This window comes from Ochotona princeps, chromosome 17 (assembly GCF_030435755.1).
Source record: "Ochotona princeps isolate mOchPri1 chromosome 17, mOchPri1.hap1, whole genome shotgun sequence".
Taxonomy (NCBI): Eukaryota; Metazoa; Chordata; class Mammalia; order Lagomorpha; family Ochotonidae; genus Ochotona; species Ochotona princeps.
The window spans coordinates 10,359,279-10,646,762 of NC_080848.1; the positions used below are offsets into that span (position 1 = coordinate 10,359,279).

General features: G+C 47.1%; 3 protein-coding genes across 3 annotated transcripts in view; 2 read left to right on the plus strand and 1 right to left on the minus strand.

Annotated features, from left to right (window-relative positions):
* Positions 1 to 88, minus strand: part of PSMD12 (proteasome 26S subunit, non-ATPase 12) — an 18,588-nt gene extending 18,500 nt beyond the window's left edge. Inside the window, exon 1 of the mRNA XM_004592971.4 lies at positions 1 to 88. This exon is cut by the window's left edge and continues 140 nt beyond it. The gene's annotated coding sequence lies outside the window, so the exon portion shown is untranslated.
* An 11,447-nt stretch (positions 89 to 11,535) lies between these two features.
* On the plus strand, positions 11,536 to 243,449 carry PITPNC1 (phosphatidylinositol transfer protein cytoplasmic 1). The gene is made up of 10 exons (XM_004592974.2): positions 11,536 to 12,515; positions 115,804 to 115,952; positions 136,354 to 136,442; positions 137,507 to 137,514; positions 160,435 to 160,506; positions 195,656 to 195,751; positions 223,954 to 224,109; positions 228,638 to 228,701; positions 238,303 to 238,421; positions 243,311 to 243,449. The coding sequence occupies exons 1-10, from the start codon at positions 12,468 to 12,470 to the stop codon at positions 243,314 to 243,316; spliced, it is 807 nt and encodes a 268-aa protein (XP_004593031.1). The 5' UTR covers positions 11,536 to 12,467; the 3' UTR covers positions 243,317 to 243,449.
* A 14,080-nt stretch (positions 243,450 to 257,529) lies between these two features.
* NOL11 (nucleolar protein 11) lies at positions 257,530 to 283,650 on the plus strand. Its single transcript, XM_058675769.1, has 18 exons — positions 257,530 to 257,799; positions 258,724 to 258,837; positions 258,954 to 259,010; positions 261,789 to 261,937; positions 262,685 to 262,742; positions 263,322 to 263,463; positions 265,746 to 265,934; positions 270,019 to 270,095; positions 271,805 to 271,928; positions 272,371 to 272,459; positions 272,923 to 272,997; positions 275,703 to 275,887; positions 276,376 to 276,501; positions 276,614 to 276,844; positions 279,483 to 279,561; positions 280,032 to 280,124; positions 282,952 to 283,059; positions 283,221 to 283,650. The coding sequence occupies exons 1-18, from the start codon at positions 257,632 to 257,634 to the stop codon at positions 283,335 to 283,337; spliced, it is 2,181 nt and encodes a 726-aa protein (XP_058531752.1). The 5' UTR covers positions 257,530 to 257,631; the 3' UTR covers positions 283,338 to 283,650.
* Positions 283,651 to 287,484: the final 3,834 nt, after the last annotated feature.

Here is a 287,484-nt window from a genome sequence, read left to right on the forward strand (position 1 = left end):
GGCTTCGGCTTCAGCTTCAGCCGCCACTCGGTACCCGCACCGGAAACCGCCTCAGGATCCACTCAGGCGGCGCGTCGGGAGCCCGCGCGAAGGACCGCTCGAGGCCCCCTGGCGCCGGGCCATCAGTCAGGCAGTGGCGCGGACAGCCCTGGGGGCGGGGTCTGGGCGGACGGGGTGGGGCATGGAAGGCCGGGGCGGTACCTGCGGAGGCGGGGCGAAGCTTGGGGCGGGGCCGGGCGGGGCCTGTCGGGGCAGGGCTGGGCTCGCGCCTCTATTATTATAGGACGGGAGGAATTAGTGCATTTTTGCATCTCGGTTTTCTCATTTGTACCTGAAGAGGCTGGAGGAGAAAAAAAAAAGGACTAAAGACAAAAAAGTCTGTGGTTATATCTGGTTGAGAATCTTGGGGGCTTAGTTTGTGGGATTTCTAGAGATCCTTTATTATCCCCGTAGGATCAATACGAGACTCAAACCAGATGGCCCACGCGAGGCAGTTGAGGACCGTACAGGTTCTAGTGAGTGTCACCCTCACCCGGTGACAATCCTAAAAATGTTTTAGCATCCTTGAAAAATGGGAATGGGGCGGGGAAGGGGTAAGGAGACCAGGGAGGTGGTCCTATGGTCAACAGGCGTCTGGGAAGCCAATGGGAAAATCTTAAGAGGGATTTCTTGGGTATGTGTGTGGCTGTCAACTAAATTTCCTAAAAGGCTTTTTAAAATGTGGTGTTTTTTTTTTTTTTACTGTTCCTCAAAGACATGGATAATACCCATAATATTACACCCCCACACAAAATGAAACAACAGCAAAATAATATATATTTCTAAAGGCAAAGGCTTATGGTGGGAAACCGCGGCGGTGTGTTAACAGGTTGGGGAGCGGCAACTGCCGCGAGTGAGGGCCACAGACTGTTTCTAACGTGCTAAGGAACTTCTTGATCAACTTCTGACCACATCAACAAATCATCTTCCTTTGCCATTCACACAAAATTTAGTTCATATTGAAACTACAAAATAACACGTGTTAAAACAAGTTCAGGTGTTGGGGTGGCACATCAGTAGGTATCTGGAATGGGAAGGAGATGTTAGAAAGAAGCAAATTTGAAATGGAGGAAAAGTCAGTTGGTCCTCTAAGCAGACTGCTTGTCTTAGAGGTAAGCCAAACTGAAAGCAAACGCAAGTCTAAGAGAACACGAATTAAGTAGAACAGAAGAAGCATGAGTGGTGGTCAGAGAAAACGGGTATGAGTATGTGCTGTGAATTCTTTGAGTTCAGCTGTGGCTTTGTGAGAAAGTGGTTTCAAAAGAGAAAAACTGGCAGTAGGGGGAAACCGTAACTGAAAGGTGAGCGAGAAATGGTGACTTGAAAAAGGAGTGTATTCAAAAAGGATGGTACAGTTGTGCACTGTGGGGCTAATGACCAAAACATCATGTACCTGGGTGTTAATTACTGATTGGTGCATTTTTTATAGTCAGCATTTCTGGTACCTTCAGGTTATTAGCCATGCATGTATGTGATGATTTTGATGAGGGGCGACCCCATCGATTCTATAGGGCCGAGGGAAGGGACGAAGGGCGCTTGGAGGTGATGGAAGAAGGCATCCCTAAGGAGCCTGGGCATCAGGGAGCCAGGGCCCATGTCTTGCCTGTATCTGGGGGTGAAGATTCCAGAGGCTGCAGCAGGTGCCAAACCCCTCCAGGCTGAGCACTCCAATGATGTCTGGCCCATTGCAAGAGGTCCAAAGAGGTCACAGTGGTCAGACAGGAATGAGACAGTAGGTTGGAAGTATGCAAGATGAGGTTCTGGGTTAAGTGGCTGTTGTAACTCTTTTTTTTTTTTGTCAGTAAAGATCTATTTATTCTTATTGGAAATGCAGATCAGATTTACAGAGAGAAGGAAAGACAGAGACAGAAAGATCTTCCATCTGCTGGTTCACTTCCCAAGTGGTCACAACAGCTGGAGCTGGAGCTGATCTGAAGCCAGGAGCCAGGAGTGTCTTCCAGGTTTTCCCTCTCGGGTGCAGGGTCCCAAGGCTTTGGGCTGTCCTCAACTGCTTTCCCAGGCCACAAGCAGGGAGCTGGATGGGAAGTGGAGCAATCAGGATTAGAACCAGTGCCCATATGGGATCCTGGCACATGCAAGATGAGGATGTAGCCACTGAGTCATTGCACTGGGCCCAAATGAAAATAAATTTGAAAGAAAGGAAGAAGATTTCAGCCATGGTACTCTGATATGGGATGCAGTCATTCCAAGCATTGCCTTAATCATGTGCTAAATGCCACCCCAAATGGGCAGGTAATCTCCTCATTGAGGAGCAATTTTTTAGTTGCTTTTTTAATTTTTGTTTTCATTTTTGATGATGTTTACATAATTGATCAGGGTGGAAAGGACCAAGGGTCAGGAGAAAATGGGTAAGACCATTGTTTCCAATCTTTTTTCTTCTTCTTCCTGCATATCTGGGGGAAGGAGGAAAATAGAGAAGTCACACCCACCCTTCCAACCACCAGTATCCAGGAATGGGGAATAGCTTAGCACCCAATGTCAACCCAGGGTCCCCAATGTGGATCATGTTCTGAGTGCTTAAATGGTTTCAATAGTTCTGAAATGCTGTCAATCTTGTCAATCCAAAGATGAAGAAATCCTTCTAACTAAGTTCCATTGGCTGACCTAGTCAATCTTAGTCTCCATTCACCCAGACAGTTGCTGTCTTTGTTTGGTTGGGGTAGTTGTCCAATTTGATATGCCTGCCTTCCTTTGCTATGGCACCAGATGTCCACTGAAGGCCCCAATGGGCTGCCAAAGCCTCCATGCACATCTGGGCCTGTCATCTTTTCACCCGAGGAGGCCCAGGTTTGACACATATACTCTATGGTGAGACCATCAGTTCTGGAAGTGGACCCGCATGTTCCCACATGCCCCCACCTGTGCCATCTCTCAGACCCCTGCAGCCCTACACACCAAGCCCCTACAAGCATGCTGCCAGGCAGCCAGTGGGCTTTGTTTGGTGCCATTGGCACCCAGGCCACCCAGTCTGGGCACCACCGGACTACTTACCCCAGGGCTCATGGACCTGGCACCCCCTCTAACACACACATCTTTGGGGAAAAAAAGAGAATAGGCTAGGTAACTCTGCTGGCACAATGGCATGGTTAACAGATTTGGCATTAACCAAGCCCAGGATTCCCCTCAATAATTAGGTACTTTTCTCCCAGCAGTGTAACACTTACCTAGGTACAGTGCAATCTAGGATGTTGCCCACAGTTGGAGAGAGGAGCATTTGTATACCAGGTGAATAAAGCCAATGAAAAGGGCCTAGTACAATGGCTCAATTGTCTACTTCTCCCCTTGCAAGCACTGGGATTCCGTATGGGCACTGGTTTGCTTCCAGCTGCTCCACTTCCACTCCAGCTCACTTCCTGTGGCCTGGGAAAGCAGCAGAGGATGGCCCAAAGCCCTGGGACCATGTACCCATGTGAAGAAGCTCCTGGACCCTAGTTTCACATCAGCCAGCTCCAGCTATTGCAGCCACTTGGGAAGTGAGCCAGCAGATCTTTCTGGAATATCTTTCTGTCTCCTTTTCTCAGTAAATCTGCCTTTCTAATAAACAAAATAAATCTTTGTTTTAAAAAAGCCAATAAAAAAGGAGCTGGTGCTGTAGCACAGTGGATTAAACCATGGATTTAGACACCAGCATTCCATGTTTGAGACTAGGCTGCTCTGTTTCCAACCCAGCTTCCTGCCAATAAGCAAGGAAAGGCAGTGGTTAATGGCCCCCAGCACGCATGTGGAAGATCCTGTTGGAGTTCCTGGCTCCTGGCCTCCACCCGGCTGTTGTGGGCACTTGGGGAGTGAACCAGCACATGGGAGACATCTCTCTCTCCGCCAAGCCCCAGCAATGCTTTTCAAGTAAATACATAAATCTTTGAAAACAAAGTCAGTGAAAAGAACTGCATTGGTTTCCTCTTGCTTCTGTCCTACACTATCACAAACTCAGTAGCTTGAGCCAGCAGCAACTGCTTCTCTCCCAGTCTGGAGTCTGAGCATCATTGAGCAAAATCAGGGTGTGGTGGGGCCGGGCTCCCTGCAGAGGCTCCAGCAGCCAGCTCTCCCTGGCCTCTTGCTCTCGCCCCCTTTGTGGGAGTGGTCAGCATTCCTTGCCTCCCTCAGTCCGTGCCCTTGTGGTCACACTACCTTCTCTTCTGGATGTCAAATCTTCCACAGGCTCTCTCTAATCAAGAACCTATGGCTGCATTTACAGAAGCCAAGCTGATTACCTCACCTTTAAACTCTGAGTCACTCCAGATTTATTTATACTCTATTTTTATTAGAAAGGCAGGTATATAGAGAAAAAGATCTTCTGTGTACTGGCTCACTCCCCAAGTGGTCACAATGGCCGGAGCTGAGCCTATCCAAAGCCAGGAGCCAGGAGCTTCTGCCGAATCTCCCATGTGGGTGCAGGGTCCCAAGGCTTTGGGCCGTTCTCCACTGTTTTCCCAGACCACAAGAGGGAGCTGGATGGGAAGTGAAGCAGATAGGATACCAACCAATGTCCATATGGGATCCTGGCACATGTGAGGTCAGGACTTTAGCCACTAGGCCATTGCACTAGGCCCTTGATATGTTTTTATGATGCTTAAAAATGAATATCATTTCCTTTTTTTGTCTCTGACATTTAAAATGTTCCACTAAAAGTAATTACGAGATGGCATTGCATAGCTAAGGACCACTTGTTTCCACTGACATCAGTTGACAATCCAGGTCAAAGGGAACTAGAGGCTAAGGTTGCATGGCTACCTCCTCTTCAAGAACACTCATGTTCAAAGACAACATCTTCATCTGTCACTAGCTTTTCTCTCTTCAGTGGATGTGGGTTCCTTGGGGTCGTGGTATACTCAGAAGGCAGGATTAAAGACTTTCCTCCCAAAAGAATGTCACCATGCTAGACTTCAGAATCTGACAAGCCTGGAATGAGGAACTAGTAACTATGATATAATGGTCTTTTTAAAATGATGGATTTGAGAGTTACAGAGACAGAGAGGAAGAGGGAACCCCAGAAAGAGAACTTCCATTCACTAGTTCACTTCTCAAAGGCCACCACAACCAGGTCTGCGCGAGGCTGAAGCCAGGAGCTAGGAACTCCATCTTGGTCTTCCATTGGGGTGCCAGGGGCTCAAGCACTCGGACCATCATCTGTTGTTTTCCAAGGTGTATTGGGAAGCTTGATCGGAAGTAGAGCAGCTGGGGCTTGTGCTGGTGCTCCAGTGTAGGATGCCAGCATTGCAGGCCACCCCAGATAGGATGGTCTTAACACTGTGCTTTCTCTGTTTGCAGGCCATTCTGCAGGTATTAAAAGGCTTACTGAGAAAATTCATCTCACAGTATTGCAATGCTGTGCCAGTTTCTGGGAGAAAAAAAAAATAGCAGGTAATGAAATAAAAATAAGATTGTATTACTAGTTTCATTCTTAAAAAAAAAAAAAAAACCTCCCCTACAGCTTTGTACACAGAATCTGCAGGTTTTTTCTATGTGCAGCAATTTGTGCACCAGTTTCATTCCCTTTTATTTTATGGCCATTTGTTGCAGAGATACGAGCTATTCCACATCAAAGACAATCTCTATATTTAATAGAGGCCTGATGAATGGGTCTCCACTGAAGAATCGCCTTGGGACTTCCTTTGTATAGTTTCATTAGGAAAGGAATGAGCATCAGCTTAGTAACAAGAAAGAACAGACGTACAGGTGGAAAGGATCACACTCACATGGTAAGGAAAAAACCACTAATGTTTTTTTTTTCTTTTTTCTGTTGCAAACAGAAAAGTTTATTTGTGAAGGGACCAGGTGAGCGGGGAAGGGGCAAGCACCTCCGAAGAGCCGGGAGGTGGGGTGCCTCTCGAAAGAGGAGGGAGAGAGAGACACCCAAAACCACTAATGTTTTATTGTTTAATATAAAAACAAACAAACTGTGAAGAAGAGCATTGCATTTGCCCATCTGCCTTTTAAAAGTGGTGGTGATGCGGGCCCAGCTCAGTGGCTAAACCTTTGCTTTGCAAGATTTGGGATTCCACATTGATGCTGGTTTGTATCCTGGTTGCTCTGCTTTCCATCCAACTCCCTTCCTGTGGCCTGGGAAAGCAGTCGAGGACAGCCCAAAGCCTTGTGACCCTGTACCCACATGGAAGACCTGGAAGAAGCTCATGGCCCCTGGCTTCGGATCAGTTAGCGCCAGCTGGTGTGGTCGTGTGGGGAGTAAACCAGCAGATGGAAGATCTTTTTCTCTCCTTTTCTCTGTAACTCTGCCTTTCTAATATAGAGAAGGAAAGAAAGATAGTTATGGGGAGGTCAAAGGAAGACAGGAATAGTTCAGATTCACCCAGTGGCAAATGCTGGCACAATACAGAAAACAAAGTGAATGGAGAAGTGGTGCCAGTGCATGATTATGTCAAAATGTGAACCTGTTGTGGCCTAGGAGTTGATTAGTGCTCATTAGCCTGGGCAGAACAGGAACTGGTTTTGGGGCTAAAAACACCTAGATTAATTGGACTCATTTGTATCCAATAACCTGCTAAATGAGGATGTGGGGGGAAGCGTATATAAGGAGAGGTGAGGGAGCAATAAAGTGAGACTTCGAGACTTCGCAGAGATTTCTGCCATCACTGGTCTCCTGTCGGTGCTTCATCCCCAGACCCTCTCTGTGTCCACGTTACTGGCTCTGCTGGTCGGAGCATGAACGACATTAGCAAGAGGCCAGGAGGGGCTTGAGTGCACCCTGTTGAGTGTGGGCTCAATTTCAGGGCTCCCATCCACAGGTCCGAGAAGCAAAAACGGGAAGACAGTAATGACGCTGTGGGAAAACCTAGACGATAACCTGAACCAAGTCATCCAGGTTAAGGTTAAGGCAAGTCAGAAAATATCTTCATGGGGGCTGGTCTTGTGGAGTAGTGAGTTAAACTGCCACCTGTGAATGCCAGCATCTCACTTGAGTGCTGGTTCAAGTCCTAGCTGCTTTGCTTCTGATGCAGTTCACTGTTAAAGCACCTGGGGAAACAGTGGAAGATGGCCTAAATGTGTTACCCCTGCCACCCACGAGGGAGACCCAGAAAACACTGGCTGCTGCCTGGCCCTGCCTTGGCTGTTATGACCATTTGAGGCAGTGAGCCAGCAGATGGAAGATCTCTGTTTCTCCCTCTCTGTAACTCTGCTTTTCTGTCAAATAAATAATTTCAAATGGCAACGTAGCTGGGTGAGGCCAGGGATATTGCTCAATACCCTGCCAGACCCTTCACAAAAAGGAATCCAACACAGAACCTAAGAAGGGTCCAACAACATGTCAATAGCGTGAGATCAAGAAGCCCGCGTGAACACCTCCACGCATCTAACCGACGTTGGCGACCTTCACCATTCCTCACAGCAGCCCGCTGTAAGCAGCTTGCAGATCACCACCTGGGGGTTGCTGGAGAACAGGTGGAAAGGACTATGGTTGGCATCATGTATGAAGGCCACACTAACACCCAAACAAGAGCCAGAGCGAATGTGCCAGATGTGTGGGCTGAGGCATCCAGAAAGGTGAAGCTTTCTAGAACGATGTTCTGTAGGAGACAGGACTAATGGCCGTGATGAGCCCAAAGACCACAGCGAGGGTGGGTAGGAGGCAGGGAGATGGAATGTTCCAGAAACGGGGACCCAGAGTCAGAGGCTGCATACAGAGGCAGGTCAGGTACAAGCCCAGGTAACAACAAGGTGGGTCACTGAGTGGAATCAAAAGGCAGGAGAGAAGGGCTGAGAAACAACCAGGCATTCTTTGCCACCTACCTTGCTTTCTGACAAACCGTGCCTTCAGAGGATGTCACTCACTGTAACCATGTGGGTCACTGGCATCTCTCCCCAGCGACACTAAGACCTTGGTGCTCCAGCCCTGACGATCAGCAACAGCAGATGGCATATTGTTAATATGAGGACGGCAAGGCCTAGCAAGAAGTAGCCATGGCGACTGGCCAGCTTGAAAAGCCACAAAGATACATTCTGGTCCACAGAACAGTCGCGCCTGTCCAGGAGATGGCGCCCTCCTCCCTGAGAGTGAGCAAGTTATGAATGAACAACTGGTCCCTGCACTCTTAGCAGGCGTGGTCCAAGACAAGAGCCAGCCATTCCAGCCCTGTCCAAATCTTTTGAACGCATCCTCCCTTTCTTCCTGCTTCAGATCCTTCCCAGGTGTCTCCTACAGCATGGCAATAGGACCATCCTATTACCTCTGTATCCCTCTATCCCACCGAACGCACTTATGCTTATCAAGTCATTTTCCAAAAACATAAATTGTCAAGACCTGGCTTGGGGCTGGGGTCGGGTGGGGGAGCATTCTCTGAAGGCAGTGGGAGGGTCCAAGTACAAAGAGAGCTAGCTCTGCCCATCCCACCGGCCACCTCAAGATCAGGGTGGGGTTGGAGCAGGGGCACGGGTGAGCATGGGAAAAGCAGGTGCAAAGCTTTGAACCGTCTGCCACACAGGGCATGCATGGAGAATCACTGCAAGCCGTGGAGAGGGCAGGATGAGAGCTGTGCTCGCACAGGCTGTATGTGGTTAGGGTGCAGGTCGGTTGATGAGCAAAGCACGTCCACCTTACAACACCAGGAGGGCGGGGAAAAGCACAGCGCCACCCACTTGAGGTTTTGGGTGCATGGATTCCATAAACCATTGGCAGAATAGACAGGAAATATGTGGTCTTAGTTATCTGAAAAGCAGAGAGAGAGGAGTCTTCTATCTCCCGAATCACTACCCAAAAGCCTGCTCCAGCCAGTGGGAGGCTACGCCGAAACCAGGAGCCAGAAAGTCCATTTTGGTTTCCCACATGGCTAACAGGGATCCAAATCTTGTGTCATCATTGGCTGCCTTTCAAGGCAGTAACAGGAAGCTGGATCAGAAGTGCAGGATTTGAGCAACCCTAATATGGGATACAGGTGTCCCAAGTGGGGTCTTTTTTTTAAAAAAAAGATATATTCATTATTTTTATTGGAAAGACAGATATACAGAGAGGAAGATCTTCGGTCCAATGGTTCACTCCCCAAGCGGCCACAGCGGCTGGTGCTGAGCCAATCTGAAGCCAGGAGCTATTCCAGGTCTCCTATGCGGGTGCAGGGTCCCAAAGCTTTGGGCTGTTCTCAACTGCTTTCCAGGCCACAAGCAGGAAGCTGGATGGGAAGCGGGGCTGCCGGGATTAGAACCGGTGCCCAAATGGGATCCTGGTGGTGTGTTCAAGGCAAGGGCTTTAAGTGCTACACTATCGTGCCGGGCATCCAAGTGGAGTCTTCAACTACCATTCCAACCAAGTCCACCCCTAGGAAATGTCTTTTTAGGGGCAGGTGTTGTTGTCTAGCAGATGATCCTAGGCTTGGGACACCCACATCCCATATCAAAAGGGTCTAGGTTCAAGTCCTGCCTCCACTTCCCATCCAGCTTCCAGTTAATGCACAGCAGGTGATGGTTCAAGTCTATGGTCCCCTACCATCCACAGGGGAGACCCAGCTGGAGTTCCAGGCTCCTGACTTCAGCCTGGCCCAGCTGTAGCTGTAGTTGTTGCAGACATTTGGGGGAGCAAACCAGCTAGTGGAAAATCTCTCAGTTGTTTCTTCTTTCAAATAAATAAGCAAATAAACACTTAAAAACAGGGATGGGTCTGGCATGGTTAGCGTAGTGGCTAAAGTCCTTGTCTTGCATGCGCTGAGATCCCGTATGGGTGCTGGTTTGTATCCCAGCTGCTCCACTTACCATCCAGCTCCCTGCTTGTGGTCTGGGAAAGTGGTCAAGAAAGGTCCAGGGCCTTGGGACCCTGCACCCACGTGGGAGAGTGGGAAGAGGCTCCTGGCTTTGGATAGGTTCAGCTCCAGTCGTTGCAGCCACTTGGGGAGTAAACCAGAGAATAGAAGATCTTTCTCTCCTTCTCTCTGTAAATCTGCCTTTACAATAAAAATAATCTTTTTTTTTTTTAAAAAAAAGGATGTATGCATAAAAACATTTTTAAAAATAGCATCCACACTGAATATGTATAGTTTTTTTCCCATGTTGCTATTACAATTATTTATGATGTACATTAGGTATTATAAGTCACCTAGAGGTGATCTGAAATGAAGGTTGTAAGCAAATATTGTCCTTTTCCCTAAGGGGCCTGGGCACTGGCCATTTGGGTGTCTGTAGCAGTCCTAACACCAGTGCCCCACAGACCCTGAGAGATGCCTGCAGAGGGGACAATTTGCAACTTGGGAAACCCAGAGCAGGTGCTCCCGAGGGCCAACCATCAGCAGAGTACTCCAGCTCCAGGGACGGGAAATGGCCAGCAAGCCAGGTGTAGCGCCCACATGGCCCCACGCCCCTGTGTGGCTAGAGGGGCTGGCAGCTTCTGGGAGGATGACAAGGGGCCGGAGCGAAGCCACCTGCACTTACTTTCCAGCAGTAGAGGGAAGAGCTTAAGCATCTTGCGTATCACCGCTTTTCAATGTGTTAGGATCCAGCAAGACAGTGTCAGATTTAGACTCTCCACCTCGAGGAATTTGGTTTCACTTTAATTAGTTGCTGGGAATCTTTGCAAGGCAACTCCGCATCTGGAAAAGAGTTTTCACCCAAAGACAAGCCAGTTAGTTATAGGGTGTCATCTCCCCTAGCAGGCACTGCCGAGGATTTCTGCATTCGGTCATTTCCACCACCAGCCCCTTCATCGGCTACCCTGGCTCTAAATCCCTCCCTCATCCTCATTAAACATGATTGCTATAATATGGGGACATGGGGGGGTTGGATCACCACCAAGCTCTATGTGTGCCATATGAGAGTGTGGATATTCTTTGGAGAAAAGATGTTGTTTCCAGGTTCCAGGTCAGTCAGGAGTCACTGAGGGTAGGTCTTCTTTTTTTTTTTTTTTCCTCATCCAGTAACTTTTCGGAAAAACAATCTCCAAAATACCAGACAAATGAAAGACAGACCCGAGCAGTTACAAGTTGCTTCCCAGGGACCTCAGGAATGTGCTGCTTGCAGCTAACAGGAGGGCTCTGCTTAGCAGGGAGCAAATACCAACACTGCCAGCATTCTCACTGACATTTCACGGTGACTTTTTGCACTCAGGAGCGCTGACGCCAAAACCTATTCTTTGTGCTGGGGAAAAGCAGGAGCCGGGCCAGGCCGAGGAGGCAGGCTCCCAGGGAGGGTGCAGTTCTTCCTGCCTGAACCTCATTGTCATCCATAGAGCTGCACCCGTAGAACCCCTTCTCTGAAACAAGCTCCCGCCCCACGGCCTCCCCAGCACCGGCCTTGCTTAGCCGGCCAAAGTGCAAACGCTCCTGGTGGGCGTTTGTGAAAATAAAAAATAAAAATTCCCCCAGGCCAAGGTCAAGGGTCGCTGGTTGCGCCTTGGCAGCTGAAATGCTGACGGAACAACGGGAGCTCCCACACCACCGGGCGATCCGAGCCGCCCCCTGCCCGGTGCCCTGTCTAGCCACGGCCCGCAGCCAGAGGGGAAAGAGACATGCTGTTTTGTTTAAATCCTCCACATTCGCTGCCATTTCCCTATTGGCCGGATGGGGCTACCCTCCCCGCCGCGGCCGCTGCTGATGTCAGCCCCGGCGCGCTCGCTCCTCCCGCACCACCTCCCGGCCCCAGGCTCCCTGCGGCTCGGCGCGGACTCTCGGCCCCGGCGCGCCGGCTGCAAACTCGCGGGCGCGCACGGCGCTCGGGGGGCCCAGGGGCTCGGGGGAGGGGACGCGCGCACGGAAGGCGCCAGCTTCCTCTCGCCCGCCCCTGGCAGCCGCCCGCCGAGGGTGGAGGCACCGGGGCCCGGCCGGGTAGAGTCGAGCGGCGGCGGCGGCGACGGCTTCCCCTTTTCTCTCCCAGCTCAGCACGGGAGCGGCTCAGGGACCTGTCCCGCAAAGCGCAGGAAACCTTGTTTACCGCCCAGGAAGAGGCGCCGAGCGAGCCTTTGTCTGGCCGGGGAGCAGCATCTCGGCTCCCGGTGACATTAGCGCGGGGCGCGCCGACCGGGCTGGGCTCTTCTGCCTCCCCAGGCGAACTGAGCGGTTGACTTCGGTGCATTTCCTTCCAATTTTTGGAAAGCTCTGCCTTCCTCGCTTGCCCATTGCCGGGCATGTCCTGATTCGGCGACTGCTGCGACCGCCCCGGGGGCTGCCGAGCCAAGCCGTCTGCAGCGGGAGGTCCACCTTTCTCTCTCTCGCTCCCTGACTTTGCAACACCGCGTTCCGGGAGGACCACCTCACCGAGGAAAAGGCGGGGAGCCGCGAGCGCTGGGACCCAAAACCTTGACATGCTCTGGGGTTCGGAGGAGGAAGCCCGGAGCTGAGCGCGCACCGCCGCGGCTGCCTCGCCAGTCTGCGCCCAGCGCCCTGCCCTGTGCCGGGGCGGCAGTCTCACTGGTCTGGGGGCGCCCCCCGCCCCAAAACACCCTAGTTCACGCCCCAGGGTCCGCGGCCGGCAGGACCATGCTTCTGAAGGAGTACCGGATCTGCATGCCGCTCACCGTGGATGAGGTAAGCGCCGCGCCCGGCCGGGCCCCGCCGCCGCCGCCCCCCGGACCCCTGAGGGAGGTGGAAGCGTCCCGGTGGAGCATCCGCTCCCAGACTCCCGGAGCGGAGCTGGGGTAGGCCGGCCGTTTGAAGGTCCCACTTGTCAGCCCTGGGTGGTGTGGGGGACTCCAGGTGTGCTCTTGGGGGTGGGGGCGACGACACTCAGAATCCGGCTCGCCGGGGCTCACAATGCGCCACGGGAGTTGGCGCGCCCTCTCCCTTCAATGAACAAAATGCATAAAGCAGACGCGGGAGCCCGGCAGCCCTTGTAGCCGGGGTGCACGGGTTGCCCCGTCCTGGCCTGGGCCCTGCCTCCTCTCCCCGCTTTGCCGTGAGGAGACGCGACGCGGAGACAAGGCCAGCGCCCCTGGGGTCCGGAGGCCCAGGGCAGTGGAAGGGGGCGGGCGGGGTCCGTGGAGGCCCCCCAACTCCGCGAGGTCGCCTCGGGCTGGGCCCCCCCTGCTCGTGCCAAGCCTGCGCCTCGGGGCTCTAGGATCCGACTTCGTGGTTTCGCAAACGCCTGGCTCGGAAACTTTCTGCGTGTCTTGTTTCTTCCGCCGCGGGGAGCGCCGTCCGCGCCGAGCCCGGAGCGCCGGAGGTTGCGGCGCAGCCACGCGAGGGCGCCCCAGCATGCGGGTGCCGGGCCCAGGTCCCCGCCCCCCCACCTCCCACTCCCGGGGTGCCGTCGCGACCTGGCGGGGTGGGGGGGTCTTGGCCTCCGCGAGCTCGGCGCGGGCTCCAGTCTTCGATTCCCGCGTGCGGCGAGCTCCGGCATTCAGGAAATGGTGACTCAGAGGGGATTATTCTCACCCGGGCTTCCCTTTCTTCCTCCCTCTCCTACATTTGCACCTTCTTGCTGATTTCACAACTGCTCAGCCTGTCCCGGAGGCAGCAGGGCGCGCGAAGCCAGTCAAGGCAGCGTGGCTGAGGGGGTGCGGGCAACACGGGACAGTCAGCGACCCTCGCCCTGTGCTGCTTCCTTCCTTGTCGAGAGCCAAGTCCATCCATGCGTTCCCGAGTCACCCTTCCGTGACAGAGACCATGTGCCCTTGCATAACCAGGAGCGTGGCGGTGCGCACCAGGGCCTGTGGTCTTTAGCACCTGCAAACAAGGGTTCAGGCGAGACCCAAGTAGCTCTGAATTGCAACACGTGTGTCAGCTCCCACTAGGAGCTGGGTGGTGCGGGATGAGCCTGGGGAATGGGTGCCGAGAAGCAGCCCCCTGGGCCCTGTGGGGAACTGGAAGGTAAAGCCAATGAATGGAACCCAGGAACTCAGTGTTGCCTGCAGAGGTTGTGACGCTGGCACCTCCTGGGCCACTGAGCTGGGCAAGTTCAGCTTTGGGGTCCCAGTGCCTCTGCTGCGTGTCCCCTAGGACTTCTTGGGTTGATAGGAGTTTGGAATGTCATCGCAGTGCTGGGACGGCATGAGATACACACCAATACAGGTGGCAGGGGGGAGGAAAGAGCCTGTTCTAGAATTTTCTCTGCAGCTCTACAACTCTGTATCCTGGTTGATTGCATTCTCCAGCCTAGCCAGATGGAAGGCTTTTTCCACATGGTTTTTGGTGCCTGGAGTACAATGAGGCAGTGAGATAATTGCACCTGAGTGGTCTAGGTGGAGCCCCTTCCTTTCTTAATTGGCGGACAAAGTCGGACTCCACCTATAATAGGTATAATGATTAAGTCATTTCATGTGTCATGCATTTAGACTGAGATAAGCATGGTTCAGTTTCTGCAGGTTCCCTTGCTGAAGTCATTTTCCACTATGTTGTAGAAGCCAGGGGGCGATTCAGAGGTTTCTTTCTTAAAGGGCTCAGATGGGCCACCTGGCCCAGCTTGGTCAGCCAAGGTCAGAGACCATGGAAACCCTGGTTGTTCACCCCACAGACCATGCCAACCCCAATCTGCCTTGCTTCCCGTGACCTTCACTCTGAAAACTGAACTGTGAAGCAACTCAGGTTTTTCAAGGAATGCGTTTCCCATCAACTTGGTAGACTTTTGGAAACCTGACTTGGCTTTCGGGTCTTGGGGTGAGTTTTCAACCTCCGTGGATCTCCTGGATCGAGCATTTGTTTAACCACCAGTTAATTAATAGCAGGTGTAGTTCTGCACATGAAGCAAGTGCCTGCCTTTTGGAGAGAGCTGTGTCACTCCTGGCTTTATCCCATTTCCCTGTCAAATGCTGTGGTGGGGCTGGGTTGGGGCAGGGAGAGAACTGGTGTGCTATTCCCCGCCTCTGGCAGATGAGTAAACTGAGATTTGCAAAGGTTTAGTAATGTGCTTTAGGCTGCTCCATTAGTTAATAGCCAAGCCAGAAGGAGAGCCATGATAAAAGCCCATTATTTGTTTTTCCTGAGTCTGCTCTTTGCCTGTCACTAGCATTTAATCCGGGACAAGGAAAATCCTTTCTAGAGAACAGGATAAGTCAGCACTATCAAGTCCGTGAAATATCAGGGGCCTCTTGAATTGTCCCAGGGCCCTGGCTGGCTTTTGCCTCTCTAGGCCTATTTTAACTTATGAAATGTTCCTAATTCCAGGAAAAAAAAAAAAAGAGCAGCTCTGAGAGATAAAAATGAAGCAGATCAGAGTGTTGGTGGTTTTGGAGTGTGTGTATGTTTAAGCACTCATTTCAGAACAAAGACTTAGAGGAAGAGTGAGTTCCTGGGCTCCGTTGAATTTGAAGAGCTTCGTTGGAGTAGCCCTCCTCTGGTGTGTGTGCAGCGCAGTCCTCCCTGCACTAAACATAAGCCTGCTGGAAAGTTCCCGTGGGGAAAAGCCCCCAGGGGGCTGATAGTTGCTATGAAGAGAAAGTTGTCATTGTCTTCATTCGAAACATGTGGTGCTCTAGATTCCCCAGTGAGTTTTAGACTGGAAGGATCCTCAGAGATGACTTATTGTTGAGCCATTTTGTTTTAGGGAGGAGAAAAGCAGACCTACAGAAGGCCCACCTAGATGCCCATCTCATGGCTGAAGGTCAAGTCCAGTCTAGAAGCCAAGTTCTGACTTCTAGAGGGCCCCACAGTTTCCCCCTTTTCTCTTTCCTCTGGGATTCCTTGCTGGAAGAGAATGTTACTGCTGGGCCTGTGTGTGAAAAGAGTATACTAGGCTGTCTCTAGTTGATGGTGGTTAGAGACTGTGACCTTGGGCCTCCTTAGGGGTCACGTGGAGAGGTGTTAGCTGCTTTTGTAGACTAAGCCCAGTGGTTAGACTGCATGTTGTTGTTTTGGAGTGACTTTGGTTTGTGTGGCTTGATGAACGCCAACGCTGGAGTTTCAGACCGCTTCCTCCCAGCCCCAGCCCCAGCCACTTGTTGATGCTGTTCCTGGAACCGGCCTTCTATTCACCATGCCAAGATCCCTTGAAGTGCAGTATGAAGGTCGTCTTCCCTGGCAAAGGTTCCTATCCGCACCTTGTAGGGGCTCAGCATGCCCTAACGTCATCCAGGGAGGCAGGACCCTTGGGTGGTTGTGGTTTTGACTGCATTCACGCTCATGTGAACACTTTGGGGGAGCTTCTTGAAGCCCTCTCCAAGAACACAGGAAAGGGAAAAGAAAAAAATAGCTTTTTATTTATTTATTTTTAAAAACTGAATCCAGTTGTGTTCCTTGCCCTGGCAGGGAGCCCAGTGCACTTGATCCGGGCTCCGCTGGGTCCCTGAAGAATTTTCTTACTTCTGTTTCTGAGAACAGATTTGGGAGTTGGGGTGGTGTCACTCTGGGGATGACAAGAATGGAGGTGCCAAAATGCCAACCACATGCTTTCCTCTGTTGTGAGCAATTCTCAGGAAGCCCCTGTGGCAACACATCAGGGCAGAAGTTCTTGACGGAAGGCGTTTGGAAGTTGGGTATCCTGGCCTTGCCCTTGTACCAGGTTCTAAGTGATATTGTAGGGTATCACGGCCCAGGGTCCTGTGGATTCCTCTCAGCCCTTCCCTGGGGTTCTTCGCCCACAGAACGGTGACTATGCTTAAGAAGTACCACATGTGTGACATTGTGAAAGCGTTTTCTGTGAGGCTCGTTGAAAGGAGCCAAGGCTGGGGTGGTGAGTTTCATTTCCGGGTGAGCCAAGGAGCCTCTTTGGCTTGTCCCATGGCCAGCAGACAGGATTCCCTTGCAGAGGTCATTCTTAGTGGTGAGACTGGCACCTGGAAAGGAAGGGCAGGTTCATGGCTAAGTGCAAACCTTTCGCCACAAACGGAACAGACAAGGAGCCAATGCTGTCCTCCTGGCCAGGCAGTGCCATTGACTTTGTACCTGAAGGACACTGCTTTTCCTCTGGATTTGGGGGTGAGTGCCTGTCACATGAAGCAGATTCTGGGTGGTAGAAAAAAATGCATATCATGGTGAACAAAACCCTAGTTAAAAGTAGGTAGCTACTTTTGCTTTTTTGTTACATCCCCGAGTTAGCCCCCTAAGGCTTTTAAAAGTCAACTTAGAGGGCCCTTGTCTGATTGAAGGGAGCTGTTTCAGGTGAATGAAAAATACTGTTTTGGTAGGAGTCTTTACACAGTGCCAACACTCATGCTCTTTAAGATATTTCTCTTATTCTAGAGTGTTGGTCAGTAGGGTGTTTGAAAGAGCGGGAAAGTCATCAAGACTTGATAGTTCAGAAAGTGTGCAGTGGGGACCCAGGGACAAGCAGTAAATGTGGTTTTCAGGCACCGAACTTGCTGGAAAAGCACGTCTAGGTTCGTTGCTCTAGCCGCCCCCGGAAGGCTGCAGGTGCCTGGTGGCCCGCGTGGGCTTTGGCCTGCTTGGTCTCTGGTTAGTTCACTTGGATAACCATTATGGGAACACTTCATAACACTCCTGTCCCTGTGTAGAGAGAGAGAAAAAAACAGCCTTAGAAACCAGGTGACGTTGTAGTGAGTGGGCAGGAAGCTTCCAGGTGTCCTTAGCAAACTGAGCCCACCGGCAGAGGGAAGGGAGAGTTCCAGGGGTACCCTGCCAGCCACCCACCTCCTTATCTCAGCCCGAGAAACCAGGAATTTAGGGGGAGGGTCTTCCCAAGTAGAGAGATTTTTGTAGGTGATGAGGTGGATGAAGTCCAAGTGTATTATAAATATTAAAACTATAAAAAAAATCAGATCTGGAAGGGTAAAGTTTGAAAAAATTGTCTTGGGAAATTTTACATTTGTACTGTATCACCAGCAACTTAGCAAAATGTAGGGTTCGAGTAAACAGCATTGCAGTGGCGCACACCTGCAGGGGGCGCTACTTACTTGGAACCCAATGGGAACAAAGCAATGAGGTGGATCTGGAGGCAACCACCCAGACACCCTTGTCAGCTCTCAGGCTCCCAGCTCCAGCTGCTGTTCTGTTTAAACCTGAAAGTCTTTACACATGTGTGGGTTTATAAGGATTTATTTATTTGAAAGAGTGATGGGGGTGGAGAGTGGGGAGATCTATTTATTGGCTCGCTCCTGGGTGGACGAGGCCAAAGCCAGGAGCAAGGAACTCCATCTGGGTCCCCTGTGCAGGTGGTAGAGAGTCAACCCCTGGAGCCATTATCTTTTGCTGTATCTCGGGGTGTGCATCAGCAGGAGGCTAGGATTAGGAGCAGGGCTAAGACTCAAACACAGGTGTCCCAAGCAACATCTTCACTGCTCCAGACACCTGCTCTTCACTTCCAGTTTGTACTTCCTGAGATTTTATGTTTTCCTATTAAAGACAGTCCCATTTTAAAGTTGCTGTTAGGCCTGAGGTCAACTATTGCTGGAAGTTATGGGATTACACTGGTCTCTGCCTAACTCCTGGAGGCATAGGCCAGTTTGCCAGGGCTGTGTAATAAAGCTGTGTGCACACCGTGGCTTGCTGCAGCCCCTTTATTATCTTGCAGTTCCCGTCAGTCAGAAGTCTGGGTATGGCCTGGCAGGATTGCCCACTCAGGGTTCCCCAGGACTGCAATGCAGCTGCTGCCCAGGCTGCCTGTCTTTCTTAGTCCTATTGGCTATCCAATAGTGGCTGGCCCCTAAAAGTCACCTGCCATTTCTTGTCACACGCTGCTCTCCACTATGGGACAGGTGGCTCTCACAAGGTCAGCTGTGTAGCTTTTCGGCAACTTCAAGTCTCCTTGCCTTGTCTCTGATTCCCAGACTGTTGCAAAAGGCCTTGCCTCCTTGGGCCTGGTTCAGTGCATTCAAGAGGAAGGAGATTAAGCATTTAAAGATGTGCCCCCTGAGCAGTGGGCCTCTCAGGGGTCGTTCTGTCCTCCACAGGCAGATGAGCTGGATGAAAAGTTCCTTTGGGAGAAAGCTGTTTTGGATCTAGGAGATGTGGGGATGTGGAAGTTCCAGATGGATACTAAGGGTTGTGTCAACACATTGATTTCATGAGTACATGATGGAGCTCCCACGTGCCAGGTGCTGGGGATGGAGCAGCTGGCGAGGCAGCCTGCCCTTCCAGACCTCCCTAGCCAGATGATGCCAGAGAAGTTTCTCTGGGGTGGATGCTGGAGTGCAAGGGGTTAAACTGCCTGTAGCATGGGCATCTCATATGGTTGTCAGTTCGAGTCCCACCTGTTCCACTTCTGATCCAGCTCCCTGCTGATGCACCTGGAAGAGTGCTTGGGTCCCTGCACCCAAGTAGGAGACCTGGATGAAGCTCTGGCCTGGCCCAGCCCTGGTTGTTGTGGCCATTTTGGGAGTGAACCAGTAGTTGGGAGATGGATCTGTTTATCCCTCGCTCTCTCGGTCTCTTCCTCTCTGTAACTCTGCCTTTCAAATAAATAAATAAATCTTTTAAAAGAAGTTTCTCGGCCATTTTAGATGTTAGTGGTGGTGGCACTATTCCACAAAATACGATTTTCTTTTTTAAGATAGAATTGATTTAGTTATTTGAAATGCAGAGTGAATGAGAATCTTCCCTCTGCTGGTTCACTTCCCTAAAGGTTCAGGCAGAAGCCAGAGGGCTGAGCGGCATCTGATTACCCCACTGGCCCAAGCACTTGGGTGTCTTCTGCTGCCTTCCCAGGTGCAGAACTGGGCTTTGAGCTGTTACTTAGCTAAGGGATGCTAGCCGATCTGGGCTGTTTCATCCATTGTGCTGCAGCATTCACACCTACAACTATTTTAAAAATCCTTGAATTGGTCTGCAAAATGCATCTCAGTAAGGCCTTCTTTGTTTGTCTGAATAGAGGTGCTGATAGGTTAACTTCAGCACAGACACCTGTGTTCTGAGAATGTCATCAGGTCTCTGTCCTCAGGGAAATGGCTCTGGTGGGCCTGACCTCAGACAAGCTTTTCCAAGGTGGTGATTCTCTTCTGCAGCCACGTGGAAAACAAAGTCTGCCATGTTTGGCCTGAATGATCACAGATGAAGCCAGGGCATGATGCTTAAAGGAACAAGTGGTCACAGCTGGAAGAGTTGCCCTGAAGTCACCTTTGGAGGGGACAGTGGCTGCCAGGGGTGGACAATGAGAAGGCACTGGCTGCGGCTGGGCGTGTTGGACGGGAGATGCCGTGCCATCTGAGACGGCCCAGTGGGGAGGAAAGGGGCCTGAGTGCCCTTGGCTTTGCTGACGTCTGATGGGTGTTGCCATGCTTCCCACCTTGGGCTTTGTTATGGTTTTTTTTTTTTTTTTAAAGATTTATTTATTTTATTACAGCCAGATATACACAGAGGAGAGACAGAGAGGAAGAGCCTCTGTCCGATGATTCACTCCCCAAGCGAGCCGCAACAAGCGATCTGAAGCCGGGAACCTGGAACCTCTTCCAGGTCTCCCACGCGGGTGCAGGGTCCCAATGCTTTGGGCCGTCCTCAACTGCTTTCCCAGGCCACAAGCAGGGAGCTGGAAGGGAAGTGGAGCTGCCAGGATTAGAACTGGCGCCCATATGGGATCCCGGGGCTTTCAAGGCGAGGACTTTAGCCACTAGGCCACGCCGCCGGGCCCTGTTGTGGTTGTCTTGAGAGTCTGTCTAGGATGGCAAAATTCTGCCAGAGGTGGAGGCCCAGTTCCCAGGAAGGCAGGTGGACACATTGTTGCGGCCGTTGGCTTGGCAAACCATGGCAGAGGAAGGGGTCTGGGCTCCGCTGCCATTTCCTGTTGGGCTGTCTGGTGGTTGACTTAGAAACCCTAGAGCCAGAGCTCACCAAGACTTTGACATCACGGGTTAAAGTGACTCATTCTTCCATTTCCCAGCAAGTTGACAAAAGGGGCCATCTCTTGAAACTCCGTTTCTGACATTAATGGAAGTCGACCCATGCATCTAAAGTACAGAGCCTAAATAAGTTCTTGATCAAATGTAGCCACTGAGTCTTCTTTTATTTATTTATTTTAATGGGAGGGAGGTGTTCCTTTTTAAAACTATTTATTCGAGGAGAGAGAAAGAGTGAGCAAGTTCCCCCTCCCTGGGTTCACTCCCCAGATGCCCCCAGGCTGAACCTGGGAGCCAGTTACTCTGTCTGGGTCACCCATATGGGTGGTCGGTCAGTTGCTTGCCCCATCACATGCTGCCTACCTTGGGTTTGTAGCAGCAGAAAGCTGGAGTTTGGGAGCTGAGAGCTGCACTCAGGATGCAGGTGGGACAGCTGAACGCCCTCTCCCGGCCGCTTTGAAGTTGAGGTGAAACATGACCTTAGAGGATTCCTGTTGTTCCCCAGTGCACTGTCGTCATCCTTTTGTTCCTCTGGCATCATATCTGGCCATCTTTAGGGTGGTGATTCTCTCCCAGATTGAATCACCTAGGGAAGTAAGAGTGGCCAAACCGATGTAATTTGAGGACAACCTATAATCATGTTGTTGCAACACTCACTCTCAGCAGTTAATCCCTAAAGACTGTTGTTCCCCAGTCCCCTGTAGTTTGGGCGTGTGCACACACACACACACCACCCAGCTCTGTAGTTGCTGTATTTTATTCTGATCCAGATGAGCATGCGTTTGGTCGTATTTCTTTTTATTTTTTAACACTAAGAATAATTCAGCTGTGTTTCTTTAGAAGAAAATGAATCAACTGAGAATAACTCAAGTCTTCATCCGCTCTGCTGCTCCATGGCTAAATTGTTTAAGCCTTAGATGCTCTGGTTCTGATTTGCTAGATCTTTGATGATCCCAGCAGCTTGCCAGTATTTTCTGGATTTAAAAATTATAGCAAGTTTATTTTTTGTTGTAGTGGCAAACTTTCGCCTACCTCTTGTCTCTGCAGATACGTTTAGGGCCTGTCTAGATAGCAATGTGCCCTTTTTCTGAATCTTGCATACAAACTTCCTGAAGAAGTTCCGTGCGGGCCTGGGCGGGGCCTCCGAAGCTGAGTGCTGAGTGCTGGGTGCTCAGGCCACTTATCTGAACCATCTCCAGGTTCGAGTCTGACATACATTGTCACCTGCTCTGGATGACTTAGTCCTGACAATGAGGGACCTAGCCAGCTCTCCCAGATCACAAGGTCTTGCCTGACTGGGATTTTGCCAATGCCATTCCTGTAGGGTCATGATGAAATAGTCAGCACTGGAAAAAGTTCATGGAAAAATGGGATTCAGAGATAAGCTTCAGTATAAAAAAGCTAGACATTTGTGCAGAGGTTTTTCATCATGTACATTTTTTCATGAACTTTTTGAAGATCGTTTCCTCATTCCTCAAGTGCAAAGGAAAGAGAGACTGCATTCATTGAGTCTCTTCTTGTTGCCCTTCGTCCTCTGAGAAAAACGTCAGTGGGTCCATTTTGCAGATGTGAACTGGGAATGCTTGCATGGCTGGTCAGTGGTATACCTAGATTGACATCTCAGCAAGGCAGTTCAAGGCCATGGACACTTCGCTCCTCCCTGTTCTTCTATCTCCCAAATTCTAAAGGTGGAAAGAACTTAGAAGGTGATTGATTTCCATCTTGATCTGAAAAACATAATTTAGAAGTCACTTAGATTTCCCAGAATCAGCAACGGCAAACCAGGATGCACAGTAAGAAAAGAGAGTGGGTTTTATCTCCCATCAGACGATCAATTGTACCCAGCTATTGAGCCCAGTGACCTTCTTCTGCCCAACCTCAGAGTGAATCTTGCCCTCAGTGTCAACATTCATTGTGTTTGTGCTGAGAGAACCGCCCTTACACCCTTGGAAATGGCTCCCCCGAGTGGCAGTGAACATCTGTGGCTGTCATGGGTGCCATCAACTTGGCTGGTTGCTCCTGAACACCCGTGAGTGTTTGAAATCATGCTGGGGACAGACCAGCAGAACCGCCTCTGGGGCACATTGAGTTGAAAAGTTAAACTTGTCAGGTGGAGGTAAGCAGATTGGAAAGACTTAGAAACAATCAGTGTGTACTGTTCAGTTATCTAGTTAGCCCTCCCTCTGGGAAGACTACCCCATGGAAATTTCTGGCATTGCTTTCAGATCCAGTTTACAAACAGGGCAAATTAATACTATTCTTTTGTAGTCACACTGTATGTGGACTATAGTATAGCACTCAGGATTCTTTTTAATTTATTCCGGACTGTTGTCGCCTCCTTAAATTGATGAGAGAGCAGGCATGCTTGGCTTAGAACTGATGCTGGGCACGCAGACTCTTGTTCAGCATCACAAGACAGGTGTATGGATATACAATGTGATTGTTTAGTTCTTCCCCGTCTGACTACAGAGTCTGGCTGCAATAATTGCATGAAGTTGTTGGGGTGCAGGGAGGAGGTTCCAAGCCTGGAAAGAGGGGTGCTCCAGTCTTGCTTAGACATCCTTACTGCCTGGTTGGAGGCATCTGCAGCATCGTCGGATTCAGCACTCGGTAGTGCACGTCTTGGATTGCTTTTTGACGGAAACTTGGCGGCGGCTGTGGGTAATTATGTTTTGGAGCAGCGTGACTTACGATGCTGCAGATACCGGTGTGCTTAGGGGAGGTTTTCTTGCCAAGATCTGGCTGAAAAAGAGCATGAGGATGGTTGTGTGTTTTTTTTTTTTTTTAGAAAAAATAATAATTAGGATATTAGTTGTCCAAATGGGATAATCCCCTTAAGCTTTTCCAAGAAAAACACTTCGGGAAGGGTCAAGAGTATTTAAAATAAGCCATTATTGACATAGGTGCTCAGCCACTGGCACATGTTCCCGAGGAGTGGTTTCTGGTGTTAACGTTGGTTTGATCTCTTAGAACCCATCCTGTTTTTTTTTTTTTTAAGAGGGGGATCAGGACTGCGTCTGAGAGCCGAAGTCCCCTAATTTCTCTTGTCACAGGAGCTTTGGGTCACACCACTGGTCTTTCTACAGAATGGGCCCCCATTAGGGCTACCTGCTGGAGGCCTGGAGAAAGAATTGTGTAGCCCAAGGGCCTCCCTGGCCTTCTTCCTTTGTAGAGAACAAAACCGCTCTTGGTGCAGTTGGGAGGGGTGGCCAGGGCTAACCTTGTGCACTGTAAGCACTGAGTTGCTGGCTTCTAGTCCTGCGATGAGAATCCCAGGCTGAGGAGGGGCCTTCCTACCCTGATACATACGCCAGGGCAACCCCAAGACACACAGGTGGGTGTATCACCTCTCCACACAGGATGGATGCCTTTCTGCTTTTGTTGGATCTTTTCGAATTGTGAGCCGCTCCTGGGGCCTACTCGGTAAATCTGGGTGCCCATGATGCTTGCCCAGGCTCGTGGGCTGCATGAACACCTGACGGTCACGCTGTGCCCCAAGTGCCATCGTCCATTGCTGTTGAATATCTTTGTGTTGGGGACCACCTAACACAATAGACGTTTTAGATTCAACTTTCCTAAAGGTCCATGGGGAATTCTGAGGTGTCTGTAGGATTTGAGTTTGTTCTGTGAGAACCCGTGTCCTGATAATGACTCTTTTGGGGATTATAGAAGTATTCTTGTATTTCCAACTCTGCAAGCCCCATCAATGGTTACTTTAAATTTATTTTTTATTTGCAATAGATACGACACACACACAAACTTAGACATCATTTGTTTGTTATTTCACTCTCCAAATACCCAACAGCTTGGACTGGACTAGGCTACAGCAGGAGCCTGGGGCCAGGAACGCCATCCTGGTCTCTCATGTGGTATAACACAGCCCCAGGCACTTGAGCCATCATCACCTACTGCCTCCCAGGATGCACATTAGCAGGAAGCTTCAATTGGGAGCAGGGCAGGCACTAGGATGTGGAATGAGGGCATCCTAATGGCATCCCAACTGCTGTGCCAACCACCTGCCCCACTGGATGCCTTATTCCAAAGCACCTGATGTTTATGTTGCCATGGTGGTATGTCTCTTGCCTGGCTGTCAAGATGGCCTTTTGAAAATAGATGGACCAAAATAAAAGCTTAACAGGTGGCCGTGCTTTGTGCAGCCGTTCATGAAACTATGTGTGAAGCAGTCCAGCGTAGGGAGAGCACGTGACTGTGCTCCCAAGTGTATTTTATAGTTCAGCATTTTTTTTTTACACATTCCTCCCGCCTCCATTTTATATATAGACATTTTCCCTCTTTCAAGCAGTGCCATGCCGATTTCCTGTAGTAACTCAAGGAAAGATTGCAGCTCGTTTTAGCTAGCTGTGGATGTCCTTTCCTTATTGTGTGTAACCGGAGCCCTCCTCCTAAAAATAACCCCAATGGGGTTCTTATTATAGCTGTTGTGCTCTTTATGTAAACAGAAGGTCTCTTTTTTAACAGACCTGCTTTTATGGATCTATATGTTTATTGGGCATTAACATAAGCTTCACATATAAATAAATGCTGTGCAATGAAACTTATCTCCTGGTGGGAACTGATGGTGGGGTTCCCCCCTGGCTTAAATTTTCTTTTCTTTGAGATAAAATCAGGAAGACTCTGAACATTAGACCAGCCCTACCTGCTTTAGGGATCCCTTCTAGGGTTATCTTGGAAGGAGATCATCTTGTATTTTGGCTTAAATACCTGCCACCCACAAGGTGCTGGATCTTTTGTTGTATGACCTCTTCTACCAGGTTGTCCACTTGGAGATTTTTTTTTTTTTAAATAAAAGATCTACTTACTTTTTAATGTATTTGAAAGGCAGAGTGTGAGAGTAAGGTTCTTCCATCTGTTAATTCAACCCTCCAGATGCCTGCAGCTGCCAGGAGAAGCGCAGAGCCTGGGACTGCATCTCGGTCTCCTACATGGGTGACAGGGTCCCAAGTACCATCTTGCACTGCCTTCCCAGGAGCCTGAGCAGGGGGTTGGCTCAGAAACGAAGCAGCTGGGATTTGAGCCATTACTTTCATGTGGGATGCTGATGTTTCAAGCAGTGGCTTAACCTGCTGCACTACAATGCCAGCCCATGCTTTGTTTTTTTTGTTTGTTTGTTTGCTTAATATATAACTCTAGAGTTTTCATGGCCATTTCCTCCCATAGTGACACTGACACCAGTCCTTTCCACATGCTGCTTCCAAGAATTTCAGGAAACTTGTAATGTTGTCTTGTTGGTCATCCGTCAGTCATCTGTCATCATTTATTGTCAACAATTCCTGCAACAAGTCCATTTATGACACAGCTTCGAGTTTCCCTTCCTGTTTTCACTGGCTGTCTTCATTTCTGCCCTTTAAGAAATATTGAACCCACTGTTCCAGAGTAGGGCTTGGCCAACTTTTGCAATAAACAGGTAGAAATCGATTAGTCCTGAGGGTCTTGAGGTGTCTACTGCAGCTATCGAACCCTGGCCTCATAACGTAAAAGGCAGTGTAGACAACATCTGATGAAATGAGGAAAGCCAAGCTCTGTGAAGTGAGACGTAGACATCTTGACTGGTGTGTTAGCTGCTAGGCTGAACACCTGCTCCACGAGGTGACCTCCTGATGCAATGCAGAGACTTGAAACGGGAGATGCATGTGACTGCCTGGCACACCAGACCTAAGCAGAAGGCTGACATCCACAACCACAATAAACACACGGGCAGTAAACATCTAAACCAACTGCAGAGCCTTCGATGAACATCATCATGTGTCATGTGTGCCCTGCGTTTATATTAGCTTGACTTTGACACAGCTGGCGTGCCGAGGGCTTATCTGCACACAGCACGTGTGCAATGTACGGTGCTTTGACGTCCAATGCTTATGATGTCCCTGGGCTGCAGAGCTGTCTCAGCTCTGAGCACTCCCCTCGCCTGGCATATGCAGTCTGTGGTTGACCAACATGTCATTATGTGGTACATAGTAGGAGGACATACAAAGCAGCCAGACGGCTGGGTTTGCTCCTTGAGTTATAGTGTGCAGATGTCTGCTCTAATGTAGAGATGGGAGGACCCAATGATGAAATCTTTGGAACTGTTCCTTTGTTCGTGCTCAGCACCAGTGCTACTGTTGTCAGAGGCCGTGTCTACCTGCTGGCTGCTTTTGATGAGATGAACCAACACATATGGCCAAGCTCAGCTCAGCTCTGTTTGTGTATTTCTTACAGCAGGCCCCACCCCACCACAGCTGTGACGATGGGCTTGGAAATGTGAATGTTCTGAGTGGCATCTGCAGGTTTCAAGTGTTGACCAAGTGTTTTGGATTCTTGCTTCAGGTGTCCCCTGTATTAGCTACTTCCCTTGGCTTAGCCACAGACGTGCTGGGAGCAGCTTCCTGTCTTTCTCCAAACCGCTAACTTCCCCACATCTCGATTATAAAAAGCAGGTTGTCACTGCTTATCTTTGTTGTGTGGAATGGTAGGTATTTGGGTATAATCATGGAATCATTGATTATAACTATCAACTCAAGAATGGATTATTCCCTATTTACTGATTCAATTTTGTTCATTCTCATTAATCTGTGAAATAGTTTCATTAGGATTATAATGTAATAGGCAGGAGGAGAGAATTTAGAGAACAGTAAAGCCAGTTTTTCTAGGGTGTAAGCATTTCCTTAAAATGATCTGTTTGTGTTTGTGGAGATTCACTTAGCAAACTTTTGCTTTCAGGGGAAGAGAAAGCATGGTGGGCCTGTGGTTGTGGAACCTTCTAGAATACCAGCTCCATTGTGTTCATTATCTCATTACATCCTTGAATTATCCTCCAAAGTGGATCCTGTTAGCTTCATTTTATACCTGTGGGGACAGAGGCATGGAGGATTTGCCAAAGCCACTGAAACAAGTCAGTAGCAGCATTGGGTTCAAACCCAGTACCATAAATGCCATTGGCTTTCCACAGCAGCATCACTGCTTTCCACAGCCAATGAGAAGTTGGCCCTGATTGATTGTCAAGTTGGTTGTATTGCTGTGTTCAGTGCTCCAAAGTGGATGTATGTTTCTGACTTACTTACTGAAACGTGTGCATCTGTAGCATAGATCCCAGAAATGAGAATGTAAATTCAGCAGCTGTTCAATAAAGGCTATTTACGTTTTCCATTCTTCACTAAAAACGGAAGCATAGGTCACAATTTTTTATCTTAAAGCTACTGTAAGTCTGGAGGAACACCTTGATTGTTTTTAGAAAGCTTCTGGGTCTATCTGGACCGTCTCTTACAAAAAGGCACTTCAAGATGCCATTCTATGAGTATTCACCAGCTAAACTGCAATAGAGCCTAGATGAGAATGTGTGATAATCTAAAGTTATCAAAGTCCAGGCTTTAAAAACACATGACTTCAGGTGCAGAAGGAAGTGCGGGGAACAAGTTCTTTACAGTTCACTAGGTATGCTCTAGACCCAAACCCAAGTGTGTCTTGAGTCGCCTTTTTTAAGGTTCACTTAAGGAGAGAGAGATTCCATTTTCTGTTTCACTGCCCAAATGGCCGCAATGTCCAGGGCCCAAACAAGACCAAAACCACATGAGTGCAGGGTCCAAGTACTGGAGCCATCACCTGCTACCTTCCCAGACACATTAGCAGAGAGCCGGATCACAGGTGGAGCACCTGAGACTTGACCGGTCCTCCAGTATGAGATGCTGGTATTGCCAGTGATGGCTTAAGCCACTGAGCCACACCACCATACCACCTGCCTCAACTCCACATGGTGGCTTTCACAGTGCTTTGTTAGGGATGGTCGCTTAGTTGAGATGATTGACTGACCTCCAGCTTATGGTCATTCAAATTTAAATTTATCTCCATTGTGGTTTGATTCTCTAGCAAAAATATGTTGTTCTTTGAGAATTTTTTAAAAGTTCAATATTGAAACTGTTTGAAACAATCTACACATAACTCCACTTCCTGGCTTACCAAATGGAGTGATATATTCACTAAACAGTCCCAGTAAGCCTGCCCCCCATCCCAGGTCCCCTAGACATGTGATCTCATGGGTGCTATCTTTGATAGCTTGCTATTTCTCCTATTAATTAAAAAAAATAATTCACATTCCACAAAATTCACTTTTAAACATATGTACAGGTCAGTGGTTTTCAGTATCTCCCCAAGGCCGTACAACATCACCACTATTTAATTCTAGGATATTTTCAGAACTCTCTGAAGAAACTGTGCACCCGCTGGCAGTCACTCCTGATCTCCCACTTTCCCCAGTTCCTGGCAACCACTAACCTGTGCCTCTCTTTATGGATTTACCTATTTTGGACATTTCATGTAAGTATGTTTCCAATGTCCATTTTGCAGCATGAAATAGAACTTTATGGCTTTCCATGGCTAAGGGATACTCCACTGTATGGATATACGTTTTGTTTATCCATTCATTGGCTGACTGTTTAGGTTTATCTGTTGGGGCTGTCCTGAACCACACTACCATGAACATTTATGAATGAGCTTTTATTTAAACATCTGTTTTCATTCCTCTTGGGTTATGCACCTGGGGGTCGGGGGGCTGGGTCAGACAGAAGTTCTTTGTTTATGGAGAAGTGCTGACTATAGGATTTTGTATGATTTATTTAATTGAACTTAGAGAATGAATGAGTGAATGAAACAGAGGTCTCCCATCTGCTGGTTCACTATATGGCTACATAGGCTGGAGCTGGGCTAGTCTGAAGTCAGGATCGAGGAACTTCTTCCAGGTCTCCCACATGCGTACAGGGACACAAGGATGTGAGCTACCTTCCTCTGGTTTCCCAGGGAAGTTAGCATGGAGCTGGATTGTAAGTGGAGTAGCCGGGACTTGAACCTGTGCACATACGGGATGCTGTTGTCTCTGGTAGCAACTTAACTTGCTATGCTCCCGCACCAGCCCCTGGCTGCAGCATTTTAATCCCCACTAACAGTTTATGGGGGATACAGTGACCTCATGTTCCCACAAACATTCCTTCCTCTCTGTCCTGCTGATCTTCCTCCGTGTGGGTGAGAAGTGTAACTCATTAGGGTTTAGCTAGATATCCCTGATGAGTAATAGTGGTAAGCATCCTTGCCTGTTTTGTTTAGGATTCCTCTGTTTCCTTTGGAGAAATTTCTGTGAAAGCCCTATGTCTAGTTTTAAGGGCTATGTCCTTCTTTTTTTTTTTTTTTTTTGGTTGAGTTGTAAGACTTCTTGATGTATCCAGATATCTGACTTGCAAATATTTCCTCTCATTTTGTTGATTCTTTTGGCTTTCTTCGTAGTGACCTCTGAAACACAAAGTGTAAAATTTTGACTGAATCCTACCTTTAGTTCCTTGTGCTTTTGTCTTAACACCTGAGAAATCATTTACTATGTTTCCTTCTAAGAAAGAAAAGAAAAAGCTCTTCCATTTAGATCCTTGGTCCATTTTGAGTTGATTTTTTTTTTAAGATTTTTTTTTTTTAATTTGGAAAGTGGAGCTAGAGGAGGAGAGAGAATGAAAATCTTCCATCTGCTAGTTCGCTCTCCACGTGGCCTCGGTGGCTGGAGCTTAGCACATCCAAAGTTGGGAGCCAGGAGCTTCTTCTGGGCCTCCTACATGAGTAAGTGTGGGGTTCAAGTACTTGGGGCCATCCTCCACTGCTTTCCCTGGCCATAATCAGGGAGCTGGATCAAAAGTGGAGCTTTCGGGACACAAACCTGTGCCCATATGGGATGTTGGCACTGGCAGCCAGAGGCTTAGCTTTCTCTGCCATGGCACTGGTTCCCTGAGTTGATTTCTTATATGGTGTGAGGTAGTGATCTAACTCTCTTGCCTTGCATGTGGATGGCATTAATCCCAACACTATTTGACTATTCTCTCTCATTGTCTTGTCTAAAGCCTGCTTTTTTTCCCTCTTAATATGTTGTTCCTTCGATTGATGCATATAGCATGGCTCTTTGTTATCCTAAGACTATGCCATGATGTGTTTATCCATTGTTTGTTCCATACATGTTGGATTGCTTCCAGGGGTTGCTATTGTCAACTGGCTGCTGTAAACATAGTCTGAGTGTCTCTTTAGTGTGTGAGAACTCTCCGGGGTGTGTCCCTCCCAGTACAGTGTATGTGTGTTTTCCAAAGTGATTGTAATATTTTTGCTCCTATCGGCAATACATGAGAGTTACACTTGGGAATACATAGTTTTAAGCTTTCTGTTTGTTTTGTATCTCTTTGAAAAAGTCATTATTCATTAAAAAAAAGGTTATTTGCAAGTGTAATTTGCCTTTTGGGCTTCTGCTATTTGATTGGTAAAAATGATCTTAAATGAAAAAAATGGCTAATAGCTAGGGAAACTAGTATGCAATTATCATCTCTTTAAGTTTGTAAATATTAATGTGTGGCTTCGATAGCTTTTTGGTTGGTTGAGGTGGTGATGACGTTTGCTGATAGACCATTGTTCCTCTAATCCACTGTTGTGCTTTCCGTGGTTTCAGTTACATGTTGAAAATGTTCATGGAAAATTCCAGAACTAAGCCATTCCTATGTCTTAAATTACATGTTCTGAGTAGCAGGATGAAAGCTTGCACTGGCCTGCCAGCGAATCCTCCCTTGGTTGAGTGTATCCACACTGTGAATGCTGCCTGCTGGTTGGTTACTGGGTAGCACACTGAGTATCAGATGGACCATCAGGGTATTGTAATGCTTATGTTCAACTCTTATTTATTTATTAGTTTATTTATTTATCTGAAAGGTGGATCAAGAGAGAGGGAAAGACAGACATCTTCCATTTCATGGTTTATTCCTCAAATGGCTGCAACAGCCCTGGCTGGGCCAGGCTGAAGCCAGAAGCTTGGGGCTCCAACCAGGTCTCCTCCATGTGTGGAAGGGACCGAGGCGCTTGGGCCATCATTCACTGCTTTCCCAAATACTGTCACAAGGAGCAGGATTAGAAATGGAGCAGCCAGGACTCAAACTGGTACCTCTTGGGGCTGTTGGCGTCCCAGGCTGCGGCTTAACTCACTGTGTCAAAAGCTGAGACCTCCTTTATTGCTAGTCAGGGACTGTGGGGTGTAAGAGTAAGGATGCAGGCAATTTGAGTATGCCAAAGAGAAGTCATGATGTGCTCTCCAAGTGATAAGGTGGGAGTTTTTGTGGGTATGTATACTGGAAGAAGCTTAGGCTTTGCAGGTTTTGGTGCTATCTGTGGTTTCAGATATCCAAGGGGGTCTTGAAACATTTCCTTAGTGGATGTGGGGTGAAGCTTCTGAAGCCGAGTCTCTGTGTGTGTATTACAGATTCATATATTTACTTATTCTATTTGAAGGGTTGGTTGAGAGAGAGGGAGAGATCAGTCTTCCATCTGTTGATTCATTCCCTAAATGGTCACATTGGCCAGGACAAGGCCAGGTGGAAGTTTAGAACCTGGAACTCCATCTGGGTCTCCTATGTGACTGCAGGGGCACAACGCTTGTGTCATCTTTGCTTTCTCTGGCAACCACGTGGACAGCTGGACCTGAGAGGGAGAAGGTAGGAATCAAACCAACACCTTTATGGGATGACAGCATTGCCACCAGTGGCTTATTCCACTGCTTTACAATGCTAGCCTCTAAGTTCGTGTGTTAACTAGAATAATGTCACATTTCTTACATAAGATCTAGTGCAGGTGCAACACAGTATAATACCTGTCAGAATCCAGGTATGTTTCCCTTGCTTGGTACCTGCATGTTAGAGGTACAATAGTTATGCTAAGGAAAAATGGTCCACAATGATAAGAAACCTGCTTTTTTTGTAGTATCTCACGAAAGAGTTGACAGATGATAAAGCTGGGGGCCATAGTCGGGCTGGAAGCAATTAGAACCTTGGGGCTAGAAGTTTCTCTCCAGGGTGGGCGAATCTGCAGTGTGTGGTGATTGAGCGTTGTAGCTGGAAAGCCCAACCAGGATGCTGGTGTTTGGTGTGGTATTTAAGGCGGTACTAGGAATATCTCTATTCCATATGGAAGTGCCTGCTTTGAGCCCTGGCCACTCCTTCTGATGTAACTTCCTGCTAGTGCACACCCTGGGAGGTAGTAGCTCATGGCTCAAGTTCTTGAGTCCCTGCTGCCGCGTAGACCAGGATGGAGTTCCATGTTTCTGGCTTTGGCCTAGCTCAGCCCTGGTTGTGGAAGGTATTCATCTCTCTCTCCTTGTTCTCTATCTTTCAAATAAAAAAATGAGTATTTAAAAAGAGTAAGGAGCAGCCAGCCTGTGCCAGACTCCTGGTCAGCAGGGCTGGTGTAGGGAATCAGGAGGCAAAAAAAAAAAAAAAAAAGGTCCCTGGAAGGTGGGTGGGTAGGGACCCTATAGGGTCCAGGTAGAATGCTGGGTGGGTAGGGGCCATACAGGGTCCACGTAGAATGCTGCATAGGCCAGGCAGGGCACATCACTTCCCCAGCCATCCTTCTTAATTCCCTTGTCTTTAGCTCCAACCTCTGTGGGTAGCCCCACCTCCCACCGCAGCAATGCCCCTTTAGATTGTCAGTATTCTGATAACAAGACCCGAATCACATTCTGCAAACCTGCTGGTCAGCATGGCCTGTTACAGTATAAGTGTAAGCTGCTCTGTGTAATATTTGAAGTCCCCCTAGGCTGATTGCCCAGCTGCATCTTCTGCCTCTCCCTGTATCCTGTGCTCTGGCCCAAATCAAACTAATTACAGCTCCCCAAATGTACTATGTAGTTAACTTTTAATATCTCTTCGTTTTATTGCCTTTGCTGTCTGGAAAATCAGTGCTAATGAAATGTTGGCTATTATGGTTACGTGAACGTGGTTATGTAATAGCTCCAAGACGCCCTTAGTAAATGAAATCTTAAATGTTCCATCTTTTTGAACCCAGAAACTCATTTGAACTTGATTTTGTCTGAAGCTTTCTAACACTTTCAAAAGATCATGTTTTACTATGCTTTCTTCTTGGATGGTTTTTCTTACGGATTTGTTTGTTGTCTTTTTTTTTTTTTTAAAGATTTATTTTATTTTTATTACAAAGTCAGATATACTGAGAGGAGGAGAGACAGAGAGGAAGTGGAGCCGCCGGGATTAGAACCAGCGGCCATATGGGATCAAGGCGAGGACCTTAGCCACTAGGCCACGCTGCCAAGCCCTGTTTGTTGTCTTTTTGAAGGATGGATTGGGCAGAAGGGATGTGGCAGGGGTGAGGGTTGGGGAGAGAAGGAGAGAAAAAGAAAGAAATCTTCCATCCACTGGTTCACTTTGCAAATGCCAGAGTTAGCGTAGGCTGAACCAAGAGCCTGGAACTCAATCCAGTCTCCCCTGTGAGTGGCAGGCACCTAAACACTCAAGTCGTCATCCGCTGCTTTTCATTCTGCATGAACATTAAGCTGGATCAGAAGCAGAGTAGCAAACCGACAAGATGGTGAGTATCTTGGTTGCTGGTCTCCTAGAGCCTGTTGGCCTACAGGCTGCGATCTTTAGAGATCTGCCTGCCATCCTTAGAGCTACAAGTGGTGTGGCCTGTATGTCTCCTACATTTGGAAAGTCAGCCGAAGGATGCAGTGTTATTGAGACATCCCTGCCTTGGGAGTGGGTGTGTTTGGGCTCTTGGATCGTAAGGCTTCCAGGCTTGTGACATGGTGCTCAGGAGTTGATGAGGCAGTGGCTTGACATCTGCTGATTGTCTTGACAACCACATGGAGGTGTCAGTGTCTGCTTTGATTGGGGACTGGATGTCTGCCTCATCCCGTCAGTCTATCTCTGGCAGTACTGCTCTGCATGTCATGGGCAAACTACCAGAGTGAGGCTTGCTCTTGTGTTACCACTCTCTCCCCAGAACTAACTTGGGGTCCCTTTCAAGGACCTCATCGCCTCTTATGAGACCTGACCTCTTCAGGGGTCCCACCTCCTAGCACCTGAACCTGTGGGCACCACACTCAAACTGTGGCATCCCCTCATGAAATCCCTCCCAATCAAGAAACTGTTCTTCTAGAACTTACATCTGGCTGTTCCTGAGACACAGACATGGATCGAGATAAGCCACGCTCTCATGCTCTGCTCCATGGACCTCACATTCATCAGTCTTTGATCCCTGAGGGGTGACAGGAACAGCAAGGCTTTTCCAAATGGAGTTAAAAACAGGCATTCTGTGCAAGGGAATATTTTTTTATTGATCAATGCCAAGTCTTTGATCACATGCCTTGTTTTATGTACAGTTCCAGAATCTTCCATGGCAGGTGCTCAGAGTTACTCTGTCACCGCCTGTCAGCATGCCCCTGAGCTCAGTCAGACATCAGAGTGAACAGTCTCCGTGCTTGGCCAGATTTCTCTTAGTTTTCAGGGAGGGGCACCTAGAAACTAGACACTTCCATTTTCTATGTGTGTCTTTGTTTCTGTTGCATTTCCTGACTCTTACTACATCTTCTGATCGTAGATGCACTTAGTGTTTTCGCACTCAGGTTTGCTTTCCAGCATCTGCTCTGGTAAAATCAATAGCCCTCTACTTACGCAGTCTATAGGCAACGGAAGAAAAGTCCAGAATCCCTCCTGTGGGCACCTAATTCATTATGGAACCATTAGAACTTCGCCAGTCTTGAATAATGCATTATCCATGATGTTAAGCGAAGCGTCCACACTCTTGTCGGCGGTTCTGTAGGGTCTTTCTGGATACAGAACACAAGGTGACCCTTCAGGAGACTTCTGCATGCTCCCACACCCCCTGCTTTCTTCTTCCAGGTGGGCTGAGGGAATGAAAAACTCCCTCCTCTAAGGTGCTGGTGAGAATGTGGCAGGTGGAACATGAATTGCTCTGTGTCACCCCAGTCGGATGCATTCATGCACACAGCCCGTAGGGAGTTTGCAAGTCTTCTCCCTCAATGCCTTACCATTCTCTGTCCCTTGGAGACGGGGCATGGTAACTTCTGGAACTCATTCTTGTTCTTCTTTTGTTCTCTGCTCGGGGAGTACTGGGGAAGAGCCGAGTGAGTCTCTCAGACAGGCCCAAGCCCAGGTGCCAGTCCTGCAGCTGCTGGATATGCCACTCTGCTCTTGTGTGGTCTTATGGAATTTTTAAAAGTTTTTTTTTTTGTTTAAAGTATTTAATTTTGTCCATTTGAAAGGCAGAGAGACACAAATTTCACAGACAGATTTGTTAGCCGCTGGGTTTATTCCCTAAATGCCCACACTCAAAGAGATGAGTCTATGACCTAATCTGGGTCTCTTGCATGCATGGCAGTTACCAAGTGCTGTCCCCTGCTGCCTCTAACAGGCATGCACTAACAGGAAGCTAGAACTGGTATGGACTCAAAAAGCCAGACACTCTGACGTGGACATACGGGAGAGGGGACATCTCAAGAGGCATCCTAGCAGCTGCTCTCCCAGACACTCACCTCATTATAGAAATCATGATTTTACTGGACCTTATTTTCCTTACCATTTTGAAATGCTGCAAATACGCAGTGTCCATGCATCCAGCAAATATTTGTCCAATTCTGTCTGGGACTGCAGTGGTAAATGAGCCAGCAGGTCTGTCGTTGATGGGGCCAAGGCAATTAGAGACCTTCCAGAAATAATATGGACAAGCAAATTCCACATGTAGGTGATTGATGAGGCCAACAGGAAATGACCTCAGATGGCAGATAGGATTCACAGTGTGAGAGACAAACCCAGAATCTGTGAACTCTTGGAGGCCAGGCAAGGTGAGCAGGTGGAAATTGCAGGAGGGATGACTCAGTTGTGACTGTAAAAACCAGAAAGGATTAGACCAGATCATCTGAAGAAATTGTGTGCCAAGAGATGCTTCCGAAGCATGAGGGGAGGGGCGGGGAGACAAAGGAGGCAGACACACATGCCCAGCCCTGGCCCTGCAGCCTTGGCTATTATTTGGTTATCATTCATCATGGTGATTCAGGGATGACCAAGGGACCAGGGGGAGTGTAGAAGCAGGAGTTTGCTACTTCTTCAGCTTTGGGCCTTGAACAAGTCAACAATTTCTAAGCCTGAATTTGCTGCTCTTCAAGTTATTCCAACATGTCTACCTTGTTGGGTGGCTGTGTGTCTGCGTCTCACACCTCGGGTGATACACACTTGGTTATTGTTAGCTGTGCTAGAGGGGTGCCAAGCTGAGATTTGAAGCCAGCTATGTCTCGGTTCAAGCCTTCAGTGTGATAGCTCGAGGTGGGGGTTAAACAGGAGGAAGAATCGAGTTGGGGAGAGCTGTGTTTTAATTGTACTGCTGCCTCTCAGCTGCTCACTGTTTTGATCTGTGAAACAAAGTCCATTGATTATTGGTGGAGGAGGGCTTGCTGGGGAAAGTGGGTCAGCATTGGCCTCACTAACTTGTTCAGAAGCTTTGGGTGGCAGATTCCTTGTAAGAGCCCGTAAGACAAAACACAGGGTTTTTATTGAGTAGAAATATTGTCGAGATGGCATTGAGATTTAAGTCTGGCTTTCAAGTCATTCAAGGCATGTTTCTCCCCTAGACATCAGTAGCAAGATATGCTGGGGGAAATACAGTCTTCCCTCCCTGTCTAAGAACAGAATCCAGGGAGGCTCAAATCCCTGGTGGTATTTGCACGTAAACTATGCATTTCCCCTGGCCCTGTAAATCATCTCTGGCCATTGTTTAGAGATTAATGACAAGAAAAAAAAATCTGTCCATATTAACTACAGATGCAGTTTTTTTTCCCCCTGAACATCTTCCACCTGCAGTTGATTTGAACCTGTGATAAGAAGGACCCACTGCATTGACTGTCAACTGTCAGAGCTGTGCTAGAGCAGGTGTAACTGCCTGGAAGGCCACCAGGGCCCCACTCAGCAAGCCTGATCTTCTCCAAAGGCCTTGGTGTAGAGGGCTGGTGAAATCTGCCTGCTAGTATCTTTTCACTCTTTGTTACTAACATTTCAACTAACAGGATCAATCTGTGTTTCAAAGAAGATGAATGTGTGCCCAGGTGTGCCTTTGTGAGTGTCCTCCCTACAGTTCTAAGGCAAAGGACATGTTGGGGAAAGTTGTGAAAGAGAACAGTTTCCATGGCTCCTTCAAAACAAGCACCAACTTCCAGGTTCCTGTCCTCCAGCAGGGAATGGGGCCCAGCCCCTCATGTGGGGAAGCTACAGTTGCCTTCTTGGGTGGGTGGGGTGTGGAGAGGTCCTTGCACTCATCTGAATTCAGTTCTGACACATCTGGATCAGTTTCATTGAAAAGGGTTTAAGTACGTTGCTTGCAGACCTGAGTCATACTTCCAGGACATTGGATTTAATGCCACTCCCAATGCTATGGGTGATCTTGTTCCAGTTTACACCTTGTGCCCCTGGCCAGGTGACCTCTATGGGAACGGAAGGCACACCTGTCAGTTCCCAATACAGGGAGACGAGAATCTTGGGAATGCTTACTGCTCATCACAGTAGTGCTCCTGGTTCCAGAGACCCCCCTGCCTCACCAGGAATCCTGGCACTGGATCTGGGGTCAGCCAAGTCTTCTTAAAGGGCCAAAGACATAGTTTTGGTCTTGACCGTCATAATGATCTTTGCTGCCCCCAGCCAACCCTGATGTAACTCAAAAGCAATGGCAGGCAGTAGGGTGAGAGAATGTAATAGTATCACATTAAAGCCAACACACAAGCCACCAGCCCACCAGCCCTAATTTACTAACTGCTGCACAGACCGGCATCAACTTCTGCTATCCTTTTGAAAATGAAGATTATATTTTGGAGCAGAAAACTCACTTGAATATAAATTAGACATGTTTAGATAGCAGATGCTTTCATATTTATGTATTCTAATGTTTTCCTAAATCTTACTTAATTTGTATGTAAGCGTTGTTCATTGATTATGGACTTGCCATCCATGCTTGGCAAGGTGCTTATGTCTGATGTAAAACCAGTGAGTCGGTGGTGTGTGGATTCAGGTTGAAGTGCTCTTGGACATGCCTTTGAGAGCTCACATATCTCTCTGTGGAGCAATTCCCAGTTATGAGGTTCCCAGGGAGTCCTTAATGGTTTGGGTGCCATCCCAAGCAAACCGCCTTCTGATCCGGAGGGAGTCACCATGGTGTCCCCTTGGTAGAGTTGTCTGGGATGAACCCCTGCAATGCTGTGGTCTCCAAGCACTAGGGGACCCTTATGACTTCAGTCCTTTCCCAGTGTTAAGTCTCTTCCAAATCCCCACCAGAGTGTGCAGGCTGGCTCCGCTTGCATTTTTTTAGTCTTCCTGTGTTACGTGTGCACGTTGGCTACACCTCAAGTTTGGCTGTGAACTGAGTATTCTCACCAGAGCCCGTTAACACACATTCCATCACTTCCACAGCTAAAAATAAACCATATTTCACACTTGAAAGTAACATTTCAGGCAAATATGTAATCTGATTTGGTTGTGGAGTCAGAGGCTTACCTGTAAAACGCAAGATTGCATTCCTTTCTCAGAGCAAGGTGCATAGAAACAAATTCTACCAATCAATTGATGTCATCAGGAAGATTGATGCTGGGTGCCTGGCCATCTCAGATGACCCCCATCTGTCTTGTTTTAGGGCATCTGCCCTTCCGTTTGTGGCACACTGTCAAAACTGATTGGCTTGTTTCAATCACACTGCTGTGTTAAAAGATTCAGGAATATTTAGTGCTGCTTACAGCTCGTGCCTGTGTCAGTGAAGTCACGTGGGGCCTGGGACACACAAATATTTATAAGTTATTTGAAAGTTATGGAATTACAGATGACTCGAAACATTCTCCTTGATCATTTTTCTGTTTTACAGATGTTCAGTAATGAAAATGTGTTAATCCAATCAAGACAAACACTGCAAAGACTTGCAAAGCTTTTTGATTCTGACTTATAGTAAATCATAGTAGACCTTGATGTGGTGGGAGCACACATTTATGCATTTGTAAATTTAAAAAAAAGATTTATTCAAAGTAAATATCTGTTCTTTTGCTCATTTGTCATGTTAAAATTAGGATTCTATGATTTTTACGAGTTGGGATTTTCATGTCAAAGTATATTTTTTAAGATTTATTTTTTATTGTTGGAAAGGCAAATTTACAGAGATAAGGAGAGACAGAGAAAGATCTTCCATCCGCTGGTTCACTCCTCAAGTGGCTGCAATGGCCAGGGACTGAGCTGATCTGAAGCCAGGAACCCAAAGCCTCTTCTGGGTCTCCCACGTGGGTGCAGGGTCTTAAGGCTTTGGGCCATCTCAACTGCTTTTCCAGGCTACAAGCAGGGAGCTGGAAGGGAAGTAGAACAGCCAGGATGGGAATTGAGCCGGCTCCCTTATGGGAATCCCAACTCTTGCTAGGTGAGAACTTTAGCTATTAGGCCACCATGCTGGGCCCCATTTGTAAAACTGAAACAAGAATTTGACCCAACATTAGTTAACCTTTTAGCTACCTGTCTTTACTTAACTTCCTATGTTTTCTATTTTTTAAATTCTATTTTAATAACGAAAAGGAAGAGAATTTAAGTACTAACCCGGAAAAATTACTTCATGAACTGCTGAATTGAAAAACCCTGAATGTGGCATGGTGGTTGCCAGTCTTGAATTTCAGAGGTTGCTGGAATTTCAAAGAAATTATGGGGGTTGACATAGGATCACTTACATTTTATGTTACAAAGTTAAGGGTATTTTAAAGCTTTTGAAGAAAACATCTCTACCACCAGTGTTCTTTTACTCATTTGTCATGAGTTAAAATTATGTGGGTAAGGGGATTTTTCATGTCAAAGTACTCTTTCTTTCTTTCTTTCTTTCTCTCTCTCTCTCTCTCTCTCTCTCTCTCTCTCTCTCTCCCCCTCTCCCCCTCTCCCCCTCTCTCCTTCTCTCCTTCCCTCCTTCCCTCCTTTCTTGCTTTCCATTGGAAAGTCAGATTTACAGAGAGAAGGAGATGTACAGGGAAAGATCTTGTATCCGCTGGTTCACTCCCCCAGTAGCTGCAATGGCTGGAGGTGAGCCAATTCGAAGCCAGGAGTCAGGAGCTTCTTCTGGGTCTCACATGGGGATGCAGAGTCCCAAAGATCTGGCCCATCCTTCGCTGCTTTCCAAGGCCATAGGCAGGGAGCTGGATCAGAGGTGGAGCAGCTGAGATATGATCCGGCACCCATATGGGATGCTGGTGCTTGCAGGTAGAGGATCAGCCATCACAACAACCCCCCAAATATCCTTTCTTTTAGGAAAGTGTATTTTACCATGACACATTAGCAAGGATACAATTTAGGATTTAAATAATGTGAGTTTAACTTTTTTTATTTTTATAAGTAAACTTTGTTTTCAGTGTTTTTTTTTTTTTTTTTCTTTTTGAAAGGGAGAGAGAATGATAGATTCTGTCTGCTGGTTCAGTCCCCAAAGTCACACGTTGCCAGGGCTGGGTTAAGCCAAAACCAGGAGTCCAGAGCTCAGCCTGGGTTCCTCGTGTATGTGTGTTGCAAGGGTCAAAGTTTTAGAACCATTGTCCGTGGCCTCCCTGAGAGTACATTAGCAGGAGGCTGGATCTGAAGTAGAGCCAGGACTGAAGGCAGACTGTGACTTGGAGACAGGTGTCCCAGGCAGCCTCCTAACTGCAGGGTCATGTGCCCATCTCTAAGGTTAGCCCTCTGGAAACCGCCTCCCTAGCTTGTGCTTGCCTCTTGGGCACGAGCACTTTGGAATCATTATCAAGGTTGGAAAGAGGACACAGCATCACCTCCAGTTCGGAATTCCAGTTACTGCGGGGAGGGGCAAACCACTGAGCTTTTCTGAGCCTCATTTGACCCATCTGTGAAAGGGGTACATCTCAGAGCTGTAGGGATAGGGCTTATGAAGGATTTATGACAGTTCAGAATATCTGGAGAGTTTGCTGCTTTGTGACCGAAAAGAAAGAAAAACAAATTTGGACTGTTGAAAGTTTATTGTGTGTTTCTATTTCATGATGAAATATCCTGTAATGTTTTTTTTTGTTGTTGGAGTTTCCTGTCCTGGCTTGCCTCAAACTTTATCCCCTGCCTCCCCTGCTCTGCGTTTTCTCCTGTCAGCCTAGAATCCCTTAACACACCACTTGAACACAGCCCGTCTGGCAGTTTACCTTAGGATGCAATTAGAAAATATTCCTTGATATAGACCAGTGACTTGGCAATTTTTAAACTGTGGCCTGAGCAAGAGATATTCATAAGGTCTTGACCATTGTGTGGAAGACTGAGACTAAGAAAAGAATGTGTTGAAAATAGCTCTCAGGCCACCTCTCCCCCCACCTCCAGTGTCATTCCATGGCAGTTTGTAAAGCAGACGGGGTTCCGTGGCCTGCCATGACAATACACCTGTGTCTGCCTTCTGCACATCCTCTTAGCTTCACAGCCACGCGGGAATGCCTAGTTCACGCCACCTGCTCGCCATCCTGAGAGCTCAGAGGCTTTGCTTGCTTTGTCTTCCAGTCATGACTTTGTTGCCCGCTGCTTGAATTGCAGTGGCAGCATCGTTCTTTTTGCGTTTCTTATTCATTTTGTTTGAGAGTGAGAAGGAAGGCAGACATCTTCCATCCACTAGGTCACCTTATAGATGTCTGCTGACAGCCAGGGCTAAGGCTGGCCAGGGCAAAGCCAGGAGTCCTGAACCCCTCCTGCGTCTCACCCCAGTGGCCGGCAGGGGTCCCCATGACTTGAACTCTCACCTGCTGCCTCTCAGGGTGCGTGTTAGGAGGCTCTCAGCAGGAGTGGAGCTGGAGCTCTGGAAGGGTCCTGGGCATTCCAAGTGGTGACCGAGCCGCTGTACCCCACGCCTTCCCGGCAGCGCTTTCCTGTTGAGGTTCTTCTGTTTGGCTCTGTCAGATTTTGCGCTCCTCAATCAGCCACCACGCCCCACACAACCTCCGGTTTCCCAACTCGGCTACTCCTCCAGGAAGTCTTGAGCTATCTGCCTAGCTCAAGGAAGGAGCTGGATGTTCCTGATAAGAGAGGTCGCCAGGATCTTGTTCATCTGTTGAAGATGTTTTCTTCAATAAAGGCCAACATTTTTTGTGAGCTTGCCATGTTCCAGAAACTTCCCTTATGAGCTTTAGGAACTTTGTTTAATCCAAACAAAAGAGCTTGCTATGGCTTCATTTCTTGGGAGAGCTTTTTGAAAACAGCACCTACTATTTTGGGGCCTCTATTGTGTGGACTTCTTGTTTGAGGACTTTCCTGCTCATCCAGCCCTTTGCTGTTTATTGAGTGAATATTACATGCTGGATGCTGGAGTGTACCATGAGATGGACAGCAGGGACTGCAACAAACTCCCTTCCGGCTGCTTGTATTTGGAGGCGAGTGGCAAGGTGGACCCTGCTATTAACATGTAAGCATGCAAAAGCAAGATAACGGAGTGTCAGGTGGAGATAAGCAAAGCAGAATAAAGGAGCAGGGAATGGGCATAGTGCACATGACGTGCAAAGCCTTGGGTGCGTGATGGTTGGGAAGAGACTGAACAGATATAGGAATTAAGGCTTGCAGGGAATGTGGCAGACCAGCCACTTGGTTCTGTGCTCTAGTTCTCCTTTTTCTGCTTTGGATCACCTTACTGTCTTCTGGCCGTGAGCATCAAAGAAGGGCTGAGTAGAGCCCAGCGGAGAGAAGTCAGAGCTAGAAGTGGAGCTGGAGCTCCAAGCATGGTCCAAGCTCAGCTGCAGGCTGCTGCAGCAAGCCGGGGCAGGTGGGTGGGGCCACACCCTGCAGGGTTGATGGCTTTGTGCAAAAAGGGCCCTGTTTGTGGGAACAACAATTGTGTCCACGAGCTAGTCAGCCCTGGGATACAGGAACCCACAGATCTGTGCCCTGGCAGAGGTCAGCCAAATAGAGTATGGTGGTCAGCAGGTGGCACCTGGCTGTGCAGGGAAGTGAGGCAGAGCCAGGCTAGGCCTTAGAAGCAGAAATTCACGTTTGTGGGGGAGGCAAGAGCTCAGGGTGGCAGGCTGGGAGTGGGATTTGCAGCACCGGGACCAATAGCTGCCACTTCTGTTGTGGAGCTGGGGCCCCTGACCACCCTTCCTGTGTGCACACGATATTACCAGTGGGGACTTTGCATGCCAAGTACAGTGTGCCCTCTGCCTTTCTACCCGTTGGCACCAGTAGATGCCTCCTGTGCCTGGGAGCCACCCTCTCTCCTCCTCCACCCTGCCCTGCAGGCAGTTTCCTCTTTGGGCTCCCCAAGGGGCCGTTATATAACCTTTGTGGGGGAGGTAACAGTGAGAAGCCCAGAGCTTGGGGATCTAGAATCAGACCGCCTGGTATGAACTCTGGCTTCCCCCAGGCCCAAGCTGCTGGACCTCAGAACTGGATTGTTGAAGTCGAAAGCCACCCTAGACATGTGGTTCTGGCGGAGTTGCTGTGTTCCTTGCGGCCATCCAGGGCCAAATTTTGTTGTAGGTATTCTTTGCATCCTACTGCCCTACACACCAGCTGACTTGGTCATTCAGACATCAGCCACCAAGGGTTAAGCATGCGCACCTCTGGGTCCTTACGTGTTTGATACTCTCTGGCAGATGGACATTGAGCAAATGAATGCCTTCTATGTCAACCATGCGACTTTGGACAGGGCAAGTGTTGCAAGGGCAAAACATACTGGGGTGATGTGATATGTGATATGATGGAGGCGGGGATTTCGAGTAGAGAGAGCAGAGGGCACCCAGGGAGACTGATGATGGATTGATCCAAGAGACAGATTGGGGACCATCCAGGCAAGGCTTGGGGTGGGAGTCACTAAGGAGAAAACTAAGTGAGCCAGGAGGGAGCAGAGTATGGTGAGGCCGGGGAGGTGGCCTGCAGGCCCAGGGGGCAGGACTCTAATGCTGTTTGACTTTCCTGCACTGGGAGTCCCAGACAGTCACAAGCCCTGGAGGGACAGGCTATGTGGATCCCTGGGCTTTGACCCAGGGGCCTGGATTGATAGCTGCTGTGGGGAGAACTTTGCAGGAGGGCTATGGGTGAAAGGGCAGGTGACAAGGGAACACCCTGGAGTCTTGGACTCACAGGACACATTCTGCTGGCCTTCTAGGAGAATATGGGGGTTCAGCTTATCAGTTTTGTGTATTAATTTGAGAGACTGAGATCTTCTATCTGCTGGTTCACTTCCCAAATGCTTGCAATAACCAGAGCTGGGCCAAAGGTAGGAGCCAGGAACTCCATCTAGGTCTCTGGGTAGCAGGGATCCCCAAATACTTAAGTCACCACCTGCTTCCTCCCAGGGTGTGCACTGGCAGGAAGCGGGACTCAGAAGTGGAAGCAATGTGAGAAGGGATGCCGCTGTCCCAAATTGCATCAGCTCACCCTACACCCCCAAACCCCTCCACTCCGACCCTATCCTCTCCCACTCTGTCCCTTGTCCCTCTGCCCATCTGCTGCTGGGTATCTTCTAAGCAACATCTGGAAGTGGCCCAGGAGCACAACCCCAGCCTTGGCAGCAGAAAGAAGCCACCGCTGGCTTCCCCACCACTGAGCTTTTTGTTGAGAGTCAGAAAGAACTAAACGGGGTGAAAACTCCAGGCCACAGAAATTGAAGTTTGCAGTATTCCTGCCAGAGGTCCACCCTCTGCGTGCCCATGCGTTTATCTTGGCCTGTCTTGGAAGAAGTGCCCGGGGCTTGTGAGCAAGCACTTTTTTTTTCCTCATTAAACTAATGAACTGCAGGTCCAAACGGCAGCGCCCTGCTGGGCATCCAGCTCTCCCAGGAAATCCGGCCCTTGGTCTTGGTATTGCAGATTCTTGGTGGGTGCCAAGGGATGGCTTCTTCTAATTGAAACCAGAGTTAAAACAGCCTTTTAGATAGGCCATGAACCGCAGTGGGTCAACTTCCGGGGTTTTTGACTTGATGATGGTGTGTAAGCAGAGTGTGAGTTCAATTGAAACCATACTTTGTACTTTGAACTTGCTCTTTCCCCAGGCTAGTGGTAGGTGGTACGTTACCCTCTGGAGATGTGGGGTATGTGGTAAGGGGCAACCCTGACACTGTAGCATGCTTGGTCAGTCTAGTGTATGAAGTGCATTTTGAATTGGGGTCATTTGCAAGTTGTGAGAGAGACTTCAGGGGGCAGCCCCACCCTGGATGCAGGAGCACCTGCTCATGCTGTCCTTGCTCTGCCGTGTCCATGCTGTCCTTGGACGCCGTGAAGGTCTGTGTCACCGTCTTGTTCCTGTGTAATTGACGAGCTTCTTCCTGTTGATTCTTTAAAGAAATCAAACAGTGTATTTAGTTAATGAAAATAAAAAAAAATAAGGCTCAAGACAGCAGTGATTGCTGTTGGCATGGCTGTGATCCTGCCAATACCCATGCATTCATGATGGTGGCAGAAGCAAATGTTGTAAATAGAAAGATTTTTGTGCCTCTACCAGGGACAGCCCACAACCTCATCTCATGGTGTCTGCTTGCTTTGATATCTAGGGGAAGGATGTTGAGATATTCTGTAGAGTGAATGTTGGAAGAATGGGTGATTATGAAAGGTAATGCATAAATAAATAGGTTCTGCAGCCTTGGTCACGGGACATGCTTTCAATTTTGGACATTTCATTCATTCATTCATTCATTCATTCATTCATTCCTGCACTGATGAATGAAGATGTGTGTGAATTATTACAGCATGTGATGTGACGTTTTAGCATCTATATACATTGTGGAGTGATTAAAATCAGCCAAGGTGGATCCTGGCGCAGTGGTCTAGCAGCTAAAGTCCTCGCCTTGAAAGCCCCAGGATCCCATATGGGCGCCAGTTCTAATCCCGGCAGCTCCACTTCCCGTCCAGCTCCCTGCTTGTGGCCTGGGAAGGCAGTTGAGAACGGCCCAAAGCCTTGAGACCCTGCACCCATGTGGGAGACCTGGAGGAGGTTTCTGGCTCCTGGCTTCAAATTGGTGTACCACCGGCCGTTGTGGCTCACTTGGGGAGTGAATCATCGGATGGAAGATCTTCCTCTCTGTCTCTCCTCCTCTCTGTATATCTGACTTTTTCAATAAAAATAAATAAATAAATCTTTAAAAAAATCAGCCAAGGTAATTAACACACCAACAGATTTATATATTATCATTTTTACAATGACATGAACATTTAAAGTGTTTCTTTCATATGAAAGGCAGAGAGAAAAAGAATTGATTTTGCATCTGCTGGTTAATTCTCAAATGGCTACATTGGCCATGGCTGGTTCAGCCCAAAGCTGGGAGCTTGGAGCTCCATCTGGGGCTTGTGCATGGCTGGTAAGGCAGAGATACAGAAAGAGAAATAAAAGGGGCAAATGAACAAATGAAATAGACACAAGGCAATGTAGTGAGACGTGGCTTTTGGGAACAAGACTTGAGGCACCCCCAAAGCCGCAATGAAGAGTATTTAGATGTGATATTTTTCAAAAACCCAAAACTGGTGCAAAATATTCCAAGGTGAACACAAGGTCAACATGTGAGAGACAGGATCTGACCTTCAGCTGGTGCACTCCAACATCTATTCCTGGCTTTGACCTTGAGTCTCCAAGAGTGAAGTCTTCGAGATTGCCAGGGGGAAAAGCTGTGTGTCCCTTTAAGCCTGGTTTGAATTTAGCCTCTGACCTAACCCTCTGGGTGACCTCAGGCACACAGCAACGTCTTTGACCTTCTTCCTTGCACACTGGAGAGAACGCTTGTTGTAACTTGTGAATGTCATGAAGAGTGGTGTCCTCCAGGAGTGGCTACCAGCTGCAGCACAGGCCCCGGAGACACGTGGGTCTCCATCCGGGTTAAACTGGCTTGTTTTTCACGCTGTCAAATGTGTCAGACTATGGCTTCTTGTGACTGTGCTCTAAACATGCGTACATCCGTTGAACTCCCAGTCACCCATTTCCTGTTTAGTCACAGCTCCTCGCCTGGCCCTAGCTATGGGCGACAAGCTGTGATCTCGGCACTTCCCCTCTGGAGAAGTTGACAAGTTAGGGCTTGTGGGCTTTTTATCTGCAAAGCCCTCCTCAGTCATCGCGTGTGTCAGACGCATCACCTATACCTGATGCCAGTGTGGCTGCTACCTCCCTTTCCTGTCATTTGCCCCGTCCACCACCCTGGAGCTCAGCTTCTCTTCCTGCACACTGGGGGAGATGGGCTGCGTTCCCACAGGGAGTGCTGAAGCAAGCACAGCAGTGTGGCCATCATGGAGCGAGTGGGAAGTCACGATCCAGGTGATGTGGGTGCCAAAAGCCGGAAGGTGGCTCGCTCCTTCTCTCCACCCCCACAAGGCAGGTGAATCTGATCCTGACTGGAGAGACCCTCAGGCCGGACCCTCAATTCTCCTTGGTCCTGAGGATGCAAAAGGAGAAGGGGATAATGACAGAAGGGAACAAACACAACTCATGAGACATTGAGTGTCTCAGCAGTGGCCGCTACATTTTAACGTTCATCTTTGCCTCTGTGTGGTGGCTGTGGTGGTGAGAAGCGGGCACCACAGACGTCTGGCGTCCATTGCCGCTGCTAAATCTGCTCAGCCTGAGCTAAGGCTGCTGCTGGTTTTCCACCATCTCTTCCTTCTGCCTAGGGGATGTTGCCTGAATCCCGTTTATCCTCTTCAGCCCTCCGAACTTGAGCTGCTACTAGGTCCAGCCTGTCTACCCTGCCCCCTTCCACATTGATTCCTTTGTCAGTTGCAGTGCCCTGCCCAACTGTAGTGAAGCTTGGGGCAGGAGAAGAGGGTGCGCCCCCCTCTCTTCTAGGCACAAAGGGAAATTTCCACTCAACTTTCTGATGCTCTGTGGGCATGAACTCAGTAGCAGAAAAGGCAGCCAAACTGATGGATGTGTGAATGGGGAAAGCTCACAGAATGAGGGGAAGCCTTGTGTGATTACCCACTAGCCCCCACCTCCAATTAGTCAGCAACTTCCATGCCCCTTTTCTCCTAGGAGAAGGGTAGGGGAGCAGTCAGTGAATTTTGGGGGACTCAATGGGTTGGGAGAAGAGGCGATGGCCCAGAAGTCTGTTTGGTGTATAGAATGGACAATGGTTTGTGAATGATTTACCAAGGATGCCTGGTCCCTGGCTTTCGCCTGGCCAGCCCAGGCTGTTATGGGCTTTTGGGGGAATGAAACAGTGGATGGAAGATTCTCTCTCTCTGTCTCTTTGTCTTTATCTCCCTCTCTCTGTCATGTCTCTGTGCCTTCCAAATAACTCTTAAATCTTAAAGTGCCTGGAAAACTAAAACATAACAGAGACACTGATTTTCACTTTATTTGAAAGGTAGAGTTACACGGAGAAAGGGAGGAACAGAGAAAGAGGGGGAGGAGAGAAGAGAAGAGAAAGAGGTATCTTTCATTTGCTGCTTCACTCCCAAATGGCCTCAGTGACGACTGGGTCTGGGTCAGGCTGAGGCCAGGATTTCTTCTGGGTCTCCCAAGTGGGTACAGAAGCTCAAGCACTTGGTTCATTCTCTGTTGCTTTCCCAGGTACATTAGATGGGAAGTGGAATAGTTAGGGCTTCAACTGGAGCCCATACAGGATGTAGGCTCTGTAGGCAGGAGCTTCATGTGCTATGCCACAGTCATGGCCCCGGGACACTGGTCCTGTGTATGCAGGAGATCCTGGCTTTGAGTCTTGTCCTGTCACTGGCCTCCTTTGTGACACTGTAATGGTCACCAGGTTTTCACAGTGGCAAACTTTAAGCAAAAGGAGAGAGAAAAGTGATTGAACCCGCTTGTGCCCATTGCCCAAATGCAATCCCTAGCTCAAGGCACATCTGGCTGCTTGTGGAGATGTCCCCTGTCTCATCCTCTTCAGTTCCTATGCAGTTACTCCAGTCTGGACGCGAGCAGTCTCATTGGTGGTGAACTCACTGTGAGCCACGTGTCAAGAGCAGGGCCTGGGGCAGTCAGGAGGCTTTGTGGCAGGTTGTGATGGATGGATGCAGAGAAGGCTGGGGTAGGCAGCTATGGGTCCCCAAGCCAGCTGTGGTCCGCAGAGTGTCTGAGCTGGAAGGCGGCCAGTTGGGGAGTGGGGAATGGGAAGGGAAACCGAAGCTCAGAATAGGAAGGTGGCTTCCTGGGTGAGGGGCCAGCCTGGGAGAGTTTTTGGTCTTAGGTAACAACAATGTTATTTTGGAGGCTTACATGTACCGTGTGGTGATCTGTGACTGCAGACGGTAATAACACTTATGCAACACACCATGCACTTCTGTTTCTCGAAGTACTTTGCTCGCTCAATTTTCCTTGACTGGTGAAAGAAATTGTAGCAGGTGCATGGAAAGAAACCGGTTCTGTTACCAACCCCTAGGCTTTCGTGGGAGAGAGTTCAGGTTTTCCATGTTCGGTCCTTCACCAGCGTGACCTGGCCAGGGTGGCTCCTCTCCCACTGGGTTTAATCCTTTTTAATGAACACCAGAGTGAAGCTTTGTTGTTCCATTGAGAGAGGATTTGTGCTGCCTGGAGAATTAGCTGCAATCTGTTTCAGAAGGTGCCTTCTGATGCAATGAGGGCTTCTGAACCCTGCATAGAGAGACCATTGTTCAGCCCTCTGGAATGTCAGGCTGTGGTTGCTCCAGAAGTTCCAATCAGAACCCAGGTGCTTTTGCTTGGCTGGCTGGTCCGCACTCCCTCCCAAGCCCTCCCCCAGCCCTGCCCTGCGGCCACCAGGGATAGCTTCACTGTACCATTAGCTCTCCTTTCTGCCTCTCCAGCACTTCCTATAACTAGGGCACAACCAACCCTTCTTCTGAAGGTTTTTTTTTTTGCTACACAGGGAGAAATTCGTCCATGTCCAAAGGACTGGAATGGAATGGAAATGCAGGCAAACTTAGCCAGTGGGGAGCCTTGAGGAAGGAATGTGGGAGAAAAATTATTCTGGGCTGTGTGTGTTGTGGTGTGTTGTGTTGTTGTTTGGTATCCCGGCATCCCTTATAGGACTGCTGGTTTGAGTGCCATCTGCTCTGCTTCCAATCCAGCTCCCAGCTAGTGTATTCTACGAGGCAGTCAGGGATGGCTCGAGTACTTGGGTCCCTGCCTGATGGAGTTTGAGGCTCCTGGTGTTGGCTTGTCTCAGTCCTGGCTGTTGCAGGCATTTGTGGTGGGTGTGAACTAGCAAATGGGTGAGTCCAGTCTTTTCCTCTCTCATACCTTCTGTTGTTCTGCCTTTCAGACAGAAGGAATTGTGCCGTTGAAGATATTTATCTAACTAACAAGGGCAGCCAAGCAGAATAGAGGCCTATTTCTTGCTATCCTGCAATCTGTTAGGTGGACAAGGCAAGATCTTTAAAGGGAGGGTGGCGGCCTCAAGGCCTGCACACCCAGCACTCCATCTGAGTCCCTGAGGTGGGGCTTGAGGAGGGGACAGTGTACATCCATGACCTGCTCTGTGGAAGAAGAGTCCTCATCCTCTCTCTCCCCTTTGAAGTTGTTTGTTTTCTGAAGTTTTTACGTGGGATCCAGCCAGTCTTACATTCCATCATGGCTTATTTAAAATGATCCGGGTTAATCTGGATGTTTTCTTCTGCTTTGGGGCACCTCTGTGTGCCTGTCTAAGTCACCCAGGAGGCTGCTTGGTGGTCCTTGCCCCTGAACCTGCTCTGGAATGTGCTTCCTGACTGATTCTCTTCTCTGTCACACCTCTCCCCTCCCATTTCTCCCCACTGCAGGGACAATCTAGAGGTCACCAGGGCCGCTGTCTTCTCTCTTGTGTGGTCGCGGCCTTCCAGTCCTATCTGCGGGATTTTTGGTACAAAGTCTTTTCTCAATAGCCGCAGTCAAAAGGGCCATTTGGCCGTGTCTTCTTAAGCCGCAGAGGTGAGCCTTACGTCCTAGTGTTTTTGTTTCTTTGTTCCTCCTGTCCCCTGTGAACTGTCACCTAAACAGAACCATTTGGTTGGACCCCTCTCATTTATGCTGACTTTCCAAAAGCAGTGTTGACAGAGCAAAGTCCCCGACCTTGCATTTGGTTTGGACAGGTTGGTGTTGGAAGAAGTTAAAAATGATCTAGGCAGGTTGTCATTTGGCCTAGGGATTCAGTCAGCAGTTAAGACATCCACATGGCACATGCCACATTGGAGTGCCCGACTTCTGGGCTCCAGCAGCAGCCCCAGCTCCGACTCCTGACTCCAGTTTCCTGTGCATACAGACCTTGGTCCGAGCTGTCGTGGGCATTTGGGCAGTGGGCCTGTAGAAGGGAGGTTTCTCAAAACAAAGCAAGTTTGTAAAGAAAAAGTGAATATAAAAAAGAAATTTGTTAATTAAGTCCAAGTGGCCCAGAATGTTTCTTTTGATGGTGCTACCAACCTTTGAAGTTTTGGGTTAGGTCTTGTCAGGCAAAGCCCATTGTCTTCAAATTGCCCATTGGGAAGCTTTGAGCTTGTTTGTTAAGCTGCCATTAAAAGAAGCATGGTACTTGAATCTAATGGGAAAAAGAGAAAAAGTTTTAAAAAGTAATAAACACATTTTATTTTCTTGACAGCAAAAGAAAAACCAATTGTAGTATTTAGTATTTTCACCTGAACAAGATATTATACACGGCTGGGGGTTTTGCATTCACTTTATAATCTGGACAGCTCAGAGATCAGACCCAGCTGTCCCCCATAATAGGGTGTCAAAAGGAGACACTAAAATAGTTACGTGCAGTGAGTTGCCAAAATAGCCAAATAGGGACAGCGAGTTTGTCTCCTTTGAAAAGGTTAATCCTTTGATCCCTGCATCCCCTCAGTGCTCCATTGGAACTATTAGAAACAGGGACATTTGTTCTCTGTTAGCTCAAGCTTTTGAATCTTTTCACTGCCTAACTGCTTATCTTTCTGGGCATGAGGTCAGTATAGCAGCCGGTGATAACCAACAGTTACACAAAATAACCAGTCACACACGAGGGGGGCCTGCATCTCCACCAACCACCCTCCTCCATTCCAGTCCTGCTTCTTATTTGTACCTGAGTAGATTCAGAGCCAGTTTCATCATTCTTGTCTTTCCCAAATAAAGGGCTTTTAGTGTTTGGAACAATGATGCACATGAATGCAAAATGAGTTCCCCATTTGCAGTCAGACGTTTTTTTTCAAGGCAGAGTTGCAGAGAGGAGAGAGATCTTGCATCTGCTGGTTCACTCCCCAAAAGGCTGCAGCAGCTGGAGCTGAGCCGATCCAGAGCCATGAGCCAGGAGCAGGGGCCCAAGGACTTGAGCCACCCTCTGCTGCTTTCCCAGGCTACAAACAGGGAGCTGGATCAGAAGTTGAGCAGCCAGGACATGAACTGGTGTCTGTATAGGATGCTGGTGCTTTAGGCAGCAGCTTGGCCTACTGCACCATGGTACTGGCCCCTGTCAGTTAGATTTGTAAGAACTTCAGTGGGGCCTGGCATGATAGCCCAGTGGCTAAAATCCTCGCCTTAAAAGTACCAGGATCCCATATGGGTGTTGTTTCTAATCCCAGAGCTCCCGCTTCCCATCCAGCTCCCTGCTTGTGGCCTGGGAAAGCAGTGGAGGACGGCCCAAAGCCTTGGGACCCTGTACCCGTGTGGGAGACCTGGAAGAAGCTCCTGGCTCCTGACTTTGGATCAGCTCAGCTCTGGCCCTTGCAGCTACTTGGGGAGTAATTCAGCAGGTAGTAGATCTTCTGTATATTTTTATATCTCTGTATATCTGACTTTACAATGAAAGTAAATAAATCTTAAACAACAACAACAAAAGAACTCAAATGAAGAAATACTCACTTGAATGGGGGGCCAAGGCTAAATCCCATGCCTTGCTCTCCTGAGCTGCAGACTTGGAAACAAAGTAAACCTAGCAGTACAATATACCCTTAAAACCTTTTAAAATTTATTTTCTTTATTTTAAACGCACACGCATGCACACCACACACACACACGCACACACACACACACACACACACACACACACACAGAGGCAAGGATTTCCCATCTACTGATTTCCTCTCCAAATGCCTATAGCAGCCAAGGCTAGACCAGGTCAAAGCTGGTGATGTTAACTCAGTCTAGGTCTCCTGTCTGGGTACCAGGGATCCAGGTATTTGCGTCTTCAGTGGCTACCTCCCAGAGTGCACGCTGGAAGGAAGCTGGAATTTGAGCAGCACTGGGAGTTGAATTCTAAGAGGAAGTGCAGGTATCCCTAACAGTGTTGTAACTGCTCCACCAAATGTCCACCCCTTGGCCATTTTTAAGTGTACAACTTGGAGGCATTAAGTACTCTCTTGTCTGTGTCCAGGACCTTTTCCTCATCCTGCATAGAAGCCCAGTAACCCATGATGGAACCTCTGCATTGTGCACTGTACCCCTTGACGGCACCCTGCACTGTCCCCTGTACCCCCTGACGGCACCCTGCACTGTACCCTGTACCCCCTGACGGCACCCTGCACTGTCCCCTGTACCCCCTGACGGCACCCTGCACTGTACCCTGTACCCCCTGACGGCACCCTGCACTGTCCCCTGTACCCCCTGACGGCACCCTGCACTGTCCCCTGTACCCCCTGACGGCACCCTGCACTGTCCCCTGTACCCCCTGACGGCACCCTGCACTGTCCCCTGTACCCCCTGACGGCACCCTGCATTGTCCCCTGTACCCCCTGACCGCACCCTGCACTGTGCAGACTATACACATGTGTCCTTTCATGATCGGCTCCTTTCACTCAGTGTCATGTTCCCGGTTAATCTGTGTTGCAGCAGGTTTCAGAACTGCAGTACTTTTTAAGGCTGAATATTAAATATTCCACTGTATGTGTGCCCTGCATTTGCTTTTTCATAGAGCTGTTCACTGATGCACAGGAGACTTTTTAAGATTTATTTTTGTCTGAAAGGCAGATTCACAGAGAGAGAGAGACAGAGAGAGAGAGAGAGAGAGAGAGAGAGAGAGAGATCTGTCTGCTGATTCACTCCCCAGTGGCTACAGTGTTTTTAGCTGAGCCAATAAGAAGCCCAGGGCCGGGAGCTTCTTTTGTGTTACATCTGCTGGTACTGGGCTGTCTTCTTCTGCTTTTCCAGGCCATAAGCAGGGAGCTGGATTGGAAGCAGAGCAGCTAGGATTAGAACCAGCAGCCATATGCAATGATGATACTACAGGCATAGAATTAACCTGTTGACCCAACACACTGGACACTCTCATTCTTTTCTGTAAGAAAAGAAGGCAGATTTAGAATGAGATCCAGAGAGAGAGAGAGAGAGAGAGATCTTCAATCTGCCGATTTACTCGCTGGATGGCTTCAATGGTTGGGGCTGGACCAGGCTGAATCCAGGAGCCAGGAGCTTCTTCTGGGTCTTCCATATGGGGGCAGGGATCCAAGTACTCAGCCTGTCTTGTACTGCTCTTTCCATTAAATTGTACCCCTAAAGAATGCTGGTGTCACAGGCAGTGGCTTTGCCAGCTATACCACAAGGCTGATACAGGGCTGGGCCCAGCAGTCATTTCTTGAGTGCCTCCATGGTGCCAGATACTAAGAATGCAATGTTGCATGCACTCATTCTTGCTTTCAGGGGTGACAGGGTAGGCAGACAAAGAAATTGGGTGTCTTGCTTGATGGGTGTCCACCCAAAGGGGAAACAGAGTGGGAAGGTGGTTGGCTCATTGTTGGTGAAGGGCCATGGTCGCTGGAGGTAGGCTGCAAGAGACCCTAGAGAACTGGGGGGGCCTAGGCCATGTTTTAAGTGTTCTTGCCTCAAAAGTGGGAGCAGAGGAAAAGCTTGTGTGCAGAAGCATCTGACATAACCAACAGCCCCCTCCCAGGTGTGAGTTCTTGTAAATTGTTCTCCTGATTCACCATCAAAAACTTCTCATAAGCAATACAGCCCAACTCTGTTAGCCCATCTGCCTCCTCATGATGCAGGAGCTTGTGTGTGGGGCTGCCCAGCTTTGGGCAGTAGCCTGGATGCTGGACATTGCTTGAGCTCAGGGTGGGCCGCCACCTTTGTGCTTGCTGAGCAAAGGGAGCATGAACTGGACTTGTCTGTGCTGCCACTGAGGAGTCTGGGCCCTGGGGCTCCCAGCTCTTCTCTGTGTGCATTTCTGAATTCCTTCTCTGCTACTACGTGAAATCTGGTTGTCTTTCCATGTGCCAGCTATCTGGTGGGTGCTGGAGAATTCCAGAGTTCAGGGAATCAGTTTCTGTGGTGTGCTAACTGGTGTGGAAGACCTGGGTGTGGGTGAGCCGTAGGCCTTTCTGCCCTTGACTTGAAAGGGTAGCAAATTGAGTGTTTCCAAGGCAGCTAGCTTGTGCACCTTACTCTCCACAAAACCAGAGTCTGTGCAGTCAAAACGACCTCTGGAGGGTCCTGCTCTCCAGTCTGTCTGTGTGTCCTTAGGTAGACCATCCTCTTGGGCATATTTGGTTTGTAATCTGTGGCTCCGTATACAATCTTTTGGCTGTCTGCTTCAAACAAATTGGCAAGAAGAACAGCAGCAGAGGGAGATGTATTCTCTTAGTGTCTTTGCTGGCATGGCAAGGAGTGAAATAGACTTCCTGTCCTTTGTCATCTTGACCCGGGGCTTTTTGCTGCTGCTGTGGGTTCTTATGAATCTTGGCTCATTTTAATAGTTTCAGTTACCATCTTATAAGAAGTTATTTTAATGACTCATTTTTGTCCATGTGAAAGACAGTCAGACACAGAGTGATATCCTATCCATTGGTTCACTCTACAAGTACCCACGATAGTCAAGGTTGGGCCAGGCCAAAGCCAGAAGCTGTGGGTGGCAGGGAACCAACCACTTGAGTCATCACCTCCTGCATCCAAGGGTGCACATTAGCAGGAAGCTGGAATTGGAAGCTGAGCCAGAACTCAAACCTGGGCACTCCAGTAGGGGATGTAGCTTCTCAAGCAATGTCTACACCACTGGCCCAATGCCCATTCTATTGGATGATCACCTGTTGATGCCTGACATCATAGTTATAGCTCTGGTTTTACAAGTGTACACAGGCTATGTGTATGTGACTATATCCTCGGGACGCCTGATGCATCAGGACACCTCCACCTCCACATGGGCCCCATCACAATTTGTTGTTACTTCCTTTTCTCAGACTGACTTGTGTATCCATTTCCACCATCCAGTTTTTGAGTTTGCAGCCTGCAGTGGCCTCTCATGACCATCTGTATTCAGTCTTTGTTCTCAGCCAGGCCACCATTGATTTGCTTTGTATTTTCATCTTTCTCCAGTAATGACATAGGAAATTGTACGCTTTGTGATCATTTGAGACTGGCATCTTTCACTCTGCATGGTGTTTTTATGAGTTCATCCATGTGGTAGAAGGTGCCCCCAGGTAGTCCTTTTCATGCTACAAGGTATTGCATTGCATGGCTGCCTGTGTTGCTTCGTTGTCACCTGGTGATGGATATTTAGGTTGCTTCTAGTTTGGGGCCGTTGCAAATAATACTGCCATGATCACTCTCCTGGAGATCTCACTGTGGCCTTGTGCTTTCGGTCTTTTTGGGGAGATCCTTGGCAGCAGAATTGGTGGCTCTTGTGTTAAATGCATGTTTGGCTTTCAAACCAGTGACTTTAGTTTGCATTCTGACCAGCAGTGTTAAGGTGCTGTGGCGTTTCCACATCCTTGCCATACTTGATGCTTTACGTTCTTGTGATGACAGCTCCTCTAGTAGGTGTGGACTGATATCTCACTGTGGTTTCCATTTGTGTTTCCGGTACTCTTGTAACACTGCTTTCAGTTGCAGCAAGGGCTGTGTTGTAGTGACACAGATGCAGGACTTCTGCTTCTCTTTCACCAGCAGTGTGTGTGCCTTTGGACATGGCACTTGGCAAGGTCAGGGGGCTTCAGAAGGTTTGTGGAAAGCAAGTATTGAAAGAAGGTATTGTGGGGTCCGGCGGCGTGGCCTAGCGGCTAAAGTCCTCGCCTTGAAAGCCCCAGGATCCCATATGGGCGCCAGTTCTAATCCCGGCAGCTCCACTTCCCATCCAGCTCCCTGCTTGTGGCCTGGGAAAGCAGGAGAGGACGGCCCAAGGCCTTGGGACCCTGCACCCGTGTGGGAGACCCGGAAGAGGTTTCTGGTTCCTGGCTTCAGATCGGCGCGCATCGGCCCGTTGAGGCTCACTTGGAGAGTGAATCATCAGATGGAAGATCTTCCTCTCTGTCTGTCCTCCTCTGTGTATATCTGGCTGTAATAAAATGAATAAATCTTAAAAAAAAAAAAAAGAAAGAAGGTATTGTGAAAAAAACTATGCATGGATTTCCAACTAATTATACCAAAAACAAATTTGCTTGTAATTCCATTTTCTTCATAAGCTTTTTCAGATTTATTGATTTGAAAGTTAAGAGTTACATAGATATATATACACACACACCCCCTACCTTCCATCTGCAGATTCACTCCCAATAGCCACAACAGCCAGATCTGAACCTGGATGAAGCCAAGATCCAGGAGCTTCTTCCAGATCTCCGAACACTTCTTCTGCTTTCCCAGACCATTAGCAGGGACTGGATCAGAAGTGGAGCAGCTGGGACAGGAAATGCCTTCTCAATGGGATGCCGCTGTCCTGGGCGGTTCTTTACCCACTGTGCCTCGGTACTGAGTTTTCTTAAGGTTCTTCCTGTGCTCCTTAAAGAGAGGCAAATGGATAAAATACAGAACAGGTTGGAGTAGTCAGAACCTCACCCTGTAAATGAAGGCGAGCAGGTGGGACAGCTGAAGAGGGAGTCTTGTGAGCTATGGGCAAGCCCCCGCCCCCCTGGGCTGCTACAGGGGAAGAATGGTTTGTGAGCACTGTGCTGGCCTGCAGGCAAACCAACCCCTCCAACTCCTCCCCCACCTCCTCGCTGGCCCCAACAGTTCGTCTGCAATATTGGCAGGTCGGTGAAGTGTCTGTATAGGACCACACGGTGGCTGTTGTAGGCTGCATGGGCAAAGAAGGGCATCAAATGGGTGCTTACATAGTGAGACACAAAGTGCATTGCTGTTGATGAGCTTCAGCTCATGTGATGATCGGGCATGATGTGTCCTGGTGCTTGTGCAGGTGTACCAATGAGAAGACTGGGCTTCTTTGAGAAGGATGGCTCTTTGCCTGATTGGGAGTTCAAAGTGAGTGCCTCCCACCAACATGGTAGAAACGTGGTTCATTCCTCTCCCCATCGGCAAAGGTCGTTGGAGACACACTGGGGTTTTGCCTCCTGAGCCCCCTCAGACCAAGGCCATGGCAGACCATCCAGGGCTGTTTGAGATCCTAGAGGACCTTCCTGTGGGAAAGCAGGCTGAGGGCCCAGGCTTATGAGTTGGGCCTTGGGTCTGAGTTCACACTCGAAGTTTTCATCACAGAGATCTTTGACTACTTACATCACCGCATTGTGTTTCTGTTTCCTTATCTGTGGTAGAAGTACTAGTGTCTCCTTTCCCAGGCTGATGTAAAGACTAAGCATAGTTTAGGAAGATGTAGTGGGCATTTTTTTGTTCTTCTATAACTTTGGTCAACCATGAAAAACACGCACAGTCACTCGTCAGCACTGTGGCAGTGGGTAGCAGGCTGGGTTTGGCTGTCGGGCTACAGTCTGTGGACCTTGCATTAGAGTATAGCTTGGAAATATTGCCGCTTTAGAAATCAGACTGCTTTTTTCCGTAATTGGGGAGCACCATCTGTTCACTACAGAAAACTTGGAAACCACAGGAAAGCAACAAAAACCAAAAGTTATTCGGAATCTCTACCATCCAGGGATGCTTTTCCAGTAACGTACTGGCTGTATTGTCCAGCTCACTCTGCACATTATACGTATGTATTTTGAAAATTAAGCAGAAGCCCAGACTATGCATGTTGTCTTGTATCTTTTCCACAGAATATGTACTACTCATTGTTGCTATGCTTCTGTAGCCTGGATTTTAATGCTTTGCCTACTATTCTGTTATACACTTGCATTAAAATTAACTAAAGCAGTATCCAACAAAATTTAAGTTTTAGATTTTTTTAAAGAATTATTTATGAGGCCAGCATTGAGATGTATCAGGTTAAACTGCTGCCTACTATGTGGTACCCCGTATGGGTGCTGGTTCAAGGCCCAGCTGCTCTGTTTCCCATCCAGCTCCCTCCTAATGCACCTGGGGAAGCAGTGGAATTTGACTCACCTGCTTGGGCCTCTTCACCCGCGTGGATCAGATGAAACTCCTGGGTCCTGCCTGGCTGACTGTTGTGACCATCTGGGGAGTGAACCAGTGATGGAAGATCTCTGTCTCTCCCTTTCTCTTGATAACTCTTATGACTTTGAAAATACATAAATAAATCTTTAAAAAATTTTTTGTTTATTTTGAAAGACAAAGCTATATACATATAAAGGGAGATCTTTCATTTTCTGATTCATTGCCCAAATGGCCACGAAGGCTTGGGCTAAGCCAGGCCGAAGCCAGAAGCCTGGAATTCCATCTGGATTTCCCATGTGGGTGGCAGGGGCCCAAGTACTGGGAGTATTTTCTGCTGCCTTCCCAAATACTTTAGCAAAGAGCTGGATCGGAAGTAGAGCAGCAAGGACTCAATTGAATTGGCATTCATATGGGATGTTGGCATTGCAAGTGGCAGTTTAACTTGCTATGCTACAATACTTTTTTGGGGGGAATTATTTTTTACTATTAGCCTTAACTCAGTTTTAAACTAGTGCATACATATTTGTATGTATCTCTGAATGCATTTAGTTAATTTACAGAGTGTAATTATTGAGTTAAAGGATCCTTACATTTTTAAACTTTTGATATATCTTGCAAAATTGTCCTCCAGGAAAGCACATGGCTTCTCCCTTCCCAAGAGCTGTTTGACACTATTGTTTACCGTGAGCTTAAGTATTTCTGCTTGGTGATTGAGTTTATGACTTTATAAAAACATTTTCAAAATAATTCAAATATATAAAAAAGTAGAGACAATAATGATACCTGTTCCTGGTAGCCATTGGAAAGATGAAGCAGGTGTTCACTCTTTGTCAAATTTGATTTGGTTATTTTAAGAAAAACACGTTATTTGTTCAGAAACAAATCTATTATTATCATCCCATTTTATAGATGTGGCAGCTGTCTGAGAGGTTATTTGTATAACCAACAAAAACCTCTCAGTGGGCAGTCCTAATGGTGTTTTTATGCCCTGGTATGCTTTAATGATGTTAATATGAATGTTCTTGTCAGCTGTCTATTTTTGATCGGCACTTGGTACACGTTTTCTAATACAATTCTTTGAACTCTTCTGAATTTTTATTTATTTTGTGAAAGTGGATTTGCAATCATGCTTTATTTGTTTTTAAGCTTCTGTGAAAGGCAGAGAAACTGAGATAGACAAAGTGGTCTTCTGTTCTTTGATTCATTTCCCAAATGGTGACAGCAGATGCGGCTGAGCCAGGCTGAAGCCAGGAGCCAGGCACTGCATCTGAGTCCCCAACATGTGTGGCAGGGACCCAAGTGCTTGAGCCTCCACCTGTTGCCTCCCAGTGTGTACCCTGGCAAGAAGCTGAAACTGGAAGCAGAGCTGGGGCTCATGCCCAGGAACCCTGAGATGGGATGGGGTGTCCTGAGCCCATTATGACTGCTGAGCCTTTGCCTGCCCCAATTGTTCTATCTTTAGATGTACCTCTTATAAACAGCATATAGTTAAATGAAAAAAACAATAACATGAGATTTAAAAAATAGCTGTTTGGGCCCGGCAGCGTGGCCTAGCGGCTAAAGACCTCGCCTTGAAAGCCCCAGGATCCCATATGGGCGCCGGTTCTAATCCCGGCAGCTCCACTTCCCATCCAGCTCCCTGCTTGTGGCCTGGGAAAGCAGTTGAGGACGGCCCAAGGCCTTGGGACCCTGCACCCGCGTGGGAGACCCGGAGGAGGTTCCAGGTTCCCGGCTTCGGATTGGCGCGCATCGGCCCGTTTGTGGCTCACTTGGAGAGTGAATCATCAGATGGAAGATCTTCCTCTCTGTCTGTCCTCCTCTGTGTATATCTGGCTGTAATAAAATGAATAAATCTTTAAAAAAAAATTTAAAAAATAGCTGTTAGAAGTATATTTTTCAACCAAGTATTTTAGTCTGCATTTATAGTAATTGTTGCTATTTTAAAAATGATTTCTCTCACTTCACACTTTTTTCTTCCTGTACTCACATCTCTTACTCTGTTTTTATCAGTTTCTTCCCTTTCTACCTGTCCTGGCTTTCTTTCTGCTAAGTGTTTCATGTACTGACTAGAAGAATAGTGTGTGAGATGAACTCCAATCATTATTCCCCCATGAACATCTTATTTTCCTTTTATTTATTTGTATTGTGTGCTTTACTAACAATTATTTTTACTGTTTTCCACAATCTAGCCTGTGTGTATCTTTTTAGCAGGATGTTTTCTTCTCATGATTTCTATGTATGTATGCATGTATGTGTTTGGAAGGCAAAGTTACAGAGAGACAGATCTTCCATCGCTGGTTCACTCTCCAAATGGCCACAACAGCTGGACTTGGGCAGGTGCAAAGCCAGGAGCGTGGAGCCTCTTCAAGATCTCCCATGTGGATGCAGGGGCTCGAGGACTTGAGTCATCTTTGCTGTTTTCCCAATTAGCACGGAGCTGGATGGGAAGTATAGCAGTAAGAACTGAAACCTGCGCTCGTTTGGGATTCCGGTGCCCTAAGTGGAGGCTCAGCACCATCTCTTCATGGTTTCTAATCACTCGCTGTACAGATTTATTTTCCAGAAACGTAGTCTTATGTGCATTTAAAAGTGTTATTTACTTGGCGGGGCGGAGGCAGAGTGGCAATGAGAGAGGGAGAGACTTGTATTCTCCGGTTCCTTTCCAAATGGCTGCAGTGGCCCCGGCTGGGCCAGTTTGAACCCGAGTGCCACCCTGACCTCCAGTGTGGGTGACAGGAGCACAAGCACTTGAGTCTTCTGCTGCTGCTTTTCTCTGCACGTTAGCAGGGAGCTGTATCAGAAGGAGTAATCGGGATGTTGGCTGGATGTTATTTTTGTCAGTAGCAACTTAACTTATAATGCCACAGTGCTGGTCCACTTTAGCGCTTTTTTTTTTTTAAGTAGAGATAGTGAGAAAGATCCTCCTGCCAATGGTTCAATCCCCAAGTGACTGCAACAACTGGAGCTGTGCTGCCAGGAGCCTCCTCTGGGTCTCCCATGCAGGTGCAGGGTCCCAAGGTCTTGGGCCGTCTTCCATGGCTTTCCCAGGCCACAAGCAGGGAGCTGGAGGGGAAGTGGAACAGCCAGGACACTAATCGGTGCCCACATGGGATCCCGGCGCATGCAAGGTGAGAACGTTAGGCACTAGGGTAGCACGCCAGACCCCTCGGTCCTCATCTTTCAATGCTTCTCTTCTAGCTAGGTCTGGAGTCTTCTTCCCTTGCTCTGTTTGTCTTATCTCTTTTGTTGCTCAGATACCTGCTGTCTAATTGGCACTGCTTTGTGAGTGATCTGTCATGTCTCTCTAGTTGTTCTTTGAGGTGTTCTCTTTGTTTTCTGTGGTCTTACTGCTGTGCATTTATCTTTTTATATTCTGCTCACAACTTGATATTATTTGCATAGAGGATTCATGGTTTTCACAATTCTAAGAGATTCTTCTAAAATGTTGCCTCTCCCTTGTAACCGCCATGAAGAATGCTGCTTCTGTCTCTGCTTCAGGAGGCCTGTTGACTGACAGCTGCAGACACCCCAACTTGGGATTCATTCAGAGGCCATACCTCCTGTGGACTGGTGGGTAAATGTGACGGGGTGCTAGGCTGGCCCATCCCAGGGGATACTGTGCTCCTTTAGTGGGGGACTTGCACGTGAGATTCCCCATGAACATGGCCTTTTGCCCTGAGTCTCTTCCAATGCCACGTCCCTTCCTCCGGGCTCTGTCCTATCCATGTGTCATCTGATGGTTCTCCCTGCCCACTCCAGCTTCCTGCGCTGCTTCATAGGTGTTCCCCTCAACTCTCCTGGTACCAGCTTCTTGGATGACTCAGACTAATACAATCTCTCTTTTTATCATCAAGATCTTAAATTGGACACATAGGGACTTTCTCATTCTACTCTGCCTTAATCCCATTGTTCCATGCTTTGTTTATCCCTTATTTGTGTTATTTCTGTCTTTATTCTTCCATCCCCTTTATCTCTGTGATGCCCTTTGTCTAACTTCCTGAGATCTGCCTTCCATTTTAATAAATTCTCTGTTCATTTGTTTCTAATTTGTTGACTTTGTACATTCTGTGATTATAATACTTATTTTGGGGTGTAGCATTTGACTATTTTCTCGTCTGTTACTCTTTTCGTAACATGTTTTCCTCCAGGTTTTAGTTCCCCCCTTTCCGTCCTTACTAAACATACTTGTTTTGTATTCTCTTTTTCAAATTGTAATTTTATTATGCCAAGTTCCCTAGAGCACTAATCTTATTTGTTGTAGTTTCTGTTTCCTGCTTATAGTGCATCCCAATTTTTAATTTTATTCCAGGCTGATCTATGGTTGGGATTGTTTTTTTTCTGTGGGAATCTCCCTTGGTTTGATGGTAGAACAATTTGCGTTGCTTCTTGTTGAGATTTCAGGAGTATCATTGCCTTGGGGGCCTTGTGTTTGCTCAATTATTTATGAACTTCCAGGGCCATCTTACTTAAGGCTCACATTTGGGATTTTGCAGAGGAAGGTTTTTTTCTGCTTAGAAACCAGAGACAGAATTATCCTCTTAGCTGGTGTTCTGAGGGACACTTTTCTTTTCTATTCATCTTTATTTTCATCTTTTTGAGGATCCTGATTCTCTTCATGACTTGTACCTCCTGGTGGCTCAAGATTCCACCTTCGTGTCCACTGGGATCTCGACATGCACCCCTGTTAACTACCAGAACATTCTCAGAATCAGCTCATACACTTCTACCCTGTTTCCCCCTCCCTCTCTTGGCTTCTCTCTTATCCAGTGTTGTTGGGTTTTTGTAGTGGAAGGCTTTTTTTCCATGTTGTCATAGTTGTTGGGCCAGAAGTCCCGTTGACCACATTAAGTTCTGGGCTTCAGCATTCTCAGGGCACCCGTTTCTGAGTTAGCGTCAGCAGGGAATCACACAGACTCTGTGATTGGAACAGTGTTTGAGATCTTGTTGAGGTATATAGTGTGTCCTGAGGGGTTTGGAAAGAAAGCTTCCTCCGTTTGCAACCCACAATAACTTCATTGGAAAATCCAAACAGCTCTCTACAATTTTACAAATGGAACCAGCAGCTCAAAAAACAAAACATTATAGTTGCTTTATCGCTGCCATTATTGCTTCTTCTACGCTGGTGGTGAAATAACAGAAATCTTTTGTTTTTATCTCTTCTTTTCTCCCGGCTTTCTCACTATCCTTCTCAATTTGTCCTTTGTCAACAAGGCAGGAAAGAGAGGTTGAAGTGATGTATAGGAGTAATCCACTGTGCGCTACGGAAAAGATAAACTTTGAAGTGATTTATTACTTGTGACAGGCATTCTGCCTCCAGAATGGTCTTGTCAAAGTCAGGGCCTATTGATTTTCCATAGCTTCCCTGTCAGCCTCTGGTAGGCCAGTGTTTGTTAGAAGTGGCTAAGCAGTGTGAGGTGGCAGGGTGGTCGCTGGCCAGGGACCCTGCCAAGGGAGTGATTGCTTTCTTTCGTGTGTGAAAAGAGCAAATGCCCCTGGGACTTCTAGTTTCTTAAATGAGAAATAAAAACGAATTCTGTAAGTTTTACCAGTGTTTCTAGAAAATGCTTCTATAATCTTCCTACGTAAGACACACAGATAACAGGTCCCAGTGGAAGAGCCCGGGATAACAGTGCAGCTTTGGGGGCAGTGCTGAAGTAGGTTGGTCTGTGTTAAAGGTAAGACCCTGAGCAGCCTCTGGGAATTCATGACACAAGGCAGCTCTTTACCCTAGGAGGACCAACAGCATGCGCGTGTCATGCAGGACGTCGTGTCTTTCCTGGGTTTCTACAAACCCGTGGTGGCTGTATTGGAGAAGGTTGGAGGGAAGGATTTTCCCAGCAGTCATAGTGCAGCCTAGGGAGCCAGGATCAGTGTCTTTGGGCCTCAGGGTTCCCAGATAATGATGAGATTGTCTTAAGGCTCTTAGAATCTTGAAGTGGCCTTGCATCTTTCAATCTGCTGTTTGAGCTGTATAGACAAGGAATTCACAGCCTGAAAGTGTGGGATGGCTTGCCCCACATCCCAGAACCAGGCAGGTCCACAGCCAGCATTGCATCACTGGCCACTGGACCTCAACTCTCACTGTGTCTGACAGCTTCTATGGTATTGTTTCTGCCCTGGGAAGCTCCCCATTTTCTTTCACAGCACGTACAAGGTCTTCAAAAAAATTAATGGAAAATGCATAACTCTGCATGAGGGGCCAGAGTTGTGGCATAATGGGTTAAGCCACTGCTTGCAATCCTGGAAACCAATATTGGAGGGATGGTTTGAGTCTGCTGCTCAGCTTTTAATTCCAGCTTTCCACTAATGCTCCTAGAAGACAGGATGACTCAAACGCCTGGGTCCCTGCCATCCGTGAGAGGGACAAGGGTAGAGTTGCCCCATTCCAGGCTTCCTTCTGGCCCAGCCCTGATTGTTGAGGCCAGCTAGGGAATGAGGCAGCAGGAAAAACATCTCTTTCTCTGCTGTTCAAATAATTAAATAAGTAAATCTTTACAATTTTTTAAATGCATGGATTTGAATTTTTCTTTATACCAAAATGTGTTTAATTCTAATTTTCCAGGAACGTGTGGAAGTCTCCTTGTCCTGCACCTCTCGAAGTTAAAGCAAGCTGTGCTGTTTGGGGGAACAGGACTGGCCATGCACTAAGCTGAGAGCGACCTCTTGGCTGCAGTTCATGTACTTGGTCCCTAGTCTAGGAAGGGAGATGTGTTGGTAGACTTAGCAAGGGTAAACGTGGTTACAATTTTTCTTTAGACATTTTTCTTTAGTTGTTTTAATTTTTCTTAGAGACAAAGATCTCTTCCATTAACTGTTTCACTCCTCCAAGTGCCCACAAAAGCTAAGGGGGGCTCAGGTCAAAGATGGGAGTCTGGAACTGAGTTTGGGTCTCCTGGGAGGAAGCAAGTACTTCAGTTGCTGCCTGCTACCTCCCATAGTTCAGATCCACAGCTTCCTGGTAATGCAAAGTATAGCTGGGACTCGAACCCAAGCATTCCGATGGGGCATGCAGGAGGCCCCAGCAGCATCTTAACTGCCACACCAAACTCTCATCATTTTTCCTTTTATTTCTCTATTGTGTGCTTCAGGTTTGATGGTTCTAAGTAAGAACACCAAATAATGGAAACTTTGCAAGTGCAAGTTGCAGTTAAAAAAAAAAAGTCACTTGCATGCAAATGTAGTAGAGCCAGGGAATTATTTGCATGAAGAAATGTTATTTCATAATTGGTAAATTAAAAAGGGTTATTTAGTTTGATCACCAAATCATTACAGATAAATGCATATGTTGTGCTTATATATACTGTGTGCATATATAGCAATATGCTGATGTTTGGTATATCTTTTTTAAAACCATGACCACCCTGTGGTAATTCAGACAAAAATGTTTCTGAAGAGTAGGAAGCAACTGGTAATAGGTAGAAGGGATGAATACTGATATCTTTACTGTCTTTGTAGCTCCAATTGACAGTTGGAGGAAACTGAAAACTTAATTTTGACAAGTTTTTTTTAAAGATGCTTATTTGCAATGCTGATAAATCACATTATTGAATTTGTGGGGTATATATAGGTACTTCAGAAAATTTGTGAAAAATATGATTTAAAAAACTGAATGGATTTTAAAAAGTGTTTGCACCAAAAATATTTAATTATGTGGTTTTATGAACTTTTTGAGGCTGATTCGTATTTCTCTCCTAGGCATTGATTCAGTTCTCTCTGACCCCATAGTACCAGTTCTGAAAGATGTGGGAGTGCCACGCTGTGACTGTGCTCTTCAGAGGGTGCACTGGGCAGAGAGAAAAAAGCAGCTTCCAGACACCTAAACTGAGGTCAGGGGGCATCTGTGCTGTCAGGAAGAGCTGCTTGTGTGGGAACGTGCTTATAATGCCAGTGGGGTGGGTGCTTGGTGCAGCAGCTAAGATCCTTCTTGGGATGCCGGCAGCCCATATCGGAGTGCCTGTGGTCGAGTCCCTGCTTCCTGCTCATGTGCACACTGGGAGGCAGCAGGTGACTGCTAAGGTCCCTGAGAGAAACCCTGGTGGAGTTCCGGCTCCTGACTTTGGGTTGGCACAGCCACAGCCCCCAGCTGTGTTGGACATCCCTGTGAGTCTCTTTCAAAAAATAAATTCAGCCCTAAAAAGAATGAAAGGTACTGATACGTGCCTGTGAGCAGAGAAAGGTAAACAAATGCGTGTCATAGTCATCTGTTCCCCAATGTTCCTTGGTGCCCTGACTGTTCATCTAGCTGAGATGGGAGACCTTTGAGCTTCTATCATAGTAGTTACTCATAAAGGCATTTAGGCTGATGGCTTTCTGGGAATGGTGTGCTGCTCGTGATGGACTTCATCTATATTTCAACGAATTTCCAAATGGGGGAAGCAGAACATTTTTTTCTTTGATTAATTCATTGTGTGTGTGTTTTTTCTTTTCTTTTTTTAGTCCTCAAGGACCCATGCACTGCTAAACACCAAAAGGTCGTTAGGAAAGGCAGGACGTAAATTGGACTTGAAACCGTGGACCTGGCCCTGTCTTACGCTCAGAACGGGATCCTAAATTCAGTGTCTGAAATACTCATGTCATGGACTAGGAGATTTAGGAAGGCTCATCTACAAACCTCATTTAAAAAATTGCACAAAGGCAGTACAGTGTTGGGAGTTTCATCAAGTTGCGAGGTCATTTTGGACCTTGAATTTACATCTCTGCAGCTGTTCAGGGACTTTGCTGGGGACGCAAGCGGACAGCTGGCATGCCACAGTGAGCACAGACGGGCTTTGCCATCTGGCTCTGTCCGCTGTGCAACTGTGGTTCCAAGAGTTCATGCTATTGAATGCCCACCTATCTTAGAGGGGTCCCCAGAAGCTGGCGCTAAGGTGAGGATGTGAGGAGGTGCCGTTGGGAGCCCCAGGAGCAGCACAGGACACTGGGAGAGGGAAGCATAGAGAAGGTCGTAGAAACACCTTCCGTCTGCTGGTTCATTCTCCCAACCGCCTCAATGGTCAGGAATGGACCGGGCCCAGCCAGAACCCTGGAACGCCACCTCAGTCTCTTGCTTTGGTGGCAGGAACACAAGCACTTGAACCATCCTTACTGCTTTCCCAGGCTCATTAGCAGGGAGCTGGATTGAAAGTGGAGACGTTAGGACTTGAACCAGCACCCATGCAGGACAGGATGGCAGCAATGCAGGCTGCAGCTTAATCTGATGCACCACAAGCCATAAGTAATGTTAAGAACAGCAGATGGGACACTGAATGACTCTAGCTGGGTGTCTCGCCCCCATCCAAGACAGACAGAAGAGCAACAGGATCAAATGTCTTGCCCTCAGATTCAGCATCTATGGTTTCCTCTCTTGAAAACTACTCCTGAATACAGTAGGTGGTGAAGGTGGGATCTTGTACCTGGGCCTTTCCTAAGCCTTGTGGAGGTTGCTGGAGGGGAGAGTTTGGGCAGAAAGTGGGAAGCACTTGGATCCTGACTTTTCAATTGCTTTCTTCCACAGTCTCTTGATGGAAGAACTTGTAGGCCTCAGCTGCAAGTTATACATTTTCTGCCCTAAACAACCTGTCTAGTTTTCTAAGAGGAAAGCATGTCCCTGCCTCCCACAGGGCTTGGAGCCTGTGGTTTGTTCAATGCTCAGGTTCCTTGGATTCCTTCTGGAGGCTACTTTTGTCCCTGTGTTGGCTGAAGAGGGCTGTGGGCCATTGTGAAATGTTTTTCTGAACTTGAATTTCTATACAGATGCAAGGTCCAGGGAGGGACTGGGGAGAGAGATTTCAGTTGTATTTGCATCATCTGTATTCCGATCCAGAGTCTGGGGGCATGCACTTAGTCGATGTTGTCATGGGGATTTGATTTGGCTCTGCTTGGTAACTGAGTGGCTGCTACAAGATTCTGGGTTTGGAACTGCCTATTGCTCTTGTGTTACCTGAACTTGTTCTTTCTTTGAGATTTGCTTTACTTGTGCCCCAAACAGATTGGCTTGACAGGTTGTTGTCACCCAGGGCAGACATCAAGCTCTGTATTTGAAAAAGCAGAGCTATTTGCCAATCTCTGCCAAGTGCATGTTGTATTTGGGTGTCATGTCAAAATATCTCTGATTTCAGCATTGAGCCCCATGTGTTAGCCTGAGCTTCTAGAAGGCTGTCTTAAGAACATTGATGGAACATCAATAAACAAAGTCATTTTAGATGACTGAGATGATCTTTGACACATGAGTGTAACAGTTGAATAGGAGTTGAATGGTTGCTTACTCACGATGTCGCTGAGTGTTGTGTGTTGTGTGCCTGGCCCTGAGCTTGGAGCTGTGGCAGAGTTGGGAACAGTTCTGCACTTTTGCTGTCCAGGGAGGCAGACAGAGGTTGACCAAGAATCCTATCCAGTTGGGAAAACCACCAAGAAGGGAACCCAAGAGGGCCATTCGAGAAGAATGTGGCTGGTCTTGGTCGTTCAGGAATGCCAATGGAAGAGTTGCAGAGATCCACCTCAGCCCCAGTGGAGGGAGTACAGGAGCCACAAGCATGTTTGGACACATGAGTTTCAGGGTCAGGAGAAGAGTCAGAGATATCCACCAGCCGTGAGAAACATGGGAGCCTTGGGACTCCCTTGGGAGGTGATGGTGAAGCTGGATGTGGAGGGACCGGGAAGGATGCCTGGATCCCTTCCAGTAAGGGCCCTGAGGTCTCATCTGTCCACTGTTGCACATTGTTACCCCAACAGGTGTGTTTGCCTTAGAACCTGCAGTACCCCAGGATGGTAATGGGGCTACCCTGGCTCCAGCTGTAGGCACTGCAGCATCTCCCTTCCCAGCAGTCTCCATGCAGGACCGGAAGAGCTGTCCCTGAACCAATGGCCTCCATCACCCGAGAGCTCAGCAAAGATGCAGTAGCAGCCCGGCTCATGAGAGCCACTCAGTCCCGCCCACTCGCAGGAGATCTTGGCTCCCAGGGAGAGGAGGTGCAGACACAGCTTAAACTGCCACGGTCCTTCCTAACCACACTGAACACTTTTTAAATCAATGTGTTTGCAACACATAGGGACGGAAATCTCTTATCTACTGGTTCACTCCTGCAATGCCCTGCACAGCCAGAGCTAGGCCAGTTTGGGGCTGGGACTGGGGACTCAGGTGCCCTAAGCAGACAAAAACATCCCATCTCATCCTTAAGCAGCTTTGAAATGTCATTTAGCAGTGAATGTTGCCTGCAGCTGGCTGTTGGCAACGCCCGCATTGCCATGTACCCTGAGTCGAGCAGAGGGACTAGGGTTACAAAAAAGACAACACGCAGTGGGTCATTCTTGTAAAGAGAATGCCATTTATTTGAGGTTAGCCTGCCTCTTTTATAGTCTGCCTAGTTCCTCCCAGTATTATCCCAATGCTCAAGCAACTCCTAAGCTTCCCCGAGGGCATCTTAAAAAGGGGGAAGCAGGGAAGAGGGAAGAGGGGCTAAATGTATCAGGCCAAGATTGCCCATCCTGTTACCCCTAGAGAAACAAGCTAAACTGTGGAGTTAACCCTTGGGAGACTGGGGCCTACATCTGGCGATACTAGTACTCCAGGATCTTCTGTTTTTCTTGTTTTTTTTCTGTTTGTGCAAGAAAGATTTCCCTCTTCCTCTCCTTTTATTTATTTATCCAATCATTTATGTGTATCAGTATAGACTCACAGATATTTTATTTCATTCTTTGGCAAGAGTTTTTTTAATCTATTTATTTGAGAGACAGAGATAGAGAGTTCCCATCTATGGATTCAGCCTCCTCATACATGTAGCATGAGGCTTGGCCCAAACTAGAAGCTTGGGGTGTGGGGATTTCCTTATGTAAGTGACAAGAACCCAGTTCCTAGAGCCTTGAGCTGTGATGGCAGGAAGTTGGGTCAGTAATCCAAGCCATGCACTCTAGTGTGGGGCATGGGCATCTTTCCTGGCTTAACCATGAGGCAAACACCTGCTGGTCCAGGAGAGGGAGAAACCCCTCCGAGTCATGGAGAGGGAGGCAATGAGGAGGAGCGTGGATACAGGGGAGGAACAGCCAGTGGATGGAGGAAAGTCCCAGAAAAGGGCCGGTACAGAGAAATCCAAAAGGGACAGTTTTGGCAAGCACAAGGGACACTTTGCTCTCTCCAGCCTGGGAGGCCCATTCCTCGTCATGAGGGACACCTCAGAGGAATTCCCATTAGTTGGCTTTTTTTCTGTCAAGATGTTTTCCCTAACAACAATACGGAAATTGCCTTTTGGAATTTTAATGTCCTTGGCCCCACAGGAGTCATGCTTCCCAGCCTTGGCACTGTGGACACTTGGCCTGGATAGGACACTCTTTGGGATAAAGGCGACATGCCTTGTGTCTTGTAGGATCGTCACCTAAGTTCCAGCAGTGTCCTGTCTGTCCACCCAGCAGTGACCATCAGATTGTCTCCTGGCTGTGGGACACCCCCCCCAACCCTCCCTCCTCAGTGGGAGGTGGCGGGAAGGAGAGTCACTTCAGGCTGAGAATCACTAGCCATCCAGAGGACTGCTGCCTGGTGCCTTTGAAAGACCAGGACCATGACATTCACCTTCAGAAAGGACTTTCTGGAACTAGTGTGAGCTCTCAGGGTTGCAGCAGTGGGTCAGGCCCATATGGGATCCTGGTGTGTGCAAGATGAGGATTTAGCCACTGAGCCATTGCGCTGGGGTCTGGGCCCTGTTTTCTTGCGAGCGGTCACTGATCCTCTTAGCTCACAAGCCGGACCAGTCATGAGGAAATGGAGTTCTGGTTGTTGGAGGGTTTTAAATGGCTGCACAAAGGGTTGCTTTGGGGGATGAGTGGCCTCCTGGTACAAGGTTGTTTTGCTTTCTCTGGGGGACACAAGGCTCTTCCAACAGGACACCTACTGAGGGGTCTGCTGTTTCCTGACACAGCTGCCCTCCTCTACAGCTCGTTTGATTTTCCAACGCACAGGCCTAATGGTTGCTCTCCTAAGGACATTTTGAGTGAGGCCCTCCCATCTCCACCACAGCCAGGCTGACAGAGACCAAGGCACAAGGCCCAGGCTGGGGTTGAACTGACCTTGCACAGTCGCTGATGCCATCTGTTGGCGGTTGGCAGAAGTGATGCCCTGTGCTGGAATGGAGCTTGGTGGATCGTGCAGAGAATTATTTTTTTTTGAGGTATTGACTGGGATGCCATTGGGAGGGAAATCCACTGGCAGATCAGTTGTGAGTTAAGGAATTGGGCCGTGGGGAGTTAGCAGAGCCGGAAGGTGATCTCTGAACTAAAGATCGTGTCTTCTGTAGGGCTGGCGTGCGTGGTTACTCATGGAATTTGATTAGTGAGGGATACAATGAACTCCTCACTCTAATCAAAATATCCAAATGGCACAGCTAGTGTATTCTATCTTCATTCAAATGCTCTCAAATAGTCTTCTGGTGTCTACACCATCTCCCAGGGCTAATATATCCCATGTTTCTGATGACCAAACCTGAGAGTCCTAATAATTAAGTTCCTTATGAGAGCCAGAATTAGTCCAGCCAGTGCATTCTCAGTCCTGGAAGAATCCCCTGGGAACCAAAAGCAGTCCCAGTGGTGACTCCCCGAGTTGGGTATGTTGATTCAGTTGGACCAGTGCAGGATGGTGGAATGTACTAGATCTTCTGAAGCTAAAGTCACATTAGGACAAGATTTCAAATGAGAGGCCATGAGCAGCTTAAGCGCCCGTGTGGAACTCTGCCATTCTACATTGGGATGTGGGTTTGAGTTCCAGCCTCTTTGCTTTAGATCTGACTCTCTGCTAACGTACCCGCAAGGCAGCAAAAGATGGCCCAAGTGCTTGTGCCCCTGCCACCCACCTGGAAGACTGGATGAAGCTCCTGGCACCTGGCTTCAGCCCAGCTCAACCCAGGGTGTTGTGACTATTAGGGAATGAGCCAGTAGATGCAAGATCTCCCCTCTTCCCCACCCCGTGTGTGTGTGTATGTGTGCACCTGCCTTTCAGACACATGATTAGATAGATCTTTTTAAAAAGTCCTCAGCTGACCCCTATGCACAGTGTAGTTCAGAAACTCCTGGTGTCTTCTCAGAGGTCTGCTGTTTATTTTTATATCCAGATTGTGTGTATGTGTGTGTGGTAACTATCAAGAAAGAAGGCTGGCTTAGCTCATGGTTCTGGAGATGGCTTTTGTTGGCTGAGTCCCCAGAAGGCAAAGGGCATCAGTGGCAAGATACCAGGGACAGGGATGGCTGTGTATGTGTGTGTGTATGTGTGTGTGTATCCCTCTGGTTTCTCTCCACAGGACCCCATTGTATGAGTTCCTTGCAGAAGACCTTAGCAACTCCTATCCACCTGCCCAGGCCCTACCCCAAACATCAGAGTGGGTGTCCTCACACCTGGGATTGGGTTTCACATTGGATCCTAGTGGATAGCATTCAAGGTTAGGTTCAGATAGACCCTGGGCTTCCGGGCTGAAGCTACAAGAAGAGCCCAACAGCTTCCTATGTGCCCACCCAAAGTCTCACCCATGCTAGCTATAGGAGTCTTCCACCAAGTTCCTGGTGCACCACCATGTGATCCCCCATCCCAGCAGGATCTGGCTGTTGAGAGCAGCCCTCTCAGGGCTCAGTTAGCCCAGGGAGCCATGTTTGTTTCTTGGTCTTGGAGACTTCACCTTCAGTCTTTCTCAAAGTCTTGGACACCGGGGATCCTGGAGGCGGAGCTCTTTGGCTTTCGCTGGAAGGTGTCTCTGGGCATCTTTGTGTATGCATGGGTGGTGTGGGCCCCTGGGGAGCCTTCTGAGCCAGGAACAGGTTTCCTCCCAGCCAGTCTGGGTTGTGTTAGCCCATCCCCTGTCTCTCTGAAATAGATCTTTTTGATTCATCTCTTGAAACCCAAGGCTGAGCTTTTTCTGAACCTGCAGTTTCGTTTGGGCAGGAGATATGGGTGTCCTTGTTCGGCCTCTGCAAGCAGCCCAGAGCCTTGGCTGTTGCACAAGGAGCCTGCTTTGCAGAAGGCCCACTCTGAACCGGCCATTGCCTGCTCCCCTCTCTTCCCTTTGCCAAGCTCCTGTCCCCATTCCCCAAAGGACAGCAGCAGCCAGCAGACTGGAGGAAACAAGGAAGGTTTGTCCCTTGGGCCAAGTCCGCTGAGTACTCCTTACTGACTCTCTGTCTGGAGGCCCTGGGTGGCCTCTGGGAACCGACCTGCAGGAACAAACCAATCATTAGTGGCCCCTGGCACCAAGACTGTGCCAGTGCTGATCATTCCACTGGACTTAGTGGTTTAGAATAAACCTCAAGTTGGGCTTGTGGCTTTTGTCAGTCTTAGGGGTATGTGTGAGAAACAGAGAAAGGTTCCTTCTTCCTCCTCAGTCGTCCGTAGATGCCCTCCTCCTGCTCCTTGGCTCAAATGCCCCTATTCAGCAGTCAGGCCACCATGGGGGGAGAGCCCAGGGCAATGTGAGGCCAGCCATGTAGCAGAACGGGTGAAGAGGCCAGCAGAAGGAAGAGCGATTGGCTAGACAGGCCAGTGAAAGGACGATGTGATTGGCCAAGGGCTGCCCACCCCTGAGGGGGCTGTCAGATTTTTCTCTTTTTTTTTTTTTTAGCATCCAGCAGGTGTTTGCCGAAGGGCATAGCAGAGGTAGAAACAGGCCACCAGCTAGACTCCAGAGCTCTCCTGGATCTGGGGGAGTGCGGCTCTTCCCCTAGTGTGTCTTAAGACTTTGAGTTGACAAATGAGCAAGCAGAGACTTGATTTCTGATTGTCATGGTCATTGTTTGGAACCTCAGTTAAGAAGGTTTTTGGGGGCACCACATTAAGCTGCTGCTGTGATGCTGGGGGGATTGTATCAGAGTATTGCTTTGATTCACAGCTGCTTCACTTCCAGTCCAGCTCCCTGCGAATGCACCTAGGAAAACAGTGGAAGATGACCCAACAACATGGGCCCCTGCCACCCATATAAGGTTTCAAATAAATAAAACTCTGACTTTCCTCTGAACCAAGAATAAGCACAAAGAGACCAAGTCCAACATTATGCTTTTTATTCTGAAGAAGAGAGAAAAAGTTAGAACTGTGAATTAATGTTTGTTAAGTAGTCTTGCCTCCTGGTTTACATGCTTAGGACGGGTGTGCTAAGAGACTTGTCCGTGATGGGTGCAGTATGCTTTTCAAGTGAAGGCATTTTCTTCACCAATGCTCATTTCTGTTTCAATGGCTTGCCCTAGTACTTTAATTAATACTGTTTATGCTCACTGATGAATAATTCAGAGCTGTACAAGCAACAGATGTCAGAGGATTCAAAATGACTTTCCCTGAATTATTTATCATTTCCAAAAAAGTAACAGGTTTGTTGAACAAGTCATTGGCAACACAGATGTAGATCAAGGCTTGTCAGCAGGCAGCAAGGCCTGATCCTGCTTCCTCCTGTGTGTTCGTCACCAGCACTGCGCTGTGCAAGAGGCACGTGCCTGATGCTGTTTTGCTCTGCTGTTGACAAACAAGGACCTTGCTTGCTTTCCATGTTGTCTATGGATGCTGCAGCATGAATGGGACTTCATGCAGAAATTCAGTAAACAGATGTGGCCTTGCAGGCACCTGTCGGACACAATGGCTTCATGCAGGCTCCAGGAAGAAGGCATAACCTTGTTGGTAAGGGTCTGTTAAGATTAGAGATCTAGAAGGAAATTTGACAGATACGTGAAGGTCTGTAGGTAAGAATGTTCTTTGTGGTGGTGTTTATCACACGAAATCTCCAGTGTCCAAAATTGAAAGGTTATTTAGGTAGATGCTGGCATAGCCCAAGTATTGGAATATTAAAGAGCTGTTACAATGATGGCTGTGTGATTAAAAAAGAGTTATTGACTTTTATTTGAAATGTAGAGTTATAGAAAGAGAAGGAAAGAGAAAGATGAGAGGGAGAGATCTTGTATCTGCTTATTGGTTCACTCCCCAAATGGCCACAACAGCCAGAGCTGGTCCTGCTCAAAGACGAGCCAGGAGCTTCATCCACGTCGGCCACGTGAGTGGAGGGGCCCCACAACTTCGGCCATCCTCTGCTTCTTTCCCAGATGCATTAGTAGGAAGCTGGATCACAAGTGGAGCAACCATAACTTAGTGCCCATATGATGGATGCTGGTGCTGCAGGTGGAACCTTATCCTACTATGCCGTGGTGCTGGCTGCTCCACGTCCCGTTCATCTCCCTGCTTGTAGCCTGGGAGAGCAGCAGCAGATGACCAAAAGGCTTGGCACTCCTCACCCATAGGGGAAACCCGGAAGAAGCCCCTGGCTCTTGGCTTTGCATCGGCTCAGCTCTGGCCATTGTAGCCGTTTGGGGAGTGAACTGGCACATGGAAAATCTTTCTGTCTCTCCTTCTCCCTGTAAATTGCCTTTCCAATAAAAATAAATCTTTTTTTTTCCAAAAAAAATTTATCTCCTTTTGATGGTAATCACATGATTAATCATATCATTAATCATACAATTAATCACTCTTTCCCAAGATCATATTTTTCATATTTTGCTTCACAGCAGCTTTTTCCATTCTTTTTGTTTTAAAACATTTTTAAAATTTAATTTTATTTGAGAGGCAGAGAGAGAAACAGAAAGAAAGGTCCTGAGCACTAATTCTCTGTCTGCATGCCTGGGTGCCAGGAGCCCAATTCCCATCTCCCACGTAGGCTGCAGGTGCCCAACTCCTTGAGCCACCAGTGCTGCCCTGCTGGGTGTGCAGTCCCAGGGAGGTGGACTCGGGAGCGGAGCTGGGATGTTGGTACCGGATGTCCCAAGTGACAGCTGATGTACCACACAAGCACATACACCCCTTACACCAAATTTTCCAACTCAGTGGCGTTTGAGCTGATAACATTAAAAAACATTCTGGTTTTATACATAAACACTCTAGATTTTGGTCTCCTCTATAACCTGACCTGAATGAGGTCCCATAAGACAGGAGAATCCACAGGTCAGGGATAGTAAGAATGGTTGGGCTCTCTGGTGGCATTATTATTATTATTATTATTATTATTATTATTATTATTACTATTATTATTATTGAACCTCGGGTTTTGGAAGTGCCGTGAGACAACAATTATTACAAATGAAGCCCAGATTTGAAAATTGCTGTTTTGCAAATTGTGCTTAGGCTAAAAATAAAATTTTCTACAGCTGGGAAGAACTGGAACAATTGGGTGATCAGCTGCCCACTTTGAGGAGGAGGCACTGCCAAGACAAGAAAAGACCCGACATTCACCAGGGCCTCGGAGTTCACTCCTGGGAAAGTTAAGCACAGTGGCTGTGCTTTCCAGGCCTCCGAGCCCCTGTCCTTGTCTACATTGGGCTTCTCTTTTCATGAAAGCTTGTATTTTTTTATTTAAAAGGCAGAGTGACAGGGAGAGACAGAGAAATCAAGGCATTGTATCTGCAGGCTCAACCCCCACATGCCTGCCAGACCCTCGATTTGCCCCATCTAAAGCGACGAGCCTGGAACTCTGTCCTGGGTGGCAGGAGCCCCCAGGTGCTTGAGCCATCACTTGCTGCCCCTCGGGGTGTGCATTAGCAGGAAGCAGGATGGGAAGCAGAGCAAGGACTCGAACCCAGCACTCTGATACAGGCTGTAGATGTGTCAAGGCTCATCTCCCCACAAAACTTAATGCTTCCCCTGTGGGTTTCTCTACCAGATTCCTCTGGGGATCCCCAGATTTTGTTCTGCCATTGACGGGATCCTCAGAAACCCTTTCCTAGCTCCTGAGCTAGGGGAGTGGCAGGTTTGGATCAGGGAGAGTGGAAGTGCAGGACCAACTTGTTTCAGGATGCTTTTGCTTATAGAACATCTGCAGAGGTGGGAAGGGACCTTTCTTGATGCACATTACTAATAACCCGATTGGGGCAGAATTTGGACTTGCAGCCAATTTTGTAAGAAGTTTCACAGCCAGGGCATCTCTGGATAAAGAATTTCGGTCTTGTGTGTGTTTCTTTTTGAACTGTTCCTCAGAGGACTGAGAGTTGAAATCCCAGAGACAACAAAAATAAAACATTTCCCTCTTACTCTAAAGTGGCCATAGAGCTGGAAAGCAGTATCCTCTTCTAGCATACATTTCTTATTTTGCATTTGCAATAAGATGGATTGCCATGGGCCCGGCGCAGTAGCCTAGTGGCTGAAGTCCTCACCGTGCACACGCCAGGATCCCATATGGGCGCCAGTTCTAATCCTGGCAGCCCCATTTCCTATCCAGCTCCCTGTTTGTGGCCTGAGAAAGCAGTGGAGGATGGCCCAAAGCCTTGGGACCCTGCACCCGTGTGGGAGACCTGGAAGAGGCTTGGAGCTCTTGCTTTGGATTGGCTCAGCTCTGGCTGTTGCGGCCACTTGGGGTGTAAATTATCGGATGGAAGATCTTCTCTGTCTCTCTTGCTGTCAGGATATCTTGACTTTCTAATAAAAATAAATCTTTTTTAAAAAAGATGGATTGCCACTTCGGGAGTGCGATTCTGGTTTAATTATTATTATTATTTTTCTTGTGGGGAGATGTTTGATGGCCTTATCAGCTTATTGATTCTTTTTAAAAATAAATTTGTTTTATTTTAAAATTTTATTTTATTTTTATGTTGTTTAAATAGTTAAGAAGGATGCATGTTGGTCGCGACAAAACCAGTACACATTATGGAATGCCAGGGCGTGGTTGCCTGTACTGGATTTGACTGCAGCACCCAACCAGCACACGTGAGATCCAGGAAGGGGGGCAGAGCTGGTGTGGAGATTAAGGGGCTGGTCCCCTCACCAGACAGCTACTCCCACTGGATAGCGTGGGCTGGGATGAGGACAGAACGACTAAGCAAGGCTGCAACACCTGTGCGCCGCATGTGGACCAAATCAGGAAAAGCCAGGCTGGGCTGATTATTCCTGCTGGTGCAAGCATAAATTAGAGTGGGTGAGGGATGTTTGGGCATAGCCGCAGAAGCTGGCACTGGGGACTAATTCTGTCAAGTCAAATCACAGAACCACCTAAAGAGTGCATAAACCGGGACTGAGAGACCTGGGAGGGAAAAAGTGGGTTCCCCCTTCTTGGGTCACTATACCCGCGGGAGGGCATGAAAACTAGGACGGGGGCTGGGGTGGCTAGATGGAGAGGCACTCAACAACATCCGTGAGGGCTGGATGGTTGAATTGGTTAGATGAAACTAATACCCATTGACAAGTACAAGAGCCAAATGGGATGGGGGACAGACTGGTCTACTGCTGCACATACTGGCAAACCAGGGTAGGGGGCGGGCCTGGTTGGGGTTATTGTGGGTCGCCCCGACTAGGCTGCAGCTCCCGCTGGTTGATGTAAGGGCTGAGTATGTGCTGGGCAGAACCAGACTGGACTGCAACACCCATTGGTTCCAGTGCAACTCGGGACTGAAAACAGAACCAACCCAGCAATTGCAACCACCAGCTGATCGTGGCGATGGACTGTGCCGGGCCCTGTGCTTGCTAGAACATACAAGAATCTAGTCTGGGAATACCTCAGAGTTTCTTTGGAGATCTCCCCAATCGAACTGCTGGACTCAGAACTCTAACCAGGAAAGGACAGAAGACAGAACAGGTCAATCATTCATCTCAGCTATATGTTGGCAGCGAAATATGGGGCAAACGGAGACTTTATGATGGACCATATCAATCAGTGGACGACCTCATCGAGCGAAACTGGCAGCGATTCATAACTGGAGAACTATTAACACCACTTGAGCAATTATCTCAGAGCATGCCCCACATCCGGGACTTGGGGTGGGCGGGAAACCGGGTGGGGCTTCTCCCTCAATATCCCCCTTTACCTCGGATACATGATGGAAACTATGGACATAATAGTATTACCCACTTCCCTATACCCCCTGAACCTTTTTTTTTAACCATAACTAACTATGAAAGCATTGTCAACAACAATACAATAAAATAAAATAAAAAAAAAGAAGGATGCATGTGCATGTGGGCCACTTGGAAAGGTCAAGGTATAGGGGAAAATGGATAAGATAATTGATTCCATTTTTTTTTCTGTATCTGGGGGAGGGTAGAGAGCTGCTCCTAGCAGCCTACTTGCATCAGTACCTAGGGATTGGGGGCCTCTGATGTCATCCTAGGATTCCCAATATGGAACATGTTCTAAGGTTAGTGCTCGAGTGGTTTGGATAGTTCTGAGATGTTGTTGATTTTGTTGCTCCAAGGGCTACTGGTTGACATAGTCCACATTTGAAGCATTGCAAATCCCTCTGCCCAACTAGTCAGTATTCCCCGACCCAGGTGAGAGCTTCCACAGACAGGTCAGCACAGTGGATTGGCTGTCTTCAAGTCCTGGGAGACTTGGACTTTCTGCTTGAACAGCATGCAGATCCTAATTTTCAAACACAGCTCCATTCACAGTGGAGGAGTGCAAAGTTTTGTGAGGCAGCTGGCATTCTTGGGTACCCTGGGATGGCCTTGCTCCCTCCCTCCCTTCTCGTGAGCTCTTTTCTTCTTTTGGACTTTCTGCCTCTGGGCTGGACAGGGACACCAGGTCAGAGTTGTTGCCGAGTCCTGCTCCCAAACTTCACTTTTTTAAAAGTTAATCATGGATTATATTGAAGTAAGCACAAAGACTTTTGTAACATGTCATTTAGAGAAATTTTTTCACCCACTGTTCTGCTTGGCAGCCAATCTCTTATCTCTTTTTAGCACTGATGAGGCAGACTCCCCTCCCCAGGGAAGAGAAGTCACGGTTTGTTGCTTTTTCCAATAACAAAATGTTGGAGAGTTGAGTGGTGAGGCTGTTGCCATTGGCATCTTTGATATGAACTACATCAAAAGAGCCAGGAGCCAGGATGTCCCTCTCTGTCAATGAATATTTCCCTCTCATCATTTTCCTAAGGAATAGGCTTAAGTACGCACTGACGAGGAATGAACGTAAGAACATCTGCATGTGGTAGTTTATTACGATTGATGGCCAAGTCCAAACCGACATAACCTAACCTGATGTCATCAGCATTGACGAGATGGGAGAGAGTTTTCATCTGGTCTATAATACCAAGGGATGCTGGATAAATTGACCAGAGTGTTTGCTCCTCATCCATCCAGCATCCAGTGCTTTAGAACTGCTGTGCACTTAAGGTGCTTCTTGGGACCACAAGCCATGGCTACACTGCAAACTTCCAACCAAGTTTAAGATCTTTGTAGTCACCGTTTTTTGTTGTGTTTTTTTTTTTTTTTTTTCAGATGAAAAACATGAACTCTGGGCAGGTGTTTGGCCTAATGGTTAAACCACTAGCTTGAGTATATAGGTTCAAGTTCACTTCTGCTCCTGAAAGGGGTCTCTGCCTTCCTCATGGGATACTTGGACTGAGTTTCTGGCTTCTGGCTTTGGCCTGTTGAAGGCCTGGCCAGTGTGGGTCTTTGGGAAATGAACCAGGAAGTATATATTTTCTCCCTCCCTCTACCTCCAAATTAATTAATTAAATAAATAAAAGCACTTAAAAGCTTAGGAGCCTTTGCGGAAATATTTTGTTGTTCTAAATTGGGGACATCCTGACTTTACGTCAAATCTTATGCTTCTCAAGTTCCATCACCACGTAAGCTGGTAGAAATCTCTTGGGGCTGCTGTCAGTGTTAATTTACATCTGACCTTGTTCTGAAAAATATTTAAGGTTGTGCAGCACTAATTTATAGTGTGGTGCCTCTTTGCCAATTAGTCTGAACCAGTGGATATATTAGTCCAATTTCCTAAGAAACTGGGGAAATGGGTAAATAAAATCTAAGAAGACTGGAAATCTTTATAAAAATGTCAAATGCTAGCCGTAAACACTAGGGTTTCTTTAGACCTTCTTTTAAAAATTATTATTATTATTTTTTTTTTGCTAGAGACAGAGAGCAAGGTCAAGCAATCTACTTCTCCTCGCCATGGGTGGCAGGGCCCCAAATGCCTGCTGCTTGCTAGCATCTGTATTAGCAGGAAGTTGGAGTCAGGAGCTAGAGCCAGGATTTGAACGCAGGGACTGTGATGAGGGATACAGGCATCTTAACCTGTAACCCACATGTTCCCTCTGGACTCTCCATCATTGTGCCCCCAAAAAAAAAGGTGATGATCCGTTGCTTTCCTGCCCTACGAACAGGGAAACGAAGACCTCAGCAAGGCACAGTGCCCTACGTGATGAGGTGGCTGAGGACTGGCAGAGCCAGGATTTGCACCCAAGCAGTGATGCAGCAAGGCCCTTCCTCCGCACCACTGGGTGCTGCTGTCTGTGCCTGGGTGTGTTTCCCGGTGGTGGGGCCACTGGCAGCATTTGCAGCGAGCAAAGCGACAAGTTTATGGAATTCTCTGGTTTGCACAGGTTGCTTCGGTTTCTGCCTGGACATGGGGACTTTGTAGTTAGGGATCTGCCAGACCTTGCATGCTCGCTGTGCAGCCACAGGGGTTCTTGCCTGTAGGATCTCTGCAGCACAAGAACTGCTCTGCCAAGTCCTTTAGGAGCGTCAGCAGTGAAGGGATGGGCAAGCTGCAGAGGAACATTAGTGAAGATGACTCTTAAGACATCAGGAGCGAAAAAGAAATAACTTCTTAGACAAAAAAAAAAAAACCCTGAAAGCTCTCGCATTGCATGAGCTAGGAGCTAAAGGATGGATTCTCAGGGCGGCTTCAATGCAATGGATTAGTCTGCAGTGTGGATTAAGGGGATGAGGGATTTAATGACTTGTGATTGAAGAATGGCTCGTGAATGTTACGCTGTTGTAAAAAATGTAACCGCTCTAATTGAATTTAGAAGCCAAATTAAAATTGCTCTTTTGGAGGTGCCTCCTAGATGCATTAAATGAAATATCAAAAGTCACCATGGATTAAGTGGAAACTTTAGTGTGTGAGCATTATTAAGCACTAAATTCTATGGCTCGAGGTTTTTATTTGACTTTTTCCAAAACGTTCGGAGAAAATTCTCCCTTTTCCATAATTTATGACCGTCGCAGTGTTCAAATGTGCCAGAAAGTGTCCTCAGCGTCTTGGCAGCCTGCTGAAATATACTACATTATCTTAGTCTGGGGCGATATAGATAATGAACATTCAATACGAATTGATGGTGGTGTTTATTTCATGAGCTGTCTTCTCTCTTGAGCCAACAAGGGGGTGGGTTGTCATAGTATGCATGAGACTTGGCATTGCCATCAGTGAGTTGTGGGAGACAGACACCTGTCCCCTCTTCCTGTGGTTGGCTAAGCTGGGTCTGCCTCTACGGTACAGAAGAGAAGCCAGTGTGCAGCTGGCAGAGGGATGGTGGCCACCACCCCAGGGATCTGAAGTTCCATGGGTTCCAGACGAACCCATGCAGCCAAAACCTAGGGAAGCCATGGAACTTTGAAAGGAAAAGCATCAGTTGGAGCTGAGATATCTCTACCTATTGTCTTGGGACTATAGATGGGTGAGGGTAGGAGAGGCAGGGAGGGTGTCTGGAATAGAGACATGTAAGGGGATGTCCAGTTGGCTAAAGAGTGTGTGTGCATTTGGAGTGTGGGGAGGGTAGGAGCATGTATGGCCTTCTCTTTGTCAGTCTTCAGGCCACCCCCGGAGTGCCCAGAGAGGTGTATTTAAGATTAAAAGGCTAACTTGGGCCCTGCATGATAGCCTAGTGCTTAATTCCTTGCCTGCATGCACTGGGATCCCACATGGGTGCCGGTTTGTATTCCAGCTACTCCACTTCCTTACCAGTTCCCTGCTTGTTGCCTGGGAAAGCAGTAGAGAATGGCGCAAAGCCTTGGCATCCTGTACCTGGGTGGAAGATTTGAAAGAATCTCCTGGCTCCTGGCTTCAGATTGGCTCAGCTTTGGCCTTTGTGGCTCCTCAGGGAGTGAGCCAGTGGATGGAAGATCTTTGTCTCTCCTTCTGTCTGTAAATCTAACTTTCCAGTAAAAATAAATAAATCTTTTTTTTTAAGGCTAACGTGCTTTGATAGCTGTATGATAAAGCAAAGCAATACCACAAGATTCAAGTGCTAGATAGAGGATGATTCGGGGTGTAGCTGGCTAGCAGAAATGAGCTTAATATTGTGTAACACAGTTATTCAACAAATGCTTCCAAATAGCTGGTGCAGAGGATTTTGAATATTCTCAACACACATGCCTGAAGGGATAGATAGGCCCGTGACCCAGATTGGATTGCTGCATGTTGAATGCATGTATCGACCTATCACACTGTACATCATAGATGGGTACATCAGTTAAACATAACGAGAATTCTGAGTGCTGGTTAGAACTCTGTCACAAATAAGTCACACCTTGTAAGTTACGCCATGGACATTATCTTTGCTGTAGCGCAGATTTACAGAAGTTTCTTTTTATTCAGTAAACCTTTATGTCCAAGAAGCAGGTGTCTTCCTGATTTCCCTGGGATGCCTGGGAGAGAGGCACTTTGGGTGGAGCTGTTCATTTGCAAACTCTAAGAAAGGGGGAAGTTTTAATTTTTCCAGCTGCCCAACTTCGGGTTTCTTGGTGAATCATCGGGACTGACTTTCCAGGCCAAGTGTGAGTGCAGTAGCCCCTGGAGTGACTGGTCTGAGGGCCGAGGAGGAGCGTGACAAGTTTATTTAGATGGCTGGCCCAAGTTCAGACCCACAAGATTGGAGGTCAGCCTGCAGGGCGTCAGCTATTTCCCCCAGGGAATGCTGCCTCTCTCATCCCCTATGTGGGATCCCTGCGGGCTGCTGATTGAGGCAGGGGTAAGGATCCCAGAGCAGAAAGAAGCTTCCATTTTTCTTCTTTTTTCTTCTCTACCTGTCTCAGGGATGTCAGCCAAGGAGCGGGCTTGCCCTCTTGAAGCGTCTGCATTACAAAGGCACTCCGAAGAGCTGTTGCTGGCCCATTTGTCCTTGCAGAAGTTTTTCTTTGCCCCCAGAATACAAAGCAAAAAACAATGAGCAGATGAAAGATAAACCCCTCCTAAAAATTACACCTGAGTCTACCCATCAAAGAGAAAACCAGAGAGTTCCCAGCTAACGCAGCTGTATCCCTGCTGCGTTGGAAAATTAGGAAGAGGCTTCATGATGAAGTCCCTGGGAACCCCTGTGCCAGTTGGCTGGTCCCCAGCATGGAGTGCCTCAGCGCTCACCTTGTACCTTGTGCCATGTGGAGGCTGGCTGGTGTTACCTAACAGGCAGCTTTTTTTCCCACAGTGACCCATCCTGCCAGATACCTAGTGCCCCTGGCCCAGGGCGTAGCCCAGTTCCAGGAAGTGGGTGTTGCTTCGCATTAGCTGCACCTTGGGATCACCTGGCTTCTTACTGATGCCCACCAGCACCTCTAGAGATGCTCACTGACTTGAGGCCTGCCCTGGGCCTGGCGACTTGGACAGCCTCCACGTGAGGCTGGTGTGCAGCCAGGCAAATGAATGTAGCAGTGCATTTTCTCCATCTTCTTTCTGTCTTCTTGGTTATTTCTTTAGAATGCACCTGCAGATTTGTACATCTCAGCTCAAGTTTTTAAAAGACTTGGAAACAGGCTTTTCTGTTTTTGTTTTGAATTGATAAAGCTGTGGGGTGTAATTTTTTAAATGTTTGATTTATGTGAAAGAATGACAGAGAAGGCTTCTGTCTGCTGGCTCACTCACTCCCCAAATGTCCATGACAGCCGGGTCCCAACCAGATGAAAGACAGGAGTGAGAAACTTGGGCTATTACCTGCTGTCTCACGGGTGTGTTAGCAGGAAGCTGCATGGGAAGCAGAGGCAGGACATGGTCCTACTACATGCCCCGCTGAGACATGACGTAATGTTATCAGGAATGGAAAGACTGCTGTCTATCCTGATTGAAACAAGCATGATGAGTTAGGGTTATTTCTATTTATTATTATTTTTTAGTCTAGGTTTTAAAATTAGAACCTGGCTCAGCAAACCAGTTAGAAAGATAAAGCTAAAGATCTTTTTTTGGTTTTCATTTTTAAAATAAACCTCCGCTGTGTCCCCAGCGTGCTGGGGCTCTGTGAATGGACAGGTGGAGTTGGTGCAGGTGAGGCAGACCTGGGGAGAGTGCCAGGTGTGCACATCGTGGAGGTCTAGCAATCACAAGCAGGTGGATGAAGAGCCTCCAGCCCCTCACTGCGGGGGCTGCTGGGAGTTTCTGCTGCCCCAGAAGCAGCCTCTTGTGCAGTTCTGGTCAGCAGATAAAAGAAGGCAGAGATCTCTACGGATCTGTAGTTATTCAGAAAGCTTGAGTGTCACGCACAGACACTGTCAGAGGGCCATGTGGGAACTTTGTAAGGAATAGAGGGAACACAACAGAGCTTGGGTTCTGAGAAGTCAGGGGGCAGTGTGGGGGGCTTCGTCTCCAGGGACACCATGACCTCCCTACACCACCCACCTCCTGCTGCAAGCTGTTTGCATCACTGCTGCTGCTGGTCTCCTTTTAAATTTCATACTTTTTTCCTTCTCCTCCTCTCATCCTATTCAAGGAATGTGTACGCGCTCCCTCCCCCATAAACTTAGCTAATGAGGTTCAAGGGTGGGACCTGGAGTTCTGCATGCCAAAAGCCATGGGGAAGTTTTCCTGTCCAGGGCCCCAACTTTTACTTCTTTGGCAACTTCTTGGGCTCATGGGAAAGGGAGCAGGAGGTGACCTCCTCCCTGTGGCTTGGCCTCTGGGAGCCAGCCCCATCGCGTGTGGCCATCAGAATGACGCAGGGCGGCGTGTGAACACAGCTGGTCCAGCAGCTGGTGCACTTGATTTTGGGCCGCCGGTTCCCAGGAACCTGCAGGACATTGAGAACTCTGGGTGACGTAGTCCAGATGTGGGAGCCTGTGTGAGTCACGCTGGGCGATTCAATAAGGGATATTTTGTGGGCCACCGGAGCATTGGGCTTGGCCTTGCCCATCCCCCTCCCCGACCAGTCTGCACACTAGCGATCCCATACATTCATTCACATCTGCCAGAAATTAGAGTCGGATATTCTGGACTGACAGGATGCAGAGGCGGGCTCTCTGATCATTTCTGGCTCGTAATTTGTTAAAAAGATATCAACCCTTGGTGTGTGAGGCGAGAGAGGAGGAGCAGTAGAATCAGATAATGAACAGTTTTAAGTGGCTGAGGGATTTCTCTGCATTCTGGCCAGATCGGAAATGGGGAAGAATGTTGTCAGAAGCCCCAAATGCTGCAGGCGTGGAGCCAGGCAAATGTCAGCCGTTGTGGTCACCGCCTTGTACAAACACCTCATCATGAGTAACGAAGAAGACTAAGCTGACTCAGGAAATACTTACGGAGGGCAGGCCTGTGGCTTGGCAGGGAAACCATGGATTTATGACATCCACATCCCAATCCCAGACCCAGCTACCTGCTAATGCAGACCCTGGGGAATAGCAGGTGATGATGGGCCCATCTAATATTTGAAAGGTAGAGAGACAGAGGAAAGGGGGGAGAGAGAGAGAGAGAGAGAGAGAGAGAGAGAGAGAGAGAGAGAGAGATAGAGATCTTTTGTCTGCTAGTTTACTCCCACAGTGGCTGGGCTGGGCCAGGCTGCAGCCAGGAGCCTGACACTCCATCTGAGTGTCCATTGTGGATGACAAGGGCTCAAGTCCTTGCCCTGCCTTCTGCAGCCTCACAGGGGGCGTACCAGCAGGAAACTGGGTCAGAAGAGGAGGCTGAACTGTATCCCAGGCACTGTGATTTGGGAAGCGAGTATCCCAAGTGGTCGCTTCCGCTGCAGTGCCACAGTATCTGCCCTTGAATTTTAAATATGGGTAACCCATCCCTGCAGACAAGCGTCACTGCTGCCATGTCTGCCAGCTTGGGACTCAGACTTGATTCTCTTTTCTGGCTTTCAAGTCCTGTGCTCTATGACTCAGGAGCCAGCTAATGCTGTGCAGGATTTCAAAGCAGCCTGCTTGGAAGAGTGTGGAGCTAGTGCAGCAGAGAGGGCTAGATTGAAGTTCAGGGCCCCCAGCAGTCTAAATGATTTGCTAGATTTGCCTCAAGATCTTTGCAGAATGGCCCACGTTGTGGCACTGCAAGTTAAGCTGATGCTTGCGATACAGGCATTTAGAGAACTGGTTCAAGTCCTGGCTGCTCCTCTTCCAACCCAGCTCCCTGCTGATGTGCCTAAGAAAGCAATGCCAGATGGTCCAAATGCTTGGGTCCTTGCTGCCCACGTGGGAACCCAGATGGCCTTTACCTGGGCTAACCTGTGCTATTGCACCCATTTGAAAAGCAAGGAGCAGTTGCAAGGTCTGTGTGTTTCTCCCTCGTCTCTCTCTTTTAATCTGCTCATTCTACCCACCAATCTCTCAGGCAATCTTCCGTAAGATCCTTGTGGAGGTGGGAGAAGGTAGGTTTGACTTTAAATTCCTGGAACGGCCAGCCTGGGTCCATATGAGCCTCCGTGGATCAGAGCAGCCCTGTTGATGTTCCTGAATGAGTCACTCTTCATTACCAAGCACAGTGGAGCCAGCCCTGAGAGGGGTGAAGGACGGCACTGTGGTAGCAGCTCCTTACAGGGCGTTTTTCCCTGAAGATCTGGGATGGGCCTGAAAGTCCTAACACAGGCATTTCCCAAAACAAAAACAAGGCATCTTACAGCTCCATTGGGAAACACCTGTACTGAGCCATGCCATTGCTCAGCCTCCTCTGCTTACACACCTTGCACACGCAGACCCAACGAGCCTTGTTTGCTTACGCACCTTGCACACACAGACCTGTCTTCTTAGGCCAGTGTTTTACTTCCACAGTCAGCAGAGAATTGGAAGGTACCTGCCATGGACCAGTTCTCGAGAAAACATTGGGGGGCTCTCCCTGCCAGCGAGGGCTTATGTACATGGTCCAATATATGCGATCCTAAAATTATGTCTCAGGAGCCCTCTCTAATCACCTGCCTTGTCCGCTGCAGGTCCTCTGTCCATAGAAGCAGATCTTTTGGCACAACATCTAGGTTTAACCATCAGCAATAAAACTTGAACTAAGCCCCCTGTGGTTTCGCCTGCCGAGTTTGAAGCGGTCACTGCTCTATCAGCCTGGGTCTCTGTGTGCCTAGAAGAATCAGAGCCGAGTGTCAGAGCAGAGCGTGCATGGAGTGAGCTTTCTTCATCACCCTGTGGAGTGTGACTTACAAAGCTCCCGCAAGTGTAAGAGCCTTTGACGGACTAGGTGTTGTTGTCACACTTGCCTAAATCGCGAGGGTTTTCTCTGTTTTGTGGATTTTTTAAAAACTGAAGACATCATTGGGCTTTTGAAGAGGCATTGTAGAAGTGTTTTTGGGTGGGGAGGGCGTAGCTGTATTTGATAATTTCTTATTGGCTTATCTCCTACTTAGGCTGACAGTTTTGGAAATGCCGAGCTACAAGTGAACTTCGGATGTTTCTGGGAATTGGATTCATCAAGCGTGTTGTTGGGATTAGAGCGTGCTTTGGAATGGTGCCAAGTGTAGTGCTGGTCTGTGGAGGGGAGAAACGCGAGGAGCCCAACTCTTGTTGGGAAACAAGAAGAAACTTGCAAAATAGTCGCCCCGTGCAGCCGATCCTTTTCATGAGGGAGACTCTGTCCCTCCTCGTTATTTCTCTCGTCTGTTTCCTCCTGTGATTTAAAGGTCAAATCCTTGCCCGCGGTCATTTCCCGCATGAAAATTGCACAAACACTGTTTAAGTTCTTTAACTACGTTACCAGACTTGCAGCTTTTTGACGCGTTCCAAGAGGCGAGTGGCTGTCTGTGAGGGGAGTCACGTGGAGGTGTTACTTGGGTCCACGTGTGACAGCTAGCACCCACTGGTCTCGAGTCCCAGGCTCCCTGTGATTCAGCAAGTGAAGCCCACTCCTCTGAGAAGCAGAGGGAGCACTCACTGCTCCCTGGGAGCAGGGGAGGAGGGGTCATGTAAACAGCAGGTGCAGCCAGTCATGGTGGAGAACAGGTGCCTACCGTGACAGGCCCTGCCTGGCTGTAACCCCAGATTTATGCGTGGTAGTGGAGTTCGTGTAACCCCAAAACTTTAGTGGGACAATTTCTCTTCAGGACAGATATGAGGAAGTCGGAAGTGATGTTTTTTAGAAATGAACAAAGTAGAGGGATACAAAAATATATCGAGTATACTGAGAGTGAAAAGTCCCCTGGCAATCTTCTCCACCGAGCTTAGCACAGTGAAGAGAGGCGTGCGCCACCGTCCTTCCAGACTGCATTCTGGGCTCTTTCAAATAGGGGGCTGAGACTGAGCTAGGTGTGCTTTTTAGGAACATAAATAACCACACGAGACATATCATTAGAAGCTCACTTTGTTATTTTTTACATTTTAAAACAAGAGTCATTTACCTATTTGTAAAGCAGACATACCGAAAGAAAGAGACCTTCCATCCATGGGTTCACTCCTAGGTGGCTGCAGTACACAGGACAGAACCAGTTGACATCAGGGACTACAAATGCTTGATGGATCTCTCACATGATCAGCAGGGGCCATTGTGTGTCACCTTGCCAGGAGCATCAACACGAAGCAGATTGAAAGTTGGAGCAGCCTGGACCTGTAGTGGCATTAAAAGGGATACTGATAGCACCTCAGACAGTGGCTTAACCCACTGTGCCACAATGCTGGCCCCTATAAACTCACTTCTTGAAAAGTCTATTTATATTAAAGATCTCTATGGGTTGCACTTGTATCTAGCCACAGTGCACAGAATGGATGAATAATATCATTTACTCCTTTATTGCTGGGCATTTAGAAAGTTTCCCTTTTTTTTTTTTTTGCTGTTACATTTAGATCTTAAATTCATTTTGAGAAGGACTTGGTAAATTCTAATTTACCAAGAAACTGGTAAATAATTCCTTATTTTCGTCAGAGTACAATGCACTCAGGGTAAGAAATCCATCCGGCGAGGAAGAGATTGGGTTGAATCACCCTTTGCTGCCTCCTGCTTTTCTCCCACCCTTAGGCCACAGCAGCTGTTTTTGGTTCTTCCATCGTGAACCTCTGCCATTATAAATGACTTGCTCATTTTTAAAGATTTATTTTTATTTTTATTGGAAAGGCAGATTTACAGAGAAGGTGAGAGAAAGATCTTCCATGTGCTGGTTCACTCCCCAAGTTTCTGCGATGGCCAAAGCTGAGCCAATCCAAAGCCAGGAGCCAGGAGCTTCATCTGGTTGTAGGGTCCCAAGGCTTTGGGGTATCCTCCACTGCTTTCCCAGGCCAAAAGCAGGGAGCTGGATGGGAATTGGAGCATCCAGGACACACACCAGTACTTGCCTGTATAGGATCCTGGTGAATGCAGATGAGGATTTAGCCACTGAGCCATTGTGCCAGGGCTGCAAATGAATTCTACAGTGTTTCTTAACTGATGGGTTTTAGACATGTCCATTCCCATCCCACCGCTAACATGGGAGCGAGCTGCAGAGGCTATCATTTGCTTGTGTTGCTGTTCAGCTCTGAAGCCGCTCCTTACGGTAAATCCTTTTAAATAGTAGTTGTTCTCCTGGTTACCCGGTTACTTGAGGGAATGCATCTGTGCCTCTACTTCTGGTGTTATCAGTGGTGGGCAACGAAATTCTCAGCACAGTAGGGCCTTGCCCTTCCTTCCACTTTTCTCTCTCCTTTATGTTGTTAAGATTCCAGATAAACAAATATGGTATATTCATAGAATGGGGAGTTACTTGGCAACATTAAAGCTGGAAAGAACTGATACTTGTCTGGGTTTGATTCTCGGCTCTGGGTCCTGACTGCCAGAGCAGACGGTGGGAGGCAGCAGGGATAGCTGGATCCCTGCTGCGCCCATGGGCCCCTGGGTTGCTACCTGTCCTTGGCTTCAGCTTGGCCTGGCCCAGCTGTCACATGCATTTGGCAAGTGAACCAGTGGATAGGCACACTTGCCGTTTGTCTCTCAAATAAATGAATTTTTAAGAGGTTGAATGGCAGCTAGCAGCAGGTGTTAAGCCCTTCCCCCTGCTGTCCAGGAGTCTTACCTGCTACTAGGCCAGGCATCCCCATGCAGAGAACAGTATTCAAACATCAGAGTTCAAATGAGTCATCCTCCTTAGGGGCCATCCACAGCAGCCTTTTCATTTTCCTAGAATTCCTACCTTCTTTTTCCTGCTTGCAAATGCGCCCAAAAAGTCCTTTCTCCATCCAGTGCTGTGAGCACACGTGTGGCTAAGTGATAGTCCCTTACTTCCAAAGCCGTGATCGCTTTGTTCCAGTGCAGCAGTCATGGTCCACCCTGCTGCACTGTGTTGACTGCATTGTATTGACTTTCTTTGCTTCTAATTTGCAGCCTTTGGAAACAGTGCACCCTGCTGTGATTTCTAGGCAAGAAAATGGGCCGGTAGGGTGTGTCAGCTTTCTGAATCCTGGGAGGCGTACAGTTCTCTTCATTTTGGTCAATGCCTCAGTTTCCTAGCCTGGCCAGTGGAGAGGAGCTTAGTGGGCACACCTGCCCATTCATGGTATCCACGGGGTTCGGGCCCACCGTGTGAAAAGCTCATAGACAACTTCTGGTCCAGGTCACCTGTATGATGCTGTTGGCATGCATCACAGCATGCGGCTGTCATGTGGACTGAGAGCCGAGAGATAAAGATGAAAAGTCAACGAGACTGAGTGAATGATCGATGTCGGCTCTGCAGGCTCACTGCGTGAATCACGCCTTGGTGCCCGTCTCGGCTTTCACAAAATCATAATGAGCAAGCCTTGCAGGATTTCCGTGTACAGTTTTATGGGTCACTAGGCTGTTCTCAGTCATTTCCAGGAAAGGGATTGAAATGGCCATGCAAATTTGGTTTCAACGTGGGAAAGCAGTTTTGGAGAGGAACAGTGCAAGCCTCTTTAAGGAGGTGGGAACCTGTAGGCTCTTGAAGAGATGAGGAAGTAGATTGGCTTGAGTACACGATCAGAGAACAGGAGACCATCAGCCCCATCCATAACAGCGATTGTGGTTGCCTCAAACACCCTCGCATGGCAGAGGGTGCGGGAGGACCTGTGGCTGTTGTCCACCTGTGAGGGCCACTGTGGGGGTCTCTCCAGAGGAAAGACCAGGGGCTGGGGAGAGGATCTGCTTGGGAGACCAGGCCTAGACTTGTGGGCACAAGGAGGGTACTTGGGAAGCCCTAGGCCTAAGCAGGATGAAGCTAAAAAAGCAAGGGGTTGATGTGCCTAAGGCAGTGTCCCAGACATGAACCCTAAGAGAGAGGAGGGCCCTGCAGGGGCTGGGAGGGACATCCATGTGTGACAGCTGGGGCTCTAGTGCAAGAGCGGCTTAGAGGGATTTGTTAGGGTAACAGTGAGGTCAGACTTAACAGCGAGGAGAAAGGTGCTGGAGGCACAAGCCTAGGCTTGGCCATTCGCAGCTGGAAGCCTTTATGGGGTTTGGGGGCCAGGGTTTGCAGTCTAAGGCAGCTGTGGACTGGAGGGGAGCCAGTGGAGGGACTGTGTGGGTTGTGGAGAAGTTGAGTGTGCGAGATGCGCTGTGGGATGGGGTACGTGGGCTCCCCACTGGGTGAAAGCCAGTAGGAACCCAGGGAAATCATTTCACTTGTAAGCTCATTCCCCAAGAGATATGTACCCCTCCCCCATGGATCCTGGTGGCCTGATTCTATATTGCAATGGGAAAGGGGGAGCGGTGGCCCAGTCAGTCACCCCCTCACCTGCCCAACCCTTGTGTTAACTAGGGGCCTCCCCCTGGGAGTAGGACCCCTTGAACCTGTTTTGAGTCTAGAGCAAGTGAAAAACACTGTCTCATCAACACATGCTCAAAAACCACTCCGGTCTTCCTGTTTTCTCAGACAGGTGCATAACAGAGCTAATGTAAAACAGCTGAAGGGGTGCAGAGGTAGCTGTGGCTCTGCTTTTCCCAGCCCCAGAAGCAGAGGGACCACAGACCAAACGATCCAGCTACTGCTGAAAAGCTACACAGAGAGTGAAAACCTCTCCTGATCCTATTCCTTCCTAGAGCCCAGGGAAGATATGGGAAACATTTCACCAAAGCGATGCTGGCGGTGTTTCATACCCCAAGTTCTTCCTTATCTTGTGTGTGTGTGTGTGTGTGTGTGTGTGTGTGTGTGTGTGTGTGTGTGTGTGTGTGTGTGTGGTGTTTTCCCACCTGGCTAGTCAATTTTATTAAGGAAACAACTTTTGATTTTGTTGGTTTTCTGTTGTTTTTCTTTTATTTCCACTCTCATCTTTCTAATTTTCTTACTTTGATTTGCTTTGAGTTTAGCTTGGTGTGTCTCTTTTTCCAGTGTCTTCAGGTAGAAGCTAGTATTGTTTTGAGAACTTTTTCTTTTGTTTGAATTTTCATCTTACTTGAAAGGCAGAGAGAGTATGTGAGTGAGTGAGCGAGCACTCCCACCTGCTGGCTCACTCCTCAAACACTTGCAGCTAGCTAGGCACTCAGTCCAGGGCCTCCCACAGAGCAGGCAGGGACCAAATTCCTTGAACATTAGCAGGAAGTTGGAGTCGGGAATGGGGCCCAGTCTCCAGCCTTAGCACTCACTCTGATATGAGACTCAGTATCTTCACCACTGTCCCAAACACATGCCCCTCTGTTTTCCAAATAGATGCCTTTTAGCTGTTCCTGTCTCTTCAACTAACTGCCATTTTATCTGCATCTGTAAATTCCATTGCTTTCCACCTACGCATCTGAAAGTATTTTCCTTTGTCACTTCTTGTTTGAACAATTGGCTATTTACGTGTGTAACTTCATTTCCACACGGTTGTGAATTTCCTGTATTCCAAAGCTTGTTCCCTTGCTTTTAGACATATTTTATGTGAAATCAATTCTTCCAGATTCATTGAGGTTTCCCTTTACAGTTTAGCATTGGTCCATCATGCAGACTTCTGCCCACCCTGAAAGGAGTGTGTAGACCGCTCTGTTAAATGGAGGGTTGCAGAAGCAGGTGTGATCTGGTTGCCTTGGGCTGTTGCAGTCTGCTTTTTTCTGGCTGCTGTCTTGCGTAATTGGTTTATCTTTTCCTGCAGGTGGAATAATGAGGTCTCCCCCTATTACAGATAGCTGTGGATTTCACATTGGTTTTGCTTTGTGTATTTCAGGGCCTCTGTTAGGTGCATACATGTTTTTAATTTTATCTTCCCCTGAGGGAATCATCTTTTTTTTTTTAATCATCATCATGAAGGTCCACCTTTTTCTCTAATAACATTTTATATTTTGAAGTCCATCTGATACTACACTATAACTATAACACCAGTCTTATGGTTACTGCTTAAAAATTTTCCTATCTTTTTACTTTCAATCTGCTTGCAACTTCAAATACGAAATGTCTCCTGTAGGTAGAATATAGTTGAGACTTATTCTCCTTTTTGTTGTTTTTTTTTGTTTGTTTGTTTTTTGTTTAATCAAGTTGGATAACCTCTACTTTCTCTTTGGATTCCTTGATCAACTCACATTTGATTTTATTATTAATATAGTTGGATTTATGTCTGCTCTTTGGCTTTTTGCTTTCTGCATGTCACCTATCTTCTATGTTCCTCTGTTTTTCCTTATTGGTTTGTTTTGCATGTTAGTTCTTTTAGTGACTTTTTTCCCTCAGCATTTAAGGTTGTTTGGTTGGTCCTTTCTCTGGAGCTTACTGTACTCTGTCATAATGTGGCAGACTGTTTCAGATTAAATTAATTCTAGTGCGATACAGACTTAAGTCATAGTCTATGTGTCCTCTTGTTTTGACTATTGTTATACATGTTATATCTGTATTTGCCATAAACCCAATATTACGTGACCTAATTTTAAGCTTCCATAAAAGCTAAGAAAGGAAGGAGTGTACATATTTATTAAGTTAGTTATATTCATTTTCTTTTTTTACCATTTCTGATTCACTTGCACCTATAGGTGGAGTTACCATTTAGTGCTATTTCTTTACTCAAATATCACTTTGTTCCTGCTCTCCTCCTAACGCTATCTTGTTATATATGTTACATTGTGATTATGTCATAGACCCAACCACAATTTTCTGCCATGGCCTTAAAATCTCTTAAGATGGGCCAGCACTGTGGCTCAATAGGCTAATCCACCGCCTTCAAGTGGGCACCAGCTCAGGTGCTGGCATTCCACTTCCCATCCAGCTCCTGAGGTCAGCAGCCAGGAGCTTCTTCTGGGTCCCCCAGGTGGTTGCAGGGGCCGAGGCTTTGGGCCGTCCTCTGCTGCTCTCTCTACACAAAGGAAGCTGGAGTTTTTATTTAGAGTTCTGACACTTTTGGTGAGTTTGTTGTTTTAGTGGTAGGAGGTAAGTTTCTTCATGAAATTTATTTAGGTTTTTATTGTGTTCAGTTTTTGTAAGTGTTCTGTGATCACATGCAAGGAAAGTATTATATTGCATGTTAATATCAATCGTTTTTAAAAAGCATTTATTTACTTATTTGAAAAGCTGAATGACGGAGGCAGAGAGAAAGAGCTCTTTCATCTTCTGGTTCAGTCCTCAAGCACCCGTAGCAGTTGGCATGTACCAGGCTGAAGCCAGGAGCCAGGAACTCCATCCAGGTTGCCCACAAGGGTGGCAGGGGCCTAGGTATTTAGGCCATCTTCCAGTGTTTTCCGAAACATATTAGCAGGAAGCTGGATCAGCAGCGGAGCAGCTGAAACACAAAGTGATGTTCCCCTATGTATTGTCGGCACTGCACAATATTGGTCCCATGCTGTTTACATTAACATAGTGTGATCTTAACTGCTGTCGTGTGTTTAAGCTTTTTCATTTTTCTTTTTACATTCTTGTGGTTTGCCCTAAGTACTCAGGTCTTGTCTGGTGATTTGAAAGTTCACATCCTGTTTTCAATTTTTCTCATAGTTACCTGTAGGTATTTCAAAAAAGTTTTCTTAACCTTTGACCTTCCTGGTTACCAAGGTCAAGCTCATTAGTACTTGAAGAAATACCTTTATCTCCTTCTCCTCTGTCCTCTTTCAATTCTTTCATGCTTCCTTCCAGCTTCCCAAATATGAGTTTAGGATGTTAATAATACCTTTCTGACATCAAATATTTCATTTAAAATTTTTATTTTCATTCAATAATATATTTATGATGGTTGTCCAGACATAACTGTTTTGCCAGTTTCAGTGTATACTAAAAGGTCTTTTGTAGATTGATTTACTCTATCTTAAACTCTTTTTTTTAAAATACATACATGTTTTAGCCATGAAAAATACATTTGCAGAGAGGTAGTTGTTTTGGGGACCTCTGTAGGCCTTGCATACAAAGGCTGACTTAACTACCTGTAGGTATCTGGATTCTTTCCCTCCAGCGTGTTGGGGATTGTGACTGGCCACACCAGCATCCAACTTGGTACCTACCTTGCCCCAGACCTTGTGGGCATGTCCGTTGGAGGCACCATGTCCAATTGTGGATCCCTTGGTGCAGCTGATCCTGCAGAGCTCAGTCCCTGCCCTCAGTCCCTTCAGTCCCTTTAATTCCCCTTCTCCCTTCAAATTACCCTGCTTGGGAGAGGAGACTGTGTGTGCCAGATAACATGAATTAGTGATACTGGAAGGCCGCCTTCTTAGGACAAACTTATAAATCGTCTTTATAACACACTTCGCAGCTGACAAAACTGCAGTGTAGTTTAATGGGAAGAGCAAGTGCTGAAAACCAGGACCAGTCAGGAAAAGGGCAAGCGATATTCCTCCTGGGATTTGGATTTAACGATGCTGGTGTGCCTGACTGCAGGAGACATTGTGGAGTGTGGTGAGGAGCAGGTGGGAAGCCACAGGTGGGGAGCACTCAGGACTGTGCCTGGGTTTTCCCCCTCCATCTCTCCCTCCCTTACTCACTGCGTGTTCCTGAGCGCTGTATGTTATTCTCATTAGGTGGTAGCTTTCTCCCATCTGCGTAGTGTCTTCCCATCCGGATCTCCAGCCCCGGTCTCTTTCCAGGGCTTCCAAAATGATGTGCAGGTCATTATCACCTCCTTGTCCCTGACTCCTCAGCCTTGTAGAAACATCTGTCTGTTTTCTGAAGTCTGTTCATTCTCCTCCTCCATCTGGTCCTTGGTAGAGTTTCCGCACTCCCTCCCCACTGGTTACCCAAGCCAGAGACTTGGATGTCCTCATAAAAGATCAAAAAAGGGGGTGGGAGGGGCGAAATACTGTGTGGTTCCACACACTGTGATGAGAGGGCTCTAGAGGAGGCAAATTCATAGAGATGGAAAGAGGAGTGGTGGGACTGGCCGGGCAGGGAGGTGAGGTTCTTTGAAGACTAGGAGAGTTTTCATGTGTGATCTCTGTACCACATTGTGAATGCATCTGATGCCACTGAATCAAACACGTTCACAAGCCTTGCGGGTTGGGGGTTCGGCCTAATGGTTAAGATGCTGGGTGGGAGGCCAGTGGCTCCTCCTGGAGCACTGGGTGTATTCCTTGCCTCTGGCTCCTGATGCGAGCTTCCTGCCAGTGTACACCCTGGGAGGCAACATGAGGGCTGAAGTCTCTGGATCCTGGCTCCCGCCATTGTGTTTCTGGCTCCCAGCTTCAGCTCCAGCCCAGTGCTGGCTTTGGTGACAGTGAGTCAGTAGATGGAAACTCTTTTTCTCTGTCAAATGAAAGCATCAAAGTTTAAATTAAAAGATACCGTAAGGGCCTGGTGCAGTAGGATACTGGATAAAGTTCTTGCTTTACATATACCAGGATCCCATATGGGTGCCTGTTCATGTCCCAGCCGTCTTACTTCCCTTCCAACTCCCTGCTTGTGCCCTCGGAAAGCAGTGGAGGATGGGCCAAATCCTTGGGACCTTGCACCTATGTGGGAGACCCAGAAGAAGCTCCTGGCTCCTGGCTTCAGATTGCGTCAGTTCTGGCTGTTGTGGCTGCTTGGGGAGTGAACCAGTTGGCACTCCTTTTCTGTGTAAATCTGCCTTTCCAATAAAAATAAATCTTAAAAAAAAAAAAGATGCCTTAAGGTGGTAATGTTCGGTGATAGGTATATTGCTGCAATTTTTTTAATGGAGCTTGATGTTAACATGCAAAATCTGTTCAGCTTTGGCTGGACCCAGTTTCTTCCGGACTTTGATTGTGAGACAAAAGGAGCAGTGCTTTTGAGTGTGATGAGTTCACTTGTCTACACATCCCCCGAACCCCCGGGGGGCAGGCAGCAGCACAAGTCAGGTTCCCCACGTGCTGCTGGAACTCGGTGTTTCCTTGAATGGGCATTGTTACAAGGAGTACTTATGTTTTTGCAGGGGAACTGTGGGCCAGGTCTATTGACACAGTTGTTCCCAAGCAGGATGTATTTGCTTTTGCCTGAAAATTTGTGGAACCCAGGCCTCTTGGATGGCAACGGACTGCCTTCCAGGAGTGTGGGTGAGCCCGTGGTCCTCTCAGGCTGCCTGTCCTGGGTCAGCTGAGGCCTCCAGTTGAGATGCACATCTGTCAGCCCAGATGTGGAGTGCAGGGATCTGGGCGAGTGAGGCGTAGGTGAGATAGGTAGTGATTGCCTCTGCCCTGAGGCCCAGGCTGTTGTCGGTCTGCAGTGACAAGCAGAGCCCTGCTTGGGCTCCTTGCTCCACCGTGTAGGCCACTTTCAGGAGGCCCTGAGCCTGCCTCTTCAGCCGTTTTGGCCTTCACTGTGGTCCTGCATGCCCCATCCCTGTCCATGGGCTCACTGCTGAGGTTCCTGTGTAGGCCTCCCAGAGCCGTTTTGCTGTGGTCGCCTTCCTAAGTTCCTGTTTCTGGAGCAGATCAAGTGCCCTGCGCAGCACAACCACCTGCAGCTGCTGGACCTCTCCTTTCTGGCCCCCTCCCAGGAGTTAGACTCCTAGCCCTAATGTCAGCTGGGGTTCACCTTTCCCACATCACTTTGTTATTTCTTGTAGTGCTTGGAAAATGGATGCTTCCAGTGGAAATTGAAACGTAGAGAAGTGTGTTTCCCATAATCCGCTCTTGGGTATGTGCCTTTAATGATGGATTGGACCAGATTGAGGGGCGTTTGGTGAAAATGTTGTCTGGGTGACTGTATCAGAGTGCTGTTGCAGTCCTGGCTCCTCCACTTCTGCTTCAGCTTCCTGCTCATCACATCCTGGGATGCAGCGAGTGGTGCCTCAAGGACTTGGCTCCCGGCTTCGCATGTGGAAGACCTCAATTGAACTCTAGGCACCTGACTTTGCCTGGCCCCTGCTGTTGTGGGCATCAAAGGAATGAACGAATCATTGAAACCATCTGTCTGTTCTCTGTCTTTCTAATAACATGAAAATAAAAACAAGGACTCTATCTTAGGGTTTTATTTCCCTTGTGCGGTGCACAGGTGTGCACTGTATTTGAACAAGATGCTTACTCTCTCTGCTGTTTAGCAGCTCTCTTGTTCTTACTGCACTCTGCCTCTGGGATACCTTTCAATTTTGGCAGCAGAAATCTGCTTCATGATTCATGGCTGATTACATTTCATTATCTGGCTGTAGCGTGATTTATCTCCCTGGTCCCATTGAAGGACAGTTGGAGTGGTTCCAGGTTTTGGTTATTGCTGTGTAATGTTCACGTGAATAATCATCAACGAATCCATCTTTGCACAGTTGGAATAAGCGCTCCTCTAGGATAAATTCCTGGGAGCAGCACAAAGGTCAGATGGTGTGAATGTCTTTTAATGGACAACTCAAGCCCAAGTTTTTTTTCAAGATTTTTCGTAAAGACAGATCAAATTTACAGAGAGAAGGAGAGACAGAGAGAAAGATCTTCCATCCACTGGTTCACTCCCCAAATGGCCACAATAGCTGGAGCTGAGCTGATTCAAAGTCAGGAACTTCTTTTGGGTCTCCCAGAGTGGATGCAGGATCCCAAGACTTTGGGCCATCCTTCACTGCTTTCCCAGACCACAAGCAGGGAGCTGGACAGGAAGTGGAGCAGCCAAGACCCAAATCAATGCCCATTTGGGATTCTGGCATGTGCAAGGTGAGGATTTAGCTGTTGAGCTATCACCACTAGGACCATCTTCCTAAGGTTCTAACTGGCTTGATTTCCCACTACAGCCTTGCCAACACTGGCTAACTTGTTCATCTGTACTGACTGACCTGATGACTTGAGTTTGAACATTTTGGTGGTGGTGGTGGTGGTGGGGTGTGTGTGTGTGTGTGAAATGATAATCCCTGGAATTCTCCATGGCCAGGATGGGAAATCCAGTCGCTAACTTAGCCATCTCCCCCATCTCCTGGCCCAGGCCTTTGTTGCTGCTTCAGGGCTGGGGGTTAGAGTTGGCAATGGAAGAGACCCAGGGGGACTCCCAGCTGCTTCAAGGGTGCTGTGACTTTTGTCCATTTCCTGAACCTCTCGACTTCAGTGTCCTCATCTGAAACCCGAGGTGGTCATTTGGCCCACCACATAGGGTTGTCTTCAGGATTCAGTGGGGGGTCATTTTTATACAAAGTGCTTAGTGCTGGTATCTCAGGACTAAATGTATAAATGTATAAATGTATAAATGTTCAGGACATGATAGCCCTTATCACAATTGCCAGACTAAGTTGTACTCGTTGTTTTCCAACCAGAGCCTCCCCAGCAGTATCAACATGAAGAGGGGGGTGAGCATGAACACAGCAGTGTTCGTCTGTCTTCACCATATCCTTCCTGTTTGTGGCTGCCATGTTCAAGGGGCAGCTTGGCTCCTGACCTGGCTGTCCCTGGAGGTTAGGTACTGTGTGGTTAAATGCAAATGCCTCACATTACACAGTGTTAGGATGCTTTTTTTTTGGTCTTCCAGCCAGTGACGGACGTTTGGACATTCTACATGAAACGTGTAGAACATTGCCTCCATTCTTTTTGCTTGTTTGCTTGTGGTTAGGGAATAATTCTTGGCATCCTCTGTCTCTACAAGCATTGGTGATTAAGACCAAAAGAATGAATATATTTCTTTGCATTGGTTAGGCATATTTTTAGGTCTTTACTTTTCCAAGAACAGGTGCCTGTCCACTTGAACTGAGGGCTGTGTTCACAGATTGGACTGGTCATACTCCTGCAAGAGCTTAGAGAAGAGACTAAGCATGTGTCAGGCACTCCTGACCACCACTCCAAGGGGGCGCTCCAGAGTCCTCTCCATTCACTGGGGTGGTTCTCAGCCCTACCCAAGGAAGCTTAAGAAAACGCTGACACCTGGATCTGGGTTTCTGCTGCAGTGGCTTGATGCTTTCATCTCAGTCCCTCAGAACCTGAGTTCAGATGGCACCGAAATGCCCCTGTTCGTCTTCATTAACCAGTGCTGCGGCTCCCAACCGAAAATGCCTCAGGACGATTGAATTTGCCATCTAACTGGGCAGCTACTTCGAGCAGTTAAAAATCAGATCTGTCTGACTTCTAAATTTAGAAGGCATCGGACTGACCTTCATTCTGCCGTTGCTAACGGGGCTCCCGTTACCTGGGTGACTAGATTTACAATATGTCAGTATGTAAATGCCATCTGCCCAGGAGGAGGGAGGAGGAGAGACCTCCCAGGAGCTGTCCTCTGGTTCTTCCTCTGGGATGGGGAAGGGAGCCAGCTGCAGAGAAGGGAGACCAGGAACTGAGGTCCAGTTCTCTTCCCATGAAGGAGTTTGTGGTTGACCTCCTGCATGTTCCAGGAGGGAGAAGAAGGAGACAGGGCAGGCAGAAGGGATCCTGGGGGTGGGGATGGAGACAGAGGGGAGGCGAGGAAGGAGGTAGCGTTGTTTGGGATCTAGATGTGGGTATTGCGGAAGGGGAGTCCACCACACACTGACATGCACAGGGGGCCAGCAGCTTCCTGCATACTTGGGGCTTGCCCTTCTCGCCTTCCCAAATAAAACTAGGACTCTCATTGTCAAGAGCCACCTGTGGGAGCCAGGCATCGTGTTGGTTTGCCTTTCCTGGGGTAGGTGTAAAGAAGGGGAGGTTCTCAGTCTCATTGGGTTGGCAGGGTAGATGGCGCGGAGGGGTGGTCCGTTAGAATATCCACATTCCACCCTGGTCCTATGTGAGGTTTCAGGCCATGGTCATGGGCACATTTGGAAACGCTCAGCTCTGAAGTCCTGGACCTTGCGACGCTCCTTTTCCTGGAATAGCCTTCACAGCAGCTGTCAGCTGCAGGGATCTCTCCCGCCCACACGCTTCGCCAGTCCAAATTGGGTGGACTCATTCAATTTCACTTTCAAGTCTCAAGGTCTCAGTTGGGTACCACGGTCCCTTTCAAGGCTGCGTGTTGGAATCTGTGTGGGAAGCTATGTGCTGAAGCTCTCGGCTTCTAATTCCGGGTCTCCTGGTGGCTTCCCCACTGACCTCTTGTTCCCTGCTTTTGTTGACTTTGCGGTCCCTATTCACTTTAAAAAGTTTCTTCCTGGACTGGTGTGTTGGCTCAGCTGCTAATCTTCCACCTCTAAGTGCAGTATCCCATATGAGTGTTGGTCCATGTCCCAGCTGCTCCACTTCCCATCCAGCTCCCTGCTTGTAGCCTGGGAAAGCAGTCGAGGACAGCCCAAAGCCTTGGGACCCTGCACCCATGTGGGAGACCTGGAGGAGCCTCCTGGCTCCTAGCTTTGGATCAGCTCATCTCTGGCCATTGTGTCTATTTGGGGAGTAAACCAGCAGATGAGATCTCTCTGTCTCTCCTTCTGTCTATAAATCTGCTCTTCCAACAAAAATAAATATATCTTTTTTTAGAAAAACCTTCTTCCTAACACCACCCTAAAACCATCAATAGCATACCAGGGTGAGAACCACTACTTGTCTTACCATGGTATCTTCACCCAGTCTATGGATGTCAAGCGAGATTGGTGCCCTAGTAGGTGCTGAAGCTAGCCTGCCCAGGGTCAAATCCCAGCCCTGCCACATGCTTCCTGAGAGAACTCAGTCAGGTTTCCCAATCTGTCTATATATCACTTTCCTCCTTCATCAGAGATGAAAAAAAAAAAAAATCCAAACCAAAGAACTCCTACCTGCCTCCTAGGGTTGTGTGAAGATTAAATAAGTACAGTATAAATATTTTAGAGTCCTGCTGGGCCCGGAGAAGCCTGCAACTCCATGTGGCAGCTTTGATGATTAGTTCTGTTGTGCATCTGCAGGGGATCTGGGGACACAGTGAAGCTGGGCTGTGAGGAAGGACAGTTCTAGGATTTATCTGCAGACTGCAGCCTCATCCTGGCCAAGAGTGTTCCTACCCATGCATAGGCACAGCCTTGTTTTCCATGTGACGCCGCCCCTGTAGCCGTCCCCTCTGATGCCCTTCCGAACCACATACTTCCTGTGTGCCCTTTGCATATTCAGAGAGGCCGTCCCAGCCGACCATGCTAACTGTAGGTGTGAAATCCAGCCCTCTGTTGTTACTGCAGAGTAATGAGCAGAGGCCACATGGCTGGAGAATTGCCCGTGATAGGTGCTCCTTGGAAGATGAGCCCGAGTAGAGAAGACTGTGACATGGGTGACCTGTGCTGCACTTGTCCTGGGGCTCAGTTGCTCTTCTGGCTTTCCTGTTTCTGTAGGTAGAGTAAACCTGCCAGAAGCTTGAATGAGAGGGCCAGGCACCTGTTCAGCCTAGCAGATAGGTGCCATTCAAATGCAGATGAAGTACCTGCTTCCCGGTACCAGGGGTGCCTGGGTTCTGGTGTGGTACCAGCTACTAATTTGAAGACTCTGGGAGGGAGCAGTGACGCCTCAAGCATTTGCGTTTCTGCTGCTCCTGTAGGAGACCTGGCCTGGTTTCCCAGCTCCCAGCGTTGGCCTGCCTGGCCCTGGCTGTGTGGGCCTATGGAGAATGAAGACGTGAATACAAACACAGAAAGAGATGGAGAGAGTGGGCGAAAGCAGGGAGTGGGAGAAAGAAAGGGAAAGAGAAGAAACGAAACTTTCAAAAGTAAGAGAATTTGCAGGGCAGCCATTGTGGCACAGTAGGTATAGCTGTCACTTGGGATGCTTGCATCCAGTGCCCAGGATTGAGTCCTAGCTACATGCTTCTACTGCAGCTTCCTGATACTGCATCTAAGAGACCTGGATGGAGTTCCTGGCTCCTGGCTTCTGCCTGGTCCAGCCTTGGCTGTTGCAGGGATTTGGGCTATAAACCCAAAAATGGAAGATCTTTCCGTCTGTGTCTCTGTCACTCTGCCTACCAAATAAATAACACATAAACCTTTTTAAAAAGTAAATATGAGATGTTGCAGGTGGGGATGTAAGAAGGTACAGCTGCCGCCAGCTCCTCCAGAGGGTAAACATTGTGTCGTGGTGCGGCCCGGCAGTTCCACTCCCCGGAGACAGGAAAACGTTTGTATACACAGACTCAGACACACACACTCCTGGCACCAGCATGCTGACGAGTCAAGAGGAGACCACCCAAAGGCCTGTTAACAGATGAGGTCTAGTCCTGCCTGCACTGGAAAATTAGAAGGGCACAAAGAGGAAGAAACAGGGATGGACTTGAAACAAGCGTTACATGAAAGAAGTCAGCTTTGGAGGTCCTTGCATGCATATTGTACAATTCCACTTCTCTGAAATGTCCAGGATGGTACCTGCAGGAGGCAGGAAATCAGTTAGTGGCTGCTAGGGACCCGGGCAGGAGAATGAGAGTGATGCGTGGTGGGTGAAGGAAGCCTAGGTGAAGAGAGTTTTCTGGATTGGATTACGTGATGGTTGTACAAACTTATGCATTTGCTGAAAACCACCAGCATGCACGCTGAACATGTGAGAAACATCCGGTGCACAGCCTCAGAGTTGGAAGTCATTCCTGAGAGTACCTGCCCAGCTGTAGCCACCACCTAAAACAGAATAAAAGGTGACTTCATCCGTGTGAAGTAGATGCAGTGTATGCTGTCCGGATTGGCCTTTTTATCCCAGTCTGTTACAAATGTAAGTTATGGACCAGGCCATGGATGAGAAAATGCTATCGGATTCTTCTGCCTCCTCTGGTCCATAGTTGCCATATTTCTGGCTGGGCCTTAGAAACAATACTGAAAGCAGTTTCACCTTGGATCTTGGAAATAGAAATGCTTCTCTGTCACGCCCAGTCCCCCTTCCCGCCTTGCAGTCTCCCCAAGATGACGATGCCTGGCGACCTTTTTGCGGTGCCCCTTACTGGAAGTGGCTTCACTGTTGACAGTGGGTTTTAGCTTTATGATATTAAAGGGACTTAATCGCATGGCGTTTGAGTTTGCAGCCAAAGCCTGTGCAGAGGGCATTATCCAGTACCCTGAAAAGTCACCTTGCCACTTACTCAGTGGCTCAATGGGAGTTTGTGGATGGTTTTTCTGGTTTAGTTAGCTAACAGAGCCCACATCTCTCCCAAGACCATCTCGGTACTTGTTTGGCAAGATGAGATTGATGTGTCTGAGCACCATGTGAAATTAAGCACGAGATTAAGAGGCCGATGGAAAGAACTTGGAGTTGACTTTCAGATATCTGCAGTTACTTCACTATCAACTTGGATAACTGTTATGGAAAAAATGGGAAGGGGCCAGTGTGGTGACATAGCAGGTTAATCCCATATGCATACTGGTTTATGTCCCAGAGTATTCCTCTTCCTATTCAGCTCTCTGCTAATGGCCTGGGAAAGCAACAGAGGATGACTTGGGTCATTGGTCCCCACATGGGAGATATGGATTCGGACTGGCACAGCTCTGACTGTTGTGGCCATTTGCAGAGTGAACCAGTAGATGGAAGATCTTTCTTTCTGTCTTTCTCTGTAGTTCTGATTTTCTGATTTTTTTTTTCAGTAAAATACATAGATCTTAAAGAAAACCTAAAAAATGGGAAATAAGTGTTGAGGGTAGGGAGAAATTGGAACCTGTGTTCATTGTTGGTGAGGGTATGAAATGGTACCAGTGCTGCTGAAAATAGTGTGGTAATTTCTCAAAGGGTTAGACAGGAGCACCAAGTGTAGGTTTATATGCTGATGTCCACTTATTCACAGTAGCCAAGAGGTAGAACACCTCAAGGAGGAGTGATGTGTGGTCTGGCCAACAGGGTGGAATATTATGCAGCCTTTAAAAAGGGGAGCGGGATTCTGACACATGCTTCTGTGCAGGTGAGCCTGGAAAACCTTAGGCTACTTCGTCAACCCAACACAAGGACAAATACAGCATGGTTTCACCTCTATGAGTTCCCAGGCACAAACAGAGAGGCAGAAAACAGAGCAGAGGCTTGTGGACTTGGGAGAAGGTGGGAGTTGTTGGCTACGGTACAAGGTTTGTGTTTGAGATAATGTGAAAGATCTCAAAATCGAAATGGTTGCACAGTATTGTCGGTGCCACTGAATCATATACTCAAAAAAGAGGCAAAATTGTGCATTGTATATGTATTTTACCAAAGGAAAAGCTACTAGAAGAGCAGAACTTTCTGTTGACAGTTGGGTCTGCGAAATCCCTATGGCCATGGTCACCGGTGTTGCCCCACGGCACGGGTGGGGGATTTGTTTGTGCCCTGGTTTAGGAAATGTGGAGAGATGAAGGGGCCGCCACTCAGCCTTGCAAGTTACCAGTTGATTGCATCTCCCTGCAGGTCATTAAAATAAGTCCAAGGGACCGTGGGAGCTCAGTAGATCAATTTTTTAAAATGTAACAATTCCTGGAAATGCACCCAATTTACTGTATTTGGCCCGTCTTTGTGAACTGTCTCAGGAGAGTAGGAGGTGACAGTCGTTTGCTTTTCTTGGTGATCTGCCTTCCCCTCGCCAACTCCCTTGCAAGGAAGAAACTTCTAGGCTGCTGTTGTATAAGACTATGGTGCTTTCTGCAACCAACCATGACCAGTACTGGTCTATGGAACCCAGGACCCCTCCCTCAAAGTGAAAGGAGGAAAGCTGCTGGAACTTGCCACACTTGAACCCACAGATAGGGGTCAGCTATCTCCCAAGCTTGCTAGAGTTTTATCCTAGAGCCATTTGGCGTGCCAGCTAGCACTCAAGCAAGCCAAGGGGTTGCGTGGCCTTCGCACATTATAGCAATCTTGTTTTTTCTAGGCATGAAGTGGCTTGAATAGCTCTTTCCAAACACTGAGAGCCACCATTGTCTGTGGTTTGTGAGGCAGCAAGTGTGTCTCTTTACATTCAGTTTAACCTTCTGCTCCCAGATGGTCTACAGACACTGAAACTAATTCGCTGGAGGTGAATGTGTGCTCTTGACTGGCACACGGCTGCCCTTTGCTGCTACCCGTCAGCTTCATAAAGGGGTTCATAGAGGGTTTGGAGGGAGGTCACAGAGCCCCTAAAGGGGGTTCTTCTCCTGGGCACAAGTCTGATTATGAGGCCATGGTTCACAGGTGAGCAGCAAGTGAGAACTGCAAGCACACAGTGCAGGCGGCGTGCCCTGGCATTGACATGTCTAAGTTTCTCTTGTTTTGGGGTCTTGAGATTGGCTGTGGATTGAGTTCTCCGTGGTGAACAGAAGCATTTTGATGGCTTACTCAGGGCCAGTCCTGGTTCCTCACGCCTCCGTTGACTTGAGCTGTGGTCGGTTTCACACTGTTCCAGCAGGTGGCTCGAGAGCCTTGAGATGCCATGTTGCTGCAGCTCACAGCCTCAGGAAATGCCCTGCAACAGGTCTGCGGCCTAGAGCTGTGCCTCGGGTCTCTGTTGGGATGACACCCAGGAACTGCTGAGTGGAGGAATGCCTAGGACCCTGAAAAATCAAGAGTGTCCTCCCAGAGAAATCCCACTTTCTGTCCCTTGTGGTTTTTGAATTGTGTTCTAAAGGGATGACACCTGTTGCCCTCACTGGTGTTTCTAAAGTAGCTTGTGAATACTGTGAGTCAAATGAATTCTTGGGGTTGGAATGCCACCCCCAAAGGTGAATTTGTGTTGGAAGAAGCATCCCGACTTGTCACATGCTATAAAGCATGTTGTTACTCTTCTGCATTAGGGTGGATCGCTCTCCAAGGTGGCCGAGCGTGCTTGAGCCGGTCCTTGTGTCTTTCAGCCAAGCAACCTCAGAAGTCGAGTTTGGGCTCGGATCCATGCTTCCAGAGCCTTTCCGTGGTAGCTCAGTGGTTCCGTATCTGTTCAGTTCAGCCCAAAAACCAAAGCTGGTCTCAGCCCTAGCATCCAATGGTTCTATTAGTTTGTTACAAAAGATGGATTTTCTTTTCTGTTTCAAGTCAGTGTCAGTAACAGGGTCCTTCAGAAATCTTTTTATCAGCTTTTTTCATTCTCACACCCTGGCATAATGACACGGGGTCTTACGTAAGCCCAGGCGCCTCACCAGGCTGCTTATAACAATTCCAGGGGAACAGATAAATGTGTGATGATGTGCTGATATCCTGAAATATGAGCCGTGCTCTTTGTAGGATCGGATATTGGTTTTCGTGGTTTGTTGACCTGGCCCAGGGACATCTTGCTGAAACAGCTCGAAACTTCCCACCTTGCCTTTTATTTTTGTTCTAAATTTCCCTGGTATGGTGGCGACATCTGAGCATTGAATCCCAAAGACTGCAGCCCCCAGGCAGAGGCCAAGACCTCTGCAACCACTGGGGGTGACAATGCACAGCATTCTCCCAAGGGGAGGGAATAAAAGTTGGCCTTGTGTGGAGTAGGAGTCTTGGTTGGGCAGCGCCCTTCGGAGGAGCAGCCCCCAGGGAGGGGAGGGAAGGTGAGGCGGGGCTGTGAAGTGTGACTTTCACACTCCACACCCTTGCGCTTTAGCTGGCGGTCATCATGTCACACATGCACAAAACAAGAATCCAGGTCTCATATAATGCTGTCTCCGTGGTGGTACTTAATATCCCCCCCCCCACACACACACACCATGCCCTGTGCTCAAGCTCAGGATGTTCAAATAAGCTTCCCAGCTGGAGACACCCCCCCCCCACCCCATCACATATCAAGTCCCTGTGTCTGCTGTGTCCTTTCTTTTTCTTTTTTTTTTTTAAAGAAAAATTTGTTTTTATTAAAGATTTATTATTTACTTATTTATTGGAAAGGCACATATACAGAGAGAAGGAAATACAGAGAGAAAGATTTTCCATCTGCAGATTCACTCCCCAAGTGGCCCCAACAGCCAGAGCTGAGCCAATCTGAACCCAGAGCCTCCTCTGGGTCTCCCATACAGGTACAGTGTCCCAAGACTTTGGGCCATCCTCCACTGTTTTCCCAGGCCACAGGCAGGGAGCTCGAAGGGAAGTGGAGCAGCCAAAGACCCAAATCAATGCCCTTATAGGATCCCAGCGTATGTAAGGCCAGGATTTAACCACTAGGCTATCACACCAAGCCCTGAAAGGTTTATTTTTATTGGAAAGACAGATTTACAGAGAGAAGGAGAGACAGAATCGGCTATGTGCTGGTTAACTCCCCCAGATGACCACAATGCCCATAACTGGGCTGGTTCAAAGCCAGGACCCAGGAGTTTCTTCCGGGTGTCCCATGTGGGTGCACGGGCCCAAGGATTTGAGCCATCCTCTGCTGCCTTCAGAGGCTCATTAGCAGGTAACTGAATTGGAAGTGTAGCAGCCACAACTCACACTGGGTAATGTCATGTTTTCAGACTTTTTTTTAAGCATCCATCTTATTGGCATTTAATGCTTTCACATGTGTGTGATTGTTCTTACCATCCACGCCCAGGAATGAAAGAATACAGCCTCGAGCAGGCACTTGAGTTCTTTCTCCTGGTTTCAGGCTTGTGCCCATGCCTCCTGCTCCTCGCCTTGCCGCCCACAGCGTAAGAGGGAAGTGATGGTCACTTGCCTGCAAACTCTGTGTACAGCCTTGCGAGCCTCAAAACTTTGTCATCTGTCAGGGGTTTTCTTTGCTCACTTTGATCCCCAGCATGCATTTGATTAATCTCATTTTAATGATGCCAAAATGTGGGCTCAGATCAGTCCACTGTCCCAGGTTGCAGAGTGGGTCCAAGACAGAATCAGGATGCCAGCTCCATGGTGTCTCCACCAGGGCCTGCTGTGAACAATTATCACCTCTGCAGAGAACCAGGTAACAGTCAGGCCCCGGGAGCCTGGGCTACTTCTGTCTCACTCCTCCCTAATCTGTGACATGCTGGCTCCTCACCTAGTACATGTAGTACATGTAGTAGGGATTGGGTTTGGCTGGGAGGGTTCAGCAGTTGCTCCCTACCACGTCTCTGTCCACAAACAGGAAGGTGGGTGGGCAGTTCATATTTCACATACTGTTTCTTGGGTGCCTCTTTCATCGGTCCATTCAAAATTGCATTTTCTTACATTTTGCTTTTCTCAAAAATCATGCAGTGCTAGCTCTCACAGGCAGTGTCCCCAGGGACTTCCCATTAGGCCCTACCCCTTAAAAGTGCCACTACCTCTTAACATCGCCATACCAGGATCCAAACTTCCACCATAGTTGCCTAGCTGGGAAGGGAGGTGGCTACTCAGACCATCTCTGATCACAGTAGGAAGGGTTTTTGAAAACCGTTTATCGCTTGGAGTTCTGAGCTTAACACTTTGAGTCTAGTTCTTTCTGTGGGCCAGGTGGATGTGTAAGGTGTTACAGATGCTTAGCCATGATGCTTAGCCATCATGCTTAGGATTGGACTGCTTTTTTGTTTTTATGTCTTAAATGCAATTATTTATTCATTGGAAAGGCAAACTTACAGAGACAGAAAGATCTTCTGTCCACTAGTTCACTGCTCAAATGGCCACAATGGCTGGATCTGAGCTAATCCAAAGCCAGGAGCCAGGAGTTTCTTCAGGGGTCTTCCATGTGGGAACAGGGGTATGGGCACTTGGGCAATCCTTCATTGCCCTCCCAGGCCATAAACAGGGAGCTGGATCAGAAATTAACTAGCTGGGACATGAACCAGCATGGGACTGCCTCTTTCAAGGTCCAGGTTCGAAGCTGTGTTACGTGACTCTTTGTGGGGTCAGTTCCCGGGTTGGCCAAGGTGTGAACACGTGGCCCTGTTCGGTGTCCCTGCGTCCATTCTGCAATTCAGCTGAGCCTGAGATTGTGCAGGGCCATAAATCACACAGCAGTTCGCGTGCATTTGAGGAGTGGGGACTAGGAGAGCTGCACTCCCAGACAGCTTTCAACAACAGAGATGACCATTTGGGGTGACTGTGCGGTGTCAGATGCATGCTCTTAGCCTGTGACATGAAGCTGTACCTGATGGTGAAGGCCTGTAATGATGACTCCCACACTCCAGAACGACAATAGAGTTTTACCAAGTCGGAGCATAGTGGTCCCTAGCTTTCCACATCTGAGCACGGCTTAAGCAGTGCCACTGTTTCTGTCAGACTTCTGTGACTCATCTTCCTGAAGACCGAAGTCTAGAGACAGTGGCTTTTGCCACCACTCCATCCCCCTTCTAAAATCACAGCAAGGCCTAATTTGTTAGAGCTGCTCACCTGTTAAAGATGCAGGGGCCGATGCCGGGTGGAACAGAACAAGTACAGACCTGTGGTATTCCGAGCCTGATCTACAAGCTGAGATTCGGTATCCTCATGTGTCAATGTCATCCTGGCTCGATCACTGTTGAGCGTTGGAAACAAATAGCACACCCTTCATTGGCACCTTGTACTAATGGGCAGTCGATAAAGCAGGGAAGTATTGTCTTTGAGATTAGAGATCGGGGATGGAGTGTGTTTGCAAAACACGAGCTGGAACTTGGCAAGAAATTACTATGAAGGACGATCAAGGGAACCAATCTCCGCAGACAGTGTGGTAGCCTGGCACCTTGTAGAGCAGGTGTCCATGGAGAGCCTTTGCCACATATGGTTCCCAGGACTTATCATATGTGTGCATGGGAGCAGCGTTTGTATGAGAACCTGCAATGACTTCAAAGCAGCCTGGGTCCAGGGCTCCCTTCTGCCTCTCCCAGCTGAAAAACCATTTGCTGCTGGCTCGAGCCAGCAGACCCTCTGCTTGGTCAGCCACAGCAGCAGGACAAGGCCTAGTCCTTGTGGGACAGCCCCAGAGCCCTTGAGTGTCTCAGCTTCTGGCCCGGAGTGTCCCGCCACCCCCAGCATTGTGGGTCATTCCACAGTAACGCTGTCTTGGTGAGCCACTGGAATAATCAATGAGTCCGCTAAGCCCTCTGGGGGCTGCCGGTGAATCAGCCTCAAGCCACCTCACCCCCCTCTCATCTTGACCGAGCAAGGAGCACTCCCAGCCAGGGCTGACGCACGTCTGGCTAATGGTTTTTCTGTGTCAGCCATTGACCTTGATCCACTTCCTGTGTATTACCTGAGGGTGTGGGAGGGCCGTGGCAGCCCTGACTCCTCTGCCAGCCAGCCACCCCACCCCACCCCACCCCACAGTACCCTGGAAGGGGGTACCTAGCCCTGAAGTGTGGATCAGCACTTCTGTGAGAGCTTAATGTGAAATCTCACATAAGATCAACCTTTTTTTTTAAGTGACGTGTCTTAAACAGTTCATTGGCATCTAGAACATTTATCACGTTACACAACTACCATATCTTCTCCAAAACACCTTGGTCGCCCAATGGGAGATGCCAGAGCAGTGCTGCCATTATCACAGTGCACCACACACTGGGTGCTGATCACCTCACAAAATTGAGCTGGAGTTAGGGTTGGTGTCTTCAGATTCCCGTTCCGGGTCTCGATCCTTGGCCCACTGGTAGCCATCCTGTCATCACGGTCCTGTGCCCGTCTGTTTCTGAGCCCAGATTTCCCTTTTCTGCTAGAGCGTTGGCTCTGTTGGATGTGGGCCCAACCTGATGACCTGTGTGGAACCCCCATTTCCTACAGTAGCTACTGTTCTGAGGTCCTGGGGTGGGGATCCGACTGCACCCTCTGAGGGGCTAGGGACAAGCTCGGCTTCTGACACTTTTGGTGCAGTTTTGGGACTTAGATCCTGTTCGTGCCTGAATACTATTCCACTGTGTGGAAGCCTTGTTGTTGTTGTTTAATTTTGAACACCAAGCACAGAGCACCTTGTTGTAACATTCACCCCTGCTGAACAGACACACGCCTTGTCCCAGGCACCGATCTGCATGAGGCCGGCCTTGCTCTCTCGGGCAAGAGCTTGCAAAGCTCCAATCTGGAAGCTTCTTCCCATTATCCTGTTTCCTATAAGAGCACTCATCCGTATGAGCGGAAGCCAGAGCAGTTCTGGGCCCTCGGGAGGCTGTCCACACTTCTGAAGCAGACCATCATTGTATAAATGGATTTTCTCCTTGATCTGCCTCTCTGCACTTTCTCCTCCTGTCCTCAGCACCGGCCCCTCCTCTCAGGCACGCATGTGCACACACGTGCATATAGTGCCATAAAAAAAATGTTTAAAAGACAGACCCTTCTAGGCAGGGACGGGAAGCCCGGCCCTTTGAAAAGCCCCGGCCAGCTGCTGGCTCCCATTGTCATGGTTACTGGTCTGGTCCCTGGGGCTGGTTGTGGACTAGCGGCTGTCAGAGCTTTCTCACACTCCCCTCCCTGCACCTGCTTCCAGTAGGAGCAAGGCACCTTCAGAATTGCGTGTCCTGCTAGCTCTGGAAACAGCTGTCTTTGGCTCTTATATGTGTCACCTGCTCCCTTAATCTGAAACATGTTTCTCTCTCCTATGTGTAAGGTCTACGGGCCTCCCCACAGGCCTGAGCATTTGTGGGAACAATTCAGTGTTAGCGTTAGCTTGTGGCATGCTCAGCCCCTTTCTGCCCATGCCAGAGGCCTCATGGCAGTTGCACTGTGTGTGTATTTGAGGGGAAAGGGGCCTGCTGCCCCTGCAGGAAGGACTCTGCCCAGGTCACAGAGTCCCACCCCCAACACTGAGCAAACTCAGCCCCTCCCTGCACCAAGCGCCACTCCCTCCACCTCCAGCGGATTGGTTTGGCCACTTTGGAAGTCTACTGGGGAAGAAATAAGTGCTGGCTCCTGGGATTTTCTGAGACAGGATAGAGTTCCTGTTGTGTGGCCATGACCCCGTGTTACCATTTCTGGTTAAGACTTGTGGCTTGTCGCACCTGGGGCTGGAAGGCACCGGTATACAATTAGTGGAGTGGGGTGGCAAGGGCCTTGCCATGCCACAGGTGCCTCGGCTCCCCTCACGGTGGGGCATGGGCAGCTGGGGTTTTGTAAAACTTCCAGGTGATGGTAAAGTTCAGCTTTTAAAGGAGACAGAGACAGAGGCCTCCAGAGCTGGGGTCTGCCCTGAGAGAGGAGAGCAAAGACACAGGTGATGTCTTCCTCTGCAGGCAGTTAGGACATGCCCAAAGTCCAGCCCAGTGGGGCTTCAGTGCCACTGAGTTCTGATCAGACAGAATGGGAAGCCACTCTGGTGCTCCCCCGTGGGTAGCGGCCAGACCACACACCAGCCACCCTGGGGAGAAGCAATGTTCATAGGAACAGAGAGCCTCTTCTTGCCTCTCGTTGTCTTCCTCGCTTCCCAGGCCCATGTGGTGTTTTTCCTTCTCTGCGGGAGGTGCTTGTGGAATTGTCTGCCAGCTGGCAGGCTGTAGTTGGAGGGGGCTGTGGGCACAGGCCGGCTGTGGCACTGACCTCTCCTTGTCTGTGTGCTTTACAGTACAAAATTGGACAGCTGTACATGATCAGCAAGCACAGCCACGAGCAGAGTGACCGCGGCGAAGGGGTGGAGGTCGTGCAGAATGAGCCCTTCGAGGATCCGCACCACGGCAACGGCCAGTTCACAGAGAAGCGCGTATACCTCAACAGGTGAGTCCTGGCAGCCACGCATGTGCAGACACCTGCTGCCCCCGACCGTGACCCTGCTGTGCAGTTGAAGTACAAGGCAGTGCACATCCGGGAGGAGAAGGGCACCTGGAAAGTTGCTGGGCGCACCTGCACATGCAACAGCAGGAGCCTTCACCTCTGCTTGCCCAGTACTTGATGACACATTAGGAGGGACTCAGACCTTAAGAATCCAGGGAGGTTGTCTTTCCCCTCCACTGGTGTTGGCTGTGGGAAAGAGGTAGTTCTGCCTACAAATCGGACACAGGTGGTTCTGCCTGTGGTTTTTTAAAATTATTATTGTTATTATTTGAGAATCAAAGAGACAGCGACAGGCAGATAACTCCCATTTACTGGTTTTCTACCCAAAATGAACAGAAGTCGGAAGTCTTGAAGGCCAAGACTGCAATACAGGTCTTCCCCAGGAATGATAAGAACCCAGTTAATGGCATCGTCACTAATGTCACCTAGGGCCAGCCCTGGAACATCAGCAGCCAGAGTCAAGTGTCACCCAAAGCTACTCAGGTGCAGGAGGTGTACATTTTTTTTAAAGGTTAAAAAAAAAAATCTATGTATTTGTTTTTATGGGGAAGGCAGATATACATAGATAAGGAGATACAGAGAGAAAGATCTTCTGTCCACTGGCTCACTCCCTAAGTGGCTGCAATGGCTGGAGCTGAGCTGATCCAAAGCTAGGAGCTTCTTCCAGGTCCCAAGGCTTTGGGCCAACCTCGACTGCTTTCCTAGGCCACAAGCAGGGAGCTGAATGGGAAGTGGAGTAAGATGCCAGGACCTAAACATGTATTTTTATGGAAAGACAAAGTTACAGAGAGAAGAAGAGACAGAGAGAGAGGTCTTCTATCCACTGGTTCACTTCCCAAATGATTACAATGGCTGCAAGTGAATCGATCTAAAGCCAAGAGCCGGGAAGTTTATTCCAGGTCTCCACATTGAGTGCAGGGTCCCAAGGACCAGGTCTCCCACATGAATGCAGAAGCCCAAGGACCGGGGTGCCCTCTGCTGCTTCCCCAGGCCATAAACAGGGAGCTAGATTGGAAATAGAGCAACTGGGACTCTAACCGAGGCTCATTTGGGATGCTAACACCATAGGTGGAAGCTTAGCGTACTATGCCACAGTACCAGCCTCTGTCTTAACTGCTGGGCGATAAGACACTCCATTCCCTACCAAGAAAGCATTCCAGTAGCTACAAAGGAAGTGACAAAGCAGCCACCTGTGAACAAAATGAGGTGTGATGGCCATCGCCTAGGCAATAATAGCCCCATCCTCCCCAAGGTGAGACTCAACACTCTGCTTCCTCAGAGGTAAAGCATGGAGAGCCGTGATCTGGCGCTATTGGAAGCCACCACATCCGCATGGCGAGATGTCCTCTTTAACCTCATGGATGGCCAGAGCTGGTCTGATCTTCCTCCCCATCCGTTTCACCACTCTAACCCATCCTCCTTGCAGTCCTCTGCAGTTGGGACCTTAAGTTCAGCAAGTATCCCCAACACAACAGCTGGGCAGTGCCCACAGTATATGTTCACTGTGAATACTGAACCATGATCCGAGCCTTGGCCTTGATCAGAGGTTTCCAAGACAGGCTGTATCTGGATTCCATCAGTCTCACATTGCATTCACTCTCCTGCAGGCCCAAGGGCACTGTTCCTTCTCGGTGGGAGACTTTGGGGCCTGTCCTTGGACTGAGTGGAAGTCTGCAGACCAGTATCCTGACAGGGAAGTTCCTGGCGGGATTAACGCCATGCCTTGTGTGCAGGGGTATTTCAGTTTTTATTTGAGATGCAGAACAGAGAGGGAGAGAGAAAGACACATACATAGAATGTTGCCAGTCCTGTCTTCCCTCCTCAAATGCCAGCCCAGGGAGAAATGGGATGGGGCTGAAGCTAGGACCAGGTCTCCCATGTGAGTGGCAGGAACCCCAATCTTGAACTGTCATTGCTTCTTCCCAGGGGCTGCATTAGCCAGAATTTGGAGTCGGGAGCCAGGACTGGAAAACAAATACAGACACTTGCATGTGGAACTTGGATGCTTTTGATCATGAGGCTGGGTACCAAACCAATGCGTTGTGGTCTGGGTGAGGGTGCATACCAGGGAGTTCCTGAGTCACGATGAAATGCAAATGAGATCAATTCCATTCATCTGTTAGTAGCTGTGAATTCTCAGAACTTGGAGCTGGCTCAGCCTCCAGCCAGCTGTTGATTTGCTAGAGGAGCTAGCTCCAAAGCTGGCCTGGAGACAGTCTCCTTCCAGAAACAGATTTAGTATGCAGCTGTGGCATTCTTAGCATGGAGGGGGTGAAGGAGTAGGTTTGCCCTCTGGGATCACCTCTGTCAAGCCAGAAGGCAGGGGGAGTGCAGGAAAGGAGAAACTTTGTAAAATTCCATTTCTGAGTGGATGACTACATTCTCCTAGGTTGGTGCCTGGGGAGTGCTCCCCAGGCACCAAAATCAAGAAGAAAAACAATTCCAAAACTTTATAACTTTTCTTGAAACAGAATGAGAAGTGTCCAGCTGTCTCTTTCATGTCTGTTTTCTCTATCAGAATATACGGTATTTATTTTAAAGGAGAATCACAAACGTTAGGAAGAGGGAATTTTGTTATAAATAGAGTATGTGCAGTTCCAGTAACACTAACTAAAATGATTAATGGGGACCCTCCCCCACTTCCTATGACAAACACGGGATGAAATACAACGTGAAGCTGGGCTCAGAACAAAGCAAAGGACCTCCTCAGGTGCAAGAGATAAAGATAGGGTCCAGTCAGCATGGCAGGCAGGCCAGCTTGTGCCACGGAAGCCAGGAGACGGCTGCACAGACCATGCCTGACGCCCCGTGGCTGGGTGGGGCATGCTAGTAAGGCGACAGGAAGTGTGGCCTTGGGCCCACATATGTGGGAAGCTGGAAATGAAAATCAAGCCTAAAAATAGGTTTTGACCATCCAGGGCTGGAAGAGGTTATTACTCAGAGACCTGCGTTAAAAGAACTACTTCAAAGATGTACTTTAAGAAAGAGGAAGTTGAGAGGCTGGCATTGGGGTGCAGCAAGTTAAGCTGCTGCTTGCAACTCCAGCATCCAAAATGAAGTGTTGGTTGGAGTCTCAGCTGCCCCACTTCCAATCCAGCTCCCTGTTAATGTGCCTGGGAGAGCAGCAGCAGATGGCCCAAGAGCCTACCTGGGAAATCAGGAAAGAATTTCAGGCTCTTGAAATTCCCACTCTCTTCTCACTCTCGTTTTCTCTGTGTCTTCTTTCTGTTGTTCTTTCTAATTGATTTTTTTTTCAAAACTGGTGAAATTGCATAGATTTTCATGGTAAGTTGAAATAAAGTCACTTTTCCAGCTACCATTACAACTAGGGATGACCATACGATCTAGCCAATGAGATGTAAAGTTTCTTCCTTGGTAAAAAGAGACAAATGTCCAAGAAGATTTTTTTTCCTAGTCATGAGAATCATATTCAGTTTATTAAAAAAGAGGGAGGGAAGGGGCGTGTCTGCTGGAAAGAATGAATAGTGCCTACCACATGAATCTAAATAACGAAACTGAGCCATAACAGTACAACAAGCAAACTTACAAAACAGACTTAATTAAGAACACAGGCATGGTGACCTTAAATAAAACATTAGCAAATCCAAAACCCCAGAGAATAATAATAATAATAAATAACTCATGACCAAATCAGATTATCCCTGAAATTTATTCAATTAACATTGAACAAATCTTTCTGTGTATCTGACCACAGTTAATTCAGGAATACAAGTGATCACCTCTACTATCTAATGTTATACGAAGGGCCAAGCCAATGTAATGAAACAAAGAAAAAGTTGTGATTTTTTTTTAAAGATTTTTTATTTTTATTACAAAGTCATATACAGAGAGAGGAGGAGAGACCGAGAGGAAGATCTTCCATCTGATGTTTCATTCCCCAAGTGAGCCGCAACGGCCGGTGCTGCGCCGATCCGAAGCCGGGAACCTGGAACCTCTTCCAGGTCTCCCACGCGGGTGCAGGGTCCCAATGCATTGGGCCGTCCTCGACTGCTTTTTCCCAGGCCACAAGCAGGGAGCTGGATGGGAAGTGGAGCTGGCGGGATTAGAACCGGCGCCCATATGGGATCCCGGGGCGTTCGAGGCGAAGACTTTAGCCGCTAGGCTATGCCGCCGGGCCCAAAAGTTGTGATTTGTAGACAATATCTGATAAAAATCTGATAATTTCAGACAAATGTATCAGATAAATATCTGATAAAAAAAATTCAGACTTTCCAGGCTGCTGTTTATATCAGAATTAAAATTTGTCAAGATAGCTGGTTGTGAATTCCTATGTAGAAATGAGCAGCCTCGTTATACAGCATCTACAGTAATTTTCAGTATACATCAAGAAAATGTTGTTTTAAGAAATTACAATTTCCAGGCCTCGCACAGTAGCCTAGCAGCTAAAGTCCTCACCTTGCGTGCACCGGGATCCCATGTGGGCACCAGTTCTAATCCGGGTAGCCTTGCTTCCCATCTAGTTCCTTGATTGTGGGCCGGGAAAGCAGTGGAGGACGGCCCAAAGTGTTGGGACCTTGTACCTGCGTGGGAGACCCAGAAGAGGCTCCTTGCTCCTGGCTTCGGATCAGCTCAGCTCTGGCTGTTGCAGCCACTTAGGGAGTGAATTGTTGGACGGAAGATCTTCCTCTCTGTCCCTCCTCCTTTCTGTGTATCTGATTTTCCAATAAAACTAAAATAAATCCTTAAAAACAAAAAAGAAAATACAATTTCCACAGAAAAAGAAGATTCAAAGGATCCAATAGTAAACCTACAAGACATGCACCATCTTTCTAGAGAAAAGTGTGAAACATTTGTATCAGACATTTTGAAGGTTCTAGACGGAGGGTGAAGTATACTATATTCATGGATGGGAAATGCTGTATTATAAGTTGCCATCAATTCCCAAACTATTCTCTAAATTTATGCAAATATAATTAAAATCCCAACAATATTCTTCTAAACAGAGCTGGAGAAGTTAATCCGAAAATCAATATGAACAATTTTGAAACAAGGAGTGACTAGGAATGGCTTACCTTCCCAGATATTGTGACTTTATATAGGGATTGGAATTAGGTAGATAAACTCTTGAGACAAAATATCCCCCAAATAGACCCGAGTGGTTATCAGTGCTTGATATTTAACCATGGTGGCATAAAAAATTTAGAAAAATAAATTCTTCATTATGTGATGACTGTGTGTTTAATTAGGAAACAGCTAGACCTATGCTGATTTGACATATTAAAAATAAATTCCAGATTAATTAAAGGCATAAATGTGAAAAAATTAGAAGAAAATATAAAAAAGTCTATCTACAGATTAAAAATATAGATAAGTAATTTTATTATTTGGAGAGTAGGATATGACTGAGTAAAGCATAAAGAAATGAATTGATGACTTTGACTACATTAAAAGTGATAGCCTCTTCATAATGGGAGACATAAAAATATGGGAAAAAAAACCTTTCCATAGCAAAACACATCAAAATTAAAAGATCCATCTCTACCTGACTGAGAATACCTGCAATATACAGACCAAGAATTGGTATTCAGATGTTTTTTAAAGCTCTCTTGTAGATCAATTTTTTAATTTGAAAAAATGTAGACAACTGTCAAAAGATCAGAAAGGTATTTAATAAGAAATTCACAGAAGAAGAAACACAAGTGGCCAACGTACATATAAAAAGCCACCTCTCAAAGAACGTGTTTTCTTTCACGCATACTGTCAAAAGCAAAAAGCTCAAGGGTTCAGAAGGATGTGAATGAGTAAATAGTAACTTATATCCAATGTTGGCAAGAGGTTTAAACTGATACTGTCTTTCTAGAGAACAACTGATGATAATTAAACAAGTTGGAAAAAAATATATATATATACATACATGCACACACACACACACGCCCTCCACCTAACAGTAATATTTATATGTAGTACCCTGAAGAAATGCTAGCACTGTGTAGAAGTGCAAGACACATGTACTAGGACATTAATTCTACAAGAAATGGAAAATAAATGGAAACAACCCAGATATGTGCTAATGGAATTTCATTATGGTATTTACATAATGGAAAATTCCAAAGCTGTTCAGCTTAATGAGCCAGATATAAATTTCCATGGTGTTCTATAATATGCAATGGGCAAATAGCAAAAGGCAAACAAAAGTGTATGTATACATACAAGGGGATAGCATGATGCCTTTTATATAAAGTTTTAAAATAATACAGAACTGGGCCTGGCATGATGGCTCAATGACCAAATCCTTACCTTCCAAGTGCCAGGATCCCATATGGGCACTGGTTCGGGCCCCGGCTGTGCTGCTTCCCATCTAGCTCCATGTTTATGGCTTTGGAAAGCAGTGAAGGATGGCCCAAAGCCTTGGGATCGTGCTCTCACATGGGAGTCCTAGAGGAGACACCTGGCTCCTGGCTTCAGATCAGCTCAGCTCTGGCCATTGTGGCCATTTGGGGAGTGAACTGGCAAGTGAACTGGCCATTGTGGCCATTTGGGGAGTGAACTCTTTCTCTCTATAAATCTGATCTACCTGCCTTTCTAATAATATTTTTATTTATTCATTTTATTTACTCATTTATTTAATGAATGTTAAAGTAATATAGAACTATGCCACAGTATATATATTGTTTGCAGATAAACAACATGGATAAGCCGCCCTCAAACCCTTGTTTGCTTTTGAGGCAAGATGGGAATGTGTTGGCATATCAGGGAATCGGTATTCCTGCATCTGTAGCATTGCATGTCCATCATTTTTTGGAAAAGAAATGAAGATTATCTCTAATATTGGAAAATGTTGATTTGTTAGATCTGAGGTAATGTTAAAATTCATAGAGATAGGGCTTGGCAGCGTGGCCTAGTGGCTAAGGTCCTCGCCTTGATCCCATATGGCTGCTGGTTCTAATCCCGGCAGCTCCACTTCCTCTCTATCCCTCCTCCTCTCAGTATATCTGACTTTGTAATAAAAATAAAATAAATCTTTAAAAAAAAAAATTCATAGAGATGTATTCAAAACTGATCAATTTTGCTATAATTTAGGAATGAAATTTGAAACCTGGTTTATAATTCTCAGTAGTAGAAACATGATTATTATTTTCCATAATCATATTTTAAAAGTAAACTTGGTGATGAAATGCACCCTGTTTGCTGTAAAACTAGGGTGGATTAATGGTTGATGAAATAATGTCAAAAGTGCATAGAATAGTGTTAACTAAGAGAAGTAGTTGAAATAATGGACTGAGGAATAATGGAATGTAGAAGTTTGAACCCTGGCCTATTACATTTTTAAAATATTATTTATTTCTTTATTTGAAAGACAGAGTAAGGGGGAATAGAGAGATAGACCATCTGTTTGCTTCCCAACTGCCCTCAACAATCAGGGCTGGGCCAGGTTGAAGCCAGGAACCAGCCACTCCATCTGAGTCTCCTCCAGGGGTGGCAGCAAAATGTGGGCTACCTTCTGCCTTCCCAGGTGTTACTACCAGGGAGGGAAGCATTTAGAACTGGACCAACAACTCCCATATAAGATGTCAGTGCTGTGAGCAGCAGCTTAACCCTCTGTGCCGCAATACCAGCCCCTGGCCTGTAAGAATTTAAAAACCAGTATCTGACTAAATATCCAGAAGCTGTCTTTTTCTAACTCTTTAAAGCATCACAGTTGCAAGACAGTGAGTTTGAAGGCTTGAGGAAGGTTCAGAAAAACATCAATAGAGGGCCCAGCAGCGTGGCCTAGCGGCTAAAGTCCTCGCCTTGAATGCACTGGGATCCCATATGAACTGGTTCTAATCCTGGCAGCTCCACTTCCCATCCAGCTCCTGCTTGTGGCATGGGAAGGCAGTCAAGGATGGCCCAAAGCTTTGGGACCCTACACCTGCATGGGAGACCCGGAAGAGGTTCCTGGTTCCCGGCTTCAGATCTTGCCTAAGTTTCTATCAGTCAGAAAATAACTGGAGTGTTCCTATCTCTTTCTGGATGGCACACATTCAAGTAGATACTCCCAGAATTCTAAGTTGAAAACACTAGAAACTAAGTGATATAAAGAATGACCAAGTAACTCAGGAGGTATAACCCAGAAAGGCTGACCTAGGGGTGTGTCATGGTGCTGTTAGGTGGAGAAGAATGGGACCTATGTGTGCTTAGAGACCCTAGCAGGGCCAATGAACCAAGAACAGTGAGAAGGAATGCCAGGAGAAAGACTGAGTGTAAGGAAGACATTTCTAAGCACACAGGCCTTGGCAAGTGCGCTGAGGTACCTTACCATTAATATGCTGTTGATGGGATTACTTGAACAAGAGTGAGACCCTCAGTTGTCAGAGGTCCTGAAGAAGATCCAGAAACCAAACAGGTAGTTAAACATATTCCATGGCTGCTTCAGCTGGGCAAGTGGGGAGGTGCTTTTCTTCTCTAATTTCCTTTCCTCTGAGTGTATGTTAGATATTACCCTGACTCCTCCTGATGAGTAACCAGTGAGGCACACAGGAAGAAGTATGTTTAGTTCCCTGTACACAGGCTAACACCATTTTATCATGTCAGAGGTTTTTGGCTTATTTGGAAGAGTATAGGTACACATCTTACACCAGAGAGATCATGGTTCAGCAAGAGAGAAAAGATGTATACATGACAACCATGAGTTAAAAAGATGAATTCCCATAACCTTAAAAGAAAACCAAACCCATTCTCATGTAGTCGCATCCCAGAGCCACTGCGAGTTGCCCTGTATGCTCATGGGTCTGGTCTTGAGATGGCCATGGAGGAGTTCATCAGTGTTTGTTACAGGCTATGCCATACAGATTACATGGGTTTGGGAGGAAATCTTAATCTGTGTTTTGAAATATACAGAGACAGTTGGAGGGGCCAAGGGGAACTTGACCTTGGGGCTTGGGTGGAAGGAGTTCCCAGCCACATGGTGGCTGCTGGGAGTACCTAAGCCAGCTCGGACTCAAGGCTTGGGGCCCTAGCCTCAGCCACCACTGCTGAGCAGTGAGCAAGTCTTGGCCTTGCCTAGGCCCAAGAGTTTTTTCCCTTCACAGTAAGCACACTGTGAAGGGATCCCTCGGGAGCTTAGGTCAGTCCCTGGTTCTGACCGCTGGCGGCCCAGCAGCAAGCTCTGGGGTCCTGGGGGTGTGGAATTACTGCCTAGGGACATCCATGGATAAGGTCACTATGCGTGTAGCTGACAAATGAATCTTAAGAGACCCCAACTACAGGGCCACTGTACTTGCTGGTAAGCGAGTGGTTTGGAGGTGAGAGACCAGAAGCTCTATATGAGTCTGACTGATACACTAGCCCACACAGCATGGAACATTGCTGACCACCACATGCCAGTTCACACAAAAGCTGGGGCTGGGGACCTGTCTAGCAGGCCTAGATCCTAGTACCTGACTGAATGTTAGATCAGGGGATGGGTCACATTAGACAGGGCCATGACACTAACCAGCATGAAAGACAACCAGGTCCGGGATAGATTCTGTGGGGGATATGTGGGCCCAACCCTATAGAAATACAAGTCCTGCTGATTAGCTCAAGAGCTGGGGTGGAGATGGGCTAAGCTAGGTGTGACCATGGGACCTGCCATCACTTACGGGTACAGGGACCAAGAATAGTCTGGGTAGATCCAGGCTGCAGCACCCGTATGTGCATCCCACAACAGGGTGTGGGGTGGGCCAGGCTGTAACATTCCCCAGCTCATATAAAGTCAAGATGGAGGGGCAGGCTATGCTGAGCAAGGGCCTAACACCCACTGGCATGCATGGGATCTGGTTCTTGGAGTGGGCTGAGTGGGGAACGTGGAAAACTCCCCTAGTGGGTCATAACTCCCACTCATGAACACATGGTCCATGCCTGGGGTTGGGTAAGCAGGACCAGGTAGCCCCAACTGTTGGCTAACGTGTGGGTTCGTTTTGGAAGGGGGTGGATTTGGCAGGGCCTGGCAAATGTTAGCTCACTGGCAAGTGTAGAAACCAGGCTGGAGTGCAGGTCATGCTGGGCTAGGCTGCCATACCTCGTGGTTTGCATGAGCCAGGGATGAGAGCAGACTGAGTTGGGGCTTGGGGCAGGCTGGGTCAGACCAGGCTGCAGCATTCAAAGGCAATGGCTATGACAGGTGAGGGACTATGCCAAGCTGGGTCAGAGCAACCACTGGCACGCATGGGATCTATGGCTGGGAACAGGCCTGGTTGGGGAGCTAAAGGGACACCCTGGCTGGGTTGTGGTTCCCATTGGTGAGCACGGGGGCTAGAATAGGGGCTGCATACCAGTCTGGATATAGCTGCAGTGCCCCTTGACACAAGTGTGGGCTGGGGCTGGGGTGTGTCGGACTGGGCTAGACTCCAGCACCCACTGGTCCTCGTGAGAACCAGGGCAGGTGTAGGACAGGCTAGGCTAGGTCTGTGCCATGTGTGAAGCTGTGTCTGGGTGTGGACCAGACTTGGCTGGGCTGTAACACCAAACAATAAAAACTGGAATGGGTTGAAGATCAGTCAGGAAAGGCCACTGTTCTGCTAGAACAGGAGGTGGACTAAATAGGGCTGGCCCACGGACTCACTGATAGGTGTAAGATCTGGCATTGAGAGAGGTTCTGATGGAGGAACCTGGGCAACTCCTCTGGCAGGACATAGTCCCTGCAGGTAAGTGCAAGAACCATGATAGGGAGCAGACCAGATTTGGCCAGGGAACGGGTACCTACCAGCATACATTTGACACAGGTCGGGGGCAAACCAGGCAGGGCCAGTTCACATCACCCACTGGTGAATCTGAGTGCCAGAACGGAGTGTAGGTTGGGCTGAGTTCGGTCGCAAGACTTGTCAGTTCACATGAGGGTTGGGACTGGAGGCCAGCTAGGCTGGGCTAGGCTGTAACCCCCACCAGCAGGAGCTGGAATTGGGGATGGGCCGGGCCCAGCCAGGCTAAACACCCACTGGCAAATGCCAAGGCAAGGTGGACCATGCCAGACTAGGCCACAGACCCAACCAGCACACAAGAGACCCTGGGGGAAGGGGGAAAAGCCGATGGGGGGTGGTGCTGCGTGGGTCTCCCAGGCTGAACCACCACTCCCACTGGAGAGCACAAGCTGGGATGGAGGCAGACCAAACCAAACAGGGCTACAACACCTGTTGGCCTCATGTGAGCTGGATCAGGGAAAAGCCAGGTGGGGTTTACTGTTCCTTCTGGTGCATACGTAAGCCAGAGTAGGTGAGGGTTGGTTGAGCTTTGCCACAGCATCAGCTGGCAGATGCTTGAATGGGGGGCCAATTCTGTCAAGTTAACCTGCAGAACTACCTGGAGAGTGCACGATCCGGAAGTGGGAATGGGCCCAGTAGGGAAGCAGTGGGCACCTCCCTCTTGGGTTGCCACTCCCACTGGTGAGCATGAGAACCAGGACTGGGGCAGGCATGGCTAGACAAAGAGTGGCGCTCACCGGCTGTATGTGGGCTGAATAGTGGGGCTGGTTGGGTTGAACTAGGCTTCAGTGCCTATCAACATATATGAGAGCTGAATGTGATGTAGGACAGACTGGACCAGTCTGCTGTACACACTGGTAAGCACGGGAACCAGGGCAGGGGGCGGGTTTGGTGGGGGTTATTGTGGGTCGCGCTCCCACTGGTTTGGGTGAGGGTCGAGTGTGTGGTGGGCAGAATCAAGTTGGGCTCCAACACTCATTGGTTTGTTAGAAGACAGGAGTGGAGGCAGAACTGATCCAGCAGTTGCAACCACCAGCATATATGCATGTTGATTTGGGTGATGGACTATGCCAGACCCCATATTGGCAAGCATATACAAGAATCAGGTCTGGGATCACCTCAGATGAAGTTTCTTTGGGGATACCCCCAACTGAATTGCTGGACCCATAACCCCATCCATGAAGAGAATTGCAGGTTCCATGGTCTGACCATGGAGTGCATGTGTCAAGGCTGGGCCTCTTCAGTCGCTCAGATGGAACAGTGGATAGCAGGCATATCCAGGTGCTCATGGAGGATATGGCAGTACATTAAAGTCTGCAGAGGATACCTGGTGCCACAAGAGAGGACAGAACAAATTGATCAACTACCCCACCCCTGTGTTAGCAGTGAAAATCTGGGCAAATGGAGACTCTAAGGTAGACTACGTTAACTAGTAGATTCTGGAGCGATTTCGTTGTGCTTGTAATGACAAGAATGGCAGTAATTCAGAACTGTTACTATTGAAACCTCTTGAGCAGGACCTTCAGAGCATGCCCCACATTAGGGTTCCTGGGGTGCTGTTGGGTGGCTGTCCTCCATTCCAGGGTGCAGAGGCATTTGGGAGGCTGGGTGTGGCTTCTCTGCTTGTCTCCACCCTCTCCCCAGATACAGGAAGGAAAAAAAAGAGAATGTGGAAATGGTGATCTCACCCACCTTCCTGCAGCCCTTGACCCTTATCACCCTAATAAACTATCATCAAAAAATATATATAATTAGTAATTTTTTAAAAAAAGAACTATACAGAGAGAGATCCCCCATGTACTGGTTTGCTTCCTCAGATTCCATTAACAGTCAGGGACCCTAGGGACTCAAATCTGGTTCTCCCACATGGGTAGCAAGAACCTAAATGCTTAAGCCATTACCTGCTACTTGCCCAGGGACACTGGACTCAGAGTGGAGCGAGGCCTGAAACGCAGGTACAGCAATATGCTACACAGGTATCCCAGCTGCCATCCTAACCACTTTGCCCAATACCCACCCCTGGAGGGCATCTTTTGTCCTTGTCTTCTGGTCAAAGTCTGATCCAGTACTGGTTGGTTCTAGTGACTGTGAGATCATCTGTCTACCTTGTGAGAGTCCCTGGTTGGGGGTTGTGTGGTCCTGAGAGATGGACTGGCAGTAGCTCCAGTGTTCCCAGTGGCCATGTAATCACTTACGTTATTAGTTGTCATTGTCCCATGGACCTGAATCCAACACTCACAAGCCGGCTAAATACATGGGTTCTCTTCCTTACATTAATCTATATGAGAAACCAAATCACAGTCAGAAACGGCTTTATTGATTTATTCCCCAACGTAACTATTAGAGGCTCTGGAAATACTCAGGGCCTGGGTAATCAGGTAATGTGGAAACCGGAAAACTGCTCAATGGAAAGTGAGATTCAACAATAATTATCATCCCCAAGCAAAGAAAGACAGTGCAAACATCTGTCCCCAGCACTGACCCACTTTAGCAGATGTCTATGTTACCTGTTGGGGCTATGTGGAGGACTCTGTCAAGATCGTGGTTGCCAATACAAGGAAAATGTCCTAATCAGAAAAGACATTTCATAGAATAAATGGACAGGACACAGGGCAGCTCCAGATGTTGAGAATGACCACATCTGCATGTTGAACACTTTGCTCTGTCACCTCAGTTCCACCCCCACACACGCACACACACACTCAGACACACAAACACACACACTCCTGCTGCCTCCAGCCATCACTGCCACAGCTGCTGTGCTGCTCCCTGTGTCTTTCCATCACATAATCTCAAATTCCAAATAGCAGCAGCCCCCTGGGTTCCCAGACCAAGCCCTGATAAGCCGTGGGGATCAGGACTCGCAACCTGTTTTTCAACGGGGGTCACCCCATTTTACACGGCCACCAGCCAGGCCTGTGGGTCGCCGTCTCTCCACGTGGTCACCACCAATGCTTGCGGTGCTTTCTGGTTGCAGCCATGTAGTGAGTATAAAGGGGTACCCCCTGGTGGCTTTGATGGGCACTCTCTAAGGACTTAAGACACTTCCTGTGGTCTTTGGCTCTTTGTGTGTTGTCTTTGAAAAAGCATCTGTTCAGATCCTGAGCCAGCTTTTTTTTTTTTTTTAATGGATGCATCCTCTGAAAATGCAGTTGATCCCTGTACTACTTACCTGTTAGTTTCCAGACACTGTGAGGCTGCTTTCTCCTCCGGCTTTCCCTGCAGACTGTCTGACACATGGTTGGGTCTGTGATGTGTTTGGGACACTGCATAATCTGTTTGGTGAATCAGTATTAATGCATTGCTCCATTTCCGTTGGTCCCAACAGAATCATGCGTTTGGCTTGTTGATCTTAGCCCTTTGAGCCAGTCAAGTTAACCAAATGTATTTCTAAACTTATCTTCAAGGCTCCTGGCTTCAATTAGCATCCAAGGAAAGAGGCAAATACTAATCCAACACTCAATAGTGCTTCTAAATAAAACCTGTCGCCCAGACAGGTGGGCTTTTCTTCTGTTGCCTTTTACTCTTTCACTTTGTCTGGACATCCTTCCTGTTGCTTCTCACTGAAGCCCATGATGGGAAGGAATGGGGCTGGTGGGATACAGGGGCATCGGGTCTATTTTTAGGCTTGTTTTTCAGCCACAAAGTGTCAGGTTCGTCGCCACACTGCTACTAGATTAATTAGGCTGTGCTGGTAGCTGCCAGTCAAGGAGGGTTGCCAGCTCCTTATGGTGATTCTGCCCAATGCTTCAGTCTGCCCGCCCCGAGAGCACATGTCCCCCGTGAGGCGGCTCTCACCTTCCATCCACTTCCTCCTGGCCTGTAGTGACACTGCACAGCAGAGGGTGAAGCTTCCATATGCCATGAACCCTTTTTTTGCCAGGCATGCAAAACCACCAGCTGGCTCCTTCTCCCACCAAGTCCATTGGCAGGACCTTGTTGCCATGGTGTGGCCATCTCTTCCCTATTTCCTCTTCCTGTTCTCCCAGCTCTCCCAGATCCACCGAGTAAATTAAGGCCATTGCCCATATGTTCCCCAAAGCAGGCTTCATGCGTAGCACTCATGTGGCTTGGGGAACGCCCAGTGCCCAGGTTCCCAGTGACAGGGTAAGTGGCAGAGCCATAGATTCTGACCTCATCCCTGCTTTCCATGTGAGTTTCAGAAACTCTTCATGATCATATTGACTTCTGGTTGGACGTGTACATCTGTTCCAGAAACACTGCTGTGTGCCAGGCACCGTTCCAGGTGCTGAGGATGCAGCTGTGAACAGAACAGAGGTCCCTGCCCTGGTGGGAGTTGCATTCTAGGACAGAGTATGTAAGCTTTGTGTTGTTATTAACATATCATTTTTACAGGAAAAAATATATTCTCGAAGGTGCTCACCTGGGAGCTCCCCAGCACTCTGGCTGTTCTCAGCAATGTGTCTCTAAGTAGGAGGTGATGGTGGTAAGGCCTGTGTTCAAGTTCAAGGACAAGTTCTTCATTAGGCTGGTAGCTGTGTCTCTTACTGGTTGTAGCTCTGGTGGGAAACTGCTTGCTGCTTTACTGCCCTGTAAATAATTATGCTAGGAGCACACATAACAGCCCAGCCACAGTAACCACTCAGAAGAGCAAACACATGAATCTGAGCAGCTGGAGAAGACATTTAAAGATCTTGTAAATTACTGCGCTCAGAACTGGATAGGAGTGATTGGTTATTACCAACTAATTGCCAAAAGCACCAGGTTTCTATACAAAGAGGAGTGAGAAGGTCAGAATATTCCTCTGGGGCTAGTGGGGAAAAACGGATGTGAAAATAGTGGGGTCCTATTTAAAAGGAACATCATCTCAGTGCAGAAAGTGGCAGGTGCATTATTCAGGAGAAAAAAAAAAATCCCTGAACCGTGTTGTCTGCCGGGAAGGTAGAAGTCATCCCAGTCCAGACCATCCTGGCTCTGCCCCTGTAGAGAAGATGAAATTAGACCCCATTTAGACTCCATTTGGCCCAACGACAGCCAGCTCCTGTAGCCGATCCCAGAGCACCATAAATTGCCATGTGAGATTAGATGCCCAGGGGAAATCTGTGACAAAACACCAGAAACTTCTAGTGGAGGCACCTTCTGGATTCAGGATCCAGAAGCTCCTGGTGAAGTTGGTAAACATCTCATCTCCCATTTCCCCTGTGCCCAGGGCCTGCTTGCATCAGCTGTGATCTAGGGGGCCTGGGGAATAGATGGGAGGAGATCTGCTCAGTTTCTCCACTATGTTACTGCTGCTGCTGGCGTTTCAGAGTCCCTGACCTCCACACAGGAGATACTGCAAGCAAGCCCACACACAGCACCCTTCCCCAGTGGAAACAGTGAGAAATGTTTTTAGACTTTGCTCTGAGAGGGGGACATCACCTCCTCTGTTGAGAATCTCTACTGTGGGATGACCAGCCCCACCTCAGGTTGACTGGGACTGAGGGACATTCTGACCTGGCATGGGGAACTTTATATTGATGGTTTGTTCCATCACCACTATGTTCTCATTCACATACAAGGCTATTACTTTTCAAAATCATTTGTTTATTTTAAAGGCAAAGAGGAAGCTCCATCTGTCCATTTCCCAGTAGTTCAGGCTGAGCCAGGCTCAGTCAGGGTTCCCACATGTGTGTTGCAGTATCCCACAAATGGAGCCATCACCTGCCACTCGCAGGGAGTGCATTAGCAGGAAGCTGGAATCTGGAGCAGAGCTGGGCCTTGACCCATAGTGCTCTGACACAGAAGGCAGGTGTCCCACTTGGTGTCTTCACCACTCTGCCAAGTGCCTGCCCTGAGAATGAAGTTGAAAAGCAAGAAAGCGAGCATCTTGTGAAGCCCATCCTTGGGAGGCATTGGCAGACATCTAGGGGAGTGTGAGGCAGGGGAGGCGGCATCTTCATAAACAACATTTTCAGATTTGGGAAAGGTTGGGGGTTTGACTATTTATTTTACTTATTTAAAGGCAGAGTTACAGAGAGAGAGAGAGAGAGAGAGAGAGGAAGAGACAGAGCTTCCATCCACTGGTTCACTTTCCAAACGGCTACAATGCCTAGGGCTGGGCCAGGTTGGACCCAGGAGCCAGGAATCTCTTTTGAGTTTGCTACAGGGCTTGGACCATCTTTGGTGCTTTCCCAGGGCATAGCGGCAGGGAGTTGGATCAGCAGTGAAGCAGCCAAGATTTGACCAACGCCCCATGAGATGTTCGCACTGCCACTGTTGGCTTAATGCTTTATGCTACAGTGCCAGCCCTAAGGTTTTGGTTTTGTCCCTGTTTTTCCTCGATGCTGCCAGATCCTGCACGGTGGACAGACAGGTAGTTTGGAAGTTTGATCTTTGCCCATGCATGGACAGCAGATGCAATTTGCACCTGCTGCCTTTTAAGAAGTAGGCTCTTGTGTAAAATCTGGCAGTGAGTTTGAGTGATGGGGTGCTTTTTTATTTTAAGAATTGTAGGCTGTGTGACAGTGCACATCATGAGACAGCAGCTGTGGGGAATCACTGAATTCCATTTTCCTTTGTAAGTCCTGATAAATCATTGCTGCCGAGAAAAATAAATTTTACTTTCTCAGACCAAAAACGATTTGAATAATCATGGTTCTACATCAAGGACTGATGAGGTCTGTTGGAGGGTGTTTAAAAACAGTCTTTAAGTAGGGGCGCGTGCTGGGCGTAGCAGGGAAGACTCCAAGTAGGATGTCCATGTCCCGGATCAGGCTGCCTGTGTTTAACTCCCAGCTCCCCTGTTGGCTCCAGCTTGCTGCTAATGCAGACCCTGGGTGCTGGGGTGATGTTGCATGTCCCTGGGTTCCAGCTCCTGGCTTCCAACCCTGGCCCCCTCAAGAGTACTCAGAGTGAACCAGGAATGACATCTTTCTATGTGTGTCTGCCTCTCCAATAAATAAACTTAGAGACTCACAAAACTTCTCACTGACATCTCCCACATCCAGCCAAGGAAATGGCTCGGACCGCATGTGTTAGGGGGACATCTCCCCAGGAATCGCAGCTCAACTGAAAATTCTGGAATCTGGAGTCCTGAGCTTCCCAATGTAAATGGAGACTCACCAGTGGTCATCCTTTTCTTTCCAGAAAATGATAGTTGCTTAATATGCAGGTTCTGGCTAGAAGGCTTTTTGGGTGCAACAGGGAAAGGGGGGGTGCGATACTAGGGGACTTGTACCCACCGTGCAAAGCTCAAACCTGAGGGTTTGAGGAACTATGCAGGGTGAATGGAGCAGGAGGAACCATGAGCACTTGGTCTGAGCCCAGCAATGCTTCACTTGCCTTGGGAAGATGTTCCACGCCCTGTTATAATCCACTGCGAGCATACACATTTGACTTGCTTGTAACTGCAAGTTGCGTCTTCCTGCCCTGCCCTTGACATGTTGTTCGGGGGAACCCAAGGAAGCTCTGCTCATGACCGTTTCCTTCAGTGGCTCTCCAACTTGGTGACTGATGGGATCCATTGTCAGCAGAAACTCCACCATGCCTTGTCAGGAGCAGCCCCGTCCCTCTGAGCGGGAGGAGGGAGTGTCAACAGTTACCGCCCCAAGTCTCCTAGGGGACTGCGCCCATCATATGCTGCTCAGAACTGCTTCAGCTCACTCTGCGCGTTTGGCCAGGCCAGCAGAGCCTTCCAGGGACACTCACCCAGTTTGGGGACTCAGTGAGTGCACTGGTTCTCTTCATGCTGGGACCTGCAGAGCTTCAGGCCCAGCCCCACCACCCACTGAAAACACCCATTTATCTTCCCAAACACTGCGCCTGGACACTGTCAGAAGACCGGGGAAGCACTTAGTATTTCACTGGCTCTGGTTGCTATGGACATTCCACATGGCAAGAATGGTTGGGGATTTGATGTTCTGTGAACTTGTTGTCCGCCTTTCTTCTTTATATGTACTTGGAAATCAAAGTCACTGCTTTTTATTTATTTATTTTTGTATTTTCATTTTATTTGAAAGATAGATATTCCACCTCCTGGTTCACTTCCCAAATGCCCACAAGAGCCTGGCTGGACCAGGCTGAAACTAGGAACCAGGAACCAGACAGGTCTACCATGTGGGTGGCAGGGGCCAGGCGCTTCAACCCTCCCCTGCCGTCTTTCACAATGAATTAACGGGGAGCTGAAATTGAAGGGGCATGGGGAATGAAAATGACACTATGATATAGTGCATGTCCATGCTTACCACTGCATCACACTCAACGCTGAGAGTGATTGATCTTCCATCTGCTGATTCAGTCCTCAAATTTCTGGAGCAGTCAGAGCTAAGTTTCCCAGAGCCAGGAGCTTCTTCTGGGTCTCCCATATATGTGTGCAGGGGCACAAGCACTTGGCTATCTTCTGCTGCTTTCCCAGGGGTGCTTGCCAGGAACTGGATCAGAAGTGGACAGCCGGAATTTGAACCAGCACCCATATGGAAAGCTGACGCTGCAGGTGGAGGCTTTACCCACTACCCCACGGTGCTAGTCCCCAAAGCTGCTTCTTGATTCTCTTTATTGCCAACCTGCAGCCCCAGGGGACTGAGTCCATGTTATCCCCAGGGTCGGATCTGCCAGTAGACATCAGCCTCAAGAAGCCTCATGGTAGCCACCAGAGTAAGAAAGCAGCAAAATAAAAGCCTCTGGAAAGACAAAAGCCCTGTGGGGCTAGAGGAAGATAAAATTGTGCAGAACTACTGTAAAAACTAGATAATATTATGTATTCAAGTGCAGAGTGTAAGAAATTCTCCGGACCCATGCTGTGCCAGATGGTTTGCCTCTGAAGAAAAGCAAAGCAGAACTGAATTAGCCTTGGATGTACAGACGTCCTTGTGCTAGCTTTCCAGAATATCAAAACAGACTACCATGTGCTGGGTGCCTTACAGAACTCTACCAGAACTCTCCCAGTCTGGCACCATCCAAGTGTTTGAAGCACCAGCTCCCTCCCAGCCTCCCATATCTGTGGCAACCTCCAATGTTTGTGATCTTGAAGAGAAATCTTTTATTTGCCGATTCACTCCCCAAACAGCTGCAAGAGCCGAAGCTGGGCCAGGCTGAAGCTGGGAGCCAGAGCTCCCATGTTGGAGTAAGGATCATCTTCCACTGCTTTCCCAAGTGCATGAACAGGGAGCTGGATCAGAAGTGGAGCATCCGTATGGGATGCCAGTACCACAGGGGGAGGCTGATATGCCACAGTGCCAGCCCCCTCCCTTGGCCTTTGTAATAAATAAAAATGAGCACATAAACATTTTAAAATGTCTCTCAGGTGAGTGGCTAGGCTGAAGCCTATCTAATATTAGCTGCTGTCTCCTCTTGTCCCTAACTTGACTTAAACATTTCTTTATTCTGCTTCTACCGCTCTTGGGAGGCAAAAGCCAAGCTGGCCCAACCTTCCAAATATGGCACCTCTCAGGTCCTGAATTCTCAGAACTCAGCCAGAATTTTGCATGCCTCGTCTCAGGGGGCTTCCCTGCCTTCACGCCTTTAAGCCTTTTGCCTTTACACATTTTACAAAGCACAGACATGTGCCCAGGAAACAGTTGACCAGGGTAAAGACCAGAGATGTGGGGAAGAATTGGTCATGAACAGCAGAAATGCTTCAGAATTTTTTTATTTCCATGCATAGTCACAGGGTGAAACCCTGAAGAGATTAATTTTTTTGTTGTTGTTTTGTTTTCTCTTAGCAAATTGCCGAGTTGGGCCCGAGCTGTTGTTCCCAAGATATTCTATGTCACCGAGAAGGCTTGGAACTATTATCCCTATACCATCACAGGTGAGTCTTTGGTGTAACCCCCATGCCACACAGAGCAAGGGCTGGGACACAGCTGCAGTGGAATTTCATGGATGTAGGGCTACGTGAAGCTCGCTATCCAGGCAGGCCCTTCTGGGCACCCTGGAAGGTCACTGTTACCGTTTGCTTTCTTCTTTCTGCATCTTGGATGCTCAGTCCTAATTCTGAGCTGTGGCAGGTAGCAGAAGTTCAGCTAGGACAATCCACCTTGGTCCTTTCAGCTAGGGTGGGGAAAGAAGGTGAAGGTCTTTTTTAGTTTCCAGATATTCCATTGTCTTTACTCCCCATTTCCCCAGCACTCCCCAAGAAATTTGGGGGTATGAATTGTCCATAAACAACTTATTTATTTTGAGTTTTGTTTCACAGCCCCACCCCACCCCAGCTCCATTTGTTTGTTTTCATTCAGAAGATTGCATTAGCTGTTTATGCCCTAAACTGCTTCTTTGTTCTTTATGATAAGAACATCCTCAAGATTACATTTCCTCTCACTTGCATGGCGATGACAATAAATGTTCTTAAAAGGACTAGGAAAAGAAAAGGAAAAAAAAAAAAGCAGGGAAAAAAATGTAGACTGATTGGTTTCTGTACTGAACTCATGAAAATTTTGAGATTCCCACACTCCAGGAACATCAAAAGAGGCCCTTTTTATTCCCGATAAAAGCTGCTTTTCCACTTAAAAGATTGCCTTTGTGGTTAATGACATGCTCCACTGGAATTATGAGTCTTTAATTCTGCTTTTATAATGCCAACTCTTTGGGTTTTAATTAGCCACAAACCTATAGGCTAATTGAATCTTGCATCCCTGTCTTATCTGTGCAACCACAGAAGTCTCACATTCCAGAGTTGCAGAGCCAATACGGTGACATTCGGTGTATGTGAATGTTTTGTTTTTGCATGATTTCTTTACCACATCTGTAGTGATAATGATTCACCAGTATTTGTTAGCACTGTGGTTTTATGTTGTATGTAAGCATGGGCTAAATCATCATTTTCTCTTTTTTTTTCCTCACTTGCCTGCGTTTCTCCAAATGAACATCTGGCAACAGAATACACAGTAAGTTTCAATTCATTGTTTTTAAATTTCTGATCCTGCAGTAACTGCAACATCCTTCATATCCACCTTCTCAATGTAATAATTTTTAAAGGGGAATAATTCAGAATCAGATATTTAAATGCAGGCCACTGCATGGTTATATTTAATGCAATAATTCAAATGTACTCATTTGTTCAAGAATATGAAATTTAATTTGAGCTGTGGTTATGCAACAAGGTGGAGGAATCCACCATGGTAGGAGGGTTTGGGGAGGGGTGGGAGAACCCAAGTATCTATGTAACTGTGTCACATAATACAGTGTAATTAATGAAGTTAAATAATAAATAATTAAAAAAAAAAGAAATTTAATTTAAAGTGCCTTAATAGTCACTTTACACAATTAACTCTTGCTGGTAATTTTTTTTTTAAAGATTTATTTATTTTATTACAAAGTCAGATATACAGAGAGGAGGAGAGACAGAGAGGAAGATCTTCCATCCGATGTTTCACTCCCCAAATGAGCCGCAACGGCCGGTGCTGCGCCGATCCGAAGCCAGGAACCTGGAACCTCCTCCGGGTCTCCCACGCGGGTGCAGGGTCCCAAAGCTTTGGGCCGGCCTCGACTGCTTTCCCAGGCCACAAGCAGGGAGCTGGATGGGAAGTGGAGCTGCCGGGATTAGAACCGGCGCCCATATGGGATCCCGGGGTGTTCAAGGCAAGGACTCTAGCTGCTAGGCCACGCCGCCGGGCCCGTTGCTGGTAATTTTTAAAATGACTTCACTATTCTACTGGTGGTAGTTCACTAGAATACATGATTTTCTAGCAGCAGGATATTAGAGAGATGACAGCATTCCTTGATGGAGGTGGTGTTTATCTACAGCTCATTCACCCAGAGCTCTGCAGTGGAAAGTATTAGCAACTTAGTAAAATAATTGAACTTCTTCCTGTTCTTTGAACCTCTAAAGTCATTGCTTGCACACACAAGTAAGAATGTAGGATCATCTTCCCCAGTGGTCAGCTGATCAAGCTATTATAACAAGAAGATGTTTACTTGAGCTGTGATAAGAGTTGAGTTTTTGGTTTTAATTAGAACAGGCAAAGGAAAAAGGAGTTGGTGGAGGAAAATGATTGATCATGTCCTACACATGACCGCAAGTGCCTATCATGTAGAAGATATTCATAGTCATTCAGTAACAGAATGCATGATAGGCAATAGATGGATGGATGGATGGATGGATGGATGGATGGATGGATGGATGGGTGAATGGATGGCAATAGCTATCACCATTGCCTCCCAGGATCCACACTAGCAGGAAGTTGGAGTCAGGAGCCGGAGCCAGCCATTGAACACAGGCATTGCAATGGGGATGCAGGCCTGTTAACTGGCATCTTACCCATCAGTCTAAATGCTTGACCCTGTTTAATGATATTACATTCAACTTTAAGAATATATACAGCAGGCATTGTGGCATGGAATGTTAAGCCTCTACTTGGAACTCCTGCATCTCATCTTGGAATACTTGGGATTAAGACTTACCTCTGCTTCTGATGCAGCTTCCTGCTAGTATGCCAGGGAAGGGAAAGGTGATGGGCCAGGGGCTTGGGTTCCTACCACCTAGGTAGAAGACCTGGGTGCAGGTGCCAGCTCCTACCTTTGCCCTGACTCTTGCGGCCATCTGGGGAATTGAATCATAGGATAGTATCTCTCTCTAAATATCTATAGATAGATAGATAGATAGATAGATAGATAGATAGATAGATAGATAGATAGATATGTTAGATATATATATAGATACATAGATATATAGAGAGAAATATATGATATATATGTGTATATATATATATATATATATATATATATCATTCTCAGCACCTCTAAGTCCTCCAGGGGCCAGCCTTCACCCCAGCCTCCATCCCAGACACCTCAGTCACCTGGACCAGCCTCTGTTGGGGCATGGAAGGACTTAATGCCTTCTCTTCTGCTCCACAATTCTAATCATGCCAGTCAGACTTTCACAGGGACACAAATGACTTACCTTTGGGGACAAAACATGAAGAGAAATGCCATTACAATTGCATAGGCTCCTGTTCACCTCCCCCATTTGACTCAGAGTATTACTTGGCCTCTTTTGGGTCCAGTCCACTGAATTACTGTCTTTCCCTATGCGGTCAACAGGCATTGATTAAATGCCTCTGAGATGCAAAACATCATGTTAGATGACACTGCTGAGCAGTTATCGCTGCCCTCAGGGTCATGATCCAGTGGGGAACAGCTGAACACTCAACACACAGGCCTGAAAGTCACCAGCAAGTCTGCATTTTTTTCTGGAGCCAGGCAGTGGGGACTCCATTTAGGGGACAGACTGGCACCAGCTCTGTCTGCTGAGTTGGCAGCAGAAGCTCAAAGCGGAGGACCAAATGCATAGCTGTTGTGAATTCAGACAGATGAGCAATTGCAATAGGGGAGGAAGTGGCCCTTGGCCTTCAGACTGGGGCCTTGAGTTTCATGAATGCAGACATGGTCCCCAAGAGCAGGACCCAGTGGGGACTCGGGCAGGTGCAACTGGCAGATGGGGCAATCTTTGACTCTCCCATGGCTCAACTCAGAAACTTGGCAGGAAAATGGGACACACTCAGTGGCAAGCTTTTTAGGATTTTGACTTTGGACTTGGTAGTCTTTTGCAGAGCTGGCAGCTCCCGTTCAGTTCCGCCCCGAGCATAAGAGAAAGCAACAGATGTTGTGTGTGTACTCCTTTGCTCAGCTGTGCTGTCCAGAATCTTGGGCATCTGAAGTACATTTTAGATTCATAATTCTTTCAATGTCAGGTGGGCTGGGGGAAGGGGGAGTACCTCCATCCCATGGCAGAAGTGTCAGTATATCCCAAATATTGCATGGGATGTGGCTTTTGCTAAAAGGTTATTGTCTTGTGTTTGACTTGGCAGCCATTCAGAGGAAGGGTGGAATTTGGTGGAACTGGTCCGTGAGACTCTCATGGGGAGCTGATCTTGTCTTGTGGACCCTGCCCTTTCTGGAGTCATCTAACCAGGAGCTCCTCCCAGAGGCCTCATACCCAAATGCCATCACAGTGGGACTTAGAGCTGCTGACAGGTTCCCCTGAATTTTGGGGGAATCCAGTTCAATCCATAGCAGGCAGAGTCCACCCAGTTGCCCAGGAGGCAAGGATCGGAGTTGGGTCCTGGCTGCCAGGACATAGAGGGCCACTTGTGCTTTGAGTGTCAGTTCAAGGCCTGCCTTTCAGTCTCTGTAGGGAAGCCACGCTGTGACTGGCTGCTTCAATTGTATTTATTGTTCCAGACAGAGGACAGCTTTTCTATCACTGTCTCTGGTGTCAGGGTTCTGGTGTTTTCTCTCTCTCTTTCTCTCTCTCTCTGTCTTTCTGGCTTCAGGTGTATCTTTCTGTGGCATGCAGTGTTCTCTCTCATGTGCCCTCTTGCCTGATCTCAGCCATGTTCTCACACTCCCTGTCCCTAGCGGTCTGGGCCCATGAGCCTCCCCTTGACTGACCATGGGGCTGCCCCAGGACCTAGGAGAGCTAGTTTCCTTGGCTCTCATATTTTTTCATGGTTTTGGTGCTTCTCATTGAGCCCTGTGTCACTCGATGCTTTCATCCTAAATACCTTTTTCTGATGTCTTTCCCAAGCTCCGTATTTTCTGCGTTCCCAAAGCAAAACTCTCCTAATGCCAGACACCCAGCTAAGATCCCTGGCTGGGGGCCCTGAACATTCTGTCATCGTGTCTCCTGCACAGAGGGCTTAGCCCAGAGTGGCTGCAACACATCCTGGGATACCCTGGGTCTTGTGCCTGAGACCCCATGTGACCCTCACTGGTGACAATATCCAGGGAGGACAACTTTGTAGTCAGGGTCATCTGGTACTCCAACAGTATTCACTGTTAGAGACAGCAGAATTTTGCCATCACCATGAGCATGTGTGTGTGTGTGTGTGTGTGTGTGTGTAGTTCTGTGGAAAGGCCATTTGCCCAGGAAGTGGAAAAATATCTTTAGCATGGTTATGGGAAAACAATCTTAATTATACAGTGAACAAAGAATAGCTCCAGAATGGTTCTCAGGGGACAGACCCATGAACCAGTCCTTCACGCTGGCAAGTCCTTCACACGTTTGTCAAGTCACAAGGCAGAGTAGTTGCTTGTGTTTCTCTAAAATTGAGAAAAAAGAATCTCTGCATGAAGATGAACATAACTGGGTAGAAGCAATTTAGCCTCAGTAGTGAAGAGGGAGGATGCATTTTCTTTGCGTTTGTTGGATTTGAAACACAAGTTATTACACATTGACAAGCAATCTAGAATGAACAGCTACACTGGGTTTTGCTGCTGTGACCATGCCTCCTCATCACAGCATCTTCCCTTTTTAAGTTTCATTGATTTGAAAGATAGTTACAGAGCTAAAGAGAGAGACATCTTTTACCCACTGGTTCACTCCCAGATGTCACACCAGCTAGGGCTGAGCTGGACTGAAGCCAGTTCCAGGAGCTTCATCTAGCTCTCCTACCTGGCTGCAGGAGCCCAAAGCATTTGGCTATCTTCTGCTGCTTTCCCAAGAACATTAGCAGGGACCTGCATCATCTTTCTTTTTACAAGATCTATTTATTTATTTAGAAGGCTGAGTGACAGGAAAACAAAAGAGAAAGAGCTCTTCCCCAGTGCCCACAGCAGTTAGGGCGTGGCCAGGCTGAAATCAAGAACCAGGAACTGCATCAGGGTCCCCCGTGTGGTGGGCAAGATGTGGGCCATTGTTTGCTGCCCTGCCAAGAGCATTAGCAGGAAGCTGGCCCAAAAGAGCAGAGCAGCCTGGGTTTGAACCACCTGTTTAACCCGCTGCACTATAACAAATGCCCCAAAACATCTTTTAATACAAATATTCATCTGTTCACACAGTGGCAGCTGGGGTGCTGTTTCCCACTGGTTAGAATGACGACGAGCCATCCTGCAGGGAGAAAACTTGTGGGAGACAGAGTGCTGTCCCTCAGCATGTTGATCATTCAGGAGAGGTCAGATGAGCTCATGACAGCCCAAGGGGAGTGAAATAAGTTTGATTAGAAGCTTAAACTGTACAGGCTGGCGTGAAAAGGGGGTACTGCTCAGATTGGTTCAGATGGGCCAAGGAAGAGAAAATCTGCTGTAAGTCGCCCCAGAGAATTTGGGGTCATCTTCCCAGGAAAGGCAAAAGCAGGCCAAGGTCTTGGAGGGGCATGGTCCACCCGCCACCCCCATAACCCAAGGAGCTGGTGGGTGCTGTGTGTAGACTGATGACATCCACACCTCTCTCCTGCATTCTTCCCACCTTATTCTCAGTGCCGGCCAAAGGGGAGCAGAAAGCAGTGAGTGGCTGACTTAGGAGATGAGGGACAGTATAGCAGGACTGGTTTTGCTAGGAAGGCTTTTAGAGAACCATCTCAACTGTGTAGATAAAAGGGCAAAGGCCCCAAAGCATCCTTTCTTCAGGATGATTAAGACAAGGGTTAGCTGGTTAAGAAATGGCCTTTGTCTTCACATCACAATTAACCCTACATAACCAATGTAGTATGTGATTTTGAGGGGACAAGGGGACACATCCCTTCTTTAGAGAGGTGGCCGTGGACCAGTCTTCCAGGTTGGGCCAGGCAGGAGGGGAGCACTGATAAGCAAGCCAGCAATTAGACACAGGCCTGAAGCGTGGGTCATGGCGTGGCACTTGTATCAGGAATAGAGTTAGAATGCCCAAGTTCAAGTGTCTCTGAGGAGTGGCAGTGTCATGACACCTGCAACATAGCCATTCCCATATAGGTGCCAGTGCATGTCCTGGCTGCTCCACTTGCATTCCAGCTCGTTACTCATACACCTGGGACGTCAGCAGAAGGTGGCCCAAGTCTTTGGGAGACTCAGACAAAGCTCACAGCTTCTGGCTCACTCGTTTGCTTACTGTCTCTTCCCTCCTCTTTCTCTGTCTTCCTCCCCGCCTCCCTCCCTCTCCCCCTTTACCCCTTTACCCCTCTGCTCTCCTTCTCTCCATCTGTCTCTCCTTTTCTGTCTGTAAACTCTAATTTCCAAGTAAATAAGTCTTTAAACAAAACCAAACAAACATGAAGTCTTCAGAGTTCCGGAGAATCTAAATGGAAGCCATCTCAAGCCATTTGTAATTGTTATTATTGAGGGCATCTAGAGTTAGAAGATGGCCTTACTGTGGCATTTCTCAAAGCTCTTACTACTTTAATGCACATTGTTGGTCTCCAAAGGAAGCTGCAGGTTGCAACACTTCCCCACATGCATCTGTCCACGGGACCTTGGGTTTTCCAGGACCAGTCATTTAAAACTTAGGGGAATTCCAGAAGTTTCTCTCAGGGTCAAAGCTATTCTCTGTGCCAGCGGATCAGTTCTGCTCACGTAAATGTTGATTTCTATTAAATTCCAGTGGACTAAACTAGTGCCTGAACATTGCCATCACTCATATGCCAGTTTTTTGAAGAATGGCCCAAGCGCAATGAAAATATTTTGATTATTTGTTTTAAAGTTGCTTTCCAATGAGAATCAATTCTGTTCAACCGAATAGCCGAGGCAGCGAGGCAGCAAGGTCGTGCCTTCAGACTTGCATGCAGTAAGGAAATGAACAGGGACGGAGCAGGAGGCGGTACGCATTGGGTCTTAGCAGTTAAGGTGCACACAGCTTACATGGGAGTGCCTGGGTTTGGTACACAGCCCTGCTCCCAGTTCCAGCTTCCTGCTCTTGCTAGACCGTGGGAGGCAGTGAGTGATGGTTTGAGGAATACCTGAGTTCAGGTCCCTGTTCCACTCGGTGCCAGCAAGTAGCCTGCTGGGAGACCTGAATTGTGATCCAAGCTACACCACCACATCACTGGGAAGTGGATCAGGAGACAAGCACTCCCTCCAGCTCTTAGATAAAGAAAATGAAAAAAAGAAAGAGCAAGAAGAAGAAGAAAAGACACCTGTTGGATGAGTGAGCCCATTGTAAAGCGGCTTATTCCAGATGTGTCGCCCATGTGAGGGCTTAGGACGTGTCTCCCCAGCTCAGCCACCCAACCCATCAGAACTTGACCAGCAGCAACTGGGGAGGGCCGGCTATGCCAACTCTGGTCATCCCATTTCCACGTGCGCTCTCACTGTTCTTGAGCTCTGCTTTGTATTTCAGAGAAAACTAGTCCACGATGCTCTGGCACAAGGAGATTTTTTTAAAAAGCTATTAGGTTTTTTTTTTCCCAAACGCCACTCACAGTGACATTCTAGAGGGCAATCATCCCAGAAAAAAGATTATGTTTTTAAGGGGATGCTCTGGAGAAAATTCTACTAGCAAAATCTTCTCCTTGTGGAATCTTTTCCACCTAGCAGTACTGAAAGGCATGTGACTTTTGCATTTTGCTGAGGTGAGGAGTGGGGCTGGGGGTGCTCGGGGGTGACCTCAGAAGATTCAACCAGCACACTCTGTGCCATTGTCCATGCCCGCAATGATGGACATATGACTGTATATGAAGAACTATATGTTAGTAATGAAATAGAAGAACTAGGTGGGGGGGGGAGAGAATTGGGGGGAGGATACGGAAATATGGAACTGTATCATAAAATGAATAATAATAATAAAATGTAAAAAAAAAAAAAAAAGATTCAGCCAGCACAAGGTTGTGGGTGGGGCAGGTTTCACTCTACAAAAAAGAATACACCTGCCCATTCTGATGTTCTTATCACTGCGACACTGTGCTACCCACTCGAGTGTTGCTACAAGGATGTAGCCAGCTTTTAACATCGATGTTGTGGACATTTTTTTTCCAAGTCAGGAATTGACCCGTTTGGTTCAGAGGGATTGTGAACCAGAAACACTTGCCATCTGACCGGTTCCAATCATCTACCTGCCCCTGTGTGAGGAGTCACTTTGATACCTGCCTCTCTCTCTGATTGACATGCGTTTCCTTCCCAGTTGATGAGGTCTGCCTCTCTCTTTAAATTCCAGCCTTGCCTCTCCTGTGTATAGCCAACAGAATTTCTAGAGCATCCCCTGCTGATTTCTGCCTTGACAAGCCCAGCCCAAGATCCTCTGAGCCTGAATCTCATTCCCCTCCTATTCAGAACACATGGGCTCATTCACACCTTTGGCTCCCTCTCCTTCCCTGCCAGCCTTTCCTCTCCAGTGAGTTGCTGTTGCTCAGCAAGGCAGAAGACTCCATCAATGAGTGAACTAATGAATGAGCAGGAGCCCCGGTGGAGGTGCAGGCTGGGGAAAGCAGAGAGGCCGTGGGCTGGGATGCAGCTGTTTTCCGGCTGTTTCTGCCTTCCTCTCGCCCTCCTCCACTTCCCTCTCAGAGCCCACCATGCTGCTGGGCCACGTCCTCCTCCCATGCAGTGTAGCTTCAGAAGCCACTCTGTGATTCATCCTTACCTCTTGATGCACGTGCAATTTTCTTTTTCCCTCAGCTGCTCTTTAAAATTCCTCCTCTATTTTCTGCGCTGGAGTTCCACATCTCCCTTTTCTGAAACTATCTTCATTGCATTTTTCCCCTCCCCCAGCTACCCATTCTAGAGTCATCTGGGGCCTTCAAAATCCAAAACAATAAACCATGATTTTTTTTCTCTCTCTTTGCCTGCGTGATAAGCAAGATGCTCAGGTCAAGTGGGATCCCTGGACTTGACATTTGCAGTGAGGATGTCCTATGCGCACAAAAAAGAAGTCTGTGTTTGGCCTTCTGATTGTGAGGCTAAGTTTCTGTTAAGAAGGAAGGATAAAAACATCCCAATGGGGATGGCCATTTGGCACTAGGGCTAAGCTGCTGGTGTGCGCTCTGTAGGAGTACCTGGTTCCAGTTCACTTCCTAGAGACACCTGCATTCGGTTCAACCTCTGGTTCTGCTTCCACGTCTAGTTTCCTGATAGCACATATCCTGGGACGGGGCAGGTGACACTCAAAGACTTGGGTTGCTGCCACCCATGTAGGAGACTGTAGATGGAGTCTGGGGTCCCTGACTTTGGCTTCGCCCAGCTCTGGCTATGTGGGTGTCTGAGGAGTGATTGTATGAACTCTTCCTCTCTCTGCTTGCTTGCTTTTTTAACAAAATGAAAATTAATTGATTAGATTTTTTTGCCTGGTGAAGCAGCAGTTGAGGGACTCTCAGACCTAGGTGTCTCCTCCACTGAGCGGTGAGGCTCAGCACCCCATTTCTTGTTGTACAAGCAACACAGACTGTTCTCTGTCACTTTGCAAGTGTCTCCATCCCTCAATGTTCCGAAAATAACAAACTCTAAACTCCATGCCTGGTCTCATCAGCACTTAGAACGTTCTGGCTCTGAGTCTTTTGTTGATGAAAGATGGAAACACTGGCAAATCCAATTTTCCCTTAGGATCCCATCCCCGATGTATCCTATTAAAAGGAGTACATGTGATGCGATAATGAGAAATCTAGTGCCAGAAGGTCAGTGCCATCCTCCGGAGAGCTCCATTAGGAGGAAGGTCAAGTCCATATGGAGTTTCACTTTCACTGATGGCAGAGGGTGCGTTGCTGGCTGTATCAGAACAAAATGGCAAGGGAGGACTAATTATGTTCCAGATAAAAGCTAAAAGAAAATGATGGTTGAAGAGCCTGTATAAACTTCTCAGCCCCAATCCAGCTTTGCCACTCTTCTGGGAAACTTTTTTGATTTTAAACATTCTGCTAAAGAGCTGCTCTCAGGCATGGGAAGAGCTGGGCTGGCAACAGGGCATAAAGCACTGAGGTACTAGGCTGAGAGGACTTCGTGAGTGGTGCCCTTCTCTTAATCAGGCATGCCATGGACATGCCTCAGGGGCCATGATGTCTCTCCGTAATGTCTGATTTCAAGAAAGAACTCAGATGTTTTTGGGAAGTGACTCAAAAACTACCAAGCTGTGTCACCTCCTAGATCCTACCCAGTTGTGAAAGTGAATCTGTGTGAAGTGTGGGAGGAACTTCGAAAAGTTCTTTCAATTCCATTTTCCTTGAACTTCTTGAAGCACTATGGCAGGTGAGAAAGGGAACACACAAAACAGCAGTGCCCAAACTCATCAGACTTGCAAGTTGCCCACCTGTTTGATGGTATTTTCAGTCTACACCTTTTTTAGGTTTGAATGGACCAAAATTATAATAATTTGGTGAAAATCTTATATCTTTTAGAGGTACTATAGGTTGGGGTTGGAAGATATATTCATTTACCTTTTTTTTTTAACAGAATATTTCTGCTTACTGAAATAGTAGATGTTTGGGGGCTGACGTTGGGGTACAGGTGGTGAAGTTCTCACCAGAGAACTGGTGATGTCCCCTGAAGGCCAGTTCAAGTCCTGGCTGCTCCACTTTGAATCCAGCTCCCTGCTAATGCTCCTGGGGAAAAGGCCAAAGATGTGCCCAGCACAGTGGCCTAGTGGCTAAAGTCCTCGCCTTAAATGCGCCGGAATACCATACAGGCGCCAGCTCTAATCCCGGCGGCCCCAATTCCCATCCAACTCCCTGCTTGTGGCCTGGCAGTCCAGGATGGCCCAAAGACTTGGGACCCTGCACCCGCATGGAAGACCTGGAGGAAGTTCTTGGCTCGTGGCTTCAGATCAGCTCAGCTCCAGCCATTGCAGTCACTTGGGGAATGAATCATTGAACAGAAGATCTTCCTCTCTGTCTCTCCTCCTCTCTGTGTATCTGACTTTACAATAAAAATAAATAAATCTTCAAAGATGGTCCAACTGCTTGGGCCCCTGTCCCTCACATGGGAGACCCTGATGGAATTGCAGGCTTCTGGCTTCATCCTGGCCCAACACAGGCCATGGCAGCCACTTGGGGAGTGAACCAGTGGATAGAAGATCAATCAGTCTCTCTTTCCATCTCCTGTCCCATCCCTCTCCCCCTCTCCCTGTAAACTCCAACATTCAAATAAAGAATGAGTCTTTTTAAAATGTAGATGCTTGTTGTAAAGCTCCAATCCTTATAAAAAATGTGTATCACAGAAAGATTTGCTCCCCTGTTCCTGGTGAGAATTGGATTCTCTCTGCCATCTATTTGTGTGCATTTACTGGTCTGCGTTGTTTTTTCCAAATCATCCCATTTGATGTCCTGGCCTTAGAGGCCACCACATTAACTTAGTGAAACGAATGCTGCTGGCTTTGGATATAGCTTTAAGTTTCTTAGAGGACTGGCACTGTGGTGAAAGCATTGTTCATTTGTAACTAACATTTTTTTCACACCTGAAAATTCATTCTTTCCCACAACTTCTGGACAGGGTTTTCAAAACATTTCCCTAGTCGGAATTAACCTAAGCTGTCACAGTTAAATGCCCTTTTGGAAAATTACTGTATTTTAAAGGCCCTCCGATATGTCAGCATTTGAAGGAATATCATTGTAAATTTCTGAAAGGAATAATTATTTCCTCTAGGATATCATTTGTGTTACTCCTGGCTGGGGTTTGTTTGAAATGGGGCACATCTGTCTTTGGCAAGTGCATGCGTATATGTGTTCTCTCTGCCATAGGTACCACAGAACGCACTGAGAGAGCAGGCCTAGGCTTTAGCTACTGTCACCTGCTCTTTAGAGACTTTTAATCTGTATTTTTTTCAGAGAGTGACAAAGAGATTTTTTTTAAAAGATTGATTTATTTTAAATTTTGAATTTTATGATACAATTCTGTAGATTCGGGGATTCCTCCACAATTCCCACCCCCCGACTGGTTTTCCCCATATTGTTACAATAGTATAGTCCTTCATTAGGAGTTATAGTTCCATCAGTCTGTTATTTAAATGTGCCCCGACATTGCTGGTACAGACAGTGTCAGACAGTCCAACGTCCCATTGTCTGGATATGTCCAACAGTTTTATTTTTATTGGAGAGGCAGATATACAGAGACAAAGATCTTCTGTTTGATTATTCACTTCCCAAGTGACCACAATGGCCAGAGCTAAGCCAATCCAAAGCCAAGAGCCAGGAGCTTTTTCCAGGTCTCCCACACTGGTGCAAGATCCCAAGGCTTTGAGCTGTCCCTGTTTTCCCAGGCTGTAAACAGGGAACTGGATGGAAAGTGGAGCAGCCGGGACACGAACCAGTGCTCATATGTGATCCTGGCAAATGCAAGGCAAGGATTTAGCCACTGGGACATCGTGCTGGGTCCAGAGAAAGAATTTCCATCTACTAGGCCGAGCCAAAGCTAGGAGCCAGGTACTTCATCTGGGTCTCCCAACTGGGTGAGAGAGGTTCAAGTACTTGAACGATTTTCCACTGCTTTTCCCCAAAGTAACGGGGAGCTGGATAGGAAGCAGAGCAGCCATCAGTCAAATTAGTGTACAATATGGTGTTCCAGTGTTGCAGGCAGCAGCTGCATGTGCAGTGCCACAACAGCAGCCCCACCCACTGTCACCATGAGGTGAGCATTCATCCCTGCCCCATATAGACACTGATCTGCTGTCCTGATAACCTAAGAGTGGAGGCATAAGTGTGACTTTCATGGCCAGCTCCCTGGTGTGTGTGTGTATGTGTGTGTGTACTTATGATGTGACTACCGGATCTCTGTGTGCCTCTGTCTCTTTGCCTACAAAATGAGCATCTGGGTGGAGGATGCTGATGGGATTGTGAGAGAATTGGTTCAAAGATGCAATGCTATGTATCAGGTAGTGTTGACAGGCAGCACAGTAGAAATCTGCTGTCCTGGAGACCTCTGGGTTGGGTCAGACTTGCCCCACCTGCACAGGCAAAACCTTGACCGCGTTTGTCTTCAGTCCTCTTGCCCCAAGACTAGGCCAAAACATCCTAGGGTTAAGAAACAGCTCAGCTGCACCAAATGTGGGTGAGGATGTGGGGATCTCAGAACTCTCCTTGCTGCTGGTGGAACCCACAATGGCACAGTGTCTTCGGAAGGGTTTAGTCCGATGGAGTTATTCAGAAAGATCTAACATAGAGTTTCTGTATAATCCAGAAGTCCACATTAGGTAGCCAATGAAAACAAATGTCCGCACAAAAAGATGTGGAAGAATATCCACGTTATTACTCTTCGCAGTGGCTGGAAAACAACAGCAAATGTCCCCCAACTGATGGATGCAGATAGTACCTGCAGACAATGGAGTAGTAGTACATCCAAACGATGGACTGTCACTCTGTAAGGACAGAGTAGAAGTACAGGTGCATGCTGCCATGGGAATGAACGCTGAATGCATTATGCTCACTGAAAGAAGCCAGACACGAGTGGCCACATCTTCACTGATGCTGTTTCTAACGAGTATCTGGAACAGAAAACCAAAGAAGCAGAAAGTAGCTGAGTGGCTGCTTACAGTGTGGTTGGTACTGGGGGACCCAACAGGAAAGTGATGTATCCTGGGAACCAGTCACCTCTTTGGGGGTGATGAAACTGCTTTGAAATTAGATTGTGGCACTGGGTACATGACTCTGAATGTCCCAAGAACCATTAACTTGTCCTTGAAATGGGTGATTAATATGATAAGTGAATAAAACTCATTTTGGTATTTTTTGTTTTTTAAGGAAGAGAAGCAAGCCCTGAGTTTGGGGCAGTCTGTAGAATTCCACCAACTTCCTGAGAGCAAAGCCTCTGGAGCCAGGCCTGGACCAAGCCTGGCAGCCAAGGCATCATTAAGTTGGTTTCAGAAACACATTGTGATAGAGAACATTATTTTTATGCTACTGTGTTACCTGGGATAGCTTGGAGTTTGGGCTTTTCTTTTCTTTTTTTTTTTTTTTTTGGCTGTAGGCTAGTTGCAGTGGGAGTCTGGTATCCTTTGATGATAAAAATGACAGTCTTCAAAGTGAACAGTGTACATTCTTCCACAAGTTTGCTGCTCCGTGTTTCTAGTGCACAGAGCTGAGCGCCTCTGCCTCCTCTGCTGGGGAGGGGACTCCTTCCCTACCAGTCCCCAGACCCCCACTTCCATGCAGACAACCCTGAGTGGGGGGCGGTCAGGATTATCCAGGAACTGACGACAGAATTCTCAGTATGATTGACCCTTTCTCTTTAAGACTGATTTACTTACTTACCCTTAAGTTTTGTTCTCCTAAGTGTTTCTTATTGCCATAGCAACCCTAATCAATCACTGGGCTAAAAATAGCTCTTTCCTCTTTTCCAAAGCCTGTCTGTAGTGAATTGGAAAGTCAGCTCTGCTGTGCATTTTGCATAGGCTGCTTTCATTTCCCGACACTGAACCTGGGAGGGCTGCTGTCAGCTAATTATCTCTGCAGAGGCCCCAGCCGCCTCTCATCTTTCCTGGCATTATTCTTTCCAACTGCACATCCCCGCCCCACTTCTAAAAGCTATGTGTAGATGCATTCAAGTGTTCAACCAGAAAAAAAATAAATAAATAAACCCATCTGTGCTTTTCTAAACATTCACTTTTAGGTGCTGGAGATTTTAGTGGGACCTGATGAACATTTTCCAAGGAGAGATGCCTCCTGGTGGATTCCGCTGGGTTTGGAAACCAGAAAAAGATGCTCAGGAGCTGAATTCGAAGGGAGCTGGTGTGGCAGGAGCAGGTGGCAGCCACACCAGTGGGATTCTTCTGGCTTGGAAAGATCCAGGCTGGAAGTCAGAGAGAAGGGAGGAGAGCTTGCTGTTTGTTTTCGCCCAGTACCTTCATGACCCTTCTTGTGGTAGAGGATTGAGGGGACCAAACAAACCCTGCATGGAATATTTTATCATTCTCTTGAAGAGAGACTTTTCATGAGAAAGGGAGTTCTAGCGCTAGGATTAGCCCAGGGGAGGCGGGAAGGGCAGAAATGGCTCCCAGGTGTCCTGCTGGCTCCCGAGACCAGAGCCCTAGACTCCCTGCTCCTTCCTTAAGGCTGTGAGCAGAGTCACGTGTACGGCTCCTGGGGCTCCCAACTTCTGCCAATTCATGTCGTTTCTGAGCTGCTCGGAGCCTTGGCTTTTGTGATTTGGTTCAGTGAGCCAGCAAGCATCAAGTCACACAGTCCGGGAGAGGAGAAAGTTCATGGAGAGCTGGCTGGGTTCTTGCTGCAGGGCATGAAGCAGGCAGGGGTCAAGGAGAAGGAAGCTCAGAGGGAAGGGGAGCGAAGAGAGCACCCACCGCCAGACTGAACAGTGCTGGACAGGTCCTCCTAGCACAGGGAACAGAGAGAGGAGGCTGGAGGAGCCAGGCAGGGGCAGTGTCCTGCCTGTGGCTACTGCTCCAACAAGCTCCCCACCTCCAGTGCACCCTGCACGTTCCTTGTGAAGGAGTTGCCCTTCTCTCACCCTGCTCTGCGTTCTCCTCCTCTGTCTGTGAGAGCTTCTTGTAGAGGATGCTATGGAGTTTTCTCCATTAACTGTACTGCCAGAGCTGGACTTGGGCTTTCCTTATTTCATTTAACCCTCACTTCCTCAGCTATGGGGGTGGGAGGCTGGAGGGGAGACTGTCTCCATTTTATAGATTTGAAAACAAAGGTTCAGTGGGATCTAGGAATTGCCCAAAGTCATGCAGCTTGCAAGAAGAGGAGCTCAGGCTTGAACTGTCTGATTCCTGAACCCATTCTTTCTACTGAACCATCACACTTCCTGTTTGCAGGAGGTGCAGCCTGCTACGTGTGGACGACATTAGCTAATGACAAGCTTGTTGGCATCAGTTACCCGTAACCATCACCCTGGGCTATGAGCAATGCCATTGATTGGCATTGCCTGGGCTATGAGCAATGCTGGTGATATCACAGGTGGAATTGGTAGGTCAGGAAGTACAAGTGTCTGCCACCCTGGGGTGTGTCCTCATTGCTTTGGGAGTCGTGCTTTGCTCAGATACAAGCTGCCTGGGGAACTTGGGAGGGAAGCTGTGCAAAGGGCAGGTGCTGTGTTGGGTTTTTTTTGTTTGTTTGTTTGTTTTTTCTTTTTCACTGCTGCCTAACATAACATATTGCCCATATCCTGAATGTCTTCCAGCAGCCCACCTTATGGTCTGTCAGTGCATGGGCCGGGAGGTGGGCTCCAGGTTAGCCAGGTCTTTGGCTTAGATTCACTAGGCTGAAATCCCAGTGTTGGGCAGGCTGCTAGTCTCATCTGAGACTTTGGGTCCTCTGCCAAGCTCTCGGGTGGGTGGGGGATTAGGTCCCTTGTTCTACTTAGTAGTCCTTAGGGGTCACTCTCAGCTCCTAGAGGCCTCTTTCAGTTCCTAGCCATGTGGCTCCTCCCACCCCTAACTTTAAGGCCAAGGAAAACAGATGTCTGTTTTTATCTACAGTAAGATTGTAGATGCTGTGATGGAATCTTAAGGCCAGCCTCCCTACCAGGCACACTGTGAAGATTCCATGGGGTGAGAACCAGTTGTAGGCACAGGTCCTGCCCATGCTGGCGGGGAGTGGGCATGCAGCTTGTGGACACCAGGGCCTGTGACTTTGGGGACCACCATTACATCCTGTCATTGGGCCTCATGATGTTGGGGACACATGGAACTTGAAACATTCTGTATTCTCATATCACTGTACTGTGAACCGTGTGCGTTATGAACGGCTTCACCACACCCCACCTCCCCACATGATCTCTCTTCTTGGATCTGGTTCAAGTGCAAGTATCTCAGGAATGCCCCACTTTTTATCTACCCCCTACCCTGCCACAGTGAGACAGTTCAAGGACATAGTTCAAGGAACTATGTCAGCATCTCTTGGGGAAAGTGTGCACATATTTGGGCCAGGTCCTCTGGACAGATGGTACGTTCCCATCTAAAACAACATCTTTGATGATAGTGTTTGAGCAGCGAACTGCAGTGAAGGTGCTGCTCTGGTGCCTGAATAGCTGGTGCCTATGTCCTGTGCCATTCCCAATGTGGTGGCTGCAGGGGAAGGTGTCCTGTTTTTTTTTGAATTCCAGTGAAATTGTGTCGGAGCTTCCCTTCCGCATGGTGAGCCAGCCTCAGAGACCACCAGTGGCAATGCTGTGATAAAGGGGAAGATGGAGGGCCGCCTGCCCCCATGGGGTAATCATTTGGAAGTAGGATTTAGGGTAGACTTGGAGAAAGATTTAGGAAGGAAGTCTTAGGACAAGAGAACTATAATCACGAAGATCCTAGCTCAGGGAGGTATTCTGGCAGAATCTGACTTTCAGATGGGCCTAACTCCAGTGACTCTTGTAAGAATAGAAGGGGTTAGAGACACAGAGATGGATGATATGAAGCCGTGCGCAAGGCTTCATATCGTATGAAGTGATGCAGCTGCAAGCCCAGGCTTGCCCGGGGCTCCTGGAAGCACGAGAACTCAGCAAAGAATTCTTCCCTAGTGGTTTCTGAGCGAGTGTGGCTCTGCCAGCACCTTGACTCCGGGTTTCTATCCTCCAACACCACGAGTGGATAGGCTTCTGTTGTTATAAAAGCTACTGTGTGGGGAATTCTTATGTACAACAAACCCCAGGAAAGTGATACGGGGGTCAGAGAAGGACATTCAGGTTCAGAACAGACACTTTGAGTTTAGTGCACCTGTGTGTCCCTCATTGGAGACAGTCTGTGGGCAACTGGAAAGAAATGTGTGAAGAAAAGTTGCAAGTGGGGGTGTTGGTTTGGGATGCATCCATAAGAAATGATTGTGGGAATGACAAGCAGGAAGGTGCCTTGTGCCAAGGGAGAGGGTTTAGAGCAAGAAGACAAGAGGGTGGTGGGTGCACCTTTGTGGAGTTGTGCATGAGGGAAGAGGAGATGCCGGTTGGCCACATGCTAATGCAGAGCTCTCCAGAGGGCGAGGGACGGCTGATACGGGTGGGAAGTTCCTTGATGATCGATTATCTCCATGTCAGAAGGTCCTGGGTGAAAAGAGGCAGGAGGCGTTTAGTAAGTTTCATTGTGGAGACAGAGAGAGAAGTGACATTGACTGTGACTGATGGAAAAAGCCATCCAAGAAACTTCATGCTTATTTGGAAGAAGGCAACACTCTTCCCTTTTTAGGGGACACTGTGGAAGGAAGCAGGGCCGAGACAGGAGTTTCAGTGAACAAGGTTTCAGAGAAGAGCCTTACAGACAGGCGTGCGAGACACTGGGCTGGGTTTACCAGTGCAATCTCATGGACCTTCTGAACACTCCCGAGGATTGTCCCTGTTCTAGAAATGGGAAAGCTCAGTCTGGGGACGGTTTATTTGCTCAAGTCAACACCTCACAGCAGACCCCAGCATGCGCACTTTTTTCTCATTATGTCATTTTCCACTGGAGAAGACTGCAGTGCCTTTCTCTAATCAGCCAAGAAGTAAGAGGCAGAAAGAAACAAATGAGCAGGTGTTGTGAGATAGTAGTTAAGCCTCCCCTTGGATGCCAACATCTCCTATGAGTGCTGGTTCAAGCCCTGGGTGCTCCACTTGAGATCCGGCTTCCTGTGAAGGTAGCAAAGAATGGCTTAAGTGGTTGGGCCCTTGCCATCCATGGAAGACCCAGCAGTATTCAGGCTTCTGGTTTCAACCTGACCCAGATAAAAGTAATTAACTCTGTGTGTGTGTGTGAGAGAGAGAGAGAGAGAGAGCAAGCGAGAACAAGAACAAGCGTGTGTGTGTATATATATGTAAGAGAGGGCAAGCATGTGTATACATTTATATATACATAAACAAATAAGCAAAAGGTTTGCGGTAGCAGAGAAGTGGCAGGTGTTTCTATCACATCCTCTCTGTTTTCATGAAGCTATGAGTCAGAATGCTCAAGTGTAAGTGAAAGAAAGAGGAAGCTAGAGGGGCTGAGAGGCAGAGGGACTCTGAGTAACTACAGGGGATGAGGTTCAGTATATATAAGTTTTCATCTATTCCTTTTTTGTTTGACCGGCAGAGGGATAGAGACAGATAGGAGATATTTCATCACCTGGTTCAATCCCCAAGTGCCTGCAATAACCAGGATTGGACCAGACCAAAGTCAGGAGCCTAGAACTCTTTCTGTCTCTCACATGGATGGCAGGGATCCAAGTATTTGAGCCCCATACAGCTGTCTCCCAGGGTGCACATTAGCAGGAAACTGGAAGTGGAAACAGAGGTGGGATTTGAATCCAGGAACTCTGAAACAGACTCTGAGGTGCAGGCATTCCATTTGGTGCCTTGACTGTCAAATCTGCACCCTGAGGAAGTTGAGCTTCTGCTGGGACTTCTCTGTGGCAGGATTTCAGTGGCAGGCCTGGAGATGTTAAGAAGTCACAGAAAGACCCTTCTCATTTTAGCTGAGAGATCTGCACACCCCAGGGCTCCATCAGGTAATGCGAAGGGTTATGAGCCCCAAACCACATGTGAGGGGAGAATGCAAAACCAGCCTGCGGCTGGCTTGTCTGACCCCACTTCTCCCACTGCCTCACTCAGGTCAGGTGTTCTCCCCGCCTTGGGGCAGGATTGCCATTCTCATATGAAAATAACCTAAGCCCTTGACTCAAAAAATAACATGTTCATTTGCATGGTGGTTTTGAATTTCTTATTTGATTTAATACCTAAATGATGATATTCATCTGCTGGACTGATTTAAGTGGCTCAGGGGTTGAACTTATAAAACATCCTGTGGGGGTGTGCTTTGGTACCCCCAGATATACTTCCACCTTGTGCAGTTTGCTTTCTTACTGCCTCCCCATTCCCGCCTCCAGCCATGAATTCACCCTTGGACAGATTCGGAGTAAAAAGGTACAAAACCAGCCTCCCAAAACCTTGTTTGTGAGAGGATTCCCCAGCAGAGCCTGGACCTCATGGTCACGTGTTGATCCTAGCTCTGCCTGGATTCCAGGGTCCCCACTGGAGGCGAAAACCCTGCCTTGCAACTCCCAAAGCTATGTAAGGGCAGCAGGTAGGGAGTGAGAGGTTTGAGAGGTACCTGTGACCAAGGCGTTAACGCGCACACAAAGGCATTGATCATCCGTTAGTTATGGTTCATGAATACTGACAGATAAGCACCAAATGTACACAGCACGTGATGCCAGGAAAATTAGTGCATGCTTGTCCCAGGCCTCTGCTTTCTCATACAGATCCTACCAGGGGTCTCAGCTGGGTTGAAGTGGAAGCCTGGTCCTTCTAGGGGGGCAAGATGAAGCACATAGGGGCAGGGTGGATATTCCTTCCAAAGAGATGGTTTTCCAGCTCAGGCACGTGTCACACCCTGTCCTGCAGAGCTCGGGACACAACTGGCTGATCACCTCTATGGGCCTGGAAACCCCAACCTTGAGGACCCATGGAGTTCATGACCACTCAGTTTTCAATCCCAACTCCAAGACTCAGTGGTTGGAACTGGGGGCCACACACTGATCCTCTCCTTGCCTCCATTCATCATCTCAGAGGCAGGGCTGACAGTAGCACCTGCTGCACAGGGTTGTTGCAAGGAAGTAAAGAGTTAGAACTTGAAAGCATGTCAAGTGGCACCTGCTGAAGGGAACACACACTCTTATTGTTGGGTAAACACCTCAAGAACCCCTCCTCTCAGGGCCATGAGCAGCTCGGACCAAGAATCTTGCTGCTCCACTAGCTGCAGCTCCCAGGAGCCTTGCTGGGTCCATTCATCCATTAATCTCCAACCCACATCTGGCAGCCAGGGAAGCTAATGCTCAGGCCGATGTGGGCAGGGTTGTGGCTACCAACATCCATCAAAATGCTCCTCTGATGCAGCCCTTCAGATCCACCTGGTGTGTACCCAGTAAGATCATTAACACTGGGTAAGGCTACAGGTCTCTCTCATGCCAATAACTGATGATCTTGGAGTTCTGTCCTACCTCCCTAACTTGATTAACTATTTTGTAAAAATATTTTATTGAAGATTAACATGAAAGGTTTTTTTTTTTTTTGGTTACTTTAACTGATGTGAGAAGCAGATGCACACAAAGAACTCCAATCGCTGGCTTATTAAATGTCCCAAACACCAAGGGCTGGGCCAGCCAACACCAGAGCTTGAGCTAGAAGTCAAGCCAGGTCTCCCAGGGAGGTGGCAGGAAGCCACTCACCTGAGCCATCACGACTGCCTCCCAGGGTCTGCATTAGCAGGAAACTGGAGTCAGAAGCACAGCAGGATCAAACTCGAGCACTCCCATGTGAAATGTAGGCATCTTTTGTGGTGGTGGTGGTGATTTTTTACTTTTATTAGTATTTTCCATGATATGGTTTTATAGGTACAGGGATTTGCCCCCACCTTCCCTTCTTCCCTCCCCATTCTCCCCCGCCGCCATTTTCCCCCATAGTATTACAATAGTATAGTCCCTCAGCAACAGTCAGAAGTCCAACATTCTGCTATTTATATGTATCTTGACATTGTAGATATAGGCAATGGTAGAAAAGCTAATATCGTATGGTCAAGGTGTAGTTAACAGCTTCCTTCATTGGGAGTTCTGCTTTTATGCCACCATTTTATTCCTGCTTTTATTTATTTGTTTTGTATTTTGCTTGAGTGTTGCCTTATGTCAAAGAGAACATATGATAGGGCCCGGCGCAGTGGCCTAGCAGCTAAAGTCCTCACCTTGAATATGCCAGGATCCCATATGGGCACCACTTCTAGTCCTGGTGGCCGCATTTCCCATCCAGCTCCCTGCTTGTGGCCTGGGAAAGCAGTCGATGTTGGCCAAGAGCCTTGGGACCTTGCACCCACAGGGGAGACCTGGAGGAAGTTTCTGACTCCTGGCTCCGGATTGGCGCAGCACCGGCCGTTGTGCTCACTTGGGGAGTGAATCATCGGATGGAAGATCTTCCTCTGACTCTTCTCCTCTCTGTATATCTGACTTTGCAATACAAAATAAATAAATGTTTAAAAAAAAAAGAAATAACACTCTTTTAAAAAAAAGAACATATGATATTTATTCTTTTAGGGTTGGCTTATTTCACTGAACATAGTAGTCTCTTCATTTGGGACCATTTTGACAAATGATAGAACTTCATTCTTTCTAATGGCCAAGTAGCATTCCATGGAGTAGATTTGTCTTTAGATGGGTATTTAGGTTGTTTCCATGTCTTTGCTATTATGGATTGTGCTGCCATAAATATGGGGTTGCAGGTCCCTGTCTCACATGCAGATTTCACTTCCTTTATATGTATTTTTCCAGGAGTGGAATAGCTGGGTCAAATGGTAGATCAGTTTTCAATTGTCTTAGCACTCTCCATACTGACTCCTATAGTGGCTGCACTATTCCAGTAGTGGAGTAGGGTACCTTTTTCTCCACATCCATGTCAACAGGTGTTAAAAAGTTTCCAAATGTAGGCCAATCTCACTGCAGTTACATGGAACCTCAATGTGGTTTTTACTTGTATTTCCCTAATAGCTAGGGAGTCTGAGTATTTTTTCATGTCGTTTTTGTTGATCGTTTCCTTTGCTGTACAGAAGTTTCTTAGTTTGATGTAGTCCCATTTGTTTATTTTGACTTTGACTGCTGGTGCTTTTAGTGACTTTTCTAAGAAGTCTTTACAAATGTCTATGTCTCATAGAGTGCTCCCTATGTTTTCCTCTAAGAGTTTGATGGCTTCTGGGTGTAGAATTAGGTCCTTGATCCAGCAAGAGCTGATTTTAACTTCTAGGTCAAACACCCACCAGCCCCATGAACATGAATGTAGAGTTAAAGTTGGGTCCTCAGGCAGCCCACAGTGGCAGGTATTCCCTGAAAGCAAGCTCCAAGGTGATGTCTGTTTCACAGATTTGCTTTTCGCTTGGACACATATAAGAGTACTTCAAAACGTTCAGAGGAAACCAAAACTGAAAAGTGAATTTATTCATGTACCAAAAAATGTTGAGCATCCACCCCATTTTCTTTTCTCAGACACATTTTCTGTGAGCTTTCTTAAGACCTCTCAAGTTCCTGTGGACAGGTTCTTTTGAGGGATTTGACTTCCAGTGTTGGTTATTCTCTCTGGTTTGAGCTCTGTTTCAAAAGAAAAATAAAAGTGTTCCCTTCCCAGAGGCAGCTTTTCTTGTCTGAATTTGGGTTTTGATTTAGTATCTTCACATTTGTGTTCTAGAACAGTGCTCCCAGCCAGATGATCAGCAGGAAGAAAGGGAAAGTGCTGTTCTGCTCATGGAAGTTTGCTTTTTTTTCCCCCCACAGTGCTCCTTCCTGCCGAAATTCTCCATTCATATAGAAACCAAGTATGAAGACAACAAAGGAAGCAACGACAGTGTGAGTAGCTCCCCCCTTGCACTCAGCGCTCGCCTGCACATAGCCATGTGTGCCACAGTCAGCAGCCAACAGCACTGTCTGGGATCTTAGACGGTCTGGCCTTGGGTTCCTGAGGGACTTCTCCATGGCATTGTTTTGTGGTTTGGGTTTTTTTTTTTTTTATCATTGATATAGATGTTTAGTGAACCACTGTGCAGAAATTTCTGGAACCTGTCTTGACGGTCATTGGAGTTGGAGAGGATGGAGGGAACTTTAGAATGCCATGGTTCAGTTTTCAGTTGTTGAAGTGAGCACGTGCCTTCTCAATGGCAGTAATACTTACTGGAAACAGGGGATGTGATTAAATATACAAGGGTACTTTAAATAAATCATGGAAAATGGAATGTAAGGGTGAATTCAGAGCAAGCGTTTGGCACAGATATTAAGGCCTCATTTGGGATGCTTCTAGCCCATAGCATTATGCCTGGGTTTGAGTACCAGCTCCACCCTGATTCCAACTTCCTGCTAATAGCTACCTTGGGAGGCAGCAAGTGATAGCCAACGTGCTTGGGAAGCACTAACCTCTAAGATCGCCCACAGGGCCACTCCTCACCTCTGCTGTGCATCCATCTTGTTCAAGTCCCACCATCACGGGAGAGGCTTCACATGTCACCCCAGCCTCTGCCCAGCTCAGTTCTCTAGCTCCCCCAGCTCCCCAGAGCTTGCTCCTGGGGCCAGTGGGCCTGAGGCCCAGTCACAGCCTGATTTTCTTTGCCAGTTCACTTCCTAATTTACATATTCAGCAGCAGCAGGTGGTTGCCCAGCTGGCTCAGTGTCCCAGGGAGGGAGAGAAGGAGAGCGTTAACGTTTTCCATCCCACTTACTAGTGCTTCAGAATCACGACATGAGAAATATAAACTTGGCTGATAATTCTTTCCTTATTAAAACATAGCTTTGTGCAGCTAGGCATTCAAGCCAATGGCATGTGCTGACGTGTTTTTCTGTCCAGAATTGAATGTAGAGTTTTGGATGGGAGGCATAGTGACTCAGCAGTGTGGTAGTAGAGACTTCTCTCATCTCTCCATGTTTCCAAACTACTTAATAAACTCAGTTTATGTCCTGTGTATTTTCTGGGTGTATCATCATTCAGCTACCATCCTTCATACTGATGTCTACATTGTTTCCTCCACTGCTTGCTAAAATTTAATGACTGTGATGTTGATAAGAAATGATATCTTAATTGAAAGTAATCATCATATTGATTATTGTTGAATGTCCTATTATTGTTGTTGTCGTAATATCAGTCACCATGTTGGTAAAATTTTTTTTGCATAACCCAGTATCTAGTTTTTTAAAAAAGTATCAGGATGACTAAATATAAATGTGTTCTCTTTGTTATAAATAAAAGTTGTACATTTATGATTGTGGAAACCTGCAAAATATAATTATATTAGCCAGGGGCACAGTGGGGAAGTTGTCTCGAGTTGAGGCACATTTATTTTATGTGCATACTGATGAGACTTACTTAGGACTTAATTAGTGCTGGGGAGGGCGGCATAATGCCAGGGGAAGATTCTGTTGTCTGGCCGAGGCTATAAATCTAGACCTGGGAGAGTCGGAGCTTTGCACTGCCTGGTCCAGCAGAAGGAGGAGCCGCTGGTGTGTGGTACCTGCTGCCAGGTGACAGGTGTTCAATGAGGCTAATAAGGAGCAGTCTGGCACTTATTTCTTCTTCCAAACAAAGCTTGCGTCCCTCTAAGCAGAAGCTCTTGACCTTGACAGCACATTGCACTCACCTGAGAAGCTTTCACAGCAGCTCAAGCTGGGCCCCTTCGCCCCTGGGATTTTGATTTACTGTTGTTGGTCCTGGACGCACATCCCTCAGCCAGCCAGCCAGCAGACATGAAAGATGGAACACTTGCTTCCAGAATGCTAGATTCTTCAGCTGGGAGTATGCACAGCTTTAGAGAGTGCACCCTTGGGCTCAGTTGACATATTCCTGGAGAGGACCTAAGGTATGCCTTCCCCACCCAGGGGAATATTCAGACCAGCAATGTCAATCATGGCTGCACAGTCAAGTGACCCGAGGATGGTGTTGACCTAGCTGTTAAGACACCCATGTTCTAGATCTCAGTACATGGGTTCAATCCCCAGGTCTGGCTCCTAACTCCATCTTCCAGCTTATACACACGCTGGAAAGCAACAATGATGGCTCAAATGATTGGCTCCTTGCCACCCAGGTGGGAGACCTGAATTGAGTTCCTGGCTCCCAGTCATTATAGGCATTTCAGGAGTCAGCTGGTAAAGAGATGGATTCTCCAGTTCCCTTCTCCTTTCCCTCTCTCATTCTGGCAAATAAGTAGGTAAATGAAACACATGAAAACATCACCTGGGGAGATTACCAATTCCTGTGTCACCTCCTCCCCACAGAATTCTGATTTCATTCATCTGGAGTGAGAGCCAAACATTGGGTGTGATTGAAAGGAGAGATTTTCCATCCACTAGTTCCCTCCCCAAATGGTCACAGCAGCCAGGTCTGACCAGACTGAAGCCTGGAGCTAGGGCCTCAATTCTTGGGCCTTTTCTGCTGCCTTCTGAGTTGGATTAGTGGGGAACCAGAACAGAAATGGAGCAGCTAGAACTCAAATCAGTACCCTAATTTGGAATGCTGGCATTGCACATGGCATTTTAATCCACTGTGCTACAATGCCAGCCGCTAGCATTAGGATTTTCAAAGCTCCCACAGGTGAGTCTAAGGAGTGACAAAGCTAAGATTTAAGAAACCAGGCTCTCCGGAGATCTTCTTCATCCTCCTGGAAATTGAAGTGTTGATGAAATGTGTTGGTAACTGCCACCCCATCCCCACTCATGTGGTCAAAAACCTTAGGGCAGTGTGTATGTTCTCCTTCATCAACATGTTGGCAAGGACCATGCCCCTCCTCAGGGCAACAATAAGGGAAAAGCTTGTAGTTCCTTCCCAGTTCCTGGAAGCACACAGCTCTAACTTTCCCAGAGCTCTCCTCTCAGAGGCTGTCTAGAAGAAGTTTCCGATTTCTGGCTACCCATGTTGTCATGCAGGAACATGGCGCCATTCTTGTTGAGGCAGTACCATCCATCAGTACTGCCACTCCAGCACTGTAACCCTAAGCCATCCCCTTAACTAGTCGGCGTCTCAGCTGCTTTATCAAGAGAAATCGAATCAGTCGTGCTGGTGCCCAAGTATGGAGTGTTCCCAGAGGTTGGCTTCCCTGCAGGCACTCCATGAAGTGTAAAGTACACTACAAATGTTAGCTGCCAGGGCTGTGATGGGTAGATGCGTGTTCATGATGACTGCCCTAGGCCACTCTGCATTGTCAATCAGCCATGTGTTGTTGGATCTTGGAGTCTTGAGCACATACCACATGCCAGCTATTATGGGAAATCCTGGGGATATGGCTGTCAGGAAGCCAGACCATTGTCCAGCCCTCATGGTGCGAGGGAGACCAGATGACAAGCAAATAAGCAAACACAACGACAGTGGTAGAGAGTACCTAGAAAGCAGTTCTGAGCCAGGAGGAACTTGGCTGGCAGCAGGTGGTCAGGTCAAGATGGCAATTCCACGGCAGACCTGAGTGGGACCCAGGCAATCAATGCCAGGGTCAGCCAGGCTGAGGCACTGATATGGACTGAGATGTGCCCCCACACCCATCATTCAGATTCAGTATGACGAAACACTAAGAATGGGACTGTGTTTGGAGATAGGGCCTTCAAAAGGGCAACCAAGGAACAATGAAGTCAGTATAGTGGCCTGTGTCTTGGGGAGAAGGAACACGGGACACATAACGAGAGGGGGGGATCACATGTACACAGGATGTCCATACCAGAATGCAAGCCAAAGAAAGAACCCTCAGGGAAAAACCAACCTTGCTGAACCACTGTCCCGATGGTAAGCCACTTCCCCCTGGAAGTTGCCAGTGGACACAGAAGGGAGTTTACATGTTATTTATTGATGATTTGTTATTCTGCCAGTCCTCATGGTGTCTGATTCAAGATTCATGTTTATGACATCAGAAGGGTAATGTGGAGAGATGAGAGATAAAGCCGTTGATGAACACATCTGGAAATGCACCCAAGTTCGTGCACAGACCAAGGGTGCCTGTGACAGCTGTGGAATCCATACTCAAAGGTCCCTGGAGCCGGTTATCTTTTCCTTAAATGGCTTCTGATTGAAGATTAGAGGAAGAAAAAAGCACCTGCTTTATTTTTAGAAGTGATCTCTTATGTCTTCAACTTTTATGGTTCTGTTTTTAACCTTAGATGATTTGAAGCAGCCACCTACAGAATCAGCAATTTTCTCTAATAAGTCGGTACATGCTAACAAGAAGGCTGCACAAAACACTCCAATTTGCAGTTTGGAAGGATGATTATCCATTTGGGTTGTGAAGTGGAAAGTCAACATCCTCACTCAGTCTGTGTCTAATGGTATCATTTTGAGGACAATGGAGAGCGGATTGTGTTTGTTTCCTTAAGACGTGGCCATGGCTATTTGTGGTACCATTTGGGATCTGACAGCTGGGATGTGAGCGACACAGGAGGAGCAGGGCCTGGGGTGTGTCACAGGGCTGCCTTTCTGATGGCAGTCACGGGTGCCGTACCTCTCTTGGAAGAAGTTGGACATGACACTTGTAATCGTTATAATCAGGCACAGCTTCGTGTCCTGTTTGCCTTCTGGCTGGGCCTGGTTCACACAGACTGGGGGGAATCCATAACAAACTGCACAGACTGCTGCGTTAGTACCAAGGATAACCTTTTAAGTAAAGTCCTGATCTTTATTAATGAAAGAGAAAAAATAGCCTAATCATGGCTGGGATCGGTGTTTTGATGATTCGGTTCATCCAAAAGGTTTCTAAGAAGCAGAGGTTTTATTAACTCATGTTCTAGCCACATTTATTCTCAGAAAGTCCATCCCAAAAATGTTTTGGAGAAAAAAGATGTGATATCTACCATGTTCTCTCAAATGTGAATGACAAAACAAACAGGGCAAATGGTCACCATTGGAGAAGCTAAGCAAAGAAGATTGAGGATTTTGTGGCTATTCTTGAAATGTTTTACTAAGTTTGAAATTTAAAATTAGAATGATTTTTAAAAATAAAATGGAATAGCAATAACATAGTGGTTAAGGTCCTCGCCCTGAACGCACCAGGATCCCATGTGGGTGCTGATTCTAGTCCCGGTGGCTCTGCTTCCCATCCAGCTCCCTGCTTGTGGCCTGGGAAAGTAGTCGAGGACAGCCCAGAGCATTGGGACCCTGCACCCTCATGGCAGACCCGGAGAGAAGTTCCTGGATCCTGGCTTTGGATCAGCACAGTGCCAGTCATTGCGGCCACTTTGGGAGTGGATCATCGGATGGAGGATTTTCTTCTCTGTCTCTCTTCCTCTCTGTATATCTGCCTTTCCAATAAAAATGAATACATCTTTTAAAAAATAAATAAAATGGAAGCAAAGGAATAAATATAATCAAAGACAAAGCATTTTTGTTGTTCACAATAATGTTTCAGATACACACAAGATGGTTCATCTGTGCCAGCAGAAGGGCTCAAGTGCCTCCTTGGAGGATGGAATGTAGAACAGGATGGACCACTCTCCTGGTCAAGCTTTGCAACATGTTCCTGGGTCTGTGGATGCACACTGAGGCAGACTTGGTCAGTCAATAAACCTTGAAAAAATACTTTTAACCCTGTCACAATGAAACCAACAAGTTCTCACAGCTATCAAAACCACTCAAGCAACACCCTCAGAACACTCTTCCTCACATTGGGGTCTCTAAGGCGTTGTCAAATATCATCCCCCATCCCTGGGTACTGATGTAGTTTCACAGCAAGGAGCAAACAATCCTTATCCCCACCAGCAGACCAAGAAAATAAAAAGAACTGAGGTGTGGAGGAAGCTTTTAACTAATTAAAAATATTAATTAAGACTATTAAGTACAGCAAAGTTACTAGGTATTGTATCAATATCAGTAGTATTCCATATGTCAGTTCTAATCAGAAAAATTTTAATGATCAATGTCAACACAACTTTAAGGTACTTTAGAATAAATCATATCTTTCTGAACTGAATTGTTATTAAATGACAAAACAAAAGCTTGAAAAAATAATAAATATTCCGTATTCATGGGTGGTAAGACTAAATACCAAAAAAAAAAAAAGCAAATAATTCCAACCAGAATTACTAAAAAATTAGCTATAAAATCCAGTGAAAGTGAAAAAAAATCTACTGAAAGGATAAAAGTCCCAAACAGGGTAAATATCAGCTGACTACCCCATACAAAATAGCTTGGCTTTGGCACAAAGAGAGAAGCATACACTGAAGATAGGAGTTTGATATGTAGTTAAGTGTCTCAAATCAGTGAGGAGGAAAAAATAAGTTTCTCGGTGAATTACATTAGTTCCTTTGGCATTTCTTATGGAAGAAAGGCAGTTGATCCCTACCTCACTCCGTAGTCACAAAGAAACTACAAACATTTTCAAACCTAAGCATGGAAACCAGTATGATCCTTGATGAACACATTGAACAAACATGCATTTGCATGTCATGAAATATGAACTTATTAAAAATAGGAATTGCTTCAGAAAGATTTGTGATAGCTTTCATACCTGAAGAGGAAAGGGAAGGGATTTTATCTGTCCCTCGCTTGCTTGGTCTCTCTCAAGTAAGGGTGGAGTCAGAAATCAAATCAAACACAATGCTCCCTGATGTTCATTTTGACGGGTGGACGGTGACTGTGTTTTATGTAATCCTTAGTATTTAGATGTGGGTCTTCAGTTTTGAAACAGAAAAATCTTATTTCAACACTTCCGTTCTGTGCCTGGGATTCATTCTTCGCTCCCATCACTGGCTCTGTAGTTATGTGCAAATGCTTGGCTCCCTCCTGCCGCCTCCCCACCCCCACCCCACCATAAGAGACCTAATTTCTGTGGGAAAAGAGCACACTTCCCTTAAAACAAATAAGACACAGCTTTCCTGTTTATTTACCTAGAGTGTTGTGTTTGTGTTTGCTGAGCGCAGTTGTGAGCTCATATCTCAGTGGATGGATTAGTCATGACAGAGGGTGGCCAGCGACCTGTGGGTCTCGGAGCATTTGGGATGAGGACACATTAGGAATCTACAGAAGCCAGCAATTGGCCAGACTCATTTGCCAGGCCAGCGTACTTGAGTTGGAGAAGTCAACAGCCTCAGCTCGAACAGGGTCCCAAAATGGGGCTCTGTGGCCCATGGGAACGAGATTTCATCAGTCTGAACTTGCTCAGCCATGACAAGGGGAAAGCGATGCCCGCCTCCTAGGTTTATGGGGAGGATCTGGCGAGACAGTAAATGTCTCCATAAAAGTAATTTCAACTGGGCTTCCTGGGAATAATCGTGGAGCTAGAGCACTGGAGATGATCCACAAGGGGAAAAATTAATCAGGGAATCCCTTTGGCGGAAAGATGTTCTGTTCTGCCACTTCTCAAGTCTGCAATCCTTACTCCTTGTCCATCATTCCAGGAGACATGACTTGATAAGTCACATAACCCTGGGCCTACTGGCTCAAATAACTGAATTCTGCCACCCATGTGGGAGAGCTAGATTGAGTGTCCAGTTCCTGGTGATAGCCCTGGCCACTGCAGGTGTCTACAAAATGGACTAGCAGGTGAAGCCAGTTCCTCTCTCTTGCTCTCGCTCTTGCTCTCTGCTTCTGTCTCTCAAATGCATACAAAATAATAATTATAAAATTTAATGTGAACCCTGAGTTGGGTTCTGCCAACAGAAAGTTACTGGAAACGAAGTGATGTAGCCGTTCAGGTCTGGAGCATGTTGGCTAACTTGTTCCAGGACAGTGACCAGCTCTCCCTAGTAATGTGAGTGACTTGATCAAGGTCCAAAAAGGGAGTGACTGTCATCTTTGCAAATGCATTTCTCTCTGAATCCACGATAAACACCTTCAAGAATAAGATCTCAGCTAGTGCTTTCAGTCTTTTAAAAAAACTAGGGTAAGAGGATGATGGACACTGAACTTCTGGAAGCGAGGTTAATGATTTCCAATGGACGTGTTTTTTCGTTTGGCTGTGCTGAGAGCGAATGCTCCTTCCATCTGCCACCCTGCATGGACAAAGGCTCAGCTTCTAGCTGGGTGGAACCAGCTGTTCCCCTATATCCTCTCCTTGAGCTTCTGAGGTTCAGGATCTTTCTGTCTTGATACGGTGAAGCTGTTAAATCATATTTAAATCAAGTTTCCCTGCTAATCCCTACTGAAGGCTTTCTCTTTATTCTATCAGATTCTAAACCCATTGGGCACAGTAATGTATTAACTATCAACTTCACAGAGCAGTTGATAGTATTGAAAATGTCTCCTCTTGCTCCCAGCCCTGTAAGGAGACGATCATAAATACCTTTAGACTCCACAGACTGTTGTCTGGAGCAATTTTCTTAGTCTCTATCTTGTGCTGATCAGATTATTAGTAATTGGGTGTTGGGAAGTATTAACCAAATGCCTTCATGGAATCATTACCCACGGGAGGGACCAAATAATGGACCATTGGTGCTGAAATGATTTGTTAACATTGAATTATCAACTTTTTATTTGAAAAAGAGATCTTCCAGCTGCTGGTTCCCTCATCAAATTCCCACAATTTCTAGAACTGGGTCATACAGAAGCCAGGAACCCTCCTGGTCTCACATGTGGACAGCAGGGACCCAAACACTTAGGCCATCACCAGCCATATCCCAGGGTTTGCACGAGTGGGAAACCAGAATCAGGAACTGAGCCAGGATTTGAACCCAAATGTTCCTGCCTGAGATACAAGCATCCCAAGCAGCCACCCAGCCCTGTGCCTGGTGCCCATTTCTGGCATGTTTTATCAGCACTCATACCTGGGACCAGAAATCCATCATGAGTTTGAGTTTATTCTTCCTTTAACTTCACCTTGGCGGGCATGTCAAAATGAGGGAAATATTGAAATGAAATATGAGGCATGTCAAGGAAGATCCTTGAGAAAGGAGGACACAGGGGAGATGGATTTTTCTAGTAACTTTATTTTGATCTACTAGTAAAGCCTTGTTTTCAGCACTCAGCTAAATTTTCTTAGTACCATCTGGATCTCTTGGAATAGACTTTGTGAAGCCAGATACACCAATTCGCCCACATGGCACGCCTTTGTTGGGGCTTTTTGGAACAGTCTGAAATAGAAAATAGTAAAATATAATCATGTGGTAGTCAAGGAAGACAAAAGGAGAGTGAACTGGTGGATGGAAGACTTCTCTTACACATCAATAAGACATTTTTTAAAAGGAATTTATGTAACTACATAATGGTTCCTATTTCTTCCTTTTTTAAAATTTATTTGAAAGATGGAGCTTCGGGCCCGGCGGCGTGACCTAATGGCTAAAATCCTCGCCTTGAAAGCCCCGGGATCCCATATGGGCGCTGGTTCTAATCCCGGCAGCTCCACTTCCCATCCAGCTCCCTGCTTGTGGCCTGGGAAAGCAGTCGAGGATGGCCCAAAGCCTTGGGACCCTGCACCCGTGTGGGAGACCCAGAAGAGGTTTCAGGTTCCCAGCATCGGATTGGTGTGTACTGGCCCGTTGTGGCTCACTTGGGGAGTGAAACATCGGATGGAAGATCTTCCTCTCTGTCTCTCCTCCTCTCTGTTTATCTGGCTTTCCAATAACAATAAAATCTTTAAAAAAAAAAAAAAAGAAAAAGAAAAAAAGAAAAAGAAAGAAAGAAAGATGGAGCTTCTGCCTATTGGTCCAGGTTGGACCAGGCCAGAACCAAGATCCAGGAATTCAGTGTAGGTTTCCCATGTGGTTAACAGGACCCTGGCTACCTGGCTCCATCTCCTGCTGCCTCCTAGGATCCACAGTAGCCGGGAGCCAGAGTCTGGAACAGAGCTGGGACTTGAAGCCAGGTACTTGCATAGGAGAGGCATGTTTCCCAAGCAACCTCAACTGCCAGATCAGCACCTGCCCCAGCTTCCTGTTTCTAACATTTGTCCTTTCTGTTTGAAAACTCTGGCCATTGGGGAAAATATTCTCCCATCTAATTAAGGACTTAAAATTAATCTGTGATTCCCTCTGGGTTCAGATTTTTTGAGAAGTGTGTGTGTGTGCGCCAGATTTGTTCTCTAACTGCCCTGAAAATGGAGGCTGTTCACTGTTTGAGTTTGCACCATGGGGAGTGGAGGAACAGACTGCACAATGGATAAAATTAGCATTGTGTACTTGTGCAAATAGAATGCCCAGCATAAAGTAGTTTCCAGTTCCACATGCTTTATCTTGTACCCGACTGGTGCCCCCTCCAGATAAGACGTGTTTGGTTATGTTGCACAAAGTCAAGTGGTTTTATTGGGCAGCAGGCTCAGTGCTGCATAGCTAGGGTTATGTTCTTGAGGAGTCCTACGTTGTCTCAAGGGCAGCCGACCCCTGCCTTGAAAAGTGGGCAAGTCACACCTGTCTCCAACAGACCTAGATGAACTTGTGCTGTTTCCAACCATTCTTCTGAATGAGAAAGAATAGAAAGGCTTCTGATTTGTGCTGCTCCCTGGGGTGTTCTTTATCCCATGGAGGTTTAATAAATTCTTGTAGTATAAAGATTCTTTACCCTGCTTTTCTTACTCCCTCATGCCAGTTTTTTAAATGATTAAGAATCCTCCAAACCAAATAATTGATGTCAGCCACTATCAGGTTCCTAACAGGACATACTTATTTAGTGAATATCAATTATTTTCCTCAATTCCTTGTCCTAGCTTTGGACTGGAAATCTGGAAGGTCCTTTTTTTGTATTAAAAGGAGAGGATTGTCTTGGTGGTGCTGTGACGCACTGTACAAGGAACATTTGCTGAACACCTGTTTGCCATTAGGAGTTGTCAGTCTGATGGGGAGGCAAGTACTAGCCCTGAAGCCTAGTGCGGGCCACGATGTGGGATGGAAATAGCTGGCCCAGGGTCAACCAGCTAGGTGATGGAATTAGACCCCCTAGCAGCCTAGTTACCCTCTAATACCTCTGTATACTCCAAGAAGATAAATAAGAATAAATTCCTAGGTAGGTACATTGTAATACAACTCCAGAGTATCAAGAGACTTTTCGAAAGCTCTTCAAAGCTACTCAAGGAATAGGTTTGTGTCCTGGTGGTTGAGAACTTGGTTAGGATGCCCACATTCCACATCAAAGTGTCTGGGTCGAATTTTGGCTCCACTCTGCATTCTGGCTTCCTTTTGATGCACACCCAAGAGGTAACAGGTGATGGCTCTAGTGGTTGGATTCCTGCCACCCATGTGCAAGACCTGAATTGAGTTTTTGGCTTCTGATTTCAGGCTGGCCTAACCCTGGCTATTGCAGGCACTTGGGAAATGAACCAGTGGCTTGGGGACCTTTGTCAGTTTCTCTGTCTCCCTATATTCCTTTTCCTCTTAAATAAACAAGCGTGCATACAAGCAAGCAGCTACTCAAGAGGAAAGGCATAGCATACAAAGAAGCGGTAACTCTAATGATATGTTTTAATCCGTTGTCAGTTGCTATAACTGAATATCACAGATGAGTAATTTGTAAAGATATACTTGATTCATAGTTCTGAAGGCTGGGAAGTTCAAAATCAGGCAGCCACATCCTGTGAGATCATTGTTGCCAGTGGGCCTCTCTCTGCAGGGTTTCAGCCTAGTTTAAGGCCTGCACAAGACAGAGCATCCTAATTCAGGTATCTTCTCCTCTTTTTACCAAGACACAGCCACACTGGATTAAGGCTCTACCCTTCCTAAGTTTATTCCCCTCCCAAAGGTCCCTCATCCAAACAGAGTTGAATAAAGTCTCTACCTCTTAATACCTCACAGTGGGGATTCAGTTCAAGCGTGAATTTTTGCGGGGAGGGATGGTTAAAGCTTAGCACGGTGAACATCGTATTAGATGCAAGAAGCCAGTGAATCCAAGGGACAGCATAAAACAAGAGAAATGCATGTGGTTCCATAACCAGTGACATGTCATGCATGAACCTTTCACCACGAAACACATGAAAAAGCCAGTAGATGCATGAGTTTGGAATTAGAAGAGGCAGAGGGCATTGGAAGCCTGAGAGTGAATGGTTCTTACGAACTTCCACATAGGAGAAAAGGTTTATGGACAGGGCAGATAAGGAGGGGGCAAACAGGCAGAAAGAAAGTCCCCGGAGTCACGCAGCTTCCAGTAATGGCAAGAACAGTCACTGGCTGGGACGGAAGGAGACAGGAAAGAGGGCTTTGAGGGATGAAAAGGGGGGAGAGGAGTAAAAGGATTGCTTGGCAGTCTGGTGAAGGGGGAGATTTTGAATGAGTAGGGCCACCAGCCTACGTAATTGTGTCATTTTCCCAGCTGTGCCTTGCAGCCTGCATGGAGGAGCACAGGAAATGGCTGAATTGATTCAGGATTTGTTTTCTGGGTAGCTTCAGCGGAGGATGGAAAAATTGAGTCAGTGAAGGTCAAAATGGGCGTTGGAGGCTGGTGGAGGCTCTCCAGGACTGGAAAGCTGGGGGAAGGTCAAGGAGAATTTGTCTTAGGAGGGAGAGAGAGTCAGAGGATGGAGGCTAGGGCTGGAGGAAAAGGCGCTCAAGTTTTCAGAGGTCCGAAATGGAATAGTTGCAGGAGGTTTTAAGACCTCCTGGAACTTGGAGGGAAGTGTTAGCTGAAATGGAGCAGCAGCGAAGGTCAGCAGGGAGAGAGGCAGAAGCGAGTGTGGAAGGAGGAGCGGCCCACAGCACTGAGGGGCCGTCCGTGTGGTTCCTGAGATCTCAAAGGTGTGCCTATGAGCTGGAATGAAGTCCAGCGTGGCCACGGTCCTTGGTGCTCTGGAACACCAGGGGCAAAGCAAGGTGGCCTTACTGTAACAGCATGTCACCCATGACGTCAATAGCCTGAAGGGGGCGGGGCCCTGACAGGGTGCCAGTGGTTCTTCCGTGGCCACCAACCTCTAGGAATTTTAATGTGCTTTTAAATTTTCTCCCATGGAGTCTCTGTTACATTTTCAAGGAATGAATTAAGGACCATGACTAGACAATTTCACCAAGATTGCGCTTTCAGGGCCACAGTTTCTCTCTTCTGCCCCATGCGAGAGGCTTGGTTACAGTACCATGTGTGAGCTCACGGGGTTAGAGTGTTTGCTGCTCAAAAGAGTGGGATCTAAAGCCCACGCTGGGCTGCCTGTGAGTTCAGTCACAGAATTCAGTTGTTCACTCACACCCTCCCTTTTCCAAGTATCCAAGTCCAGGGTCAGAGCCGCTTGGCCAAGGTGGGTGATGACAGCCAAGGACCTATCTAATGGTATTTCTGCAAAGTATAGGTGGAGCCAGCAGGTCTGCCTCAGCCCTGGAACTCTGAGAAAGGACGGTGCAAAGGGCAGAGGACAAGCCAGCAGGCCCCAGGCAGAACGCAACGTCTTCGGGAGGAGAGAGGCAATGGTACTGGCTCCCTTGTGGATATTGACTGGTTGTAACAGTGAATATGACCTGAGCATAGGCAGGAATAGTATTTGACCATGAACCCCACGTCCCACTCATCTGTCTGCAGCCACGGGCTCATTAAACCTTCACAACTGCTCATATCTACATTCTACAGCAGGCACCGAGGTACAGTGGGAGCCTATGGTATGCACCCAGTCAGGGCTGGCAGGGGTCAGGCCCGGGACTCAGTTCTTACCTGTTTGGAGGAGGTTGCATGCAGCACAGGCTCACATGGGCTTACCACGCTGTATTTGGTTACGAATAATTCCAATTCTGTGTGTGCAATCTACTTCCAATTTTTAAGTTGTTTTTTTTTTATTTTCCTATCTGAGGTCAAAGGCTTTGCACTTCATAAGGAGGCAAAGGAAATAGATTCCTCCAAACTTACACAAGCAATTGCGAAGGAATTTTTTTTCCTCCTTCTTGGTTTTCCAGGACCTGAAAGGAACCATAATGATAATAATACTCCCTCATCATCTTGTGTTTTCAGAAACTCTTTCAGGCAGCATTTTCACAGAGGTGTTTTGCCTCATTGGGGACTTTCATCAGCCGGAGTCGTCAGAAATATGGTTTGCTTGCCATGTGTTTAGTACCTGTGTATCTTCCGTCAGGGATGGAAAACCTAGCTAACTCATCCTCAGTCTGGTGCCTGCAAGGCTCCCAGGGTTATCAGATGCTATGGTTTGGACTTGGTTGGAATGCCCCCAGGGACTCACATGCCAAAGTGCAATCTCCATGGTGAAGCATCAAGAAGGTGAAAACTCATTCTAACTGTGGTGTGAGGAGGCAGGGCTGTGGGGTAATAGTTAACATTTGATAAGGTCATTAAGGTTAAAGACTAAATTCTGTGACTTTCTAAAGAAGAAGGAGGGGGACCAGAGGCACATGAGCACACACTTGCTCTCACCATGCCATGTGCTGTAGTCTGCCAGCAGAAGACTGTCACCAGATATGGCCCCTTCACTTTAGGCCAGATCCATGAGAGCAAAGAAACCTCTTTTCGTTGTAAGATGATGCAGCTTAGGGTATTTCAATACAGTAACAAAATCTGGCCACAACTAACAGTGATGCTGATATACTAAGTAGCAGGATGCTGATAACTCACAAAAAGAACGCACATCACTCCTAAAAGCCGAGAGTCTAGAGAAAAAGATCTGGGTGGGATCGCCCTGGTGGGGAGGGGAGACTGGCCCTAGAAACCAGGAAGCAAAGGAAACAAAAATAAAATGAGGGTAATGATAAACCTAAGGGCTCCTTGGCAGGAACAAAACTGAACCAAGAGCTCTATTCCCAGAGCCTGATGTTGGAGCAGTGTATTTTTCCTACCTCTGAGGCCCCACGTGCCTCATGGAGCTGAGATCAAATGCCAAAGGACAGCCCAAAATACCCACGGCCAAAACGACTCAGCATATCTGCCCATGTGGAGAGACAGGCTGCTCTGCAGAAGGCTTTTTCCTGAGAGCCCTTTATGGATTTTCCATAATCTGTGCAAGAGCCTGGACACACACTGCCTGCCAACAGGCAACCGCTGTCCAGCCTGGGAACAGATTTACTCTGGACCTGGGAGAGTCCTGTCAACTTGTGGTACATTTCCCTAGTTTGCATCTTCATCCTCAAAAACCTCCTGACCTTGTTTTGGTGAGGAATTTAGCCAGGGGAAATGGTATTTGAGGTTCTTATCTTGTGTCAACCTTCTAAATGATGTCAGTCTTAGGTAGGGACCTTGTATCGGCAATGGGCTGTCCTGGGAAGCCTGATAATCAGTCACAGGCTAGGAAATGGATCTTAAAAGCAAACCAGGAAGCTCCTCCTGGACCAGATGGCAGAAGCCACCTGCACACATATCAAGAAACAGAGTAAGTTCAAAGTAGGCACCTAATAGGTACCAGGACAAAAGAATGACACCTAATGCTTGTTTTTAAGAACCCATCTACCATATATTATCTCAGCATTTGAGCTGATTTTGTTGTTGTTACTGTAATAAAATCCCTAACGCTTGGTAACTTACAAAGAGATTTACCTTGGCTCTTAGTTCTAGCCCAAGGTCAAGGACTGGCAATGGCCTTCCTGCTGGCAGGATTACAAAGCATCACAGGCAAGAGATGGTGAATGTTTATATGTGTCTGTCTGTCTCTTTCCTCTCAGTCTGGCTAGTCTAGAACCTTCAGGACTCAATCATGGATGCTCCACCCTAATGACCTAACTTAGTCCGAAAGCCCTACCTCTAAACAGCGAGAACAGATGAAGTCCCCATCCTGTTAATCCTTCACAATAGAAATCAGATTTGAACACACAATCCCCTGAGGAATGCACTCGGACCAAATCCAGGCCATAGCAATGGTCGAAACCATCTAGAAGGTGAATGTTTCCTGGAACAGTTTTTAAGCAAATTGTCCAAAGCCATTGAAAAAAGCCAGTGTCAGTGTCCCCAGGCTTCAGATTGTGTGTCCTTTGCCATTTCCACATTATAATTCAGCCTCCAGGAGGCAAATTCAATGCCAGAGTGGACCTTGGGTAGGGAAGCTTGGAACCATGAGTGGGCAATGGAAGACACATGAGGAAATTATTCAGTAGTTGAGTTAGAAAGTCTCCAGTTTTACACAAGTTATAAGAATGGGGTTGAGGGCCAGGCACGGTAGCCTAGTGATTAAAGTCCTCCCCTTTCATGTGCCAGGATACCATTTTGGTGCTGGTTCTAATCCCCGCAGCCCCACTTCCCATCCAGCTCCCTGCTTGGAGCAGCTAGGACATGAACTGGCACCCATATAGAATGTTGGTTTTTGCAGGCAGAGGATTAACCAGTTGAACTATTGCATTGGCTCCAGAATAATTTTTTATCAAGCCACAAGGAAAAATATTATTTCCTTAAACACCCAGGTGGCATATGTCTTGGTGGTGGTTGTTAAGACAAACTCACATTCAAGTGCCTTCAAAGAAGTGGCACCATATTTAGAGAATGAAACTTTATACTGAAAACTGGCTTTTCCAAACAGTTTTTAAGAACCACGTGTAAATTCAGCTAAGTCAGAGTGGCCTGCAGAGGCAGGCTGGAGACCCCGGCCCACGCTCGGATGACTGCATACAGAAGTCTGAAAGGCTTCTCTATCTCGGAATCATTTTTCATGCTGAATTTCATCATGGAAACATTGCCACACCTGCTATCAGTAGCTGCGATATTAAATAGGCACAGACCCAATAGCAATGGCCTGGAGCCAGGGAGGAGAGATTAGCATCACAAGTAAAAGATTTTAGGCATAAAGCCAAGAGAGTTTTTTTCTTTTCATTAAAGAACAATAATAAAAAGGGAGCAGAGGGCTAAAGGAAAAAAATGGGGAAAAGGTACAAAAGAATTCTTGTGTAGCAGCCCTCTTTCTGCTTGTTCTCCTTGGATGTCTAGATGAGCTTGGAAACAGACCAGTGTCTGAGTCCTTGGCAGTTGCTTGACGTTGAAAGGGTCTCTTCAATCGCCCTTCCCACCTGCCCCATTCTGCTGTCCTCACTTAGCCTAAGTACAGAATAGCACGTTTCTTCCACTTCAGGACAAATCTAACCAACAGGGCTCATATGTCTGAAGTTGAAGGAACCATCATTCAAGTGAAACTTGAGCCTTCCCTCCTGCTGTCTGACACTCTGAGGACTAAGTAGTCAGTGACTGGAAGCTCTTGGGCCCTGCTGCCTGATGGCCGAGGATCACCCCAGCATTCCAGAAGGACTTCTGCAAGAGAGCACCCTTCTAATGACCTTGTCTCCCTTTTGTGAGAGTTCGAGAAGGAGCTGTATTAGTCTGTTCTGTGACTATAACAAGACACCCAAGGCTGAATAACAATGCAGAAAAGAGGTTTCTGTTGGCTCATTGTTCTGGGCATTCAAGAGGTCACACGTTGTAGTGTTGGCTTCCCTACTAGCCAGGTGCCAAGGTCTTTTGTGGCATCACATGACAAGAGACAACAAGCACTGTGCAAGTGTGTGCCTCCTCTGATCTCTGTCCCTCTTGTCCTTCTCTCTACCCTCATGGCTTCATCTAATCCTTATCACTCATCACTTCCCAAAGGCCCCATTCGAAACACCATGGCTGGATGAAATGTCCACCTTTTTCTAAGTATCCACCTTCCTCATGCTTAACAGTGGGGCTGGAATTTAATAGATGGTTCCCCAAAGGACACACTCCAGCCACCTCCCAGCCCCAGCAGGAACTGACCCCAGGCATTGTGTGGTACAGCCCAGCAAGGTTACTTTGAGATCTCCCTCTCATCTTGCTCCCCTGCAAAGGGTGTGCAGCACTGGTGCCCATTGCCTGAACACTGGGAATGGTAGGGGGGTTTCTGTGGCAAGACTGTGTGATGAGCCCCATGTCCCTGCTTTCCCCAAAGCCAGCCCAAGACTGATGAGCTACTTTTGAGAACATAGAATCTACCAAGAAGTTTGCCAGAATGGTACCATTATCCCAGAGCCACCAGTTGCTAATGTTTTTCTCTTTCTGCTTTTTCTCTTTCTACAAATATTTACACTTGATTTTCCCCCCAGGAACTCGTTGAGCACACGTTACCGACATCATGACCCTTCTCCCTTGAGTACTTCACTGAACGTGTCCTAACAAGGTCTTGCCCTGACATAACTGTAGTGCAGTGATTAAATTCTCAGCTGCTATCTGATAGGCTCATAAAAACATATTTACATTGTTCCAGTTGTCCCAGTAACATGCTTTCCAGCAAACAATCAAAACCTTAGTGATTGAGGTTGCAGTGTAGACCCACACGTGACATTTGGCTGTCACTTCTTTGCGTCTCCTTTCATCAGAAGCAGTGTGCCAGCTTTTCTGTCTTTCCTGAGTCTGAGGTTTGGAAAAGTCTCATGGATGCCCTCCATTCTTGGGTTTTCCTAATCGCATTCTCACAACTGAGTTCACATTGTATATCTTTGGCAGATACTTTTATGGAAAAGTAAAAAGAGAAGGTGAGAACCAGCATTGTGGCACAGCAGGTTATTCCTACCTACGCTTGTGATGCCAACATTCCAATTTGGAGTATCAGTTCAGGTCCTGGATGCTCAGCTTCCAATCTAGCTCACTGCTCGTATGCCTGGAAAAGCAGTGAACAATGTTTAAGTGCTTGGGTACCCACATAGGAAACCTGGGTGGAGTTCCTGGCTCCTTGCTTCATCCTGGTCCAGCCCTGGTTGTTAATGGCCATTTCAGGAGTAAGCCGGCAAGTAAGATTTTGTGTGTGTCTGTCTCTGTCTCCTCTCTGTTTCTCTGCCTTTTAAGCAAATAAGTAAATGTTTTTAAAATTTTGTAAAAAGTTTTAATAAAAGCTAAGTTATTTTTGGTACAAAAAATAATCCCAACCATGCATAACTTTTGTATAATATATACACTCCATGAACTTTTTGGAAAACCCCTCATATTAGCCATATAAAGTCTTTGTGAGCTTTCAAAAGGTCCTTTCTCCGTAAGTGGCTTCCACATGCCTTATTTTCCGGCCTTTGGGAAGACTCTGACTTTCAGTTTTCCAAGCTGTGTTTTTCACCGAGCTTGTGTTAGGGGCTGGTGTGAGGGGTCAATATTGGAAGAGCTAGGCTGTTGTAAACACTAGGGCAGGAAAGATGGCTGTGTGCTCTGACAAGTCCCTCTAAATGAAAGAAGCATCCCAAGGCAGAGCACTGAGATAGCCTGGCCTCTGCCTCATGCCAACAACAATGCAGCCTTCCCAGGGGCACCCAGAGTCAACATGGATCAGAGTAGATTAGTGAGTTGCCCTTTTGTCCCCAAGCTTGGGCATTCCATTGGGGTGGGTTTTTGCTTCTTAAACATTACCTGCATACCATTTCTCCATTCCAACTACCAATGGTAGTAATGAAAGCCCTGGTGTCTTGTCTGGGGCCATATCTCATTAAACCCAGTTCCCACAGGGCTCCCTGGAAGGAATGTAGGTAATTGCAATTCTGACCAGTCCCATGGATGGAATTCCAGCACCTGATACCCAGGAGCCTCTTTCTTTCCAGGTTTCTCTATTCCATGTGCTCTGCCTCAAACTTACATTTCAGAAATGCCAGATGTTTCTAGAGTCTGCAGCACTGTCTGGGAGCTTGTTAGAGTGGCATACTGTACTCAGACCTACTAAATCAGAACCTGTTCTTAAGCACACCAGATTCCCCAGGTGACTTGTATGTACATTAAAGCACGGGACGTACTATTTACATACGTAAATAAACATGCTGGAAGTTTATGTTCTGTACAAAGAACTTAAGTTATCCCTCAGGCTATATGAGTGTAGGTATTGAAGCTTGATTTTTTAAATTTTAATTTTCTTTTTAAATATTTTTTTACATAGTTGAGAGGGATGTATGCCCAAGTGTGCCTCTGTAATTAGGATGGGGAGGTTTGGGATATAGAGGAAAGCGGGTGAGGCATATACTGCAGTATTTGGTTTTATTTTTCTCTTCTCTATCCATAGGGGAGGAGGGGGAGGAGACTGTCAAATCACATCAGTACCTAGGGATGGGGGATGATCATTTGACAATGTCTTAGAGACCCCAATGTGAGGAAGAGTGTTCTGAGGGTGTTACTTGAGTGTTTTTGATAGTTTTGAGAACTTGTTGGTTTCATTGTGACAGGGTTAAAAGTATTTTTCCAAGGTTTATTGACTGACCAAGTACACCACAGTGTGCATCCACAGACCCAGGAACATGTTGCAAAGCTTGACCAGGAGAGTGGTCCAACCTGTTTTGTTTTCCATTCTCTGACAACATCCTCTTTGGCCTAGATGAACTGGCTATCATGTTCCTTGTGTGCATCTTGGCATGTTGTTTACTGCACAGGCATCAGCAACTGAGGAGGCCCAGACCCAATACATGCATGCCAAGGTTGGACCACAGATTTTATGATTTCCCCTGTAGCTGGGATTTGAGTCTAGAAATCTAGTTGGGAAGCTCCCCCAAGAGACCTTGCCTGGGATGACCTCACACTTCATTCCTGTGTGCACCAGTCAGTGTACATACCAGTGAATGCAGCTGCCTGGTCAGTTCAGCCCCAGCCCCGTATCTCATGCAAACCAGCAGGTGCTACAGCCCAGCCCAGCCCAGCCCAGCCAGCCTGCCACAGACCCATTTTTTGCATCCAGCATCTGCTGCAGCCTAGCTTGGCCCAACCCATATCCCATCCAGCTCTTGGGCACAGCCATGTGTACTATGGCTTGGCTCAGCTGACCCAACTCCCCAGAACCAGCCCTCACACATACCAGCAGTTGTCTTGTCTAGCCTGACCCATGCCCAGCCCTGAGTCTTACATGTGCCAGCAGATGCTGCATTCTAATCTCGACATTCACCAGCAGTGCTACAGCCTCAGCCTGGCCTGCCGCCAGTTCCAGCTCTCACTAGCAGGTGCAGCAGCCTAGCCCTACCTGATCTACCTCAAGCCCTCATGTGAACTGGCGAGTATTGTGGTCCAATCTGGCCTGGCCTGCACCGTGTCCTGGCTCTCACTTGTGCCACTGTTTGCTGTGGACTGACCCTGCCTGACTCACCCCCAGACCCAGCTCACACCAAAGGGTGCTGTAGTCCAACCTGATCTAGCCTGCTCCCAGCCCCCACTATTATGCTCACCAGTGGAAACAGTGAGAGCTGGTTCTCAGTCTGTTCTGATTCAAGAGACTCAACCTCTAAAATGAAATGTGAAGTTGTTTTTCCTAACTTGCAAAAATAAACTAAATGGATGGATTGTATCTGAATTTACTTTTTTTCTCAAATAAATTGTTTTCTGAGTTTTGTCACTACTGACAAACAAGATGAAGGAGCTACCAACAAACACACTAACGTTAAAGCGCAAAGTCCTGTTCTACAACAGGCATGATGACTCATTGGCCAAATCCTCATCTTGCAACTCTGGGATCCCATATAGGTGCCAGTTCATGTCCCAGCTGCTCCACTTCCCATCCACCTCTCTGCTTGTAGCCTGGGAAAGCAGTAGAGGACGGTCCAAATCCTTGGAGCCCTGCGCTTGCATGGGAAAGCCAAAAGAGGCTTCTGGTTCTTGGTTTCAGATTGGCTCAACTCCAACCGTTGTGCCCACTTGGGGAATGAACCAGCGGGTGGAGGATCTTTGTCGCTCTTTCTCTCCGTAAATCTGAACTGTTTTTCCAAAATAAATAAATCTTTTTTATTAAAACACTAAAGAAATTGTTTTATTAAAAAACTAAAGAAATAAGCTTCTATTTATGAAAGAGAGAGAGAGTGAAAGAATGTATAGGGGCACCCAGAGGAATGGACTTTGTTCATTGAATCGCGTATTCCCCATAGCCCCAAGGCTGCACAAGCTTGGCATACTGGGACATTTAATGGGACTCTGGCAGTGACCTTTCTCTTGATAGAATCCTTGGGATACTGCTAGTCCAGACTTGCAAAACTCAACAGGATGAAAGACTTTCTCTGTCACCTCTCAAATGTATTTTCTCGTCCATGTCCAGACAGCTACTCAAGCCCATGTAATCAGGATATTTGTTCTGATATTCCAGCTTGATAGATGAATGGTTTTTTTTATAAGATTTATTCATTTTATTACAGCCAGATATACACAGAGGAGGAGAGACAGAGAGGAAGATCTTCCATCCGATGTTTCACTCCCCAAGTGAGCCGCAACGGGCCAGTGCGCGCCGATCCGAAGCCTGGAACCAGGAACCTCTTCACGCGGGTGCAGGGTCCCAATGCATTGGGCCGTCCTCAACTGCTTTCCCAGGCCACAAGCAGGGAGCTGGATGGGAAGTGGAGCTGGCGGGATTAGAATCGGTGCCCATATGGGATCCCGGGGCATTCAAGGCAAGGACTTTAGCCGCTAGGCCACACTGCCGGGCCCATGAATGGTTTTTTTAAATAAAATATTAAGGTAAGCTGGTTGCTACTTTCCAACTTTGGCTTTCTCTAAAAGTGTGGAATTGGAGGATAATAGTTCCACCTTGCCTAGAGTAACAATGTGTGACCTCCTAATTTAACATAACAACTGAGACAAATGTCTTATTCAGGGTCATGTGCCCTGGCAATTCCATCAGGCAGGTGTGGGTTGGGCCTCAGATCGTCCGAGAATGAACCCATAACTAAATGCCAACCCACAAATGAATTTATTGCATATATTGTGACTTAACTCACATGATTTCCTAAAATATGATTAAGAAAGACCTGGCAGAAGCCATAATCTTGGTGAGGTGGGATGGGCCTTTAGGTCAAAGGAGGATTGAAAGACAGGATATGGAAAGTTGTAACAAAGCAGCTTTAGGGGAAGGAGGGCAGGGCCAGAGCGAGGAGAAGAAGACATTCCAGATGGGTGAGTTGAAGGGTGGAGGCAGCAATACTAAGTCTGTGCGTTTATGTAGCATTTGGTACTTTTCCAAGCACCTTCACACCCAATATCTCAGCAGATGCCAACAGCTCAGTGATGGGCAGGACACACAGAGTGCTCACTTCTAAATGATGAAAGAGAAGCCTGAGTCAGGATTAGAACCAGATAGTTTGATTCTTGGGCACTAACCTTTCTATCATAAACTGGTATGTTCCTGATAAGTAAATGGGTAGGCAGATGAGTAGATGAATGGATGATGGGTGGATGAATGAGTAGTAGATACAAGAGGTTGGCTAGATGGAGAGTGGATTGTCACTTAATAAAGAATGGCTAAATAGGTGATATTACAGGGTGGATGAATGGACATATGGATGACGATACCAGAATCTGAATAGTAAGAATGTTAGGAGTCCAGGAAAAATAGAGAGAGAGTAGAGGGCCCATCAGGGAGCTGAGTGGGTAACATACAGAGATGTTGGAGTGAAAAGGACTTAGTGCCTGACCACATGTGAGAAGCGGAAAGAATTAAGACAAATAAACCCAGGTTTCTACCTTGGATGTTTAAAGAACCAAGAGGAGAAAAAGGCTCAAACCTTAAGCCAGAGGATAAGTGGAGATGATGAATGCAGTTTTGAATATGTTAGTTTTGAATAAAACCAGAGACTGATGTCCAGTTCACAGTTGACTTCGATAGATCTGGAATTCAGGGAACGTATCTGAGATAATTTAGGAGATTTGTTAGATCAGCCACCATCAAAGGTTGGCATTTTATCCAGTAACACCCAAAAAGAAAAAAGGAATAAAAAAGGACAAGTTTCAACCATGCATTTGCGGGGGGAAAGGTTTAGGGGAGAATATTGGTTCGTTTGTATTGTAGCCAAATGATGATGCAATTCAGACCTTGCAGATGAAGACTGCGGCGGCCAGGGGCCAGCCTGGTGGTGAAGCCACTCTCCTCACACCTTAGAGCGTCTCGGTTCCACTCCCAGCCCTGGCTGCTGCCTGGGAAGAGACAATGGGGCAGCAGTAACTGGGTTCCTACTGCTCACCAGCATGGCTGGACTGTAGCTCCAGCCCCTGCCTGTGTGGGCACACATTGGGAGAATCAATATATAGGGACCTTCTCTTTTTCCTCCCTCTCAAATAAGTCAAATAATAATAATAATAATAATTTTAAGTAAGCACTGGTCTTGTGGGTGATTTTCTCTCCCTCAATAATACTAACATTGAACATTGATGGAGTACCTACAGCTCAAGGCTGAGTCACAAAGACAGATTTGAGAGCTAAAGCATGGGGGTGGGGCTATAGGTTCCTTCCTACCAGGAAAATCATGACTGTCAGGAGTGGCAGGGCCCCAGGGGCCATGGGGTCGGGGCAGCTGAGGGACCTGAGAGTGTATTACCCATGCCTCTGGAAGCCAGCCTCCTCCACTCCTCCTCCTCTCCTGGCCCAAGCCTGTTCTCGCCAGGCCTAGAGACTGCTCGGAGAATCCATGGAGCTGGGCCAGGAGGCCTTGTGAAATTCTGACTTGGCCCCAGGAGGAATGTACAAGCTATCCCCGCAGAAAGAGAAACCAAACACAACACAACCTACTAGGAAAATATAACAGTTTGTTCTTTTATTTTGTTTTTCTGACAGTAGTTGCAATCTATGATTCTTAAGTGGTTTTGGGCTAGTGCCCATGGCATTGTTTTTGCTCAGAGAAGCTGGCCAGGAATGAACTAGAAGGAGACAGCCCCCAGAGTCCCCTAGGGACTAGCTGTTGTCCAGTGAACAACAGTGACTCCCTGCTGTGTGAAGAGTGAGGCTGGCTGTCTTGATGTGTCTTTTGGCATCCCCTCCCCAACAATGTGGCCACGCACCCCCATCCATCTCCAACCACCCCCCCCCGTGCACCACCCCCGCCAACCTCTCCCCACCTCTAAGCCATCTGACCCTGGATCATGCTCTCTGCTCTCCCAGCTGAACTAGTGGAATAGCAAGTAGCCCTGGTTTTTCTGTGTCAAGGACTCTGCCTCTTTGTGCCAAGGAGTCATTGTTTAGGTTCTCCAAAAAAGTTCAAGGAAGGATCAAAGTCACCTGGATGTGGAGGATCTAGGCCCCTGGAGGCCAGCCCCACACAGGCCCCAGGAGCCTTCCAGTTCAATATCGATTTGTCAACTTGAGAGCAAACCAGCAGTCCTCGTTCTTAGAGACCACCCCGTGGAGCGAAATCACACAGAACGGGGTGACACTGGAGCTATTTTGAGCTCGGCTTCCGAGGCTTATTTTCGGCAGCTGTATTGATCCTGCCACAAGGAGAGCAGGCCTGGGCCCAGCGGCCGCCTCCTGCATCCAGAGGAGGCCGTGGCCCCCGGGGAAGAGCTTGGACCAAGGCTACTCTGCACTGAAATTAGACCACGCGCATGAAAGGAGCCTTGTTAGAGCTGCCCTGGGAACCGTAACTTAGGAGCAATTCTGTGCCTTTAAAGGCTGCTTAGCAAATGAATGGAGTCCCAGAGTTCGCGACCTTGTGCATGACTTTAATGGACTCCTCTGTCCTTAATTAGTTAACTAGACCTAGAGCACCTGATTAGAACACTGTCCAAAGGAGTCTTGCTCATCGCTCACCATGTCACTTGGATTACTGTCCCCCTCCTAAGCCATTTGCTCATTTTTCTCTGCCCTGTGTAAGCCTGCATTTGCCATGGTGTCCCGCCCAGACCCTGTGTCATGGCATGAGATGGTTGCCAGCCTGCTGCCAGTTTGCAGGAGTTCTTCCCAGACATGAAGCCGGGAACAGGAACGTCCTTGACCTTGAAGGCATCACGCAGTGACTTCAGAACCTCCGTGTGCCTGACTCTGCTGGGCCACTTTTGCACCTGACCATTGCTCCTTTGTCTCGATGGTGTTATCCCAATGAGCTCCGTCCTGCTGTCTCAGATCTGTTGTGGTTGGTGGGTTTCTATCTGTCCTGAGTTTTCTGCAACTTTTGGGGTGGGCAGGGAAAGCACACGTGTCTTCTATGTGCCTCTCAGAATGCCACATGGTGTATGTCCACTTGGAATTTCGCAACCCCTTCTTCTGTCCATACCAGCTCAGTAGGGAATGAAACAGCCATAGGTACCTGCAGTAGGAACATTCAGGGCCAGGGCTGAGAACAGAGCATCTGCTTTCGAGCTGGAGCGCGGAGGACAGTGGTCTGGGCCATTTCAACAGATGACCGTAAACTTCATGACTGACAATGGCAACAAACTCTTCACTCACAGGCCATGCAAGGTCCATTGCTGACCCCTGGCCAGTGCTGGGATCTGTTGAGACCCTCTCAGGACTGAAACCTTGGCTTGACTGCTCCTGGCAGAAGCTGGAAAAACCGAGACACCCCTGTACCAGGGCCCATGTTGGTGGAGGATTGAGGAAAGGCAGTGTGCATCCCAGCATACCACCCAGTCTTCCCCTTCCTGCTGGCCGAGTAACCCTCCTGCACCCAGGGACTGTAGCCTGTGCTGGCATCCTTCCTCACTGAGTTGGGTCTCGGGTTCCTTTCAGAAGCGTCCCTTTCAGGACCAAGTAATCAGTCAGCCTGCACGGCCACAGAGGAAAAATCCTCAATGAAAATTGTGCCCATACTGAACATGGACACGTGGCTTTGTTTTTAATTAGTTATTTTCACATTATTTGAAAGACAGAAAGAGGTCTTCTGTCCTCTGCTTTACTCTCTATATACCCTACGGTGGCCAGAGCTGGACCAGACCCAAACCAGAAGCCGCAGAACTCCATCCAGGTCTCCCACATGAGATGCAGGGGCTCAGGTACTTGAACCATCAACTGATGCCTCCCAGATTTTTGTGCATTAGCAGAAAGCTAGGTTGGAAGTAGAGGAGCCAAGGCTTGAACCAGGTGCTCTGAGATACAATGTGGGCATCTCATGGGGTGTCATTTTTAAAGAGGTGATTGATTTGAAAGGCAAAGTTAGAGAGGAAAGAGAGATTGGTTGAGTGTCCAGATGGACACAATGGCCAGGCTAGACCAGGCTAACAGTGGGAGTTAAATCCTGGTCTCCCACATGGATGACAGAGACCAAAACTCTTGAACCATCTTTTCCCAGCGCATTAGCAGGGAGTTGGTTTGGAAGTGGAGCAGCTGGGACATAGACTGGTGCCTCTATGGGTTTCTGGTGTTACTGGTGGCGGCTTAAGACGCTATGCCACATCATTAATCCCCAATGTGGTATCTTAACTGTTTCGTGAAACACTCACCCCAACATTTTTTTTTCTTGTCATTATTTCCCAGATAATAGAGTATAACAACCAGTTATATAGCATTTGCATTGTGTTAAGTGTTATAAAATATCTAGAGATGGTAGGGGAAGATGTATAAAGATTATGTATGCAAATACTACATCGTTTTATATCAGGGACTCCCAGCATCTGTGTATGGTGGTGTGTCTGCAGGGGTTTAGAACCGATTCCTGCAGGTAAAGAGGGACCTCTCTGCCTTAGTGACATACAGAGTCTGTCAGAAGGTGAAATCTTATAATGAATCTACTCCCTGTGGAACCAGAGCTTCCTTGAGGGGAGACCTCCCAACCACATTTCAAGAGGCATAGTGTCGGCCACATCATAGGTACTTGTTAACTATTGCTGATTCCCTGGGTGCCATGCCTTCACCGCTTCCTTACTGTCCTCAAGTCACTCTCTTCAGAGCAGGTGACACCTACTCACCTCTCTACTGTGGCAAATGGGAAGCAGCATGGAGGTGGAAAATGTTCTTGAAGAAATCAATGTCCACCATTCTTTTTAGGCCTGTCTTAATGGCGTGGAAGACTTCTTGGGATGCATCAGAGAGCGCCTAACACCCTTGAGATGGCCACTGTTGAATCGTGCAGCTGTGAAAATGCTTGTAGAGCATTACCCCGATAGAGCCGGGATAATGAGATGATGGGTTTGGGGGCAATGATCACCTTGCCTCTCCCGCTTTTTTGAGTTATGTGAGTTTTTCAAGCTACTGTTAATGGCATGCTACTGCTACATATCAGTCCATCAGGGGCCCGCCATGGTGACATAGGTAGAGGCATCACCTGCAGTGCTGACAACCCATATGGGTTCCACTTGTGATCCAGCTCCCTGCTGATGGCATGGGAAAAGCTGCAGAGAATGGCTCAGGTGTTTAGTACTTGCCACCCCAGATGAAATTCCTGCCCCCTGGCCCAGTATTGGCCATTGAGACTCTCTTAGGAGAGAAATTGTGGATGGAAAATCTCTCTCTCCCTCTCTCTCTCTCTCCTATAATTCTTACTTTCAAGTAAATAAATAAATCTTAAAACTGAAAGTGAAAAACAGGGGCTGGCATCGTGGCATAGAGAATTCAACTACTCTCTGCAGTGCCGACATCTCATGTGGTCACCAGTTCAAGTGCCAACTGCTCCACTTCAGATCCGCTCCCTACTAATGTACCTGGGAAAGCAGCAGAAGATGGCCCACATGCTTCAGCCCCTGCTGCCCATGTGGGAGACCTGGAATGAGGCTCTTGGCCTTTGCCTTCAGCCTGGTCCAGCCCCAGCCCTAATTGATGGTGGTCCTTTAGGGTGTGAACAAGTGAATGGTTCTCTCTTTGACCCGGCGTTTAAATAAATAAATAAATCTTAAACTAAGAGGGAATAATCTGTCACCCACGAACCAATCCTAGCCCCAAATACCTAAAGTTTTAGCCAGTGGCCTGTGTTCCTTTCCCTCTACCCAACCACTGGGCACTCAGCAAACCCAGGGCATAAGCATGAAAGCTCAGCCGAAACAACAGTTCAGCTTCCACTGCTTATTCTTCCCCAACCTGTACTTTATTGATATGTCTTAGCTGCTTCCCCTGGAGAGCTCCCAAATGCCAAAAGTTATAGTTGGGAAGAGCAGCGGTGTAGCTAGACTCCTTGGAACCTTTAATCATATTTGGAGTATAAAGCAAGATGATGGCTAGATTTTTCTGTAAATCCCTAGTAATCAGGTTCCTCTGTCTGGCATCCTCAGTGGCTCGGGCTTAGGCAGGAAGATATAAATCCACATAGCTGCTAAGCCTGTCTCTCTCTACCACCTCAGTTCTTCAGAAGAAATAGACTATTTTTTAGAGAAGTTTCAGGTTTGCAGAAAAATTGGGCTGAAAGTGCTGAGTCCTCTTCTATGTTTGGATTAAAAAAGAGAGAGAGTCATATGTTTAAAAGGCAGAGATAGTGAGAGAGACAGAGATCTTCCACCTACTGATTCATTCCCCCAAAGGACAACAACCAGATCTCAGGTCAAAGCCAGGAGCCAGGAACTACCTTGGGTCTCTTCCGTGGGTGCCAGAGTGCAGGTCCTTGGACCATCCTCCACTGCCTTACCAGGCCCCTTAGCAGAGAGCTAGGTCAGAAACAGGACAGCCAGGACTGTAGCACATGCTCAGACATGGGATGCTGGCATGTTGCAAGAAGCAACTTAAACCACGGCACCACAGTGCCAACCCCGCACCCTGACCTGGCTCAGCCACATGACACTCCCACAGTCAGTCATACCTTACAGCTGCCCCCTGGGGTGGCTGTGCCCAAGCCCCACCTTCTGAACGGGACTCACTGGCCAGTAGGGGTTGGGGAGACGCCCAACACTTTGTTTCTCATTTCGTCTGAGGGAAGCGTGGATGTGCACAAAATTCTAGAAAACACATGAGGAGTTTTATTGGGGTCAGCGGCCCACAGCAGCTTTTCCCCACAAAGTGAGGAGGGGCAGGTGAGTGGGACTTCCAGGAGGCAGGAGACTCTGCAGCCCAGCCCAGTGCCATTGGAGTAATAATATGGTCGTGGTGAACATGGAGGGGAAAAAAAAGACTCATTTGTTTGAAAAGTAGGAGTGACAAAGACAGTGAGATTTTTTTTCATCCACTGGGTCACTCTTGCTGCAAGGGCTGAGGCAGGCCAAGTGAAAGCCAGAAAACAGAAGCCAAAAACTTCATCTGCATCTCCCACATGGGTGACAGAGACCCAAGTACTTATGCCAAATTCTGCTGTCTTTCCACACTCATTAGCAGGGAGCTGAATCGGAAGTGAAGCATCCAGACTCAAACTGGTATTCCTATGGGTGCTGGCATTATAGGTAGTACACTGACTCCTCTGCTGACTCCTCCGGATCTTGAAAAAGTTTGTCTTCATTTACTTGAAAGGGAGAGATTTTTCAGTCCATTGACTCAATCCCCAAATACCCCTAACAGCTGGGAGTGAGACAGGCCAAAGCCGTGTGAGTGGCAGGGATCCAAAGACCTAGCCATCACCTGCTACCTCCCAGGTGCATTAGCAGGAAGCTAGACCTGAAGTTGAGGAGACAGGACTTGAACCTGCACCATATGGGATATCGGCTCCCCAATCTGCAGCTTAACCCACTGCAACACAGTGTCTGCCCTTGAACTTGCATCTTAAACCAGTGAAAGTTAATATTGTAGCGAACGGGGTGGCAGAATCTCTGATTCCCAGGGTAATGGGTTGTGAATTGATGAAGAGTCATCCCACATGGTCCTCTTGATGGACTCTGATAAGAGAAGTCACCAAATCTAAAATGCTTCTATGCACAGAGAAATCCAGAGTGGGGTTGAGACATCTTCCGTGAAGTTCCATGTGCCTGTCCTTTCTTAATGACAGTTGCATGACCCATAATCCTTCAGCAGTGGATGTATCTGAATCCCTTTGGTTCTTCTCCCATAGTGGGATATTTAAGCTGTTTTCTTCCTTATCTTTTTGTCATTGCAATAATATTGCAATGGAAATGCTCGTGCATAAGCTTTTTCTTTATGGTTATTGCCTTAAGATAAATTCTCCAAGTGTGCTCTTACCAGGTGGAAGTCTATGAAAATTTTCAAGACAATGGATACTTAGTGTTCAACTGAATGTTTTACAAAAAAAGAAAGAGGACAGATGTCTCTTTTATTTTGGAATCTGTCACAGTGTTTCTGCAGGTCTGCCTTCTTGCAGGATCTCTCAGTCTGTGTTAAAAGATCACTCCTTCCCTCGTAGGGGAGTGGGGGGCAGGAGCGTCAACCATGTTGGCACCAAAAACCCGCTGCGGATGATGTGTGGGTGGGTGGTAGACGAGAAAGAGGACAACGCATTTCCCCTTCCATGTCTCTGAAAAACACCCAACCAGGGGAGCCATATCCTAAAGTCATGTAGGAAAAGTCCCTCAATCAACTCTCAGAGTCAAGCCCAAGGCCAGGAGGCGTGCACAGCACTGAGGTGTCCAGTGCCGTCTGCAAGGCCCTGGCTTGGTGTATGTGTAAGATGCACCATCTCAGAGGGGGGCCCTTTACAACACCTCTGAGAGCCAGTGGTTGGGCCAGAGCTCCAGCAGCTGCAGCTGCTGCAGGGAGAAAGCCCAGATACACCGCTTCTCTTACTGAGCACACTCCTCTGGGGCCTGACCAAGCCTCCGCCTGGTGGTAGCAGAGCCCCTTCCGGATGCTGCCCTTAACTGACTGTGAAGATCACACTCTTTCACCTTGGCTGTGCCCTTTGATTATGCTACGCCCTCACTGCCACCACCTCCCATGGCCCTACTACAGCCTCTCTGTCTCCCAACCAAGTTGGCTGGCCGTGGGGTGAAGGGGTTACAGAGGGAACAAGCCAGAGGAGCAAGACTTTGGGGACTAATATGACCCAGAGGCCACACTGAGCACCATAGGCTTTTTAACTGGAAGGAATTTCAGTGCTCATCTGGGTCACTGGGTTTCAACTTCAACAGGGCCACAGATGTCTTTTCATATAAATATTCATTTATTTTCATTTGTAATTGAAAGGCAGAAAGAGCACCCCTCTGCTGATTCACTTATCAAAGGCCTACAACAGCCAGGACTGAGGGCAGGCCAATGTTGGGAGCCTGGGACTCCATCAGGGTCTCCAGGGATAAATCATTAACTGCTGCCTCCCAGGATGCATGTTAACGGGAAGCTGGGATCAGCAGCAGGCCCAAGACACAGACCAGGTGCCTCACATCGCACTGATACTCAAAGTGGTTGACACTCCTATCAGGAAGTGTGCGTCCCTGAGGTTTGTCTGCTTGCCAGGATGTTCACAGACTCTCCTCACCCATTGGGCTTAAACTTTTGTATTTAAAGACAAGAGCATGGAAGCCTGCAGGTTACCTGAATAAATTAACTCCAACTTGGCTCTGCTGATTCCCAGTATAGGACCTACTGGCCCATACTTAAGGGGTTTGAAATCCTATATTGGAAATTGTGGGAAATATGGGTACTTATGACCAAATAAACAGAGCCCGTACTCATGACAGGAATCAAAGATCAATTAGTAAGTAATATTCCTACCATGGATTCCTATTGGGAAAGCAGAGGCTAATGCAGCCCACCAATTTAGCAAATAAAACACCCATGAGCAGCTTCTAAGAGGACCGAGGCCAGGGAGAGTGGTTATTTATTGGAAAGCAAGACCCTGTAATTGCAAAGCTAAAGAGTAGCTTGAGGTTCCCAAAGTGGCTTTTCTGTGGCTTTGTTCAAGTAGTATAACTCCACCCTTGAAATGTTTGTGGCAAAGTTCCAGTAAACTTGACTTTTCCATGCTTTGGCACAAGAAGTAAACATATTAACCAAGGATACCAGTCCTGTCAGACTGAAGAAAGCGTTCAGAAAATGCTGCAGCCATGGTGAGGGGACAGAGCAGCAGAAAAGCCCAAGGCTTGGCAAAGGTCTTAGCAATGGCTCTTGGGTCTCAGCAGTGTAGGTTTTGTAAATAGCAGGAGGAAAACCAAGTGCTTTTTCATGAAGAAGCAGGAAGCTCTCTGAGCTGATAGCAATCTTCACTGAGTGCTAAGAGACAGCCTTTTATCAGGGGAGGAGCCCAGCAGTGGAGTCTAGAGACTTTGCCCCTCCATCTGAGTCTGTCCGCTGACGGTGACCTTGGGTGATCTTGCTGACTCAACAGCAATGGTGCATCTCCCTCGCTTTGAGTTGCACCGACTAGGTTGTACTTTGGGGTTTAGTGAGAGCTTCCCAGTCCGTCTCTCTCCTGCTAGACAACAACTTTTTTTTTTCAGGTCTGGAACTCAACCTATGAGCAATTTTTGAGTCACTAAGGCCTAGGGCAGCACTTTGTGGGCAGTCATGTCCATACAGGAGACAGCCACCACACCTTCCCAACAACTAAATTGTAACATGAGGAATTGTTACCATTTAAGAAGGGCAACTTTGAAGATGCAAAGAGAACTCTCAAGGGTGTCCTAAGAATGAGAGAATATCCGAGAAGAAAGTACTGGGAGGAACACCTGTCTGTGGCTGGCTGAGGTGCAGACTCTCCTGGAGAAGGGATGATTATGGGGGCCCATAGGATAGCAGAGACCAAAGCCAGGCAGTAGACAGCCCTCTGGCAAGATGAGGTTGGTGGACAAGTATGTGGAGGTTGTCAGGATGCACTGCTCATATACAGCCTGGTGCACACAGTGCTTCAGTAGAGAGGGCATGAAGAAGTGGTTCCTGGGGCCGTGCCAGGGCTGCAAGGTCACTGAGCATTTCTGCCCTCCAGGTTCTGAAGCTGCCTCTACCTACAGATCATGCCCCTGGGGCAGTGCCAAACCTGGGAGAGCCAGCCACTTCTCCCTGGAGTGTCCCTCTAGCGCCCTCTACTGACAAGGCTTAGTGCCAGACTCATTATAAGGAAGAATCCTTTAGGGGGTCCAGTCCATTGTCTGGGAATTGGGACAGAAGATGAATTTCCAGCCAAAAGGCAGTAATGTGGTAATGGACACAATGGGTGGTCAGAAGCCCTCCCGTTAAATTAGGTAAAGCCATATAACCTGTCGACAGCTCCTGTCACCCCCCAACTCTTCTCCTTTGTTTGGATGTTGTAAGTTTTAACCCCAATGCATGGGAAAGTTCTTTAGTCATTTATTCCTTAGGAACTCATATCCCCCCAGAATGTTCAGTGTTGCCTTGTTAATGAGTTTCATGTCTTCCTTCTCTTGCGTCACACTTTAGTGAGACAGAGACAGCCTCTGAGGGTCAGTGTGGCCTTTCACAGCTGATTTCTCCGCTCAGCCTTGAACTTGTTTCATTCCAAGACAATCCACCTGTCCCTCCCAAATGCATTCAGAGAGTCTCCAAGCGCTTGACTTCAAATGGCAGCGAAAGGAACCAGTCTTTCTCTGCCTTTAAGAGCAAGCGAGAGGCAGAGGCCGGCTCAGGCCAAACTGAGGAGTTGACTTCCTTGGATAGATTTGAAGATTTCACTCACCAAAGTAGGCAATAGAACAGGGAACCAATTTGGAGAATCTTGACCAGCCCATGTGTGATTCAGAAAGAGCTAGAAGTTTCCATTGGAGAAGCCAACCATAAAGGCAACATATAGTCTCCCCAACATTGTCTGGTGGCGTGTCATCACTGTTGATAGGCCCCCAAATGTGACTCAGGACAAAGTTCTTTGACCTCAACCTCCGTGCCCTTGTAAAAATATTCTCTTCTGAAGGGTCTGTTGTAAGTAGTATTTCCTGGGGGTTGCAGCATAACACTGAGTTCCTGAAAGGCTGGAGTGATTTGCATGGCTTAACCTGTTACCGTCCTTCCAAAAGAGAAGTCCAGAAAGATGACAGGGAGAAAACCTAGAGATACTGTAGTTGCATACTGTGCCTGTATATTGTGGCTGTGTTGCCTTTATGTGTATGTGTGTGGCAAGGGGTGGGCACTCTGGACCAGTCAAACCGCAAGGAGGCTGGCAGGAAGCAGTATCAGTATGTTACCATGCCAAACCTCGCGGCCCCTGCGTTGGCCAAGGACACGGCTCTCTTAGGTCATCAAGAAAAACACACGCATTTTAACTTGCATCGTAGGATGATGGCTTCTTGTCCTCTTTTTTTGTGTGTGTGCTTATCTCTGTTTCTCTGTTCTGAGTGTGTATTATTTGTGAAATTAAATCTATATGAATATTTTCGTGAAAACACAGATACACCTTTTTTCTTCTCTAAATCCTTGGCCGGCACACTGCTTTTTGTTCGGCCTTGTCACTCCCCCTGTATTGATTCACCGCCAAAAAACGGCAGACTGCAGTTTGGGAAGAGATTTTTTTTTTTTTCAAGAGATTCATTTCCTCACTCCTGAACTTCTAAAAACAGCCAACTTTTTCTCTTACCGCTCACCAAGTGGTGATTGATGCTACACCTGCCTCTGATGTGACAAAACCTCAGCGATGCATAAAAAACCTTTTGATGATTCTCGCACGCTCTGTGGCTGGTGGAAGCTTTAACCAGGAGCTCTGTGAGGATGCTTTGCAGGGTGCCCTTCTGCCTCGGGCACAATGATGCCAACCCAACGGGGACCTTGGAGGGCACCACCTGGCATCAGTAATCTTTGATATGTTGCTCTGCTCTTTTCAGATTTTTGACAATGAAGCCAAAGACCTGGAGAGAGAAGTTTGCTTTATTGATATTGCCTGTGATGAAATTCCAGAACGTTACTACAAAGAATCGGAGGTAAGCAAGAGGTGGGGTGACATGGGACAGAGAGTCATGTGTTCATTCATTCAACAGAAGTTTGTGTAGGAGACTTCCTTCCGGTGGAGTTCTCATCTTGCAGGGGTTTTTAACATAGTTCTCAAAATGAAGTCCTCGCTCCCCAGGAGCCAGCACCAGCCCTTGCTGCCGCTCAGTGTTGATGGCCATTTCCTGCCCCCAGATTGGCCGTCGCTCTGGACAGTGTCAGTATTTGAAGAGCTGAGCCGTCCAGCACCCCAGTCCAGCTCACCAGCCGCACACTCTGGAGGGTGCAAGAACCATGCTTATTTATATCCCTCGGGTTTTAATACAAAGAAAATCCTCAATCAGTTTTTGAAACTTTGATGGCTCATCTTAGCCCAGAACCCATTTTGGAATAACGAAGCTTTTCCTTTCTTCTCTTGTGGCTGAAAATAGCATTCTCTACGGTCGTTCGATCGGTCACTGTTCTAGCTAGAAGCCCTCCTTTGCTTTAGTTCTACGTTGGTACAGGCAGCCATTTGTATCCCATTAGCATTTTATTAATGACTGCCGGTGGCTGAGTGACCCCCCTGTAAATATCACTTGGGCCCTGCTATGACACCAGGTGCAGGCTAGTTCAGTTGTTTAGCAACGTGCAGCCAATTGCAGTATGTTTGGAATCGAGGCCCCAGATTCGTCCTTGAGCCATAACACATGGACCTGGAAACTCTTCTCTCGGATTCATTCAAGCTGATTGAAGAAGAGAGAATAGGTAATCCTGGGCGAAGGGAACTGTACCCTTCCTGAGACCAGGCTCGCCCTGGGGCCCGGGGTTTTTGCTTCGACACTGTGTGAGTCGTTTGCTGTATAAGCCATACCTGATCTTGGCAGTTGTGTCCTTTCCAGCTGCTGTTCCTTAGAGAGCTGGGGACACAAGCAGCTGGCATGGATCACTCTGCATCATGCACATTGACCCCAAGCCGAGCACTGATACCATGCTCTGCAGCCAGCCAAAACACTCCGGAGGAGAAGAAAAAGAAAAAGATTTGTTATTTTCTATTTGAAAGGCAGAGTTACAGAGAGAGAGAGAAAGAGATCTTGCATCCGTCACTTTACTCCCCCAAATAACAGTAACCCAGGCCAAAAGCCAGGAGCCTGCTTTCCCTGGTGCATCAGTTGGAAACCGGATTAGAAGTGGAGTTGCCAGGACTGAAACCAGTGCCCATATGGGATGCTGGCATTCCAGGTGGCGGCTTAACTTGCTATACCACATGCCGGCTCCAAGATACAGCTACCATGTCAGGCCAAAGCCACCAGTACTTGGAGGACTTCAGTGACATGCAAGGTTTCTTACCAAGCCATCTCTCCTGTCTCTCCTTGGGCCCTGGGAGCTCTGTCCTACCCAGAGCCCTGGGCCTTTTAGGTTCTGAACTCGTCTCAGCCCTTCTTCTTGGAGACCGGGGCTCAGAACCAGCCTGGCTCCCAGGGAGCTCTGTCCTGGCTTAGTGGAAGTCCCAGGATAGACAGGTTACGTGAACAGAGAAGTCCACAAGGCTGGCTCTGAGTCAGCAGGTGCCTGGCTTATTGCCCTGTGCTTTGTGACCCCAAGATCTGCCACCAGAAAGTGACTTTTCTTTGACCTAGACCTTTGAGGATCTATCTCTTCCTTCAGGCCTTGCAGGGTCACCCGTGAAGCTGTTTGTCCTCGCTGTCTGGGTCATAGTGTTTCCCAGCTACAGTGTCATCGAGGAAATGAGAGATGATTAGTCACCCATGCACCAAGTGTTTGCCGGGCAGTCAGCGGGTATCGCCTACAGTGTTCAGGTGGAGACATTGCAATGAACAAAGGAGATGCTAAGGATTCCTCCCCTGGGGACCCTTCCACTTCAGCAGAGCAGCCACACAATACAGATGTAAGCAGAAAGGTGGATAGGGAGCTATGAGTCACACGTGCAAGCAGGAAGGGAACAGAGAGAGACTAAAATGAGAAACTCAGCATAAGACTCTGTGAGCAGCAGAAATGTTCCAGAAGGAAAGGGGGTGATGCCAAGACCATCAGGATGAAGAGAGGGGACAGTCTTGCGGGTGGGGGCAAACGTGTGGCAGTGATGAACTGAAAGAAGGCCCGGGTGGTGGCAGCAGCACAAAGAAGAGCTTAGGAAGAGGGGAGGGGCTGTTTGGAAGGCCCTAGAAGTGTATCCGAGGGCAAGCTAAAGAAATGGAAGCCAGGGTGCCACTGTTGCGGCTGGGAAGGCCATAGCCTGTGATGGCAGCATCCCATGTACTCCTGGCTGCTCCACTTGCAATCCATCTTCCTGCTCATGCTCCTGAGAAGGCAGAGAAAAGTGGCCCAATTACATGGACCCCTGATACCCACAAGGGCGACCACGATGGAGTTCCTGGCTCCAGTTTTAGTTTGACCCAGACCTAACTGTTGTGATAATTTGGGGAGTGAATCATTGAATGAAAGATCTACCTCTCTGTGTCCCTTTCTTTCTTTTGCGCTTGCCTGTTAAATAAGTATTTTTTAAAATAAGAAATGGAATTCAGAACATCAAATGATCTGATGTGTGCCTTTCAAAGATTGCAGCGAGCGGAGAATACACTGAAGAAAAGCCAAGTGGAAGGCAGGAGACCCTGGAGGTCACTGGAGTGCTGGCCTTGTGGTTACTCAGGTTTCAGATGGCTTGACCCAGAGGATTGCCACAAAGATGGAGAGGAGTCGGGGTGACCCTGAGCACCCCGGCTTGAGCAGCGGGTAGATGTAGGTGCTATTGAGTGAGATGGGAATTTGAGAAAGATGGCTGGAATTTCTGGTGCTAATGAAAAATGAACTTAGAGCTTCACTGAGCATCCGAGCTGGAGGCGACTTTGAGAGCATTTGGCAGGCAGAAGATGTTTAGAATCCTGGGAAGAGAAAGCAGGATGTGTAGCAGAGAAGGGGGCTCAGGCCTGAGCCTGAAAGGCTGGCAGCATTTGGAGGGCAGGAAGGGGGTCGGGTGGCACCAGAAATCTGCCACACATTGGTCAGAGAGGTGAGAAGCAAACCAGGAGGGTGCATCAAAGAATATCGGGTGTGGGAGGAAGACGGAGACCCATTGTGTTAATTGCCGCTGAGTGAGCAAGTCAGCTGGAATGGAAAACCAAATGGAAATAGATGGATGTATGGAAAATGGACTTCTAGAACAGTCCCAGTGTGGGCGGGAGGGGTGGTGATTTTACCCCACAGGATGCTTGGCAGTGCTGGGGACATCTTAGGTTTTCACAACTTGAGGGGTTTCTACCATTGTCTAGAGGGTGGAAGCAGCCAGGAATTCCACCCAGCAGCCATAAAGCACAGCTCACCCCTCACAACAAAAAATTAACTGGTCCAAATGTCAAAAGCACTAAGACTGGGAAAGCCTGCCCCCAAAGGGAACAAATGGAACCGTGGGTTTAGCTCTCGTGCTCAGAGACATTCCTGAAGGTCCCTGAGTCTTCGGGCTACTACATGGATGTGAAAGAAGGGAACACCCCCTGACCCGGGGCTGAGCTCCGCCCAGTATTGCCCCCCAAAAGAGGGCTTGCCTGTGTCACAGGTTGCCTTCTTTATTCACAGACCTGGCAGTTAACCATAAAGGGTTACTGGCAACCTCAGGAGCCTGCCATTAAACCCGAGACCAAACACATATTCCACATCCCCCTCCCCCACAGGCCAGCCCTACCCTCATTTGACTGCCTGAATCCTAGGCTGTAATCAACCCACCTTAGAGAGAGAGACCCAGGGACCCTGAATCAGAGCAAAAACCAATTCAGAAGGGGAGACTTTTCTAAATCAAATCCTATAGAGCACACTGTAAATAATGAGCATCCTCCTCCCTATGCCCCCACTGCACGAGTTTCCTTCGAAAATGATACCTGACCTCATCATTCACTGCCCTCTGGCAGGGTTCAGCTCAAGTGCAACTTCCCCCTTGTGAAGCCATCTTTTTCCCACCTCCCTAGCACCCCTCCCCGGGCTTGCTGCACCCCTGACCCATAGCCTGGAGGCCAGTGCCATTGTGGGCCAAGACTTCTAGACCATGCTAACTGATGCCAACTCAGAGTAGTAATGTCATGACTTCCAAAAAAGATACCCCATCTGAGTGGCCCTTCCACACCAGCACTGGGCAGCCCTCACTCAGGGTTGTTGAATGAATGAGTGAAGGCAGGGGGTATTTGTCTCTTCATTGACAATTGTGGGTGCCATCTGAGAAGATGGATTTGCTGCTGTTGAGCCAGCACTTGTAAATCAGTCTTTTTTTTTTTTAATCTAAAGCGTATGGCTTTATGAGCACACTTCCTTCCAAGCCATCTCTGCAAGTTGACTGTGTCAGCAGCAGAAATAGGAGCACATTTTCTGCAGAGCGCGCCAGAGCTCTGGGGTGGAAGGCAGGGAGAGTGGGGGAAGGTGACTGCACCCCGAGATTATTTTGATACCGCTGAATCAAGAGCAGGGTTATCTGGGGCACTCCTCGCCACCCAGCTGCCATCACACATGGTGCCAGCGGGGCCAAAGGAGGGGATGGCGACACTTTTTTTTTTCTCATTTCTCCCTGGAAACCTCTAAGCTACATAGTCAAGAATGCCTCTCTTGCTAAGGTGACCAGAGCTGGGAATTTTCCACTGGCGGGTGACCTTCTGCCTGGCAGCCCTTGTGCCACTACTAACCAAGGACACTCTGGGGACTCGAGATCAGCTGATGGTCCCTGCCCGGCACTCCTTAGTCTTATTTTTGCAGTGCTGCTGTTTGCTATCCAAATTGAGGACCTGAGCTACAGCTCCCCAGAGCCACTTAGCTTGAGGTCTCATTCTTGTATCCACTGGAGGACCCTGCAGGCCTGTGTTGTTGTTGGAAAGGAAAAAAAAGAGAGAGAGATCAGTGCGAGTTCTTGTGCAAAGAGAGCCAGCCATGTGTGGGCATAGACCAACAGGCCCCAGTCCTCCCTGCCCCCACCCCAGGAGAGACCCGGCTTCTTTTGCACCAAGTCACATGGGCAGCGTTCATCAGCCCCGGCCGAGCAGCAGGCCAGGGAGAAGCCGAAATCCAAGCAGGCTGTACTTGTTATGCATTGGATACGCCAAGATTCCCATCCCAACTCTTTGATGCTCTGCCAAGATTTCAAGGTGACGATCCCAACGGAGGACTGAGGAACTCTGGGCCATGAGTTTTGGCAGGCCTGCTAGGATGAGACTGTCCTAGGAAGTTGGAACAGGCAGTTAACAGATTGTAGGAGCAAACCTTGAAACCTGGTCCAGCCTGGAGAGCAGGAGAGTCTGCAAGTCTGCTCTGAGATAGCCAACTTCAGGGCCGTGAGTGTTGCCCAAGGTCAAGTGCCAGTACTCCTCCCTGAGTCTTGGCAGGTGCTCTCCAACTTTGGCCTCCACCCCACGCAGGGGGTGACCAGAGGCAGTGGCACCAAAGGTGCTACTACCACCTGTCGCTCTCCCCAGGACGTAAGTTGTGCTTGTGTAGGGCGTGCATGGCTGCTATGTTCTCAGACATGCCTCCTTGCCCCGCTAGAGCACGTTTAGAAGCAGGAGATACTTTTTTGTGCTTTGGACTTTCAAATCATCATAGATTTATGACCAAGGAAAGCACAGGAGTCTTTCACTCAGTGGATCTCAAATGGGGGCAATTTTGTCCTGCCCCCTCCTAGAGGACCTCCCCTCCCCCGCCCAGGGACATCTAGCAAGATCTTAGATTGGGTCTGGAGAGTTTTTGAAGAATCTTGAAGAATAAGACTCATTCATGAATTTCTTTAGTTAGCATTTGTTTGTTTATTGTGTATCAGCTGGGTGCAAAGACAAGAAAGGATCCACTTTGAAAGGGTTTACTCTCTACCACGTTTTGTCCTTGACCTTCTTGTCACAGATAAGCAAATTGCTCTCACCCCTCATTTGGGAGGGTGCCAAGGCTTCTCCATCTTGTCTGTGATAAACAGAGCATGGTCATGTTCATGCTAGTTGAACATAGGCAGCAGCAAAGAAGGGAGGATAGCTGGGGACTGTTGCAGAAGCTGGAATCCTGCAGCGGTTGAATTGGGCAATTCAGAGACACGTTTCAGACAAGGTTTGATGGAGAGCTTGGCTTAGCAAGGAACAGCAAAGGTGAACCTTTCAAACTCAGCCTCCAGGTGCCTGGATCCAGCTCTTCCTGGCCCAAGACATCCCTGGCCATCCATTCATTGGCCATGTTAATCTAAATATCTGTTGGGTTGTCTCTTATGGAACAGAGAACAGAACAAGAAGAGATACATCTAACTCGCCCAGTCGCTGTCACAGGTGAGAGATTAAATGCTGTTTGCTAAGTACAATGGGCTCCAAATGGAAAACAGAGAGGACAAGCAAGTAAATATTGGCCTTTGTAGCTGAACCCTTTAGTGCAGAGTGCTTCTTCAAACCACTCAGCTCCCTCATATTCAAAATATTTTCCTTTTGGTCTGCATCTTGGCAGTTGAGGATGGTAAAGACTTTTCAATGATCTCCAAGTGGCCAGGCTTCCCGCAGCCGCCTCGTGCCAAGGTGCGTGGTGAATTCAGTTTGCCACTGTGCTGTTTTTGTCACTTTTTGCCTCCCTTCCCTCAGTCCATCTGTTGTTTTCTGAGAGTAACACTGCTGTTTTGCACTGGCTTCCAGCTCTCTGGGGGCTGCGTGTCTCCCGGTTAATAAGTGTTCTCACTGCAACAGGGGGAGATTGGGGAGAAAAGTCTCCATGGGCAAGAGAGCCCCCAGTGAGAGCCTTGGAAATGGGTGGCGAAGCCTGCAAATGAGAGAGCTCAGAGGAATGGTTCCCAGCAGCTGTGGCAGCCGTGCAGCGCCCTGCGCCTGCTCTCCTTTAGGCTCCCACTGATGCCAAGGCTGTTGGAAATTGAGAGAGAAGCCCTTGGCAGTGGCCTCAGGATGTGGACCCTTGCAGTAGACCATGGGAGAAGCCCCATGCAAGAAGGAGAGCACTTTTCATTACACCTGCTTTCCCAGGTGCTGGAGCAACAATGCAGAAGCCATTTCCCCCAGAGTTCTGCTTCTGTTGGCTTCAAAGCAGGGTGGCGGCATCAGTACCGACACCCTCCTGTGTAGCAGGGGTGGGCAGAACTGAGACCCTCTCTTGGGAAGCTGGCTTGTTTTATCTTTGTCCCTCTACTCCTTCACAAGCTGGACCCCATCCTGCATGTCTGTCTGAAGTGATGCCATGGAAAGGCAGCAGGTCTCAGACCCAGCAAGTGATGTTTGGGTAGATTCCTCTGAATGGGAGCAGCCTGACCTGATAGGCATCATCTCTGGAAAGCTTTAGGATGAATCCATCCACGTGGCTGTGTGTGGTTTATTCTCCTAAAACCCACAGTCATCACCAGAAAACTGAGGTGTGGGTAGCTCTGGACATAAGAGGTCAGAGGTACTGGGGAGAAGGTGCTATCTGTATCTGAGCCTTTGGAAAAAGGGCTTGTCCTAATTCAGTTGCTCACAAGTTAATACGTGATCTCTGTTTCAAAAACTTCAGTGTGCTACCAACAAGTAGCAGCAAGAGAGTAGCTCTCTTGGGAGACCACATCACAGAAATTGCTGCTAGTAAAGTGTTTATGGTGTCTAAATGTAAATGGAAGACCTAAATAGCATTATTCTAGAAAATGAGACTCACATTGTGCAACACACCACTGTGCAACAGGCATTATTTCACTCTCCAAAGCTTAACATTTTTCTGAGGCAGCGCATGCCTCAAGCAGGTTGCTAGTGGCTGTATCGTATGCCACTGTCAGGCAGTGCCATTTTTGTGCCATTCTTCACTTGGAAGATATTGAAAACAGTGTTTCCATTCTTTTGCTATTGCCAAAAGCAATATTCGTAGATATACTTTTAATGATTTTACCTATTAGGGAGAAAGACAGAAAAGATCTACCCTCCTCTGGTTCACTCCCTCAAGTACCTACAACAGCCAGGGTACCAAAGCTAAGAACCAGTAACTCAATCCAGGTCTCTCACAGGGATGGCAAGGACCCAATTGCTGAGCCATCATCATCACTGCCTACTAGGTTCCTCATTAGCAAGAAACTTGAGTCAGGAACTGGAGCCAGGTCCCATTACTCCAGGATGCTGGCCATACAGGTCATAGACTCACCCGTCTCAGATACATTTTGAGTGTTCTAATATTTCTGTAGAATCAATTCTGGAAGAGAAATATTGATCCAGTGGGAAGATGGCTTTAAGTCTTCCCAGATAGGGCCAAGTTGCCTTCACTTAAATTACCTTCTGACTCATGCTTGTATGGGAGCACACTAAGGTTTGAACATAAGTGAGACTAAAGAGGCAGTGTAGAAAATAGAGCAAAGGTAAGGCATCCCAGTGCATATTCATGAGTCAATGAATAACTCTTTGACCTTGAATGTCAAGCCAAAGAGTTTGGACTTTATTCTGCCAGTAGCAAAAGGCTTTCAAAGTAAGGGTCACATCTGGGATGCAAAGGGACTCCATTTGGGGCCTGACCAGAGGGGCTGGTTTTCATGGGGCGGTGAGGGTAGGCTCCCCAACATTCAGTGGTTTTGAACTGTCCAACTCCATTAGCCACTCCTTTCCCTCTCTGCTTCCCTCTTTCACTGGCAAATTTGCACTCTGCCATCTTGGCAATAACCGTTTGAGCATGAATGGAACATTTGGAAATGAAAAGGAACCAAAGAGTAGTCCAGACCTCAACTTCATCGTTCTCAGACCAATAAGTAGTTCACATTCCAGGGGATAGACAGGTGTTCTCTTCCAGACCTCATCCCTTCCCAATGAGATAAAGTTGGGACCCCAAGGCTTGCTGAGGTGCCATGCCTCGTGCTGATTTTAACTACCCATTGGCTTCCCCTTTGGCCTCATAATGTGGAGGTACTCAGGGTTTTGAGCAAATCTGCTTTTTATTTGGAGTATTAGGGTAATGGTGGTGGTTAACTGCATCCTAAAGAAAGCATTTCTAAGGGGTAAAAGCAAGAACAATTTAAGCTGCTGTAGTAATTTGCATAATTATGGTCTCCCAGAAGTCCATGCTCAGAGCAGCAATGGCACATCTCCCCAGTTGGATTTGGTAGTAAAATACTAGACCAAGTACGTCAAACAGATTCAAGGCAAATGAATTCCTGAAGTCCAGATCAAAACCAGAGATGCTAACTCCCTGCCAGGAACGGGCTTGCTGATTGTGGCATCGGGTTGTTGAGTCGATTGGAGGAACCCTTGAGGAGATGATAGACCAGAGATGGGAGAATTGATCCAAGGAAGACACAAAGGGGAGAATGGATTGAGCTTGCCACAGAGGAACCAAAGATAACCCCTAGGACCTATGAATTGGGATTCCCAGCCCCTACTTTCTAGGTCTAGAGATGATGCAACTCTAGTGTGAACAGGAGCTCTGGCCCTGCAAGACCTTCCAGCTGATCAGAGCCAATGCACTTCACTGTCATCCGTTCTCTCTTGAATCCTTTTCTCTCCAGACAAGGATGGATGTTGGAGAGCTAAGATGAGAGAACCTCAAAGGCACAGCCAGGCAATGCATAGAAGATTGCTAGCACAGCTCGCAGCACACAGTATGCCTTTTAAAAAGGCTCCTTTCTCCTGGATTCAGGAACCATGCTTCAGTGGAAGCCATATGTCTTTGGGAGCTTCAGCATATATATGGGTGTGTGTGTGTGTGTTAGAGAGAGAGAGAGAGGGGTTCCACCAGGTGTCATGAATGGAGAAGAAGAACAATCCCAAAGCTCCAGCTCTCAGGTCTCGGCACCCACAGCAGGTGCAACCTGAGCCTTCAGAAACGAAGGCCATTTGTACTACTGAGACTTTGCCAAAGGGGAAAAATGGGTTAGGACTTCTCTTATAGTTGACCTTGAATTCAAAGTATCGGCCTGTGTACCCAATACTTTGCTTCTAAGAAACGTTAGATCTTACACTTTCTATTGTTATGCCAAATTTAGGCAGCCCATGGCACTGAAGCCCCAGGACAGTACACAAGATAGTTTGGGGAATGAACCATCATTGCAGGTATATTTTAGGAGAAAAAATATTTAGACATTAAAAAGAAGGAAGCAGAAACTGAAAGGGCCAAGGCTCTCAACCATCATTGAACAGACATGACTAAGCTTACCTTCAGGTCTGTTTTATTTTTAATATTTATTATTATCTTTTTATTGGAAAGGCAGGTATACAGAGAGGAGGAGAGACAGAGAGGAAGATCTTCTGTCTGATGGTTCACTCCCCAAGTAGCCACAACGGCTGGAACTGAGCCAATCCAAAGCCAGGAGCCCCTTCCAGGTCTCCCACATGGGTGCAGGGTCCCAAAGCTTTGAGCTGTCCTCGACTGCTTTCCCAGGCCACAAGCAGGGAGCTGGATGGGAAGCGGGGCCATCGGGATTGGAACTGGCGCCCTTATAGGATTCCAACGCATTCAAGGCGAGGACTTCAGCCACTAAGCCATTGTACCAGGCTCTGCCTTCAGGTCTAACCAAGAACCTCCTTCTGTGCTTCCAAGAAAACTGACAACAAGTATACAAGTTGCTCAGGACTCGAGCCAGCTGCATTGGCCTCTGCTGTTTTTAGTCTTACTAAATTAAAGCACCAGAAGTTCTTGGCCCTCAGAACAGAATCAGGGAAGGTAATGTTAAAATATTGAGCACCTGGACCCCACCTAACTCCCACCAAAGTGGTGTCACAAAGATGGAACCCAAGAATCTGTGTGTGTGCACGCATGGGCTTTGAGGCAATGGACTCAAGGAAGAAATTCCCAACTTTCTTTATGTCACGATATGTAAAAATGATCAGGTGGAGGCGGTGTTTAATTTGAAAGGCAAAGAACATCAGAGAAAGGAGGAAAAGAGAGAGAGATTTTTTACCTTTGGTTCACTCCCCAGATGGCCACAATAGCCAGTGGTAGCCAGGACAAAGCCTGGAGCCAGGAACTCCATTTTGGTCTCCCACATGGGTGGCAGGACCCCAAATATTTGGGCTATCATCCACTGCCTTCTCAGCCTCATTAGGGGGCAGCTGAATCAGAAACAAAGTAGCAGGGACTTGAACCAGCACTTCCCTGTACAATGCCAGTGTCTCAAATGGTGCTTTAATCCACTGTGCCACAATTCTGGTCTCTAGAAAATGATCAGATTCCGATCATTCTGGCACAGAGGAGCTCGTGGACAGGGTTGGCCACCCCTTGGGATCTGGAGGCCCGGTCTCATTGCCCAAGGACTGGAACTAGAACTTAACATCTCCTGTCCATTCAAAGTAGGAAAGCTTTTCCTCCAAGAGCTCCTTCGACTGTTTTTTATTATTTCTTAATTTTGTGGAGAAACAGCAGTATAAGCCTGGAAGATTGCCCATTCCAACTGAGGGAGGAGGAGTCAGTGCCTTTGAATCTCACTCCATCTGTTGGGAATCTGAAACCATCTGCAGAGTCCGGTCCAAGGCCTTCTCTGCTGGGCACTGATGCTGACTGCAGGAGATGCGTGCTTGTGCCATCTTCCTCCCGAGCTGTTTCTGAATGAGGGATAGCTACAGGTGCACCCTCACCTACATTTCCTTGCTCCCACATCTGGCTGTGTTTCTGGGATGCTGTAAGTCACATTCTTGCCCTCTAGAGGTAAGATCTGACCCCAGTGATTGTCACCTCCACTTCTATTTCTTCACACCCCCAAGTACAACTGTTCAGTTACTGCTCCAAAAATATCCAGGAAAGAATAGGTGCTATTAAGGTGCTTGTCTTCATCTTTATTGTTAAAGAGCCTAGAGAAAGACACATAATTACTGGCTCATTAGCTGGGAGCATAAGAGTTTTTAGCAGGTTTCTAACAGAGCTGCTAAACCCGACTTTAGAAGGCTAGGAACTCAATCTTTAGAAAGAAAAAGGCACAGCTAAGTCATCTTGCACAGTTACCGTTTGATCCTAGCAAGCCAGGAGAAGAGATAACTTATCCGATTTCTAAGAGAGTAACTTGCCAGGAGCTTCAGGAAGTCTGAGTTCAAACCCCCAGAGATTGTACTTCCTGGCAGAAAAACCGCTCCCAAGGGGAAGGTGGAGGGTAGAAGCAGCTGTTTACTTGAAAACCATTCCTATGTCAGTGTATTCCTCCAACCTCGCAACCCACTGACCCTATCAATGGGTGGGTCTTTAAGACAGGGAAAAGCAGGAAGGAAGGTTTGGCAGCCCCCTCTGCTACCTGACCTGATGGAATCTCTCACTCCACCCTTTGGAAGAAGTCTCTTCCCAGGAACTAATGGATTAGCCAGAACCAGTGTGGGTCTGGAGGACACACAGAGGTCTTGCTGAGCAGTGGGGACACCAGCATCCTGTGTCCAAGTGTCCAACGTGCATCCCCATCTCTGCTCCTGCTGGTACTCTTCAGGAGGCAGCAGGGGATGGTTCGAGTATTTTGGCCCCTGACCTCCATATGGGAGACCCAGATAGAGTTCCTGGCTTTGACTTGGCTAAGCTCTGACCTCCAAGAATTGGCCATCCCACAACTGAGTAATATAAGGACCCATGTTTAATAGAAAATAACAGGTCATAGCTATCCTCTTCAAATAACAATCGCCTTGCTTAGGCTCCACAGAACCTAGGATCCCACAGAAACATTCCTGGGCCTGATAAAGAATAGTATACATGAAGGCCAGTGTTGTGGCATAGTGGATGAAGCCACTGCCTACAGCACCTGCATCTCATGGGCACTGATTTACATCCCAGCTGCTCCACTTCTGAACCCTGCTAATGCACCTAGGAAAGCAATGGAGGATGACCAAGTGCTTGGGTCCCTGCACCCACATGGGAGATCCAGATGAAAATCATGGCTTCTGTTAGCAGGGAGCTGTTTCAGAAATGGAGCAGCTGGGACTTCAACTAGTACCTATATAGGAGGCCAGTGTTGCAGGGACCAGTTTAATTTGCTGTATCACAATGCCAACACCCCTACTCATCACTCTTATTAGCTTGATATGTTGAAATTCTAAGTAACTGCACATTTGAAAAACAAAATATGTTCTAAAGCTAAAATAAACTTGCAACCTGATCTAGTTAGGGAAATGGAAATCCTCTGTTGTCTTCAAATTACAAGTTGATTGGCTCATTGAACACTGTCCATCCAAGGTTCTATTCAACAAGTGAGAGGTCCAGGTTTTCCAAAAACATGCAGTCCAATGAAGAGTAAGCTAGACTGAGGGACAGCTAAACCAACCAATCCTGATTACTGTGGCTGTTGCAACTCAAAGGATATTTGTCAATCCATTATCAGCTTCTGATTTAATCAGCTGACGTTGGCATGGGCTAGATCGTGTATTCTCTGTGTGGATCTAGGCTTTGAATGCTTCTTCGTAGCCCATGTCCAAAGAACACTGCTAATGTGAGAATGGGCAGGGGCACTCCCACAAGCAGCAGTCTCCATTCAAAGGCCACAGAGCCAGGGCCCAACAGACTTACTTTTTTTTTTTTTAATTTTATTTTATTTTTATTACAAAGTCAGATATACTGAGAGGAGGAGAGACAGAGAGGAAGTGGAGCTGCCGGGATCAGAACCAGCGGCCATATGGGATCAAGGCGAGGACCTTAGCCACTAGGCCACGCCGCCGAGCCCCCAACAGACTTTCTTTTCAGGAGCAGCCTGCCCTCCACCCACTTGCTATTAGAGCTCCCAGCCTCTTCCAGTCACATATACTAAGGTGGGGTCCACACCAGGGCGCCCTTGAATGACCTTATGGTTTTGAATAGAGGTAATCTTGGAATAGGAAGTCATTTCTGTTAATGTCAAAAGGAAACCATGAGCATTACGTAACAGGATGTTAGGGTGATGTCGCTGGTTGCTCTGGGATTAGAACTAAGCCCCAAGCTAGGGATGTAAGTGGATTATAGTCAGTGCTTCATTCAGTAGGCAGCTGCCTGTCATGGAGGCCATGAGCTCTCCAGGTTCTCCCTACCAGGAGTCTGCCCCCTGGCCTCAGATTGCTGCCCGTAACCCATCCCATCCCACTTTCGGGCAGTTTATGGAGATGGAGGAGGGGCACTGGTAGCTTCATTGCAGGTGCACTCTCTTCCCAACTGCAGATTCAAATGATGACCCAAGTACTTGGGGCCCCTGGAGTTGAAGACTCCTGGCTTCAGTCTGGCCCAAACCTGGCTGTTACAGGCCGTTGGGAGAGTGAGACAGCAGATAGAAGATCTCATTGTCTCCTTTCTTTCTCCATCAATCTGTCAGTCTCCCTTTCAAATAAATATATTCATATATGTATTATGTATACAATGCTAATGGAGAGAAGTAGGTTCACTTTCGGGGTGTACTGAGGCTAAACTTGGTCTCCAGTTCCGTAATACCAGGTGGGTGTCCAACTGTTCAGTTCAGTTCTAACTTTTTACTTTTTTTTAAGATTTATTTTTATTGGAAAGGCAGATTTTTACAGACAGAGTAAGTGACAGAAAAATCTTCCACCTGCTGATTTGCTCCCCAAATGGCCACAACATCCAGAGCTGGGCTAATCCTAAGCCTCTTCCAGGTCTCCCACATGGGTGCAGGGTCCCAAGGCTTTGGGCTGTCCCTGACTGCTTTCCCAGGCCACAAGCAGGGAGCTGGATGGGAAGTGGTGCAGCCAGGGCTTGAACCAGTGGCCATATGGGATCCCAACACATTCAAGGTGAGGATTTTAACCGCTGAGTCATTGCACTGGGCCCCAAACTTTTTTTTTAGGAACAGGTATTTGGTGTTGCCATTTAGACACCAGCATCAGAGTACCTGGGTTTGATTTCTGGCTCCAGCTCCTGACTCCACCCTTCTGCTAATATAAACCCTGCAAGGCAGCCATGGTGGATCCAGTACTTGGGTCCCAGTACTTGGGTCCAGATTGAGCCCCCAGCTGCTGACTTTAGGCTTGCACAGACCTATCGAGGGCATCTGGGGATTGAATCTGTGGATGGACCTCTGTTTCCCAAATAATTAAGAAAAGAAGAATATTTTTATAAATCAGGAGAAGAAAAATGTGCACAGCTTAATCCCAGCTGCCCCACCCAAATCCAGAGAGGCTGCTGGATGAGAGTGGAAGCTCCAAGCCTTTAGTCCCTTGTCTTTTCTGGGGACCAACTTCAACTTGAGTCTCCTAAGCGGCTTGATTTCCACGCACTTCATTAGTGTGAACTCAGGTGTACTGGAAGAGATCCTTCGAAATAACAGGATATGGTGCTGGCCCTTGGGAAGTTCCAAGGCCTTGAGAAGCTCTGTGCCCAGAACCAGAGACCAGCACCAAGTACAGTCCTTTTCCCCCCAAAGCTTCCAGGAGAGGATGCAGCTGAAGTGCTTGCCACAGGCTCCGGTTCCGAATGTGCGCTTAGTAAGCACTAGCTCCTGTAAGTCTTTTTCCCTGCTAACACCCTTAACTTTGTTCTGATACCTCAGTCTCCTCCCAGGCACCTAACGCATCCACAGCCATGATGCTGAGGCTTGAAACCACAGGTAGGGGAATTGTGCAGCATGGTGGAGGCAGGCATTTGGCCCCATGGGGAAACTGCCACTTGGAATGCCTGCCTCCCTTCCCCGCGTGCCTGGGTCGGATTCTCGGCTCTGCTCCTGGCTCTGGCTTCCTGTCACCACAGACCCTGAGAGGCAGCCCTGAGCCCTCAAGGAGTTGCATCCCTGCCTCTCCACCTTCAAACAATGTTTTTGATGTTGTGCAGTGTGTTCCCATTTTCCATCTCATCCTCCTTTCTCTGAGAACAGTCAATTTCAAATGTTCCTGGAACTTGACTAGGCAGGTGCCCCACATGCCACACCACCCTTTGCCCTGCCTTATCAAAACATCAGATGAACCTGACCCATCTACGCGGCCCAAGCTCCTTTGGCAGAGTCACTTTGCCAAGGACCTGCACCCCTCGCTCCGTGTGGCCAGTGTATTCTGGTGCCAAGAGCAAATGCTTTAAAAATAGTACTTGGGGCATTAACTGCTAACGAAGCAAGAATCAGCGCTTCTGGCTGGGATTTGCTTTGAAGGCTTTCTCTGTTTATTTATTTATTTAAACTGATGTGTAGCGGGTGACCTCTCAGATAAGGTTTAGATCGCTCTCAAGAGGCTCCTGAGTTGATGGGTTTTTCCCCCTTTAAGACATATTTATAGGCATATGGCCCCCATACCATGTGACTCATCCATATTGAGGGCACAATTCAGTGGATTTTAGTATACACACAGATGGGTGCAGCTGCCATCACAATCAAATTGCAACGTTTTCATCCACCCCGAAAGAAACCTATTTGCTTCAACTGTCACCTCCTATGGGTCTTGCCCTCACACCTGCCCCAACCTTACCAACCACTAACCTACCATCCCCATGGGCTTCCCTGGTCCCACTACAAAGCAAAGGGTTCATTTACTCCCCATAGATGGTCTTTGGGGATTGGCTTTGTCGCAAGTTCATTAGTTCTTAGGTTTGGGTTTTTTGTTTGTTTGTTTGTTTGTTTGTTGACGATTTATTTGGAGGCCCAGTGCAGTCGTTCAATTGGCTAATTCTCCCCTTGCAAGCACCAGGATCCCATATGTGTGCTAATTCATGTCCCTGCTGCTCCACTTTCCATTCAGCTTCAGATCAGCTCAGCTTCAGCCATTGTAGCCATTTGGGGAATGAACCAGCAGATGGGAGATCTTTGCCTCTCCTCTCTGTAGAATCTTCCTTTCCCATAAAAATAAATAGATCCTTTTCTAAAAAGTTATTTATTTGTTTGAAAGGCATAGTTACAGAGTGAGGAGAGACAGAGATCTTCCTCCACTGGCTCACTCCCTGAATGGCCGCCAAAGCCAGGAACCTAGAATTCCATCTGGGTCTCTCATGGGAGGTAAGGACAGCATTTGGGCCATCTGTGCTGCCTTCCCAGGTATATCAGCATGGAGCTGGATTGAAAGTGGAGCAGCCAGGACTTGAACTGGCACTCCTATGGGATGTTGGTGGCTTAACACACTGTACCCCAACACTGGCCCCAGCTCCTTTGCTTTTTGTGTATATCTCTCTTATGACTCAAACTTAAGAAAATCTACAGTAAACTCGTAACTATATTTTTTGTTTGTTTTTTTTAAAGATTTATTCATTTTTTATTACAGCCAGATATACAGAGAGGAGAGACAGAGAGGAAGATCCTCCGTCCGATGATTCACTCCCCAAGTGAGCTGCAACGGGCCGATGCGCGCCGATCCGATGCCGGGAACCTGGAACCTCTTCCGGGTCTCCCATGCGGGTGCAGTGTCCCAATGCATTGGGCCGTCCTCAACTGCTTTCCCAGGCCACAAGCAGGGAGCTGGATGGGAAGTGGAGCTGCCGGGATTAGAACCGGCGCCCATATGGGATCCCGGGGCTTTCAAGGCGAGGACTTCAGCCGCTAGGCATGCCGCCGGGCCCAACTCGTAACTATATTTTGCCTAGTTGGAGCAGCCTTTCATGAGAGAGAATTACAATAGCACCTGTACCAGCTCGGAGTTCCAGAATCTGGGAAAATACCTGACTTGTGATAGATAATCATTACTGTGTTCCCTAGTTTAGGACCCTGGGGTTACATCAGGGAGTGGTTCCTGACTGCGGTAGTCCTATGTCATCTAACATCTATCAAAACTTTCACATTCCCATGAACAGGGCAAGTACCCCTCCCCCTTGGTTGTTATCCTTTCTGGTACAGGTTGAAAGTGTAATTCATCAAGGAGACTGTATCCCAGGGAATGTCAGCTAACAAAATTGTCTCCGAGATGCAACAGTAGCCCCAGGTGGACCAGCATCTCATGAGTTTCTCCTTGTCACCTTCCAGGTGCAAGATGGAGTAGAGTCAATGCGGGACACACTTTCACATGGGCTGCACTGGTGAAGAGGCTCTTAGCCTCACCTTCATTCATGCACCAAGTGCAAGTGTCTGAGACCTGAAGATATAGAAGGCCAAAGCCTTCTAAAGAGGGCAGAGGTGGCCAGCCAGATTCACCTGGCCCTGGAGAAACAGCCCTGGCACTGCTCAGCCCTTCCCTACAGATGGGCTTAGCTATAAGGCTTCAATTTGCCATCTGCCATGTCTGGGGAGTAGCAACAGCATCCAAAGCCAGCAGCCTTGTGGAGGATAAATCCATAAGCCCCAGCGAGAAGAGCTTGGAGCCGCACTTGTTCCCAAGCAGCCAGTCCCTCGGGATGGGGGAGCAGGGCAGGATCCTTGAGGGAGGAGCATCCCTTTCAGAGAACCAGTGTTAGCCAGTGGGTCCAGCTAACCATGGGGTTCAGCCCACCATGACCAAGTGTGTGGGTAGTGGAATGTTGTCTAGAGAATCTGGAAGATTCTATTGTAAAAACCTCTTTGAAACATGAGTTAAGTTGTGTCTGTCAAAAAGGTAGGCTGAAGTCCTGTACCTCAGAGGTTGTCTAACTAAAAGGAGGCCGTTAGGATGGGCTTAATCCAATACCAAGAGTGTCCTCATCAGAAGGGGCACTGAGCACAGACAACTGTAGAATGTCACAAGATCACTCCATGGTGATACACCCGCAGTCCCAGAGGACCAAGGGTGGCTAGCAAACAGGAACAGGGAAAGAGGTGTGGGTCCGATTCTTCTTCTTGGCCCTCCAAAGTCCTGGTAGGGAGATGATAAATCCCTATGGTTTAACTCTCAGCCGTCCTGGGAAACAACAGGGGTTGCACTTTGGCTAGGCGTCCAGTTCTCCTGGGTAGCTATGGAAAAGCCGGATTCCAGACCCCACCCAAGGCCAGCGTGATTAGAGTGTTGGTGGTTGCTCTTGTTCTGTCTGCTCCTTGCCCCAGAGCTGTCCCCCTTAACTGTGGAACCCAGAAGTCCAAAATCAAGGCCAGGTTCTAGGAGATGACCCCTCCATTCCTTCTGCAGCCTCGGATGGCTCCAGGAGTCCAGGCTTGTGACTGCATCACGCCAGTCTCTGCCCTGTCCTCGTGTGACCTTCTCCCCTCCAAGTTTTCTTATAAGGACATTTGTCATGGGATTTAGGGCCATCCATTTAATCCAGGATGATCTCATCTGAAGAGCCTTCATTTAATTACATTGGCAAAGACCTTTTTTCCCAAACAAGATCACATTTATAGGTGCTAGAGGTAAGGACTTGGGCATATCTTTTGGTGGGGGAAGGATCACCATGCCACCCACTGCAGAGAACTTCACCACCACCACCCTCTTTTTTTAATTGCACCAAGTCAATCCAACAGGATGTATGACCTCCCTGTCACCCCAGTCAAGCTTTATGATCTTTTTATAATGGACTAAACCCTGAAAGTGGCATGTAGAATGACCCAGAGAATTTGTGGCATCTGAGATGAAGCTTAAGGTGTGGAAACTTCATCTTAAAATAAGGAAACATGAAAACGGATGTCTGATGTGCAAAGTAGTACCTGTTCTTTGAGAAAGAGTGATAGATGGCATGCAGCAAGAGTTTGAATCGGGTCCAAAATATTGCAGAGGCTATAGAACTATAAACCAGAGATACATTTGGTTTTAAAAAAATTGTAAGAAAGGTCGACCAATAAGTGAATGAGGCAATTTAGATACTTAACGTTCACAAAGCCAAATGAGAAAATGAAAGATGAAGTAAATGAGTTCAGTGCAAAGGGTGTTGGGAGGGAGGTGGAGTAGAAGGGGAATAGGAAATTCTCTCCTAGATGAGACCTCGCACCATCACTCATCCTCATCCCCTATTTTGGGCTCCTCTTCCTTCAAAAGCATTCCCTGTGAATGTGTGTCTGCCCCAGATTTGTTGTTTTTTAAGATTTATTTATTTAGCAGGCCTGGCATGGTAGCCTAGTGGATGAAGTCCTCGCCTTGCACCAGAATCCCATATGGGCACCAGTTCATGTCCCGGCAGCTCCACTTCCCATCCAGCTCCCTGCTTGTGGCCTGGGAAAGAAGTCGAGGACGGCCCAAAGCCTTGGGACCCTGCACCCGTGTGGGAGACCTGGAAGAAGCTCCTGGTTCCTGGCTTCAAATCAGCTCAGTTTCTGCCATTGTGGTCACTTGAGGAGCGAATCACTGGATGGAGGATCTTTCTCTCTGTCTCTCCTTCTCTCTGTAAATATGACTTTCCAATAAAAAATAAATAAATCTTTCAAAAAATTTATTTATTTAAGGCCAGTTGCATTGACTAAATTGGCTAATCGTCCCCCCTTCAAGCACTGGCATCCCATGTATGTGTTGATTTGTATCCCATCTGCTCCACTTCCCATCCAGCTCCCTGCTTGTGGCCTGGGAAAGCAGTCGAGGACGGCCCAAAGCCTTGGGACCCTGCACCCGTGTGGGAGACCTGGAAGAAGCTCCTGGTTCCTGGCTTCTGATCAGCTCAGCTCCAGCCATTGTGGTATTTCAGGAGTGAACCAGCAGATGGAAGATCTTGCTGTTTGTCTCCCCTTTTTTTCTGTAGATTTGTTTTTCCAATAAAAATAAATAAATCTTTAAAAAGAAAAAAGATATATATCTGAAACTACAGCAGAACAATTTTCTTTTTTAAATTTTTTTATTTATTTAAAGATTTATTTATTTTTATTGAAAGGCAAGTCCACAGATAGAATGAGAGAGAAAGAGCTTCCATCCACTGGTTCACTCCCCAAATGGCCCCAACTGCCAGAGCTGAACCAATCCAAAGCCAGGAGCCAGGAGCCAGGAGCTTCTTCCAGGTCTCCCAAGGTTTTGAGTCTCATCCTCTACTGCCCTCCAAGGCCATAGGCAAGGAGTTGGCTGGGAAGTGGAGCACCCAAATGGGATGGCAGCACTGGCAGGTGGAAGATTAGCCAGCTGAGCCTTTGTGCTGGCCCTGCTCTTGAGTTTTGATGAGAGGAATTCTCAGGTACATCTTTCCTTCCCTCCAGCTCTTTGCAAGTGAAGCCCTAATTGCAGGCTTTGAGGTTGAGTACGTGAAGTCAACAGCTGTGAAGAACACACCCGCCTTGTACATATTCTTCGTGCCAGTTGCCATTGAAAATTCAATTGTTCATTGTTTTCTTGGTGCCTGCTCTAAGAAAAACACCCTGTGCCCCTTCACATTAGAAGTAAATGTATTGGAAAGAACACTGGGCTAGGATTAGGGGAGGAGGCTGGCATAGTAGTCGCAGTCCTGTTATCACGTGCGGAAGACTTGGTAGCAAAGCATTTCCTTTCTCTCAAGTTTTGGGATTCTTATCTGTAGAATTAAGGACATGAACCAAATCATCACTTCAAGCTTCAGAATTCTATTCTTTAACACTATTAGAATTAAAATAGGAAGTTCTATTTATCTTTCAAATGTAGTAGACTCTGCATTCCCATTTAGCCTTTTCTCAAAACTGTAACTTTTGTGGAAAGAGGCATTTATCTATGGGAAAAGCAGAATAACAGAGATTCACTACCCAAATGGCCACAGTGGCTGGGACTTGTCCAGGCTGAAGCCAGGAGCCTGGGTCTCCCACATGGGCAGTGGAGGGCTAAAGGGCTTTGCTCATCACCCACTGTTGTCCTAGGTACATGAACAGGGAACTGGGTTAGAAGCAGTGGAGCAGTGCCTGATCTGGCTTTCTGATGGAATCATAAGCAGTGGCTTAATTTGCTGACCCCCCAAAAAGGCTGCTCAGAGAATTGTATGATTATAGGCTGCCATCAAGACCCATCCATGCATTGAAGCCTCCACACTGTGCTGTTCGAGCAGTGATTTTCCCAGTTTTAACTCTGATTGACCATGACCCTCAGTGTTGCAGATTCTTGCTTTTCTTAAGTATATATGTATATATTTATTTATTTTTATTTGAAATATTTACAGAGAGAAGGAGAAACAGAGAAAAAGATCTTTCGTCCAGTGTTTCACTCCCCAAGTGGCTGCAATGGCTGGAGCTGAGCCAATTCAAAACCAGGAGCCAGGAGCTTCTTCTGGGTCTCCCAGGCAGGTGCAGTGTCCCAAGGCTTTGAGCCATCCTCTGCTGCTTTCCCAGGCCACAAGCAGGGAGCTGGATGGGAAATGGAGCAACTGAGACACAAACAGGCGCCCATAGGGGATCCCAGCACAAACAGGGCAATGGCTGTAGCCACCTGGCTGGCACACTGAGCTTCCTTGTTTTATTCTTGAGAAGGGCAGAATCAGTGTGGCAAGGAAGATTCTAGAACAGGTACCATCTCAAAGGTAACAACCATGAGCTGAAGAAATGAGCCAGGGGCAACCCATGAATTGGGGGAGATGGGGCCAGTGCGTGGCCAGCTGATTCTGCAGTTCATCTGCAGTTTTTTCACTCACATCCCATGGACAGGATCTAAGGGGCTTGGAGGAAGTTGAGGCTATGGCGTTGGCTTTTAGTTCCTTAAATTGTAGTGCCTTCCTGCCCACCTTGCTCTGTTCCCTGTGTTCTTTGTCTCCCCGTAACCCTGAGTTGGCCTAAGATTTGGTCTCCTGCTTTCTGTCCTGCGTGTGTACCCAGCCCTTATTTACCCAGTCCCCGACCCAAGTAAGACCACCCTCACTCAGCACCATGAGGATTTGCCTGTCCACATGCTGGCTGACCACAGGGTGGATGCCGTGTCTTCTATGCCTCAACGTTAGCAGAGTGAATAACAAGCACAGTGAATAACGCCCTTCATTTGCCTCACCTGTAGTAAAGTCTAAAAGCAGGTGCTGAAAGAAACCAGTTTTCCCAGTTTAACCTCAGTCCCTGACTTTTAATCCACAGGAGCTCCTTGGCAGGCTTCCGTTCCCTCATTTGTAGCTTCTAGGCAGTTGTGGCTGATGACTTAAACTTCTGGTGTGTTCGGTGATAGAACAAAGTAGCTTTCACTGTCTTCATCTTTAGCAATCCAGTTAATGCATTTGTTTTTTTAATCCACTTAATACATCTGTTTTGTTGCCTTTGACTAAATGACAAGCCACCCCAGATTTTGGCTTAAAACAGCAGCAGTGCCCCGGGTGTTTGGTCTGTGGCTAAGACGCCTGTGTCCTGCACCAGAGATTATGGGTTCCATTCAAGCTCCAGCTGCTGACTTGTGCTGCGTGCTGCTGAGCTCCAGTCTTTGGGTTCTGTCTTACCCTGGCCCCATGTGTTGTAGGCATTTGGAAAGTGAACTAATGGGTGGTAGCTAGTCTCTCTTACTCTCTCCCCACCCTCTCTTTCCTGTCAAAGAAGTAAATATTTAAAACAGTAACAACCACCGTGGATTATTTCTCATAATTCTGCATTTCACCTGGTTAGCTGGGCAGATCTGCTTTTCGTGGCCCGTGCTGGGATGGAACTAAGGAGTCTTTTTCCCTAAGGTGTCTGAGCTGCAACACCCAAGACCTGGTTGAAGCTCCTTCACACGCTCTCCCAGTGTGGCTAGTTTCAGCGAGCCCGCAGTGCGGTGGACTAAGGTACTCAGGCTAGGCTTTTTACGTAATGGCAGGCTTCCAGTTTCTGGTTTCCAGCTTCTCTCAAAAGTTGAAACCAGCAAAGTGTCTCTTTCACCATATTCTATCCATCAAAGCAAAGCACCAACCAGATTAAATTCAAGGCAAGAAGAGATAGACTCTCCTTTTTTTCTTTCTTTTTTTTTTTTTTTTTTAACCCACCCAGCTTTATTGGAAAGTCAGATTGACAGAAGGAGAAATGGAGAGAAGGATCTTCCATTTGCTGTTCAGTTCCAAATGTCCACAGTGACCTGAACTGAACCTATCCGAAGCCAGGAGCGAGGAGCCACTTACCAGGGGTGCAAGGTCCAAAGGCTTTGGGCCCATACTCCACTGCTTTCCCAAGCCACAAGCAGGTAGCTGGATGGGAAGTGGAGCAACCGGAATATGAACCAGTGCCCACATGGGATCCCAGCGCATGCAAGGCAAGGACTTTAGTCACTAGGCTATTGCACCAGGCCCACTTTTTTAAAGAACTTTATTTATTTGAAAGGGTTATGGGGAGAAAGAGGCAAAAGAGATCTTGCATAATCTGGCTTGCTCCACAAATGGCTGAATGGACCAGAGTTGGACCCATATGAAGCTAGGAGCTGGGGACTTCTTTGGGTCTCCCACACTCTAGTGCAAGGGCCCAAGCACTTGGGTCATCTTCTGCTTTTCCAGGTACAATAACAAGGAACTGGATCAGAAGTGAAGCAGCAGCTGCAATGCCAGCTGGCACCCATATGGAATTCCAACACCATAGCACCAACCCCCCTCCCTGTTCAAGATTTCATTCATTTATTTGCAAGGCAGAGAGACAGAGATCTTCCATCCGTTAGTTTTCTCCCCAGATAGCTGCAGTAGTCCGGGCTGCATCAGACAAAAATTCCATCCAAGGCCCTTACAGGGTAGCAGGGGCTCAAGAACTTGGGCCGTCATCCACTGCCTTCCCAGGTGCGTTTGCAGGAAGCTGGATCAGAAGCAGGGCTGCCAGAACTCGAACCAGCACTCCAGTGTGGGATGCCTGCATTGCAGGCAGCAGGTTCTTCTGCATACCACAACAGCAGCCCCAGTCTCCAGTTCCAGATGAGAGGAAGAGCACCCTAGTGCAGCGAGGGAAGGCAGTCCATTGTAGTCTGCCTGATGATGCGTGCTTGATTTGTTTTTGTCCTCTCCTTTTATTTCAACTCAATATTTTTTTTTAATTTTTTGACATACAAAGTTAATGCACACAGCCCAGTGAATGTGAAGATAAGCTTGACCTCATGAAACCTTTACCACAATGTATACCAGAAAAAACATCCATCACCTCCAAATGTTTTCTCCCACTTACTCATTATTATAATGATCATCATCTTGGTATTCTTAATGGCATTATCCACTATAAGACCATATAAGTTTAGCGAAAATTAATCCTGTAGCTTTGAGAAAGCATGCCGTCTTTGTTCCGGACTGCAGGGTTGGACACGTCACGTAAAGGTTCCATTGGCTGCCTCGGGAAGTGCACTAATGGCCAACATCAATTGAGCACTTGCTGTGGGCCAGGCCCTGCACTTAGGCTTTTTTCATGTACTGTGTTATTAAATTAGTGTAATCTTTCCAGGCCTGTGCATCTGCTCTCGGGGGCAGCTTCTGGGTTGGTTCAGACAATGGACAAACAGCATCACAAAGTTACAAACAAAGCTTCCAAAACGCTTCCCACAGCCAAGGTCGTCAGCCCTGTCACACACGTATTCCCCTGGGACAGTCCTTCGTTCTCTTCTTAGCCCTTCCCAGAATCCCTGTTGTCTATCTTATTCTACTCCCGTAGCAGGACAGACTTTGTGTTCCTTTCTGTGTTTGCTTTTTTTACTGCTATGGCACCACATTCAGGCAGTCAGCTTTAGAGAGGAAAGAGCTTTATTTTGGCTCATGGTTCTGGACGTACAAGATCCCAGCAGCATGGAGCTGGCTGTGCTATGGGACCTCTTTGGGCGGTATCATGCCATGACAGGAGCATGTGGGCACTTCTGTATCTCTGTCCCTCTCATAGAGGATTTCCACATCCCCATGATCTCATCCATCCTAATGACCTAATCCAATTTTATCCCTTTCCAGTGGCTCTGCCTCCAAACACCACCGATGAATTTAGTTTCCATCCTCTTAATACTGGTTATGTATGGGGCCAGCGTTGTGGCCTAGTGAGTTAAACTGCTGTTTACTACCCTGGTATCCTGGTATCCTGTCGTCAGGATTCAGAATTGAGTGTCAGTTCAATCCCGCCAACTCCACTTCTAATCCAGCTCCTGCCATCCATGTGGGAGACCTGACCCAGGCCTAGCTATTGCAGTTATTTAGAGAGCAGATCAGTGGATGAAAACTCTCTTTCTCTCTCTCTCTGTCTCTATCTATCTATCTCATTAGCTCCCTTGTCCTTATTGTCTCAACTTGTCTCTGTTGTTTTTGCCTTTCATATAAATGCACCTTTTTAGAAAGGTCAGTAAGAGAGCCAGGCTCTCACTGCTCGTATCTAATGCTGAACATATGATCAACTTAAGGACCACCACAGCATCATTGTGTGGGGGGACACTTGTTAAATGCAGAGCTGGTGTCCGCCTTGAAGATGCCACCTCAGTAACACATAGAACACTTTAGATTGCATTTGTGGTTGAGTGGTTTTTTATTTATTTCACTTCTTTGAAAGGCAAAGGAATCTTCAATCCATGCTACTCAAATACCCATAACATCCAGGACTGGGCCAGGCTGAACCCAGGTACCAAAAACTCATTCCAGATCTCTCACATGCCAAGCAGGAGCTTAACTACTTGAGCCACCACACTGCCTCCCAGAGTCTACATTGGCAGGAAGCTGGAGTCAGGAGAAGAGCCAGGACTCAAACCTGGGCACACCCAGTGGAGAGGCAGGTGTGTCACGTACCCACGGCCCACCCCTGGATTGAGTCTTGAAAGAAAAGGAGATATAGGCAAAGAATGCAACTGGCTGCAATGAGGGAACTTCAGAAGGAGCCCCACACTTTCCCAGAAAATATTCGGGTTCTGGGATGTCAGCCTGGGGCTGAGAGGCACTTCCTGGGGCGAAGCAGAGAACTGTGGGCCTGGGATGCTGACCCCTGGAGGTGTGAGCAGCTCCATGCCAGGGCATTTCCATGTTATCCCTGATGACTTGGTGGGTGCTGTGGGATGGGTTTGGGAGTATGCATTGGGAAACCCCTCCAGCCACAGAACATGAAGTTGGGGAGGATAAGGCTCTACTTGGGCTACCCGGGGGAGGGGACACAGTGGCAGGAGCACGCACAGGTGACTCTCCTGGAGGAGTCACAGCTGCAGAGGCTGGCGATGGCAGCTGGCTAAACCTCTTCAGAAGCGAGCACCAGACAGCCCTGTGCAGCTGCAGCCAGAGGGGTGTGTGTGTGTGTGTGTGTGTGTGTGTGTGTGTGTGTGTGTGAGAGAGAGATCGCCCAGCCTCACTCCTGCAGGGACTGGGCCAGTCCCCGCCTGCCTGCTCTGCTCTCTGCCCGTCTACTTTTTCCTTCCGTTAGACAAGACCCTTATTTTCTGCCTCTGCTCTATGCCTGGGGCTCTCACCTCTCACCCCTGGCTTCTGCCTCCATCCGCCAGGGCCGGGATGAGGATCCTGGTCAAGGACCCCCCACCCAGCTCCCGACAGCAACCCCACAAGCTCTCTTCATGAGCGTGAACATTCCACATAGACTTCTAAACATCAAGCAGGGCCATTTTGCACGTTGTTATGTGTTGGCTTGGAAGCACCTCTGGAGAAATGATCTCCAGTGACCTAACTAGTGGCTGATCTCCATCTGGCGATCACTGAGCAAATACGACATGGTTACACGTTAAAACAAAACAAAAAGACACCTTTTTTACTGTTCTTAGTTCAGTCTTACAGATGAAAGATGTAAAGACTTGGTAAATGTTTGCATGTTACATCCAGATCAACATAAAATCACTCTGGGGTTTCCTCTTAGGCCGCTTTGTACAGACCCTTGCGCCTCTGGCGTTAATCCCATGGATACATTTTACCCTTGGACTTCAGTTTGAATTGCACAGTGTACACTCCTCTCTTGCCTTTGGCTCTTTTGGGTTAACCTAGTCTGTGGGACTCGCACGTGATCCTACATGTATCAACCAGCAGCAGTTTTTTATTCTTTTCTCCTTGGGTGCCATGTCCCCTGATGAGATGATCCGGCTTCCTACGGATGAAAGTCTGGATTCTTCCCATTCTTTGTCTCTTACGTTTAAAGCTGTTGTGAATGTTTCAGAACAGTCTTTTGGTGGCCGAGGGCACACGTTGTACCCAGACGTGGAGTTATCAAATCGTAGTTAGGCATCTGCTTCACTTTGTACATATTTGTTGGCATTGCTGAGTAATCAACCATGGTGATTGTACCAATTTGCACTTCACAGAAACAAACCAGCCGCCTTTCTCTGTAGCAAAGTTTATTGGCCCCAAGGTCAAGGGAAAATATAGCAAGATCTCATTTTAAATCGCTTTTTTTGACATTTAAATTAGGTGCGCTGACTTCTTGCCACTTGATTCTATCACGAACTTTCTTTTATAAAATCAAGATACCCTGTAATCCGTGCTCTAACGAAGGGCACAAGTCGATGGTCTCGATACTCACGGGGTGGCGTGACTGTCACCAGTATCTAGTTCCAGAGTGATTTCACCATCTTAGCAAGAAACCCTGAGCCCATGAGTGGACATAGCACATCCCTACCCCTCGCCAATCCCTGGCAGCCATGAATCTACTTCCTTTCTGGATTTGCCTACGCTCCCCATGTCCTCTGGATAGTCAAACTTGTAATATACCTGTTACTTTGATACATTCCCTCCCCCCCCCCAGGATCCTAAACACTTCAAGTCCGAGAAGACGGGCCGGGGACAGCTAAGGGAAGGCTGGAGAGATCACCACGAGCCCATCATGTGCTCCTACAAGCTGGTGACTGTCAAGTTTGAGGTCTGGGGACTCCAGACCAGAGTGGAACAGTTCGTTCATAAGGTACGTGAGCCAATACCAGTTCCTGGACTGTGGCCAAGGCCGTTGTCTTTACAAGCAAGATGAAGTGTGTGAGATACAACTGCCAAACCAAAGCCAGGTGACTGCATCTGAAACACCGCTCTCAGGCACAGATGCATGGCATACCTGGGGTTCATTTTTTGCTGCTAAATGATATTTCACTCTTCCTCTCTCTCTCTGACCTGCTCTCTGAGAGAGCATTTGGGACCTGGAGCTTTCTGAATACACTTCTGTCTTGAGCATTGGGCTAATCTGCTTGCTGAGGAAGGCCCTTGGGAAGCAGCCAGTGTGCACAGCTCGTGGGCCAATTCTCACTCAGACAGCTCCTGCGAATGTAGGCTCCTAAGGTGGGAGAGTGCCCATAAGATGAAAAAAGAAATTCCAGTGGTCCCATTCGGTAGCACACCTCAGCGTTTCTGTCCCTTTCACAATTGTGTTACTACAAAATAAGGAACAAACTCAGAGTGTAAGCTTCTGTTGAATATCTACCTTAATGAGACATGGCAGTTTTGCAGCAGGAATTCATTGGTGGTGATTTAAATTTTCTCTGTCTTTCTAAGGTGTACCAGGGCTGGCTCTGTTTACCTTTCCACTTAAACACTGATGAAGGACAGCCTTGGAACTTCTGGGGGGTTGGGCGGGACTGGAGTTCACCTGGATGCTCTGAGCAGTTGAGACGTGAATAGATTTCTCTCCTGACATTGGGGGCCGATGGACAATGAAAAGTTTGATTCTTAGATCTAGGACCAAGGAAGAGATGGTTTGCTTCTCACCCGCCCCATAGTTTAGGCTGATGGTAAGAGACCCTGGGACAAATGTGAGCAGCCACTGCGTGAGCTCCTAAACAGAGAAGGCTGCGGTTCCTGGACTGAGCTCCAGGGTGAAAGAAGGGAGTGCCACGGGCATCGCGGTCCGGAGCTTCTCCTTGTCCTCCTGGAAGCCGGAAGGCAGCCACGGCTCCCAGAGTCAACGCTCTCCTGCCTCATCCTTGCCACATCAAAGAGTGTGTCCTATCTGACTTCCCACAATATCCCTTTCCTGGAGCTTTTTAGCCCAAAACAACCTGCTGACAGAGGCCGCTGTCATAGCACGTTCTATTTCTTCCCACAAAGCAAATTTAGATTGCTGCAGCATCTTCTTGTCTCACAATTGACTTTGGCTGGTTTTCAAAGTCTATTTTCTTAGGCTTTTTGAAAAGCATAGCTCATTTGAAAGGCAGAGGTGAGGCTGAGACAGAGAGAGAAAAGATCTCCCACCTGCCTGTTCACTCCTCAAATACTCTGAGTGGCTTGAGCTGGGCTACACAGAAACTAGCAGCCAGAAACTCCAACCTGGTTTCCCACGTGGACACAGGGGCCCGTGGAGGCGAAGCGTCACCTGCTGCCTTCCGGGGTTCACATTAAGCTGAAGCCGGGATGGAAAACAAAAGCAGGACACTCAGATATCAAATGCAGATGTCCTCAGCAGTGTCTTAGTTGCTAGGCCTAACTGGCCTCCAGAATGGATTACTTTAAAATATGTGGAAGTGAGCCCAGTGCAGTGGCTTAGTGGCTGAATCCTCGCCTTGCATATCCTGGGATCCCATATGGATGCTGGTTCATGTCCTGGCTATTCCACTTCCATTCCAGCCTCCCTGCTTGTGGCCTGGCAAAACAGTAGAGGATACCCAAAGCCTTGTGTGGAGACCCAGAAGAAGCTCCCGCCTGCTGGCTTCAGATCAGTGCAGCTCTGTCCATTGTGGCCCCTTACGGGGAGTGAACCAGCGGATGAAAGATCTTTCTGTCTTTCCTTCTCTGTAAATCTGCCTTTCCAATAAAAATAAACAAATCTTTAAAAAAAAAAAAAAAAAAAAAAAAACCTGGCAGAAGAATGCTCTATTCCAGGCATTCCCCTTGCCCATTTCCAAATATAATGAGGTGTGATCTATGTCCCCAAACACACCTGCTCGCCCAGCTAATGAGACTAGCATTTGAATGGGCTTCCAGTGCCAGGGATGCCTTTCTCTGAACACCTTTGTTGTTTTTTTAAGCGTCTGTTCACAGTTAAGAGGGAGAACTGTTGAATCGCAGAGCCATTAGCACTTGATTGGATTCTTGTTTCCAGCCGGCAGCTGTGTTGTGTTTGTGCTCCGTGTAACGGGGTGTGTTTACTGATGCCTGGATGCTGCTCTTTTGAATTCCCTGAATTTGACACACTCAGCATGTGCATCGTATCTTCTATTCATGGCATGTCTCCTGCTCCCCGTCCTCAAAGCCTCTATGGGGATCCGAAGGCCAGGAGGTAACACAAACACTTCATTTGAAATGCTCCCCTTGTTTGGGCAAACACTCCAAATTAAAAGCTGTCAATTGCTGAAACTTGCTTGAACCCTTTCAGAGGAGAGATGGGTGAGTTTGAAGCTCCTGGCTTCAGCCTGGCCAAACCTCAGCCCTTGTAGGTATTTGGGGAGTCAGCCAGCAGACAGGAGCTCTGTCTCTCAAATTAATGGATTTACTTTAAAAATACGAGTAGCTTACTAATTGCTTCCCCCCAGCCCATAAGTATCGACAATCACTGGACTTGGCTTGGCAGGAAGAAAGGAATGTTGCAGGGAGACTGGGAGCGTGCAAGAAAGATTGAAAAAATTATTCAGGATGAGACAGAAAACCATAAGAGCATATAAGCAGTATCACACCACACACACCCCCAAAACACACACACACACACACACACACACGGCCTGTGGGGTTTTCCTTAGCCTTCTGTTAGCATGACATGTCACCCTCAGCAACCACTTGATGCCTTCTGTCTTCAACCAACCCTATCACTCCCATTTATGTTTTGATCTTCTTGATATCTCCTGTTTCTGCTCTTTTTCTTTCTTAAAAAAAAAAAGATATTTTTATTGGAAAGGCAGATTTACAGAGAGGAGAGATGGAGGGAAAGATCTTCTATCCACTGGTTCACTCCCCAAGTGGCCACAACAACCAGAGCTGAACAGGAGCTAAACCTATCTGAAGCCAGGAGGCAGAAACTTCTCCCAGTTTCCCACACAGGCGCAGGGCCCCAAGGCTTTGGACAATCCTCTGCTGTTTTCCCAGGTCACAAGCAGGGAGCTGGATGGGAAGAGAAGTAGCTGGAACATAAACAGGTGCCTATATGCAATCCGGGTGAATGCAAAGACTTAGCCACTAGGCTATTGCACTGGGCCCCTTACATTCTTTCAATCATAGATAACTGGGAACAGGCATTTGGCCCAGCAGAAAGATGCCAACATCCCGTATCAGAATGCCTGGGTTCAGTGCCTGACTATCACTCCTAACCCCTAACTTCTTCCCAGTCCAGCTCCTGGGAAACAGCAGGTGATGGTTTAAGTGCTTTGGTCCCTGACACACACATAAAAGATCTAGACTGAGTTTGAGGCTCCTGGCTTCAGCCTGGCCAAACCTCAGCCCTTGTAGGTATTTGGGGAGTCAGCCAGCAGACGTGAGCTTGCTCTGTCTCTCTCTCACTGAATCGCTCTGTCTCTCTAATTAGTAGATTTACTTTAAAAAAAAAAGTAATCGGGCCCGGCGGCGTGGCCTAGCTGCTAAAGTCCTCACCTTGAACGCCCCGGGATCCCATATGGGCGCCGGTTCTAATCCCGGCAGCTCCACTTCCCATCCAGCTCCCTGCTTGTGGCCTGGGAAAGCAGTTGAGGACGGCCCAATGCATTGGGACCCTGCACCTGCGTGGGAGACCCGGAAGAGCTTCCTGGTTCCCGGCATCGGATCGGCGCGCACCGGCCCGTTGCGGCTCACTTGGGGAGTGAATCATCGGATGGAAGATCTTCCTCTCTGTCTCTACTCCTCTCTGTATATCTGGCTTTCCAATAATAATAATAAAATCTTTAAAAAAAAATAGTAATCGTTTACTCATTGCTTCCCCCCAGGCCGTAAGTGTTAAACCAAGAAGAATATTTATGCATCTTGTATCCTACACCTTCCTTTATTTTTTTTAACTGAATCAGTATTTGGGATAATTCATCAGAGAACAATGTTAAGGGCTCTTTGTGTAGAAGTGTCTTGCTGCCCAGAATAGTGCTGTTGATTTCCAGCCTGTGTGCCCTCCTGGTACCAGTGAGACGTGCACCCACCCACAAATGAAAAGCAGACACCGTTCTGGTTCAAGATCAATGAAAGGAAGAGCCTCCAGGTGATGAGTGTAGAGTCATTCAATCACTGCCATGTGACTGTCAGGTACTTGTCATCCGCCTTGACACATCCCCAACCCAAGGCTCAAATGAGACAGATTAATTTCCAGTAAATACAGGCACAGCATGCAAAGGGTCGAGGTGTGCTGTCTGTCTGCGCATGTCAGTCTAATTGTCACCACATACTGACAGGGATGTAGGTAATCACCACGAGGACTCCCAGAATGGGACATAGCCTAATTTCCAAAAAAAAAAAAAAAAAAAGCCTTTTTGTCTGTTTTGGTTTTGGTGTTTTAACCAAACATGGTGTTATTTCAACTTGTGTCTTTTACTTTCCAGGTGGTCCGAGACATCCTGCTCATTGGACATAGGCAGGCTTTTGCATGGGTTGATGAGTGGTATGGTAAGTCAACTTCCCCGCTGTAACTTGGAGAATCTCCCAATAATACATGGACTTGGGCTTTGGGTCCATTTGGTTTCAACTGCTACCTAGGACAACAACAAAGGCAGGCCACTGCTTCCTGTGTTGGAAATGGCATTATCCACTAGGCATGATGAAGATGTAATTGCAGAAGCTCGAGCTAAAATAACCACAGAACTATTGACTAACTAAGACCTCAGCGTTTTTGATGCTTGCAAATTGATCTGCAGGGCTCCATCATTCTCTGGATGGGTTTCAGACCCAACTCAATTTATCCCAAACTTCTATTCAAGATCAAAGCTATCTGTAACATCACAGCAAGTCAGAACAGTCCCTTGAATCAAAAAACACTTGAAACAATTCCTTACCAAATAATATAAAGGTTCTGCAAACAGACAGAGGCTGACCTTTTTCATGACCAAGGAAGAGTTAAACAAGTTCTGTACATTTCCAATAAATAACAAGGTTGGTTTCTTCCCCTGACGGATGGACCATTTTTCCCAGACCCTGTGAACTCCTGCTCTGCCCACAAGAATCCTCTGCGATTCCAGAATCAGTCATCAGACAGCTCTTGTCCTTGGCTATAAATAGAGAGGAACACGCCCAGTGGGTGCCTTAGGTTAGATCTGATTTTCAGGTCAGTTGTCTAGCAAGCTGCCCTCCTCCTTGGCCTGTTCCTATGTCACATTAAATGTGTCCTGAGTGTAACCTATATTGCATTTTGATCCTTCCATCCTTGTTCTACCAATGCTTTCCTTGTTTTTAGCATAAGACACCAACATGAAAGTCAGAGGATACCGTGAATGAAATGGACAAAGACAGTGATGGTTATTAATGTCGTTGGCTGTTTGTGAATTGCCTTTGGAAAGACATGATTTTGTAGGCTACAGACTTTTTTTATTTTTGCAATTTTCCCAGATCTGCACCTTTTAGAGAGCCAATGCATCTTCCCACATCTGTCCAGAGACAGAATATGATTTAATCTCTCTGGTCACAATGCCGCTATGCTGTGCTCATCGTCGTGAGTACATGTGGCTTGCCACATTGTCCTCAGGTTCCCCCAAAGACCTGTCCACTTGCAGTTTTCTTTGGTGAGATAGGTGGAAGGGGAGTCTTCTGTGATGACTCCTTCAGTCCCTCAAATATTTCTAGTGATTTTTTTTTCTAGTGAGCTTTATTGAGATTCTCAAAGGAAGCATAAATCCCAAAGAGGGGTTAAAAATCTTCTGGTGTCTGTTGTACTCCTTGGAGTTTGTGGTTTCTTTGCTACCAACACCAAGGGAACAGAAAAAAAAAAAAAAAAAAAAAAAAAAGATACCTAAAGAATCATGAGCTTAAGTTGATGAGAAGTTTGGCAGAAGAACAGACACTGAAAGGCCAAAACTCTGCCACTTGAAGACTTGGAGACAGGCGGTGGAATAGGTTTCTCCCTAGGACCAAAGAGGACTTTTCAGAAAAGGCAACATCAGGGCTTGGCAGCGTGGCCTAGTGGCTAAGGTCCTCGCCTTGATCCCATATGGCTGCTGGTTCTAATCCCGGCAGCTCCACTTCCTCTCTGTCTCTCCTCCTGTCAGTATATCTGACTTTGTAATAAAGATAAAATAAATCTTAAAAGAAAAAAAAAAAGATTTATTTCTTAAAAAAAAAAGAAAAGGCAACATCAAAAAAGGGTGGCCACGTTCTGACCAGGAGGCTGAAACTCTGCAAGGTTCTTCACTAGAGAAGAGGGTTTAATTAGAGGAAGCCAAAGAAACACAAGGGAATGTCTGGGCACAGAGGATAAGGACGGACTCTTACGCGGCTCATCTAAGCCTGAGGCAAGGAAGAAACATAAAGCCTTTTAATGGGGGAGAGAATCTTCAGATTCTCCAAAGCTGGACTACTACATCAAAGGAAATGGGCTATGTCCCAGCCAGGAACCTTGGAGAACATTTGCCTGTTTACTTAGAATGGATTAGATGGAAGCTGTCAACAACTCAAGCAATCTCTTGGCCAAAAAGCCTTTTCTGTATCTAAGTGCCCCTAAAAATCCCAGTGTGGCCGTTAGTGGGTGTGTGTCATCAAGGTGCCTGTAATACCCAGAGTGAGTTCCACCCGCTATGTACACACTCAGACCCAACCAAAACAAACAGCCGTTTTCAGTCAGCGAGTGGGCTGAGAACAACACCATTGAGGTGCTAGCCGGGCATGCGATGGCTTCTTGATTAAGATAGTGCAGTCAGTCTATGAATGGCAATGGCCCCTGCCCACACAGTGTCTTCTCTGTCAGGCTGCTGTGGGCCTTTTAGGAAGATGGGTGTGTTACTGTCCGACGAGTTTTGGCTGCCTAATGTTGCTGAATTTTCTTTAGCAGATTCAGGCTCAATGGGACTCTGTTAATAAATAGGGGAAAGGTCCGAAGTCAGGAAACTCTCTCACCTATGGTTACATGCAGAGAGCATGACCCTGGTTTCCAAAGTCAAGTCTTTGGAAATGCAACCACAGTTATCCCCTGGATACTTGTTAGAATCCAGTATTCCTAGGCCCCTCCTCAACTCTACTGATTCAGCAATCCTGAATATATATTGCCCAGCAATCAGTTTAAACAAGTCTTCCGGAAGATTCTAATGCTAGCTGACGTTTTGGAACTACTGGCTTATAACATAGGCTGTAAATGAGATTGGATTTCAAGGACAGTTTAATTTAGTCCAAATAGATTAGACCAGAGTGGTATAGGTGTCTTCAGGCCAACTACTAAACCTTGATGACTCGCGTGAGTGTTAGAAAAATGCACTCTGTGTCAGACAGACGGATTAGAAAATGGTGCCCCTTCTGGGCCGAATCAGCAAGTGTGTGAGCTTGGCCGAATCTTAGCCACAGTCACTTCGTTGACTTGACGTTCCCACACTGCACAAACCGTACACCCTCATGCAGGGTCAGCCTTGGATGTCTGTCTCTCTAATTAGGCTCACCACCACTAGTGCTTAATTAATAGTCAAGGGAAGAAAGAAAGATATTGTAGGGGATGGTGATTTGTTTTTCATCTAAGGATTAATTCTGGATCTCTTCTGAGTTCCAGCATTTGGAAGTCACGAAACTTATTTCCCTAAACAGGTTTTATTCTGCTCATGTTCCTTGTAAAGTGTAGCCATGTCTGTGTTGGAGGAGTCAAGTTTGTCTTTCAAAGCCCTGGCTGGTCTTTATCTGTGAGCCTTGGGTTCTCTTTGCATGGCTGGAACACTCATCAGAAAAGCAACAAGAACACATTTTGCAAGATGGGGCAAGCAGGGAGACGGATTAAAAATAGGCAGCCTGGCTTCACAAAAGCCCAGTTTTGCCTTACAAATCTGACAGTGTTTTGAAAGAGGAACACAGAAGATTGTCAAAGGGAGCCTGGGACCAAGTGGAATCTCATGAATGTCTTTGAAAACCTGACTCTGTCCAAGAAGTATGAGGGAAGGAAGTTCTGGCTTGTACGGATGGAACTATGAAAAGTGATTCCGAAATCAGCCGCCCGGAGTTCCTGCTGCCGGTCTGAGGGCGAATGAAGCAAGCTCAGGGTGGACCAGGACGCCTGCAAGCACTCACACAGGCTGGTTGAGCTCACCAAGCCAGCATTTTCCAGGAATCCCATGTTTTCTGAAATAGGAACTTGAGTGCTGTGCTCTTAGGCAACCTTATATGTGGCTGCTTAGGTACATCTTGCCAGGGAGAGAGTTCATAGCTTTCCGTCAGATTGGCAGAGAAATCAAGGAGCCCTTCCCTGCATGCCCATGCCCTCCACCCCAGTTAGAGCTGTAGGAAATGGCCCAACTCTGGATTGCTGCTGAGGATCTGAGTGGTTGGAAGTCATGGAAAGGATTTACATCCACTTTAGGCCTGGCTGTTCTGACTCCAGAGAGGAAAGCGACCTTGAACTTTTTGTGGCAAGCATAAATGGAAGTTATGATCATTGAGTGGGGTAAAAAACAGCACTTCCCACAGGATGGCCACCATTTTTCTGGAGCCTCCCTCCAGCTACTACCTGTTGGAGAATTCCATTTTTACTTAGAATGAAAAAAAAAAAAAAAAGATTTCTATTTTGGCTGTGGAAACCAGAATTAGAGAGAAAACGTTTGTAGAGGGAAATTGGAAAAGAAACTGCACCACTCAGGGATACCATTGGATGGTTGCTGTGTGAGCCTGTTAGATCTCCTTTTTAAAATCTTAGCTACTGGGCCCAGTGCAGTAGCCTAGCGGTAAAGTTCTTGCCTAGAACTCGCCAGGATCCCATATAGGCACTGGTTCTGATCCTGGCAGCCCCGCTTCCCATCTAGCTCCCTGCTTGTGGCCTGGGAAAGTAGCGAGGACGGTCCAAAGCCTTGGGATTCTGCACTCATGTGGGAAACCCAGAAGAGGCTCCAGGGTCCTGGCTTTGAATTGGCACAGCTCCAGCTGTTGCGGTCACTTGGGGAGTGAATCAACAGAGAGAAGATCTTCCTCTCTGTCTCTCCTCCTCTCTGAATATCTGAGTTTCCAATAAAAATGAAATAAATCTTTAAAAAATATCTTAGCTACTGCAACTAGGTAATACAGTAAAAGAAAATTCATTTGATTCAGGGCATTTATCATTCCTTTCTCTGTTTGACTTCTATGCTGTCTTCCCAATGTCTGAGCTTACTTTCCACTTCCTAAGAAGTCAACCTGACCTTTTCAAAAACCAAGCAACTGAAAGTTGCCACTGCTGACAAAGCTGAAAGGCGAAGAGAAGCCAGCTCCTCTTTAGGTATGCCACAGACAGTTGAGAGCTATAATTAATATATCAAAAATTTGAGCACAGGCAAAAAACATGAATAGGTAAATAAACCATAGAAGAAGAAATACAAATAGCCAATACGTTCGATCTCAAGTGTAATGAAGACAAGAAAATATGACAAATATCTGATAGAAAAAAGAGTGATAATATCCAACATTAGGAACACAATGATAAAGTATAAGATCTTTGTCAAAGTGATAAGTACAAAAAACATATGACCTAGCTATTCCACTTCCAGAAATTTGTTCTGAACACATATGTGTTTACGAGCATATATACAATGCTACTCTGTGTGATAGTGTTTGTAACAGCTAAAAATGAATGTCAGCATACATGCTCATTAACAAGATTATGGTTGGGCCCGGCGGCGTGGCCTAGTGACTAAAGTCCTCGCCTTGAAAGCCCCGGGATCCCATATGGACGCTGGTTCTAATCCCGGTAGCTCCACTTCCCATCCAGCTCCCTGCTTGTGGCCTGGGCGGGCAGTTGAGGATGCTCAAAGCTTTGGGACCCTGCACCCGTGTGGGACACCCAAAGAGGCTCCAGGTTCCCGGCTCTGGATCGGCGCAGCACCGGGGTGTTGCGGTCACTTGGGGAGTGAATCATCGGACAGAGGGTCTTTCTCTCTGTCTCTCCTCCTCTCTGAATATCTGACTTTGTAATAAAAATAAATAAATCTTAAAAAAAAAAACAAGACTATGGTCAAGGAAATTATGATTATCCATACCATGAATATTGTGTGTAGCAGTTATAAGGAATAAGGGAGTTCTTTCCATTAGTGGAAAAAGCAAGTTAACACTGTATGATTGGTCTGTCTAGTCTAGCATACTATAGTATGATTTCTATATGTAGAAATAAAGAGGGAGGACACTCATGAGGATGTGACTTCTTAGAAGCAAAAATCTCCCAGTGTATGCCTCTAACCTTTAACATTGGTTATCTCAAGAAGAAATAAGATTGATGGATCAAATGAACCAAACCCATTTTTCTCTCTAATCTGGGACTATGTGAAGTATTTAGCAGAATATAATTCAGCCATTACCTGAGTGAATCCATGAAGATGTATCAGTTGAAAATGCTCTTTTATCCGAAAGAAGTGGTGGAAGCAACATTGACTTCTAAGGTTGAGGTATATTTTGATCCTCAAGCCTGTAGTTCACAGTTTAGAAAACTGGGATTCTGCTGGTAACATATCTTCTGGGGTTGGAGCTGCTTTGGCGAAGCTGGGATGCTGGTAGAGGGGGATGTGCTGATCTCTGTCCAGCCCTCTGCTGCAGGAGCGGGACTTCCACACCGCAGGATCCGAGGCAAGCTGTCCTCTCACCTACAAAAGGCAAGAGAGAATAGCAAAGAAATGGTCTTTTGAGAGGACAGGGCAAGGGGTCTCATCCTACCACAATGCAGTGAGGAGGGCATTGTGCCCCAGAATGCTTCAGTGCTCATTGCGTCAGCGAACACTGAAGGCAGTGTGTCATAGAGCATCCGCTTCCGTTCCCAGCATCCTGCACTCTTCCCAGTACTCTCCTAAATCGGGCAGGTAGCCCCAGTGTTGCTTGTTCAAGAACCTTAATTAAGAAAGCCAAAATAGGAACTTTCTAAAGTCTACCAATTCAAAGATGTTTAGTTCCCAGTGTGTTGTGAAAGAATTGAACAAAGGTCCTTTAGTTAGGAAGTTGTGTGATGTGTGTGAACATTTGTTTGTGGAAGTCAGGAGATAGGAGTCCAAATTGTTAGAAGACAGTATGATCATTAAAGTTCAGTCAGTCATCAAGATGGAAGTAGACTGTCACTGGGCACAGGCCATTGAATTTGCCACAAACTGGACTCGCATATAGATTTGGAGGTAATATATGTTATAAAAGCAACACACAACACGTTTTACCCAGATAATCTGGACAGGAACATTTTCAGTTGATTAGGGTGTCCATAAACAATGGAGGCAACTGTTTAAAATCTTTACGATCATTTTCAAATAGATTTATTATATGTGCAGAAAGTTCAGCATCAGTGGGGACCAAAGTATCAGTTTTTTAGAGAAACACTCTCCAAGTGTTCATTTTTTTTATGGGGGCTAATCAGGAAACTTTTTTTTCCTTTTGCATGAAATTTTCTAGAATTTATTTTCTATTTTAAAAAAAATTTAAACATGAATTATTCCGGGCCCGGTGGCATAGCCTAGCGGCTAAAGTCCTCGCCTTGAACATGCCGGGATCCCATATGGGCGCTGGTTCTAATCCCGGCAGCTCCGCTTCCCATCCAGCTCCCTGCTTGTGGCCTGGGACAGCAGTCGAGGACGGCCCAAAGCTTTGGGACTCTGCACCTGCGTGGGAGACCCGGAGGGGGTTCCTGGTTCCCGGCTTCGGATCGGCACAGCACCAGCTGTTGCGATCACTTCCTCTCTGTCTCTCCTCCTCTCTGTATATCTGACTTCGTAATAAAAATAAATAAATCTTTAAAAAAATAATAAATAAAATTAAAATAAACATGAATTATTCTTAGGAATGACCATAAATTCTACAAAAGTGTATCTTTTCCTTACTAACTCCAAACTGATGATATTTATCTTCTAATGACCCCAAATTGCTGATTTTTAAATCATTTTCTCCTTTCTTACACAAGTGACACATATTTGCTATAGAAGATTTAGAAAATACAGTTACAGCAAAAAGAAATCCTCAAAATAATCTTGTTAACATTTGAAAATGTGTGCTTTTGGTATTATTAAATGGAGATAAGGCTTTTCTGATTCAAATGATGAACCATATAATGTATATAATTTTATCTTATTTTTAAATTTAGCAATAATGAATAATAATGCCGTGTCTCTATAGTGGTGTCGCGTATTTGTCTACCACATTTTTAATGATTGCATACCATTGCTGGTCCGTTGAGCTGTTTTCAGTTTTTCCTAAGCAAGTCACTAGCGAATGACTTTGTTGCCAAATCCTTTGTCATCCATAAAACAGATGTGTCTTTGAAAGCCCAAAATCATGTACTATACGTCCTCTGCTGACCCGGAGTTAGCTGAAGATAAAGAATTCTCTCTGAGATTTCACTAAGATAAAAAAGAAGAAGCTGAAATTCCTTTGCTTGTGTTTTCCAAATTCCCGTCGTGCCTGTTGGCGTCTTACAGAGGATCACTGATAACAGACATACACCGAGAAACTGCTTGAAATGTTAAGCTTTCAGCCCAAAATAGCTTCTTAGTACGCATTCCAGGTGTATTTGGTTTTGAAAATTTGGTAACCAGCCGTTGCAATGAAAGTGACTGTGTTGACAGAATGTGTTGTGAGCTAAGATGCATTTGTTCTAATCACATGATGGCATCTTTCTGTTGTACCTAAAAGAAAAGCATGCTCTTCCTGCCCAGCCCGCTGCCTTCTGGATGCACACGCTGCTTCATGGGGAGTGCGCGTATGGATGATTTCAGGGTTCCGGGGTGGAGAGGGGGAGTCATCAGCTTGTAAAATAGTCCAGGTCTGGATTTAGAGCCTCTCCTTGTGTTGGCCCCAGACCACAGCGAATTCAATCATAAGCTCTGGCAAGCCCGTCCTTTGGAAAGAAATCGGCTCTCACATGACGCTAGGATTGGTAGAAAAAGACCACATGATAGGGAAAATACTTCAGGAAAAAAACACAGCTGTGCCCCCCCCCCCCCCCCGCAGCTCCCCACGGAGCCAGTTAGTGATCAGGGGGGTGATGAAGCTTTCGTTCAGCATACCTTCCTCCCTGAAAAGGCACGGAGTTAAATCCTTAGACGGGAGCAGCAAAGGAATGCCCATCTGGGAAAATTGCTGATAAAATGTTGTGAGTTAAACCTAGGCATGGGGGAGGGAAGGGATAAAACAGCAGAAACATTTACAGCAAGACCAGCTGTCATGTCTCTGCATTTCACACACGAAAGATAGATGCATTTCCTAACTTCTTTATCAGTTGATTTAAAGCAGTTTGGCACCCTCTGCACTGTGGGCATTTTGGACCAGAGAATTCTTTGTTGGGCGCTGAGGGATCTGTATATTCGAGGATGCGCTGCATACCCCCAGCCTTTACCTCCAAGATGCCAGTAGCACCCCTTCCTCAACCGCCATAGCTGAAATATCAAAGAAAAAAAAATTGCCCCTCATTGAGAACCACTGGCATAACAGATCATTATCCTGAAATACTAAAACACTGCAAACTCAGGCCAAAAATCATGTCATGTGCCATTTTATTTATAGATCAGTGTGGGTGGGAGGAGTGCCAGCCGTCTTCAAGCTGTTAGGCTAGACGCGCGGTTCAGTGTAGACCTGCACTCTCTGACACGGTGATTCAGCGCAGTGATCCGTCTGTGTGAGTGAGGATCGCACCAGTAAATATCACGGGCCTGTCTGCCGCATCCTGACTCCTACAGGAGCGAGGCACGTGTCCTTTCTGTTGTTGAATGCATTGAGCAAAGGATCTCTAAATCTCTTTGCAAAGGTACCTGGAAGGTAAGTATTAAACCAAACCAGGCTGACCCTGCGTCCCTGAGGGGATCTTCTAACACAGCTTTAGGAGATCTCGGGCTGCCATACACGCTCAGCTCACTCAAGATTCACCCCTAAACAGTTCCCCGTCTTCTCTAAGACTTCCTTTGACTTAGCTTCCTTACCCTCACTTCTCCTTTGGCTGGCTAAGCTAACTTTATGACTTACTCTTCATAAAGTTAGCCAGTTCCCTGCTTTTTAAGACCTCCTTGGCGACTGCGAAGCTCCCACCTTTCCTTGTAGTCCTCCCCGTTGAAAGATTGCATTTAATAACGGAAGTTACCCACATCTTGACCTCTTTCAGATATGACAATGGATGATGTTCGGGAATACGAGAAAAACATGCATGAACAAACCAACATAAAAGTTTGCAATCAGCATTCCTCCACTGTGGATGACATAGACAGCCATGCCCAAACAAGTGTATGTAGAATTTTTAAAACATGTTGCCCACCCTTTACCAAAAAGGCACACGTGAACTGTTCTTGAAAGTGCAGCAAATGCTCCATTCCCCACCTCCCAGAAAAGCGTGTCAACCCCTCAGAGGCCATCGATGAAGTCACTGAACTGGGGTCCACGTTGGGCAGTGTCTCTCTCTCTCTCTCTCTCTCTCTCTCTCTCTCTCTCTCTCTCTCTCTCTCTCTCTCTTTACCATGTGGTTCAGTTTCTTGAAGCTGCTCTCTTGGGGGTTAATTTGGGTCATAAAACCGAGACCATGGAGAGTGGAAACATTTTGTGGTACTAGTAAAACAGCCTACACCATAAAAGGCAGAGGAATTTTAAAAAATGGATGTCATATGTAAGCTAGAACAGTATGTCGGTAACTTTTAAAAACATAGCATTCGCTTACTCAGGGGAGGGCTTCTGGCTCATCTGCTGTTTTAGCTTTCTATACATTCTCTTCAAAATGCTTTCAAGGCTCTTTCTAGCCATCTCAGCCCATCAGTTCCTTTTTTGCTCAGGGTCATCTCGAGCTGGGGGAGCAGTGTGTGTGCACCCAGAGACTGAGCCGTGCAGGGTGGGGAGCGAGGACTGTGCTGAGCTGCGCTCCGGAGCTGCCTCGCAGGGCCCCCGGTTCTCCAGTCACACCGTGGGCGTTGAGAACTGATTCCTTCTCAATCGTTTGTCTAAAATCAAATATGGAAATTGAGAACTAACTCTATGCTTTTAGGTCAGCATTTTTTCTTTTTAGTGTTTATCTTCATCTATTTGAAAAACAGGAGGAGAGGGATGTTGTATCTGTTGGTTCACTCCCCCAGATGCCTACCTCCGCTGGAGTTGTGCCAGGCTAAATCCTGGAGCCTGGAACTCCATCCTAGTCTCCCACATGGGTGGCAGGAGCCCAGGCACTTGATGAGCCATCGTCTGCTGCCTCCCAGAAAGTGTCAGGAGGAAACTGGATCAGAAGTGGAGCAGCCGAGACGTTCACACAGATACAGAGCTCAGGCATCCTAAGTGGTCACCTACCTCACTGTACCACCATGGCCACCCCAATGCCAGCATTTTAGATACAGTTATCCCTCAATATTCCACACTACTGTGGAAAAGGTGGAGCTAACAAAGAAAATAGTATCAATCAATAAATTATATATATATATGCCTGTTCAACCAAAGCTGTGCTGTCTTTATAGTTCACCTTGAACTTGCCTGTCTCTTAGCCCATGCCCCCGAATAATACATTTAGGCTTCTTGAAAATCATAAATGTGGCTTCTGGTGTTATGGTGTCCTCAGTTCAAGCCCTAAATGCTCCATTTCTAATCCAGCTCTCCGTTGATATACCTGGGAAAGCAGTGTAGTATGCTCATATCCTTGGGCCCTGGCACCCACTTGGGAGATGTGGAAGAAGCTCCTGACTCCTGGCTTCAGCTGTTTAGGGAGTGAACCAGCAGATGGAAGGTCTCTCTACACTTCACATACACACACCTCTAATTCTGCCTTTCAGATAAATGCTTCTTTAAAAAATAATCACAAATGTGGTGATAGGAAACAGAGAGGTGCTCTTGCTATGAGCAGGTCCTTTAGCGTTGTGAGATTTCCTGGTTGTGCTTTGGCAAATTGTAAAGTCAAGTGTTGAAAGCATGTCTTTGTCGTGTGCCCTGTGTGGCTGCATGGGACTGCCCTTGACGTCACAAGGGCCCTAACTCTTGCTCCTCAGTTAGCATGCCATGATCGTGTTTGCTAAAACTGTCTGGATGAGACGTAGCTGAAGTGTTCCCTCTCTGAGCACTCAGACCAACTCCCAGCAAACCTCTCCCCTTGGTCTAAAGTCAGAGATGTTCTTCAGTGAAACTGCTCATGAATTTCCGTCACTCTTTTCGGAATGTCTCCCCCTCCATCGCTGTTTATTGTAAAAATCACCAAGCAGAGGGTGAGCCATGCAAATGCTTGCTGGTAACTCAGAGTCAGAGAAACTAACCGCCTCGAGTGAGTGGTCCTCCACAGGGAATGCCTGTGTGTTCACTCACTCCAGCTGTTGTCCCATGACTCAGAACGCAAGCTGCCTCCTGCCTGAGAAGTTACATGGAGTGGTTGTTGGACAGTGTGTGACATTTCCCTTGTTTCTTGGAAATTGGAGATCATTTGCTTTTCCTTCTCCTCTACCATAATGGGAGCCAGTTAACATCCAGAGGCTGCCATCCACCCCAAATAAAGCTGCGTGGTGCTAGATGGAAGCAAACCATCAACCTGAGCAGGGATGAGTTAGACTGAAGTGGCACAAAAGTGATGTCCGCAACACAGCGAGGAGAAAACAGCAGTATCACTCCAGTTGAGTCTTTGCAAAGCCTGCAGGAAAGTAAACTTAACAGACTAAAAACAGGAAAGTTAAACTCTGTCCCTGGGTAATTTCTGCCCCCTGCTGGATGTGCGGAGTAGCGCAAGTATTCAGCCACTCGTTTGGAAAGTCAACTTTTTTGAAGATTTATGATAGCAAAAACACGCTATATCCCAATCCACTAAAATTGTTCTGAGTCTTTATTTTGAAGTAAATTCTTTTTAATCACCTAATCTGCTTGAGCCTTAGTAATCTTAGTATTTTAATTTTTTCTAATCTATTTGAAAAGCAGAGTAACACAGAGAACCAGGAAGAGAACAAACTTCCCTCCACTGCTTCACTCCCCAAATGCCTGCACGGCTGGGATGATTTGACTACTTAGCCCATGGTGGAGGATAAGAAAATAGGACAAGGTAGCCTCTGAATGGCCGAAACAGAAGAAACCCAAGGGGGCAGCAGGTGTTGAATCCTACTCATGATTGAGCCCGTAGGCCTCACTCTACTAAACCCTACTCTTGATTTTTCCTCTTGCCAGCAAATCACAATGCAAAATACCCCAGGGCTGGCCAGATTGACAGTAATAAAATAACGAAAAAAATATTAGTTTTTGAGAACGAAAGAAACAATATCGAAGAATAAATTTGAGAAAGAAGTAACCCCTGTATTGTTGCCCAGTGATAATATTTTCTATCCACTGTGTCTCAGAAGTAGACTAATGTTTCCAAAACGTGGTTTTACTTTCTGTGTAATACAAACACTGCGGATCTTTGGCAAATCCACTTTTTCTGACAGTGCCCGTGAGGGCATCGCTGACTTGCTGAGTTCTCAGGAATGCTTTCTTTCTCATGAATAAAAGCATCTCTCATCGACTGACCCTCCCTTGTCATTCTCTATTCTAAGTTTCTTGGAGAAAAGATTTTCTTTCTTTGGCATTGAGATAATTAGCAGGTTTTTTTTTTTCTTATGTATTTTGATAGCCAAATTAAACACAGCATCTGAACTAAGTTAGGGTGCGTACATAGTCAGGAAATCAAGATCCCTACAGAGAGTCCAAGTTATTCCTGAAGTAGAGAACACATTGAGACATTCTGATGACTTACCTCCTTAGCCTGGACAGGCACACTTGCTTGTTTATGATCTAAAATTGACAGTGATGTATGGGTGACTTCAACACCTCATGGAAAATAGAATTAAAAGGTAGCTTTATTTTGGTCCAAAAGGTTTGTAGGGGCCAGTGCTGTGGCATATCAGGTAAGGCTGCTGCGTTCAGGACCAGTATTCCATATAGGTACCGGTTTGAGTCCCAGGTACTCTGCTTCCAATCCAGCTCCCTACTAGTGTGCCTGGGAAAGCAATAGAGAATGACCAGATGCCTGGAACACTGTTCCCAGGTGGGGACCTGGAAGGCTCTTCTGGCTCCTGGCTTCAGCCTGGCCCAGCCCTGGCCATTGTGACCATTTGGGGAATGTATTAGCACATGAAAGACTCTCTCTAACTCTGTTTTACAAACAAAAAAGGCCTTAAAGAACATTTTTTTTAATCCATTGATAAGGTTTTTTTTTTTTCCTGTTACACATTTTTGTGAACTGTTTGGAGTCCTCTTGTATACATGAATTTCACATTGGGGAAGTGGGGGTACAATCTGGTGAGTGTTTAAGGCACTGCCTGGGACACCCACATCTCATAGCAGAGCACCTGGGGTCAACTCCTGGTTCCGATTCTAATTCCTGCTCTTGTGTTCTGCCAGAGGCAGCCATTTGAAGATGGGGAGTTCTGTCTTTCTGCCATTCTCATTTGTTTTATTTGAAAGGCAGGTTTTATAGAGAGAAAAAGAGAGAGAAAGATCCTCCATCTTGCTGGCTCACTCCCCAAATAGTCATAACAGCTGGAGCTGAGCCAGGAGCTTCCTCTGGGTCTCCCATGTGGGTGCAGGGGGCCCAGGCACTAGACCATCCTCTGCTGCTTTCCCAGTCTGTAAGCCAGGAGCTGGATCAGTAGCAGAACAGCCAGGACACAAACCGGCACCCATATGGGATGCCGGCACTGCAGGTAGGGGATTAGCATGATATACCACCGTACTAGGTCCAACAAATACAATTTTAAAAGAGAAGTTTTTGTACCCAAATGAACTTATTTTTTCATTCCACTCTCCGTGAACTTTGTGATGTGCCATTTCAGAGATGGTGATTGTGTTTGTTGCTTTCTCTTTGTGGAAGACAAGACAGTCTCCTATACCCCACACCCCCATAGGCACGTTCCTGCACATGTGGTCCTGTTCTGTACTCTCCTTCTAAGTCCTTATTCAGATTACTTCAACTACTCACTGCACAGTGCTTTCAGCACGTCTTGGGTGGACACTGGTACAAGAATGTGGGTTTCCTGGGTGTTTCTCCAGAAAAGTGAAAAATGAAGAGGGTAGCATCTTTGGGGTGGGTAATCTGGAAGACGCCGCTTCCTAACAGGGTTAATACCTTTAGCAGCAGGTGTCACGGAGGGTCCAGCACCAGCTCACTCTCCTTTCTCTGTTTCTTTTTGAAGACATGACAATGGATGAAGTCCGAGAGTTCGAGAGAGCCACTCAGGAAGCTACCAACAGAAAAATCGGCGTATTCCCCCCTGCCATTTCTATCTCGAGCATTCCCCTGCTGCCTTCCTCCGTCCGCAGTGCTCCATCCAGCGCCCCGTCCACCCCTCTCTCCACAGATGCGCCCGAGTTTCTATCGGTTCCCAAAGATCGGCCCCGGAAAAAATCAGCCCCAGAAACTCTGACACTTCCAGACCCTGAGAAGAAAGCCACACTGACTCTGCCCGGCGCACACTCTTCAGTGAGGCCATGTCGACCCAAATCGGATTAACTGGGTCTGAATAGCTCATGGGGTTTTATCATTTCATTTTGGGGTTTGTTTGTTTTAAAGAATCTTCTGATACTGGAAGAGACTGGTTTGTCACTTAAACATGTTCCTTTGATCGCTAACTGTGCATGTGGTTAAGTAATTCTGGGTCATACAGTTCCCTAACTGGGCCACACAGCATCGCACTGGAGGGGAAGATGCAGGAATGACAGAGGATGGAAAGAATTTTTTTCTGGAGCCACAGATAGATCTAAGCCAGGGAGGAAGCCCTCCTGTTGGGCACTTGAGGAGATGAGCATGGACTTGGAGGGTGAAGAAATAAAAACTTTACAACACTTTGTTAAGATGTGATCCAATAGTGAGGTTGGTTTCTTCCTGTCCAACCCGAAATTCTCAAAAAATATTCTCAGGCGTCAGATAACTGTTAAATTTTGAACTGCTGGTCACCAATACTTGAATACCAATAGTATTGAAATTCCTATTTCGATCAGTCTGACTCAGGATTTGGGGCCTAATTCACTCTTAAAATTTTTGAAAATTTTAATTATTGACCCTCTAGAGGCTCCAAGTGCAATTAACGATAGCATTTATAGCTTTCACACAGAGTTTACTAAAGATTTCTCTTGTGGATGTCTTTTAATAACTTTTCCCTCTTGCGCCCTTGGGGCCTCAGAAATCTTTTCAGACCGCCTGGGTGATTTATTTTGGACTGATTTCATTTAGGATCCTAGAGGCTCCAGGGAGACAGCCATCTTGTTTCTCTACAGAGGTACCCACAAACATTGACTTGTCACCTTCTCCTCATTCTTTCAAAGTCTCAGAATCTGCAGTTTGCTAAATAGGATTCATTGAGCGTTTGCCCATCCAAACCAGTTCAACAGTAGAGTAGGCTACCCAGGCTCTAACATCGTCAACGTGTCTGGTGTGTGTCTCATAAACCAAATTTGTCTCCCACCCACCCTGGTTTAACAACTCTTGAAACTCCAGACCTCCCTGGAATGGACTGCCCACCACCAGACCTTAGAAAAAGACTGCAATCTCTTGTTCCTCCCGTGAAATCCAAATATTGGGAATGTTGCAGAAACAGGGAAATACCATCAAGTGGGAGGTGAGAATGAGCAGAATTGCTGACAGTGGGAATGGATGCCTCCCTGACTGGCCTTATTTATTTTTTTTTTTCCTGCAAATACTGCTAGTGCAAGATTAGGATCAAGGTTGACAGGAGGCAAGCTCATTCATCCAAGTGGCGGGAGAATTTTTCCATCTAAAGAAAGAAGCCTTTGCATCTCACTGCCTTTCAACACAGAGGGGAGGGCGAAGGGGAGCTCAACGCTGACTTTCGTCCTCCAGGAGAAGGGGAGAACTGGGGAAGTGGGCACCTTCGAGGCCTGGGCCTCGCCAGCCTTCCTGACCATGACCTCCAACCTCAGGAAAGGGACTTTACCCAAACGGACTCCCAAGGCACCACAAGGAGACTGAGGAACTTGCTCTTTACTCACAGCCCATCAGCCAGAGGACCTTGCCTGCCCCCCTGGTCAGTGCTCAACCTGTCAAGTCGTGTCTTACACTTCCCTAACATCCCGTCCCCACCGTCCCCATCAGGCGAGACGCTGGTCCTGGGAGCCAAAGCACCAAAGTATTCTAAGTCACAAGTCTGACTGTCCGGATCATTTCTTTACCTGTAGGGCTGACATTGGAAAAAATCAGAATGGACCCAGAACTCGGAGGAAAGTGGTTGCAAGTAACTTAGGTCAGCAATGCGTTTCCTCATTAGGCGCCATGTATCATAGTGAGGCACCTGCTTTGCATGGGATGGAAGCATGACTTTTTCTGCCTGTGGGAAAATAATCTTCTACCCAAACCCCTTGGACTACATGGTCCCTCTTGCACATGGTAGTGCTTAATAAGAACGTTTGGCTTTAACAAGCAAAATTCTGTTCTTGGGAGACCCTGAGAAGGTGCATTTCTTTGCTTACCATTTGCAAGCTGAAGTCAGGGAGGGAGTGGACTCATTATTTTCACAGAGAATGAATTTATTGGGTGCAGTTTGTGGACACGCCTGGCACCTAATTTTTCTATGAATCCTGTTGCTGTTTTCTGCTGTCTAGGTCAACATATAGGTAGAAATTCTATGTGCTTTTAGAAGATTCAAGTTCTGATTTACTTTGCTACGTTCTCTGTTCTGTAACTGGTTTAATACCACAGACGTCCATTTCAAAGCTACCCATGGTGGTGTGTCTCTTAGCCAACAGATGTGTGTGGCCTTCATGTATGTTCACTTTTTCAGTCTGTGTGTGGTTTGTGTACATTAAATAATGGAGGGGGCAGGTACACAGGTAACTTGTTCAGCTGCTTTGGATACTTAACCCAGTCATCACAAGGCATCAATTCAATATTTTCTAAATCTTGCTTTTCAAGCTTCACTTCCTCCATCCATGAACTTATGATTATGGGATAGAAAAATGTAATGAATATGTATATAGGACATTAATATTTATATGGATGGAAATTAAAAGGCTGCATGATGGTAATTTAGAAAAAAAAAGCAGAAACTTGAATTTGCTAAGCATGTTTGGGGGGAGAATAGACTCCTCAACTCAGTGCCTCTGTCTGCAATGTGGATACCTTCAACTTTGTTCACCAAAATTGTATTATATCTGTGTATATATATATATATATATACATATATAAATATAGTATAGTAGTCTGACACCACCAGTTTTAAGTCTCTGGTAGCCAAATGAAAGTATCATTATAACATGCATATTTGCATATTCACCCACACTTCATCTCTGATAATAGTGGAAACAATGAAAACGAAAGTAAATTTCATTACTTTTGGATGGACTTCCGGTATGAACTTCCCTCTGTTTTCCTTGGTTCTGGAGGTCTGTGTTTTTATTGCATCAACTCTGTAAGAAATCATCTTTGCAGTCCATTTCATTTGCCAACTTTGGGGCTGTAGGAAGACAAGAAGCGAAGGAGAAGGAGAGCGGGGAGGGAGGCCATACCAGTTTAGTGGCTACCACTCTAACAGAAACAATGAGTCTGTGGATGGACTCATTTATAAACCCTTCTGCTATGGTTTTACCTCTTTGGGGGGGGGGGATGATTTTAATGGGTTTGGAAGTATGGATTAGCCATGATTAGAATTGTGAAAAGAAATTCAATAGCACAGTTGTGGACATAGAATAAAAAACACAATAATACCCCCAAAGCAATCATGTGGTTTCGCTTCAAGACACAGTAATAAACAGTGAAGAGAATCCATTCTAGGGTGTCTTGATAAATCATTTTTCTGGGACTAATTATTTATGTGTATTTTATAGTTTTGCCTTCTTGAGCATCTCTTTGTGGCTCAGAGACAACACAATAGCAGGTCACTGGTTAGCTTAGGCTATTCAGAATTTATTTTTATGAGAAGGATGAGAATCTAATTGGCTGCATGTAAAGCATCATCGGATCGTCCAATAAGAGAGGACTTGTCCAATAAGCTTAGTAACTTGCTGATCTTCTGACAGCGGCAACCATACTTTTGGAAATAAATTCTGTCCAGTGACTTAATTTGTTCTTGCTAAAACCCAAGTGTTACATCGGTCAGCAGGCCAGTGGGAAAATATATAGCAGTCCTCTGTGTTCTACCCTCAAAACAATCAGTTTGCATTTGAAACATATGTGTTTAAGCTTTTTAGGCGTTAGTGCAATAAGAAAATGTGAATATGTCAAGAACTTCTCTAATACCGTTAGTAACTGTCACGTTGTTGTTAACAAATGCTTTGGGATAAGCCTCTGGATGTTTTTGCTTTAGGTTGAAAGCATGTCTATTGAACTGTAAGTCTCTCTGTAGTTTCTATGTGTCACCAAGAAGAGGTTCTTGGAGTAGATGTGGCACTCATGCCACTTACCTGTCGCTTCATGTATAATTTCTGGTGTTTACATTTTGAGCTGGGATCTTGACTGGTGACATTAATCCATACAGCACTGCCACTGCAGAAGGACCAAGGTCTGGAGCACACCGTGTCGTAGATTACAAGCAAAGCCAACACAAGTTGATCCTCCATCTGCCATCCTGCTGCGTCATTCTATGGCTGTTCTGTGTTTCCTGCCCCCAGTTATTTATTATTGTTCATAACCTACTTTTTCTTACATTCTGTTGTAAATAAAGTACAAAGCAATCTTCTTTCCAAGGGTGGCTTCCTCTCTTTCTCAGCTGTTCTCAAGGGAATGATGGCAGTTGTCACCTTGTGGGTTGATAGGAAATAAGCCACAGAGGAAGAAGAGACAAACCTGTGGGTGCAATGTAGACCTGGCTCTGGGTGACTTTTGGGCAAGGAAACCTTGCCAGCTAGAAGGTGTGTGATGCCTTCAAGGTCAGATCTCTCTCATGTCTGCGCTGTCCACTGACAAGATGAAAGTGTCACCCAATGGATACACACACAGCCTCATCTGTACACCTGACGGGTGTCTGTTTGCTTTCATCCCGGGGAGTACAGGAGCCAGTAGGTGACGCTGTCGCTTGCAACGCCAACCTTCCTCCCACATTGGAGTCTCAGCTGCTTGGCTTCTGATCCAGCTTCCTACGAACGTGTTTGGGAAAGCAACACACACTGACCCAAATGATTGGGCTCCTTGCTACCCGTGTGAGAGACACAGATGGAGGTCCTGGCGCCTGGCTCTGCCCCGGCTGTTACAGCATTTGGAGAGCGAACTGGCGCATAGAAACACTCTCCCCACCCCACTTCCCTGCTCCACCTGCCTTTCAGAAAAATCATTTTTAAGGGGCGGTGTGAGGTCAGAGATGCCGTAGTGTCCCTGGTTGGCTGTTCTTGGCGCTTCATCAGCATCACACCCCTCTGATGTGTCTGGGGTCTCCTATTCAATCCTGAAAGTCACAGCCACATCCAGCCTCAGTTGAATCAGACACACAGCCTCCTGGAACACTGCACTGTTGCAAAAGTTCTACGCTGCAGGTTCTCCCCACACCAATTAACTGAACCATGCTCGCTTCTGTAGGTTCCACTTCACCCATTACAGCACTACCCGGCCTGTTAGTTCTCCATTCAAAACACACAGACTTCCCACACAGTCACTGGCTGACTTTCAGACAGCGAAGTTGGGATCAGCCTGGCTGCTGGGGCTACGCTATATGGGAATATTAAATATTTGGATGCCTGATGTTGAATATGTGGATGTTTTAACAACCCCCCCCACACACACACACACAGCAATCTCTTACAGCAGCCTTTAGTCAAGTCATTTTCTTGAACATTACTCAGACTCCCAAACACCCATGTTTTTCTCAAAGTTTCTTGTAGGGGCTGGTGTTGTGGTACTGTGGGTTAAGCCACCACCTACAACACCAGTATCCTGTACAAGAGCCAATTTGAGGGCCCGGTGCGGCGGCCTAGTGGCTAAAGTTCTCGCCTCGCACATGCCGGGATCCCATATGGGCGCTGGTTCAAATCATGGCAGCCCCGCTTCCCTTCTAGCTCCCTGCTTGTGGCCTGAGAAAGCAGTCGAGGATGGCCTAAAGCCTTGGGACCCTGCACCCGCATGGGAGACCCGGAAGAGGATCTGGGCTCCTGGCTTCTGATCAGCTCATCTCCAGCCTCTGCAGTCACTTGGAGAGTGAAGCATCGAACAGAAGATCTTCCTCTCTGTCTCTCCTCTCTATATATCTGCCTTTCCAATGAAAATAAAATAAATCTTTCAAAAAAGTAACTGTAACTATCAGCTCTCTGCACCCAAAGATGGACACAGAAAAAAATGTGGATTCCTCACTTGTCGTTCTGAGCTTAGAAAAAAGAAGTTTGATCACTCTGTCATTTGGGGAGTATTTGAGGATAAGAGCCAAATCAGGACTTCTGTGATTTTTAAAAATAAAATCTTATTCCAAAAATAACTTTCCTGCTCCTATAAGATGCTGACAGAGTCAGCTGGTGGCTGACTGCTCATTAGCAACCCCTGAGAATCACTGGGTGCCCTTAAGCTTGTAAGGGATTCCATCCAGAACATTCCAAAGATAGCTCACAGCTCTGTGTGCCTTGTGAGGTTTAAATCCATCATCTCCACTGGAAGTGTGGTTTTTATCTTCTCAGAACACAATTTTAAAATCTAGAAAGTTCCATGCCAAGTACGGTAGTCTAGTGGCTAATGTCCTTGCATTGCACATGCCAGGATCCCATATGCGCTGGGTCATGTTCCAGTAGCCCTGCTTCCCATCCAGCTTGAGAACAGCCCAAAGCACTGGGACCCTGCACCCATATGGGAGACCCAGAAGAAGCTCCTGGCTCCTGGCTTTGGATCATTGCGGCCACGTGGGGCATGAATCAGCAGACAGAAGAGCTTTCGCTCTGGATATCTGACTTTCCAATAAAAAAAATATCTAGAAAGTTCCTACAGATTTAAAGTTTTTTGTCACTTTGGAATTATCCTACTAAATTGATTTTGTTAAAATCTATGATATAAACCTAGTAATGTGACCTTTTCCTCTTGCCTCCATTAATGCCTGTAGAATTGGCTCCCCCCTTCCCTACAATCTCCCACTCCTCTTCCCATGGAGCATCACTCAGAAATGCCTTTCTACAAGATGCTTCTAGAATTTTGAATTCTTTTATAAACACCTTTGCATTTGACACAGCGCGTGTCTGCAGGCTTTCATAGCTATGTAATATTCTACTGGGTTGAAAAGCCATAATCTAAAATTAGCATTGAGGTTGTTTTCTGAATTTTTATATATACAGTGCCATTAGAAACATCTTTGTAACACAGCTTATGCCTTCCTTTCAATTATTTGTTTTGGTTAAGCTCCCAGAATTTGAATTATTGGATCAAAGAGTATAAATATTTTTATGACATTGGACAATGACTGCCCATATCACTTCCAAAGAAAATTAGAATTCTGCTGACAACTTATGAGAACATGTGTCCATTTTTTATTCAAGTTTTTTTTTATTGTAAAGTCATTTTTTTTTAATTGGAAAGATATACAAGAGAGAAGGAGAGACAGAAAGAAATATCTTCCATCCACTGCTTCACTCCCCAAGTGGCCACAATGGCTGGAGCTGAGCTAATTGGAAGTCAGGAGCCAGGAGCCTCTTCCAGGTCTCCAACACCGGTGCAAGGTCCCAAGGCTTTGAGCCATCCTCAACTGCCTTCCCAGGCCACAAACAAGGAGCTGAATGGGAAGTGGAGCAGCTAAGATACGGATGGTGCCCATACGGGATCCTGGCAGGTGCAAGGCAAGAACTTTAGCCACTAGGCTACTGTACTGGGCCCATAACATGTCTTTTCTAACAAATATTTGCAGTTTTTAAAAGTCACTACTTTTACCTCGCTACCCATTTACCAACACCCAATGTCCATACAAGTCCTTCATGGATTCTGTGTTAATAGGCCAAATACTCATACCGTGATTTCGGGTGCTCATGTGATGAGGGGAAGACTAGTCCCAAAGAAGCTGTCTGATTTCTTTTAAATATGAGTGTCTTTTCTAGCATACTGAGCTACAAAAACATTTGACTTGCTACTACAGAAACAAAAGATTAACTCAAGCATAAGGAACTGCATTTAATTGAGTAAACAAACATTTAATTCAAAGTCATTTCGTTTTCACACCTTTAGTGTTAACAAAACTTGAGTCTATCTGTGTTTGAGGATTTCCTGGAAATTACGATAGAAGTGCCAAGGAAGGTGATTTGTTTTTTCTATTGTTTTAACCCAGAGAGAATCGCGTCTATATTGAAACTCACTGTTGGTTTGGAATCAATGATTCCCTAATTCTAGCCAAAGCAGAGTCCTACCCAAGTCTTTGCTTGAACTTTTTGGAAAGGTCGTGATGACGGAGACATCCGTGTGTGCAACAAGGCAGTCAGTGACCTGCCCAGGCTCCTCTCGAGAGCCTTATCTGTCATTCCTTTTTTTTTTTTTAAGATTTATTTATTTTTATTGTAAAGTCAGATATACAGAGAAGAGGAGAGACAGAGAGGAAGATCTTCCATCCGATGATTCACTCCCCAAGTGGCTGCAGCAGCTGGAGCTGAGCCAATGCAAAGTTGGGAGCCAGGAGCCGCCTCTGGGTCCTCCACGCAGGTGCAGGGTCCCAAGGCTTTAGGCCATTCTCAACTGATTTCCCAGGCCACAAGCAGGGATCTGGATGGGAAGCGGGATTGCCGGGATTAGAACCAGCGCCCATATGGGATCCCAGTGGGTATAAGGCGAGAACTTTAGCCACTAGGCTATCCCATATTCTTGGTCCCAGACAGGGTGGGGGGAGGGGAGAGACTTAAGATAGCATGCTGACCTGGTGTGCTTGTAGACCAGGCTTGGGGAGCTTGATCGGATCTAGGTTTTTGGTGTGTGGATGGTGTAGGATGCTGGGTTAGCACACGTGCCAGGAGCTTGGTACCCTGGTAGATGGGCAGAGCTCCAGGCCAGCACATGCAGGTGAGCCCAAGAACCAAGGCTGGGAGCAGCCCAGACCAGGTGAAGTTTCAGTACCTACCAGCATACATGTGGGTTTGGGTGCAGGCCAGGCTGGGCCAGTTCTTCACACCCATTAGCAGATCTGAGAACCAAGACAGACCAAGTCTGGCTACAATACCAACCAGTTCATGTCAGGGCTGGGACTGGGAGCCGGCTGGACTGAGCTAGGATGTAGCACCCACCAGCATCAGCTAGAACTGGGGGCAGGCCAGACCAAGCCAGGCTACAGTACCTGCCAGCTAATGCCCACATGCGGCGAGTCATGCCAGATTGAACCACAGCACCCACCAACACAGACAGGACCAGCAGAGCAGATGCGAGCCCAGTGGCAGGGGATGTGAGGGACTCTCCTCCTGGGCCACTGCTTCCACTGGTGAGTGTGAGAGCCGGGACCAGGAGCAGACCAGGCAGGGAAGGGCCACAACACGTGTTGACTGGCATGTGAGCAGGATTAGGGGGAACCAGACTGGGCTAACCAACTGTACTCACTGGTACAGGCATGAGCCAGATTAGGTGCAGGCTGACTGGGCTTTGCTGCAGCACCAGCTGGCAAGTGCTGGGACAGGGGGCAAGACTGCAGTGTGCAAGATCTGGGACTGGGTGTGGGTCCAGGAGGGGAACTGTGGGCACCTCTCTGATGGGCTACAACTCCCACTGGTGAGCACAAGAACCAGGGATGAAGGCAGGCGTGGCTAGACAGCCAGTAGCACCTGCTGGCATGAGTGTGGGCTTGATGGTGGGGTCGGCTAGGTTGTACTAGGCTTCAATGCCCATTGACATGTACAGGAGCTGAATGGGAAGCGGGACAGACTGGGCCAGTCTGCTGCACATAATGGCAAGCACAGGAGCCAAACCTGGGAGTGGGTTATTGGGAGTCTGACTAGGCTGCGATTCCCACTGGTGAATGTAAGGACCAAGTGTGTGGTGGGCAGGGTTGGGCTGGGCCACAGCATCCATTGGTTTACGTAAGAGACATGGCTGGAGACTGAATGAATGCATCAATTGGAGCTACCAGTGTGTGCACAGGCTGACGTGGGTGATGGGCTGAGCCACCCCATACTAGCAAGGACACACTGGGATCGCCTCAGGCGAGGTTTCTTTGGGGATGCCCCCCAACTGTACTGCTGAACTCAGAACTCCAACTATAGGGAGAATTGTAGGATTTGTGGTCTGACCATGGAGTACATGTGTCAGACTGGGTCTCCTCAGTGACTTAGACAGAGCAGTTGATGTACATGGAGGATACGGCAGTCCACTGAGCCTGGGGAGGACATCTGGTACCACAGCAGAGGAAGCAGGACAGAACAAAGTGGCCAACTAACCCAGCCAAGCGTTGACAGCAAGTATCTGGGCGAATGGAGACTCTAAGGTGGACCATGTCAAGCAATGCACTTTGGAAGGATTTTTTCATTCTTGGAGCAGCAAAATTGACGGTATTTCAGAATCATCAGACCCACTTGAGCAGAACCCTCAGAGCATGCACCACACGGAGGACCCTGGGATGATACTGGGTAGCCGTTCCCCATCCCCGGGTACTGTGGTGGTTGTGAGGCTGGGTGTGTCCCATATAAATGTCCAGCAAAGGATCTTAGGTTCTTCCCTTCTTGGCTTCTGCCTTGGCAAAACCATCTTCAGAGGCACCTGCCTGTATTCTTCTATGATCTGAACATTAACTTCCAAGGTGTTTTGAAATTCTCAAATTGGAAAACAGATCTCAGATCATTCTGGAACTTATTCAAGAAGCATGAAATTTAGATAAAAATGGAGATCTGGTGGAATCACAGATCTTTCTTTGCAAAATGTCCTTCTGCAAGTATTCCTTTGGCAAAACATCTACTATACCCCCTCATATAATGCTAGCATCACTACCTGGCACCTGTCTGTGACAAATCCCTGACAGGTGATATCCTCCTTTGTGAATAGGATTATGTATCATTTCTTCTCCCACTGTAAGATTAGTCATTGCGTATTTGTCACCTGCTTCTATTTTGGGGCTTGACTGTGAAGGTGATATCCTCTCCGGTCCTCACTGCTAGGCAGCCAAGAAGCACAAACATGGCACACCACCCAGATGGAATGTCTAGAACACTCAGGACAATGTGCAGGGTCCCAGCTGCGTTTAGAGACTAACCTTCAAACATGTAACCAGAGAGCCCTGCTCTTGCTCATTGACCTTGATGGATACATGCCGCAAGTGGAACGCTTTGACCCAGCTATCTTACAGATGGCTTCCAGTGCCCGTGGCACAGCTGGTGCTCGTTCCAGAAAGAATTGCAATCTCCTGTAATACTTTACCAAACTTAGACTCAAGTGTACAGACTAATGCACTGGTGCAGTAAGACTGATTTTTTGCACACTAATAGACCAAGTCAACATTCCATTAATTATAACACTAGCAACATAAGCATGAGATGACGCTTGATCTGTGCAAGGAATGTGTATTAAACTCCCTGTATGGCTCAGGTACAGCCCTGGTGCTGTGTGAACACAAAGATGTGACTTCATCAATCCGATCCAAAGCCTATTTTTACTGCTTATGAAATTAGTGCTGGGAGCTGTGAGAACATAGGTGAATATGACAAATGAGATGGAAAATCTCTGTGTGTGTGCATTTAAAATAAATCTATAACTCCTTAAAAATGATGTTGGTCTCCAGTCACATTATTCTTTCTAGGGCTAAAAATAGGAGTCAGAAGTTGTTCCAATTCATAGCAGCGACCAGAATTTTCTTTCTCTTTTTTTTTAGTTTTTTTTTTTAATTTTTATTGGAAAGTGAGATATACAGAGAGGAAAATCTATCATCCAATGATTCACTCCCCAAATGACCACAACGGCCGGAGTTGAGCCAATCCGAAGCCAGAAACCAGGAGCTGCTTCTGGGTCTCCCACACAGGTGCAGGGTCCCAAGGCTTTGGGCCATCCTCTACTGCTTTCCTAAGCCATAAGCAGGGAGTTGGATGAGAAACAGGGCTGCAGGGAATAGAACCGGTGCCCTTATGGGATCCCGGCACATTCAAGGCAAGGACTTCAACTGCTAGGCTATCATGCTGGGTCCCCACCAGAACTTTCACTGCATTGCTTACCCAACTGGCCTTAGGTCTCAGGGTATCAGGAGGGGGAGGGGCAACCTGTATCCCAGGAGTAAGAGCCTTGCCAGCTCTTTCTTCCGCTGGAACTTCCTCAGGTGCTGCCACCTGATTCAGATTCCAGGACTCAAGGAAAGTTGTTCTGTTGCCCATGCCTATTGGGATGCAGTAGATGGAACATCTTCCTGTCTAGTCTTCTCTCTCTGTAACTCTGCCTTTCAAATAAAAATAAATCTTAAAAAAAAAAAAAAGTTGGACCTGGTGTGGTAGCCTAGTGGCTAAAGTCCTTGCCTTGCAAGCACCAGGATCCTATATGGGCACCACTTCATATCCTAGCTGCTCCGCTTCCCATCCAGCTCCCTGCTTTTGGCCTGGAAAAGCAGTGGAGGATGGCCCAGAGCCTTAAGACCCTGCACCCGAGGAGAGCAGGGGAGACCTGGAAGAGGCTCCTGGCTCCTGCCTTTAGCTTAGCTCAGCTCTACCTGTTGTAACCGCTTGGGGAGTGAGGCAGCAGACAGATCTTTCTGTCTCTCTTCTCTGTAAATCTGCCTTTCCAATAAAAAACCAAAAATCTCTCTTTTTAAAGATTTATTTATTTTTATTGGAAAGGCAGATATACAAAGAGGAGAGACAGAGAAGATCTCCAGTCTACTGCTTCACTCCCCAAGGAGCAACAATGGCTAGAGCTGAGTCAATCCGAAGCCAGGAGTCAGGAGCTTCTTCTTGGTCTCCCATGCATGTTCAGGGTCCCAAGGCTTTGGGCCGTCCTCGACTTCTTTCCCAGGCCACAAGCAAGGAGCTGGAAGGAATGTGGGGCTGTCGGGATTAGAACCGACACCCTTTATGAGATCCTGGTGCATGCAAGGTGTGCACTTAAGCTGCTAGACTATCGCTCCAGACCCAGAACAGAAATTTTAACATCAAAATCCTCAGCCTTTTTGACAACTCAAAAGCTTTTTTTTTTTTTTAATGTTTACTTATTTCTATTGGAAAGGCAGATACGCAGAGAGGAGAGACAGAGAGGAAGATCTTCCATCCGATGGTTCACGCCCCAAGTAACCACAACGGCTGTAGCTGAGCCAATCCGAAGCCAGAAACCAGGAGCTGCTTCTGGGTCTCCCACATGGGTTCAGGGTCCCAAGGCTTTGGGCTGTCCTCGACTGCTTTCCCAGGCCACAAGCAGGGAGCTGGATGGGAAGCAAGGCTGTCGGGATTGGAACCAGCGCCCTTATGGGATCCCAGCGGGCATACAAGGCGAGGACTTTAACCACTACGCTATCGCGCCAGGCCCAAAAGCTTTTTAAGAGTCTAAGAATTTCCTGCAGATGTAGAACTGTCACCTGTTCAAATCCCAGCCCATCCACTTGCCATCTAGCTCCATGCTAACCTGGGAAAAGCAGCAGACGATGGTCCAGGTGCCTGAACCCTGCCATGCATGTGGGAGATCTGGACCGAGTTGTAGCGCAACCAAGTGGGCTGTGCAACTGTGTCTTTCAAATAAACTCTTTAAAAAAAATTTTTTTCCACCTGTATTTGATTCCTTCACAGTCGCTGAACAGTCTCTCTTGCTTTAACATAAACTAGACACAGGGCCCCACGGAGTTATTTGACGCCACGCGGTACATGCCTGTCACGTGGCCCGGGAGGATGGTTTCGCCCTCCCAACACGCACAATTGATCTATCTTTATTCTTCCACAATACAGACTGAAACCGCCAAGCTTATGTTAGAAAAACAAGGTCTTGCCCAAAAGGCTTCAAGAGGAACCTTTGGCTTCAACGTCACCGTCAAAGCAGCTTGAAGCTCTGATAAGCAAAGGAGAGAGTTCCCCGCAGGCGGTGACCAGGAACCCGTAGGAGGTTATATCTGGAGTTTTATCTTTTTTTAAAAAAAAAGATTTACTTATTTTATTACAAAGTCAGATATACAGAAAGGAGAGACAGAGAGGAAGATCTTCCGCCCGATGATTCACTCCCCAAGTGAGCCGCAACGGCCGGTGCGCGCAGATCCGAAGCCGGGAACCAGGAACCTCTTCCGGATTGGAGTTTCATCTTTTTAAAAATCCTTTTTCTTTGGCACGTTGTTCCACGAAGCTGGAATACGAATTCCTAGAGAGATCACAAAGATTTTTTTCCAGTCAGCCCCTTGCGACGCCCTCCCTCACATCCACACACCCCACGATCCCCGGCAGCCGCTGGTGTGCGACTCGCACCCCAGACCTCCGCCCGGAGCACATCCGGGACTCGGGCAGGCGTGGCCTCGGGAGGCGGAGTCCTGACGCCATCCTCGGGCCCCGCCCACCGGGCGGCTTCGGCGTCTCCGCGCGCACCTCGGGCCCACCAGAGGTCGCACCGCGAGCGAGGCGATCTCGTGCGCAGCGTGCTCGTCCCAGCTCAGTGTTCTCGCGAGAAGAAGCCGCGCGGCCTGCCGGGAAGGGTATGCTGTCGTCCTTAGGTGCGACTAAAATGGCAGCTCTGGATGAAGAAATCACGCTGTCCACGGTAGTCCTGGGCGCCGGGCAGGACGGACTGCTAGGCGTGGAGCCGACCGACAAAGCGGACCAGTTTCTGGTGACGGACAGCGGCAGGACCGTCGTCCACTATAAGGTTAGGGCTCCCTGATGCGGAGCCGGGTTTGGGGCACGTGGGAACCTGGGCGTCCGCGCCGCGTCTCGCGCGCTGTGTCTGCACAAGGGTGGGACGGAGGTGGCTGGGCGGCAGAGGGCATTACCGCGGTGGAGGGAACAGCGGTTTGTGCCGGTGTCGGGGGGTCCCCTTCACCTTGGGGAGGCGGGGAGTGAATTTTGGTGGGGAGTGAATTTCTCGGGAGTTGACACCTGACGTGGTTTCCTGCGAGTGGAATCTTGATTCCGAGGGAATGATCCCCGAAGAGTTCACGCCGTGAGTTTTGGAGAAGTGTCTCCGGAGGTCTGTGTGCTCCGCCCCCTTTCAGCCTGACGTGCAAAGGGTTAACTACTAATTATCTTCATGTTAGAAACTTAAGTTGCACCTGCATGTGCATTTATTCCCTACTCTAACTTTTCAAGTTTTTAATTGTGGTAAAGGATACATAATGAGGGCTCGGCAGCATGGCCTAGTGGCTAAGGTCCTTGCCTTGATCCCATATGGCCGCTGGTTCTAATCCCGCCAGCTCCACTTCCTCTCTATCTCTCCTCCTCTCAGTATATCTGACTTTGTAATAAAAATAAAATAAGTCTTTAAAAAAAAAAAAAAAAAGGATACATAATGAAATTAAGGGAGCTGTTGAGTGCTTGTCCATGGCTACTATGGCCTCTGTCCATCTCTAGGACGGCTCATCTCGCAAAACTGAAGTTCAGTATGCACTGAAGAATTCCCCATTCCTAGCAGCCCCCCTGGCAACCGCTCCTTCTTCTGTCTCCATCATTTGCTTGGGTTAGGTACCTCGTGGGAAAGGAATCTCCATTATTTGTGTGTGACTACTTGTTTGTTTTAATGCAAATGGATTCGGTTTTGTTTGTAAATCTGACTGTACTGTCTGATTTCCACCAGGTTTCTGATCAGAAACCACTGGGGAGCTGGTCTGTGAAACAAGGGCAGATTATAACATGTCCAGCTGTGTGCAGTTTTCAGACTGGAGAGTATATTGTTGTACATGATAATAAGGTGAGCTTTAAGACATTTTATGTCGTGTATGCAGCACGAACCAAATAACGGCTTATTTAACTGTTACATGTGTATGCAGAAAGGATTGCTTTCTGACTTGTGTGTTTTGATTTAAGGTTTTGAGAATATGGAATAATGAAGATGTCAACCTGGATAAAGTATTTAAAGCAACTGTGAGTACTTGGCATTTCCCTACGTGTGTATTTAGGTGTTGAGTGAAGCAGAACCAGTCACAGTGTAACGTGTGATTCAGCTTAATGTGAGCATGAGTTAGCAACTTTTCATTCTAGCTACATCTTGGTAACATGTCTGAATTGTGAATCGATATGTTAGAAAATATAGACCTTCTAACCTGGAAATTTTAGTATTCAGGTGATCCAGGAATGATCAATTTACCCTTACTTCTAAAGAGTTGGATTTTTTTTTTTTTTTTAAAGATTTTATTATTATTGGAAAGCCGAATATACAGAGAGGAGGAGAGACAGAGACGAAAATCTTCCATCCGATGTTTCACTCCCCAAGTGAGCCGCAACGGGCCGGTGCGCGCCAATCCGATGCCGGGACCAGGAACCTCTTCCGGGTCTCCCACGCGGGTGCAGGGTCCCAAAGCTTTGGGCCGTCCTCTCCTGCTTTCCCAGGCCACAAGCAGGGAGCTAGATGGGAAGTGGAGCTGCCGGGATTAGAACCGGCGCCCATATGGGATCCCGGGGCTTTCAAGGCGAGGACTTTAGCCGCTAGGCCACGCCGCCGGGCCCAAGAGTTGGATTTTTTGAAGTGTGTCTTGTGAGAATAAGTGAGCCTCCTGTGCCCTTTGTTCAAAGAAATAATTCATGGAAAATTAATTTTTATTTGTTCCCTTGAGTTTCTGTTTCTGGGAGAATAAGTGAATTTCCTGTGTGCTTTCTTAGAAAAGGTACAATGCATCTTACAAATTTTGTGATATTTATTTGAAAGGCAGAGTGACAAAGAGCAGTTAAGTCCCAAAATGGCCATAGCATCCAGGGCTGTACCAGCTCAAAGGCAGGAGTCTTAACTCCATCTGGATCTCACATCTGTCTTCTTAAGATGTATTAACAGCAAGTAGAATTGGTAGGACTCTTACCTGGCAAATGCAGAAATCGTTGAACAACAGCTTAAGCCACTGCACAACAACACTGGCCGTTTTTGTTTGTTTTTCTTCTTACTCATTGTTTTATACTGGCCGTTTTTCAGAGTGGTATGCATTGTATTGGAAAAAGGAATCATGGCGAGCCTGGCACAATGGCTCAATAACTAAATACTCAAGTTGCAAGTGCCAGGATGCCATATGGGCACTGGTTTGTGTCCCTGTTGCTCCACTTCACATCCAGGTCTTTTATTATGGCCTGTGAAAGCTGTCGAGGACAGCCCAAAGCCTTGGGACCCTGCACCCGTGTGGGAGACCAAGAAGTCCCTGGCTCCTGGCTTTGGATCGACTCAGGCCCAGCCGTTGCAGCCATTTGGAGTGAACCAGCACATGGAAGATCTTTCTCTCTGTCTCTGCTTCTGTCCACAAATCTGATCTGCCTTTCCAGTACAATAAATGAATCTTTAAAAGAAAAAAAAAAAAAAAGGAAAAAAGAACCAGGACTAGCTCTGTATCTTCTATCAATGAGCTAAAGTGTGATAACTTTTTCTTACCTATAAAGGAGGCTGTCAAACTAGGTTAGTCTCGTAGGTTCCTCCCACTTCTTGATGTCTAACTCAACTGGTACGTTTGAAAAGTGCCCGCAGGAGGACTTTCTCAGGTTAGGATCCGGATGATTCTGCCCTGGTTCCAGTCCTTTGGTTTATCTTGCTGTGACGCAGTCCTTTTACTCAGAGGGGTGTATGTGTTTTTCCTCCACATATGGTGTCAACTCTTCCTGCACTTGCAGGCTGTGGAATTGTGGTCTCTAACACCCCACAGGTGCATTCATGCATTTCATGTACCTCTCCCCATCCTGTTTTAAGGGAGAGCTGGGTGCTAACTACCTTTTAGTGTTCCTAACAGATAAGCTGGGAAAGCTCATGCCATTAAGTGAAACTGGTTAGCTGGGAAAGAGATGAGATGAGGCGGAGAGCAGTTGAGAAGTTAGGGCAGGCACTGTGCTGCAGCGGGTAAAGCTGCTATCTGACCCTCTTGACCCACATCAAGTGCCAGCTGAGGTTCTGGTTCCTCTGCTTCCTGCCCATCTCCCTGATGACGTGCCTGGGACACACAAGCAAAGATGGCCCAAGTCCTTGAGCCAGTCAGGTGGGGACCAGGATGCAGTTTTAGGCTCCTTGCTTTGGCCAAGTCAAGCCCTGGCTTTATGACATTTTGAGTACTGAGGAGCTAAATGGGAAATTTCCCTTTCTCTCTGCCTTATGAATAAATAAATCTTTAAAAAAATGGAAAAGATCACAAGTTAGAGTTCAGAATATATTCTGCATATGTAGAGTTGATCTTAGTTTTTGTTTTTTTTTTTAAGATTTATTTATTTTTATCGGAAAGTCAGATATACAGAGAGGAGGGGAGACAGAGAGGAAGATCTTCCGTCCGATGATTCACTCCCCAAGTGATCACAATGGCCGGTGCTGCACCGATCCGAAGCCAGGAGCCAAGAACCTCCTCCAGGTCTCCCACATGGGTGCAGGGTCCCAAAGCGTTGGGTCATCCTTGACTGCTTTCCCAGGCCACAAGCAGGGAGCTGGATGGGAAGTGGAGCTGCCGGGATTAGAACCGGCGCCCATATGATCCATATAGGACCCAGGCGCATTCAAGGTGAGGACTTTAGTCGCTAGACCACCCCACCGGGCCCAAGTTGATGTTTGTTTTATGCGTAACTATACAAAGAAAATCACATCAAAATGAAGATAGTTCAGTTCCTTGAAAAGAATCAACTTTTAATAAAAGTCCTTCTATTGACAATGAACTGTTGAAAAACTTAAATATTCTTGTGTTCTTGCAGCTGTCAGCTGAGGTGTACAGGATACACTCGATACAAGGGACGGAGCCTGTAGTGCTGTTCAGGAAAGGCGCAGTGCGTGGTTTAGAGGCCTTGCTAGCAGAGCCCCAGCAGAAAATTGAAACTGTAATCTCGGATGAGGAAGTAATTAAGTAAGTTCAAATCGTGTTAAAATGAAAATGCCCTGTTCATTGTTTGTTTCAATTCTTTGCCATGCTCATAAGTGTTGATTTTGCACATCCGGAGCCTAACCTTATTTATAAGGCTGATTACAGAGACAAGGATCTATCCCTGGTTCATTCCCCAAATAGCACGGTGACCAGACCTGACCCTCTCCTGCGCCAGGAGCCTACAGGTTCTTCCGGGTCTCCCATGTGCATGCCCAAGGACTGGAACCATCCTCCACTGCTTTCCCAGGCTCATTAGCAGAGAGCAGGCTGGGGGGTAGAGCCACTGGGACATCCCATCCATGTGGGATTCTGGTACCTCAGGCAGAGAATGAAAACCATCTCTAAGACATTGACTGAAGAAGAGGACGTCTGGTGCAGCCCTAGTCAGGGCTGGAAGGATGCAGCATCCATCCTCTGCCCTGGAGAAGAGTGGGGCCTGTTAGGGAGCTCATGGTCGTGCCTTAAGACCTCTGCTCTCCCAGGTTCTGCAGTAAAGCTGCAGATGCCTCAACCAAGCGACAGAAGGCCACTCATGACTCCACTTCCCTCGAGTGCATCATTTCTTCATGTTTCCTGGTCGGTTGGCTGGCTGCCTCCCCAGGTTTGCCTGTGGAAACTGAATCTCCTCCAGTCAAAAAGCAAAGCGATTATTTAATAAAAGATACTTGGAATTTTAGTTGATACTGTATTTCAACTGTGAATTTTCATTTTGTGATTTTATTTTTTTAGGTGGACAAAGTTTTTCATGGTATTTAAGCATCCTGTTTTGGTTTTTATTACTGAAAAAGTAAGTGACATCTTCAGTTCCTTCAGTTTCTGGCCCATTAAAACCAAAAGAGACTTTAGTGTTTTATTGGGGTTTTTAAATGATTTTATCTTTTTAAAATACTCTCGGTTATAATTCTTTTTGTGTCTATGTCAGACATTTTTAGAAACATTATAGATTCAGTTGAACAAGAAATTATATCTTTTTAAAGGTTTGATTTCTGTGTTTGAAAGGGGGAAGGATCTTCTATCCATTGTGTCACTCCCCAAAATGGCCACGGTGGGCTGGCCGGGCCAGGCCAAAGCCAGAACTCCATCCAGGTCTCCCACATGGCTGACAGGGCCTTATCCACTCGGGCCATTCTCCACCGCCTTCTCACATGTGTCAGAAGGAGAAGGGCACTGGCCCAAACCAACCAGATACCTGCATTTCAGGCTAAGACTTAAGCCGCTATGCCACAATGCTGGCCCCTGAAACACAGTTTTGTTTTGTTTTAAATACTCAGTTATTTAGAATGGGACTACAATTCCTGGTTTTATCATATTTAAATGTATTTGGTTGAAATAGGAAGATTTATAAATAGCTTCCCTTTTATTGCAGCATGGGAATCACTTTGCTTATGTACAAATGTTGAACTCATGTACCTTAAGCAAATACACGCTCTTACTTGGAGAAGAAAAAAGCCTTATAAAAAATTTTACTGCATCTGTGGATCGGAAATTCATCTATTTGATGTCATTAAGTAAGTTTTTTTAAGCTTTATTTATTTTGGACCTGGTACAATGGCTCAGTGGCTATTTATCTCACCCTACACATGCTGGGGTGTGTACAATATGGGTGCTGGTTTGTGTCTCGGCTACTCCACTTCCCATCCAGCTCCCTGCTTATATCCTGGGAAGGCAGTAGATGATTTAAATTTAGATTTATTTATTTTTATTGGAAAGGCACATTTACAGAGAGAAGACAAGACAGAACTTCATCTGCTGGTTCACTCCTCAAGTGGCCACAATGACCAGAGCTCAGTCTTTCAGAAGCTGAGATGTTCTAAAGTGAGAAACTTCTTCCATGTTTCCCAGGTGCAGGGGTCCAAGGCTGCCAAGGCTTTGGGCCATTCTCCTCTGCTTTCCCAGGTTATATACAGAGAGCTGGATGGAAAATGGAGCAGCCAAGACATGAACCAGCATCCATATGGGATATAGCACTGGAGATGGAAGATAGAGTTACAGTTAGGGAGCCAGCATGCTGAACCTTTTAAGCTTCCATTGATTATAAATAGAGGACTATTGTAGGATTGTGCGTATGTTTAAAGATTTATTTATTTACTTGAAAGGGAGAGTCAGCTCTTCCATTCACTAGTTGAGTTCCTAAAAGACTACAATATGCCAGACAAGGCCAATCCCAAACCAGGACCCTAGAATTCTGTCCAAGTTTCCTGTGTAGGTGGCAAGGCCCCAGGTACTTGGGTCATTGTCTACTGCTTTGGGGGGCACATTTGTAGGGAAGCTAGAAAGTGAAACAGCTGGGACTTGAACTGCATTATGGAATGCTGGCTTTGCAGATAGCAGCTTAAGTCGCTACGCCACAACCCTCACCCCAAGGCCAAAAGGGATAGATCCTTTTAGTAACTAGATTGAAGATTTATTTATTTGAGAGAGTTACAGAGAGGCAGACACAGAGAAAGTCTTCCATCCACTGGTTTACTTACTACCCAAATGGCTGCTACAGCCAGAACTGGGCCAGCCCAAAGGTGGGAGCCAGGAGCTTCTGGGGCTCAAGGCCTTGGGCATTCTCTTCCTACATACCTTCAAGCTGTTCCAGATACTTACAGTTTTTGTTTCTTATTTATCAAGGTATGTATTGCTGAGATTTTTATTAATAGCCCTCAGTGCTGGTGTCATACCATAACATGCTAATTCTCTACCTACATCCTGGGTATTCCCTACAGATGCCAATTCTAGCAGTCCTGGCTGCTCTGCTTCTGGTCCAGCTCCCTGCTAATGACCTGGGAAAGCAGCAGAGGATGACCCAAGGCCTTGGGCTTCTACCCTCATGGGAGACCGAGAAAAAGCTCCTGTTTCCTGGCTTCAGACCAACTCAGCTCCAACTGTTGTGGTATCTGAGGAGTGAAACAGTGGATGATAGATCTCTCCCTTTAAAGTAAAACTAAATTAATGTTTTTTAAAGATTTATTTTTATTGCAAAGGCAGATATACAGAGAGAAGGAGAGAGAGAGGAAGATCTTCACTCCCCAAGTGACCACAACAGCTGGAGCTGAGCCAATCCGAAGCCTGGAGCCCGGAGCTTCTTCCAGGTCTCCCACGCGGGTACAGGATCTCAATGCTTTGAACCATTCTCGACTACTTTCCCAGGACACAGGCAGGGAGCTGGATGGGAAGCATGGCTGCTGGGATTAGAACCAGTGCCCATATGAGATCCCAGTGCGTGCAAGGCGGGGATTTTAACAACTGCTCTATCGTGCCAGGCCCCAAAATAACAGTAAAAGTCCAGCCAATAGATTTTTGCAATCTTGGTGCCACGAAGCCAAAAATGTCTCAAAACTATCAATACAACTTAAGTAACACCTGGGAGCACCCTTTCCCACATCAGGGTTTTAAGACATCAAATGCTGTCGTCCATCTCCGGGTGCTAATGTAGTTTGACAGCAAGGAGCAGCCTCCTGCCCTTCCACCTCGAGCAGACACAGGACAAAAAAAAGAAACATTTGTCCCACCCACCTTCCTCCATCCCTCCCTCAACCCCTCTCACCCTAATCAGAGCCCCATATGGGTGTGTATCCCTCTCAGCTGTGTAAAAAACATTTAAAATAAAATTTTAAATTAAGAAAAAGTAATAATCGTCATCCCATTTTGAGTCTTTAAGGGAAAACATGGATGATGCAATCATTTATTATTACAGTTGGAACCTTTATCATTGGTAACAACATGAAAGCCTTAGGTATTTATCTGTAATTATTATAGAACTGTCTTTATCCAATTGAGAATGACAGATACTTGTTTTCAACAGGCTCTGATGGGTGTGTATATGAAAGCGTGATTCCAGTGTATCCAAGTGACACAGACAAGAATCAGAAGGTGGTTAGGTCATTGTTGCTCAAAACTGTTGTGTCTGGCAGTTCTCAAAAAGAAGTTGCCCTCACCGTTTTGGATCAGGATCACGTGGCTGTCCTGGGGCCTCCACTCCCGGCTTCTAAAGGTAACTGAATCCTTCTGGCTAGGAAATCTGCGTGCTCCCTTTGGAGGGTACCTGTGAGTTTTCCACTTCTGTTTCATTTCTTTGCTGCTACCCTAATTTGTTCTATCACCATAGTCAAGTCATTTTATAGCTTTCTGATACTTTCTGAATACTTTTAATGCGAATAATTTTTGCATTGACTAATGTTTCTCAAATACCTCTTGATATCACTTCCTTGCTCATAACTAAGGGTCTAAAGAAACAAATCGTCAAAAATATAGGGAAAAAAGTTTGTTCACAGGAAAGAGAAAAGGTAAAAAAACACTGTTTTCCCTTGTGATAATCTATATAAAGTATCTTCAGATTTAAAAAATAAAGAAAGAAACTGACATGGTATATGTACCAGCTTCTAGCATTGATAATCAGTCTAGTAGAGAATTATTGACACTGGATCAAAGCGTGGAAATGTACAGGATTTAGGCTGCCCGAACTGTGAGTATGTTTCTGGTCTCTGACTTGGGAGAAGCATTCTCGTCACCCCACTTTCTCAGTCACCAGCTCCCCACTGCCAACTTTTTTGTCTATCAATCATGAACATGTGTTTTTAAGATTTATTTTCTTACTTTAAAAACAAGGTTAGTTGCAGAGGAAGAAAGATCTTCCATTTTTAGTTTCTCCCCAAATGGCTTTCCTGGCTGGGACTGAGCCAGGCCAAAGCCAGGAAGAACATCTGGATCCCTCACATGGGGAGCATTGGTCCAGTCATTTGTGCCATGTTTGGCTGCCTTGCCATGCGTGAACAACCAAGACTGTGCCACAGCACCCATATGGGGTGCTGGCATTGTGGACTGTGGCTCACTACATCAAAATACTGTCTTCTGTCCTCCCTATTATGAAGATATTAATGTACTGAAACAACTGTGCTAGGGTAGAGTTTTTTCATCTAATGTTTCACATATTAGGATGCTGAAGTGATTAGTAAGTTGTGGAGCTAGAATTTAACCAAACAAATGTACTCTCATGTACCTTACTACTTGTAGTTCTGGCTCACAGTAGTTTTACCATGCTCTGTAGCTGTCAACCCCTTATTCCTGTTTTACCCACCTCTAACAAACTCTAGTAATCACATGGTTAGAATTTTTTAGGGAAAGACATTTAGTCTACAGTTTGTTGTTCTCATTGTTGTTGTTGTTTTGTATAAGATGAGATAATTTGTTGTGTCCTCCTCACTACCCCCTTTGTTGTATAAATCTGATATGCTATCCTATTAAATTTTTCTTTTTTTTTTCCTCTTTATCTCTTATTTTGATAACCTTTATGTAGTTGATTAGGGCACAGAGGGTCAAGAGCTACAGGAAAGTGGGTAAGACCATTGTTTCCACATTTGTGTGTGTGTGTGTATCTGGGGTATGGAGGGAGATAAAGGGAGAAGCTCCACGCAACCTCCCACCCCATCCCAGGTTCCCAGACATGGGGCATCTTCCAAGGGCACTGCCCAAGTGCTTGCGATAGTTCAACAGTTCTGAATTGCTGCCGGTCTCGTCATTCCAGGCATGATGAAATCTCTCCAGAATTCACAGGCTGACATAGTCCACCTTAGGGTCTCCGTTTGCCCATATCTTCACTGCCAATACGTGGCCAGGGCAGATGATCGATTTGTTCTGTCCTCTGTTGTGGTACCAGATGTCCTCTGCAGGCTCCAATGACTGCCATTTCCTCCATGTGCACTTGGATATGTTGTCCACTGTTCCATTGGAGCCTCTAAGGAGGCTCAGCTTTGACACTTGTGCTCCATGGTCAGACCATGGAACCAGCAATTCTCTTCATGATTGGGGTTCTGAGATCAGCAGTTCAGTTGAAGGGATCCCTAAAGAAACTTCTTGAGGTGATCCCAGACCTGATTCTTGTGTGTGAATGCCAGTACAGGGTCTGGCACAGTCCGTCGCCCCAATCAGCTTATGCCTGTACTGGTGGTTGCAATTGCTCTGGGTTAGTTCTGTTTCCAGACCTCTCTTCCATGTAAACCGATGGGGGTTGCAGTCAAGCCTTATTCTTCTGTCCGTTGATTCACTCCCCAAGTGGCTGCAGCGGCTGGAGCTGAGCCAGTCCGAAGCCAGGAGCCTGGAGCTCTGCTGAGTCTTGCATGTGGGTGCAGGGTCCCAAGGCTTTGGGCCGTCCACGACTGCCCTCCCAGGCCACACGCAGGGAGCTGGACGGGAAGCGGAGCTGCCAGGATTAGAACCAGCACCAATATGGGATCCCGGGCATTCAAGGCGAGGACTTCAGCCACTAGGCCACTGCGCTCTTCCCCCTATTAGATGTTTCTTAGTTTGAGCTATATGATCACACTACTGGATTTAGCTTGACACTGAGAATTTGTTGCATCTATCCTTATAAGAAATATTGGAATTATTTTTTGTTTTATTTTGGTGGTGTCTATCTGCTTTGGTATCATGATAATATGTACCTCATGAAATAAAATAGGAAATGTTCCCGCTATTATATTTTGAAAGAGTTTGAGAAGTTTTGGTGTTAGTGTTTTAATTTGTTGGTAGAATTCATTAATGAAGCCATCTGGTCCGAAACTTGTAACACCTGTGAAATGTGCGTTCGAGAGAACAACCTGCAACCCTGTGCTTACAGCAGCACAATTCACAATAGCGAAGACATGAAAACAACCCAGGTGCCCATCAACAGAGGAGTGGATAAGGAAACTGGCATATCTGCTTTGTGAGATACTACTCAGCCACAAAAAAGAATGAAATATATATATTTAAATATCCAGTTTTTTATTGGAACATCAGATATACAGAGAGGGAGAGAAACAGAAAGGAAGATCTGTCCACTGATTCACTCCCCAAGAATGAAATCTTAGCATTCACAAGAAAGTGGTCCTAGCTGGAAACCATTGTGTGTAGTGAAGTAAGCAGGTCCCAAAAGGACAAATAGCATGTTCTCTCTGATGTAAGATAGCTAATACAAAGTACAAAATATATGTGTGTATATAAAAATATGTAAGTATACATGCACGTATAAGGGAGATTACTGGGAAGTAAAGGTACTAAATAGTATGCATCTCTACTTCAAATGCAAGTAGCACTCACACTGAAACTTACAAATAATTGCTTCTCCGCCTTTTGACTAAGATCGAGTGAAAATTACAAATTTATCTTTATGTTTTGATACTAGGTTTTCCTTTTCCTATTATTCCTTTTCGTTACCATGTCATGATACATTTAAGTACCAGAAAGTTAAACCTGTAACTTGTGCTGAGGGACTCTAGTATTGTGATAACGTTGGACAAAAGCTGGGAGGCGAGGATGGGGAGGGAGGAAGAGGAGATGATACCTTTGCCTATAAAACTACATCATGAAAAAAAACTTTAAATTTCATTTTAAATAAAAAAAAATCTGACTTATAGCCAAGCATTAGGACCTGCCTCTCTCCGAACTCCACTTCCTGCTCCACTTCTTTTTTTTTTTTTTTTTTTAAGATTTATTTATTTTATTACAAAGTCGGATATACAGAGAGGAGGAAAGACAGAGAGGAAGATCTTCTGTCCGATGTTTCACTCCCCAAGTGAGCGCAACGGCTGGTGTTGTGCTGATCCGAAGCCAGGAACCAGGAACCTCTTCCAGGTCTCCCATGTGGGTGCAGTGTCCCAATGCATTGGGCCGTCCTCAACTGCTTTCCCAGGCCACAAGCAGGGAGCTAGATGGGAAGTGGAGCCGCCGGGATTAGAACTGGCGCCCATATGGGATCCCGGGGCTTTCAAGGCAAGGACTTTAGCCGCTAGGCCACGCCGCCGGGCCCTAGGTTCAATATTTCTTAAAGGGCAGAAATGAAGACAGCCAGTGAAAACAGGAAGGGAAACTCGAAGCCGTGTCATAAATGGACTTCTTGTAGGCCACGCTGCCGGGCCCTCCTGCTCCACTTCTTTCCTGAGCTGTCAGTTCTTCAAATTCCCATGGCAATCACTGTCTTCAGTATTCATCTTTATGTTTAATAAAGTAAAACTTGTATGTTTGCCTATGACTCCTCACCCACACTTTGAAATATCATGTCTGCTTGAAACTGTTTCTGAATTCTATGTCTTATTTTATAGAATGTTTGTGTATATGGAACATCAAGTTTCAGACACTGCAGACTTCCAAAGAATTACCACAGGGAACCAGTGGTCAAGTAAGCTTTTTTACTTGAGGACTTACTCAAGTTCACTTATTCATATTTAGTAAATAATAAATAGTAATTATAATAAAGAGATTTCTTCATGCAAATATTCTGATAGTATTTTATTGAAGAATCTTATTTTCCCTTTAAGGTTTTATCTAGTTCATTGTCACTTTAATAGTTTCCATATGTTTATTTCTTTCAAAAGACTAATTTGTAGCTAGATTTAAGTCAAGAAGGAGAACAATTAGTTAATTAATAAAACAACTTAATTTTAGCTGTTTGGTTTGTTTTTTAATTTTCAGTATACGTCAAGGGTGTTACTTTTCCTAATAAACCAAACTTTTATATTATATGTGGAAATTAAAGAATTAAAGCATAACCAGACTAAGACACGAGACAGCTGAGTAGTACCCTATAGCCATTTTAAGGTGGATAGAAGCCGGTTGTAAATAAACTGAAATTGAAATGTCAGTGAAGTAGTCACAGGATGTGGTTAAGAACTTGTAATTAATTTAAAAAAAAAAAGCACAGTTTAACAACAACAACAAAAAACATAGCCAGACTAAACTGTAAACTTCCTAAGTAAGGTTCTTGGGTGTTGGACAAGTCTTGAGTGCTCAACAAGTATAAGCTCTATGGTGGACCAGCGTTTGTATGCAGATAAAATGTGAGTGAAATAATAAGATGTGACATATAATCATTTTGAATAAAAGCTAAAGAGACTAGGTTTCTGAGTTATAGTTTTTTCTAGTTCATTCATAAACAACTAATTTTAACAGAGTAGTCCCAGCAGTCTAGAAACTTTGTTAAGCAATGTGGAGGTGGACCTTGTGTCACAGGAGGGTAGGCTGCCACCCTGTAGTAGACTGGGATCCAGGCCCACTCTGCTTCCCACCCAGCTTTCTGGGGAGTTGTGATAGAGATCGGTGTTCCTTAAGCTCAGTCACTCTACAGAATGAACACAATAGCTAGGGCTATAGCAGGTGGAAGCCAAGACCCAGGAGCTTCTTCTGAGTCTCCCATTGGGTTGTAGGGGCCAGGCACCTGGACTGTCCTCTGCTGCCTTCCCAGACACAGCAACAGGGAAGCTGGATTAAAGGGCAGAGATACAGAAAGAGATCTCCCAGTTTCTGGTTTACTCCCCAAATTGCCAGCTAGAGCTGGGCCAGTCCGAAATTGGGATTGGGCTAACAGCTCGATCTAGGTCTCCCATGTCAATAGCAGACACCCAAGCACATGAGTCATCACCTGTCAGGGTGCACGCACAGCCAGGAAATTGGACTACGACTCAAACGTAGTGTATGGACAATCCAAGCAGCATAAGAGCTGTACTAAATGCTAACCCCAGTTGTTATTTGAAATGCATTTGTTACTCAAGTTTTCCAAGTCCGAAAATCCATAAAATGAATCTTCATTCAGACTTGAACAAAAACTAAAAGATGTATGACTGCTTCAATGAATAAATTGAACATGTGAAATTCTTTTGAGAAGGGCCACCCATTGTAATACTGTAGTGGAAATTAATACGGGGAAGGGAGGGAACTTGGGTAGGGGGACAGGAAATCCCAGAGCCTATGGAACTGTATAAAACAATAAAACAGAAAAGGTAAAATATACTGAGATAGCTAATATACTAAGTTGTGGTAATAAAGCTTTATTGAGTCATTTTGAAAAAGAAAACATCTCTGTATTTTTGATAACTTTTTTTTTTCCCCCAGCTCTGGTATTATGGGGAAAGTCTGCTTATGCTCCATGGAAAATATCTAACTGTGGTTCCGTATAAATGTGAAGTGTCATCGTTAGCAGGTGCTCTTGGGAAACTCAAACACAGTCAAGATCCAGGTAGACATTTATATTTATTAATACAAGCCATTTTACTAGCTCCCAATTTCATGTGTCGATTCACACATCCTTGTACGGAACCTGTTCAAATCATGTTATCATGATACCTTGAAACCTCCTTGTCCTGAGATGCTGCCTTGGAATTAGCCCTCTTTACAGACAGGGCTGCAGGCTGCCAGGCCGCTGCACTGGGTTCTGAGGGGCAGTTGGTGAGGACCTAAGGCAAGAGCAGCCAGTCTGCCCTCCCTCCTTCACTCTGGCCTCGGCAGGTAACTGCATGCAGAGGCTTTGCTGTAATATCATTTACTGATCCAAGATTGTCAGAATTATTGGGCTTGAATGCTTGTCTTAATGATGCGTAAATGATGAGTTTTGATTGTTTGCTTAGGTAACTACTAATAGGTTGAAACATAAAATTTATCTTTTTTTGTTGTCTTCTTAGGCACTCACCCCATACCCCATTTTGTAAACTGGGAAACATCTCAAGAATGCGAACTTGGATCTCAGAACTCAGAGCAGTCAAAGAGAATTGTAAGTTCAGGTATATGAAGAGAAACGTTAGTACAAACAGATAGAAATATTACAATGATTCGTATCCAAACAACCCTTAAAGCGTTAATCCATATGACAAAGTGGCTGGAGATTGAATTTTAGTAACTTCAAAATCTTGATCCTAAAAATATCACCTGTAGTGTATTAGTTTTTGTGAATGTGAATGTGGTATTATTAAAACTCCAGTGTAAAAGAAACCAGTTTGCAATCTGCAATGAAAAATTAGAGTTATTATTTTATATTAAAAACAACAGCCTTAATTAGTTTCAGATATTTCAAAATTAAAGCACATACACTTTTCTCTCTATAACTTTTTTTTGTTCTGTTTTGTTTTTAGTTTTTATAATTAGAGCAAAAGTATTGTAATTTCTTTGGGAGTGTTCTAAGTGCATTTTGGGTTTTTTCTGTTGTCTATGATCCTAATAGACTTACTTAATTCCAGTTAAGGAGAAAAAAATCTGAAGTGAGTTTAAATCCAGAGGTTCCAGCATCCTCACAGCTTTTGTTAGCCATAAAGGTGAGTAAAAAAATAAACCCAAGTGGAGGAAACAAATCTCATCCATTTTACCTTGTCTTCTTCTTGGGGTACTTATAGCTGTAGCTAAGCTGATGTGTCTAAAGGTCGCCATAGATGGGTCAATACTTTTAGCATATTTGATTCTTCTTTAGATTTGTTTATTCACTTGAAAGACAGGGAGACAGATCTCCCAGAGCTGGTTCACTCCCTATCCAGGACTGGAGCAGGCAGAAACCAGTGGGCAGTAACTCCACTCGGGTGTCCCAAATGGAGGGCAAGAACTGTAGCACTTGAACCATGATCTACTGCTTGCCAGGACTATTAGGGAGCTAGCTTACAATAGGATAGGCAGAACTGAAACCACAGTGACATGCGGGTATCCCAAGTAATGGCTGAACGTGCTGCACCACAACACCTGCCCCATTCTTTTTTTGTGTGTGTATTGGAAAGTCAGATATACAGAGAGAAAGATCTTCCATCCGATGTTTCACTCTCCAAGTGACCACAATGGCCAGAGCTGTGCCAATCCAAAGCCAGGAACCAGGAGCTTCTTCTGCATCTCCCATGCAGGTACAGGGTCCCAAGACTTTGTGCTGTCTTCGACTGTTTTCCCAGGCCACAACCAGGGAGCTGGTTGGGGAGTGGAGCTGCTGGGATTAGAACCGGCGCACATAAGGGATCCTGGCGCATTCAAGGTGAGGATTTTAGCTGCTAGGCCATTGCATCGGGTCCCACACACACCCTCTTTTTGGGAAAGATTTGTTTTATTTTTATTATAAAGTCAGATATACGGAGGTGAAGAGAGACAGAGGAAGATCATCCGTCTGATGATTCACTCCCTAAGTGACCACAGCGGCCGGTTCTGTGCCAATCCAAAGCCAGGAACTTCTTCCAGGTCTCCCACACGGGTGCAGCGTCCCGCGGCTTTGGGCCGTCCTTGACTGCTTTCCCAGGCCACAAGCAGGGAGCTGGATGGGAAGTGGAGCTGCCAGGATTAGAACTGGCACCCATATGGGATCCCAGCATGTTCAAGACGAGGACTTTTAGCTGCTAGGCTATTGCTCAGGTCCCCCACCCAACTATTTTTTAATATCACTAATGAGACGGATATCTAGAAGTGGCATTGTTTATGCATCAATCAGGTTTACATTGAATATGTTAGTATTTAGTTTTCTGATAAGCTTTGACTTCTAAACCATAGGAATTTTTTTATTTTTTTTCTTTTATTTGTAAATATTTTAAAGATTTATTTATTTTTAAGGCGAGAGGAGACAGAAAGATCTTCCATCGCTGGTTGACTCCACCAATGGATCACAATAATTGTAACTGAGCCAATCCAAAATCAGGAGCCAGGAGCTTCTAGTTCTCCCCACAGGAGCTCAGGGTCCCAAGGCTTTGGGCTGTCCTCCACTACTTTCCCAGGCCCCAAGCAGGAAGCTGGATGGGAAGTAGACCAGCTGGGACATGAACTGGCACCCATATGGAATCTTGGCACATAAAAAGTAAGGATTTAGGGCCCGGTGCGATAGTGTAGTGGTTAAATTCCTCACCTTGCGTGCACTGGGATCCCATATGGGCGCCGGTTCTAATCCTGGCAGCTCCACTTCCATCCAGCTCCCTGCTTGTGGCCTGGGAAAGCAGTCAAGGATGGCCCAAAGCCTTGGGATCCTGCACCCGTGTTGGAGAACTGGAGGAGCTCCTGGCTTCGGATTGGCTCAGCCCCCGCCATTACAGCCACTTGGAGAGTGAACCAACTGACACAAGATCTTCTTGTCTGTCTCCTCCTCCTCTCTGTATATCCGCCTTTCCAATAAAAAAAAATAAATCTTTAAAAAAAAAAAAAAAAGGAAGAATTTAGCCATCAGCCATTGTTCCAGGCCGTGGAAGAAACTCCTGGCTCCTCACGTCGGATCAGCTCAGCTCCAGCCACTTGGGAAGCAATAGTGGATGGAAGATACTGCTGTCTCTGTCTCCTCCTCTGTGTAAAGCTTCCTCACGACTCCAATCCTGTTCTGTTGTTTTGGGCACATGAACATGATTATTGATTTGATAGAATTTTGTACATGAAAAATTAAGTTTCGGGGCCTGGTACGATGATGACTCAAATGGCTAATCCTCCAGTTGTAAGCTCTAGAATCCTGTAGGGGACCAATTCATCTCCCGATTGCTCCACTTCCCATCCAGATCCCTGCTTGTGACCTGGGAAAGCAGTGAGGACGGCCCAAAGCCGCAGGACCCTGCACCTGGGTGGGATACCTGGAAGAGGCTCCTGGCTTCGGATCAGTGCAGCTCCAGCCGTTGTGGCCACTTGGGGAGTGAATCAACAGATGGAAGATTTTCCTCTCTGTCTCTCCTCCTCTCTGTATGTCTTGACTTTCCAATAAAAATAGTGGACCTTAAAAAAATGCCCAAAGACTTGGGACCCTGTGCCCAAACAAGAGACCTGGTAGAGGCTCCTGGATCCTGATAAGCTCAGCTCTGGCCATTGCAGCCATTTGGCTAGTGAACTAGTGGATGGAAGATCCTTTGTGTGTCTCTTTCTCTCTGTGATTCTATCTTTCCAATAAAAATAGTGAATTTATATGTGTGTGTCTGTGTGTGTGTGTGTGTGTATATATATATATATATATATATATATATATATATATATATACACATTTAAATTAGATTCTAAAAGGCTGAATTCTTTAATTTTGTCCTTTCAGAAAGACTCAGAAAAACACATTGAATTGGAATTGCGTAAATTGTTAGCCGTGAAGCAGACGCCAGACTTGTGTACCGTCATTGGGGACGTAGTGGCGGGGCTTCTGGCGAGATGTAGAAAGGAGCCGGCCTTCTATCCGCGGAACTGTCTGCTGCAGCTCGTCCAAACACACGTGCTTTCCTACAGGTGGGCCGCTGTTCGTGTCTGCTATGTTATTTATTTATTTATTTATTTATTTTTAAGATTTATTTATTTTATTACAAAGTCAGATATACAGAGAGGAGGAGAGACAGAGGAAGATCTTCCATCCGATGATTCACTCCCCAAGTGAGCCGCAACGGGCCGGTGCGCGCCAATCCGAAGCCGGGAACCTGGAACCTCTTCCAGGTCTCCCACACGGGTGCAGGGTCCCAATGCATTGGGCCGTCCTCAACTGCTTTCCCAGGCCACAAGCAGGGAGCTGGATGGGAAGTGGAGCTGCCGGGATTAGAACCGGCGCCCATATGGGATCCCAGTGCGTTCAAGGCGAGGACTTTAGCCGCTAGGCCACGCCACCGGGCCCCCTGCCATGTTATTTAAAGTCTTCATTTTCATGTTCTAAAAATGTTTATAAATTACTGGCAGGTAAGATTTTTTTCTTGATATCTCATGTGATTTTCATGTTTTGGTCTCAGTTTGTGCCCAGGCTTAATGGAGATTGCCTTAGAAAAAGCAGATGTGCAGATGTTGCAACTCTGTCTACAGCAGTTCCCTGACATTCCGGAATTGGTCACCTGTACTTGCTTAAAAATTTTCTTAAGGTAACTTATAATTTAGTGATCTTTACCTTCACTACGTTTTTTAATGTATTATATTATTTGGTTTCTAAAACTTTGAGTAGAAAATTAATCTTTATTTCACTTGACATTGTAGCATCGGTGATGATAATCTTCGGAAAATAGATGTCAACATGGAATCAGTTGTGGACTATAATGATAGTGTACAAGACGAGAAAATGGAAGAGCAAACTGGAATTCTGCAAAATGGCTTCAGTCCTGAGGAAGACAGCCGTCACGGCTACGATCCAGAGTCCCGTGAGAAGGCTCGTGGAGCCGTCCAGGAGACCTCGGCCTGCCCCGTGATACCGCAGAGGGCAGCTCTGCTGTATCCTTGGAGTCAGAGTGACTCGTCCTAGATCATATATACCTGGCGATAATTAAGGAATAGTTTGTTAATTATTTTTGTTAGGCAGGTTTCCAGAGAGGAGAGACAGACAAAAAGATACTCCATCTGCTGGTTTACTTCCCAAACGGCCACAAGAACCAGGGCTAAGCTGCTTCAAAGCCAGGAGCTGCTTGTGAGGTTCCCATGTGGTGCAGGGTCCCAAAGACTTGGGCCATCTTCTACTGCTTTCCCAGGCCATAAGCAGGGAACTGGATCAGAAGTGGGGGGTTTCAAGGGGCCGTGGGGATAGACCGAGTTCTTCCATTTTGGGGGTCAATTCCCAAATGACTACAATAGCAGGGCTGGACTAGACCCAAACATTTGGAATATCTCTGCTGCTTTGCCAGGTCATTAACAGGGAACTGGATTGGAAATAGATCAGCTGGGACTTGAGCCAGTTGGCACCCATATGGAATGTGGGCAGGTAAGGACTCTACCAACCACTCCACAACATTGGTTCCAAACGTGTTTTTGTAATTAAGCTCTAGTACAGAGTGGGCATTCACCCTAATTGCTTAGAATCTGCTGGTGACACCTGCATGCCAAATCAGAGTGCCTGCTTTGCTGGTCTCTGCTTTGTGATTCTAGCTTGCTGCTCATTCAAGTCCTGGAAGGCAGTGGTAATGGCGTGCGTAATTGAGTTCTTGTCAGCCACATACCTGCTTAGTTCAGGACTCTCAGCTTTGGGCTGAGCTTGGGCCCATTTTTGGGCAAGTGGGAAATGTGTTGGTGCCTGGGAGCTCTCTGCCTCTAAAGGAAATACATGATTTTTCTTTTTTAATTGCAAACTTAGATTTGCAGAGCAGAGGAGAGACAGAGAAAGATCTTCCATCTGCTGGTTCATTGTCCAAAGTGGCTGCAATTGGGCCCGGTGTCGTGGCCTAGTGGCAAAAGTCCTCACCTTGAACACTCCTGGATCCCATATGGGCGCCGGTTCTAATCCTGGCAGCTCCACTTTCCTTCCAACTCCCTGCTTGTGGCCTGGGAAAGCAGTTGAGGACGGCCCAGTGCTTTGGGACCCTGCACCCGCATGGGAAACCTGGAAGAGGTTCTTGGTTCCTGGCTTTGGATCGGCACAGAACCGGCCAGTTGCGGCTCACTTGGGAGTGAATCATCGTACAGAAGATCTTCCTCTCTGTCTTCCCCTCTCGTATATCTGACTTTGTAATAAAATAAATCTTTAAAAAAAAAAAAAAAAAAGAGTAGCTGCAGTGGCCAGCCGGAACTGAGCCAATCCAAAGCCAGGACCAGGGCTTCTTCCAGATCTCCCACAAGGTTGCAGGGTCCTAAGGTTTTGCATCATCCTGATCTGCTTTCCTAGGCCACGAGCAGGAAGCTGGAAGGGAAGTGGAGTAGCCGGGATATGAACCGGCATCCCTGTGGTATTCTGGTGTGTTCCAGGCTAGGATTGTAGCCACTAGGCTACTGTGCTGAGCTCCAAGTCCTGCCTGCGCAGCTTGTCTGGCTCTGCCACTATGCATATGCAAAGGCCACAGAAGGTGAACCATGAACTTGGGGCCTTTCCACCAATGTGGGAGACCTAGACAGAGCTCCTGGCTCCTAGCTTCTACCTGATCCACAGTTGGACTTATTGGCCATTTAGGGTGTGGGACAGTGGGTGAAACATCTTTTTCCCTTTTCTCTTGCTGCCTTTAAAATATATAAATAAATTAATTAAGCAAATCTTTAAAAAAAAAAAAAAAAACAGCTGGACCTGGCACGGTGGCCTAGCAGCTGAAGGTCTCACCTTGAATGTGGCAGGATCCCATATGGGTGCCCATCCAGCTCCCTGCTTGTGGCCTGGGAAAGCAGTCAAAGATGGCCCAAAGCCTTGGGACCCTGCACCCACGTGGGAGACCTGGAGAAGGTTCCTGGCTCCTAGCTTCGGATCAGCGCAGCACCGGCCATTGCGCTCACTTGGGGAGTGAATCATCGGATGGAAGATCTTCCTCTCTGTCCTCCTGTATGTATATCTGACTTTCCAATAAAAATAAACAAATCTTTAAAGAAAAAAAAAAGGAAAACAGCTGTTTTAACATAGAAACTGTCAACTTTTAAAGTCATAGTAACAAATACCAGTTAATAATAATGAAGTACTAAAAATGGTCTCTAATGAGGGGCATAAGATAAGTGACATTTTTGTGTAAAATTAGGAAGAGGGGCTAGCATTGTTATATCTCAAACTAAGTGGCCACCTGCAATGCTGCCATCCCATATTTAATGGCTGGTTCAAGTCCTGTTTTCTCTGCTTCTGATCCAGCTCCCTGCTAATGCACCTTGGGAACCAATGGGTGAACATTTTGGCCCCTTGCACTCACCGGAACCCCATGCTCCCGACTTGAGCCTGCCCCAGCCCCGACCATTGCAGCTGTGTGCGGAATAAAGCAGCTGATAGGAGCACTTGTATGCTGCCCTGGCCTTGTTTACCTCTGTGCTCTCTCCCTTCCTCTTCTGTGTTTTCCTCTCTGCTCTCCTCTTCATATATGTAATTTTGCTATGCAAATTAGAAAGAGTAATATTCATAATTGCAGAATTAGCCTGTTTGTTGAAATTAAGATTTTCCTTGAGTCCTAAGTAGAAATGCAATTCTTCGTTCAGCGTATAGTGACATCTTCCTCCTGCCTTACTTGAAAGACATCCCAGCCCAGCACGTCACTGTAAGTATCCTCACAGGGCCGATACAGCGCGTTGTTGCTCTCGATTTTGTGTCTTCGCTGTGATCAAATATTAGGGCATTCTAAAGGCTGGCGAACACTTTCATGCTGGTAAGAAGTTGCCCAGCCTTTGTGAGTGCTTTGGGGGTGATAGACTTTGTTCTTTATTTTGTGCCCAGCTTGACGACTAGGTTGAGCCATCTGAATTCTTACCAGGTAGGTACTATAAAGAATTGTAAAACAGCTTGTTTCTTCTGCACCCGTTCTTTCCAAACAGAGTGCATCACCAACTGCTCAGGGTCAGCAATGTTCCGTGTTGGCGGCAGCACTTTTACTGTATTTACCTTGTGACGCCAGATATCTGCTATGTTTTATATAATTAAACTGAGCAGCTTATTAAAAGTCTTTCAACTCTGACAGATGCAAAAGTGTTTCTGTCAGACTGATAAGTTGTTCCTTTTTTTTCCACCCAGGTGTTTCTCCATTACTTGTATTTCCTTTATCTGAAGTGTAGCAAAAATGCTGCAATGACTCTTCCTGGAATACACCCTCCAACCCTAAGCCAGGTGAGATTTTTTTTAACCTTTTATTTGGTGCTTGAGAAACTTGTGTCAGAAGGAGAAAAAAAGAAAGAAATCCAGCTGGTTGGCTTGTGGTACCTGAAGTTACTGTGATGCCACGAACCCTTACCATTGCTAGTTCAAGTCCCAGCTGCTCTGCCTCTGATCCAACTCCCTGAGAATGTGGGAGAGAAGTGGAAGATTGCCATTCATGTGGAGGCTCCATGGTGGAGTTCCTTGCTCCTGGCTCCCAGCTACAGCAGGTATTTGGAGAGTGAATCAGCACTCTGTCTTTCAAGTAAAAATACTTAAACAGAAACGTATATGCAATGTTAGCACCTGTAATTGAATAAATGATTTTTCAAACTTTCCTCATGTATACAAATCACTGGAGGGAGAAAGTCTGGCTAGGTAGCAAATAGAATTTGTTATTATTTTATTTGAAAGGCAGAGTTTACAAAAAATGGGAGGATTTTGTTTGGTTTTAAGATTTGTTTTTTGGGGGGGCCCCACTCGGTGGCTTAGCAGCTAAAGTCCACACCTTGAATGTGTTGGATCCCATGTGGATGCCAGTTCTAATCCTGGCAGACCCACTTCCCATCCAGATCCCTACTTGTGGCCTGGGAAAGCAGTTGAGGACAGCCCAATGCCTTGGGACCCTGCGCCCGTGTTGGAGACCCAGAAGAAGCTCCTGGCTCCTGGTTTTGGGTTCGTGCAGCACTGGCTGTTGCAGTCACTTGGGGAGTGAATCATTGGATGAAGATCTTCTTCTCTGTCTCTCCTCCTCTCTGCATAGCTGACTTTGTAATAAAAATAATAAGTCTTTTAAAAAAAATAATTTAGACTATGTGAGCCAGTGGATTCCGAATAGATTTCATCACAATTGGAACGGCGAGATTGGCAGCAATTCAAAATTATTGAACTATCAAAACTGCTTGAGCAGGACCCTCAATCGAGGAACTGGGGTGAGTGGGAGGCTGAGTGGGGTTTTTTCCGTTGCTTCTCCCCTGACCCCAGAAACAAGGAAAAGAAAAAAATGATGATAAACAAAAACAAAAAAAGCAATAAAACAAATAATATTGCTGACAAAAACATAATTTAGGGCCCGGCGACATGGCCTAGCAGCTAAAGTCCTCGCCTTGAAAGCCCCGGGATCCCATATGGGCCGGTTCTAATCCCGGCAGCGCCACTTCCCATCTAACTCCCTGCTTGTGGCCTGGGAAAGCAGTTGAGCACGGCCCAATGCATTGGGACCCTGCACCCGGTGGGAAACCCGGAAGAGGTTCCAGGTTCCCAGCTTCAGATCGGTGCACATCGGCCCGTTGCGGCTCACCTGGGGAGTGAATCATCTGATGGAAGATCTTCCTCTCTGTCTCTCCTCTCTGTATATCTGGCTGTAATAAAATGAATAAATCTTTTAAAAAAAAAACATAATTTATATTTTTATTGGAAAGTAGGGTCAGATTTACAGAGAGAAGGAAAAAGAGCTCCCATCTGCTGGTTCGCATCCCAAACAGCTTCAGTGGCCAGGCTGGGCTGATCTGAGGCCAGGAGTCAGGCACTTATTGCAGGTCTGCTACACAAGTACAGGGTCCCAAAGTTTTGTGCCATCTTCTGCTGCTTTTCTGAAGCCAGGATTAGGGAGCTGGATGGCAAGTGGAGCAGCCCAGACACAAACTGGCACCCATATGGGATCCCAGTGTTTCAAGGTGAGGACCTAGCTATTGACCCAGAGTGCCGGGTCTGGAATGTACACTTTTTTTTTTTTTAAGATTTATTTATTTATTTTTTATTACAGTCAGATATACAGAGAGGAGGAGAGACAGAGAGGAAGATCTTCCATCAGATGATTCACTCCCCAAGTGAGCCACATCAGCCGGTGCTGCACCGATCCGAAGCCAGGAACCTGGAACCTCTTCTAGGTCTCCCACGCGGGTGCAGGGTCCCAAGGCTTTGGGCCGTCCTCAACTGCTTTCCCAGGCCACAAGCAGGGAGCTGGATGGGAAGTGGAGCTGCTAGGATTAGAACCGGCGCCCATATGGGATCCCGGGGCGTTCAAGGCGAGGACTTTAGCCGCTAGGCCACGCCGCCGGGCCCTGGAATGTACACTTCCAAAACTGTAATTCTGTGCTTCAGGATTTAAATTCATGTTCCGTTCGCAGTTCATCGTTATAACTTGCCAGGAATTCCCATAGCCTGGTTGGGAGAGCACAGGACAAGCCTGATGGTAGTCGCTCCCTTAATGTTCTCTCCAAGGGTCAGCTTTTAGGGCAGCAGTAGGAAATGTACATCCTGTTATCAGACTCCCGATTCAACCCCTGGCTCTGTTCCTCATTCCAGCTTCTCGCTAGTGACACACACCCCAGGAGGCAGCAGACTGTGGCGCAAGTACTTGTAGGAGACCTCAGATGCCAATCTCTTGGCTGGAGCCTAGCCTGCTCCTGCTGTCCTGGGCATTTGGGGACCGAGCCGATGCCCTTAAAATCTACAATGTCTTGTCCTTAGAGGGTAGTACATGTTTGATTGTAGGTGACATGGAAGTTCATTTTCTGTGTAACTGCAGTTATCAAAACAAATGTTTAAATAAAGTAACAGATACTGAATCTCTTTTGGTTAAATATCACTGTTTTTCCTATTGCTTATTAATCCTCTTAAAAAGATCTAATTATGCTTGTAAACTAAGTACAAAAAGCAGAAAAAATTTTTTCATGTTTCTTATTTCTTCCATTTCAAAACTAAAAAGTTTACAGACTTTTATAAAATTTATTATGTTCTTTCTAACAAAAATTACCTTAACGTGACCTTAACTTCCCTGTTACTTGCTTATCTCCAGATTATGGATTGGATATGCCTCCTGCTAGACGCCAACTTCACTGTGGTGGTAATGATCCCGGAAGCAAAAAGGCTGTTGATGAATCTTTACAAGTTTGTGAAATCCCAGGTTGGTGATTATTTGGTGTAGTAGAATCATTCTGTTTGCCCCCAGATGTCTCCTAGATTACAATGTAGTCCTGATTCTTTTTCTCCAAAATTTATATAACAAAGGATTTATTTATATGTAGAAGTTACAGTAAAATGTACTCTACAACCTTTTTCCTTTAGATCTCTGTTTATTCTGAGCTTAACAAGATAGAAGTAAGTTTCCGGGAGCTACAGAAATTAAACCAAGAGAAGAATAATAGAGGACGGTATTCAATTGAAGTGCTGGAACTCTTCTGATGTTCCCAGTTGTCCTTCATAGACTTCTACAGAGCTCCGTCATGAGACTCCTTATGCATCCGAACAGAAGACAGCAATTTCTTTGTGAGCTTCTCTCAGCATCACACGTGTCAGCGTGTGCTTGGACCATTGCTTACGGCTGCCCAAGGGAGACCTGCACCTTGCACTGAACCTGCTCTCAGCTGTGGACGCTGCCGGCTGCTGGAGCTTCTGGATTTCTTTTAAACATGTGATTGAGGGGTTTTAAGGAAATTTGTTCCTGCATTGATAAAAGTGTAATTTCTTACCATGTATTTTGAATTTTTTTTTTTTTTTAACAAAAAATCACTCCTGGACCCGGATCAGTGGCTCACTGGCTAAGTCTTCACCTTGCACGTGCCAGAATCCCATGTGAGTACCAGTTTGTGTCTCGGATGCTCCACTTTGCATCTTGCTCCCTGCTTGTGGCCTGGGAAAGCAGTGAAGGATGGTCCAAAGCCTTGGGACCCTGGAAGAAGCTCGTGGCTTCGGATCAGCTCAGCTCTGCCTATTATGGTTGTTTGGGGAAATGAACCAGCGGATGGAAGTAAAAAAAAGAAAAAATATCATTCCTGAAGAAGTGATTCTAGGAGGAATGCCCAGGTCGGGCACAGGCAGGCAGGCAAAGGGACCTTCCAAAGGCACGTGCTTGCCATCTGACCTCCTGGCTTCCATTCATCTCATTACAGACTGGCCCCTCAAAAATACCCACTCCTGGGCCAGGCATCATGGTGCAGTGACATGAGCCACCTCTTGAGCAGAACACCGATCCAAGTCCTGACTGCTCTGTTTCCAGGAAAACAGTTTATGATGGCCTAGTCTTTGGGCACCTGCCAGGCATGTAGATAGCCAGATGGAGTCTGATAGAATAGAATAGATGCCACATCTCAAATGGTACCTCAGGTCGCCAAATGTCCTGCCAAGGAATCTGTTTTCTTAACATCTTATGGTCACTTATGCTTCCAGGCTCTGTGGTTGTGCCTTATTTATTTTTTCTGTTTGTTTATTTTATTGGTCTTTCTTACTTCTTCCCTATTTTTCCTTTATTTAGAAAGGTAGAGAATGCCATGGTGAACTTTATAGATTATCCATGTTTTTGGCCATTTGGGGAATGAAACAGCAGATGAAAGATCTTTGTCTCTGTTTCTCTCTGTAAATCTGATCTGCCTTTCTGATAAAAATAAAATCTTGAGGGGGAAAAAAAGTTCTGAGAAAAAAAAGAATTGCGAATGTTTGGAGAAAACAGTGTGGGTGGGATTTAAATGTGCAGTAGAAGGCAAGTTCCCACAGGCAAGGAGCTGAGGGAGGGTAGCTGGGTGATGCCAGAGTAGGCAAGGTAGGAGGGAAACAAAAATAAACACCTGTTAGCAGAGGGACTTCTCCAGCCCTGAGGTCAGGAAAGTGAACTTGGAAGAATTTCACTTCCTCTAACAAACTCTTGGCTTTTCCCACAGGCATCACAAGCACATAAACTGTGCTGCAAACTGCTGAGGCATTCTTGGAAATTGCTGTACGTAAGGGCTGGCTTTACACAAGCACAAAAAGGTGCACAAAGGGCTTGGCGGCGTGGCCTAGTGGCTAAGGTCCTCGCCTTTATCCCATATGGCTGCTGGTTCTAATCCCGGCAGCTCCACTTCCTCTCTATCTCTCCTCCTCTCAGTATATCTGACTTTGTAATAAAAATAAAATAAATCTTAAAAAAAAAAAAAAAAAAAAAAGGTGCACAAAAATGGGACGCATTCTTGCTGTGCTCCCTCTCACACAGCGCCAGCTCAAAAACCGGAGAGTGGAAGAGAATGCCTGTCTTTGATGTGCCTGCTGTCTAAAGGGACTATAAAGCAAAACCATGTCATGATACAAAACATCTTTATATGACAAGTGTTTGTCACTGATCTCCAGTCCTTCTAGAAGTGTGGAAGGAGGCAGTGTTTCCCAGACTTTTGAAGATTTATTTACCTTAAGATTTTTTTATTAATATGAAAGGCAGATTTTACAGAGGAGGGGAGGCAAAAAGATTTTCAAAGATTTTATTTGCTCACTCGTTAATTTATAATACAGTGACAGAGAAATGGAGGTTATTCCAATCTGGTTCACTCCCTCAGCAGTCAGGACTGGACCAGTTTCACGCCAAGAGCCCTGAAATTCCACATGTAGGTGGCAGGAAACAACTTCTCGAGCCCTCATCTGCTGCTTCCTGGGCACTTTAGTAAGAAGCTGGATTAGAAGCAGGAGCAAAAACTGCTGGCACTTCCAAGTCGGACACAGGCATCTCAAGCTTCCCAAAAAATATTAGTTCATTAATCTTTTTGTTTATTAACAATCTTTTTGTTCCTTAACTCTTTTTGTTGCCCCAGTTTCTCTCAGCTCACCTCACTTGTGTGTACAATGACAATGCATCAGCCACAGGCCTTTGATTGGGAGTCACAACCTTGGAGTTGGTTGCAGAGCAAGGGTTTGAATGGGTAATCTGTGTATGGGAGAGGTAAGTCAGTGTATTTTTCTTTTTTTCTTTTTTTTTTTAAGATTTATTCATTTTATTACAGCCAGATATACAGAGAGGAGGAGAGACAGAGAGGAAGATCTTCCGTCCCATGATTCACTCCCCAAGTGAGCCGCAACGGGCCGGTGCTGCACCGATCCAAAGCTGGGAACCAGGAACCTCTTCCGGGTCTCCCACGCAGGTGCAGGGTCCCAATGCATTGGGCCGTGCTCAACTGCTTTCCCAGGCCACAAGCAGGGAGCTGGATGGGAAGTGGAGCTGCCGGGATTAGAACCGGCGCCCATATGGGATCCCGGGGCGTTCAAGGCGAGGACTTTAGCCGCTAGGCCACGCTGCCGGGCCCAGTGTATTTTTCTAAAACAAATTTTCTGCTTAAAATGGCCCAGGTTCCCTGTGAGTTTGGTGAGATCTGTAATACTTTTTTTTTAAGATTTATTTTATTTTTATTGCAAAGCCAGATATACAGAAAGCAGGAGAAATAGGAAGGAAGATCTGTGCCCAGTGATTCACTCCCCAAGTAACCACAACAGCCGGTGCTGTGCTGATCCGAAACCAGGAGCCAGGAACTTCCTCCAGGACTCGCATACAGGAGCAGGATCCCAAGGCTTTGGGCCACCCTCGACTGTTTTCCCAGGCCACAAGCAAGGAGCTGGATGGGAAGCAGGGCTGCTGGGATTAGAATATGGGATCCTGGCACGTGCGAGGCGAGGACTTGAGCCACTAGGTCACCGTGCCGGGCCCAAGATCTGTACTTCTGAAAAGCATGGTAAAGCATGTACATTCAAGTCTCCTACACATTTTTCTCTTTAAACTATTAACCTTTCATTTTTATAGGCAATGGTAACATTACCTTGGACAAATGCTCTTCTGTTAGTAGACAAAAAATGAATATTTACTTACAAAAATGGTTCATCCAGGTCAGAGGTTGGTGGACTGTGGACCAAGGACCAAATCCTGCTGGCCATCTGAAAACGGTGGTGGTGTTATTTTTCAAGGTGGCAGGTGGGGGAGGAAGCATCGCATAACACATGGACACTGCAGAGAAAACTACAGAAATTATAATATCAGTGTCCTTAAATAAATTTCATCGAACCATAGATGTGCTTATTTATGTTTTGTCTATTGCTGCATTCACAGTGCAGTGACAAAATTGAATGTGGGACAGGTGTGTAATTAAGAATTACTCTTTTACTCCAAGAGACATTTGTCCTTTGCACTTTTCCCCAGAGATGTAACCTCTGTTCTCTAAGAATTTCCTAATGAGTGTCTTTTTTTCTTTTAAGATTTATTTTTATTGGAAAGGCAGATATACAGAGAGGAGGAAAGACAGGAAAATCTTTCATCCAATGATTCACTCCCCAAGTGGCTGCCATAGCCAGAGCTCTGCCAATCCCAAGCCACAAACCAGGAGCTTCCTCCAGGTCTTCTAAATGGGTGCAGCGTCCCAAGCTTTGGGCCATGCTAGACTGCTTTCCCAGGCCACAAGTAGGGAGCTGGATGGGAAGTGGAGCTGCTGTGATTAGAACCGGCGCCCACATTGCCATCCCAGTGTGTTCAAGGCAAGGACTTGAGGCACTAGGCCACCGCATAATGAGTGTCTTTCTTTCCCTGGGTCTCTAAGAGACACTG

What these genes read in the sequence shown, in the direction of transcription:
- PITPNC1 (XM_004592974.2), top strand. Translation starts at nt 12,468, where the DNA reads ATGCTTCTGAAGGAGTACCGGATCTGCATGCCGCTCACCGTGGATGAG. An exon ending in GTTACTACAAAGAATCGGAG is followed by an intron (nt 195,752 to 223,953) that starts GTAAGCAAGAGG and finishes CCCCCCCCCCAG; the next exon opens with GATCCTAAACACTTCAAGTC. An exon ending in ATGGGTTGATGAGTGGTATG is followed by an intron (nt 228,702 to 238,302) that starts GTAAGTCAACTT and finishes GACCTCTTTCAG; the next exon opens with ATATGACAATGGATGATGTT.
- NOL11 (XM_058675769.1), top strand. Translation starts at nt 257,632, where the DNA reads ATGCTGTCGTCCTTAGGTGCGACTAAAATGGCAGCTCTGGATGAAGAA. An exon ending in AGCTTTTGTTAGCCATAAAG is followed by an intron (nt 272,998 to 275,702) that starts GTGAGTAAAAAA and finishes TTGTCCTTTCAG; the next exon opens with AAAGACTCAGAAAAACACAT. An exon ending in TCCCAGCCCAGCACGTCACT is followed by an intron (nt 279,562 to 280,031) that starts GTAAGTATCCTC and finishes TTTTCCACCCAG; the next exon opens with GTGTTTCTCCATTACTTGTA.